Source organism: Protomyctophum bolini, assembly GCF_963924005.1.
Source record: "Protomyctophum bolini genome assembly, chromosome: 3".
Taxonomy (NCBI): domain Eukaryota; kingdom Metazoa; phylum Chordata; class Actinopteri; order Myctophiformes; family Myctophidae; genus Protomyctophum; species Protomyctophum bolini.
In genome coordinates, this window is record NC_137864.1 from 34,672,095 (window position 1) to 34,960,452 (window position 288,358).

Sequence of the window (288,358 nt, forward strand, 5' to 3'; positions counted from 1 at the left end):
GAAGATATCACTCCCAGTAATATAAGACAGAAATGTTCACCTTTCAATTACAGGGATCTCAGAATTTATTTTATAGGTCTTCCAAGAGCATATAGGAATTACATTAAATTGTTATAAATTAATTTTGCTCCTAAAATGATGAGAACGCCCTACCAGCAGCCATGAGGACATGATGTGAATCCCTTGACTCCTTCAAAACCGCTCTCAATATACGGACAGCCGCATTTCAAAATTAGTCCCCGTAAATAAAGTCTGAGTTCCCCCCACCTCTTTTCCCCCATACTGTAGGCCCTACATGTTTTTTCCCCTTTTTTACTGTCTTTATATGATGAGTTCCCGTTTTGTAATAGAAATGTAATTTGTATGACCTTATTATATTGGCTATTTTCAAATGGCCTTGGTTCAAAGTGGCTATAGGCCTACTGATTTGGATGCTATTAACTAATTTTGCTGGGGACCCCCTGGAAACCCTTCAAGGACCTATGGGGGGTCCCCTAACCCACTTTGAGAACCACTGCCCTATTATACAGCAGCGGTTCCCAAACTGTTTTGGCTGTTACCTTACCCCCCTGCTGACGCACCCCCCACATGGAAATGAAATGTATATGGTAAAAATGGTATATATGAAACATATATGTTTATATATCCATATATGAACCCGAATATGGTTCATGGCATATATGCAGCATAATATAGCCTATATTCTGCATACTTGCCATATATTGGCATATATGTTCAAAATCATATATTTAAAATAAAACCATTGCAAAACGACGTCGACTCTGTGGGGGCTATGGGGCTACAGCCCCCATGAAGAATTAAATAGCCCCTTTTAGCCCCCATGAAGATTTTCGTGGACATTTTATATTAACTTTACAGACCATTAGACCATTTGGGAAATAAATAAATCCGCGGCGGCGACAGTCCCCCCCCCCCCCAACGCAATTCTGTAGCCTACCCAAAGTACCAGTGAAAACATCAACTTCTTTTTTTCCACCGCTACGGGGGGGGGGGGCTGCGGGTAGCCCCCATGAGGATCATCAGAACTCAACGGCACTATGTTGCACCACCATAAATCCCTTTTCATGCATGCCATGCACCCCCTAGAAGGCGCTCGTGCACTAGAGGGTGCATGCACCACAGTTTGGGGATCCAGTTTTTAAAATGTTCTTATTCTGAAAATGGCCAAAACATGTCTCTAGACTTTGAAACAAAGTATAAATCTAATCCAATAAAAAAAGGCTAAAACAGGCGCTATCGGAAAAGTACCAAATGGAATGATTGATTGCTTGATTAACATGTTAAAGTGACAAATGTAGAATTTAAAAACTATAGGGATCTAAGTATGCACATTATGCATTTGTTGTTTTCAGTTTTTGTCTTTTGTTTGTTCTTTTTTTTTGTTTACATGTTGATTGTTTTGTATGTTCTTTACATTTTCTTTGTTGTTGATATGTAATAAAGATAGGCATTAATAAGCTATAAGCTTCTGCCTATACCTTTTCGATCAAGTTTAAAAAAAATGGGGGGCACGGTGGCACAGTCGGTAGTGCTGTCGCCTCACAGCAGGTCCTGGGTTCGATTCCCACTGGGGGCGTGTTCCCCTCTCCGCGGCATCAGTGCCCATACCCGAGGTGGGGTTGGTGAAAGGGCCTTTCTGTGTGGAGTTTGCATGTTCTCCCCGTGTCCCCTAGGGTAGGTACCCTCACAAAAACATGCAGTAATCCTCGTCTCTAAACTATACCTATACTCTACAGCCTGATGGAGGGGAAAGGAACCGGCCGGGGAAACTCCCCCCTGTCAGGTGAAAAGAAGCAGCTTGGACTCCTCATGCATAGAAGGAAGCATGAGGTCAGTAAGTAAAATATGTGAGTACTTCTGATTTCATCTTGTAAACTGTTAATCTATGTATAAAGTGTTGGTGTCGATGATTATATAAATAAAGATTTGAAACATAGTCACAGAATATTGCTGTTTATTACACAAAGAACATGTATAGATTAAATGCAAGAAACTAAATAGTGGTATTTAAATTATATAATGTTTAACATTTATTTACTAAAACATTACTATACAATTGTGGGAAAACTGTTTTCAATCTAGTCCAATTGACCAACAAAAGAGAAAACTGTCTTTATAATAAGTCAACCAAAATAGACATTATTATTGTAAATAGACAATAACTAATAGATAATAATTCTCTCATTAAATTCTATACAGAAATACAGAAATTATGAGCCTCAAAAAATTTGAATTCCCCAACATATCAGATAGAAATCTCAACCTAAAATCTGTGATGATTTACGTACATCCTAGTGTTGTATTGTTTACTATAGAACTAATTGTACATACCCATTTGCTTATTGGCGAATGTTTATCTATCCATAGCAAGCAAACCACATAAATGCAGTTGGTGTATTATGCATTAACTGGAATAAGGTTATGTTCACATTAATGAGCATGACTTTACGTCGTATAAAGTGGAACATGGGAGTATACTCTGTCGTACTAGTATGAATCAACTTCACAAAGCTTAGGGGTTTAAGACTCCCTGGATACATTATGCTAAAAAATTATATGCATTTTTGGTACTGCAAGGCACTTTGGAAAAATGCATCCACCAAATGGCATATTATATGAAGTCATGTTTTCTTTTATTTAGACTGCAAACATACATGTGCGTTTTTTTGCTTACATGTTGATTCACCACAAAAGGAGCTGTTGAGGTGAATATCATTTCACGTTGTGTAGCTGTAGAACACAGAAGAGCACAATAAACAAAACAGCTTTTCATAAAAGTTGCTGAGAGATGAGTCCCTTCAAGTCCTTTGATGAGGATTCTAACTTTCATTTGATCTGACAGGCAAACGCATATAAACATATCCAGTAGATGGAATTTAGGTAGAGATCCCTAAATTATCACGGCATGAACATCTAGTGTACTTGTAGAGCAATAACAATCTGGAAACCCATTTGGTAAAAAAAAATAGGTAGCACCACCTCCTTTTTGTCTTCGTCCACTTTCTCCTGGGTGCTTGTATGTTTATTAAGAATAATACTACATGTTTAGGGCAGTGGTGCTGATCTTGAGCGATTAGAGCCATGATATTGATAATGCAGTTAGAATTAATATTGCTTCAGTCATGTTTGCATAAATACAATTTCAGTTGAGTCTTAGTCCAACATATATTCATATATGTGTATTGACACTACAGCACACTGCAATAGCAAAAATGTACTACTGCCAATGTGTGTGCTATTTTGTGCCAGTGACACAAATTGACTGATTTCTTTTAATTAGAATCTTCAGTTTCCAATGTGTACAGTAGTAGGCTACTCAAAAGACAAGAGATGTTAGAACAGAGAACAAGTAGAGAAATTGCCCCTGTCTTATTTCTCCATTCATGCTGTTAAAAAAAAAGGATCACTGACAAAGGCAGTTTGAAGATTTGAATTATCTCCAAAATATCAAGTAACACATTTTGTTACTTGGCAACATTGTAAACATGACAAAAAGCCCCCTTAAGTTCAGTTTAAGTCTTTCCAAATGTCTTTGGATAGTCTTCACTAGCAGCAAGCGTTTAGCTCGAGCTTGGTTGCTCCACTTTCCAACCGGACATGAACACTGAAGATTGCCTTTGTCTTCAGATGTGTGTGTAATCCAGTACAATATATTTGATTATGATAGCATTCTGATTATGATAGCATTCTAAATGTAGTAGCATCTGTGCTACTACATTTAGAGAATTACAGAGTCCTTATTAGACCTGTATTCTGTCTAAGCTTATTGTTCCATGTGCTGTCACAGATGCACAAGAAAATAGAAAGAAGCCGTCTGTTCAGTCCAGAATTTATTAAAGAATATTAAATTTTGTTCTATGGCCTATCTTAGTTAATACTATGACACCCCTACAACTAATAGAGTAGGCTCATAGTCAACTGCTAGCTGAAAAGTCTCTGCTTAAAGTAATTATGCAATTATGTGGACTGCCCTGATACACTCGAGACTGAAGGGTCAGTCTCACATTTCAGCTTAAGCGGTGGCTCTGTGGAATCCGTTGGAGATACATGGGAGGCTGCATGAGGAGGCGTGGGTGTATCAAAGCCCTTATCCATCCTTCCTTCACCATTCACTCTGTCTTCCCCTCGTCCTGGTGGGGATTCATGTGTGCGCATGTGCTTGGCCAGGTGGTCATTGCGCATGAATACACGGGGACATAGAGCACAACTGAACTTTTTGGCACCAGTGTGTGTCTGTAGGTGGCGCTGCAGTTCATCAGAGCGAGTGAATCGCTTCCCACAGAAGAGCCAGTTGCAGACAAACGGCCGATCTCCACTGTGCCAGCGCAGATGAGCCTTCAAGTGGGAGGTCTTGGCATAGGCTTTGCCACATCCAGGAATATGGCAGTTATGCATGTGCTTCCTCCTACTGTCGTCAGTGCTCTGACCTAGCTGCTCAGCGTGAACACAGTTAGGGCAGCGGCACACAGCCTGGCCAGACCCCCTGGAGGAGGAGCGTCGTTGAGGTTTTGGTCGAGCGGAGGCAGGACTTTCCTGAGGTTCTTCCAGGGAATATGACTCTTGCTGTAGCATTTCAGGACCCATTGGCTCCATCTTGAAGCCATCTTGTGGGAAAAGGTGAGAAGAGTGTGAACCCGGGGCCAGTTGAGCTGGGGGGAGGTTACATAGCTGGCTCTCAGAGCCATAAGGTCCTAAGGAAGGCTGCAGTCCCATGGAGCTGCCGGAGGCTAACCCAACACCCTGCCCTGATTGGAGGTCCATCCAGCTCCCTGGCCCAGTGTGGAGGTCCCACCAGGAAGGGATGTTCATGTCTTCTGAACTGCCACCACCGGGTGCTGTTCGTAACCAGGGCTCATATGGGTGGGCCATGATGGTAGCTGTTGCAGGTGTGAGATTGATGTTGATGATGATGATGATGTTGAGGACAGCAGATTGAATACGTTGACTGTGGTTTACACGGTTAAGTTGATTTGAAAATATCTGAAAAAAAGTAGAAAACAAAGAATAGACATTGTTATTTCTTCTACAAGATCCACCATTCTACTGCCTTACTGACCTGCTTGCAGTTTAAGAAACACGTACAGCAAGATCCTTCCACCCCATGCATTCCATGACTTGTGAAACTTGAGGTGACGTCATACCCGTCCAACCCCCCGCCACCATAATCAATCTGGCTGAAGAACTGGTAAACCTACACAAGTCTAAAATGTTCAAACATCTCAGTGAGCCCAAATCCGCTACATTTAAATAACCACCCTGAACACACCTCCCTCATTTCCATGGATACCGCAGTTCTCACGGTGCGTGGTCGTTGAGACAGGGGAGTGTGTGTGTGTGTGTGTGTGTGTGTGTGTGTGTGTGTGTGTGTGTGTGTGTGTGTGTGTGTGTGTGTGTGTGTGTGTGTGTGTGTGTGTGTGTGTGTGTGTGTGTGTGTGTGTGTGTGTGTGTGTGTGTGTGTGTGTGTGTGTGTGTGTGTGTGTGTGTGTGTGTGTGTGTGTGTGTGTGTGTGTGTGTGTGTGTGTTCGGGGGGGTGGGGGGGTAGACGTGTCCGGGCAGAAACCTGCCACATGCATCCGCTGCCAGGTACTTCCCATGGAGGACAGTCAAAGAGAAGTGCAAAGAAAACAACATTGTCAGTCTTCTGCAGAGGTAGAGGCGGAGTGCGATAAATACTAGAGAGTTGGGGGAGGCAGGTGAGCGAAGGGGGAGTGTTGACAGATGAACAGTTTGGTAAAGGAAGGGTATCCAGGGAGGTATGGCTGCAGGCCAACGTCTATTTGTACGTCTCTGAGGTTTGTAGAGATGAAGCCTGGCAGACAGTGGAACCTGTTTTTTTTATGAATCACACATGATTTACAACAACACCCCTCTGGGCAAGCTGCAAAAAAGAGCCCCATAAAATGCCCCGCCTCTTACACACTGGCGGCAGAAAGCATCAACAGTTGCAGACTGACGGCATTCAGGAGCCTGAGAACAGAAGTCCAACAATAACAAGAGAACAATTACTTTATCTATGTAATTATGGGCACACGCTCCAAAACAGCATCCTTTCCATGATACGCTGTTAACTGCAACACAATGGACCTGAATGGTGTCTGTCAGGTACACATCCTGCACAAGGGCCTGGCTTGGAATTTCCAATGGCATTCAAGATGTGGAGAGAAATTTACGACACGAAGCCCAACCTACAGGAGACTTGTGCTTGGCTTGAAATATTTCCTGGCCGTAAACAATCTGCTGACTTTTAAAGTCCTCCCCCCATCCTATCCCATCCTCATGAAAATCAGCAATTATCTTTACTGCAGGAAACGGTAAACTAACCTGAATCTTTAGACGTTTGTATCTTCTTTTCTGATCATATCTGAGAGAACTGTGGTCACCCAGGCCCTAGAGATCAAGTTGTAATGGTAGACATACACCGTGCCTTATATCTAGAACCAGCAAAGCCAGGATGAGCTCAGCCCTAACTGCTTCAACGTGAATGTGCAGGCAAAGACGTGGTGTCACCAAGTTTGACTCTCAATAATCCCCTCTGCAGATCAAAATGTGTTGAGTCAGTACATAAGGTCAGCACAATTGTGAGCAATGCATCACACTCGCCTTTCAAGGGTTTACTCAAACCCATACTACACGAGTAGCCTTCTAGTCATAATGAAATCGTAAAGCAATTAGCCTGGAATTCCTTAATGAAAGGTCTGGTGTTAAAGGTCAAGCTGATTTATTTCATGTCGCCCTGGAGTCAAAGCTACAGCTCTGTAATTTTTTGGGAATGTAAGTTAGACGCACAGTGGATCTGTCCCTCTCTTTTGCTCCCCTGCATTCTCTGACATAACCATAAACACACAAAGAGAACGACATCCTCCTCCATTCACAAATAGTGCTGGTAGCTAGAGTTCCTTGGGGAAACAGCTGGCGTTTGGGCCCCAGGGGACGGCAGACAGAGTGGAGGAGGATGGTACAGGGCGACGACAGCGCTCTGGTCATAAAACTTGCTCAACCAAGACCCAGCACAGTCCCTGGTTTACAAGTCTGCAATCAGGAAGAGACATGTTGAGGAAGGGGGAGACAGTTCCCCTAGATGATTGTTTGACTATGTGAAATAGAAAACTGCCGAAGTGATGAACAGGAGACTGAGTATACAAGCATTGAGTGTACCTGTCCAAACTAAACTTATCCTGTTGTTGCTAAACAAGTATCAATAGCTTTATTCAGTGTACCTTATACTACAGGAACACCAGCAGAATAACATACATTTTGATTTACAGTTGTTTCTAATGTGTTGTGAAAATATGTTCAATATACTAAACAATATACAGTACGAAATACAATTACTATATTACAATGTCTATGTTTGGATGTTCCAAACTATATACTTATAAATGAAACATATTACTTGTTTTATGTTGCATCTACTGTAAGATCCTTGTTTGCGTCCTATTCTTTTGGCCTTAGTGTGCAGCTATAGCTACTACCATAAATGTTTGTGGATCATGCTGTCTCTGATACCTCTGCATTTGTTTTTTTATCTCCTTAGGGTATACAGGTTGAATTTAACATCATGGGACAATTCAGATAGCTTAATATAATTTGCTGGTTACAGTCAAAGCCCACCTGATACTCAAAACAGGCTATAACAAACACTAAACCATTTTTAATGTGGGATCCTCGTCAGTGTTAAATATGGGTTCCATTTGTGTCCATTTAACGCTCTCAGAGTTATGTATATTTCACCCAAACTAGGACCCATATTCCTTACACGGATGAATGACGCATTGATGCTCTATCTATACTGAGTCAACAAATAATCTGCAGCGTTTTATAATTTGGAAAATGTTGTGGCCAAATGTGACTGCAGTATGGCTAACGTATAGAACTTAAGATGCATTGCTTTCATGATTACCGGTAGATACCATTCATGCAGTCATAGTTTAAATATAGCTGATAGTAGATGAGAAATGTATGTTTATTATTGAATAACAAATATTCTCTGGTATAATCAACTGCAATAGTTCCTCGGTAGTGTTTAGGTCTATTTTCCCCATCTCACTTATGTCAGTGGAGAGAGACACATAAATCTCACCTTGGCTTGAAGTATGAGACAGACGATTTGGAAAACCACAGCCACTAACCACTTACACCTTGTGATTTTCTTTGCTTTTTGTTTGTTTTGACAAGGTCCATGCACAAATCCATGCTGACCATGTTTTTTCTCTCTCTAAACTCAAAATCCCCCCCCCCCCCCCAACAGCAGCTACACAGGATTAGCATTATTTTAAATAGTATTACTAATATTACTACATAAAATGTGCTAAAGTGTAATTTTGTTGTTTTTCTTTCTTTCTGCTCTTTTAGTGCATCAAGATTCGAGTTTATCACATTTGATGGACCGATGGAGAACCACTATTATTTGTGTACAGTAAGGCACTTAGGAAAATGATTGATGATCATCAATCATTTTCTTAAGTGCCTTACAGGCCTACACACATAATAGTGGTACTGTCAGACATAAACATAACCCCTCCATAAATCTTATTGGAACACATTTTAATTTGTTCTATAATTTCAGCCTCCCTGATCACTGTATGGAGATGCTAAATATATATCCTTCTTATTCTATTTTGGATCACAAAATGACAATGTGTGCAGGCTAAAAGAAACTACAAGGATCATAAAATAGCATTATGGCATTGCCCTTGAAAATAGTCCTAAAATAATATATGGGAGTAGACAACTTAACTTCAAAATAACTGACCCAGTAGCCTAGACTCTAGAGACCCTGTTGATCTATGACTTCAGTAGGCTAGGCTGTACGAGTCTACTCTCCCATACACATTATAGGAGGCTATGTAGCCAAACATGTTTTATTCACGTCATCATAGACCATTGTGATTAAATTATTAATATCAAGATGTAAATCAAATACACGAAAAGCAAAACATTTAAATTAACTGATTAGCCGACGGTATAAATAAAATCAATACACTTCTGTTAGCCAAAGTTGAAACGCTGCTTTACACTTGGTGGTGCTATAAATTAGGCTATTAACCTGTCAGTGACAACCCGGTCTTCGCTCATGTGGTTTTTAATTCAGCTGATAGTCCATGGCATTATTTTTCTGTTGATCTATTTGTTTCTGTGTACAACACGAAAACGTAATCAATCAATCCTCTATCATAGAACATTATTATACTGTTACCTGTTCTCCTTGCTGCTAGTCCAACTGCGTGCTATTATCTTTTACGTTAACTCGCTGAAGTGGCTCAGTTCAGTTCTAGTCTACTGCTGATTCCCATCATTAAATAAATCCTGACTGTCATAAAATAATATCCTTATTTCATATCGCTTGCTCCATCTCAAACGGTCCAGGTAAAGCGATAACGTTTTCGCGCACAGGTAAAGTCAACAGTGACAAAGTTTATGATAGGCTATGTATCCTGACTTCCTTAGAGCTCCACCCTCAAGTTGTGTCAGTCTGCCCTTTGAGGATGCGCCCTCGACAGGAGGTGAAGACTCAGGAGCTCACGCAGCAATCAATGGGGCTGGGGGAATTAATGCAATTTCTTAAAGTTTAAACCATTTCTGAAGATGGCTCACATCAACTGATTTATGGGATATAATAATAATAAGGGTAATAAATCTAATAATAATAAAAAATTATCTTCATCATCATCAATGGTCATCATCATTCATCACCATAGCCTGATTTCAATAATTAGGCCTACTGTAACTTAAAACAAATTCCTAAACTTTACTTTGTCCTATAAAGCAATTTTCATATACATATTATGTCTGCAAATTGCATGAGAGAGAAACCTTACAACACAGGTGAGCCAGTGCTGGTTTTGATGCATAGGCCTACTTGTGGTGCAGGAAAGTGCATGTGTACTGTATCACGCAGTATAGTGGCTCAGAGCCTCTGCCTGATGACCAAAAGCCTAACATCTCCTCCAGCCAAGGTGGAATCCTCCTTGGTGGTTAAAATGTTGTCTTTATACACACGAGAGACCTACATGGGTTAGATTCCCAGGCGTTAAACATGCACATTATACATGTTGATGCTTTAATCTCGGACAGGTAGTGGTCAAAGGTTGTGAAACACAGTTGAGAATACATCGACTTGAAATCCTTCAACTGCTTAGCCCCATCACAGCATGTTTGTCCTATACGCCAAATAACGAGTAGCCTAAATTAAACTATAGTATATCACACTGCAGAAAGTAGCCTAATTACCTATTTCCTGTCCTTCAAAGTTTTTTCTTCCACTGCCAGTGCCAGTGTGGTATGTCATCAGATTTGTTGTATTGGTGTTTACAGTGAGTAAAGCAGTGTGTAGGGACACAACACGTTTTTGAGCGGTCCTGAGAGTCCTTCCCTGGACCCCATGCACTTTGAGAGCCACTGCAAGGTTCAAGGTTATATACCTTATTGTGTACAGGTACATAAGAGTAAAACTTGTTTTGGCCAAATAGCCTATCTATTGCAACTAAAGTGTAAAAGTACACACACACACACACACACACACACACACACACACACACACACACACACACACACACACTGTACTGTGCAGTGAACACATACGCAAATGGACAACATTTAGATGTAGGAACCATGCACGCATGCAGCAGCACCTTCAAGCGTCTCAAATTGTGCTATGACCAATGTAAGACCAATGTACTGTACATACTTTGTTATTCTCTTCCTTACTATTGCTGATTCTATATTATTTCTTTGTTACGTTTACATCACACATTTAATAGTTTATCAGTCTGATCATTTGAGGCTTTTATTTTTTCCCTCCTTTGCTGAGTTAATTCCTTACCTGTCACAGCATGTTGGTGGAGAAACTTCAAATCAACTGACAAAAACAGACCACAGACAGACCGGCGGGAAGTGGGTTTCTCCCATCTCCTCCTTATTCCCTACAGAAGCACAGTAAAAATGTTGAGCTTGGACTGATGGAAATTGATTGAATGAATGAATGAATGAATGAGTTTATTTCGAACATTATTTGAAAACATTAAATATATAATATGTATTAAATAATACATTAAAACAACACTGAAACAAAATAGAACAATAATCAATAAAACTGGTACTTTAAAAACATCCAAAGGCCCACAACGGGCTGGATTACAGCAACGGTGCAAGGACTTGTGACAGCCAGTCAAGCCAGAGAGAGCTGTGTTGACTCAATGGGTCAACCACCCCTCCTCGTCCAAGTACCTCACTACCTCCCAAATATAATGCTTTTATATGACCTCCTGAAGTGATTATGTCTGGACTCTGGACTGAGTTGCACCTCCTTATTCAGTCACAGACTGAAATGTCTGTGATCAGATTGGCGCAATTGTGACTCAGCATGTGCATAGATGACACTATTATCTTTGAGATGTGAGTAAAATATCTGATTAGAAATACATGTAGGCTAGTCCTGTAAAGTCACACCACATGGTGGAGGTAACAGATTAACGAGCAATGTTGAAAAAAAAGTCAAGTAAATAAAGTGTTATCTTTTCTGAGTCCACACAACTTGTACATTTTCTTCTTTAAAAAGAAAATTGACATGAATAAAATACATCAGGTCCATTTGAGGTTTGATCTGCTGTTCTCTTCCCAGTATAATGTACATGTACACATGAGGAGATCAAGCCACTGAATTGAAGACCACACACAAAGTCTAAATGGTGTTTACCAATGCCTTTAAATAGTCATGCATATTTCTCATGGATAAAGTGCTACGCAATCTGAAAGAGACTATTTAATAACATTTAATTACAGTGCAATTAAATGTGGGGCTTACAAATTCTCCTAATGTTTTTAGCCTGTTTAGAAGGTTTGTTTGACAGTTTTTCCCCCTATCGGTGGTTGTGTTCTCCTTATATCCTATATGTGTTTAAGTTAAGTGTATGTCTAACTCTAAATTGTTTACTTGTGTTTGTGGTTCAAATAATCTTTCAAGATGAAACAAAATGATGACAAAATATGACTACAGTTTTAGTGATAACACTGAAATGTGTGAATATGAATACTTACAGTATGTGGGTTTCTTTGAGGTGAACCGTCTTCTCATCTCATCCAACCTGCAGAACAGCCTATAGGTCTGACACTCAAATCCTTTAAATCTTTGCCAAGGCCTGTCATACAGACCTGTTCAACCTAAATTACTTTCACCGTCAGCTAATATAAATATACATTTAAACACTGGTGCTAATGTGACCACCTTTGAAGTGAGAATAGAAGGAGGTTATGTTTGTATTTCCTTCCAGCTACTGTCACACCGCCACACGTTGTTGCTCTTTATTGGTATAGCCCATTCATTTGTAATTGTAAATGATACGAAAACAGGTATTAAGGGTCTGCAATCTGTATTCATGAGGAACAATTCCTCTTGCTTACCTTGAAGAGTATATAAATATGAGGCAGATATACCAATTATTGAGATTTTTGCAAGTGAGAAAAGTAGCAATGCACATCATTTAGAAGTTTATGTCTCACTGTTCATACATCATACATGTTGGCAGATTATAATTTAGAATATTCTTATTTTTTTAGATAAATTTGTTGTACTGTAAATACACATGCTAACTCAAGGTGGTTCTGGTTCTGATTAGCGGCTAGAGTCTAGCCTATTGTTGGTCTGATTTGCTCTTGTCCCACGGGAACCACAGTGGTGTCCCAGACAAATCCTACTGCCAACACGCCTGCCTCCAGAGAGGTAGGCCAGCTAAAGCCTCACTTCCCCTCAGGAGGCTAGGGGAAAGAAATCTAAACAAAGTAAATAGTAAGCACCCAGTAGTCGACTTCCTTATCCTTGTTGATTATTCAAAATCCCAGAGGAGGGACCGGCCCACAGTTGTCTTATGAGTCACTTTTTTTTCTCATACAGGCACTCACTCACCACAGTGCCCCCCCCCCCCCCCCCCCCCCCACGCCACCCTCCTCCTTTCCTTCTGCCTCCCCTTTCAACTTCAAACCCAGTCATTTCTGCAAGCTGCACTTTGATTGTACCAAACACCTGTATTTTCGGGGAGAGACTTCCTTGCGAGCCCCCGCCTCCCATCTTTGATTGTTAAACAGCAGTGGCGCCGTCATTACTGTCTGTGCGACTGATGCAGCCCGACTTCCCCTCCCACCTTCTTCCTTTAAACCAGAAATGTAATCACTCAGAGAAAATCCAGATCCAAATTTCATTTTCTCTCATTTTTGATTTTAGTGTTGCAGAATACATTAATTTAACAAAACATAGCCTACATCTTGTGAAAGCTCTAAAAGTCAGAGCTGTACAACCTTGAATTCCTTAAAGGAGAATTCCATGCTAGAATGCTTTCTTATCTTTCTTACCTTTCTTTGTAGTTGTTACGTCCCCACCAAAGAGGTCCAGGTGTTTTTTAGTGCAAAAACTCCTTATTGGCTATATTTTCCCTACCATAAGCCCTCAATGAATTGCATTGCATTGAATGGGAATTGAATGGGGCTATGGGGTGTTGCTTATTTCCATCGAAATAAGTAGTAAAGTGTGCCGCTTGGGATATTATTTACATTATGAAGAGAGGATATATACAAATAAATTATAATTTTGAGCGATGGAAATAAGCGAATTAGCACAATAGCCCCATTCAATTCCCATTCAATTCAATGCAATTCATGTAGGGCTTATGGTAGGGGAAATTGCCAATAAGGAGCTTTTGCACAAAATAACACCTGGACCTCTTTGGTGGGTACGTAACAACTACAACGAAAGGTAAGAAAGCCTTTTAGTATGGAATTCTCCTTTAATAGTTTTAGCCGTTGAGTCAGACGAGCACTAAATGCCGCGTCACTGGCTTTCTGCAAGTTTGAAACTCTGAGATCAGCCATCATCATGCAGAAATGTTCCCCGACTTGTTGTTGGCTGAGTGAATATTTAAGTGAGACGGGCCTAAACCTCATAGCAGACTGACAGACAGCCCCCTTGACACATGTACACAACACACAAACACAGGCATTTTGTCCCCAGATCACCATAATACCTCAGGAAGACAGACAGGCAGACACGCACGCGCACACACACACACACACACACACACACACACACACGCGCGCACGCGCGCGCGCACACACACACACACACACACACACACACACACACACACACACACACACACCTCTGCAGCAGTAATACCATGCTTTATTAGGCGGCCTCTCCTGCCATCCTGTCTTTCCCCCAGATTAATATCCTCTGGGCTCTCCACCAGCTGTTTCCGTGCCTTAACACCCCTCATCTTCCTCCAGCCAGCCTACAGCTTCACATGGCTGGCTCAAAGACTGGGCCTCAGTGCCACAACGTCTGCCTGTCTCTGGGAAGGCTAAAGCAGACCATCTACAGCTTAACTGTGTGTGTGTGTGTGTGTGTGTGTGTGTGTGTGTGTGTGTGTGTGTGTGTGTGTGTGTGTGTGCGCGCGCGCGCGTGCGTGCGTGCGTGCGTGCGTGCGTGCGCGCGTGCGTGTTAACCCCATTCACACTTGCTTGAAATGCTGGCATATTTATTTTATGTGTGAATATTGTATTGTATTGTATTGTATTGTATTGTATTGTATTGTATTGTATTGTATTGTATTGTATTGTATTGTATTGTATTGTATTGTATTGTATTGTATTGTATTGTATTGTATTGTATTGTATCGTATCATTGTATGCATTCAAAGACTATTTTGTACCAACAATATCAAATAAAGTGTCAACGCAGAACATTCTATATCGGTAGTGGCAGGACAGTGCTTCATGATGGTGCTTAATATTAGTTATATCAACAACATGCTTCATAACAACAATTAAGTCTTCAGATTTAAAAAATCTCAATGGACTGGGCAGATCTGTTAGATAGGGGTGGCCCAGGCTGGCTATTCCACAGCTTGGGGTCAGCGGCCGCAAGGGCATGTAGTGTACGGACCACAGTCACTCCTGCTTTTCTGACCGGTTCTGGGCACAGCCAGCAGCAATTTCTCAGCAGGCCTCAGAGCTCTGACTGGCTGTAGCGGTGCAGGAGTTCAGAAATATTCTGCCTGACGTTTTTTATAGAGAGGAGCCAACCCATTTCGAGATTTAAATACAAATGATAGAAGCTTACATTTTAATTCTAAAACTAACAGGAAGTCAATGAAGATGAAGTGAGGCCAATACCAGAGTGATATGGTCATATTTTTTACTGTGCCAGTATAAAAAGGCGAGCAGCTGCATTTGAACCATTAAAGATGCCTGAGTGAGGACTGATCAGTGCCAGTGTATTTGCAGTAGTCGAGTCTGCATGGACAAAATAATATGGATGGATAGTTTGAAAGATGAGATAATTTCTTCAGTTTTGCTTTCATTGAGGTTTGGAAATGGTTTGTCTAACCAGGTTTTTACATCTTCTAATCTAAGCAGTCAAGTAACAGCTGAAATGAGTCATTAAAAAATGACTTTGAGAGGTATACGTACATCTGCAGTGCTAATTATTTTTATTTTAGTTTTTGGCTAGATCAGTGCTACTCAACCCGTTTGTATCTGCGGCTCGTCATGGTGGTTACCAATACAAATATAATTAGTCATTTTAATTGTTTTGAACAAAATTGTAGGTATTGTATTGTTTGTTCCAAGAGAAAGTGATATGGCCTGATGTCAGCTGAGTATTAACCACTTAAATATTCACCTGTGATAATCTGTTCATTATATGTTCTCTTCACATTTTGTGAATGAAGCCTCATTTTGTAACTTCATCATGATTAATTACAATGTTTTTGTTCATTGAGGTTTGTCCTTTTTACTGTGTGTTTCCTTAATTTTTATACTAGTCGTGTGTAGTCTGTTACAAAATCACATTGTAAACGTTTCTAAATAATACTGACATTTTTAGCGTGCAGACTTTGGACTTTTGTAATTTCGCTGAGTGTCCCCTGAGCCATCTTAAATTCAGTAGCCCTGGGCTAGATTGTCAATGGTGGTACAATGTTTTGGTAATAATTAAACAATAATTATTATTATTTATTTTGACCTGATTTTATCATGTCACATGAACCACGTCACATTGTAAGTGTTTATTTTGAAGATGACTTGATATGAATTGTTTCATTTCTAAATGAATTCACACTGTGCTGTACATAGCATCTGTACGTCTGTACATACAGTATGTGCAAGGTGTTACTAGGGTGTGACTGTCTTTGGCTCAGGTGGGTGTTTACTCCTCCTGGTGTATTTAAGTGTTTGTGTCTTTGGGCAGACAGGATGTGCGGCTGTTTTCAGCACGCTCCAGGAGATGAAAGGCCGGAGGGGGTGTGGAAGTAGCCAAGTGCTGTTCAGGTAACAGACTGTCTACTCAGAAATGTTTTAAAGAATCCAAGCATGTTGTCCTCAGCATTCCAAGTGTGTACTGCAGGGTGCCACAAGGAAACACCACTCACCACCATGCCACTTTGATATTCTCTCCTCCAAACAACTCAACACACCCTGCAAAGCTGGGCATATTGCTACCACTTATAGGTCCAGGTGCTCAGCGGAATCTTGAAACATGTCCAAAAGTCAAAAGCAGGATCTGTGATTCTAAAATTGTCCATTGTCCATTAAGTCTGTGCTGTAAAACATTGTCACGTTACTGTCAGTTGTGTTGAATTAGACGGATATAACATCTGTCTTCAGGCTCAAATATATTGCAGAAGAATAAATAACTGCAGCTTAGTCTTTATGGTGACTGACATACCAAGACTGCAATGCTGTTGGGCAGGTTTACTGTTTTCTTTTGTTTAATTATTTATAACCACATTGATCCTTAACAAAACCCATGGTTCACATAGGTGAAACCATATATTTTAGAGTGTTTCTGTTTGGATTCATGTGTCCTTGAGACTGAGCTGTTGGTTTCATTATGAGGTAGAAGGAAAGATTTACACATTTTTGAGACCATAAAGATATTTTGTGTGGAGGTACAGTGTAAATATTAATGAACGATAATAAAAACCTGACTCATTTGTCTACATATAGACTGTGTCATTAAGACATGTGAATCCCTTGACTCCTTCAAAACCGCTCTCAAAGGGCACCTACGGACGGCTGCAATTCGAAACTGGCCCCAGTAATATCTGAATCCACCACCCACCCCCTTTTCCCCTCACTGTATATGTTTCCCCCCCCTTTTTTTATCTACTTTATGATGATTTCCTGTTTTTGGCTATATAGTGTATATAAGTGTATATTTGTCTTTAAATGTTATGATGAATTGATAACGGTGGACCCTCTTGTAAACAAGTGTAATGCTTTATGGTGTCATCAACTCACAGTTAACAGTTTTTGTATTGAGTTGTGCTTAAATGTAGGCTACTGTAATTTTGCAAATAAATACTTAATAAATACTTCAATCAATCAATCAATATCTTCCACAATAGTACGAAAATAACAGTTATGGCTGGCATCAAAATATACTTACAGTATCAAAGTAGAAGTACCTATTAGTATTAGTAGTAATGTAAAATAGGCCTATACATAATGTGAACATGTTTCATCCTTCAACTTCAAGCCCCCAAATGACTGGATAATATACAGGTTTTGTAGCCCTGACCTTAATCGAATGTTTAATCATGTTACATGTGGGCACATATGTCCTGTTACAGTTTTTACACAGGTCTGTTATCTGGTTTAAACAACAGCTTTCTATTTATTGTACATATTTTGGTTCTGCCCTGGGTTAAACCACCATGTGTATATTTATTTACTGTAGACCTACAGTTTCTGTATCAGGTTATACGGGACTGGGTTAAAACAACCTGTGTTCTGTGTATTTACTGTACAGTAGGCTACATCTTTACACATGGTCTATGCTCTCTAGACTCTGAGACTGCATGGGTTGTTAAACCATGTGTTCTATTTCCAGACAGTGATTTGCAATGGGCAGACGAGACGAGACCTTTAAGTACAGACCAGAGTGGATGGATCACAGTGGGTCACGTGATAGTTGATACAGTACTAGCGCTACAACCTGCCTTCTCCCAGCTAGCTGTCCGGTCCGTGTGTTGCGATTGAAAAGGTAACATTTTCTCCGCCAGCTTTGAGGATTATAATTTAGTTGTAGTTGTCACAGTAGCCCTATCGCTCACACTTTTATAGAGCCAAACGCCCCATGCATTGACAATAAATGGCACGCGTGCTTTCTTTCGTTCTCCAAAAAGGAAACGATCAGACATCGCTCCCGAGTCCCTTCCGACTGTAGGCCTGAATTCATAATAAACATTGATTGAAACACGTCGTAGTAGAATCAATGCTATAGCAATTATTTCACATTTGACTGCATTATTCCTTCCGCAATGAACAGAAAACAATATCGATGGCAAGAATGATATGACAAGGACCTGTGTCGAGTCGGATTTGTGAAGATTACAGTCAATAAAGTGCTCTGCACAAAACTCAGCCTCCTAATCCCTGTGTGAAAGGGTTGGGCAGTGACTGACTGACAGTGCACCGGCGGTTCAATCTGACTTTTCCCAAAACGGTGAAGATTTGAAGCATGAATGAATGGAGATGAGTCATTCTGATTTGTCTAACCAAACCTGGCTGTAGAGTAGACTATGTATGCTGGGTGTCATACGTGATTTTAGATGCAAGCCCACACTTAACAAATTACAGAAAAATAAATGTTGCCATTGTGTCAATTTATTTATTTGTGTCATTATAAAACGTGCGTGGTTTGGCCGATATATAATCAAAGAGCAAACAAAGTCACATCACATGTATCATTATAATGTATGCCTGTTAAGATTCTTTTTAATAAAAAATAATAATAGATACCTTTTCTACTCTGGAATTCTATTTTGTTCAGTTCTCTAGGATGGCAGAGCCCCCCCTGTCATGTGACTGTTTTGTGTCCTTGCCACCTGGCTCTCGTGATGATCATGTCATTTTTGGGAAAAACTCTGATCGTCCCAGGGATGAGGTTCAGGAGGTGGTGTACCTCCCCGCTGCCTCTCACCCGACAGGCTCCGTGGTGGAGGTAGGCAGGCTAAGCTGTCTATTAGCTCATAGCTGTCAACCCTTGCAACGCAGTTGCTAATCTATGCTAATCTGTTTTACTATTCATGGATGTTATAAATTGTAATTGTATCTGGACTGGTATCTATATGGTACATGTGAAAATTGTATAGCTATATCACAACTCATTCATGCTAATAATTTGTTCAGTGGTATACTGATGGCATGGATTGAGTATGTCTTAATAGAAAGCTTATTTGGCTACAATGACATTGTGGGACGTTGGACCTGATTGTTGTCAATTAACTTAAGCAATCAAATATGAGACATTGAAAAGACTATTTTGTACAAGCTGAAGCTGATCGTCAACCAATACACATTACAGTCTACTAGGTATTATATCCACATTTAGGTATAAAATACCGTATAGCACTTGAAAATATAAAATACATGTGCTCTTTGACATCATACATTTTTTTTAAAAACATATGTTTATTCATTTTCTTTACAGTACACATAAGTATTTTCAACAATTGACATATATGTTTTCCCCCCCACATCCCCCTGGCAGCACAAATACAAACAAAATCTTATCACGAAATGATAAATAAAACACATTACATACAGTTAAACAAACAGATTCACAATGTCCATCACAGTTCCCTACCCCCACCCCCCAGCTGACTACTCAGTTAACAATCATACATTTTTACTGCTACAAATCTTTCTCTTTTTCTCTCTCACTCTCTCTGTGTAGTGCACATACATTCAGATCCCTCAGGTAGAGCACACCCATGCTGTGGTCCTCAGTAGGCCTTCCTGGTTATGGGGTGCTGAGATGGGAGCCAGTGACCATGGAGTCTGCATTGGGAATGAGGCTGTGTGGACCCGTGAGCCTGTCACGCCTGGGGAGGCTCTGTTGGGCATGGACCTAGTCCGGTAAGTATTGAACAATGGAGGGAAAAGTTTTTACTTACGCTAAGTATCAATACTGCAATTTAGAAATATGCTCTGTTATTAAAAATCTGGTATTCAAAATTATTGTACTAAAGCAAATCAATTATCAAAATATAATACTTAAAAAGATCTTTATTGAGAGACTATCAATGGCTAGGACGCAATTCCGTTGTTCTTATTCTTTGCATGCTTTTTATAATGTTGTGTCAGAGCTTTTTTCTTGTTTGTTTTTATGTTTATATTATGTATGTGTGTTCCAAATATATATATATATATATATATATATATATATATATATATATATATATATATATATATATATATAATCCTGAATCCTACTGTGAAACCTAAACAATTAGTCTGTTTCCAAAAATATATAAAATCCATCCATTTGATTGGCTAACTGATGGCTTTTCTGCAGAGGGTTCTGTAATTCTGTTTAGTTAATCTTATCAATTATTCTCAGTCAATGAAATGAGTCAGACAAAATGTTATCCCTGGATGATGTCCAAGCTATAAATCACTGTCTTCATTCCAGTAATGTTTCCTATCAGGTGCATATGAAGCTCATGACATTTTATTAGGAACCCCTTGATGGGAAAATGTAGCTTCTTTAATATGTAGAAGACACAATCCTTCCTCCATAAAACATCCAGAGGAAAAGTGCAGTGCTAAACATGACAGCGTTTTGGCACCAGCTTGTCCTGTTCCTGTTCAATATAAACAAGCATGTCTCATAATTGGCAGCTTGGGACTGGAACGTGGAGACAGTGCATGGGAGGCGGTGACAGTGATCACTGACCTCATGGAGCAGTATGGCCAAGGAGGACCTTGTAGAGAGGATCCTGAACCATTCAGCTACCACAACACATATCTCCTGGTGGACCGCAATGAGGCCTGGGTTCTGGAAACTGCTGGCAGGCTCTGGGTGGCACAGAAAGTCACAGGTGAATTTTGTGTTAAAGCTGCAATCCACAACTTTCATGTTCTGACAACTGACGGGAAATGCACAATTTCATAGTAAATGCGACCTGTGGCCCCAAACAATCTATTGACAGTATGGAAAATATGAACAGTCTATACACAGTAGATAATGGGAAATGCAAATGGGACAGGCCTATTATGCTAGTTTGTCGGGCCGGGCCAGCCCAGTTAGGGCCCAGTTATGGCCGCAGGCCAGGTGAGAACTCTATTCCTCGCCTCCACCACCACCTCCACACCATCCATTTTAGCACCAACGATGGAGCTGGCCCTCTTCACCAGCTTGTTCAATCTGTTAATGTCCATTGTGTTGATGTTACCCACCTGCAAATTATGCAAAGAAGAGCACACTGGCCACTAAATGCTGGTAGAACCTATGCAGCATCATGTTGTTGTATGTAGAAGGACCTGAGTCTCCTTAGGAAGAACAGCTTGCTGTTTTCTTCCTGTAGAGAGGGCCACTGTGTTGTCTGTCCCTTTTAGGTTGTTGTTCATGTGTACACATAGCGATAGGTACTTGTAGGTGTCTATGATCTCCAGTAGTCCCTGTTATATATTGTATTAAAATACTCTACCATACAGATTGGTTAAAATAAGGTTTCATTCATTCAAATAAGTGCAGGAGTTTATTGATTTGCCCAAGGACACATGGCTTTGGATAGATTAGTTACTCCATACAGTAAGTATGTCTGTAGATGATATGTACAGAACTGAGGCTTAGGCCATTCTAGTACTTGAAGTCTTGAGTTTTGTATAGAAAAGTTGACTTCATGTTCATTGGGATTTCTACACAGAATGTAACTACTTGTTTCTCTCAGAGGGTGTGAAAAACATCTCCAATCAACTGACCATCGGCACTGAGATCACAGTAGAGCACCCAGAGCTGCGGTCTGTGGCCCAGGCCCATGGCTGGTGGGATGGAGTGGGACAATTCAACTTTTCTCAGGTATTCAGCCCAGAGAATCCCCCCGCAAGAATGGAACTGGCCAAGCAGCGATACAGTGGAGGCACAGAGCTTCTCCAAAAACATGATGGTGAGGGACACACAGGACAGCAACACCTCACAGGATCAGGATGCAACAGAGAATGTTTATGCCCAATTACGGAATATGTAATTTATTTTTATTTTTCTGTGAATGACACAGCCATACGACAAAGTATAAGTTAGGCCTTACCTTGTTTTATCTACAGGCTCAGTGACAGCAGAAGTAATGATGTCCATTTTAAGGGACAAGCCCAGTGGCATTTGCATGGATTCAGAAGGTTTCTGCACCACTGGCAGCATGGTGTCCATCCTGCCAAGGGACCCAAGCCTGCCCTGCATTCACTTCCTCACTGGGACCCCTAACCCTTCCAGGTTTGTCACTGGCCCAGTCCTAAATACACACTTCAACTTTCTTAGTCTGCTGTATCTAAGTCCTATTTGGACTACAAGGACTGGACAGACACCAAAAGCTGGATATAGGAGGGGCTAGCGTCCCTTAACAAACAAAATGGTGGCATATGGAGATATATGCCATGGTTTCTGCCCAACAACAACGTTTATTTTATTTTTAATGTCTGTGTTCGTGCCTGTATGTCCTGGTTACCTTGTTGTCCCCTTGTGTTTCTGTAGGTCTATATTCAAGCCTTTTGTCTTCACTGACTGTATCACCCCAGTTTCGAGGGTTGTCTCCCCACAGTATGGACCTGACGACCCAGTCAGGATGCAACCTCGCTTCCAGAAAAAGGTGGAGCGCCGACATGACCTTTACAAGGCCCACCAGGTCGCTCATAACACTATGAAGACCAACCCAGTGAGTACTGTTGAAAGACTTGCATAGTACAGTAAGTCTGATTAACTCTGAAGAGTGTACAATTGGAAGTTAAAGGACGACATCATCACCCATTTTCAACCTATCTTTGTATAATTGATCCTCAGGAATGCTCATGATAAATTGGTTCTTTTCTACTCGATCTATGAATCTTTTTTTTTTTTTAATAACTTTTTATTGAATTTTTATGTTTTCACATACAGTAATGAATCATGAAAGGTATAAAAAACAACTGACAGATACAACTTGTCCAAAATGCGACAGCCAGAGTTTTAACTAAAACTAAGATGAGAGAACATATTACTCCAGTTTTAGCTTCACTGCATTGGCTTCCAGTTGTTTTTAGGATTGATTTTAAAATTATTTTACTTGTTTATAAAGCTCTCAATGGTCTCGCACCTTCTTACCTACATGACTGCCTGCCTGTCCCAAACCGCCCCCCTCAGGTCTTCCACTGCTGGCCTGCTCGCTGTGCCTAAACAATGCCAACTATAAAACACGGTGAAGCTTTTTATTGACCTTTTAAATTCCTTGTTATTCATGTCCTCACTGTATTACATTACTGCTATTGTTTAATTCCTTGCTTTTCTTTTTTCCCCATTGCCCTGTAAAGCACTTTGAGCTGCATTTCATGTCATGAAAGGTGCTATACAAATATATATATTTTTAAGAAACCCGCCTACCAGATGTAGAAAAAACGAGAACAATGACTTCTATTTTAGCATGCTAACTGTCCAGGTATAGAAAACCTGCAGTTTCTACTAACTTGGATTCCCCATCGATCGTCACTGGTTGGCGGGTTTCTGAACTATTCACAGCCCTCCTATGAGACAGACTGAGTTGGCAAAAATGGTACCATATTATAAATGACTGAGGAGGACCAATTATATGAATAAACGTTGATAATGGGTGATGTCCTTTAAGGGTTAATTTGGTTGCACAATTCGAACGCTCTTCTGAGTTAAATTAACACTATTTTAATGTGTGGCATGATCTTTGTTTCTCTGCTTTCTATCTGACCCACGTCCTGTGTCCTTCAGGAAGAGGGTTTAGCTGTCTATGAAATCCTAAGAGAGCTGGAGGTCCAGTGTCTGAGTGAAATTTCAGCCATGCTGAACGGAGAGATATCAGGGGATGAACTGGGCGACTTGTTCTTCGACTGTGTGGACACAGAGATAAAGTTTTACCAGTGAGAAGGTAAGCAGACATTCTCTTTTGTGTACCTTTATGAGTATCACATGGATGTGTGCGTGCGTGCATGCATGTGTGCATGCGTGCGTGCTGTTGTAGCTGGTAGGTGCGAGTGAGTGCATGTGAGCGTGCACATTTCTGCCAATTTCTGCCAGTCTGTATGTTGATACCTTCTTGTTCGTTCATTTGTTTAAAATATTTGAAATATGTTGAAACGTTTGCTTATAGTTATACTGATATGCCCAAAATATTAACACCAGGTTCAAAGTAGTGGTAACATATTGCCTGAATGTTATGCCAGACTGTTGGTCATTTTTCAACATCTGCTGTATTAAATTGTCTTTTGTTACAGTGCCCCCAAGTGGAGATCCCTAGTGCTCTCAGACGGCCCTGGGACTGGCTCCTTGTTCCCTGTTTGATCAGTCTCCCTCTCACAAAACACACACACAACGACATCATCATTCCATCATTAACACAGACTAAATTTCTCAACCATTGAGTACTTTTGGAACCCCCTCAAGGAGCCCTGAGTGGAGAACCACTGGTCTAAACGCTCCACGTGATTGGAGCATATTATCATCAGTATCTCTCCGGGGAGCAATGACTGCACCTCATTAGTGAGTGAATGTAATGCTGTAGATTACACAGGCGTCTATGTAGAGCTGAATATGACATTGCACAAATATTGTAAGTACAGTATGGTATTTTGTTTAACATGCTATTTATGTTGCCAGTGAATGGGCTCATTCGATGGACACCCCTAGGGGAGAGATTTAATAAAGATTGTACTCAGTTGTTTGTTGTGCTTTTTTAACATTATGTATAGTTTTTAGTTAAATTGCATAACAATGAAAGCATTTGAGGTGATGAATACCGTGGTGCTGTTTATTCCCCCAAAAACTTAAAACTCAAAGAAAATACTGTCAAACTGTTTGTGTCAACCAAGTATATTACTATTATGTAATGTATGCGTAAAACTATCTTGCTGCTTAAACACTTAAATCTCAGCATAAATGTTGTGGGGCAAAACCGAAGATATTTAATGTAGAGCGAAAAGTCACTAATAGCATAGAGCCCAGGAGCCATAAAGCGTTACACTTGTTTACAATAGGGTCCACCATGTTCAATTCATCATAACAAAATTTAGAGACGTACAAATATACACTATATTCAAAAACAGGAAATCATCATAGAGGAAGTAAAAAGGGGTGGGTGGGAGAATCAGATTTAATGGGAACCAGTTTCGAATTGCAGCTGTCCCGTAGGTGCCCTTTGAGAGTTTGAAGGTGTCAAGGGATTCGCATGTCTTAATGACTGTTGGTAGGGCGTTATTTTTTTGGTAGGAGCGAAAATAATTTAGTCCCTTGTTTGTGCCGAATCTGGGTTAATGGTTTGTTGACCTCCTCTGGTGTTATGGGTGTGGACTTCGTTGACATTAAGGAAGTATTTAGACACATGGGTATCTTGGTGGTGTATCGAATCTTGTGGACGAGTCACCAGACCAATTGCAAGAAAGATGCTGTACTCTGTCGTCGACCCTAAACCATTCCAGCCTATATTAAAGTGGGCAGGGGTGAGGTGGGTCCGGGTAATGAGGCCAAGTTTGGAGCCTTGTTTTAAGGGCCTTTGAGGTGCTGTGGTACCAAGAGGTGCATGCATAGTCAAAGAACCTTGTAAGAGGGCTCCTGTAAGGTTCTTCAGGGTGTTCTTGTTGACCAGTGAGGAGATCCTACATAGAGATAGAGAGATATGTTGTTTATTAATTAGAAATATAAAGACATTTCGAATTTTCGATGAATAGTGAGTGACTACTACTTCACAACAAACCATGTACAACCCAGATTCGGCACAAACAAGGGACTAAATTATTTTCGCTCCTATGCCACCAAAATGTGGAACGCCCTACCAACAGTCATTAAGACATGTGAATCCCTTGACTCCTTCAAAACCGCTCTCAAAGGGCACCTACGGATGGCTGCAATTCGAAACTGGCCTCTGTAAAATCTGAATGCCCCCCCATGATATGTATCTTTTCCCTTTTTGCTTCCTATATGATGAATTCCTGTTCTGTTTTTGAACGACATAGAAGTGTCTATTTGTATGTCTCTAAATGTTTTGATGAATTGAACAATGTGGACCCTGTTGTAAACAAGTGTAATGCTTAATTGGGTCGTCCACTCACAGTTAACAGTCTTTGTATTGAGTTTGTGCTTGAAATGTACTGTAATTCTACAAACTGTTAATAAATATTTCAATCAATCAATCAAAAACATGCTTGGCGTTTAAGCCTCCGTCCAGTGGGTGGAGGTAGTGCAACTCATGTCAGACACTCAGAAGTCCGAACAGTCAGCAAAGAGATCTCTCTTTGCAGTCCGTAAAGCTCGTGGGGTAATCGCGTCGAGTCGATTAAACCTCACGTCACCACTCACCAGCATAGCTAGTCTAGAGTCTATGGTCACCAGACTTTCAGAAAGCCTGGTGACGCGAGGTTAGACTTTTACTAGACGACAGAAATTTTGGGATAGCAAACAAGCAAAGCAACTATAGCTCACTGTCACTGTCACATACCCGGTCCCGCGCGAGCGCCACATAACATTTTTAAAGGCGGTTTATTTGTATCCAAATAAGTCATTTCACAAAACAAGAATTCCATCATTGTTTTCTTGTAGTAAACGCATGCATTTGTAAATTGCTATGACGATCGGAAGCAGCAGAGAAGGTAACTTCATTCTACAATAGCTAAGTGCACGTTGATGCTATGCTAGCCCCGATACGTTCCCTCAGTCTCTACTCTCATTCTGTAGCTCCGAATGAGCGTAGGGACTGAGGGAACGCATCGGGGCTAAATGCTATGCTAGGTTAACGTTAATGTTGTGTATCCTGGATCTGCACAAACGACGTATCTTTTTGAAATCATAGTTTTAACATGTATTTCAAGAGAGCTAGTGGTAACACATACCACCATTCATTAACTAAGCAACAGTAGCGACCACCACTAAGATAAATGAGTTGACTTGCTAAGGTTAACTTAGGCTTTTCGCTCGGGCCGAGCCAGTGAGTGATCCTCTAGTTGAAAAACGAGTATTATTCCAATCTAATCAATGGAGACAAGTTATTGTCACCAAGACAACATCTTGCTTGTAGTGTTCAATATGGACACCCTTCATCTCTTAGACTCCTGATGAAAATGCATTTGCAGCAGATCGTGATATCAATTTGATCCTATCAGGAGAGAGAACTCCTACAGGATATTGAGGATAAACAAGTGGAATTGGATGACAAAGAAATTAGCAAACTGGAACTAGAACACTGATTTGAAGCTAGTGGGTTGGTTGTTCACTTGATTTAAAGAGTGGGCATTCTCCTGATCCCAAGCACTGGCAATTGCATTGCAATGAGAATATAGAGCTTCAACATTTGTTTTAACCAAATATATTTCTTACACTTCCTGCATAGTACTTGCTCTGTTATGGGCCTTATGTATATTGGTAATATTGGTGTAAAACTGATAGGAGCGTGCTGAGGGAACATGGCACTTACCCCAAACAGACCTGCCTTCCAAAACAATGAAATATGATTGTCTTCTTTGCATTATATACATTTTAAATGACCAAATGCTAAAATGGCAGAGTCATTAGTTTAAACTTGTGTTTTGTTGAACATTTTTGACATAGTAAATAGCTTTGCAAAGTTGGCATGGACCCAAAGACATTATTTTGCTTAGTAAATGTGGTATGGAGTGCAAAGCATCGATGAGTAATTTAATTTTGTTCGCTGTCTGTGATTCAACTGGATTGTTTTGACCTTTTTTGTGAGATTGGCCAAGTGTAGTACTGTAATTGTTTTTGTTTTGGTTGCAGTACACCTTTGAAAAACACCCAGCCAGGCCCACCAGAGTCATCTTGAGAGAATGAACTCAAGGGAATCAACGTATTACCGAAATCCCCAGTATGAAGATGGAGACACAAGACATGAGGATTATTATGATGACGGATGGGAAGAAAGACAAGAACATAACCATGATACACAAAGGGATACACACTGGTATGGTGGAGAGGTACCGAGTAGTATGGAGAGGTCCGGAGGAGATGGGGAGCACAGTGACACCCCTAGGAGACAGGTGTTCATTGAAAAATCGTCGAACAGTGACCAGACTAGAAGAAGCCCATTGAAGAGGCACAGTAACAGTCTTGGTAGCATTTCCCCTGTAAAATACATGGACAGGGAATATCCAAGATTCAAGGAGATGGACGAGGAATTTGTGCGAAAACAGAGACAGCTTCAAATGATCGAGGAAGAGATTGCCCGCAAGAAATCGGCCATCAAATTCTTGTCTTCTGAGACCGAGCGATGCCTTTCTGAAAAGAAACGACGGAGGTTTACAGAGGATGTTGACGATTTCAAATATGGGCAATCACCAGATGATTCTGAATACAGGCAATCATCTAATCATATGTACAGGGAAAATGATTTCCCATGTAGACAACCACCTAGGGATAATTTATCCTACAAGAAAACATCTAGGGATTCATCACACAGGAACCAACCTGAAGATTTCACATACAACCAACCATCTGATGATTCCACATACAGAAAATCACCTGCACACTACAAAGAGAGACATTTTCAAGACTGCAGCAATGATGAAGAGACACAATCTACCCAGTTCTTTTCAACGGTATTGTGACAAGTGGTTTATGTCTTCACCTTTGTTTATTTAATTTCCAGATCCATTTGTATTGTGGGATTAACTCAGAAGTTTGATTTTATAGTTAAAACATTTCCTAATTTGTATCACTATTTTGAATCAGGTCGATGCCATACCCCGGGAGAGAGACTACAGTCCTTCCTCAGACTATGGCGATCATCGGAAAAATAGTTTGAGACATGAAAGGAATACATCTTATGAACAGGTAAGCTCTTCTTTGACAATATGCTCATTGATGCTTAATGCATTATGTATCTATCCACATCTTTAATTTTACCAATTATTTTCAAGGTTATTGTGACGATTGATTCAAACTGGTTTGTTTAATTATTGCAAACTTTTCATTTATTTATTTCCAACTGCATTTGTATTATGCTTAGGTTGGATGAACTCAAGTGTGATTTAAAAGTTTAAACTTAATTTCCTTTTTTGTTTATTCAACATTGCAACATTCTTCAATTTATTTTTATCAGGTTGATGCCATACCCCGAGAGAGAGATTACAGTCCTTCCTCAGACTATGAAGATCATCGAAATAGATTGAGACATGAAAGGAATACATCTTATGAACAGGTAGGCTTATTCTACGAGATCCTTTTACGAATTATATTTATCTACTCACATCCACGTCTGTGCAGATAATGGTTGCTTAAGTCTGTTCTCTTGCCTTCAAAACAAGTTCCTTTTTTACATATGATGATACTGTTTATTTTTTTAAAGGTATGATGATCATGCCCCTCTCTCTTTCACACTTTCACAGTCCATATTTCGGCATAATCATTAGCAAAGCCTATTTGCACATATTTCGGCATATCTGCATGCCGTTGCCGGAGTAATTCATGTGCAAATAAAGTCCATAAGTGGGTATATCTGCGCACCCTCCACAGACAGACACTGGCCGCCTGCCCACCACATTTTGAACTTTATATAGTAGACATTGCAGTGCATACAATGATGTGCATACACATTTGTTAAGATGGGGCAATCTCTGCTCATGGCGATATGTCAAAATTAGACTAGTATTGTCCTTTAATGTGTGATTGATTGCTTATTTCTGTTTATTTTTCATTTCAGGCTTTTGAGGATGAGCTTGATGTCACCGGCGAAGGTCCTGGTCTTGGTGAAAGGCCAGAACAGGAGCACAATGCAGCTGAAAAGGGTTTTGAACGTTTCCTTGGTTTGCTTAACAAAGGAGTGAATGTTGACAAGCTCATCAAGATTGTTAGTCAGTCTACTGTTGCAGCTGATGGCCCGACATGTCCTCAGACTCCTCGCCTGAATGCTGAGAAGCCTTTGTGGTCTGACAGGACAACTAGTCGACAGGAGCGACAGCCAGATAAGCTTGCCTGGAGTGAGAGTCGGGGATCCCCAGTTCCCCAAAAGGGGAACGGGAGCAGTCAACTGCCCCGTCAAAACTCATCCTACAGAAGTTTTCAAAAAGGGGCTCAGTCTGATGAGATCTCTCTGAACAAGAGTAGTGTAGAAGGCAATCTTGTTCGCTCTAGAGCTATGTCTCCCCAATTGGTGGAAAATATTCTTGTTAGACCTGTAGATGAGCAGAAGAGCAGGCAAATGCAGGATCTATTGCAGGTCATTGGTATGGATCTAGGGTTTGAAGAGCTGGGCCAAATGTCAAGTCGAATTCAGGAGCGGTTGTATGGAAAGAAGGATGACTTTGAGAAAAGCGATAGTGACCTGAGGAGGGACAGAAGAGTGTCTTCTCGTCATCATAGCAGATCCTTGTCATCAAGCAGATCTAGTTATGGTCCTCAGAAAAAGGAGTCGATAGAGATTCCAAAAGAGGCAAAGCCTTCCTACTTTGTATCCAAACCGCCTGGGATGCCACCTTACGATATGTCTAAGCCACCTCCTACGCTTGTGATGCCAGTTTACAACGATATGTCTAAACCACCTCCTACGCCAGCTTACCCTCCACCTCCGTTCTTCCCATATACATATTCAACAGCCACCCCTGCCATGCCTCCTACCTGGGGAATTAGATTTGGAATGCCGCCTCCTGTCCCTTTCGTTCCTGGATACCCCCCTTGTCCAAGTGTATCGACTTTAAACACCTACCAAGCACCATCTGGCCAAGTGAACACATCATACCAACCTAGTCCTACTATAACTCGTCAGCTCATTCATTTGAGTTGTCCAACTCAAAATCAAAACACAATTCAGCCTCGACCGAAAAAAACACCGGCAATGTCAAGGCCTCGCTTTTTGCAAAATGTAGAAACAAAAACAGACTAGAGGCTACTGATACAGAAAAGCATCTCATTGAAATGTATTGCGAGTACCGTTAAACTTTTAAAACGTTCCCACCAGACAACAATTGTCAGAAGAGAATTGAGCCAAGGTTGCTACCTGAACAGGAACAAATGGACTGACTTCCAGGATGTTTGGAAGTGCCTTTTGAGGCAGGACCAAATCATGGATTCATATGACCTCATTTTTATCACAAGATGTAAAGGCTTTGAGGGGAAATCACCTGTGCTGAAGCAGTTTACGGTAAACGAAGGAAATAGAATCTGCCTAAACTATACACACTTGGCTAATAACCTAGTGCACTGGTTTGACCGAGTTCCACACAGGCAGTATTGAAATATCCCTTCAGCACTGAGATGACCAAGTATTGTGAGCAGCGAAGGTGGCGTTCTGATGTGGGTATGTCTGTTTCTTTACACCCCATGTGACCAAAGTGCTTTTGATCAATGTTTTTATTTTGTTTTTCATTTTCTCATTGCCAATTACGCCATTTCATTGCACCCACTACTAATTGAAGGTGTACTTAGGCAACCACGTTTCCTCCACTACTAGGGGTGCAAATGATCGATTAATGAATGAATTGATATCCTTATCAATCGATTAACTGGTTAGTTGATAAGCCGTGTTTTTTTTTAATTTTTATCCAAGAATCTTCATTTACCTCCCCTGTCTAACATCAAAATCAACATTTTGCTGATATACAGAAATAATACAAAAGGCATATTATCCTCTACCGCGTGCAGACAGCATTACATTCACAGAAAATTGCTGAATTTTCAGTTCATTAACTGTTTTGTCGATTTTTGATTAATTAACATCCCTATCCACACATAGTCACCAGCCACTTCTTTTCAGTTTTCACCTGACAGTGAAGTTTCACCAGGCTTAATACACGTGGAGGAACAGTAGCACTCCTAGTTCTGCTCCGTGCAGAATTCCCACCCACAAACATGGTCAAATGTGTGTGTTTGGAGCACCTGGCCAAGCTGGAGACACGGTGGAGGAAAACAACTCCAGTCTCTACAATGGTGTTCAGGTACTTTTCCCCCTGCACCACAGAGGGCTGATATATTGTTGCAGATTAATTGTCATGTAAATATTTGCGATTAGAAATTGTTTATTTGGCTTTGAACAGTGGAATATAAATAAAACATACATTTCCGTTTGCCTTTTCGTCATTGTAAACAAAAATGTGACATACCGGTAACTTAAATATACAAAGAAATTACTGACTTGTACCCATAATCAATTTGGTGGAAATCTATGCTGCCTATGCATCATGGTGCAGTTGAGCTTAAATTAATTTGTACATAGTAATGGTGACAATTGTTACTAGTATAGAAAATGAGATGTCCTAAACAAAGTGGTTTTAACTGACTGACTGGCCTAGACTAGTCTTGTGTTCTCGTAGCCCCATACCTCTCCCTACCTTGATATTGTATCTCTAGAGTCTAGAGCTACAGTATGAGGGGAGGGAGATGGGGGTGGCTAGTGTTCTAGCTGGTGCTAAAAAGAGAAAAAAAGTATACTCTGCAGCAGCATGTACTGTGCAGTGTGCACATCAAACTGTTGCCCACAGCGGTATTTGGCAACAGTATTGAATTTGACTGTATTAGAGATATTGTACGTAGGCCTATGTTTAGTCCTGATTCCATTGACAGACCTTGATCATGTGGTTGGTAAGTACAAGTGCTTGAACACCTAGACAAAGGTGTAGAAGCCACTGGGGCATCAATGCCGCAACCATATTAAGAGGGGCAGCTTGCCATAACGCCACTGCAAGATATGTGCCTGAATCGTATAAATGTACCTGAGATTCATTTTCTGTGTTATTACCGTAACCGTTACTATCTGATACTGTATTTTGGTATGAAAACCCACATGTTTAATGGAACAAAGTATCATCTGACATTTGTAACAAACTGGTTGCAAGTTAATTTATGATTTGAATTGGCATGGCTTGACCCTATTAATAGGATCACCCTGTTGTAAGTGGGGAGTGGACTTTTGTTTGGCAATATGGTTTAAATCCTCTTTGCACCATGGGACGTACTAGCCTTTTCTTTTTAAGATTTGTTTTTAGCATTTTATGCTTTATTTCAGAGTGGTCAGTCAGTGTAGGAAACCAACCATGGGCAAGAAGAGACATGCAAGATAAGACTGGTCAGATTCGAACACGGGTCCTCATGCTCACTATGTATATATTCATATAATATGGTCTGAGCCACCAGCCAACTATTACAGTCTAATCAGTGGAAAGGGAATTGGGCTCTCATCAGTGTCATCACTGGGCCCTTTAAAATGATACAATACCAGTGGTTGATTATTTCATAGAAAAATTGTAAAGGGCAGTTTTGTAATAAAAGCAAAAAATATTTTACATGGCTAAATTGAGTCCCTTTACTCTATCAGGGAAATTAAATGTTTAGTAGTACCGTATATGTTTTGCTGTCTGGCAGAAACCTTGCATCTCCATATTTCAATATTTTGGTTTTTCGTAAAGTGAAAATATTGCATAATAATGCATTTCAAATATTTTTTAAATAGTAAAAACTAAAAAGAAACTGTTTTGGACAAAAGGTTTAAACCTGACAGCAATGATATGCATTTGTGTGTGTGAGTGAGCAGGATATATCCTGCTCACTCAAACACACATGGGTTCGAATGGTAACTTAAAATTATAATATTAATATTGCAGCCTGCTTGCTTTTGGGGATTATTGAACCTTGACTACCAGGTCAAAAGTTGTGTCAGATCCTGTGTCTATATAGATATATGACCTGTGACACAGTTTACAATGTCTCAATTAAAGAGCAGGGAGACAAAATACAACAACCCCAATTGTATAATATATTGTATTAACATACTCTACCATAAAGATCTGGTAAAATTACGCTGTATTCATAAAAACGTATTAACATTGTATTAACGGATACATGCAGCGATGTATCCAGCAGCATATTAATCAGGCCCACCTTTAGTTATTGTAACATGAAAGTTATGAACATAATGCTGCATTGCTAATGCTACAATACAATAATATGCTTTTACGGTACATTTGGTAGGCCTGCTGTAATTATATTTTGAACACTTTTATATGAGCGCGTTTGTGTGCGCGCGTGCGTGCGAGAGAAATTTGTTTTTCAAAACAAATAAGACACAGGCTACTCCGCCCAGATGGTGGCAACCTAGGCCTGTTTGCGCCTTTGCGTCATCATTCTTTTTGAACGCCGCAGAATAAGAATAGATGGGACGATGTGTTGGCTAACTTTGCTAACATTTACATTAGCTAGCCTCTTACTCACGTCACGTCACGTTAAACTTCCATGTACATTGTCCTTCCTTTTTTTGTCAATGTGCAAGCATTGTATCAGTTAATGTTATTGTTTTACTAGTGTGAGTGTCACCACTGGCAGTGATGTGAAGTGGATAAATCATATGTTTCGTCGTTGACTGAAGAGGGGCTCGTCTGGACTCTGGACAGTTAAAAATAGGTAAATTTGTCTATTTGTACGTCTCTAAATGTTTTGATGAATTGAACAAGGTGGACCCTCTTGTAAACAAGTGTAATTCTTAATTGGGTCGTCCACTCACAGTTAACAATCTTTGTATTGAGTTTGTGCTTGAAATGTACTATAATTCTGCAAACTGTTAATACATTATTTAAATCAATCAAAAAAAGGTCGTTACAGTTTTGGGGCGCAGACGCGCAGTTAGTCTCTCTCTCTAGGACGGTCTATGTTCTATTGTTCCGATAGCTCTGGTCCATAGCTCTAATGCCTTCACTAGGGCTATCATGGACCAGACAGAGCTATACTGTTCTGATAATCATGGTAATCACCGAGTGTGAGACTGAGTGTCAGTAACAGCCGGCCGGTGTCTTTCTACTACAAAATGCATTTTCAGGGGGGTCGGTCGGTCGACATCCCATTAACGAGTTGGTAGGGGTAGTGAAGTTAGGGAACTATTTCATGATGAAAATATATGAATCCGCATATTGGAACTGTACGATTATGAAATTAAAGCTGATAAATGGGTTCTATCTCCTGATTGGATGAAATAGGCAACCCACCCGAAAATGTATTTTAGTTTATTAAGGGTTGGGGTCGGGGAGACATCCACTCTAATGATTACTATCACAATAGAGCTCCCAACTTTTTAACCAAAAAACGTTTTGTTTTAACGAAAAATATATATTCCTCTAATTTAATTTAAGTCATTGTAATAACTAGGTAACCATGCAGTCTCTGTCACTGTCTTCTAATCTAGCTAACCAGTAATCTAGATAACTAGTGTGTAACTGTGTATTCTCACTAGCCATTTTCCCTTTAACCCCTATAGCAAGATCTTTTGCTTGTCAGTGAGACATTGTGGAGACCAGATAGACATAACAAGAACTACAAATACATCAATGTCTTTAGTCTAAATGCCAGCTTGTTGTCAGTTTGGGATATCACATGTGTCACACGTGTGTATTACTACTGTATAAGGGAGGGAGGAGAAGGCCCTGATGTAAGTTTGTAGTAAGCATAAGCAAATCTAAGGCTAAGAGAAAACGAGTTTGAGACAGGGAGCAACGGTCTAACATGAATGTATATCTGTCTGTCTACTGTTTACTCAATCTTTGGCCGATGGGTTCCCAGATTGGTCTACTGATCACTGTATTAAAGCGTACATATAATTCATGCTTTACGAAATTATCAGTTTCTCCCTTGTTCCTGTGTCTTTGTTTTGGAATCTCTTAAACAAATAGGATATTTGTTATACTCTCGAATAGGCATCAAATAATTATTAGTGTAATCATTATTATTATTATTAACTTGATACTGTTGCATGCTTTAGTAATGTTACCTAAAAACAGTGGTTATGGACATAGACATACAAGCTCACACAAGCTCATGTTCTTCCCATCTTTTACTATGCAGTGATCCCACCAACATATGAAGTGGAACTGTGTAACAATGGATCCTACAGACTGGCAATACACTCACCAGAGACAATGGGAAAGCCTTGATCCAAGACAGAGGTCTGATTCCAGGGAAAATACAGAAAATGTCCTATATTGTGGTTATTCAGTGAACAACAAAAGGTCACATACCATGAAGGGTACTAATGCAGATTTGGAGTATCATAATCCTTCGTCCCATGATAGACATACCGGTAGGTCATACAGACCTATGTCAATCACGATCAATAACGTCACCACCCCAGAATGTGTCACGGACCCAGAAAGCGAACCAGAGGAACTGAGTAAGATAGATGAAGAGTTGGCAAGGAAGAGGAGAGAACTTCAACTGATTGAGAAGAAAATACTCCACAAGAAAACTACGGATGCTATAAAAACAACTGGACCATCCTTAAAAGCAAAGACAACATGTCAGATGTTTAAAGAAGATCGGGAAGAACTCTCGCATAGCATAGTGGACAGTTCTGTGAAAAATACTCCCTATATACCCTTTATCAGTACAGGAGAAAACTATATACCCTTTATAAGTACAGGAGACAAGGATGTAGGTTTATCCTGCAGGAAATGGTCTTCAGCCTACAACAATGGACCACTGAAAGAGAGGGTGAAAGTTATTTTGCAGCGAAGGTGGCCTGATGGGTTTCTTGCAAAGGTATGTGGTAACTTGATTTATTTGTTATATCTATGGAGACAGAACAGGCTTTGTGAATAACTGTAGTCTCGGGTTTCCAATCAAAATAAGCTATATGAGACACTGAACTGAAACAGGAAATTGGTATGCCACCTTCTGGAAAGCTGGGACTAGAGCCAATTCTTATCTATATATAGGGTTACAGTATTTTTATTTATTTTTGATGCGTGGCACTACTTTTAATACTCTGGTAGATATGGTGGCGCTAGATGTGAGCGTGAAGGCGCTTGAAGCTGTGAATGTCTAGAGCATGGGTTCCCAAACTGGTGCGTGCACCTCTTGTGGTGCGGGAACGCCCTCTAGGGGGTGCGTGACATGAAAAGGGTAATGGCGGTTTGTGGTGCACAAATGGCAAAATCCTGTAAACCACTGAGATGTTTCGGAGCTGTGGGAGTATACAGCAGCTGCATGTCTCTCAGTGCAGTGACATTCTGTGATTATTTGACATAATCATATAAAAAATATATATCATTTATGGCCAAATACAATGAGACTGAGCGTTGGGGGGTGCATGGCCAAAAGAGTTTGGGGACCGCTGCGTCCAGAGTCTAGTAACTAGACTCTAGACTCTAGTAGATAGATATTTACATATTTACATGCTTTCTTAAAGAACCCTGCTTGTGGCCCTTGCCCGGTTGTAATATACTAGAAGCTTGCACACATCTAGAGACTAGAGAGCATGGTCAGCAACATGCCACGTGTCTATGTGGCAGTGCGATCTGAGTGAGACAGACACACACAAACCGTACATTTTGAACGAAGGCAGACAGCGATCTATCTTTGGCCACTGGCACTGTTTTTTCCGTGCTGGGCAGGTTGTGTTGTTTCTGCGTGAATATCACGTGTCTGCTGTCTGTATATTTATGCATTATTATGGATAAATGGAGTAGTTGAAGACCCACAAAGCTGGGTTGAAAACGCAGAGGTAGAGTCTTTGACGTGTCGCGGCCGCAAAGTACAGGCGTAAACGGAACTTCTGCATAATCCGCATAGTACGTCACAGTCTATGACTTGGCCACCCGAACTGCTCACAAAGTCGGATGGCGCATTCGAATGGCAGAAAGGATACACCTAATGAGTTTCTGGCTATAGAAAATGCATAAAGTAATGAAAACATGCTGCACAGACCTCATACTTACTGACATTTAATGCTGTTAAGCCTTCATCGCCCTAAAGAAGGCTTCATAGCTGAAACTTTGATGGGTGATGATTATTAAATGTCAGCAACTATGAGGACTGAGGAATGTGTGGCTATTTCTTGGATTAATACATGTCCTACACTAGTACACACCATGTGTTCGAACGAACTTCCCCAGGTAGCTTATGTGTTTTCCGTTTTCTAATTTATATGTACTGAACAATTTTCTTTAAACTGTGCAGGCTTTCTCCACTCCATCTGACCACCTTTCATCACCTAATCATGTGGAGAAGACAAATACGTCGACCTTGAACAAAGATGACCATCCTCTAAAACTCAGAGTGAGAGCCTTGATGAACAGGCACTGTAATTCTGGTGTATTGGATTCACATGTGGAGGTTTGTAGTTCCTACAACTTTGTTAAATGTTCTTTAAAGGAGAATTCCATGCTAGAAGGCTTTCTTGCCTTTCTTACCTTTCTTTGTAGTCGTTACGTCCCCACCAAAGAGGTCCAGGTGTTTTTTCTGTGCAAAAACTCCTTATTGGCTATTTCCCCTACCATAAGCCCTCAATGAATTGCATTGAATTGAATGGGGCTATGGGGTGTTGTGCTAATTCGCTTATTTCCATCGAAATAAGTATTAAAGTGTGCCGCTTGGGATATTATTTACATTATGAAGAGAGGATATATACAAAATAATAATAATTTTGAGCGATGCAAATAAGCGAATTAGCACAACACCCCATAACCCCATTCAATTCAATGCAATTCATTTAGGGCTTATGGTAGGGGAAATAGCCAATAAGGAGCTTTTGCACAAAATAACACCTGGACTACAAAGAAAGGTAAGAAAGCCTTTTAGTATGGAATTGTGTACAGTATTTGTTAAAATGTCATTTTGATGTGGACATGCCCACCAGTTCATTAAGTATGCCTGGTTTGCCTGGTAGGTGGTGATGGGTCGGGTGGTGATCCACCTGAACTGAAACCAGGCCTACAGCCTACCTACAGTTATAGGATAAAGAGGGACTGTTTTTTTATTGGCATGTTTGACTGTCAAGGATTCAGCCTCCAGGAAGAATCCCTAAATACAAAAGGAAGACATAATTTCACTTGACCACAAAAAAATCACGGCACTATCTTTAAAATTCAAATCAACATTTTGGATATAATGATACTTTTATCCGCACAATGGTTTAAAGCTGGCCAAATGGACCCTTCTGGGGTCTTTGAGAACAACTAGTATTAGTGGACTGCTAATGTGCCATAGTGTCATTTATTATGACTCATAATAAATAAGTGTCATACATATTTTGAAAAAACCCTGGAGACTTGACATTCAGTAAGTGGGTGTCAAAATGAGAACATTATAATGGTGTGTAAAACAGAAAATCTAAAATTTGCCACAGACAACCTAAAACTTGCCACGGACAAGACCAAGTCACTGCCACAGACAGACATGTTGGTGACCCCTGGTCATTAGACATTCTTAATGTTTAACAACTCACACAAACAAAGCACACTTGAAAATGTATGGTTTATTGTTTTGTGTAGTTTTGAATTACATGACGCATGAAAGTGAACAGATAATGATATTGTCTTTTTTGTGCCCTTCGGTAGGTTCCTGACCCTGTTGTTAAACCACACTCTCTCGGCCAGAGCCCTAGTACCACAATTGTGGAAAATAACTTGGTTGTCAACAAATTCCAGCGCTTCCTCAGTGTACTTAACGAAGGGGTGGACATTGAGATGCTGACTAAATTAGTCAATGATGACAATGTACATCCTCCTACTGGTCAGGAGCTTCTGCATAGTCAAACCCCTGTTGTGAAGGAAAAGTCAGGTGAGTGCAAGAGTGACAGCCAAGGATTACAATGTGGAGCTGGGCAGATGGACCGTCGGTCTTGCAGTAAAGAGAGGAAGACTGAGCTACTCGATCAAGATATTTCCCATGGGGGATGTAAAAGAAAAATCCAGCCTGAGGAGAAATCTGCCCAGAATGATGATAGAGACAGTAGACAATTTGACCCTAGTCTAGGATCCAGGTCTCCCCCAGTGGTGGCAAAGAAACCCAAACTGGAGCAGCATCACGAACAGCTGCAAAACATTCTGAAGACAATTGGTTTGAGCCTGGATGCAGATGACTTGTGCAAACTAGCAGAACGTACACAGGAGAGGCTCTATGGCAGAAAGAATAAAACCAAATGGCGGTTGGACAGTACAGGGGAGAGCAAGAGAATTGAGCAGCACATACAAACTGTTCACAGTCATTCCCCTTCATCAACCTCAGTGTCTGACAGCCAAAGTTATAGTCCCTCTCTCACTATCATACCTACAGGGATAGCAGAGAACAAACACAAACTTCTGAATACCAACACACTCGATAAAAAAAGCAGAGAGCAAGAGAGAGAGAGAGTAAGAGGTGGTTATAGAGAACATTATATCATTTGTTCCAGGGGTGGCTCCTCTGATCCCCATCCCTCTCCAGAGGACTCAGAATATCATGTTTCCTTTCCTGATGTTGCTTCTGCAATTCCAACATACAATACTGCTGCTGCATCTACAATTCCAACATACATTTCTGGTGTTGCATCTGCAATTCCAACATACAATACTGATGCTGCATCTGCAATTCCAACATACATTTCTGATGTTGCATCTGCAATTCCAACGTACTATTCTGATGCTGGATCTGCAATTCCAACGTATCATTCTGATGCTGGATCTGCAATTCCAACGTACTATTCTGATGTTGCATCTGCAATTCCAACGTACTATTCTGATGTTGTATCTGCAATTCCAACGTATCATTCTGATGCTGCATCTGCAATTCCAACGTATAATTCTGATGCTGGATCTGCAATTCCAATGTATAATTCTAATGGTGCATCTGCAATTCCAACATACATTTCTCATGATGGTGCTTCTGCAATTCCAACATACAATACTGATGCTGCATCTGCAATTCCAACGTATAATTCTTCCTCCTATCCCCCTGTTTTTTGTAATTATTCAACTACTCCTTTATGTCCCTCTCCTGACACTGGAGCCTTGTTTGGCCAGGATTACCCTCATCCACATCCACCTGCTGGTTGCGACACTACACTTGGACTTTCTCACTTCAACACAGATCTGTCACTGATTGAGGGCCAAACTGGACAGAGATCAAGCCGTTTCCTCCACGTCATTAATACTGAGGAGTCTACGGGTACTATGGGAATCTTGGACAACTCCCGAACGGCCGATCGAGTCCAGGACAAAAATAACACCTTTCCCAGGTTGAAACAGAGGCCAAATCACTGTACGGGTTCATTCGTCGCACAGCCAAAGGGCATCGACAAATCAATTTCCCAGCGCGAATCCATAAAAATTGCTAAGAAAAAAGAAACGAGGAAAAGAGTACAAGAAGAGAAAAGGATAATACGGCAAGGACGAGCAGAGAGGCGGAAGTTAAAGAAAACTGACAAGTGGCTTAGAAAGTACATACGCCTTGCAGATTCAAACCGTGATAACTACTCTGATGTGAAGCAGCAAAAGACTTTGAAGCGCCTACAACAGAAGCAACAAAGAATTGCATCTCTGAGAGAAGAGAAGCATCAAGACATGATTGTATCACTCTCTAGTCAGGTTCCCAAAAAAAACCTTTAGAAAATGGACCTGTATTGAGGAAATAATGTGTTTTTTCTATATGATTTGTATGTGCTGAATCCATTTCTGCCGTATGCCGAGTGGCAGAAATTCCGTTTCGTCAGAAATTGAGGAATTAGGTTGGTGAAAGGGCCGTTCTCCCCGTATCCCCTAGGGTAGGTACCCTCACAAAAACATGCAGTAATCCTGGTCTCTAAACTGCCTCCCCCTGGCCAGCCGGGGCGTCTGATGGAGGGGAAAGTAACTGGTTAGAATAACGTGTTCCTTCCACGCGCTACGTCCAACCAGGGAAACTCCCCCTTGTCGGGTGTAAAGGAGCGACTTGGACACTCCCCAGGTTGGCGGAGGGTGTGTAGAGCCCAGGATCACATTAGATAAAGGGGTGAAAATCATGGGATAGAAATTATACTTAAAAAAATAATAATTGAGGAATTGGCATAATTAATCACCAAAACTGGAAATGGCTATTATTCTGATGAAATCAAGCAATTAATCTATCATAAACACATATTTTGCCATTGCCATAATTTTCACAACTTTGTAATAGCTAGGCAAAAACTAGGAAATATAACAATAATTGACAAATCTCCATCAAATGCCATAGGTAGGCCTACTTAATTTGATGTTTCTGTATTAGGTCATGAATCAATTTCTGTTTTATAATAAGGTGTAGAAGTTTAGTAAATATTAATACTACGTAATAACTGGTTCCAAAAAACTGAAACCCTCAATCGAATCCCTGGTAGCCTGGTTTCCAGCCTGATTTGCTGCGTTCCATGAAGAAGCCCTAAGCGTAAAATAAAAGGGTAAAATGAACATCTCAGAGTTGTCCTAAACTTTTATTATACCATTTGAAAAACTGACATACAAACTGGCTGTCTTCAATAGAATTCAGTCAAATGGCAAAAACCCTGAACAGTGAACACTCCACATTTCACCTGTTAAATGTTATTTATTATACATTTCACAACTAGTGTAACTAATTACTATTGAATAACAGCTTGGGTAATTCCAATTTTAGACATTATCTACTCCACTACATCTGAGGTAAATATTGTATTTTCCTGTTTATTATGCATTTGTCTGGTGTATGTCTTATTTGTCATGTCTATAAAAAACCCAATTAAAATTAATATTATAAAGAAAACAAGACAAAATATATTGTATTTCCATTTCAGGTTTACATTATAAATATAAAACATGCATGAACTGATATGATTATTTATGTAATATACTAGGTTAATAAGGCTACCCAGCAGCACCTGAATTAATTCAAATCAGTCCCATCTTTACCAGCTGCTAGGTAGCCAGGGTATGTGATTTGTGTTAAATAGCTATATTCTGGTTTCAGGTCGGGATACTGTATTGTATCCAATCAACAGTGTTGATGACTTGAGTACAGTATAATGACAAAGAAATGAATAGACAAAATTGATACTGGAACACAAAAAATTAAGCTGATAGTTGGGGTACCCGGAGGGCATAACCATACTGGTTAACAAGCTAAAAGCAATTGGTTTCGATAGCACATCAGTGAGCTGGATGCAATCCTACCTGGAGGGGAGAGAACAGATGATGGAGGTGAATGGGACACTGCACCCCCCCTCCCCCTCCCAGTGAGCTGTGTTTACTGTTCCTAATATATGTAAACGACATGACATCAGCTTGTGACTGCAACTTGTTCCTGTTCGCAGATGACTCGGCACTGCTAGTCTCGGACAGGAACAAACTGCAGGTTGAAAAGTCCCTCAGCTCTGAACTCGGTAGAATCTATACCTGGCTCGCTGATAACAAACTATCTTTACACCTGGGAAAAACTGAATCCATTCTCTTTGGATCTAATAGTATAATCTCAGCAAGGCAAATTTTCCCCCTCACTGTATATGTCCCTTTTTACCTAATTTATGATGAATTCCTGTTCTGTTCTTTGACTATATAGAAGTGTCTATTTGTACGTCTCTAAATGTTTTAATGAATTCAACAAGGTGGACCCTCTTGTAAACAAGTGTAATGCTTCATTGGGTTGTCCACTCACAGTTAACAGTCTTTGTATTGAGTTTGTGCTTGAAATGTACTGTAATTCTGCAAACTTTTAATACATATTTAAATCAATCAATCATTAGCAGTAGCAGATGTGCCCACCACACTTTTTTGACTTGAGATCTACTTTCAAAACTTGGCAATATTATAACAGAGAGAAAGTAGTAGGCCTACCCATTTATCATAATATTATTTATTTTTGCAGATTTACCACTTTTGCTAATTTTACGGTTTTAACTACAACCCAACTGAAAATGTAGTGTGTGTGTGTGTGTGTGTGTGTGTGTGTGTGTGTGTGTGTGCGCGTGTGTGCGTGTGCGTGTGTGTGTGTGTGTGTGTGTGTGTGTGTGTTTGTGTGCGTGTGCGCGCGCGTGTGTGTGTGTGCACTCCGTCCAGATGGGGGCGTCGTATTTATTTGCAATCTGTATTCTTTCAACACCAGTATGGCTAACTCAAAACCATAGGGCTTAGGCTACGGCTAACGCGGCTAACTTTCTTCCTCACAAATTTTTACTGTGCAACCAACTGCAACTATATGTGCAACTATATGTGAAATGGAAATATGATGTTTCGTTGGAAATGCGACTGAAGTCTGAAGAGGCTCGTCTGGACAGTTAAGGTGAATAATCAATAATGTTTCATTTAAAGAGACTACCATACAGGACCGGCCGGGGGTATGTAATAGAGATTAGGCTATTGAGTTAATTAGACAACCCTAGTTGGTGAGTTAATAAAATAATAATAAAACTTTATTTGTATAGCACCTTTCATGACATGAAATGCAGCTCAAAGTGCTTTACAGAAAAATGGAGGATAAAAGAAAAGCAAGTATGGGGTGGGGGGGGGGGGGCTTTATAGATTATATTATACGGGGCCAGTTTCGAATTGCAGCCGTCCGTATAGGTGCCCTTTGAGAGCGGGTTTGAAGGAGTCAAGGGATTCGCATGGCGCGTTCCATATTTTGGTGCCATAGGAGCGAAAATAATTTAGTCCCTTGTTGTTTGTGCCGAATCTGGGTTGTACATGGTTCGTTGCACTCCCTCTGGTGTGGGTGTGGACCCTATGGTGTGGACTTTGTTAACATTAAGGAAGTATCTAGACAGCTGGGTATCTTGGTGGTGTATCGAATCTTGTGGACCAGACCCATTGCAAGATGCTTCACGCAACACATCGCTCTGTTTTTACTAACCTACGCTATGGATCAGAAGTTCAGAACTACAACTAGAGGTGCACAGTCTTCTGGAAGACTGGCCACCTATGGGAGAAGAGTAGGTTGGCAATGTGGTGACTTGTGTTCTGCTGGAGATCAGAATACAATCATATCATGGGTAATAGGATAGGTAGGTACTATAGAGACATCTCAGCACCTCAATTCAATTGTCTATTTTGACCAAAATGATTACAACTCATGTTTTCCTCTTGTTTTACTACACAGTAATATCCAACCAACATATGAACTGGAATAGAGTAAACGACAATGAATCCTACAGACTGGCAATACACTCAGACAATGGGAAAGCCTTGATCCAAGACGGAGGACTGATTCCAGGCAAAAGACAGATGTCCAATAACATCACCCCAGGAAAGGCCAGAGACCCAGATGGTGAACCAGTGGAACTGAGTAATGTAGATGGAGAGTTGGCAAGGAAGTTGAGAGAACTTCAACAGATTGAGGAGCAGATAAGTCTGAAGAAAGCTACCATTTCTATGAAAACAACTGAGCCATTTTTTAAAGCAAAGACACCATATCAGATGTTTAAAATTGACCGGGAAGAGGATCTCTCACTTAGCAAAGTGGACAGTTCTGTGAAAAATACCCAGCCCTTTATGAGCACCAGCGGAAAGTATGTAGGTTCCTCCTGCAGTACATGGTCTTCAGCCTACAACAATGGACCACTGAAAGAGAGGGTGAATGTCATTTTGCAGCAAAGGTGCCCGGGTCGTTTTCTTGCAAAGGTATGTGGTAGGTTGATTTGTATCTATGGAGACAGAACAGGCTCTGAATAGTAGTCCCGTATTTTTATACCTGTTTCAATTTCCAGTTCATTGCCCTATCGCTTCATTTAAATGGCTAGGCAGCAGATTTTAATGGGAAACACATGAAGGTGTTATTTGTGTTTTTCGGTCAAATCTGCTGCCAAGCCAATCAATGCCACCTTCTGGAAACCTGGGACTACAGCTCATTAATATATACTGTATTTATGTACATATTTTGCTTTATCAAAGAACACTGCCTGTTTGATATATTCAATTTGTAAATAATAGCTAAAATATTGAGTGATTAGTCAGGAACTATGAGGACTGAAGAATGTGTCACTATTTCTTTGATTAATACATGCTTTACACACCATGTTTTTTTGTGTTGTATACAGATGTACACATACAGTATCTGTACTATTTCTTTAAAGATGGAGTGTGTGATGTCTCGGCCTAGGGGAACCGAGACAACATAAAGTGTGGAAAACCGACCTTCCCAGCTCCCAAGAAAACCGCTGTCCAAACAGTTTACTTTTCGATGTTTTCTTTTTATTTGTTCTCTTCACTTCAGGCAACGGGTACAAAATCTCCAAGAGCGGAGGACTGAACATCAAAACAAAACTAGGAAGAAAAAGTGAATGCTTGCCTCAATGGATTCAAAACCAAAATACAATCGCTAACCTCCCTGTCAGAAAACAATATATAAACGGAAAACAGCCCCCCTCCCTTATCTTTAGATGAGAGCCATAGCCTAGCGGAGCAGAACTTGGCAGGAGGCCCTGTTCAAGTCGGACTGTTATCTGTTAGCTACATACTGGATCAAGTGAGGCAGACAGCCTTTTAAACTTGGTGGCGTCGTCCTCTGTGCACCAATCTGGCGAGGCTGCGTCTGTTCCTGGTACTCCCCCTGTTACAATCACCCACTCACACGCGAGCCTGCACACACAGGCGTGCGGCCGTGCGCGCACACACGCAGACCAGTGCCATGATTTTTTTCCACCCTAAAACAAGATCATCGGGTATTATAAGGAGGAAGAACTTTTTCCAAAAAGTGTACAGTATTTGTTAAGGGTACACAGTGTATACAGGCCCAGGTATGTCCCAAACCGCCCCCTTACGTCCGCCACTGCTAGCCTGCTTGAAAAGCCTAAAAAATGGCATTTAAGAAATATGGCCAGACTGGCACCCTCTCTAGATGTTTTTAAAACACAGCTTAATTAAATGGGGCGGCTGTGGCTCAGAAGGTAGAGCAGGTCGTCCAATGATCCATGGGTCAGTGGTTCGAATCCCGGCTCCTCCTGTCTACATGTCGAAGTGTCCTTGCAGGGCAAGACACTGAACCCCATATTGCTCCTGATGTGCTGGTTGGTACCTTGCATGGCTTCCGCCGCAATCGGTGTATGAATGGGTGAATGTAATGCGTCACCCAATCTATGTAAAGCGCCTTGGATAAAGGCGCTATATGAATGCACCATCGCTAGGGACACATGCATCAGTAAGCACGAACTGGGGATGGCAATGAAGGACCGGAAAGTCTGGCGTGGCATTGTGAAATCCATGATGAAAAATGATGATGATGATAAATAAAGTTGATTATTATTAAAATAGTGTAATGAAGCATTTTCATTCTAACTGCAGGCCTTTTCCAGTCCATATGACCACCGTCCAGTACCCAATCCTGTGGAGAAGACAAATATGTCGACCTTGAACCAAGATGACCATCCTCTAAAACTCAGAATGAAAGCTTTGATGAACAGGCGCCGTAGTTCTGGTGTATTGGATTCACACGGGGAGGTTTGTAGTTTTGTTGAACACACCAAAAACTTTATCATGCCAACACTTATCTATTGTTCAATTCCCCTTTTCTTCCTGAGACCGATAAAAAATATATATAATATATATATATATATATATATATATATATATATATATATATATATATATATATTGCCATATACTGGGTTTTTTAGGACGGGGGTTCCCGTCCTAAATGGGTTAATTACTGTAACTGAGCATCTTTAACAAACGGTGATCTTTTCTTTCATGTGCCTTTCGGTAGGTCCCTGTTGTGAAAACACACCCTCCCAGCCAGAGCCCCAGTACCACAGTTGCGGGAAATGACTTGGTTGTCCAAGGATTCCAGCGTTTTCTCAATGTACTTAACAAAGTTGTGGACATTGAAGTGCTGACTAAAATAGTCAATGATGACAAGGAGCATCACCTTACTGGTCAGGAGATTTTGCATAGTCAACCACCTATTGTGAAGGAAAAGTCAGATGTTTGCAAGAGTGACAGTCAACAATTACAACGTGGAGTTGAGCAGAAGTACTGTCAGTCTTACAGTGAAGAGAGGAAGACTGAACTACGCAATCAAGATAATCGGGGAGTTAAAAGAAACATCCAGCGTGAGGAGGAATCTGTCCAGAGTGATGATGCAGGCAGCCGCAAACTTGTCTCTAGTCGTATATCCAGGTCTCCCCCAGGGGTGGAGAAGAAGAAACTCAAACTGGAGCAGCATCAGGAAGATCTCCAAAGCATTCTGAAGACAATTGCTTTTAGTTTGGATGCAGAAGACATGTGCAAACTGACCGAACGCACACAGGAGAGGCTCTATGGCAGAAAGAATGAAACCAAACAGAGGTTGGACAGTACAGGGGAGAGCAAGAGAATTCAGCAGCACGTACAAAGTGATCACAGTCGTTCCTCTTCGTCGACCTCAGTATCTGACAGCTCTAGTTCTAGTCCCTTTCACCATCAGCATTCCCCCAGCAAAACCTTCAAGGATAGCAGAGAACAAACACAAACTTCTAACTCTAGACAAAAAAGCAGAGATCAAGAGAGAGATGGTAATAGGGACAATAATATAATTAGTTCCAAAGATGTCTCTCCTGATCCCTCTCCAGAGGACCCAGAATATCATGTACCTTATCCTGATACTGAATATGCAATTCCAACATACATTTTTGATGCTGCATCTGCAATTCCAACTTACAATTCTGGAGCTGCATCTGCAATTCCAACATACAGTCCTGTCCAGCACTCAGAGTACACTGCCTACCACACTTACCATAGTAACGGTGCTCCCTCCATAGCTTGGAACTATGGGCCCTACTCCTATCCCCCTGGTTTTTGTAATTCAGTGAATAATTTATGTCCCTCTAACTTTGGAGCCTTGCCTGCCCAGGTTTACCCTCATCCACATCTGCCTGCTGCTCCCAACAATGCACTTGGACATTCCTGCCAAACCGGACCACAATCAGGCCCTCAGTACCGCCACGTCATCAATACTGGGAGGTCTAATGGCACTGTCCGCTATCTGACACAAGTCAACATAAAACCGCAAGGGCAAATGCATCAAGTGCAGACAAGGTATTTACATTCTGGGATCACTACAAATACCCTTCGTCCAGAGCAGCCTGTAGTGGCCGGCACAAATGTACAGCAGAAGAAGACAGCAACCCACGTCATCAATACTGAGACGTCTAGTGGAACAGTTTTCTGTCAACAACTAAATAAAAAACAAAAAAAGAGAACAAAAAAATCAATACGTAAAGCAAATAGAAAAAGAAACAGGATGAATAAAATGCAGGAACAGCCAAAAGCAATTAAAAAAATGCAGAGGAAAATTGAACAATCTAAAGTAAGGGAATTAATGACTCCAGCTGTAGCTCTAGGTAGTATCTCTGAGAACAGTCAAAAGGATCCAGCTCAAATGCAGTCAAGTAATTCCCTTTGTGGGATCACTACAAATACCCTTTGTCCAGAGCCACCAGAAGAGGGCACAGAAGTACAGCAGAAGACAGCAACTCACGTCCTCAATACTGAGACATCTAGTGGAACTGTTTTCTGTCAACAACTAAACCAAAAACCAAAAAAGAGAACAAAAAAATCAATACGTAAAGCAAATAGAAAAAGAAACAGGATGAATAAAATGCAGGAACAGCCTAGCACTGATGTGCAAGTACAAGAAAATGAAAGGGATATAATCCACGTCATCAATACTCGGAGTCAGTCTAGTGGAACTGCCCACTGTCTGACACAACTCACTGAGATGAAAATAGACAAGATGGAATTCGCCACATTTGAAGCATATAAATATGCAGTATGTAAACAATATAAAGAAATGCAGAAGCTAGAGAGCACAGCAAGTTGGATTAAAATGTATATTCGAGTTGCAAAATCGAACCGTAAGGAGTACTCTGAATCGGCGCAACAGGAGAATTTAAAAAAACTTTTAAGGAGGAAACGGAGAATTGATATTTTGAGAGAAGAAAATAAACAAGAATTAGATGCCCTTAATTCATATCCGCTTGATAAGTTTCGCACAGAAGCAAAGCAGTTGGAGGGAGAATTGCCAACTGTCTTGTTCAAGTCAGATCTGTCACTGAGCCAAACTGAACAGCATCAGGGCCATCGTTATTGCCACACCAGTAATACTCTCACCGATGTGAACATACAAAGAAAAGAAGCGAAAATAGCAGAACAAAACGAAATGACTCTAGCAGCCTGCAGCTCTGTAAACGATGAAAAGGATCCAGCTCAAATGGGAAAAAGTAAATTCCCTTCTGGGAACACTACAAATAACCTTTCTCCAGAGCTGCCTGGAGAGGATAAATCTGAGGCAGGGCAGATGGAACGAGCATTGCCAACAGAAGAGCAAATAAAGGCAAATCTGAAGAAAAAGGTGAGCAAACCTTTTTATATGGTCTCTTTCATACTAGCATTTACACATTTTCATCATTTCAACTGATTTAATGTTTCCACTATGTCAGTAGTTTTCAATCAGTGGTCTGAGGACCACCAGTGGACCAGGTGGTCCCCAGCTAAATTATGGAAAGTAGAGTTACATTTTTGTTAAACATCTGTATTACTAAGTTAATTTACAAGAAGTCTACACAATTGGAGAATGTAAAATAATTGTTATTTTGGTCAATGTTTGCCTGTTATCTCTCCTGGACAAAATCTTAATCAAGGACAACAAAATATACTTTAGTTTTTTTTTGGGTCTGCACATGCATAAAGTGAGTGGCAAAGTGAGTTTAACATTGTTTAATGTAATTTAATGCAATGAGATAGCACTATTCTGTTTGGATGTACGGGCTGTCAAGCCCAGAAAGTAGTTTTTTGCCACTCAGTTAGGCAGTTCTCACCTAACGTATGATGATGATGTCATGCACATCGTAGACGTCCTCTAGTCCTGAGTATTCTCCTTGGCTCCTTCAGCATTTAAAGTTGACATCAGGCATGACGGAGGGTGTGTGTCTACATCTCATCCAAGCCATCTGCTAGTTAGTATTGCACAAATGACTCGATAGGGATTTGTCCCTTTTTAAAAACGTTCATAATGTTGCACTAGTGACATTAATATGAGCCGAAGTTTATAATATGATTTTAAATACCGTATATAGAGTATGACGTTGTGCTACTTTTAACCATTGAACACGCCATCGTTAATGGTCACTTGACAGCTCATATAGAATAATTTAACAGTTGTAGCATGCATCATGGGAATAGGGTGCCGCACATTGATTTTCTTTGTTTTCTGGTAAACAAAACGACAACAATTCATGCATGGTGTCGTAAAGTGATGCCTGAGGCCCTTGACCAAGTGGGGAAATATGACACCTTGGGGTTCATTTGACATTGACAATCATTTGACATAGATTTATTTTGTTATTCCAATGTTTAGCTTGCAGCATTTAATCAGAAGATGAAGCAGCAGGTCCAAAAACCAACAGAAACTCAGCCTGATGCAAATGACTGGTGAATGTAAGTTAAACCGCTCTACTACACATTCAGTGAATTATTCCAAGTCGAATGTTTTTGTGTTTTTAAAACGTATAGCTCATACCAAGGTGCATGAGCTTGATGTAGCCTAACTACAGATATAGACCAACTCATTTTTATATACCGTATATCATACAGAGCCTGTCAAACATTTGGACTCAAGGTTTATGCTTACTTGCCATGGCTTGCAACCCCCTTGCTTACAGGTTGTTGCTGCTGGCTAGCCCTTGAAGGGAGCAAGGAAGCAAACCCTAAGTGTAACTGTTCTCCTGTCAGAACACAGCCTCCCCATCACCGTGACTCCTACTGGGCCTCTTTCTTCATGGGCAGCACCCTAATTGTTATGCACAGTATTTGGGTATTTGTTACGTACAGTATTTGGGTGCTTAGAATTGTCAACATTTCTCGAAAAAAGAAATGGTTTTTCGAATAGTCAAAAATAAATAAATTAAGTCTAAGCATTTAAACTGTTCCTCATTTTACTGGACACCAAATGGATTGATTGATTGATTGATTGATTGAAGGAATACTTCAAGGTAGTACAGTCAAAAGGTTATGCTAAAATTATAACACAAAAAGCCCAGGAGGCTTGTTTCCATTGTGGTTCATTGTACTCAATACATACATCATTAATCTTCTTCAAGGAAACCTGGGGGACCCCAGGACCCCATTTTTCAGGCAACATCACCCCACAAGAATCACATTTGAACTTGGGACCCTGGTCCCTGCACCCTGACAAGCACTTGGAATTATAGGCCCTACTGGATTGTCTATTTTCACAATATTTTCCTCTTAGGTAATATTTGACCATTTTTATAATGTTTTTAAGGTATTAAAAAGGTCTTAAAAGTTAATCAATTTTCACTTTAGGGAGATTCACACTGATTCAAACTGTTCCTGAATGCGATTTCCTGGTCCCTGCTGTCCATGATTCACATCGGCCTTGATTCTTCCACACCAGAGTACACTTCATTCAACTGTGTTCAATGCTTTCACATTGCATCGATCCGTATCCGAGTACACTTCAATCGGTCCTGAGACTACCTCCATACAGTCCCGGGAATGGTTGGGTGATCCTCTGGGGAACGGTACGCAGCATTCACACTACCACAGCATCTGCCAAGTGCGCACCCGGGACCATAGTTGCTGTGAATCTGCCCTTAGATTAGAAATGTGCAGATACCCTTTTATACACTTTGAGTGAGAAAACAGTGTTGCACTTTGACACTTTGACTCACCTCCTCACCTTGCAGTTTAATGACGAGATAACACATTTGTGTATTTTTGTACATAAATTAAAAGTAAAATAAACATCTCAGTTTATATCAGATTAATCAACAGTATCTTAAACCTAAACCATTCAATGTCAGCAAAATCGACAACATCACACAAACTGACTGTCTGACAGAATTCAGAAATGACAGAAACCCTGAACAGTGAACACCAGTTCACTAACATCATCTGTTAGTAGATTGTACTTGTAATTAATATTAAATACCAGTCATAGTATTTGAGATATGATCATTAGACTACACATATCTACTCCACTACATCTGAAGCAAATATTATATTTACTTTAAATTGTTAATAATAATAAAAAAAAGATACATAATTAAATTAACATTTTTAACAGCTCAGCTGCAACATTAAAATGAACACATGATGAATTACAAATGACAATCCATAGGATTTTTAAATGGGCTGTTTAGCACAACAAGTAGGCTAGTCTACTGTCTACTATAAAACTATTATTACTTAACTGTACTGGTTTGTTTTCAACATCCTGATTCCTGAATAGACTACTTGGGTGACCAGATCCAAACTTAATTTGAGGGAAAGAAGTATCACTTGTGTGGGACAGGGGGCTTTTGAATCTTGATTGATTGATTGATTGAAATATTAACATTTGCAGAATTACATTACAATTCAAGCACAACTCAATACAAAGACTTAACTGTGAGTGGACGACCCAGTAAAGCATTACACTTGTTTACAAGAGGGTCCACCTTGTTCAATTCATCAAAACATTTAGAGACGTACAAATACATACTTCTACAGTATAAAGCCAAAGAGCAGAACGGGAATTCTTCATAAAGGAGATAAAGAAGAAAATAAAATAAACATATACAGTGAGGGGAACGTTCAGATTTTATGGGGCCAGTTTTGAATTGCAGCCGTCTGTAGGTGCCCTTTGAGAGCGGATTTGAAGGAGTCAAGGGATTTGCATGTCTTAATGACTGTTGGTAGGGCGTTCCACATTTTGGTGGCAGAGGAGCGAAAATAATTTAGTCCCTTGTTTGTGCCGAATCTGGGTTGCACATGGTTTGTTGCACTCCCTCTGATGTTGTGCATGGGTGTGGACTTCCAGACCTGGTGGAGATTAACCTCGCCTCACCAGGCTTTCCAAGGTGGAAGATAGCGCAGACAGAAATGCAAAGCGCACTCCGTCCAGATGGTGGCATCATATTTGCAGTCTTTATCATTTGAACACCACAAAACAAGTTGGATGGATGTGTTGTTTGCTAACTTTAGCTTCCTCACGTAGATAGGACATGGTAAAAAGAATATTAGTTGTGTGCAACCCATATAACTCTACTTTAAACTCAACTCACTTTAACAGCTTACACCTGTGATGTGAAATGGACATATTGATGTTTCGTTGGAGATGCGACTGAAGATGGGCTCGTCTCGATAGTTATATTTCATTTTGAATAGGTAAAAGTCGTTTGTCCAATTTGTTGAATTAACACAGTAGGTCCTTGCAGACTGGTCGCGTTTTTCGGAAAATCAGCGGGAAAATGCTGCTATAAATCCGAAAAACGCAGCAGTGTGCAGGGACTGTAGCAGCATGTTTTTATGTCAGGTCTACCTAAAACGAGACGGTCATTATGGTCGTAGTCGTAGAGAGAAATGTGTCATGCTACTCAACTTAAGATGGCTATAGGGGCCACTCAGCAAAATTCAAAAAGTCCAAGTCCACAAATGTATTTTGTAACAGACGGGGTGCATACTTAGTTTAGACTAGTCATTGGTTAGACATGCGGTTTAAGGTTGGGTTTAGGTGTGCTGCCCCGTGGGAGGTTAGGTTTAGGGTGAGGGTTTGAGATATAGGTTGTAGTTGTAGGACTAATGACTGGTCTAACCAATGACAATGTCTAAACCAAATACTGTATCTAAAAATTAAGTAAACAGAGTAACAAGCCACATTTCCATCTATAAGGCCAAACCTCAATGAACAAAAACATTGTGTTTAATAATGTCATGTCTACCTAAAATGACAGTCATTATGGTCGTAGAGAGAAATGTGTCATGCTACTCAACTTAGATGGCTCAGGGGCCACAAAAGTCCAAATCCACAAATGTATTTTGTAACAGACTACACGACTAGTCTAAAAATTAAGTAAACAGAGTAACAAGCCACATTTCCAAGCCAAACCTCAATGAACAAAAACATTGTGATTAAAATTAGGCGTCATTCACAAAATGTGAAGAGAACATAATCACACACAGGTGAAGTAAGTGGTTAATATTCAGCTCTTGGAACAAACGATAATTTTGCCCCGCTTCCCTCAGGCAGGAGGTGAAATGTGTCATAGACATCGCTCTAGGGGCAATCTACTCAATTGCTCAGGGGCCACTGCAAAGTTCAAGTCCACACATTTATTTTGTAACAGCCTACACGACTAGTCTAAAAATTAAGGAAATAAGCCAAACCTCAATGAACAAAAACTCAATTAAGCAGGGGCCCGTGCGGCCCACGGTCCGTGGGTTGAGTAGCAGTGTTAGCCCCATATGGAACCTCTCCCTCCGCTCATACTTGAGGGAGAAGTTCCATATGAGGCATATGTGTTATTTCCGTTGGACATTGTTGATTTATTTTAATCTAATGTTTCCCCCTTGTTTTACTATGCAGTAATCTCACCAACATATAAACTGGAACGGAGTAAACAATGAATCCTACAGACTGGCAGTACACGAACCAGAGACAATGGGAAAGCCTTGATCCAAGACAGAGGACTGATTCCAGGGAAAATACAGAGAATGTCCCACATTGTGGTTATTATTCAGTGAATGACAACAAACAACCACATACCATGATGGCTATTGCTACTAATAAAGAATTAGAGCATCACAATCCTTCATCTCATAGGCATAGGTCATACAAGCTGAATTCCAATATTCTTAACCCAGAAATGGTCACATCAGAGTCGGACCCAGACAGCGAACCAGAGGAACTGAGTAAGATAGATGAAGAGTTGGCAAGGAAGAGGAGAGAACTTCAACAGATTGAGAAGCAGATACTCCACAAGAGAATTACGGATGCTAAAAAAACAACTGGACCATTAAAAGCAAAGACACCATGTCAGATGTTTAAAGAAGATCGTGAAGATCTCTCGCATAGCAAAGTGGACAGTTCGGTGAAAAATACTCAGTCCTTTATGAGTACAGGAGAAAGGGGTGTAGGTTTTTCCAGTAGTAACTGGTCTTCAACCTACAACAATAGACCACTGAACGAGAGGGTGAATGTTATTTTGCACCAACGTTGGTCTGATGGGTTTCTTGCAAAGGTATGTGGTAGGTTATTTATTTACTACACCATCAGTAGCCTATGTGAGGGGTCAAAAACTAAGCATTTGTTTTACACAAAAAACACTCCTTGGGCTAACTGTTTTTAGCCAAGTGTTTTTTGTGCAAAACAAATACATATCCAATGGATTCGGAATAACAAAAAAACCCCTAGTTAGTAGTTTGACCCCTCGCATGCTACTTGAAGCAGAATTAAATTTAGCAAACTTTGCCTGCATATAGGAATGGTACACCAACTGTCAGCAGCTGTCACAGTTGTGTTACTAGACATTTACAAACACATAGAAGAAAGTTATTGGTAAGGAATTTATTCTCAGGTCTCATAGTTACAGTGACTTTTCGGGTAGGAAGCCTTCATTCAACCTTTTATTTTCTCTGAAATACATAGAGGGCACGACTCGTTATCAATAGTGCAGAGATTACAGAAGGCACAACAGAATCATGTTATTGAAATAAGAACCTTATAAATACAATAGTTATGTTAACTAATCGTACACGTTTACCATTGGTAGCTAAATTAAGGCTTCACAGGGCGGCTGTGGCTCAGGAGGTAGAGCAGGTCCAATGATCCTTGGATCGGTGGTTCGAAACCCCGGCTCCTCCTGTCCACATGTCGAAGTGTCCTTGGGCAAGACACTGAACCCTGCATTGCCTCCAATGAGTCTGTGTGAATGTGGGAAGTGAGGACACTGGCGTCTGCTGTTCCCCGCTTCACCTCCCAATGTATAAATTAATGAGCCATTGTAAAGCGCTTTGAGCACTTGGAAAAGTGCTATAAAAGGGCAATTCATTATAGCCAAAATATTGGTATTTGATTAAATGTCTGCAACTGTAAGGACTGAGGAATGTGTGGCTATTTCTTAAATTAATCATGCCCTTCACACATGTATTCTTGTGGTGTATTGTGTGTGAACATTATAATAATTTATTAATACATTATATTAATATATCCTCCATATATATCTGTTTTGGTCTTGGCAAAATATGTTTTAATCTCAATGGGATGATTATTAAAATAAAGGTGATTTTAAAAAAAGTTAAAAGAAAAACTATATTTAATATGCCTGCTGTATATGTGCCTCAAATGGTGTAATGAACAATTTTCCTTCTAACCGCAGGCCTTTTCCACTCCATCTGACCACCTGCCATCACCTAATCCTATGAAGACGAATACCGTGAACAAAGATGACCATCCTCTAAAAGTCAGAGTGAAAGCTTTGATGAACAGGCACCATACTTCTGGTGTATTGGAATCACATGGGGAGGTTTGTATGGAAAATGTCAACGCACTATATTCTGATGAAGTAATCACTGCTATTGAGTGTTCAGCAAAGGGGTTTCCCTGTCTCTCCAGTCCTTTAATAATCAGAAAATACATTTTCAAGTGGGTTGCCATTCATTTCAGGCAATCAGAGCTAGTCTTTCGAGACACTGTTGAAGCATGTCAACTTCAAAGGAAAAGAGGGCGTTGTTTTGCCAATGGGTTCTCAGATTGCTACAGAGCTGGAAAGACGGGGATACCCATTTTACTGAAAAAGCACTCACTATACTCGCACACTATGTATAGCAATGATTAGTATCAGAAGACCGTATAGAATTATCACTTAACAAAAATATCACATACCCAACCTTAACTATTGTACAATTCCTCCATGCATAATATTTATTTGAATTGTCACTTTGGATTGCCACTTTGTATATGAAATCTATATATATATTTGTCTATATATATTTGTTTGCCAGTTAGATTTAGTTTTCATTCAACTTGATTGTCATTGGAACGTTTTCTTGATGTGGGCATCACCCACATCAAGAAAACCATATCTATGGTGACTGTTTTGGCTCAACGATAGAACATTGGAAGTTATATAAGCTGATGAGAGATGTCATTAGCGCCTGCATGGAACACTGCACTTGATACTTACAGTATAGACAGAGTAGTCTAGTACAGTGTTTCTCAAACCTTTTTTGCTTCAGTACCCCCCTTTTCATGGTTTCTGCATCAATGTACCAGGACTACATGTTAATTAGAAAAAGATAACATTTTAAATGCTAAATGAATGCCCTACTTTGACCTACTACAGTGTCATACAAAAGTAGAAACACATTTTGAACATATAGATCTGCAATTGTTTTGTTACTTTTGAATTTGAATCCTGAAACGTAGCCGTTTTGGACATAGGCCTATGACATATCCACCCGATGCTAAGAATGAACGATAACCCCCCTTTTGAAGAATGTATTGAAGAATATAACGTTACAAATAAGAAAAGCAGTGAAAGACTTAAAAGTAGTCCAGTTTTTACATGTTCCACATTCTCTCACACTCCCCCTTTAGTACCTCTACATACCCCTAGAGCTATACAGTACATACTGGTAAAATGGTAAATTGCTTTACATAGATTGTGCATTACATTCACCCATTCACGCACACATTCTTACACCGATGGTGGCGGAAACCATGCAAGGCACCAACCAGCACATCAGGAGCAATTAGGCGTTCAGTGTCTTGCTCAAGGACAATTCGACACTAATTCTGGGGGAGCCCGAGTTCGAACTGGCAACCTTGCGGTTACCATCCAGCCACTCTACCCCTGAGCCACTGCCGCCCCCATTTGAGAACCACTGGACTAGTACACCACCCTCAAACAGGTGGCCCATATGTTATTAGTTTTGCCATTATTATCGGGATGGACTTGTGTAAAATAAACGAGTGACGGCGGAGCTACACCAGGCTTTTCAGCGTGCATTTACGCGTATATGCACACACGCACTTATAGATCCAGTCCTATTTTAAGTGCGTGTATGGGGGGCTCGCATGCGTAAACGTGCACTGAAAAGCCTGGTCCAAGCTTGAAGCTCACTCGCATAATCTTTTTAAACTGAGGCTGACTATTTAGCGAACTGATCTTTTTTTTATCTGCTCTTCGATAGGTCCCCGTTAAACCACCCCCTTCCTGTGAAAGCCCTAGTACCACAGTGGCGGAAAATGACTTGGTTGTCAGCGGATTCCAGCGTTTCCTCAGTGTACTTAACAAAGGGGTGGACATTGACATGCTTACTAAAATAGTCAATGATGACAATAAGCTTCCCCCTACTGGTCAGGAGCTTCTGCATAGCCAGCCCCCTGTTGTGAAGGATAAGTCAGATGTGTTCAAGAGTGAGAGCAAACAATTGCGAAGTGGAGCTGCACAGAGGGACCGTTGGTCTTGCAGTGAAGAGAGGAAGACTGAGCTATCTAGTAAAGAAATGTCCAATGGGGAAGGTAAAAGAAACATCCAGCCTGAGGAGATATCCACCCGCAGTGATGATAGAGGCAGTAGCCATTTTGGCTCTAGTCGTAGATCCAGGTCTCCCCCAATGGTGGAGGAGAAGAAACCCAAACTGGAGCAACATCAGGAAGAGTTGCAAAACATTCTGAAGACCATTGGTTTTAGTTTGGATGCAGATGACATGTGCAAACTGGCCGAGCGCACACAGGAGAGGCTCTATGGGATAAAACATGAAACTAAACAGGAGTTGGCCAGCACAAGGGTGAGTGAGAAACGTCAGCAGAATTCACAAAGTCCTCGCAGTCCTTCCTCTTCATTCACCTCAGTGCCTGACAGCCCTAGATCTAGTCCCTCCCGCCATCAGCATTCCTCCAGTAAAACCTTCAGGGATAGCAGAGAACAAACGCAATGTTTTGAATACCAACACTCTAGGCGGAGAAGCAGAGAGAGTAGGAGAGCGCAAGAGAGAGAACGAGATGGTGATAAAGACAATAATACAATTGTTTCAAGAGATGGTGCTCCTGGTCACCATCTGTATCCAGAGACCCCAGAATATCTCGTTCCTTGTCCTGATGATGCATCTGCAATTCCAACGTACCATTTTGGATCTGCAATTCCAACGTACCATTCTGGATCTGCAATTCCAATGTACCATTCTGGATCTGCAATTCCAATGTACCATTCTGATTCTGGATCTGTAATTCCAACGTACCATTCTGATGCTGGATCTGTAATTCCAACGTACCAGTCTGATGCTGGATCTGCAATTCCAACATATAATTCTGATGGTGCCTCTGCAATTCCTGTAGAGCACTTGAAACAGGAGCTAGAACTGAATACAGTTAGAAAGGTTATAGCTCTAGTAAACAGTGACCCTGCAAATATTTCAGAGAAGGAGCTCAAGTTTTTACAAGAGCTAGCAGGAAAAGAACACAACATTTTAAAGAGACTAGAGCAGAACTCAGACCTGTCACTGAGTGAAGGTCAAACTGGACAGCAATCAGACCTTTGTTACCCTCATGCCATCAATACTGTCCAGCACTCAGAGTACACCACCTACCACAGTGACCCTAGTAACGGCGCTTTCTCAACAGCTTGGAACTATGGGTCTAATGTCATTCCACCTTCTTCCTCCTATCCCCCTGGTTTTTGTAATTATGCAATGACTCCTTGTCCCCCTCCTGACACTGGAGCCTTGTTTGGCCAAGATTACCCTCATCCATATATCCATCCATATCCACCTGCTGGCTGCAACACTGCACTTGGACATTCTCACTTCAACACAGATGTTTCAGTGATTAAGGGCCAAACTGGATGGTCATTACCTCATAATAACCCCATAAAACTCACTGGTGTGAAAAAAAATCCGCAAATTAGTCTGTCAAAAGAGCTGAAGTATGTTATAAATTCTATAGCTCGAGCAAAGTCTGGCCCCGTGACCAAGTCAGAGGTGCAACCAAAAGAAACTGAAGTGTCAGTGATTAAGGGCCAAACTGGATGGTCATTACCTCAAAGTAACCTCATAACACTCACTGGTGTGAAAGAAAATCCGCAAATTAGTCTGTCAGAAGAGCTGAAGTATGTTATAAATTCTATAGCTCGAGAACAAAAGGAAGGGGAAAAAGAAAGTCAGAGAAAAGGACAGCAGGAAGTAGAATTACCAACAGAAGAGGAAATAAATGCAACCCTGATGGAAAAGGTGAGCAGATTTGTATTCATTGTAATTTTAAACTAAGCATTTACCTTTTCTTTTTAAATTTCAATCTAATGTTTTCACTTCATGAATTCACTCTATCCTTGCGTTTCTTTTAAGCACATATATTTTCATTACAACATTTAGCTGGCAGCATTGAGGGCCCTATTTTGCGTATCTTAATTCTCCAAGTCTAAGCGTCACTCACGTAGATCCCGTAAATCAGCTTTAGTCTGGCCGCCTGCCAATCCCGTAAATAAATTATTTCACGTGAATTGGCGTAATCGATAGCCGACTCCCGTTTAGGGATGGAGCCTGAAAATCGGGTTCATTACACATCCGGTTCGGCATTTATCGAGACCCGAGTATCAATAAGCTATTTGCTTGACGAGCCTGTTACAGCCATAGCGGCTATGTTTATTGAAGGATCCCCATTAGAGGACATGACTGAGCACATGACTGAGCCTCTAGTCTTCCTGGGGTCCTGACGTCATGGGCCACTCCCTATATACGGGGCCGGGACATGACGGGGGGTTGCGTGGTGCGTCATCGTTTGCCTGTGTCGCGTTTCTCAGACTATCGTTGCCGAAAAGGGAGATCTACAAGCCCACAACGTTGTGCATCCAGACGCGGTGTGAGAGAGCATTTGAGAGCATTCGTGCACAGAAAGGAGCGAAGCAATATATTCTGTGATTTTTCAAAGGTAGGTGAAAAATCACTATAAACCCGGGCACAGAAAGAGTTGGTGTGTTAATAATGGCATATAGTTTTGGCCTTTTCCCCCTCTAGCATCCCCTTTATGATGATGCTGGGGTGTTTTCCTGTAGGCAGCCTCTGGGGTGTTTTGAGTTCTAGGTGTTTACAGCCGGGACGTCGGTGTGTGGGGGGGGAGAAGGGGGTTAGTGGGGGAGTGACAATAACAGGGCAAGGGTGTGACGGTGTCTTCAACCCCAGTCCCCAGCTGCACAGTTTTATATTATGAAAATGGGAATTACGCCACGCAATATATATTTCCCCTAAAATATCGTAGTTTTACCAACATTGTTCATATAAAATAGTATGTTTATGATTATTTATCGAAATTATGAGAATCGCTATGTAGCGCCTGGTCTGAAATCCAGCAGATGTTTTCACAACGGTGGCTAACCTCCCGTATGTTTCTCGGGTCTGCTCAGACCTCGCTCGCTTAGCAGCGGCCAGCCAGAGGAGGAGGGGAAGGATCCGACTCATCCAAGATGAGAGAACGTCGGATCCCCCACCAAATCTCCTGGTTACATCAATATCGTTCATGTGAAGTAGTTTGTTTGTGCTTATTTGTTGAAATGGTGGAAGTGGCGTCACACTGCCGCCGGATGACCACGGCTGTTGGAAACATCACACTCACTTCTGTGTACAAACACTGAAAGTGTCTATATTAGCTTTAAAGTCCCGGCCCTAATTACGATGTCATAAAAGCTGGCCGAAATATATTTTTGTTGTCAAAAAATTATCAGTATTCCAAAAGAACCAATGATGTTGCACATTTCATAAACGGAAAGGTTAAATCCTCAATCTCCATGGCTACAAAAACATAATTATTGCACACATTGTGCTAATAATTGATAATATTTTAATGATTGATGATTGATATTTTGATTATTTTATGTTGCTTTTATCCACGTGTCCCCAGGAGTCACCTGCCAACAACACGGACAGCCACACAGCGGCTGCCACGGCTCGCAAGGAGGACACAGCAACACCTGGAAAGAAGGACTCGACTGTCCCCGGTGGAGAGAGCCAAAAAGAAGACTTCATCATGGACAATGGAGACGGCGCTGCCACCACCACCGACAGATATTTCGAGGAGTTTCGCAACTACTACGGCAAAGTCCAAATTCACTGTGTACTTTGTTCCTACCATATCCTGTGCGCGGCAGACTGCAAGAACGTTGCCCGATGTAAATCGGAACACAAACGTGGGAGAAAACACAAAGCAGCGCTTAAAGCAAGGTACGTAGCAAATAGCTAAACCTAATAATTCAATATTGCAAACGTTCTTTCACAGAGTGGCTGAAATTTGAACATTTGTAGCGGTCTACAGTACTTGCACGCTCTGCTTGCGCACTAACAAGCAAGTAGGCACTCGACAGAGTGCAGTTCTAGTTCTAGATATATTGAGGACAAAATGTGTGTACGGAATGCGTCCTCAGATATTGTGCACTGTGATTGGCTGGAAGGTGTGTCATTCTGCGCTGCGATTGGCAGAGCATTGCATAGCGAGTGTGCCACAGGGGACACCCGGTGGGGGGGCAGGAGGAGTTTGGTAGGTAGGGATTGGGTATATATCCCTGAACGGGTATGGACTAATATTATTAATTTAATTTTACATGAATTAGCCCAGGGGTTCAATATCGATTTTTGAGGCACGCTAGCCCCTCACTTCACACAAGTGTGATTCTTTTTTTTCTTTTTCTTTTTTTGAAAGGGGGATGATCTTGTTTTATTACATGTTAATTGTGTTATTCAGTGCATTATGTTACAAAACCAGATAAACTAAAATGAACAGCGAAGATACTGTACCAGCTTACCTACGTACTTAGGACTTTGTGGTGTCTTCTGTGGTTCCAAAGCACACATGCTTTTGGAACTACAGAAGAAATCTGACACTTTACACTTACAGTAGGTAAGCTGGTCTATTTTCTGTTTGGTTTTGCATTTGTTATGACCATGACAATGGCATTGTTCTCTATAGGTGTATACTGTATATAATATACAGTATGTTATACTGAATGTACATATTGTGTTTCATTGTTTTTCTGCAATTGAGAAAGATTATGTGCAAGTTTTATACCTGTATACTAATTTGCCTCTAGTCCCATTTTAAGACTGATTGGCAGTGTAGCTCTCCTATTTCATATTTCAAAATCTTTGTCGACACTGGACAGAAACATTATGTAAACGTTGACAGGGCTAATAACAAGGAAACAAATTGTTTTTGTTTTGCTTTCCCCCCTTGTTCCCCTGTTAAGATAATATGTTTTATCTTTTGGTGATTTACTTTTCTGCAGCAATAAATGGCAGGGTGTTGTAATAGGTCCTGTCTGTCTGAGTGTGTTTGTTAATTTTTCTTATTTTGTACTCTGCAGTTTATGGCTTTCCGGTGCCTCTGTGTCCCCTAGTTGTTGACTGTATCAGTCACCATAAAAAGACGGGTGTTTTTTGATTAATCTATCATGGTTAAAATGGTTTAAAGTTACTATGGATTTGTATAGGGAGGGGGCGGGGCAGCTAAAATGAATATCAAATATGATCTAAATACTGAATCGAGCAACTTAAAAACTGTCTGGGTGTTCACATAACAAGACTTGCAGACGATGAAATGACCAAATCCCTTTAACATTGTCAGTAGGCTTATCAAAAGTGTGTGTGTGTGTGTGTGTGTGTGTGTGTGTGTGTGTGTGTGTGTGTGTGTGTGTGTGTGTGTGTGTGTGTGTGTGTGTGTGTGTGTGTGTGTGTGTGTGTGTGTGTGTGTGTGTGTGTGTGTGTGTGTGTGTGTGTGTGTGTGTGTGTGTGTGTGTGTGTGTGTGTGTGTGTGCGTGCGTGCGTGCACTGTTTTTTTCTTTTTTCAAAACAAATTTGACTCCGTCCACATGGTGGCGTTGTATTTGCAATGTAACCTGATCCTCGCCTCACCAGTCTCCCTTACTCTAAGGTCTTTCCACCTTCATTCTAGACCAAGTATTCAACATATTTTGCACATATTTTGTTGTAAGCTTGATAATTACGGCATATAGGCCCACAGCTCATGACAATAAACAATCCAGTATTTATTTATTACATAAGACCGAGCAATAAAATGTTCATTTATGCACTCAATACTTTTTTGAACAAATCACTGCATTAATGTGGTGTGGAATGGAGGCAATCAGCATGTTGATGTTATGGAAGCCGCTTTGATATTGGCTACATTGTTGGGTCTGGTCTGGTGTCTCATTTTCCTCTTGCCAATAACCCAATTCTCTATGACCCCTATTCGTTCCACCCGTTGGTTCCCAATGGGAACCGCGGTTCAGTTCTTTTTGGTTCTTGGTCCAGATGAGCCAGAGTTTCAAAATCGGAACGTCAATTATGAATTGAGTGGGCAAAACCATACCTATATTACATTGTTATCACCATGAAAATCCCCCAGTTGATTATTATGATGATTTATGATATTACAAATTAATTTACTTATATTGATCCTATAAACATGACGTTCCAATGTTGGAGCTCTGGCTCATGGACTAAGAACAAAAAAAAACTGAACCGGTTCCCATTGGGAACCAACCGGTGGAAAAGGGGTCTATGTGGCAGTGGTTCACTGGTTCCCAAACCTTTTAGCTCAAGACCCAAACCTTTTCCCGGGACTCAAACTAGTGAAAATAGCAGACTTATTGATCAGCTATTTTCACTACTTCTTGTTTTCTAATTCATGGGATTTCTTTGATTTCTTTAATTTCTTAATGAAATTACTGAAAGTAAAATCATTGAATTTAGTTTTTAATTAATGACATTTTCTAAGAAAAAGAAAAAAAATCAATACAAATGTGTCCACGACCCCAATGTTTGGGAGAATCACCAGACAAATTCAGGTCAGGAGAGTTGGCTGGCCAATCGTGCACAGTAAGTAAGTACTATAGGCTACCATGATCAGCAAATAAATCAGTTAATAGTTTTAGAAATATGGGCATAAGCCTATGCCAAGTCCTTGTGAAAGAAAAGTAGGCCTAAAATAATGTGATTGTGAAATAGGCCATTCTGTATAATGAGTATTTTTTACCGTTTACGGCTGGTAGGCTTACGCTTACCTGGCTGTAACATTGTCATATTGCTAACTTCAGTATTTTGTGTGTGTGTGTGTGTGTTTTTAGTTTTTTTTTTTTTTCAAAACAAAACCTACTCCGTCCAGACGGTGGCGTCGTATTTGCAGTGTCCTATTGAACACCACAGAATAAGTTTGATGTGGCTGGCTAACTAGCTTTATTCTTCACGTTAATCTTTCATGATGTCAGGTGTTCATGGTCAGTATGGTTATTATTTGGCAATAATTCCGTTTTTTTTACAAGCACCGTGACACCGTATTTGCCTGTAACAGCTAAATATTCCTGCTTTCCACATGTGATTTGAAATACACACATTGATATTTCGTTGGACTGAAGATCTGCTCCAGTCCTATAGGTAAACAACGTAGGTACTAGGTAGTGACTGAGTTATATTATTATTATTTAACTATGGAAGTACTGTACTGTACTGTACTGTACACTGTACTGTACTGTACTGTACTGTACGGTACGGTACAAACTACGGGTCCGTTTTTTATGCTACACTCGAGGTTACAAATGTAGGCTATACATTAACACAGATTTGACTTTTTTGATTGATTTTGATTGAAATATTTATTAACAGTTTGCAGAATTACAGTACATTTCAAGCACAAACTCAATACAAAGATTGTTAACTGTGAGTGGACGACCCAATTAAGCATTACACTTGTTTACAACAAGTGTATAGTTTTAACTTTTAACACCGTTGTATACTTAAATCAGTGGTTTAATATGGACTATATGTTTACATTTGTAGAATAGAAAAGCTTTTGGCATCTAATGTTTCGCCTTTCTTTTGCTATGCAGTGATCTCATCCCACCAACATTTTAACTGAAACTGAGTAAACAATGAATCCTACAAACTGGCAATACACTCACCAGAGACAATGGAAAAGCCTTGATCCAAGACAGAGGATTGATTCCATGAGGTCACATACCATGAAGGGTACTAATGCAGAAATGGAGCATCATAATCCCTCATCCCATAGGATCTGCAGGTTGAGTTCCAATAACTTCAGCCCAAAAAAGGCCTCTGCAGAACCAGATGGTGACCCAGTGGAGCTGAGTAAGGAAGATAAGGAGTTGGCAAGGAAGAGGAGAGAACTTCAACAGATTCAGGAGCAGATAAGTCTGAAGAAAGCTACCATTGCTATGAAAAGAACTGAGACATTTTTAAAAGCAAAGACACCATGTCAGATGTTTAAAGAAGATCGGGAAGGGGATCTCTCACATAGCAAAGTGGACAGTTGTGTGAAAAATACTCAGCCCTTTATGAGTACACTAGATAAGGGTGTAGGTTTCTCCTGCAGTAAATTGTCTTCAGCCTCCTACAATGGACCACTGAATGAGAGGGTGAATGTTATTTTGCAGCACAGGTGGCCTGATGGTTTTCTTGCAAAGGTATAAAGATGTAGATGTTTTTATATATTTACATATTGTCATTTGCTTTCTGAAAAAACAGAATTATATTCAATCCTTAAATAAAATGATGTACTTGCCCTATACGAATGGCCCTACAAAGGACGCATGCCTAATGAGTTGCTCGATAACATACATACTTAACTAATAAAGGAAATAGCCACACATTCCTCAGTCCTCATAGTTGCTGACATCACGCACCATCAGCATAATTAACGCTTCATTGCTGAAACATTGCTTTAATACACGCCCTATAGGCCTACACAGTGTGTATAAAAGTGTATAGAAACCAGTAAAATCTAGAAAAAGGGAACGGGGGGCACCCATTATTTCCAGCGTGGGAGACCCTTTGAGATTTAGCTGGTTTATCGATTTTACTGTAACATACGCGTATCATTCTGTGCCTAAAATGGTGTAATGAACAAATTTGTCCTCTATACTGCAGGCCTTTTCCTCTCCATCTGACCACCTTCCATCACCTAATCCTGTGGAGAAGACAAATACCTCGTCATTGAACAAAGATGACCATCCTCTAAAACTCAGAGTGAAAGCTTTGATGAACAGGCACCGTAATGTTGGCGAATTGGATTCACACGGGGAGGTTTGTCGTTTTGTTGAACACTCTTACAACCTCAAACTCAACAACCGCTCTTACGATCTCAAACTGTCACTTATCTATTGTACAAGTCAGGTTCACCAGGAACAGCATATATATGGTGACTGTTTTGGCTGCCAATAGAATACTTGGCCCGGGAATCTTGGCACTGATGGGAGATTTCGTTAGCACCAGTGCACAGAGACTCTGAGAAAACACTTGACAGTGCTCTAGTTCAGTCGTTTCCAAACCTTTCAAGTCGAGACCCAGCAGAAGGGTCAAATCAGCCGCCAACGGCTTCTGCCAGAAAGCCGGGGAGGGAAGCCTCCCCTACTGGACGGGGCTTTTCTTTCCTTTTACATGAGTTGGGTGTTGTCATATTCTACTCAATCTACTGAAAGTCTGAAAACCCACTCTGGCTCGTTAGTCAATAGACGTGTAGCCTTGGAAACCCAGACGTTTTTATTTCCAGGGAGAAAAAGAAAATCTGGGACCGAGTCCACTTCAATTCGGCATAGAGTAGCGCAAACGTCGATCACTCTCTGCTGATTTCTGATCGTCTGCACCTTTGTTAAATTGACGCACACACACACGTGCACACACACACTCCTCTGTCGCTCTAATTAATTAGTCTCATGTCGCGCAGCTACGTCTAGATTCTCCTGCCGGATACTGCCGGGAGCTGCCTATGCCATAGAAAGCATAGGTGGACCCCAGGCTAATAGACGTGTAATCCACACCTCGCGCGTTCGAATCCTGCTTACGCCACTATTTATGTGCCAACCGCAAACTACTTTTTTTTGCTGATAAAGTAAAGTTTTAGACCGCAACGAAGTCCGACATACTCAACCGTAGCTTCCCTGTGAGGTTAGGGGTAGGGTTAGTTTTAGTAATGTCCGACATACGTCGCTATTTATCACACTATTTCTATCAGAAATGCATTAATCAGATGGTATTTCTGTCAGTTAAGCAGTTACTAGACTGGTAATTCTGTCAGAAAGGCAGTTACCAGACTTCTATTTCTGTCAGAAAGAAATGTATCACACTGTATTAAATGCATGAATCAGATGATATTTCTGAAAGAATTACTGGTAATTCTGTAAGGCAGTAACCAGACTGATAATTCTGTCAGAAAGACACTCGTGGCTTCCGTGTTCGGGTGTTCCTTCTATGTGTGTGTGTGTGTGTGTGTGTGTGTGTGTGTGTGTGTGTGTGTGTGTGTGTTTGTGTGTGTGTGTGTGTGTATGTGCACGTGCGTGCGCGTGTGTATATATACAGGGCATGACAGTGGATGTGCTTTTCTGAATCAGCCATTCTTTTTTGGCTGAGATTTACAAACACATTTATATATATATATATATATATATATATATATATATATATATACACACACACAATAAATACCCTTTGTTTAGTGCTTTTATTTGTATTTCTTTAATGTCTAACAAATCTTGTGAGTACTGACAGTACGATAGTGACCTTTGACCTCTGCTCTTTGGTAGGTCCCTGTTGTCAAACCACACCCTCCCAGCCAGAGCCCTGGTGCTACAGTTGGTGAAAATGACTTGGTTGTCAAAGGATTACAGCGTTTTATCAGTTTACTTAACAAAGGGGTGGACATTGACATGCTGACTAAAATAGTCAATGATGACAATGAGCTTCCCCCTACTGGTCAGGAGCTTCTGCATAGTCAAACCCCTGTTTCGGAGCAAAAGGCAGAAGTGTGCAAGTGTGACAGACAACAATTACAAATTAGAGCTGGGCAGAGGGACCGTCAGTCTTGCAGTGAACAGCGGAAGACTGAGCTACAGAATCAAGAAATATCTCATGTGGGAAGTACAAGAAATGTCCAGCCTGAGGTGAAATTCACCCGCAATAATGATGGAGGCGGCCGCCATTTTGGCTCTTGTCAAAGATCCAGGTCTCCCTCTGTTGATGAGAAGAAACCCAAACTGGAGCAGCATCAGGGACAGCTGCAAAACATTCTGAATACAATTGGTTTGAGCCTGGAGGTGAATGACCTGTGCAAACTAGCAGAATGTGCACAGAAGAGACTCTATGGCCAAAAGGATGATTCCAGCACAGTGTTGAGCGAGAGACGTCGGCAACACTTAAAACGTCATCACAGTCATTCCTCTTCATCCACTTCAATGTCTCACAGCCCTTGTTCTAGTCCCTCCCGCCACCAGCATTCTTCCAGTAAAACCCCCAGGGATAGCAGAGAGCAAACACAGCAGAGACACTCTAGAAAGAGAAGCAGAGAACAAACACAAAGTTCTAGATACAGACACTCTAGAAAGACAAGCAAAGAAAGAGTGAGAGAGCTGGAGACCGACTGTGATAGAGACAACAATAGGATTGATTCTAGTAATCGCTCTCGTTATCATCGTCCGTCTCCAGGGAACCCGGAATATCACGGTCCCTATCCTGATACTGCGTCTGCAATTCCAACATACAATTCTGATGCTCTTACAACATACACTTCAGTCCAGCACTACACTGCCTACCACAGTTACTATAGTAACGGTGCTTCCACAGCTGGGAGCTATGGGACCAATGCCATTCCACATTCTTCCTATTCGTATCCCCCTGGTCATGTTTATTATTCCGTGAATCCTTTATGTCCCCCTGCTTACACTGGAGCCTTGCCTGGCCAGGTTTACCAATATCCACATCTGCCCACTGGTCCCATCAATGACCCTTACTTTTTTAACTCAGACCTGTCACAGAGCGAGGGCCAAACTGGACAGGAATCAGGCCCTCGTTACCTCCAAGTCATTAATACTGAGAAGGCTAAGGACAAGGGCCGCTGTTTATTGAAACTCAAACTCACCAATGGGACATGGGAATCCAGTAACTCGAAAGCAAACGCACGGGTAAATAGGCATGCAAAAAGGCAGGTCAAACAGAAGGTTGCACAGATGCAAGCTCGAGCAGACTGTAGCTCTGCAAACAATTTACTCAATCTATGTCAAAGTCAGACAAGTAATTTATCCTCTGGGATCACTACGACTAGTACTGATTTATCCTCGGTTGGAGGTGCGTCAGGCAGCAATGCCCAGCAAGAATACCATAAAGACACTGGTGTTAGTGGAGGTGCGTCAGGCAGCAATGCCCAACAGGAAGACCACTTGTATCATGATATGTTATCCTCTGTGATCACAAAGAATACTATTCATCCAGAGCCACCTGTAGAGGCCAGCACAGAAGTACAGCAGTTGGAAAAAGCATTGCCAACAGAAGATGAAATCAAGGCAAACCTGAAGAAAAAGGTGAGCACACTAGCATACAGTTTTCCCTCATTTCAAAAGGTTTGCACTTGAATGCTGTCTCTAGTGTATACAGTATATATTTGAAGGATTCTTTTTGGCAAGGAACATTTCAGGACATTCATTGAGTTTTTGTCATCAATGTTTAGCTTCAAGCATACAAAAAGTACCGGTAATACTCACATCACTTGTTTGAAGTGCTTGAAGTTTCATGAAGTATAAGAATAATCCTGCACACTCAACTGCTCCTCAACTGAGTTAAATTACATTGGAGCAGATGAGTGTGCACTGTGCAGGTTTTCTTCCAAGCATAGCCATATCCGTATGTATCCAAAGGGCAATTTCAGGACATTAATTTCTTATCTTTCTTTTTTTTGTCATGTTTAGCTTGCAGCGTTCAATGAGAAGATGAAGCACCAAGTCCCCAAACCAACAGAAACTCAGCCTAATGTAAATGACTGGTGAATGTAAGTTAAACTGTTGAATTTACGTAAGTTAAACCAGTGGTTCTCAACCTGTAGGTCAACCTGATTTTGGGGGGATCCCCAGGTGACTGTAAAGTGACGTAGTTGGAGTAACAGATCTCAGACTAATGGGCAGTCCCCATAAAAAATAATATAAGAGTCAAACTAAATGTCATGCCTCAACTTCTTGTCAGAGTGGGGGATCGCAAGTTAAAATATATTCAAATATGGTTATTTTGGGGGAGTATCACGGCCTGAAAAGGTTGAGATTGAGAAACACTGGGTGGGTTAAGTGTTGAACAAATACAAATATATATTCCACTTCAAACAGCAACCATTTGCCTTGGTGGTGCAAGGCTGTTATGAAGGCAGGTTATTTTTAAGAATTAGATTTGTTTGTACATTTTTGATTGCTACACATAATTGCATGTGTTAGTTCATAGTTTTTATGTATTCGCCAGTATTTTAAAAACTAGGAAAGTCAAATGCAACTTTCGTTATTTATCACACTGGCGTTTTTTCAATGAAATAAGTCACTCATTTGACTCTTCTATTTTGCTCTAGACCTACTGTACAGAGAGCTCCATGGCTAGCTGCAAACCCATGCAGCTCATGAGGACCTAATTGGCTTGCATAGAAGAGCCAACAGAAATGCCTGTCCGGTGTTACAACACTATCATGTCGTATTTCAGTTCATTTCTGCTTTAATTGGATAGATGAGATATAGCAAAGAGCCTCAGATCAGATTAGATCCCTGGTCTTTCTTTATTATAAAGAAAGTCTCTTTGTACCTGTGGTGTCCATCATCTGCTGAAGTTTCTTTAGCCCAGCACCCAGCCTGTCAATGTGCGTATTCTACGTCCACACTGGCATATTAGCATGAATCCTACTGCACCTATTCTGGACATGTCATAATGGGCGAAATTAGCTGATCTTCAAGCTCACAACATGTTGCGTTGTGCTGTAATCTTGTGGATCTGCTTGTTAAAAGTGTACTATCATCACAAATGTAATGTATTCCATTGAAGATGCTTGTAATTACCAACCATTTATGAATATTTCTCTACAATTTGTATGCAGTTCTTTTTCTATTGATCCTTTTTTACTTTGTACTATATACAATTGACTAAATAAATATTTTTTAAGTGTTGTTGAAATACCTTTTATTGTGTTCATAATATTTATTCCATAGATGTATGTGACCAATTCTATTGTCACTTTAGAATTACAAAAAAGTGAGCAGTGAACAACAATAAGAAACTACTATCATGGAAACTATCTCCCATAAATTGTTAACCAGTGCTTTAGAATAGGTGAGCAATGTTTCAGACATATATGTCAAAGATTCAGTTTCTGACTGTTGTGTGAAGTCAAATATAAAACAATTTTATGTAAACATGAAATTGTGTTGAGAGATGGTTGATTGATAATAGTATGAAAGATAAACTACTGTAATAAACCATTTAGCTAACATTTTCATACAACAGCTTAAAATAACTAAGAAAATGATAATTTGTACGGTAAGATCAACCTGACCCTGAACCATCTGAAGGCATTTTTTGTAAAGAAGAGTAATACAGTATTTCTGATGAACAAAAAAAATAACCAAGAAATAAATTACAGAGGTAAAAGCAGTCTCTTGTAACACCCAGCACCAAAACAACATATTTCACATGGTGCTCTCGTACCCTTTAATAGGTAGGTGTGGTATATTTGGAGGCTTTTCAAAGCTCATCCCTGTCCTCCCCTTCACAAAGGCAGGATGCCCTCTGGCTGTTCATGTAGGGCCGACAGCCTAAGGTCCATACTGTGTTGAACAAGGTGTCTGCTAATGTTTCACATGCTGAGGAAAAAGGGAGAGATGGAACAAGATCAGCCATGTACACTACATCAGTGATACTCAACCTCAGGCCCGCGGGACCATTATGACTGGCCCACCAATGAAAATCTAAAAAAAAAGAAGAAAAATAAATCTGGAAAATGAAATAAAAATAAATAAATCTGAATGAAGTTATCTTTAATTACATTATTATAAGTAATACTATTAGAGTTGTACTATTACTCGAACGAAAATAAAAGCTTTGGGGGGGGGGGGGGGGAGATGCAATGCAAATGAAAGACATATACTCTGTATCCCTATTCCCTGACATAATTTTATAGCTAAACGGACAGAATTCTATTTTATTTGAATGATGAAACCCAGCTGCCATTAATAGTTGGAAATGGAAATGGAAATTGCGGAAATTGCGGAAATTGTAATTGCGGAAATGGAAATTGCGGAAATTGCGGAAATGCGGAAATGGAAATTGCGAAAATGGAAATTTGCGGAAATGGAAATTGCGGAAATGGAAATTGCGGAAATTGTGGAAATGGTAATTGCGGAAATTGCTCTTCACTTATAGCTATCTATTTTCAGGTAGATTGTTTTATTTTACTCAGTCAGCCATATCACTACTCTTTTTTTTTCATGAAAAAGGTCATAGCTGGGTAATCTATTTTCAGGCAAATTGTGTTTATTGTATTTTATTTTACTCAGCCATAACAATTTATTTTCTGTTAACCAACTTGCTGGCTGGCAGGCAGGCAGACAGCTACTCATAGACAGGCAGACAGACAGACAGCTACTCATGGAGAATTGGACAGGCAGGCAGTCAGACAGCTACTCATAGACAGGCAGACAGACAGCTACTCATGGAGAATTGGACAGGCAGGCAGACAGCTACTCATGGACAATTGGACAGGCAGGAAGGCAGACAGCTACTCATAGACAGACAGACAGCTACTCATGGACAATTGGACAGGCAGGAAGGCAGACAGCTACTCATAGACAGACAGACAGCTACTCATAGACAATTGGGCAGGCAGGCAGACAGCTACTCATAGGTCGCATTCTCACCTAATACTTCGGTAGACTCGAATGCGTATGGGAGGAGAAATGGGATTCTTGCATATTTAATTGGCTACGGTTTGCCTTCACACTGTCATGATCCGCAGCAATTGGAAACGCAGCAGGGGGGACCTTTATCAATGTGTTACATTCATAAACTAGCCTACACAGTGAAATGATAAATCTATGGTGATAATTATACTCATAACGTGCATTATGTGTCGTGCCGACGGTCTGGGACTGCCCCCCCCCTCTCTCGCTCTCTCACTATAAGCACGCAGCCACGCACGCACTGTTCTTTTGGGCATGGAGGCACAGCGCTGAGCGCACTGATATAACAGACAGCAGCGCAAAATGTTTACAAGTTTATCGAGATGAAAGTTCCTACTCCCCACTAGTCCCCACGCAGTGACAGCACTCCATGTTTACGGCACGCACAGACAGACAGAATATTCTGTAGGCTATAATACTATTACACTGCACTGCAGTGTTTGTGTTTTCTTAAGCAATTGATTAATGTACTCGTCCTCATTTCGATCAGGGCTTCAGTCTCCACTCTCCTCATTCGACCACGTCTATCCACGGTAACGGGACATCTTTGCGCTGCGTAAAATATGCCTTCTCCGTCTCCAACTGTGTTCAGCTCCTCACCCGCCTGACGTATGTTTGCTTCATTTCCTGTATTTGCTGCGGATTGCATTCACACCTGCACCGAATCGTAGTCAAGCGCGATTGGAAGCGAAGCGAAACCCCCGTTTTTGCTCGGAGTAAAATGCGGTTCTTTGTTGCGCATTAGGATTCGAAAGAGCCTTCACACCTGCCAAACGAAGCGCACTTTCTGAAAATGCGCAGCAGGATTCGTTTTAATCGCAGCAAAGCTCTCTGGTGAGAATGCGACCATAGACAGACAGACAGCTACTCATGGACAATTGGACAGGCAGGAAGGCAGACAGCTACTCATATACAGGCAGACAGACAGCTACTCATGGACAATTAGGCAGGCAGGCAGACAGCTACTCATAGACAGGCAGACAGACAGCTACTCATGGACAATTAGGCAGGCAGACAGCTACTCAGACAGGCAGACAGACAGCTACTCATGGACAATTGGACAGGCAGGCAGGCAGACAGACAGCTACTCATAGACAGGCAGGCAGACAGCTTCTCATAGACAGGCAGACAGTAAGACAGCTACTCATTGACAGACAGACAAATAACTACTCATGGACAGACAGACAGACAGGCAGGCAGGCAAAGAGCTACTCATGTTATGTTATTATGTTATTATAACAGCTACTCATGTTATGTGCAATAATTTGTGCAGTTATGGAAACAGCTCTTTGTGTTTATGCAAGAAAATGTAACACATTTATTTATTTACATATTGTGTGCATGCACATTGTACTTTGATACATTTTGCGAAAATAAAGCAATTGAAAGAGAGAAGTTATCAAGTATCATTAATGTCGTAATTTTATCTACTGGCCCCTGGCCCCTTGCCATTTTTGTAATGTGGCCCACAGGTAAATCTATTTGAGTATCCCTGCACTACATTATGCTTAAGAGTGAATGTTGTAATTTTATATTCATATTTCAAATACACATATATAAACACGGATATTATATAAGAATGTGTTTTTATGTTTCTGAACTACAGAATAATGCAAATGTTTCTTTGAAACTGTGGTCTGAAATCTGGATCTCTTGAGACTATATACATTAAGAAAGGCACTGTAAATCTCATGACACTTGATACTGTGAGGCTTTGTTCAGACTGTCTGCAAATCTGATTAGGACTACAATCTTTAGGACTGACTGTCCACACTGTTATCTGTGGTAACGACGTAATGGCATAGGTGTGATTCATGCTTAACTTATACGCTGTTGTATGATGGTGACACTCGAAATTCGAATAACATCATTGTAGATCGCCTATTTCCGTCAAGCAACACCATCATAAGCAAAGTATAAATCTGGCTTCAGTGTCCGAGAGTCCAGACAGGCACAGCTTTATTTCAAACCACCTAGGAATGTGGTTCAAAATCTGATAAGCAAAAGTGTGTGTGTGTGTGTGTGTGTGTGTGTGTGTGTGTGTGTGTGTGTGTGTGTGTGTGTGTGTGTGTGTGTGTGTGTGTGTGTTGACTGTGTGTGATGATGTATCCATACTATCCATTGGCCAATCATATGGTTCACTGCAACTCAACAGTCGGTGTGAGGGGTGGTCAGGAGATAGATCTATGTCTATGAACTCTGCAGTCTGAACATAGCCTAATGGCTCACCCACCTTCAACTTTTGAGACGAAACCCAGGCTCTTCTTGAAATCAGAACAGATACTGTGGAGGCACCATCGGAACTTAGAATCACAGCGGTACTTGTTGGAGCCACAGGTGTCGTAACACACATCCAGCTGATTACAGCACTTTGTCATGGCGGGTATCTCCATCTGGTTTAGGACAAAGGTGATCAGTCGGCTGGGTGTGGAATACTAATGTACAATAGTTCATCTATAGGATTATAAAGTAATTTTCTTAATCAGATTAATGAAGTCTAGTGGCATGTAATGTAAAATGTATCTGGGTGGGTGTCAGCATAATTAAAGTGTGATTAAAAGGTACATACGCCCTCTGGTGTGGGAAGGCCAAGAAAATAGGAGTTGCATCCATCTGGCTCTGGCATCTGGAAGTCAGGACGTGGAACAGCAGCTTTACCTGAGAGAGATGTGAAAGATTTAGACACACACACACACACACACACACACACACACACACACACACACACACACACACACACACACACACACACACACACACACACACATCAATATGTCTGCTATCTCCATTAGGACTGGTTCATAGTCCATTACTCATGAATCATGATGTCATGATGTTGATAATGATAAATCACAGAGGAAAGTAATAATTGTTTACGTGATGGAGTGATACAATAGAATATATAATATTGTATATATGTAAAATGTTACACATTTAAATAGGCCTACATGCTAACAGTCTTTAGGTATTTTATTTGTCCACATTGTTGCAACCTAATTTTTCTATTATCGACTTTCAAGGAGGTTTATTTTTGAGTAATCTTAATGATATAACCAGCAAAAGGTGTGGTAAGGTCCGAAATACTATGCAACATAAACGCCACAATAATTAAGCTAAGATGAGAAAAAGCATCAAATAATTACTATAGCAGCAATAGCCACCTCAACAACGGGTGAGTTCGGTTGGTTAGTGTCTGGATTAAAGAATGACAAAACACATACAGATATCTTAGTACGTTGTTCAATATCGGTTTGAGCAATCTGTACTAGGATAACTAAAACCAGCCACATTGTTTTCTTTTCATTATCTCTATGTGCTGTCGTAATATCACTGCACAATTAAAAAGGTATACAAAAGTACACTTATTTTAGTAGGATACCAACAGTGTTGTTTAACACTTTGCGATTTGCACCAAATCAGAAAATCGTCAAAGCATAACTTATTCACCTTTGAATAATTATAACTTACCATATCGACAGCGGTACTGGCACACCCCATCACGTCCACCCATTAGTTCAAGCATTGAGTCAAAGTAACTGTTGACTGCCTCAAAACTTCCCCTGAGAGAGTCCACTCCCCAGATGGTGTCGTCGTCGTCCTCCTCTGCCTGTGCAGGTTCTGGAGTCTGGCTGGCTTCTGGTGCTGGGGCCTCAGCATCTTGACTCAGGGCCACTTGGATGGAAAGGCCCAGAAGGAACAGGAGAGAAAGGCCCAGTCGTTGTGTCATGCTGCCGGCAGAGCACTGTGGACAGCAAGTTACTCTGTGAGTTTAAGTCAGGGAACTGATGGAAACACAGACACATGCAGGGAATACTGAAACTGTATTGAAAACCACCATGACATGGACTTTGATCTAAACAGAGGGATGGCCTCCACTGTGGCGGAGCAAAGTCCCTCCTCTATCAAGATGTTACTTCTTAGGCCTATCTATTTCATACTGCCACATGATTAATGAGCTTTAGGTAGGCGTAGGCCTATAAAGGGATTGAATTTAATTTGAATCTAATGTCTCCTAAGAAGAGTACTAACTCTTCCCTGTTTCCTCCATTATTCCAGTGTTCTTGTAAACATATAGGTCTATAATGCAGACAGTTATTAGTACTGAGATACACACTGTATAATTTACCCCTCCTCTGATCCTTGATCGCTGGCTGTAAAGCATTATGGACATTAGATAATAGCTGTGTCCTTCCAATGTGAACTCAACAAAATAAAGCTTGATCGAAACCAGGGTGCGTGTGATCAAATCCTACAGACATTTGTATAATAGATTTTTGGACAAATGTAGCGTACTTGTTACAACATTGTTGCAACACTAACACTGTTATGCAGTAATTCCAAATTCATTATTATAGTAATTTCAGGACAATGGCTGCTCTGCTGAAAGGTTTGATTGATTGATTGAAATATTTATTAACAGTTTGCAGAATCACAGTACATTTCAAGCACAAACTCAATACAAAGACTGCAACTGTGAGTGGACGACCCAATTAAGCATTACACTTGTTTACAAGAGGGTCCACCATGCATGTTCAATTCATCAAAACATTTAGAGACATACAAATAGACACTTCTATATAGTCAAAGAATAGAACAGGAATTCATCATAAAGGAAGCAAAAAGGGAAAAGATACATAGAGGGGAAAACGGGTGCACTTTGAGAGCGGTTTTGAAGGAGTCAATTTCAATTCAATCAATTCAATTCAAAGGGCTTTATTGGCATGAGAAAACATACGTTTACATTGCCAAAGCAGAAAGAACAATACAACAATACAAAAATTATGTACTTTGAAGGTCAGAATCTTCAATAGATCAACTTCTGTGTACCAAGATCACTCGATGCAGGTATAGTGCAGGAATATACACAATGATTAGTCTTGACAAGTGTTGTGTAGTGTTCCATTTGATGTCAAGGGATTCACATGTCAAGGGATTCACATGTCTTAATGACTGTTGCTGAATGGCGATACAATGACCAGTAGTGGGCGCTAGTCGGCATTTCAATCCATTGTTGGACGTCTTTTAGGGGTGTTGACTGACCTGACGTACACGGAAGTAGGGGTAAACAACAAGCCAAGCACGCTGTTACGTTACTGTAACATATTGGAGAGATTCGATACCTCTTTCTCAAAATCACATTTAGTATTTTTCACTTTTTTGACCATTTATTGACCAAAACAAGGTGTTTTGGTTTTGGTTTCACGCGCGTGTACTTATAGACACCTGAATACTTGCTAAGTTGCTATTGTATGTAATTAGTTATGCAAGTGATGTTTTGCCGACTTTAAGTTATCTTATATTTAATGCTGCGACCACTGCTATGGCTGCAGTAATAACGCGTCAAGAAAAACAATAATGGCATTCGCAAACCTTTTCACGGGTCTGCCTACAACGGCTGCTACAGATGACACAGCGACAGCACCCCATGAATCACGCCACCGCGGCCACCCACAGAGGTAGGTAGATTTAGAAATTAGAATCAAGCCTATTTCAGTACTATGGTATTGTCATTATTTGCTTAATTTCATGTGTATGTCATTTCCATAGGAAACAGAGCAAGCATGTGCCTTATAATAGCCAAGAAAAGGATCATGACGGAAGCTTTGTCCATGTCCGACAACAACGGCATCGTGGTGGCAGGGAGCTGAACGCCTCCAATGAGAAGATAAGAGGACACCATAATGAGGTACACATACAACAGCAATTCAGTTCATTCAGACTACTGCACTACATATATATATATACACACACACACACACACACACACACACACACACACACACACACACACACACACACACACACACACACACACACACTTATTATTAAGGTCTAGCCACAGGAGAGTGGGTACTAGTGGGCACCTCATGTTTTCTTGTTGATTATTTTAACAAGATGTACAAATAATACTAACAATAATTGACATGACTATAAACTTAAAGGCTATACAGGCTTTGTAGTGATTGTATAAATATAGTCGCGATTTGCAACATTAGATGTTACAATATTCTTCAGGCATGCCTGAAGAAGGTCCGGAGGGACCGAAACGTTGCCTTAAAAGTAAAACTCAAAACCGAGTAGATACTCAGTGTGCGGGTGTATCTTTCTTCTTAGAAAATCACTTTTCCTTAACTGTTTTGGGTCTCAAAATGATTGCCATAATTTCCTATTTCCTTCAGACATTTGACTTTCACTCATGGTCGCTGTGTGCATTCTGCTAAATGTCTTCTATTTCTGTTCCACAGAGGCAGGGTCATAAAACCAGGAAATCATTTAGTCATAAAGACAACCGTATGGGCAACTATAATAAGCAACCAAGCCTTGGTTTCACCCAACATTTACAGAACTACATCCACAGCAGAGATACTGGTCTGAAGAAGACCAATAGTGGACCAGAGGTAGATTTCAGAACAAAACATAACAAGCATGAGAACCCACAACAGCAGCAGGAACAGAGGAGCAGGACATGGATACATAAAGAGGAGTACAATCGGCATCGTCCAAACAATAGAGGGCGTCATTTCACCAGACGTGGGCAGCATCAGACTTATTGTAACAGAAAGGACTTTTCTCGCATAGGCACCAATACAGGTGGCAAGAAGGTTGGTAACACCCACATAATATAATGTATGTTAAACTTTAACATATATCGGAAAAGCTGACAATACTGCCTAAAATGCTGGTATCTGTATCAGACTATGCCAGTCTATGCCGATCCGATACCACAGCATTTGTCACATGATGATGATATATAATTTACTGTAATAAATTATTTTGAATGCTTTACTTGTAGCACATGACTCAGGAGTTCAAGGACCAGAATGCTGTGGAGTGGGAGGGACAGTGGATCTGTTGCCATTTTCTTCGTGGACGATGCCTGAAGGCAGGTTATGTTCAGTTGTAAATGGCTTTAGATTTGTCAATTCAAAGGTGCTACTAGTACAAAGCCAGCAGTGCTTTTTGTTAAATTTTTGTTTATTTAGCATTTACCTATGCTCACATTCACCAGTATCTTAACCAGTGTGTTTCTTCTTCATTGTTTACAGAAAGATGAATGTCAATTGCCGCATGTTCAGAATATGACCAACAACATGCTTAAAGAAGCATGCAAATTTTATATCCAAGGATGGTGCCAAAATGGAGAGAACTGCCCGTTCATGCACAATATCCTTTAAAAATATCTATAAGTAATCCTGTGGTAAAGTTGGCCTACGTAAGTGAAGTGAAGAATGTTATATTATTAACTGATACATGAAATTTGAAATAATTTCCTTAACCAATGAGCTACATTCCTTTCCCTGTAAGCATTTCCATGCCCGTGGAAAGTGTTTTAATGGAGCAGAATGCAGATTTTCCCATGAGCCCCTTACTGACCTCACACAAAAATTGCTGGATGGGGTGTGTATAAAATTATATATAATATATATATTATATGACAACTGTGCTGAAAGCAATTAAGTTAAGTGTCTATTCTCTGCAGGCATTACAAAGGGAATTGGATTATGCTGAAATTCAGAAGAAAACCCAACTAGATGAACCTGGTCAGTCAAAGACAGAGGAGCCACTTGCTGCAGAGAACATTGCTGTTGATAACCCAAAGCTTGAGATACGGCTGGATCCAATCAGGTACTGGCATATTCTGATAGTCTGCCAGGTTGAAGGCTGTAGATTTTTATTTTATTTAAAAAAAAGATTGCTCCTGTCCATTCGTTTGTCTGTGTCCATATGTGTCTGTCTATGTGTCTGTCAGCAGCTAATCTCTGTCACCGCTGGACTGATCAACATGAAACTTTGCATTTGGGTACAAATGTTGCCTCAAATTGGCATCTTGGTGGTGCTATAACAGGCCGCTTCACATTGTGGCCTATAATTCTTGTACTTTTGTACAGGCAAAAATTATTTATCACATCCCCAGCCTGTATTTGTGCTTGGGAAGAGGAGTAATAAGCTTATACTGAATGGTCAGCTGACACATAAACCCTAGGGCTGGTACACCAACTGACCAATCAGTGCAAATATAGTATAGTGATTTATATGTATGTGATACAATGCTCTTTTGGGTTCCTCATGTTCTACCTACCACAATAAGTTTTCTTTCCACCCTTTGATTTTCCAGGCCTAATTTCTACAACAGCAAATGCTCATCAGAGGCACATGACGAGAAGGTTACCTTGGGTCATGCTGGTGTGTCAGCTGATACAGAAAAGGATGGTGTTCCGCAGTATGACACAGATCCTGCCCTATCCAACAGTCTTGCCTCAAACCACCCTAGTGATGATGAAATAGTACCTTATTCAGTTGAAGCAGTGCTTGGATCTCAAATCATCAAAAACGTCCCCAGTCTCCCTGGTGCCCCTGAATGCCAGCAATCCACTGTCCCTTCTTTTCCATCGACATCATCTATTCATTGTCCTTCAAACTCTGCAAACCAAAGTGCAGTTCCCTACTCTGTAAATGCTGTTCTTGAGTCCTATAAATCAGAAGAAACCTCTAAGTGTAGCCTTTCTTTTGGCTCAAGCAGTAGAGCTTTATATATTCCTCTGTCTTCAAAAACGGCACCATCAACCAGAGAAATCCCTGACCCTCCAGGATACTCTGCAACCTGCAAGGAAAACGTATTTTACTCTGACAATTCTGGGAGTGAATCAAACCTACCCATACCCCTAGAAAGACGGGCCATGGGCCAGACAGCCAGCCAAGGCCCCCTCAGACAGTTCTCAACTACGAAGCCCAACCTTCCCCATACCTCTGTCGGCTCTAAAGAGCTAGTTGGGAACATTTCAATGTTCCAAAAGCCTCCCATCACCAAAGAGGATAGCCATGTTCCTGTTGTTCAGAATTCTATGACCAAAAATTTCATAAAAAGAATTGCCCATCTAACAACGGATATTACGGACCCTATAGAATCCCTACAAGCCAATAATTCTGCAGTTTGCTCTGATGGCTTGACAATTAAAGGTGTTCTCCCTCTTGCACCTGTAGTTGCACAGAGTAAGAATAAAACAGCTTTTCACAGCTTTTTTTTAAACCCAACTAGTCAGAGCTCTGCGCCCAAATGTTCTGTGCAGCTAAAATCTCATCGTCCCTGTGCACCATCTGACCAAGGAGAACCAATGCAGTCACCGGATCCTTCTTTGATTGTTGCATACCGTAAAAGTGCACTTGTTGTTCCTGCTGCACATATCACATGTCAGAATATTTCTACAAACCCTGTCACACAGAAATGTGTTTTGAAACAAAACAAAAAGACAAAATGTAAATTGTCAGACACATTGTGCCTGACCGACAACACACAACCACCTGACCAAGCTCAGGTCAAGTTTAATGACGCAGACTGCAAGATAACGATGACCCAAGATGTAAAATCTGCGGTTGATAGTATTAAGCCTATAACTAAACCCTTTCACAGCCTTTTTGCAAGGCCACTTGGTGAGATCTTACCTTCCGTACAGACAACACCAGATTCCCTGACGACGCTCTCTTTTCCTCAAGATTCTAGTCAGTCTTCTTATGCTGCTCCAAATTCTACAGACTGCAAGGAGAAAGTTACTCCTATGAGACCCTTGGTTGAATCTGGTGAGGCCACTGAAAGACCCTTCCTCAGCCTTTTTTTCAGCCTTCCATGTGAGCCTTCTGTGCCACTACCACCTAAGCAGACTAAACCACTCGAGCCAATTCATTGTACATCAAGTTCAGGAGGCTGTAAGCAAAATGGATCTCATTTAGGTATAAAGAGACTGTTCGCAGATAGCACCAGCGATAGTGACACCGATACTCCAGCAGCACCACAGTCCTCTCAGTCCCCTCCTAGAAGTAAAAGTAAAAAAGTAAGTGCAACTGAGTATAATCCGAATATAAATCAAACTCTAAAGCAGTTAAAGAGCCGAGCCTGTAGAATTCCATCAGAGACCCCCAATGAAAAGTCCACCATTCCAGTTTACACCACTGAATCCAGTTGCCCCAGAACCCTGACTGACCAGCATCCACCTAAAGCTTTATCACACAAAGGTAAGAATCCGGATTTACACTGTTTTAAGAGACTAATACTATTATTTACACACTTCTGCTGCTATGTTATTTCTATATATATATTTTTTTAATTTCAGTATCACCAATGGCAGCTACTACGAATTCAGTTTTGAGTACCCTCTTCATCCACTTGAGTCCATACCATGAAGACATGGAACCACAGAGCTACATCCAGAACAAGCTCTCTTTAGGTATAATTTGTGGCTAATGAGCATTCAGCATTCACCCCTAATCATTATGTATTTATTAATTTCTTTACATTTCTATCCCACGATTTTGCAACCGATTTCTTTTTCACCCAGCGTCAATTATCTAATGTAATCCTGTGCGGTACACTTCCTCTGCCAACCTGGGGATGCCTCATGCTCGCTTCTATGCATGTCCAAGCTGCTTCTTTTCACCTGACAGGGGAGAGTTTCCCCGGCCGGACGTAGCGAGTGGAAGGAACACATTATTCCGACCAGTTCTTTTCCCCTCCATCAGGTGGAGGTAGTTTAGAGACCAGGATTACTGCATGTTTTTTGTGAGGGTACCTACCCTAGGGGACACGGAGAGAACATGCAAACTCCACACAGAAAGGCCCTTTCGCCAACCCCGCCTTGGGTATCGGCACTGATGACGTGGCCTAATCATTATTGATTGATTTGAACACTTGAAAATCCCTTAGAATCTAATTCTAAGGGATACAGACCGGAAAGAAAGACGGCAGGCTTGTTTCCGTTGTGGTCCTTTTCGGGAAAATGATGTTATTATACGTTTTTGGTTGCCTTTCAGAATGTGAAAATGAGGACGGGTCCACCTTAATAGGACAACAGCAGCAGGAAGGAGAAGTGGAGGAAAAGAAAGCAGATGAGCTGATGGAGAAGACGATGCAAGATGAGCCTGTGAGGATTCCAGTAGAATCTTCACCATGCCTGTCAATGAGTGAACCTCCTCAGCAATGCCAGGTTGATATTGTAAACCTCACTTTACTAACCTGAGCTGGCCCTGTACTTGGTCTGCTCTTGTTTCCATCTACACCAAATCTTTTCACCAGAAATCAGAAATAGCAGATCTACAAGCTCACTTTGCGAGACTTGCGATGCGTTGTGAGGTTGTAAATGTAGATCTGCTATTTTGTGAGATGTTCAAGTGGTAGATAAAGTAATCTTTTATCTTGTGTCTTATTTTTCTACAATGGGGATTTCTTTTAGATGGTGTTTAATTCTTAAATTGCATCTTTATAAATTGATGCAAAATAAATATATTAAAATGTCTAATTGTTATGTTGACTGTTGAGCACTAATGTACAGCATTAATTAATTTAAGCATTATACAATGTAATGGATCATGGATGGACCCAGAACTGTACAGTGACAGTTCTGTGGAGTTTTACACATAAGCTAAGTAACAGTCAGTTATTTAATGTGTGCAGCCTTGGATTGAAAATCTGATTGTAGTCTGATTTTTATTCAGTACTTTTCAACATGTGGTATTGAAAAAGTGTTATCTAGGTACATTTGACACCCCTATTGCCTCTTCTCCTCTCCCTCAACAACCAGTCTTTAGTTCCACGGGCCCCGTCTACTGAGAAAACGATTCCAACAAAACATGGTCCCTCTTTTCACTCCATTGGTCTACAGAGGACAACAACTGGGTCTGCTTCCAGGGCGGCAGATCCTACTGAGAACCAGGTGAGCACCACTAGTACCCACAGCCTACCAATCCAGCCAGTAACACAACCTCACACCCAACTAGCAATGAAGCAAAGCTGTCAACAACACAAGTCTGCAAATGGGAATGGAGACGATACACCATTCAGCACCATTAAAAACCTTTTTAAGACATTAGACCCTACTGCCTCTCCTTTTGGACAGTAACCCTGGAATAATCTCAACGTTTTAAACATTTGAACAATATACCACTGGTTAGATATTTGAAGTTAATTGGATTTTGCTTGCTTTATACCATTGCTTTACTGTCTTAGTATAGACATTTTGATCTTTTTTTCTTCCCTTTATATATCATTATCTATGAATCTATTATCAGAGTAGTTTGGTACTTGTTTTGCCATCCTCTCCACCTCCAATCTACCAAGATAGTCTGTTAATGAGGCATAATAGTTGTCCACCAAAATTACTATTAATTTACTGCTTCCGAGTAGAAATGTAAGCTAACTGGGAAAGTGCAACACTAATGGCATTGCTATAATATGGTGCTCATTTGGATGTCAAAGTATAGAATAGGGAGAAAGCACTGTTCATAAATACTGATTGCATTACTCTAGGCCAGGGGTGACCACACTTTCTTGACTTGAAAGCTACTTTAAAAATGACCAGCTCAACAAGATCTACCTACCAAAAAAGTTATTACCCATTGGCTGAAAATAGTTTAAAATGTATCTGTGTGCGTCCTGCGGGGGCTTTGGAATAGCGGCACTGGTGTTACATAGAATAGACGACAAAGGGGAGAGAATGCATACAGAATCTAGGAAAAACAAGTGAAATTCAAAACCAAACACTTAGATTTCAATCTTTGTGGGGTTCTCTATCATTGGATACATTTGTTATCCCAACCTGAACATTTATTTTGTGTTTACAAAAAACCTGTATACATGGCATTAGCTGATTACTATTGGCATAGAACTTTAACTTATTGTTTTATTTTTTTTAGTGTAGTGTTTTCTTTTAACTAAGTTAACAAAAACACCCCCTTTAATGTCTCTTCCTATGTTTAATGCTAACCATAATGAAAATGCAAACGGTGAATAAAGCTTGAATAAAGAGAAACAGATTTATTCATGTATGTATCTTAACACTTATTGACATGCGTCAAACTGTTACTTTTCAGGATTCAAATAAAAAATGGCAAAAGTAGCAGATTGATGAGCTTAAAATGCATCACGTTTTGAGCTTGCAAGATCTGCTACTTTCGATACTTGTGTGATGCTGTATTATAATTAAGTAGGGCATTAATTTACAAAAAAAAGAAGAATATGGAGAGAGAGAAGTTTCTGCCCTACAGCAACATCCAGACAAAGGTCAAATTTACATTTGAAAAGGACACAATGTCATGGTGCCAGACACATTGTTCAGTATTTGTACAGAGACACCAACGTACAAAAAAAGTACAAGTTTTATTTTGACTAGTTAGTCATAGTACACACTGGGGTGAAGACGTCTACTGATAATCATAATCATAAATTAACACATTTAGGACTGCAGATTCTAAAAAAAGTCTTCTAACTGACTTGAACTACGTCTTCTGAAAAACTTCAAATATTTATTCAAAATCTATAAAAAATATATTATAATAAAAATTGTTATACTGTACATGGCAACAAGAACCCAAAAACACCCCATTCACCCGCATAGAATATGCAAAATCAACCGTCATCAGGAACATGCAATGGGTGATATCCCTATTGAGTGAAAGATTAGATATTTCTAAAATAAATAAAACATTTAAATTGGATTTAGTTATACAGGGTGATTATAGAGGATTCAGATCCCAGCATGATGGTCTTTTGCTGTGCTGTAACAGTAGCAATGCCTTATGTTTTACCAGATCACTACACTGCATTGCTAGTTGGGGTGCTGTCATTTCCCTTCTCACCATCAGCTAGAAGTGGGTTTGCTTCTGCAGGTCCATCAGTGTTTGGTTGGTCCTTTGAAGCAGTGGTCACAGGAGGCTGATCATAGTTGTTGGCATTGTCTTCCGCTTCTTGGAAATCCTCACGTGTTTTCCTCTTAAAGCAACCCATCTTAGGAGACACACACAGTCATTACGTTAAGAGTTTTTTTTTTTTACAGAGTTTTTAATGTACTATCATGTTTTAATTGAGACCCTTGGATGATGTGTGCAGTCACCTTAAACATCACCAGTGTGATGATCAGTAGAAGCAAGATGCCACCTCCAGCTCCTGCTCCAATGATCAGCTCTTTATTTGGGGGGACAATGAGCTCAATACGAACATCAGTCTGTTGGAGGGGGGATATGTTGTCAATTTGTGAATATTAAACTCTGTAATATGTCTTATGTTACAGAATAAATTGCTCCAAAGGTCATGTGAGTGTAGATTGAATAGTAACCATTGCATTGCTCACTAGTTGAGCCCTATTGCAAAAAAAGAAACTAAATTAGATGATCTACAAGCTCACAGAACGTGACGTCTTGATGCGAAGCGTCGTGAAATTGATTCGGTATGGAAATGTTCTTGAGACATGCCCAAACTAGGGATGCAAAGTTGAAAGTGGTTAAGTACTTTCTTCCAAACAAATCAATTTAAATGAATTACCTGTATTTGGGGAAATCTTATAGAATCGTCGTTAATCTGTAAGAAATACAAACCGGAGGAATTAGACATGATGACAAATTCGTAGTGTGGAGTGTGGTATTGCTTGGAGATCAAAATAAAATAACCCACCCCGTGTTTACCGGAAGCCTGGACATAACGTTTGTTATCATAGGTCAATTCTATGAAGCTTTTAAACTGAACCGCTTCTCGGGTTCCAGTAAAGTGTTTGGGTAAAGGAATACTCTGTGAAGTGAGAGCATATGAATGAGGTTTTGGTGCCAGCCAGTAAACAATCAATCTGGACTTGTGCTTCAAATAGTTATTTAAGATACAGACCTTTGTATATTGCTTGAGGTTTTTAAATTCTACTTCCATTGATAGATTAAAGCGAACTGAATTTGATTTGTCCAGAACAAAGTTTTCACACATTATGGATCTGCAAGATTTGTTTGAAGAGCAGTACTGCAACAGAGCAAAAAATATTTCATGATTTATTGAAGTTATTTTGTATAGGTTGTTCATGTTAGAATGTCTCCATATTAAATAAAACAGGTTTTACTTACACCAGATGTTTTTGTTTTGCTGGCGATGGGCTGGTGGTCTGTGCATTGAGTTTTATTCTTAAAAAGAAACAAGACTTAATAATTATAAATTGTAATACCGGTAGATCATGGCAGTACAGATATGTATAATGGCAAACATGTTACCTCTTGCACAGAGACATGATAGTTCTTCACTTCAAAGTCATGCTCCAGTTTAGTTGGTATATGGATGGTCACACTAACAGGCAAAGCCTTGAATCCCAAGTTCCTCACCTATGGGCAGCGTGACACATTGAACCTCTCAGTATCCACCTTTACCATACACTGTGAAATGTCTACAGATTGGACTGTATGTGTACATTTAGGTCAAATGTTATACTTTGTTACATTTTCTTCAGGGGACTCACGGTTGTTAAAGGAGTAGTTCACACAGTTTGTCGCATTCCTAAGCCAATAATTTGATGACTGGGTCATTTCAAGATAAAACAATACAATAAACATGTAAACAGAGCTGTGTTATATTAACACTTTGAGTAATACGATCTTGGGTGATTGTAATCCGTGGGAAGTACATGTCTCTGATGTCTTGGTACAGTGCGCAGACGGTTAGGAAGTGTAGCTCAGTCTCTACCTCGTTTTGTGTGCAGTGGGTGCATAGTCTGTCGTCTTGTCTATGGGGGAATTTCTCAATCGTAAGACTGTGCTCGCTGAGTCTTTAAGGTTGGTTAATTTTTGGTTGAAGGGTGGTGTCCTCTGGATCCAGGCAGGGTCCTGGTTGTAGAGTGGTGTCCTCTGGGTGCTGCTTGGTGTCTTCTGGGTGTAGAGTAGTTTATAGGCGAGTTGTTCATCGCCCTGTTGCTTCTGTAGGATATGCGCAGGGTGCGGTCGAATGCGGTGTCTTTCAGGCTCTTTGCAAAGGTTGAGATTGCTGCTTTGCTGATGTGTACTTTGTCCCACAGGCTGCTGCCGTCCAGGTCTGGGTGTTTTGCAAAATAGACTTTGTGCTTCGTGTCACAGATTCTGGAGATCTGTGCATTGATGGTGTTGATGTCTTTGATATCCCCTCTGGGTAGCAGTGCAGATATGACTACTTTTGAGTTAGGAAAAGTCGAGCTGGCTTGTTCTATCACTTCTTTGATAGACTCAACCAGTTTGTGTTCTCTTCTGTGCGGTTTCAGACTGTGTGTGCCTGTGTGAATTGTTATGTGGCTGGGGAACCCCAGTTCATCTTCAGTCAGTAGCTCCATGGCACGTTTGTTGTCCTGGCACTTGATGTGATTTGGGAAGAGTTTTTTTCCAATCCACGTATTTCCCATTTGAGTCCATGAGGATAGCAATGTGTCTGTTTTGTGGCTGTCCCATGCTGGGGGCGGGGGCAATTTGTGTGTTTTGTGGCTGTCCTGTGCTGGGGGGATCTGGTGCCCGGGTTGTTTAAGGTGGAGGTTCTAAACTTGATGTAGCTTGATATTGTGGATCTTGGCTTTCAGGATTTGCTGTTTCTTGGTTAAAATCATGTTGTTCAGGCCCTTCTGATTTCTCTTCAGCATTCTCACCTCTTTTTGGAATTTTTGTATGTCATCAGTGAGCTGACTTTGCTTCAACTTTGATGAGTGTTCGTTTTCTTCCATTTTTTTCTTTAGGTTTTTTATCCGGTTATAGCAGATAAGTAGTTCTGTGTCCTTGCGTGCTTCCTCAAAGTCTGTGTCGTCCTTAAGGGCTTCTAATTCTATTTCTATCTCAACTGGGTGAATTTTTCGGATCCCAGTGTTCTTTGCTTCTATTATTCCATTCTGCCAGTCATCAAATTATTAAACTAAAACATTTGATAGAATATGATTTTGTTTTGGGTGAACTACTCATTTAATGAACGTTTAAACCTTAAAGAGCACTGTTTCCTTGAAATGAGCCTACTTTTCACCTTCTTTCTACTACTATACCTCATAGACATTCACTAGCCACTTTGGTGCGCTATGCTCTGGAGTAAAGTTGAGAAAGGTCATCGTTTCCTCATTCCTGTAAAAAACAGATAAATTACTCTATAATAACTACTGACAGATTTTCAAAGAAATGTATCAAATTGAAAGGTTAAGGATGTGTAAAACCACAATATTGATACATATTTATCATAAAAATATGAGACCAATTCACTCATGTTACTTACACTCTTACAGCCATTAAGTTAATTTCATATTGTACAGGAATGGTTTTGGTCTTGGAGCCTCTAGTCGAGTTGTCATTATCACTTCAACAAAGAGAATGAAAAGGGATTTACAAACAATTAATTTTGATTCATTAATTGATTTTATTAATGCAGGGGATATAATTGACAGTACTGTACAGCATATGTCTGAATTATGTACTGTAACGAGGCTCCTACCTTTTTCCAGTAATGGTCATTGACATTGTGTCATCCCATGCATAGTCACCGAGGATGCGGAAAAGAGCCTTAAATGTTGTCTTGAAAGAGAAATCGGCAATGACATTAACACTAGATTAGATTTCATGAAAGTCTGCAGAGAAATGTCAAAGTGGTGATGTCACAACCTAAAGTTACATTCAACATACGGTAGGCCTACTCCCTCATGAAGCCACAAGTTTCACTCTTAACATTTTAGTTATGAAGCAGCGACTTACTGCAGATCTACTGCGATAAACAGGAAGGCTGACACCACATGTGGTTCTGTTCGTCACACCTTCAAGATCCTTGCAGCTATGCAAAGTTGGCCTTGTTGACTGTTGAAACCAGTTGAAACACACCACAATAAGCCACATAGATTCAAACATAGGAGATACTGTGCAGTTGAAATGCTACTGTCATGCTCAGTTGAAATTGCTTGTGCTTTTAGGGAAGTATTTAGACAACCAGCGAACAAGTCATAATTAAAAGCTACAGTGTTATCTAAAATTATTTCCTTACAGGATGTTCATGCCTTCTGCCTTGGATTAAATCCTGCTAGTACATTCACCTCTTAGTACACCTAACCCTATACTCTCTCTCCAACTCGGTATTCTTGCTCTCTCAGAAAAGAAAGCGACATCTGAATTGTGCTGAAATATCATATGAAGATATATCGTATATCACCGTCACAAGATCCATCTTGGAGAATGAGAGTCCTGGTGGGTAATGTAGGCTGAGGTAGGTGTTGTAGGAGTCATCACCTTGATTGGACAGTTCCACGGTCACATTCAATCTGTCCATATGTACTACTACCAGTGTTGTTGGGGTGCTAAAAAAAATATATATATATATATATAGTCAGTCTCTCTCAACAAGCTTGTAATCACAAGTTCATAATCACAATTTGAACACAATTGGTTCTCAACCTGTAAAGTGTGAATTTAAGACCTTTTTAATACCTCAAATGAAAAAAGATTCCAAGTGCTTGTCACGGTGTGTGTGTGTGTGTGTGTGTGTGTGGGGGGGGGGGGGGGTCTCTATTTCAAATATGATTCTTTTAGGGGGTCACGGCCAGAAGATGTTGAGACAGTAGTTGTCATAAACATACCTGAAATTGAAGTCCACCTCAAGATCTGCTATACAAGTATCATTTTGCCTACAGTTCCTTTGAAAGGGTACCTATAAGACAAACATTTTATTTTATTATCTGATGATTTTAAATTATTAATAAACATATCGGCATATAAATACAGTATGTAGGAATCACTGTCTTTGCTGCTGTACATACCGAAACATCGACCTTTCTTAGGCTGGCCACATTCAGGGTGGCAGTCTCTTTATGGCTTTCAGGTTGAGAAAAGTTTAATCTGATCTTGATGGGAGATAGCGTGTCTTCCACACATTTCTGCAAGGAGAAAAAACATGCTTAACATTCCCAATTAAAAAAACAGGTTAATGTGGCAATAGCCTAATGTGTCAGTAATCTTGATTACTTTTGAAACTGAGAGCTTTTATTAATATGCCTTTTTGATTTCTGAAACAGTGGCACCCATGACCGCTTAATTACTTAATTGACCAGCAATCATCCCCCAGGGGTCTATTTGGTCATGTCCTTTTTCCCTCTACACCAAGGAACAGGTATAACATGTATAACAAGTGAGCAGTGTGCTGACAGATTTGAGCTCAATCATAAAGTCATTAACTATTTGAGACAGTATTTTCTGGTTAAACATGTATAGGAGGTACCTCATTGTTCAACAAATGAACCATCCACACTCATTAAGGAATGTTGACATTACATTTTCTACCTCAAACATACTCGGTTAGTGTTATTTGGTCATTGATATTGTGTCACGCCATTCATATACAGTCTACAGTATATATACACAGTATTCATGAGGTGGCATAAAGTTTTTAAGTGTTTCTTTTTATCATGAACACTTTAGGGTTGAGACTGTTTGCTTAAATCTGAGAGGTTCGGTGTACCGTCTGACATACGGTAGTTTAGAATGTAATAGGTTGATAACGTGAAATGTCACCCTGCATGTTCTAACATTCAGATTTGCCTGGGTGCTGATTTGACAGGCCTTATAAAACACCTCATCAGTGCATATACTGTAAAACTATTGTTGTATCACCATACTGGCATATAGACAAAGTGATTGAAGCAGGATTTTTCACTCTTCAACACCACATCAGAATGATTCCAGGATGCCTTGTCTGTTTTGTTGAAGAAACCTCTGGCTATGTGTCTCTCTGGATCCACACCCAGTGTGTAGGAGATGTTCAGTCCAGTTGGCACTGCCCCTAGAAAGGTACACAATTATACAATGTCTGAATTTGAGCCCTTACTGTCTGGTAGACAGTATTAGCAGCTAGACACATTATATTGAGGTATTTGTGGTGTTCTATGGACATTTACATTCTAATGTCCAGTTATTTTTGTCTCCACCAGGCCGAAGGCATGGGGAGAGAGTATGTTTTGCACTCCGTGTGTGTGTGTGTGTCTGTGTCCGGCTAACATTGGCTTTCAAAGTTTGTAGGATTGGCCCGTTTTGAACAAAAAGCCTCAAATCATGAATGCAGTGTGCAATTTACTTGAAATCTTTCACGCACTTTTCTACTAGGCTGAGGAATATATCCCACCCTTTTCACATTGGCCTGTTATAGTGCCACCAACAGGTGAATTTTTGATATACATTATGATTATACCAAAACCTAAAAATGTCATTCCAATCATTGGACATGGTTCTTACCCGTTTTGCTCTGGGTTGATTCTGTCATATGAAAGCATGCTCGTATGGTACCCATATGTAGAGGATCTGCTTGTAGATGAGCCACACAGGCTATATCCTCAATGCTTATCTCTTCTGGATCAAAGTGCAGATGCGCAGAGATGCTTAAGACTGGCTTGGATCTTGATGACATAATTGGCTGATTATTAAATGTTGTACATTTGCTATTGGGCTGTATTACACAAATCTCACAAAGATGACATTTTGTGGAAAGGGAGTGATTTTTTCTCTCCCTTTTCTTATTATTTATACTTATTTATTAATACCTGAAGATGTTGACACTTCCACGTGATCCGACAACAATGTCAGTCAGTCCATCCTCATTAAGGTCCATTTTCCCATCAAGTGCCAGTCCAAATAATTGCAGTTGAGGGTTCATTGTCTCTGCTGTGATTCTCTGGAAAAGAAGGCCATGGTGTTTTCACTGCTACTAATATTGTTGAATCAACCTTTCACCTGCCCTACTCCAAAGGAAGGTTATGATGCAACAGTGGTGAAGCAAAATTCTGTCTCATGATACATGATCTAGATTCTAGACTGACCCTGAGAACTTACATCAAGGGTGTCCTGCTGTTCTTTCTGGGAAAATAAACTACACATTTCCACTCAGATTTACATGAACTTTGTGGCTTTTACATGACCATCTCACCTGGCTGAAAGTGTTTTGTATTCCACTGTGTTTGTCACCTAGGTAAATATATACTGCCCCCTTGTTGTTATCTTCAAATGGAGCACCAACAGCCACATCTCTGAGACTGTCTCCATTCAGATCTTTGACAGAGGAAATAGTCGTTCCAAATCTCCCCCGAGACGGCACAGACAATTTCAACCCATTCTCCAGTTGCAGCTGTGAAAAAATAGGTGATTACGATTAAATAATTTTATTTATTTATTTTAAACACTTTCAATCATCTTTTCAAAAATGTCTGTGGGCTTACGTGGTTAATACATAAATTCCTGAAAGATCATGCTAATATTGCCATGCTCTTAATTCATATCAAAGCCCACCTCTTGAGTCAGGGCGTACACGTAGATCTGACCTTCTCTCTTCTCCTGAGCTTGGTAAAACAGTGGTGCACCCACCAGGACGAAATCAGTGTTGCCATCCGAGTCAATATCTGTTGTGCACAGCTCTGCCCCAAAGTATGAACCAATCTTTTGGATACAGATAAGAATTGAAATAATCATATTGATACGGTTACCTATACCTATATAGTGTATACCAATGTATGTCTCTGGAAAGAAAACACGAAGAAGAAACAAAAATGGTTCCAACATGTGTACCTAAAACAAAATCAATGAAACACCTTTATGAAAGCAAATAAAAAAGACGTAACTTTTACACGTGAATTCCATCACGTCTTTTATAAAGGGAAACATTCCTCCAATAACATATTTCCTCAAGACAGTTACCAACCTGTTCCCCATCTACTCTTCTTGCTACTGTCCAACTGTTGCCCGCTTTTTGGAAAAGCACAACTTGTCCTTTGTGTTCATATCGTGGTGCACCAGTGAAATAAAGAGGAACATTGTTCTTCTCACCAACAGCAACAGAGTATCCTGCATAATAATTATGGAATCATACAGTCATTGTAAATTGCAGAGGTGGTGACACAAAAATGAAACAAAATGCAGTATGGTGATGTCTTCGGAATGCAAACATTGTGTTTCCACATATTAACAAGCTGTGCATGAAGCACTATGGCATTCTGTATAATGGTATAGATCAATACAGTATATTATTATGCACAAAATGTGTTTATGCATAAAACAAAACCCTGTAAGTTTAAGTAAACAGAAAATGGCTCAAATAGCGAAAAAGGTATTTGACTGATTTTGTTTTTCATACCCATATAAGAGTCTTCTGTCATTTTGTCATCCTGGATTTTCTTTTCCTTCAAGCCGTCAATCTCATTGATAGAACCCTGCCAGGTATTTGTCCCCACTGAACCGAGAACTAAGATATCCTGTTAAAAACAAAAGGTCTGTCAGTGTATTTGTTGTACCAGTGTGGTGAAAATGCAGTTGATATATTGATATCATATTGATATAATACTGAAATTAAGCAGCATCCTCTTAACACCCAAGCCATGTTTCTACTCATCCTACATTAATAATTATTAGAACAAGAGATGGCTTTACTAGATCTACTTGTAACAAGCTAAATCATAGATGTTGCACGTAATATGTATTTAATCATAAGTGCAAGACAGTGATATCCTGGCCTGAGTGAGAGAACGTCATGCGGTAAGGAAACAGTACAGACCTTAGACAGATGCAGTCAGATACAGTAACGTGTATGCACTACATCTGTGTCTTGAGATGCCAAGTTAAGTTAACTTAAGAAAGAACAATACAATGAGCTAACAATTTCGTTAAGGTAGCCATATCAGATCCATTGGTAACTTGTAGCATAAAACATGTACAGGTAAACCTCTTTTTTGTAAATGAGTATTTCCTCATATAAGGGTGTCATACAAAAGTAGTGAAAATAGCAGATCTACAAGCTCACAACACATCGTGATCCGTTCACTATTTTAAAATGCTTTAAAAAGAATCATAAAAAAGGAACAGTTTTGGACATACAAGGTTTCCACCCAACAGAAATGAGTATGTTAACTGTCTTCAGTTGGTTACAGTGCATTCACTCACCTTATGGTAGATGGCACTGAATCCACTCTGTGACATTGCATCTTTCATGTCTTCAGCCCATGTTGTTTTAGAGCCTAAATGAAATAGTACACTTGTCAATACTTCAGAAGTGTCGTCGAATAAAAATATTGTGACAATTGTCGACCTCTATGGTGTTCAAAGAGATGCGGGAAAAAAATATTAAATTACCCTCAATATTATAGATCTTTTTTTCAAAGTCTTTCAGTATTCCTGTAAGTCCATTGTAGTCATCGATTTTAAATGTGTTATTTTCTTTTGGTTCTGAGGCAATAGCCTGAAGTTTTTCCAGAGTAACAGCTAGGCTGACCTTTCAACAGAATACAACTTGGATGAAGTGTAATGATTGTTATCAAGGTAGAAGTTACACATCATCCATAGAGAAACACTATTGAAATTGAAACTTCGATAATAATGATGGTCATTGATGATGGTGATCAAATAGATTGTAAGTAATTGTAATGACAGTGTTTAGCGTCTACTGCAGTCCAAAATAAAAAATGTAAAGTACTGTATGTTTAAACACCAACCAACTTACCGCGATGACAAATCGAGTTATGTTTTTGCGTTTATACTCGGCGATAATCTTGAGTCTCTCGCCCTTTCTCTCGTCCGTTGGATTGCCATCCGTGATTATTATCACAACTTTAGTTGCGTTAGGGGTGAAGCCTGAATTTTGCTTTTCGAATATGTTTTTTCTGAAACAAATGTACAAGTACAACACGACCTGTTCAGATTTTATAAATAAAATAAAATGCTCAAACTTGGACACATTGATCATCAGAGGGAAAGTGTAGGTGGAGCTTTTGAACAAACAAAAATGTGATAGTATTTCTTCACTCACAACACATAGTTTAGAGCGTTATATGTCTGGGTGGTGTCTTTCATTTGTTTTTCTTTTTTAAGATATTCAGAAGCGCTCCCATTTTGATATTCATTGAAGTTAAAAACTGTTGAAAATTTGGAGGAGAACTGAACTGCAGCGAACTAGAGAGAAATGAAACAGTAGCATACAATTAATATTACATAGATAAACAATATTGTATGTTCAACATCTGCAGCTTCGTGAATGTTATAGTACAATAATAACCTTGATAGATGATGCATTGTTTTCTTTAAGTTTTGTCATTATGCCCAGTATAAAATCCTTGTTTTTTTCAAAATCCTCTTCGTTCATGCTATTTGATCCATCGAATAAAAAAACAAGGTCCACTGGTTGCTTTGTACATGCTAGACAAAATATGGAAAGTAAGTTTAGTATGTTAATATGTTTAGCTTTAGCTATGACATAAATAAATGCACAACATCTGAACAAGTTCATTTCTAAATGGATTCATATGACAAAAGGATTGGGAAATGTACTGTACTTTGTAACTACGCTCATTGTTAAAAATCATTATTTTGTTTACCTTGGAAAGCGGGTGTGAGGTTCTTACTGTCCTGAAAGGGGCTGCTGAACTGGTAGCAGATACCATTGAGGTGGGAGTTCTTATGACATTCATGGGCTAGACTTGGGCTGCAGGCCTACATAAGAAGAAATATTTTAAAGCTAGGGTAAGTGTTATAGAGTCTCCCTGTCTCTCCAGCTCTTTAATAAACTGAAAATGCATTCAGGTCGGGATATAAATCTTATCCAATCAGGAGAGAGAACTCATACAGGATAAACACTATAATTGAAGCTGATAAATGGGTACTCTCTCATGATTGGTATAAAATGTGCAACCCGCACCTGAAAATGTATTTTCTGACAGACCCTGTTACTGAACAAACACTAGAGCAATGAATATGAAAATTAAATCAGAATATAGGACTTTACCTTTACCCTTTTAACAAATACTTTTTGTTTAGACCCAAAAAATACTTACCCTACCTTTAATGTTTTAAACTAAGGGAAGTAGGTTGTTGATCACAATTAATTTGTAAAACAGAGGCATAGTACACAGAAAATGCTGGAGTGTTCTCCAGCATTAACTACAGCATTAACTACAAGTGACAGCTGCTCTGTCAAACTTGAGCTTTAAAAAAAGATGTATAAGTACTGGTATTCAAAAGTTTGCCTACATGCTTGTTCAAAAGTGTAAAAAGTGCAAAAGTACAAACTAGAAAGTACATTTCCTTTTCTTTTTCAATGCATTGCTGAAACAAATCTGATTAAAAAAATCACACCCGTGTGAATTGAGGGTGGCACTCTTATCACCGTACATCATCATGACGTAAAATAGACACTATGGGCACTATTTTCGTCCAATCTACAAGCTCACAACGTGTCGATGTAGATCGGCTAGTTGAACTACCAGTATTCAAAAAAGATTTTAAAAATAGCAAAAAAAGGCAAAGTAGTTTAGGGATAAGGGGTTTAGCATGGACATGAATAGAGCCCTATGTCTATTTGCTCAGACACTATGACGTGTCAATGGGAATTTAATGTTTGTGTAGGTCGGACAAAGTTTGCAAACATACATTAAAGCTGGATATAGCCCTCAAAAAACTGTTGCGTAGATCTACAATTTTCACTATATTTGAAACAGGCCTTAAGTGGTTAATTAATAATGAACTTTTTCCCTTCCTAGAAATTGTGTGGGGTCAAAAGTACAATATTTGTCTATGAAAGTCAGAAATTCTTGTTGACTACTTAAGTACTTAAATGTTCTTTGTTACTGTCCACCACTATGTTTTGGAAAGCAGATCTATAGACAGGACGGAGACACATAGAGGAGTTGACGAAACGGAAACGGACTGTACATGTACAGTACATCTTCTATTCCATGAAAACAATGCATGTGATTTGTATGTAACAGGTTATGGATTTTCTTACAGTAAACTTGGAGTGAGAGGCTGCTTCAGCGATAGACAATCCAAAGTGCTTTACTGAACCAGTTGTTTCTGCTGGGAAGGAAATAGATAATGTCAGTAGCATGCTCAGAGTGACATTCATATGTTATGAGAATCCAATATGTAGACCTATATCTACCGTCTGGACTATAGCAGTGTGTTTCGCCATGAATCCAACTACAAACTGCTCCAGTTCCATTTTTCTTGAGGGGTGCGCCAATCATTACCCTGTAGATCAGGAAGACAAGTTTTAAATATTAAGCATGATTTATACTTAATCATTATGATAGATTGTGTCACTCATTGGAATTTAACTCCATTGTTTACTCCACAGTAAATTGCCCAGATTAAGATGACTTTCTCAGCATTGTCTGTATTTTTGTCAGCCATGACAAAAGCAACAAACCATTGTCTTTCTCTTGTTTGATTAGAACTTTATAATGCTTGCAATATGAATGTTGTGAGCTGGGAGTGAGTTACATAGAGAGGAGGCTGCAACTGAAAAGGCTGAAAAGTTCGTCACAGAATATCAAATATAACAATAGTTTTGACCAAATTCCTTGATATCATATTGTGATTATATTGAGGTAATTGATATTGAAGCAAAAAGTGAATACTCATGCAGAAAGTCAATACTCATGCCATATCAATTGAAAATTTCAACAATAATACCAGTTGACTTTACAGAAACCTTCTGTATCCTTCCTTTTCCCCTATTGTCATTAGCCTACTTATTTGTATTTTATGGAATGCTTTTGAAAAACATTTGACTTTGTTTTAAACTAATTTCTTTTCTTTCTTTCTTTTTTTCTTTTAAAAAAAATCTTTTTGAAATAATTTAAATTAAAAGGCAGGTAACAAAAAATAAAGGGGTGTTTACTCGCAACCCTTAATAATTGGTCTGCAACCCACATACCATATGGCTCCCGACACAGGGGCGTCATGGGGTTTGCCTAGGAAGGGCCTCCTGATCACTAAGCACGGCCATGTGTGGTATTAAAATAGGATTTGATATTCACCAATACTTACCCTGTGTTTTTGCCAGAGATATACTGAAGAACTTTGTATCCAAAGAAATCATTTCCCTCTTCAACATCGACGTTGGGGATTGGTTTTGGGTTAGCTGTATCAATATTGAAAGCCACGGAAACATAGATGACTGCTATTTTACAAAATAAGAGAGAAGGGGTGTGGGGGAGGGATAAATGAGCTGAGATATTTTATTAAATGTTAATTTCATCAATCATTATCATCCCATCCAATACTTTGCCATCACTTTAATCCATACAGTTACAAATCATGCACATAAAATAATCTAAACAAAAACGCAATAAGGAGCAGCGAGTATTGCAAAATATGTGGTTTTTACTTCCATTATTTAGGCTACTGTCTACTTCATGCTATGGTTTCCTCCACCAAACCACTCTTCAAACCAGACTGATTTATTTAACTAACCTCAGGTGTCTTTGTGGCTATGATGAATCTCTTTTTTATGTAATACTGTACAATGCTAAATCATATTTATTTATTCATTTTCATTTTAGATTATTGTGGATCCCAAAGTCAATCTTAAAATGGAATATATCTAGGAGCTTACCCAGAGCTACCACGAAGGTGAGCAAGGAAATGTGCCCCTGCCCAGCCATCACTGAGGAAAAGAAACGATGTGTCAGTTTACAATCCACATTCTGAAGATGCACTGCCAATGCCGTGCTTCCTGTGCGCTTCTTATACGAGGGCGCAGTGTTTCCTCTACTTTTTTGCTTGCGGTTAGAACACGTATCTGTAACAAACTATTCTCAATAATGACAAAACATATGGTTCCTCTTTTACTTGTATATGACTAAAGACCAAGCTTCAGACCTCGCAAAACAAACTGATTCGACTACTTCTCGACCTGGGGCCCATTACCCACCTTTTTCCAACACATGTTGCTAGCCTAGGATGGTTCAGGGTAGAATAGAGGGTTAAACAATTATTACCAATTGGATTGGCTTTTAAAATAGTCATTGTGGGGCTTTGCCCCCAATACCTTCATATCTGTATACCTCACAAAAGTGAGTGACACCCACAGCACAATATTAGAGGGAGCGACAACAACGATCTGGTAACACCCACCTAAAGAACAAACATACATTTTCTTTCTACAGTACTGCCACCAAAAATTTTGGTGGCAGTACTGTAGAAAGAAAATGTATGTTTTTTAGGGATATGGTGTCAGGGCATTCCACATTTAATGTGGAATGCCCTGACACCATATCCCTAAAAAAGGTGTGGATCGCTGTCTTCCTTCAAAACAATCAGGAGGCCAAAGGGGGAGGTCAATCTCACATCTCGAGGTGATGGCATAAACTTCCTTCACCCTCTCCCCCCCATAACCTCTTCTTCTACTCTGTACTGTTACTGTATAGTGTTTTATATTTGTTGATGATATTGTATTTCGTTGTTATTTTGATGTTGATGAATTGAATACATAGGACCTCAATGGAAACAAGTCCAATTCCTTTTTGCATTATCCGTTTAGCTTAGCCCAAGTGAAAGACTGTAGTCTACTTGTAATGTAACTTTCCTCTTCTACCCCAAACAGATTTGAACCCGGTGCTGGCCTTTTTACAATTGAGATACTAGAGCCTAATTAATTAAATCTTGACCTTGCGGTTTAGTTCTAGGTGAGATATGACCTTTGACATGACCTAAATGTCTCAATAGAAGAGCAGGGGGACAAAATACAGCCACCCCACTCACCCCACCCCACACACATGAGTGGGGTGCGCAGTTGCGCACACTTTTCCGACATACCATTGGACCGACATGCGCAAAACGACCAGATTAAGGTTGGCGACCGTGCGTACAGATTTCATTTTAAAAAAGTTACTCAGCGCTGCTTTAAGTACAGTACTTGAGTGAATGTAATCAATTACCTCTGCCCACTTTAAGTAAAACATAAATAAAATAAAAACAGTTCCAAACATTTTTATTGGAACCCTGGAAAACATTAGAATGTATCTACTTTTCCTGTTTGAGATAAAACATGTTCTCATAATACAGTAGCTAGCATCACAGGGTCTTGCACAGACGTGTGAAGGTAGGTACAATGTTTAGCCAACATTGATTGATTGATTGATTGGAAATTGTATTAACAATTTGCAGAATGGGTACAGTTCAAGGAAAGTTCAGGTCAATACAAAGTCTGCTCAGAGGATAAGACCAGAAAAAGCACTAGGACATACAGGTCCTCCATTTTCAATTCATCAAAACATTTAAAGACATACAAATATACACTTCTATGCAAAAAAGGTAATCATCATAGTATACACGGTTAGAAAAAAGGAAGAACGTAACTTACAGTATAGAAATGAAGAGGGAGAGTAGGACTTTTACCTTTTTGTCTAGGGATTCACATTTCTTAACTGCTGTTGCTAGGGCGTTTCACATTTTAGTGGCATCAGTGACTTAATTATTACATTTTGTAATGTTTTCATGAATGGAGAAAATATTAAGAAATGTGAAATCTAATAATAAACACATAATTATCTGTCATAAGCTGTGGCCAGCTCTTGGTTTCTGCTTAACCCAACTGAGGACGATTCTACAAAATGTCTTCTAAATCATGACAGTTTTCTGAAAAACCCATGTTTCTATGTCAGTGGTGCTCAAACTATTTCATGTCAAGGACCCCAAAAATTATATGTATTTGGCCTCCGACCCCAATCTGAAAATATGTTGCTCCAGGGACCCCCGAGAAGCAAAGATTTGAGTTAAAAATGTTCGCTCTGAAAGAATATATATTCCAAATTTGCGACACATTTTCACGATTTTTCAAAAATAGCAGAACTACAAGCTTGTAGATCTGCTATTTTTCAATAGCTAAAGTAGAACATAATGCTTAAAACATCAAAACGGTTTCCCGCCCAGAATGGGTTGGACAGACTGAGCCAGGGGTGGAACAGTCCAGGATTTACTATGACACTATGTACTACCGGTATATGGCATATTAGGAGTCCACTAGCACAGCAGGGAGCGTACCTATGTTCCCAGGTTCTATGTTCCCCAGGTTCTATGTTCCTCACTTACCCCCGCAAAAAAGGTTCTATGTTCCCCGCTTACCCAAAAATGGTTCTATGTTCCAAGGGTTCTATGTTCCCCAATCAACTAAAAAAGGTTCATGTTCCCCATTTAGCTATGAAGGTTCTATAATGTTCCCCATTTTCATCAAAAAAAAAGGTTCTATGTTCCCCGCTCACCCAAAAATGCAGGAAATATTAATTTTGAACTTCAAATTATTAATATCATCTCTACACACAACGGAACATAATGGGGAGAAATTACTATCAGAAACCTGCCCTTTTGGCGACCTAAGGGCACCCTGGTGGCCATCTTGGTGGTATAGACTAGACTAGAGCAGTGGTTTTCAACACTGAGTCCATTATTGTCTCCACCAGGCCGAAGGCATGTGGAGAGTGTATGTTTAGCGGATAGTGTTTGCCATTAACTGCATTTACATGGACGATATTTATATAAATAAATGTCACCCTCTTTTACATGCCCCAGTATTAAGTATTTAATCAGAATATAACTTTTGTTTTCTTTCTGTCAATGTTCAAAATAGACTCACATTGTGTTCTCTGCCCGAACTCGGCCTGGTCGGGTTCGGGCCTGCCCGAACCCGACCAGGCCCGACCCGACGTTTTAGATCCGGGCCGGGCCTAAAATGTTTGCTAATCAGTAGGGCCGGGCCTCGGCTTCCATGAAAATAATTGAATTAGTTTATTATAATAATAAAAATAATAGTTCTGTTCTGTCTGTTTGTGTATTTATCTATTATGAAGATGGTGCTGACTGGCGTTTCACTTTTACTCTCTGTAGAGTTCTCAAATTATGCACAAACCCGAGCAAAAATAGAATTTTGACCAAAATGTCTACCACAAACCACTGAAACCAGCATGGCAATGACCCGATTGTCGCAGTTATATTTGGACTGCACATTCTCTTTGAAGATAACACAAAACAGAAACCATCATGATAACGTATATGTATGTTTTTAAGTAAGTATTTTAAGTTATTGTTTATGCTACTCAGCTCTCGGGCTGCAATATGGAGACATCTGAAAAGCAGGTTCCCTGTTATCCACCCCTGATCTGTCTGAATGGGGTCCCTTAATCATATAACTTCATATACAATATATGAGTTAGTGTTAGGCTTTACCTGTGACCAAGATTGTGCTGATACATGTACATTTTTATCTCTATATTATTTTGCAATTGGTTTATGGTACCCTAATTATTGTTTTTTATCTGGCCTCTGCTCCAAAATCATATATGTTGATGCTGATTCATTTACAAAAAGTGTATACATGATTCTTTACACATTTACAGACACATTGAACAGAACAGTAACACAAACAGCAGAGCTGCACAGGAGTAACCTAGTCAACCAAACTCAATCACTTTGGTGTTTGATGCAGGACTGTTTGCTATTGCCGGCTTTTACTCAAAACATAGTTACGCAGAGGCTACTTTCCCTTCTCTTTTGACCTCAGACAGTCATTTAGACTTGACTGGCTTTCGGACCTTAAGAGAGAAGTCCACGATGGGGCAACCTTGTGTTATGCAGCCCATGGAAATTATGTCCACATGGGGGGAGAAATAGTCAGATAGGTTCTCCGGAGTCACTCCTCCACTTGCCTCTATTAACAAAGTTGGGAACTCCTCTTTCAACACACTGGCTGCAGTGTGGAGCTCCTGAAAATGTGAGAGGGGTTGAAATGAGGTGGGGAGGATGTAGGGAAGAAAAGAGATAAAAAATGAGCGATAATTACAATTAATCATTATCAAAAGAGAGTCTTGCTGCTGGCATCCATTTTTACCTGAGGTTTAAAGTTATCCAGCATAACAATGTCTGCTCCTGCCTTTGCTGCCTCACTGCCTTCCTCCCAGGAGCAGCACTCCACTTCAATTTTACTGCTGAAGCCACACACTGAACGGACAGCCTTCACAGCCTAATGGATGAACACACTCTTGTCAATGTAATCTTAATCTCAAAGGTCATGCAGCCGACACAACACAGAGCACACTTTCTCAGGTTTAAAATAACGCTGAGGATTTCTACTGTGCAAAAGGTCTGCAAAAACATCTCATTGCAACATTCAGAGAAAATGTAGGCCTACTTCCTTAGGAGCTAGCTGTTGCGAAATATGTCACACGTGAATTGTGATTGTGAACTTTGATATTACATGAAATCCACTTTTAGTGTCCCAGTACAGACTTGAATTGTTTGCAAAATAATTTGTAGCACGCTTTTGAAAAGTCAAATATATATATTAATATTCTAAATAAATAAAATGTTTTCAAGAATTTGCAAATTGGTGTTTTGCCTTTATTGATAGGGTACAGTGGGGTCATCCCTATGTTCCCCAGGTTCTATGTTCCCCACTCACCCGGCCCTCCAAAAAAGGTTCTATGTACCCAAGGGGCCAGCTATGCACTCCAATGTTGAAGCGCTGGGCCCTAGTGGTAAGAGGAAGGACTGCAGGCGGACCCGTGGATTCTTGACGAGGAAACCCCGTGCAACCGAGCGCCCAATGTTAAAACCCGCGGCACGCCGTCCGGCTGGCTTGGCAGCCTAGGTGCCCAGACGATTGAGCTAACCGCCCGGGTATTTGAGCTATTTTTACATGACACCATCATACAACACTTGAGACACCTTTGTAATACTTCCTGATGCCCAGACATGGTTATCCTTCAGCATCACCATTCCGCTCAGATCCTGCCTGTGCATGGACACACCACCAACCAGCATGGCATACTTCTCTACCAGACGGAAGCCTGGGGTGGTCTTGCGCGTACCAGCCACCTCTCCATGCCATCCTGCTGCCGTGGCCACCTTCTGGAGTCGAGAGCAGCGAGTAGCTATACCTGAAGCCCGGGCCAGGCAGTTGAGGGCTGGCCTCTCACCCAGGAGGACACAGTGTGCTGGGCCTCTGACTGTAGCAGTGGGCATGATAGCATCTGGACCTGGTGGTAGGAAAGGTAAAGCTTAATGTATTATGTATACACATAAAATATGTTCGGCAAGCAACAAAGTATGATGCTTTATACATGAGACTGTCATGGCCAAACTGCTGCATGAGATGGAATTAATCCTACATCTTGTGAGGTACACATAATATTACCCTCGATCAGTCCATCAGGGAATGAGCAAGGCCACACAATCTGTTGCTCCGGAACTACTCTGCCGGGACTGGGATAACCATATTCTGGCGTGTGGAAGGACCAGGCTCTGTGGGTTGACTCCTGTCCGGGCCCCTCCTTATACGTCTCACCAGGTCCACTCCTGCTCTCACCAGGCCCAGGACCTGTGCGCAACGCACAGGTCCAGTCTGGACCAGACTACCAGCACCAGGCACTTCATTCAGGAGTGGTGGATTATAATGGCCCTCCTAAAGGAATCACCGAGGTTTGTTGGGCTTCCGCCTCACGGAGGACAAAGGCTGGGGAAGCTAAACCATACTGTTTTACTTTAGATTATCCATCCATCCATCCATCTTCAACCGCTTATCCGTAGCCGGGTCGCGGGGGCAACAGCTCGTTCCACCAGAGCGCCCCAGACCTCCCTCTCCAGAGCAACACCAGTGACTTCCTCCTGGGGGACCCTGAGACGTTCCAAGGCCAGTGAGTCGATGTGTTTCCTCCAACTGCGCCTTGGTCTGCCCCGGGGTCTCCTCCCAGTGGGACGTGCGTCGAGGACCTCCCTAGGGAGGCGCCCGAGAGGCATCCTAACCAGATGCCCGAACCACCTCAGCTGGCTCCTTTCCAGGCGAAGGAGCAGCGGTTCTACTCCGAGTCTCTCTCAGGTGACTGAACTTCTCACCCTATCTCTAAGGGAGACTTTAGATTGCTTCATCTCTCTCTCAGCTAAGGGTTTTTTGGGCTGAAAAAGTGTACAGCCTACAGTATAACCTTTCAATGCCCACCTAACTCAGATCCGTCTTGGTACATCCATTCCACTACACAGCCGACCTCAGAGAAGACCGCCGTGAAGAAGGGACTTCCTGCGAGCACACTGTATGGTGATTTACAGAACAACGTAGCCTCAACTTCCTGGGATCCCACACAAACACCTGCCGGGTCAAAGTTTGGTGTATCTTCCATCAGCCACTTCTGTGCCAGTCGGCTCAGGGTCAGGGGTGGGATTGCGTGCATTGCTTCAGGTTTGGATTGAGTCATCTTGAGTTGGAAAAAAATATAATATATTTCGGATCAGGTGATGATAATTTACAATTGTTTAATGTAATTTAATGCAGTTAGAGCAGACTTTTCTGTTTGGATGTAAAGGCTGTCAAGGCCAGAAAGTAGTTTTTTGGTACTCGGCGTTCCTCCATCATCAAACTGGGTTTGATGATGTCACACACACTCTCTATAATGTTGTGTTCACACGGGCAAATGTAAAAGTCTACCATTCATTGTCAATGGAAGCCAATGACGATGCAAAGACACAATGATGCATAACTGCTCCAAAATTGACAATGAATGGTGGAACTAGATTGCATCGATTCATTTGCGTCTGCCCGTGTGAACGCAACATAGCAAATGATGAGCCTGCCTGCATGGTGTTCTGAGAGAGAAGAAAATGGCTAACAGGAAGAATTAAAAGAATGAATGAAGCACCTATTTTCTACCGTTCGAACGGCAGAAAATAAATAACTATATGCTGCAGTTCTCTGGGGTGCAGTAATAGAGCCAATATCACCAAAAGCAAACCCTCATTGTCCAATATTTCTTTTGACATAAGTGTCTAAAGGTTTTTACAATTGTGTAGATGAAGTTTGCCCATGGCTGGAAAATATATTGCAGTAGGCTATTCTAGCCAGTGAAGCCACATAATTTAAGCTATATCGCCATGTATGAACATATTAAAAAAGTACAAAACATATTGATTGACCCAATATGTTGAAGCCCAGAGTCTGTTGAAGTTGCAACACACATTGTTTTTGTGTTTTTAACACAGATTCAGAGATATCTCATTAGGCCTATGGCACATTATGATTAGGTCTAAATATGACCAAAAGCTACTCACTTTTTGTAGTGCACCAAAATAAAGTTAAGCAAATCAAGATAAACGTGTCCGTTGTTGTGAATGAGGTGTAATGAACCAAAGCACTGAGCAACTGAACTGTTATGTGGAATTTGACCTAAACATTGATTGACCACATGGCTTTTGTTTGTCACCCAGCCAGGCAGGCTCATGTGCGTGCGTGCGTGTGTGCGTGTGTTGTGGCCGCGGCGGCGGGGGACTTTTTTATTAACTGAAAAATATACGTAGATAACATTACCGCAAGAGAACTGGAAATAATATGGTTACATAATTGGACAGGTTATAACATGTCACGTCACGTAACAATTAAATGTAATTCGATAATGCGATGCTCATCACTGCAGAATCCAAAATCGAAATAGTCCTATAATAAGAAGGACAAAAATGGTCGCTAAAACAAACACAATTCCTGGATTGGTTATGCGTATGATTAGCTAAAATAAAGAGGGGGGGGGGGGGGGGGGGGTCTGACGTCAGACAAAACACTGCGCAGCCCTGCGCGTTCAGGACGACCTCGAACGCAACCCGAGACATTTGGCTTCCCAACCGAACTGAGTGAGTGCAAGAGAACAAGGAAGTGGAAGTGTACACATGGAGGGTGTGTCTTTTCCTTGCGATATATTATTATCTTCTATTTTGATATAAAAGCGGTCCTCCCTCGGGAACAACAAATGGGGGACTCTGCGAAGGCCAAGCGGCGGGAACAGCTGAAACGCTGGGTCGGCTCGTGCACCGACAAAGCGCCGGCGGTGCCCAAGCGGAGATGGCGGGGCGATGATGAGACGGAGGCCGTAAACAGCGACCAGCAGCCCGGGGACCAGTCCGCCGCTGGAGACGGAGACGCCACTGGGCCAAGTGGGCATCTCTCCAAGAGACGGTATTAATCACAATGAATAATAATTTTAAATCTCACTCAGCGAGCGTACACATGTGATGGACCCATACGGGTGCTTTTGGTTAGGTTTTGTCTTTTGTACACTCTCGGAGTTGGAAATGGATACACATCAACACTGAGGGTTTTACTGTGTAGCAGCAGCTTTTCGCTTACGGTATATTAGATTATGCTACTAAATGAGGTGTGCTGCATCTGATTTTGTTTAAGGAGAAAAGTGAGGTTCGACAGAGCTGCCGAGTTCCTGGCAGCCTGTGCCAGTGGTGACACGGAGGAGGCCCAGGAGATGCTGAAAGAAGCCAGAGAGACCAAGAAGAACAACACTGGCGAGGGTGCTATCGAGATCATCAACTGTGCCAATGCTGATGGAATCACTGCTCTCCATCAGGTAAGGCTGGTCTTGAATGTCCATAGTGTCCGTGTGTTATTGTATACAAGGTGAAATGCATTATATACTACTAGTAGGTTAGGTTTAAGTAGCTATGCCGATTAATTTGTTTCCCCTCATCCTCCACTATTCGTAGGCTTGTATAGATGGCAGTATGGAGATGGTGTCGTTTCTTTTGGGGCAAGGTGCCAACGTGAACCAGGTGGACAGTGAGGGATGGACGCCGCTGCACGTTGCAGCCTCCTGCGGAAACCTGGACATTACAGAGTATGTAGCTTAGCTGCAGTTCCTCCAACACACACAATAGCCATAGTACTCTTCATTAGCACAGTTGTCATGTGACAATCATCGCTGTGATGACATGATTATGCAGCGTGGGTGGCAATGTTTTCTACACTCCACAATAATAACATTGTTGTCCCATGCATGCGGTGTCCCAAGACCACATGAAACGTATTACCACACACAGTCACACACGGACGAAAAAACTGTTGCAATGTATGCACCTTTTATTATACTGTTTTTTTGTTCAACATCTCTGGATAATCAAAGAAGTTTGCCACATCTCAGCTTCAAATTTAACCCATGAAGACCTGAGGCTGGGTCTACCAATGTCTTCTAAATCTTAACAGTTTTCTGAAAAGCCTGTATATGTATTTGGCCGCCAATTCCACCCCCCCCCCCCACACACACACACACACACACACACACACACACATCTCAAAATATTTTGTTCCATTGTATATCTGCTATATTAAATAGACAAAGTATAAAATAAATTAAATAATGCTTATTTTTTTACTTTTAGCTCAAACTAAATTGACACAGATGCTTTCCCGGTTTTCAAAGATCACCATAACGACCATATGCTAGCTGTAGTAGAATGTAGATATGTATGTAGAATATGTAGAATATCAACTATTCTCTGCAAGCAATGTTGTGGACAGGGTCCTTAAAATCGACCCACCTTGGGTGTGTCAGTTTCCTTTTGCTGCAGGGTGCATCTCTCTCTGCTGTGAACTGTGATGGTGACGTCCCCCTTGATATAGCTGAGGACGAGGCCACCGAATCTCTCCTTCAGGACTATACACTTAGACAGGGTGAGTACTGTACTGTACTGTGACAACCAATCCCTCCTTCAGGACTATACACTTAGACAGGGTGGGTACTGTACTGTACCACGCTGGGCACAATATACGCTGTAGAGTGCATAGCTGAAATTTGGTTTAAGTAGTGGGATTTCAGCTGAAGTACCGCTCAAGGAAATTACATTGACGCTTTACAAATCTGTTTACATTCTCCGTGAATGAAACAAGTGTTGTGATTGGTCAAAAAAATATTGTATCCGGGGGAAATACATCTGACGGATGTTCCGTCCCAACATTTCCGCCTATGCAGATGGGTAAGCCTGGGACCGAGGCTAGGCTACTGTACTATGACAACCAAACCCTTTGAACGGATATGTCATTTTAGCTCTTCTATGTGTCTACTTTTGGGTAATCTCTCAAGACTGATTAAGAGCTCGGCAGCAAATTCAATGGAATTTAATTAGTGTTTCATGATTCTTGCTCAAATGTGAATCTTGATTTTTTTTTTTTCTCCATGAAAATATTTATGGTCTGTAGTTGCTGAACGTTACTACATTCAAAATGTAGCACCTGGAGCCAACTACTGTGGCTTTAAACAGACAACATCAAAGTGCTTGACTTAAACCTCTCTTAAAGTCTCTGTCTTGTAGCAAAAACATAAGATTAACTCAAATTAATTGGACAGCCTGCCAACCAATGCTGCATGATTCTTGTTCAAATTTAGAAATTACATTGCAGCCTGGGCCGGCCAAGCGGTTCTCGCACCAAGGCTGGTAATCCAGCCTGGCAGCATGTCATGGGTTCGAGTCCCGAGCCCGACGACCTTTGCTGCGTGTCTTCCCACCCATCTCTCTCCCCCTTTCCTGTCAAACTACTGTAAATCTATCAATAAAAGGCAAAAGCCCCAAAAATATCTTTAAAAAAAATGAGATTGCATAGTTGTCTGAATCTAGCTCGCAATCTTTTTTCGATTTAATTGCGCAGCACTAAATTAATTTATTTTATTTATGAATCTTTTGACGATGGGTTCCCAGATTAACTTTCGTCTGTGTATGTGTGCTTTTTTATTTTATAAATATGTTAATATATTGTGTTGACATAACATTTGGAAATGTGTAGTGTTTAAATACAATGTTTGGTGCCTCAACCTAGACACACAGATGCAGGAACGGACACATCCAAGTGCTAAACAAACAGGTTCAAATGATGAAATGTCACAGAGTAGAAATGAAGATAGAGCCACCTGGTCTGGATTCTTGTAACAGTGCTGCCGTTTTTGTTGCGTGTATAATAGGATTCTGACTCCTGAGTGACAGATCTAGGCACAGAGCCACACCGATATATCGGTTTTGGTATCTGGAATTATGCAAGCCAATGCGTCCCGACTTTAAACCCCTTTCAACCTGCCATCGTTATTTTGGGCATGTAATTATTTTGAAGTGGTTACATAAATGGTAAATATTGTTGGTATTGAGTGGTAGGGTGCATCTAGTCACAGATGCAGACGTGTACAGAATGGTACAGACATGTAGATGCAAATTAATGTACGTAATTAAGCACACCATTGTAAACCAGTGGAAATTGTAAAACAGTGTCTTCTGTCTTTCAAATTTGGTCAAATCTGTCACTGTAATGTTTATAGCATAATAAATATTACAGTGACGGGCATTAATAGACTCCAGAACAAACCAGGCTACAATTCAGACTAACTTGTATTGGCTTGCAAAAACAATTGTAATAATCATGTTGTGATTTCACATTCTTTAACTGTTAAAAGGCAATGGTCAAAGAACACGTTGTGTGTTCCATTACACACACACACACACACACACACACACACACACACACACACACACACACACACACACACACACACACACACACACACACACACACTATATATTTATTATAGCAGCTACTAGGGGTAGACTAGCCCTTTTCAACCCTAACCCATACAGCTCTGTTTGGTAGGGCCCTGCCTGTGTCCTGGATGGCACTTTACAAGTAGAGCTAGGCTGAAAGAGGAGAAATGAAGAGTGTGCTCATTTAGCGACGCTTCAACACTAGGCAAGCCAAGGGTGAAACCAGCTACCTTCCAATTTCCAGAAGGCCTCTCTACACACTAAGTTCCTCAAAAGACACTGAGGAACTGAGAAAGGGAAGGGCGATACTCGGTTACATCATTCATGCAAGATTTCACTAATTGGTTCTAAACTTTCCAATATTGTATTAATCATTAAAGAACATGAGAAATGTCCTGGTTAACCAACTACTTAAAGGAAAGGGCTGAACATCTTTCAACCTTTTTTTGTTTGTGTAAAGGTGTGGATTTGGAGGCAGCAAAGCGATTGGAAGAGGAACAAATCATGAGAGATGCACGGTCCTGGCTGACAGAGGGCCTACCTAAGGAGTTAAGGCACCCCAAAACAGGGGCCACCCCACTGCATGTGGCTGCAGCCAAGGGCTACCTGGAGGCCATCAAGTGAGTATCTCTGAGTCTCTTCATAGTGGAGGGAAGATATGTTTTTTGTGGGACAATTTTCTTTACACTATATATTATTTCATGTACTGCTGATGACGTCCTTGACGTCTTTTTCCCCAATGGCGCTTGCTGTCGTTGACATCTTTGGCGTCTTTTTAGGGTTTAGCCCCTCCTTTGCACAGCTTTGTGTGTCTTGTCTGTATAAGAGCACGGATGTTCTCAGCTGATTGGCTGAGCACGGAATGTGACGTATGATGATGTATGATAATAAGAGCGCCCCTCACTTCACATGAGAGTGATTATATTAATTCAGAATAGTCTCTCTGATATCCACCGAACGTCTAGCAGCTTCCCCGTCGCTAGGCAACACTCGGCTCGCCAGTGGTCCATCAATGAAATGATTCCCCACTGTCCGCTGCCATTACAAGCGTGATCTTAAAACCCCCTTTTTCTCTGAATTGAGGCTCAGATTGAGGCGTTTCAACAGAACATTGATGTTAAGGGCTCATTACAGAATAGTTACTACCTTGCGGTTACAATAATAACGCTTCTGTTGACTTTTAAAATTACATTGGCCCGGTCTCCCAAAGGACATCTCTTACACCATGGTATAAGAGGTATGGTGTTGCAAATGCTCAGTTGCCCTCTAGGCCGCACATGAAACCTGTGAACATATACATTCCGTGCATAGATGTGCCACGCAATGTTAGGCCTCAGGCCTGAGGCCTGGTATGGTAGGCCTCAGGCCTGAGGCCTGGTATGGCAGGCCTCAGGTCTACCATTCTGAAATTTAATTTAATAATATTTGGACAGTTGACAGTAGGCTCTCTTCACGTTTAATTTATTTGATGCTGAAGTAGGCCTTTAATTCTTTTTAAGTTTTTATATTTAAATGAGATGAAGAAAGTCACCACTCGCACCACACATTTCTCTGCGAATGGTTTTAATACTGCCACATGTCGACAGGTGTGTGTGTAGGCTAAAGAGGCTTTAGGGAAACGGGTTTGTGTATTCATGCAGGAGGCCTTACGTGTGCAATGAGGACAGGTATGGCTGTGCTCTAGTCTAGGTTGTGTATTTCTATGTTGTTGTGTTTGACAGTGTTTCCCAAAAAAGGACATAGTGTTTGATTGGCCGCACACAGGCTTCATGTGCGGCCTAGAGGGCAACTGAGCATGTGCAACACCATACCTCTTACACCATGGTGTAAGAGGTGTCCTTTGGGAAACTGGGCCATTAGCTTTAGGCAATTGCTTTCGGTTAATTTGGGGGTCTTCAAAATAAAAGACAAGAAAGTTGCAGCGCCGGAGTTGGTGTTACGGCATTTTTATGACGTCACGCACCCGCATGTCAAATGCGTGCCTACATGTGTAGTGTGCTTGCGCACAGAACAGATGATAGCCTAGTAGTGTTTGTGTATGAGAGTTTTAGACCCACAAACACAAAGGTAGACTTAAAATAATCTGACAACTTCTTTACTGCGTTGCAGTAGCGAAACTTAAATGTTTGCTTTGGACGGATCTCTTCTTCGATGGAGGAGGGGGAGGCGTTTTTGTTGCATGCAGAATACCACAGAAGCAGTAGCTACTGGAGCCATAGGCTACTGCTGTGTTGCATTTATACAGTGTGTATGAGAACGTTCAGGTGAACAGTTAAACCTGTTGTTATGCAAAGTAATAGCCATTTGATTTGGGTAACTGGCTGACATGTCGTGAATCTAGGGGAGCGTGCTCACCGCCAGTAAACCTGTTCTGCAAGTCTTTGGTCTTATCTTGAATTTAGGGGGGCACGTTCTAGCGTGCACATGTGTGCACCGCATGTACGCAATCTTGTTTTGGTACCACGCTGTAGTACCCCGTGCAATGAGCATAACGCCACTGGGTGGCGGTCAATGAGTTATTGGAAAGGAGTGACAATTTCTTTATCATTATTAGAGTGGTGGGTCAACGTCCCTAGTGTACATGCTATTACTGTACTTTATTTGATGCAGTTCCTGATCCTCTTGTTGTTGTCATTCTGGTGCGGCGCTTTGCAGATTGTTGTGCCAGTGTGGGCTGGATGCTTCCGCCATAGACTGCGATGGTTGGACGCCTCTCCATGCTGCTGCGCACTGGGGCCAAGGGGAGGCCTGTTGTATACTGGCTGAACAACTGTGCAACATGGAAGCCCGCAGTAATGCGGTGAGCAAGATGCAGAGATCCTATGTTGTGATACATACAATGTATATGCATGCCTCACTTTGTAAAATGTACTGATCAATCAAATGTTTTTTAAGTGTTTTTTTTATTTAAACCTTAATCTTGTTAACTTTTACATGCCTTTTGCAGGGTCAGACGCCATTCGACGTGGCTGATGAAAGTGTTGAGACACTGCTGGAGGAGCTGTCACAAAAACAAGCCAGCGTAAGATAATTTTTTCCATCCTCACATGGTGGCCATTTTGCTCTTGTCATAATACTGCTACTGCCATATGCCTTCTGTTAGTCAGAGCTTCTGCTCTGTCTTTTATAATGAAATGGTCATCTGTGTGTTTCTCTACAGTGGCGAAAAGAGCAGTCCATCATTGATAGACAAGCTCCCCCAGGCTCTAATGCTGCAAATGCACAAAATAAACGGCGGAGGTCAGTGTCTATACTACGTCCTCCGTCCTGAATGCAAAGCATCAATTACACAATTCTCTGTTGAGTTTGTCTGTTACAGTAGTCTCAATTTCAGAGAAGAATAGCCATGCTGTGATTGGTTTATTGGTTGTGAGGCAACTATTGATGCATAATGTGATTGAGTCATTTGATAATACACAAGAACTGTCCTTACTTTCTGTCTTTACGTTCCAGGAGCTCAGTGTGTAGGATGAGTAGCAAGGACAAGATGACCGTGCAAGACCAATCTAAAGAGAGGGGCGTTTCAGGAGGTCTGGAGCTAAACGAGGAGCGAGAGAGCAGCCCTGGTAAACCAGACATTGTCATTATGTCTGACCACTAGAACATCATGTTTTCATCTTCTTTGTGATATGAATTTCCAAAACAAAGTCCTGCGATATCCATCAGCACTGAAATTGTACACAAATCTTAGTGTTATGGCATTTCATAACGCCATCGCAACATCCAACAAGACATTGCATATTTTCTCCATATCATACAGCCCTGCTGACCATAATTGATCTTACATTATCCTTAACTGATTTAGACCTGGTGCAACCTCTACGTTGTTATACTTTTGAATCCGGGAGCTAGCTCTGTGTATCATTAGTTGGGGCTATATATGTAGCAACATCATTATTACAAAAATAAGAAGAATTTGAAGGTTTTCAGAAACCTTAGGTTAGATTTTAGAAGGCATTTTTTGAATTGGCCTCGGGTCTAAATGGGTTCATTTCAGTACATAGTTTTTAATATGAAAGGATGCTTTTTCATGTTCCCAGAAAATTCAGCTGTGTCCAGTCCAGATAGCGAAAGCATCTCCACAGGCGCAGACGTTGTCAGTCCTCCTAATAAGGTAAAACTTTACACATCACACCCGACTTAGGTTTGTGTAGGAAGTAGGAACCCATTCATTTCTTAGTACTACTACTTTGTGTAACAGTAATCTCGAGTTGGATCTTTTTCGATCAACCTATACCCCCAAAACAATCGTATCTTCATTGTTTCTTCGTCACAGTGAAAATGCAGATGGTAATGTGGGGCTTCTTACATATAACTTGACCGATGAACGAAGGAAGACCTATTCCCCTGGTAGTACATTTTTTTGGGGAGCTATAACTCGGTGTGTGGATATTTTACCGCTCTTTGATTTCTGCATTTTTATCCAGCATCTGTCCTAAATACAAGATTCAAGTTTAAAATGTGCACACTTCATTGAACAGTTACTACATAAATATACCTCATAATTCACAAAGGAACAGAGCAGAACAGAAAATAATTTGATTCAATTCAAATTTAACCACTTGCAACTGATTCTTAAAAATAACTGACAAACTCGAAACGATTCCCCCCCAGAATACTGGGGACTGTTTTCTCTCATGGGTTCTATGGTCGGGAGGTAGAGCCACTATCTGGGAATAACTGGCATCGTGTCAAAAGAGTTGGAACCCCGAACTTGTGCCTGACCACTGCTCATAATAGTTAGCAAGAGTTAACTGCAGAGGTCAAATGCCAGGTATACTTCGCCAATAACCCCCCCCACCCCACATGCCTTTCTCTTTTAGCCCCCTGCAGAGAAAGAAGAGGAGGAGGAGGAAGAGGAGGAGGAGGAGAAGGAGCAGGACAAAAACACTCCCACAGCCCGAGTCCAGCCCACTCCTCAGAGGAGGGATCCCACGGTCGAGAGCCCCAACAACCCCAACACGGACAGACGCAAGTAAGACACATCACTGTGATTAGTATTTATTACACGGCTTGGTTGGCATTCTGAAGTCAATCACTGCATTCAGCGGTGTGTTATTTCTGTATAAGGACCGATGCAATCTGCCATCTAATCAAAGGCTCAGTGCACCTGCTGCCTTGCTTGATTTTGTGCAGTATCCAACATGATAGACATGTAAACAAACACATAATCTCATTTACAGCTAAACATTGCTCTCAAGAATGTTTTGAAGCGAGAAAGCCAATTCAGTAAGCCAAACTCTTCTAGTTTATAAACACTTCCTGTTTTCCGAGGCGGGCGACCGTGTTGCACAGGACTGACGTAATGGAATACTTTCATTACCGTGAGCAAGGAAATACTTTATTTTGTTGCTACTTTTGGGTCAATTTATGAATGTATTTATTAAGTACCACTAGCCGTGTAATAAGGGGGATAATTGACAGCAAGGCTGTCATTGTTTAGAAATAATCCCCTTCAGGATGATGATTAGACATGATATAATTATCAATGACTGAACAGGGGAAGTCAATAGAAATAAATGGGAGCTACGTGTCCAACCAATCTCAAAGCCTGTCAAACCTAATGCAGTGGTTGGGGAAAGCTGAAGTGCAAAGACACTATTGAGCACTGTCAAGTGCCACTGCCAACACGGGAGTCTGTGTCATCAAACACTTGAAATTAGCAAGAAATATATAAACAAATATAAAGTTAGTTGTTACCAGCTGAAGTGTACCTGTTAAGGCATCCATTTAAGAATTGTGGTTGGGTGTTCGTGGTTTGTGTTTATTGAAGGGGCATTTACTCTTTCAGGTTCCAAGCTCCTGTCAGAGACGAGGAGTCAGAGTCTCAGAGGAAAGCTCGCTCTCGCCTAATGCGTCAGTCTCGTCGCTCTACGCAGGTAATGATGATACTTTAGTGTATCGTATACTTACAGCACATGTGTAAATTAATTTGTGGTAAAATACTGCAATTAAGATTCATAAAAGAACAGTACGATTTGTTAGATGGATAATAGACTATGAGAATGCATGAACTACACAGTTAATATTTTGTTTCATTTCATTCGTTTTCACTGTTTAACTAAGTACCGGTATATAAAAAACGAAGACATAACCAAATATATCCACAAACACATGGACACACCTGCCCCCACTAACGAAACACTGCCGATATGAATCCAAAGTACACCGTTAAAGGGGAAGCTACAAAGATATGTGAGAGTAGGTGTGTTTCAGAGAACTTAACAAATGGTAGTGTGTTGCCCACTATCTGCAAGCCAGTGTTGCTTTTGACAGAACATTTTGATTTCATTTAGTTATATGAATAAAAGTCCATGTAGTTTTAGTTACATTTTAGTCATCTTAAACATTTTAGTCTAGTTTTAGTTGACTACATATCATAAGATTTTAGCCGACTAAATGTACAGTTGATTTTGTCGACAAATGTATTTTGGCAGGCCTTGATGGTGTCGTAATGGCTGATTTTACACTTGGTTGCATGCTGGAAATAGACGATTTACAAGCTCACAGTGCGTCGCAGCGAACATTTTTCGCCATAGTGTTAGCGGGACCAAATCAACACTGCTGCAAGTGTATGCTGACCCAAGCTAGCACCTGCTAGAAATAAGGCTTGTGGGTTACAGCATGTTGTTGTCGCTTCCTTTCACAGGGTGTGACTCTGACAGACCTGAAAGAGGCAGAGAAGTGTGTGGTTAAAGCTGCCATCCAGCCTGTCAGCCCCATGGTCACGATCACCCCCGCTGAGAGAGGTGAGCGAGAAAATGTGTTGCTCTGCAGGAAAACGTTTTTCTCTTTCTTTTTTTTTTCTTTTGCATAGCTGCCACTGGGTGGATTCTACAGTTCAATGTTATTATGCACAGTGGTGGAAAAAATAACTATTTTACTTAAGTAAAAGTATAAATACTGCAATCTAGAAAAACACTGTTAAAGCAAGTCCATAATTCAAAAATGTCTTGAGCAAAAGTACACAAGTATTGGTATGAAAATGTACTTAAAGTAACAAAAGTAGAAAGTGCTAACTATGCAGAATGTCCCATTTCAACTTTTAAAAAGTATAAATCTTTTGAAAATAGCAGATCTACAAGCTCACATTGTAAGCTTGTATATTGGCTATTTTCAAATTGCTGAAATGTGGTTAGAATATGTTTTGTTATAATAATCAAAATCTACAAAGTAACTAAAGTTTTCAAATAAATGTAGTGGAGTAAAAGTACAATATTTGGATCCAAGATCTAGTGGAGTAGAGTATACCACTGATTATGCACTGTTTTACCAGCCAAACTGTCTAGCAGAGACCTGTTGAATCTTGAATTCCGTGCATCTGAGTTTCACATACAGTAGTGCTAATTTCTACAAGCGCATGAAGTAAGTGCAAAATGGTGGCCATGTGAATATAGGCAATGAAAGCATTTTGGGTGGAGTGTTTCCCAGAGTAGTCTTGAGGAAACACAGCTTTACCGCAGTAGAAACACTGCTGTCAGCGGATTTTGAGATAACATTTAGTTTGTTTGGTTCTCATTCCTTAACCACTTTAACCCCAGCCTCCTTATTTTGGGGTGAACATTCGCCAAAAATAACATACCTGTACAAGCTCACAACACGCATTGCAATCCGTTGTGAGCTTGTAGATCAACAATCTTTGGTAAATACATTTGATGTAAATATGAAAATTCCATAGAAATGTATATTGTATTGGTAAACCTTTGCAGGGATGACATTCTTCTGTCCCCCTGTGTTCCAGATACAGACCCAGTAAAACCGAACGAGCCGGAGGGAGAGACGAGGCTAGCAGTGAAGGACAGACGGAGGGGAAGGAAGGAAAGACGCTCCACTGGGATAGCACAACTGTCTGGAGAGGTAAGACAATGAGATCCAAAGTAATTGATGAATAACATTGTAAGCGCCCTCGGTTTGTGAAATAATGAGAAGTGGATGGTCTCAACGGGTGTGGTTTATTTGTCTTCAGCACAGAAGATGTTCCCTGGTACACCGTGAAAACTACAAACATAGAATATAAATACTATTACAATCATGACATTTTTCTCATAGTCTTCAACAACAATAAAATCTGTGCATTACATATCACTTTCAATAGTACAATAAATAAAAGGGTTAAGAGTCATCATTTCAAGAGTAGACCAATAAATTACCAAGAATGTACCATAAGTCCATAACAGAGATATATCAAACGAACCATCAACCCACAATACAATTAATTAGACCTAAAGTAAATGAATGAACCCAAAACGGAACAAACAAATCATATACCTCGCTCCGCTAATTGAGGGGCTAGGGGTTAAATCGAATGCCACCTTGAACTTCATACCAACAATCTTGGGACAACCGATACTTGGTACATCGGACACAGCAAAAGCAGGCACTGTAAACAATATAAACGGCTTCACATTATGTACTGAATCTACAAACTGTATACTGAATCTACAAAACTACATACTGAATCTACAAAACATTTCAACAATATCAAATCAACTGGGTTAAACATGAAGTTGCAAACGAACAAGTCTCATACCATGTGGCTCTGCTGCTTCAACATGCTGTGTCACTCTGACTGAGTGTCTCTGAGGTGAGTGAAGCCAACATGCTTCAGCTATATATGCACTCTAACAGGAAGTTTCACAATAAAGGTACCCTAAGTCTACAGGAAGTGTAAAAATAAGACAACACAAATAAACAAAGAAAAATAACAAACTTCAAAGTAAAGACATTGTAAAATATTAGTAGCTTAATGCAGGGCTCGAAATAGCGACCATTTTGGTCGCAAATGCGCCTGAATTTGAACCTTTGGGACCTAAAAATATATTTGGGAGCACGAGTGCCACTACAAATAATTACTGTGGTGCGCCTGGCTACAACGATCGATTGTACAAAAACGGGCGCTCTGAGCCGCTCTCTGACATCCACTGCACTGCTCCTGTCTGCTAGCTGCACTAGCACTTGATGCTAACAAACCAACGTGTGTAGTTAACTACTCTTTGACACAACGGTACGGGACAACGTTGAGCGCTGCATCGCTCACATTCCAGAGCGCCTCGGCTCGCAACTTCACTATGTGTCAGAAAGTACATTATTTCAAGGCAGCGATTCAGAAAAGACCGGAGCCTCTAGCCAGCTAGTGGCGGACCGGCATGTGTGTGTGTGTGTGTGTGTGTGTGTGTGTGTGTGTGTGTGTGTGCGCTAGCGCGCTTGCAAGAGAGAGAGAGAGAGAGGGAATGAGAGAGAGGGAGGGAATGAGAGAGAGGGAGGGAGAGAGAATAGCAGACCTGTAAGTGTTTCTACCTGGTTTCTACATAGCAGCAGTATTGCTACTTTTACTTAAGTATAACATTAGAGTAATTTTCCAGCACTGAAGTGGTAGGCATAGTGAGTAGGCATAGCTATAAATACCATGTTTTACATAGAAATTATTTTATATTAGAAATTCTAATTATATGATCTAAATAGGCTATAAAGGTGAAAAACACAAAACAAAGAAAAAGAAAACGGGTGATGTGACTGGCCGGAATCAGTGTAGACTAGAGGGTCCTCAACTGGATATGTTTGATGCCTCGGCCTCTTTGAAGAGATGGATGGATGAGGGACAGAAAGTCTGGACACTACATTTTAAATTCTGGCATGTATTTTTATACTTTAGTCATTTTATGTTATTTGTAAACCACACGTTATATTATTGTTTTTATGAATGTAAAAAATCGATTACATATTGGTGCTCCTTAGATTTTGGTGGGTGCTACTAATTTTTTTCTGGTGCTCCTTCATTTTGAAATTGGGAGCACCAGTGCTACCAAGTAAAAAAGTTAATTTCGAGCCCTGTTAATGGAGGCGTGTATAAACTTAGGGGGGTTGATGCTATGCCCACCACGGGGCTCCAGTCAGAGAGCATGAAGAAGGTTGACACAGTTTGTCATTTATGGTTTTATAGTTGAGTTTAGTTGATTGACAGACATGGATGGTGAAATGAATGAATGACTCAGTGAATGAATGAATGGTATCTGCAATATTCCTCAAGAACGCATTCTGTTGGTCAGGTTTATCTGTCCATCTGCATTTTAGAACTGCACAGTCCCAAAACTGGGGTCCTGTAGCATTAGGGAGTGCCCCAACAGATGCCTGAATTGGAGTTAGAAACTGGGTCCTAAAGAATGACTAGAGGTTGCCCAAAATAGGCCTGTACAAAATAAGGCAAATAAATTAAGCTATGGGGAATTTTCTACAGACATGACTGAAGTTAAAAGAACCAACTGACACTGGCAGTTACACTCCCACCAATCAGGTTATACCAAACAAACATAACATGATTTAAAACATAGTTCCCCAAAGTCAAAAGGTGAGGAAAGATCTTACATTAATAAACAATACTCTAATCTTGTCAGTCTTTCAGGTGGGTGGTTTTCTTCTTGCCAAGGAGCCAAAGTTAATGCTGTAGTCAGCCAAGATATGTCTGTAATGGCAGGGACTGGACTTAAGGGTTTGTTGCTCATAGACTGTTTGGTTTTCCTGGGATTGGGGAGGACCGGGGCATGTGGCTTCAAACGGGACTGGGGGGATAATGGTGAGGCTCTTCATCTCGGACGGTGGGAGAGCAGGACGGCTCCCCTCATCAATGGCTCCCGATCCACAAGGCTCTTTTGGCGATTCAGTTTCTTCTCTCACTGGTTTAACCATGAGGGCAGCTCTACCCACAAAACTGCTTCTCTTGGCCAACTCCTCAGGGGTGCCCAAGTCACTCTCCTGCTCTTTTGACTGCTGTGAGCTGTCCTTTACCTTCACATTCTTTACATTCAATGTCTGCCTGTCGCTGAGAAGCTGCACAGAGTTAACATATTGTGATACATAGCTGTTCTTATTTGCATCTCTCTTTTCATTAAAGTCTGGTTCTAAGACCGTCACCACCACATTGGTAGATGGAGTCTGCATTTGATTTACTGGGATTTGATTTACACATCTCTGGTTCTCCTGATCAGTAGGGTTGTCTGTGGAAGTGGACTCTGCTGCCATTTCTCCCACAGTCACATTTTCTCCCACAATCTCCTGACCTTTAGGGTTATGTGTGGAAGTGGACTCCTCTGCCACCTCTCCCACCATCACAACGTCTCTCACAATCTCCAAACCTCCAGGGTCATGCGTGGAGGTGGAGGTGGACTCCTCTGCCACCGTCTCAATTTCTCCCACCGGTCTCCTTCCAACCGTGGTTACCAGGCATTTGTCCACCAACTCACACCACTCTGTGGTCAGGATGATAGAGGCTTCCATTTTCTTACCAATTATTTCAGGAGTAGCAGTGCAGTTACGTTGAATGGATTCATAAATCTCACTTGTTGCATTATGTTTGTTCAGAATATCGTGTTTCATCTTATAACGTTCCTCTTCTGAGCAAAGTGTCCTTAAGGCTCTTTTAACTTCTATTGCTGTTTGCGTCCAGGTTCTATAGGCCTTAGTGAATGCCTTTTCAAGTGTTTTTACTTCCTTCTGTATTTTAGCTGCGGTCTCTTCAGAACTCATCAGCTGCTGCATATTGGCTGCCATCTTATCTGGGCTTGACATTTGTTTGGGTATATGCCGTTTGGTCACTTATACTTTGGGTTTTAGTCTGGGTTTTTCAATAACTTTACGAAGCCCCACAGACTACCACTTAAACCCCCAAAGTAATTTTATCAAACGAAAACGAACCGAACAAATAATTGTAAGTTATACAAATGTCTACTTTAGTTTTCACATATATAAATGCAGCATGAACTGAATAGTTCTACATTTGACATTAAATACATTAGCCTTCAAATCAATCACTTCATATCAGATAATAGCCTACACTTGTTCTCAAAATATTTTTTTTTCCTTTATCGATTTTATAATTTTTTGTTTCCTTTTTATCCATTTTATAATTTTTTGTTTCCTTTTCTAATTTTTTCTATTGTCTGTTTTGCAACCTAATGTCCTTGCTTCAGTCCAAGAGGAGAAGGAGGCTACCTGTTAGAAGTCCTCTCACTGCATAGGTTACTGTGGTGTGACGATGACAAACTTGTGGCTATGGGCTGGTGACTTGAAGAAGCACTGGGTGGCTTAGCCCCACAAGCAGAACCCAAATGTAGTAAAGTTTCTGACACTTTTATGACTTTACCCATTGGGTCCTGGTTCACGCTGGGCTGCCACCAGTTATGCACACACAAATACAATGTAAACACGTAAGGAGAAAAGATTCTGCGCGGTTTTACGATGTTTTTTCCTGTGTTGGCTTACGAATGTGCGAACTATAAGTACCTTACATACCTCTGAGAAAATCTCCTGTGTCGCGGAAGCCGTTAAGTATTTTTAATCTATGTTTGATTAAAAATGTCGCTTCTTCCTACCTTGTTTATTGACACCTCATTGTACCGCCTATCTGGCTAGCTAGTGGTGCTATAGCTATGACGTAGCCGGCACAAGCCAACCGCATATCGGGAGGTGGTACAATAAACGGTAAATAAACAAGAGGAAATCAGAGCGACATTTTTAATCAAACATGGATTAAAAATACTTAACGGCTTCCGCGACACAGGAGATATTCTCAGAGGTATGTCAGGTACTTATAGTTCGCACATTCGTTAGCCATAACAGGAAAAAATGTCGTACCGCGCAGATCGACTAAACGAGGAGTTTCAACAATCCGCGTTCCAACAATCGCATTAGAACATTTTGTAATGTCCAGGAGCAAAGCTAGGTCCAATCATAAAAGCTTTCGGAGGGTTCCGAGAGGGGCTATGGGTGGCTGTAGGTGAGATGGGTCGACGTTGAGTTGTCTTGTTCTTTCTGCTTTGGCAATGTAAACGTAGGTTTTCTCATGCCAATAAAGCCCTTTGAATTGAATTGAATTGAGTTGTCTCCAGCGTCGAGAGTTGGTTCTTTTAACTTCAGTCATGTCTTTACTTTGAACTTTGTTATTTTTCTTTGTTTATTTGTGTTGTCTTATTTTGACACTTCCTGTAGACTTAGGGTACCTTTATTGTGAAACTTCCTGTTAGAGTGCATATATAGCTGAAGCATGTTGGCTTCACTCACCTCAGAGACACTCAGTCAGAGTGACACAGTGAGACACAGCATGTTGAAGCAGCAGAGCCACATGGTATGAGACTTGTTCGTTTGCAACTTCATGTTTAACCCAGTTGATTTGATATTGTTGAAATGTTTTGTAGATTCAGTATGTAGTTTTGTAGATTCAGTATACAGTTTGTAGATTCAGTACATAATGTGAAGCCGTTTATATTGTTTACAGTGCCTGCTTTTGCTGTGTCCGATGTGCCAAGTATCGGTTGTCCCAAGATTGTTGGTATGAAGTTCAAGGTGGCATTCGATTTAACCCCTAGCCCCTCGATTAGCGGAGCGAGGTATATGATTTGTTTGTTCTGTTTTGGGTTCATTCATTTACTTTAGGTCTAATTAATTGTATTGTGGGTTGATGGTTCGTTTGGTATATCTCTGTTATGGACTTATGGTACATTCTTGGTAATGTATTGGTCTACTCTTGAAATGATTGAGTTATCGTATCACTGCATTAATTACGTAACTTAACCATTTTATTTATTGTACTATTGAAAGTGATATGTAATGCACAGATTTTATTGTTGTTGAAGACTATGAGAAAAATGTCATGATTGTAATAGTATTTATATTCTATGTTTGTAGTTTTCACGGTGTACCAGGGAACATCTTCTGTGCTGAAGACAAATAAACCACACCCGTTGAGACCATCCACTTCTCATTATTTCACAAACCGAGGGCGCTTACAGTGAAAACTCGCTCCGCTAATCGAGGGGCTAGGGGTTGAATCGAATGCCACCTTGAACTTCATACCAACAATCTTGGGATAACCGATACTTGGCACATCGGACACAGCAAAAGCAGGCACATGTGGCTCTGCTGCTTCAACATGCTGTGTCTCACTCTGACTGAGTGTCTCTGAGCTGAGTGAAGCCAACATGCTTCAGCTATATATGCACTCTAACAGGAAGTTTCACAATAAAGGTACCCTAAGTCTACAGGAAGTGTCAAAATAAGACAACACAAATAAACAAAGAAAAATAACAAACTTCAAAGTAAAGACATGACTGAAGTTAAAAGAACCAACTGACACCGGCAGTTACAAACATGGTCCTGTGTTAAGTACAGTAGGCCTGTCACAATTTGTTACAAAAAGTATATTGTAATGAATATGTCAGTAATTTCTTTGTATATTTCAGGTATTTATCAACACAAATGTATTTTTTATTCATAATGTTCCAATGCCAAAAACACATGAAATCGTTAATCGCAATTATTTGTGTGACAATTAATCGTGAACTAATAGTGGCAGCCCAAGATGTAGCTTGATATCAAATATGCTAAACTTACAGGTTTGTGTATAACACAGTGGTGGAAAAGTACTCAATTGTTTTACTTAAGTAAAAGTATCAATACTGCAATCTAAAAGTCCGGAATTCAAAATGTACATGAGTAAAAGTACAAAAGTATTGGCATCAAAATGTACTTAAGTAGCAAAAGTGGAAAGTACTCACTGTACAGAATGTCCGATTTAGAGATTTCAAAGGAAGTCACAAATGTTGCTCTGGAGATGGAAGTCTGGTGCACTCTGGTGGAGCTGTTGCCCCCGCGACCCGACTACGGATAAGCGGTTGAAGATGGATGGATAAAACTATTTAGAAAATATCAGATCTAGCTTGTAGATCGGCTATTTTCAAGTGGTCGAAATAGGGTTGAAGTGGTTAATGCATTTTTTGTAATAATACAAATCTATAAAGTAACTACCGGGTAGTAGTAACCAAGTAGAAATACACATTTTTAACCTGAAATGTAGTGTAAAAGTATTGGAAATTGGTAATACTCAAGTAAAGCCCAAATACCTCAACATTGTACTTAAGTATAGTACTTAAGTTAGTTACTTTCCACCACTGATAACAGATCCTTGCTAATCTGAAATGCATGCTATCCTCTGTAGCAGCAATATGTTGCAGCAACCAAACATACGGTATGTAGGAAGAGTGTCAAAATGCTGTTGCATAATCGTCATAACTGTTTCCATGTTGAAAGATGTTCATACATTTTACAAAAATAACAAAGCTATTTGTAATATCTGCCCTGTGAAACTGGCAAACAGAAATTAACCAGATTTTTCTTTTCTTGCTTCAGTTAAATCATTAATCACAATTATTTATATGACAATTAATCAAGTAACATGATTGTGATGGCCCTACTTTTAATTACCTATCTTTTAATTTAAATGTTGTTATAGAATGAAGATGAGGATCCCACGAATGAGACATCTGCAGATGACACACTCACTAACAGCACTTCCAAGTGAGTGTCAACCACATTCCAAAATAAAGCATGTTTATTTTGATTGTTAATCAGTGTCATATTTATACTTTTCCTTAATTTTTTTGTGTGACTTTGCAGTGAGACTCAAACCAGAGGTTTATCACAAGACTACAAAATGGTATGTGTCAGACCTGTTCAGACGCTCTCATAACAAAGTCCACACATTCTCGAAAACAGTCCTAAGGCATATACGTGGCAACTGGCAGCATGGTGGATAATGCCTTTATTGCTCTTTTAAAGAAGAATGTTGTCAAACAAGCTCTAAACACAAAATGGAATATATACCTGTTAGTTGCACTACAGCATAATCATTAGGTATAGTAGAGGCTCCAGGAGGGTTCCACGCGCACCCCCCTATTTTATTTTTCTAGTTTCTTTTTGGCATCCATAGGACCTCTAATGTTGATGATGCCAAGAAAAAAAATGGTCTAAAGTTTCTTTTTTTTCTCCAATGTTTTATTACCCCTATGATGAGACCTGTGGAATTGCTGGCTGGAACACCAGCGAGACTATCTTTCGGAAACTGTGGCATTCTCAAATTTAGAGATAGACCAAAGCTAGAGATACCTTTTGATTCTAGGCATCCTCAGGTTTATAATGGGACCAACCTTGTCATGCAACCTTGTCAGGAAGGGGAGTAAATACCTAATTGATTCAAAGTTTGAAAAAAAAACAGCCATAGCTATTTCCCAAAAGGTCCCTTTTGCTGTCACTTCAATATATGTGACTGGAAATGGGTTACATGGATGCCTACAAGCCTCCCCTGTACAGACATGCCAAATTTATGCCACTTTGCAGTTGCAAGAACCATGCAGTTTTATACATACAGTACAAATGTGTAATTTAATCATACCTCCTGTTGATCGGCTCTAGAGTGTTTTGGCTACATTTAGCTGCTACATCCACATCCGGGATGACATCCGGTCCATCTGTAAAAGTGCTCCACTGCTATAAATCGCTGGGGGCTATGATTTAACTCGTGGAACCCTCCTGGAGCCTCTACTAGTATTCATCTACAGTAGGTTGTTCTTCTTAATTGTAGTAATTGCTTGATTGTGTCCCTCTAGTTATACCTAGCAGTACTGCAGGAGAACAACGCACTCAAAGACAAACTGCAAGAGACCGAGTTGCTGCTCAGCCAGAACAAAGTTGAGCTGGAGAGACTGCGACAGGTTGGGGAGGTTTTCTGTTTGCAGTTTTGGCCCTGTGGCAGATTTATGATCTATCCATTTAATTAAATAACAGCATTACATGAGTTGTATAATTATGTTAAACCAGCGGTTCTAAAATAAATTATGTCAAGGACCTCCAAATAAATTGACCACATCTGAAAATATTTTTTTCCAGGGACCCTACAAGATCTTTTTATTTATTTAAAATGTATCAAACATTTAAAAAAAATCTAAATAAATTAAAGACAAAACAAATCTGAAAATTCACACATTGCGATGCGAGATTGGCCATATTTTTCTTTCTGGGGACCCCCTGGAACCCCCTCTGGCCCCTCTCAAGCCTAAATGGTGACGAGCCAACCAGTTTCGTCTGGAACCAGGCTATAACCAACCAGGGCCTAGTATGCAAATATGGGGTGGGACATTGCAGAAAAATCATCTAACACTGAGAGGGATGAGACTAATATCCACACAGTGATTGCGACCGTAGGTCACGGTCGCAGTTTTCTATGAAAACCTCATTTCCCGTCACTCGTGTTACACCTCATGTCACGCCTCCATATATGGTCACGCCACCATATATAGCAGTCAACATATATGAAGATCACGACACTGACCTCATCAAACCCTGGATAGCCATACATGGAGAAGACTGGATCATCACCTGGATCTGCGGCCGGCCAGCAACTCTACATCTGACCTCAAACCCTTAGATCTCCATATATGGAGCTGACCTGTTCTGACCTTCCATAATGTTGTTCCATCCCCACCCGTCCTTCGATGTCTCCCTTTTGACCATTCAAACTGTAGACGGGCCCACCCCAAAGTTTATAGTAGAGTTCTCAACAGGCCCGAAAACGAAGGCCCGACCCTACGTGGGCCCTCATCAAACCCTGTACACTCCAGACACCCCCGCTGCCACCCTTACATCTCCATATTTGGAGCTGACCTGTTCTTACATTCCATATGTTGATTTGACCTCATCAAACCCTGTGTACACTCAAGGGTCAAGACACGCTACATATATGGCCAGTACAGAATTCATTATATATGTTGATCTGACCCCCCCCCCCATCCCAAAGAGCCAGCACTCGACCAGCAGTCTGCCGTCACCCAGGCGGATGCGTACATGCAAACTTGGTCGGGGCAAGGTCGCTTCTTGCCTTCAGGGTTGAATTACAAGGTCGAAGTCCTTGTCTTTTAAGATGTGAATCCCAGGAGGTTTAGTGAGTCATTTTGTAATAAATATGTTGGACTGGATATCAATCTCTCTTCTCCCCTTCCTCTCCCTCTGACAGAGACAAGAGAGGAACACTGAGAGGCCAGCCCTTCTGGAACTGGAACGATTTGTAAGTGTGTGGTCTGTGTGTGTTTGGTCCTGTCGGCAACTTATCGTTGCTGTCAGGCAGAACCCTCCTATCCATTTTTGAATTATTCTTTTTTGTAAATTACTCGTAAATGTACTTAATTTACCGTAATATAGTACTTAATTAATATTCTTTACTACAGTATCACAAACATAGCATAGTGCAAGTGTCAAACAGTTGCTGCAAGCACTTTCTTTCCTTCTACTAAATTGGAATATGATACACTTCTTCCATAGGAGAAGTTGGCACTCCAGAGGAAAGCAGTGGAATTGGAGGATGAACTGAAGGTAGGCATAATAGAATAGCTGTACTGACTGCTGCAATTGGCTAAGCTTGAATTCTTATATTACTAACATTTGAAGCAGGCACTGTTGATTGAAACGAATGTATGTTATTTTGTGTTATGGTGTGTCATTTTGTTTATTCAGGTTGTGGTGGACCTCAAAGCAGACAACCAGAGGCTAAAAGATGAGAATGCTGCACTCATTCGTGTCATCAGTAAACTCTCTAAATGAACAGCGTAAAAGTGTTTTTAAAGTATTTCATTTCTTGACCAACTCGCAAGGCTTGTATCGGAAACAAAACCCAGCATAAAGCAGCCTATTTGTTTAGTATTTGAGACCAGATAGTTGTTTTTAAGTCGTAAGACCAGGGCTACAGGGTTACTCGCCTGTGGTTTGCCTATTGTTTTGGCGTATCTACTGTATAAGAAGATGAACTGCACCTCCTGTGGATTTACAGGGTACAATAAGGTGATTTGGTTCCACATGTCTCCTTTTCTAATGTGTTTATTCTTCTTTTTTTTAACTGGAATATTTTATTTGCTTTGTGTATTCATTCTTTTACAAAATAATGTGTCAAGAGACAAAGCCATGTACAGTAAGGTTGTAGAGATCACACTAGAGGTCTTCACCGATCCATAAAGTTGGACCTGTAGTTTGTTACCCGTAACAGATATCATTTTTATGCCGTGGTCCCGGAGGGGGCAGCCATCAAAAACATTGTTTCTGTTTTTCCATGGTCTCCAGTTTGATATGTTTCAGTGCACATTTTGTTCATAGAAATAATATATCTTTTATTTTTTCCTGCAAGGCTTTGTAAAACAATGCTCATCCCACTGTTCAATTACTGGACATTAACTCCCTCGTAAATGTGCCTTTTTTGTGGATTGCTTCTCCCCTTCAATTCCATTTATTTCAAAGTTAAGAAAAGAGAAATAATTATATTTTCATCACTCTGCACCATACTTGGATGCAATTCTTCTTCTTCTTTTTTTTTAAGAATATACCATATTTCCAACACAAATTACCAGTATAGTTCTAGATTCTAATTTTAAAACTGAAGTTTAATCATTTAATGTTAAGAAGCTGATGTGGTCCGTGATGGATTTCGGGTTCAGGTGGATGTGTAAAGACCTCTACAGTCTAGATCACTCCACTAAACTTCTTAAAGGAGAATTGTCAGTTGAGTGCCTGAGCTAAGGAGAATGGGAGATGTAAAGACGTATATGTGCCAAAACCCAAACTCTGTCTGTTTTTGCATGGTCTTTAGGGAAAACGTGAAGTAAGTCCCTTACACTTTACAGTGGTCGCACTCCAGTGTGTAAACCTGTGTTTTAACAGAATAAAATGTGTATTACACATGCATTCTATAACTACTTAAAGCCATACTGTGTAACATTATTTTCAGTAGTTTTATTTTGGTGACACCTTCTGGTAGCTCTGTGTCATTACAGTTTTGTCGATTGTGAAAAAGGAATGCTGCAACATGTAATCAAACTATTTATTCATGCTAAATACTGTATTTGCGGTAAAAATTGTATTTAATAGTTTTTAGAGTAGCTGTCAAAAAACACTTATGTAGAATGCTAATTGTGGGAAATGTACCAGAGAGACATCACATCATTTTAATTTAGTTTAATTGAAAAAGGTACACAGTATGGTTTTAAGACTGTACCAACAGTGCAAATGCAAGTAAGATTTTCATCATACTGTTGTTACTTTTAGATTCTATTTATTTTGTTAAAGTGGTTATTACATTGGAATCAGGGCATTGTCAAATGTTAATGTCTATCTGTCAGGAGGACGGGTCTGGGTCAATTTATTTTTTTAGCTGACTACTGTAAGTGGGGTTCCCTAACCCCACTCGAGAAGGTTTAACACCAGCCATCAGCCCAACTGATGGCAAAGTTTGACTATGGCTCTACACTGTCAGCCACTTTCTTAGGAAACTAGCCATAACTTTGGAAGTCCTGTTCTTGTTCTTAATGTATGATGGTGAAAGTGACCAGAATTTTGGGATTTACCAGCCACTGGGGGTGGAGGTGTGGGTAGAGTTAGTTTCCTGCCCAGACTGTAAAGTTTGATCAAACTGTACAGGCATGTTATTTCCTCCCCACTCCTGTGAATGTATATTTAATGTGTATATTTATGTACAGAGACCTATGGAAATTGTGTTGTGAAAATTGTGTTAGTTTTCCCCCCATTTTTGGTGCTTGCAGGGTAGCCTGGTTCCAGCCCCTGAATCGCTAAACACGCCAACAACAAAATGAAAATGCAGCCAGAGTTTCAGGCTACAATATTAGTGCAATTCACTTTGAATTATTGCCAATCAGGAGTGAATTAAGTGTATTGCAACACAATTCCCTTCAAGCACGCAAAACATGTTTGTTTGTTTTCTTCTTTTTTAGTAGTAGAGTAGTTTGTAGTGTACTTTAACCACATTAACCATAGCATCCCTATTCTGAGCGTGTCTTAATGGGCGAACATTCTGTGAAATTAGCAGGCTCACAAGCTTGTAGATTTTTTGGCATACAGATTTGGTGTAGAGGAGAAAACCCTGGATCAACAATATATATGGTTTAAGTGGTTAAGCTTATATTTGATAAAATAGAAAGTCCATTGACCACTCCCCACCCCAGCTCGTACTGTGATGGAGACCTGTTGAGTCAATGGCAGGCAAGATGGGTCAAATCTTTTGAATGTTTACTGCAATTTTTTAAGAACTTAAATGCATGCCAAATTGTATTTTGACAATGTGCCTTTCTATATAAGTACATTTGTAATTAATATTTCTATTTTGCTTTGGCAAAAGTACAGTGTCAAATATAAAATGGAGAATGGCCATTAAACAATGGAGGCTGTTTTTTTTTTTTTATTGCTCCAAGCACAGGAAGGTCCATTCTTTTTATAATTTGTATTGTATAATTTCAAAACCACATTCAGAAATTAGTGGTTAGTTTACAATAACTCTGCAAATAGTATAGTGTGCTTAAATTGATTGCTACATTTGGCATATTTGTGAACAAATTCAATTCAACTTTTATTTATCAGAGTGTGCAGACAGACCTGACATTGTCCCACCCGAGCAAGCATATTTGTGACCGTGGCAATGGAAAACTCCCCCTAACTGATAGGAAAACCGAAAAAAGCATACCCATGAAGGCAATAACCGTACAACTACGCTCTACGTCAGTAAAACATAAATACATAGTAGCATTATGATTAAGCAGTAGTAAAAGCTATGATGACCATAGCAGATTTCTTAGCTGTGAATAAATATGATTGTACTATTGCCATTGAGAATGCATTGGGCCTTTAAGATGTAAAACTATGAAATGACGAAACAAGTGAGACTTAAACATCGCAGCCCAGATTTGGCTCAAACAACAAGGGGTTGAGTTCGTTCTCCCATGCCATGGAAATTCACATTCCTTTATGACTGTTGGTAGGGCGCTACCAACAGTAAAGAAATGTGAATCCCGACGTACGGCATACTATGGCACGCCGTTTTTCATCATTTTTGAGGATTTGAAAAAAATGAAAAAAACGATGGGTTATAGCCCATGTTTTTAGAAATTTTGAAAAAAAAAGTTAGCCTCGTTTCTCATCATTTTGGACCGTGGGCTATAGCCCATATCGTACGGCATACTATGGCACGCCGTTTTTCATCATTTTTGAGGATTTAAAAAAAATGAAAAAATGAAAAAAACGATGGGTTATAGAACTTATAGCCCATGTTTTTTGAACCGCGTTTCTCATCATTTTGGACCGTGCCTGAAAAGGAATCTTTGAAATGTTTCATAGTTTTAGAAAAAGTGCTTTCAAATTTGAGAATTTTAACCTTTGCGTGTTTCCCGAGCTGTACAGTAATTTAATTCCGAGTGTAACCAAATGGACCTGCTCGTTCACCCAAGAACAAACTGTTTTACAAACTGTTAATAAATCCCAATCAGTCTATCTCGCTCTCACATACACACACCAATTTGAGCAAAATCTTTATTGAACAAGAAGAGCAATCACAAATGATCAAATATGCAACCCAACCAGCATGCCAGCATTTTCATACAAACTGTACAATGTAAAGGAATGTATGGAAAAGCATTAGATCATTCTCAGTATTTCGGGGGAAAAATGTGTTTCAAATCCATACAAGTCGATTTCAATTCTACTTAATCATTTTGATAGAAACCCCTCAAATCAGTACTGAGCACACATTTCTGGTGACTTTATGCAAATATTGTTCATTCCACTGACATAACACTAGGTCTCTCTTGGTGTGTCATTAAGTAAAGGAAAACACCTGGCCAGAGGTGACCAATACTAGTTTAATTTCTTCTATGCTACCAACTCCTGTTCCCCTCAATGATACCATACATACACCGTCAAGGTCTCCAGCAGCAGACGGTGCCCAAGTCAGCAAACTCCTTTGTCACGCTCTAGTCTTCTTATAAACACCTTAGATGTTTTAACAGTAAGGTAGTAGTTGCAACACAATCTGGGGGAATGTTAGTATGAAAGGGAAACTGAAATGGGGAATGATTACATTAAGGCAAAGAAAAATACAAAAGCAAAAGTCTCTATACTGAGCTTCCCCCCCCCCCCCCCCCCCCGCCACATGACCATGGTCAGTAATAAGGCATCATGGCTAGAAGGAACACAAGTGTCGACATTTGTCAATCAATACTGATTTAAGTGGCTTACTGTGCAAGGAAAACAACAGTTGACATATCTTCTTAGTGGTGTGTCCTAATTAATAACATTCTAGCTGTTTAATTTACAAGAGGGGTTTAGTCGAGGGGAATAAGTGTGTGCACAGAGCAATACGTGAGCAACCTGTAATCAGATTTTGTTGGTCGCAAGAGTAAGCCTAAATACTAACATTATGCAGTAGCAACCGCTGCTTTGTACACACATGTCATGCTAAATTCCCATGAAGTCCTCAATTTGCTTACAGCCAAGTTAGAAAAAGCTACATAGTTTTCATTCAATACATAAGGCATGGAGGATAGTACCCCTGCTTTTGTCTTATTTATTTTTACTTTACATTGATTTGTCAGTCCTTGTTCACTTTGACCCTAATCCCCCAATGGAAGAGTGGGTAATACATTTAAAGAGGAGACGTCATAGAGCAGCTATGATTAACTTGTCTCAGAAGGCAGGTCTTGGTAAAAAATATATATTATAAAATAAAACAAAACAGAGCAAGTAGGCAAGCAAGGGAAAGCTATTTAAGTGGGGGCAGGTGGGGCAAAATAGCCATGGTCGGGTCAGAAAAGCCCACAAAAATGTGAACACATTACACAACCATTAATACAATTATATATTTAAAAAAAGGCAAACAAAAGTCTATTGGACAGTTGCTTTTCCACATGTACTTCTTAGCGAGAGGAAGACACATTTTATGGAGGTGGAAGGCAAGCAAAATCTCTTCAAAGCAGCAAAAACAATGAAAAAAAAAGAAGGGTGGGGGGTACTGTATCGATGAAAAAGGGGTCCTACACAGCACATCTCATTGGGTGGTGGGTGGAAGTGGGTGGGCAGAGGTTGACAGGTTGGTGACCGTGAACCAAACTGGTTCTTGTGCAACCAATGAATGTGGAAGGAGGATGTATTGGACGGACAGGGGAACGATTGCTACTACTGCTGCTGCTACTGATGCTGACAGAGAGGTGGGGATGTCAAGACACTAAGACAGCGAGGTGGAAACTAAGGCATGAGGATGGAATGCACAAAACAATAAAAACAAAGAAGGCAGAAATGGTAGACAGGGATTTTCGAGGGGCGGGCAGATTGTGGGGTTGGGGCTGGGTATATTCCCAAAGGCCTCTTTTAATCTTTCCAGTCTTTCTTGATGTTGAGGTTCCACTCCCAGGAAAGGTGGTCATGCTTGTCATCATCCGTGAACTTGGACTTGATATTGTAGGTGCCACGTGCTAGCATTCCTTTGGGGGCTTCCTCTAGTGGGGTCAGGAAGTCATACTCAGCAGGCCGGGGGCCGTAGCTTCCAACCATGTAGTCAGATTTGTCAACTGTAAACCAATGGAGAAAAGATACACATTGCATGGATTCAAATAAAATCCCACGACTGAACAGATTTGAAATGTCAAGTTCCAATCTGTTAGTGTGGTACGAGGCGTAAAAAAAAAAAACAGTGAAGAGAAGAGAGTCCGCACACAGGTTTGCTCCAAGGTGTTTGCTTTTTATTCAAAACACCATAAATATGACACAACGTTTCGGCCGTGAACGGCCTTCATCAGGTGATAATCGGCAGTATATGTGACAACTCCCTTTTAAACCTAGTCGTCACATCACGTGACTGATGAAATTGTTTTTTTTTGCAGATCTTGGTTCTATAGAGTTTAAACTGTGAGAAAATGATGGGGTTCAAATTTTCCCGACCCCCACCCCATTTATGGGGGGGGGGGGTCATCTATTTGTGACCTCCTAGAACAGTATGCCAGCCAGTTAATGTCCGATTTTCATAATATTAGAATTGTTTTGTATGTTTTCAAACATTCTGAGTTGATTTCTTAAACTTTTAAAGTGGTCAGAATCTTTTTTTACTTTTGGTAGGGGTGTTTCCTCACCTGGGACCTCCCGGACTGACCCCTGGGCCTATCCCAGTTCTCATTACATTCCTTGCTCTGCTCCAGAATATTGTCAAATTAGATCATAAATGAAGCATAAAAGTATTTGTAGCTGGGCTCTGATATAAAAGAAATAGTAGCCAATACCAGGGGTCTTCCACAGGGGGCCCATGAGCCCTAGGGGGTCCTCAGTTACTATACAGGGGCCCACCAAATCATTGTGGGATAGGAACTTTTTTATTTTTTTTACATTAACCACTTGAACCATAGCATCCCTTTTCCAAGGAGAACTTTATCCAACAATAGCTGATCTACAAGGTTGTATTTGAAAAAAAAAAACGATGGGTTATAGCCCATCGGTTTTTGATTTTTTTTTTTTAAATTGCGGACAAATTGCGGAGGAATTGCGGAGTATTGCGGAAAAATTGCGGAAATTGAAAATTGTGGAAATTGCGGACCGGAAAAGTTAACCTTTTGGACCATGGGCTATAGCCCATGGTCCAAAATGATAAGAAACGAGGCTAACTTTTTTTTTCAAAATTTCAAAAAACATGGGCTATAACCCATCTTTTTTGTCATTTCGTCATTTTTTTCAAATCTTCAAAACGAGGCTATAGCCCATGGTCCAAAATGATAAGAAACGAGGCTAACTTTTTTTTTCAAAATTTCAAAAAACATGGGCTATAACCCATCTTTTTTGTCATTTCGTCATTTTTTTCAAATCTTCAAAAATGATGAAAGCCTCGTTTCTCATCATTTTGGACCATGGGCTATAGCCCATATCGTACGGCATACTATAGCGCGCCGTTTTTCGTCATTTTTGAAGATTTGAAAAAAATGACGAAATGACAAAAACGATGGGTTATAGCCCATGTTTTTTTAAATTAAAAAAAAAAAAGTTAGCCTCGTTTCTCATCATTTTGGACCATGGGCTATAGCCCATATTGTACGGCATACTATAGCGCGCCGTTTTTCATCATTTTTGAAGATTTGAAAAAAATGACGAAATGACAAAAAAGATGGGTTATAGCCCATGTTTTTTGAAATTTTGAAAAAAAAAAGTTAGCCTCGTTTCTCATCATTTTGGACCATGGGCTATAGCCCATATCGTACGGCATACTATAGCGCGCCGTTTTTCATCATTTTTGAAGATTTGAAAAAAATGATGAAATGACAAAAACGATGGGTTATAGCCCATGTTTTTTGAAATTTTGGAAAAAATAAGTTAGCCTCGTTTCTCATCATTTTGGACCGTGGGCTATAGCCCATATCGTACGGCATACTATAGCGCGCCGTTTTTCATCATTTTTGAAGATTTGAAAAAAATGATGAAATGACAAAAACGATGGGTTATAGCCCATGTTTTTTGAAATTTTGAAAAAAAAAGTTAGCCTCGTTTCTCATCATTTTGGACCATGGGCTATAGCCCATATCGTACGGCATACTATAGCGCGCCGTTTTTCATCATTTTTGAAGATTTGAAAAAAATGATGAAATGACAAAAACGATGGGTTATAGCCCATGTTTTTGAAATTTTGAAAAAAAAAGTTAGCCTCGTTTCTCATCATTTTGGACCGTGGGCTATAGCCCATATCGTACGGCATACTATAGCGCGCCGTTTTTCATCATTTTTGAAGATTTGAAAAAAATGATGAAATGGCAAAAACGATGGGTTATAGCCCATGTTTTTTGAAATTTTGAAAAAAAAAGTTAGCCTCGTTTCTCATCATTTTGGACCATGGGCTATAGCCCATATCGTACGGCATACTATAGCGCGCCGTTTTTCATCATTTTTGAAGATTTGAAAAAAATGACGAAATGACAAAAAACGATGGGTTATAGCCCATGTTTTTTGAAATAAAAAAAAAATAAGTTAGCCTCGTTTCTCATCATTTTGGACCATGGGCTATAGCCCATATCGTACAGCATACTATAGCGCGCCGTTTTTCATCATTTTTGAAGATTTGAAAAAAATGACGAAATGACAAAAACGATGGGTTATAGCCCATGTTTTTTTAAATTAAAAAAAAAAAAGTTAGCCTCGTTTCTCATCATTTTGGACCATGGGCTATAGCCCATATCGTACGGCATACTATAGCGCGCCGTTTTTCATCATTTTTGAGGATTTGAAAAAAATGACGAAATGACAAAAACGATGGGTTATAGCCCATGTTTTTTGAAATTTTGAAAAAAAAAGTTAGCCTTGTTTCTCATCATTTTGGACCATGGGCTATAGCCCATATCGTACGGCATACTATAGCGCGCCGTTTTTCATCATTTTTGAAGATTTGAAAAAAATGACGAAATGACAAAAACGATGGGTTATAGCCCATGTTTTTTTAAATTAAAAAAAAAAAAGTTAGCCTCGTTTCTCATCATTTTGGACCATGGGCTATAGCCCATATTGTACGGCATACTATAGCGCGCCATTTTTCATCATTTTTGAAGATTTGAAAAAAATGACGAAATGACAAAAAAGATGGGTTATAGCCCATGTTTTTTGAAATTTTGAAAAAGAAAGTTAGCCTCGTTTCTTATCATTTTGGACCATGGGCTATAGCCCATATCGTACGGCATACTATAGCGCGCCGTTTTTCATCATTTTTGAATATTTGAAAAAAATGATGAAATGACAAAAACGATGGGTTATAGCCCATGTGTTTTGAAATTTTTTAAAAAAAAGTTAGCCTCGTTTCTCATCATTTTGGACCATGGGCTATAGCCCATATCGTACGGCATACTATAGCGCGCCGTTTTTCATCATTTTTGAAGATTTGAAAAAAATGACGAAATGACAAAAACGATGGGTTATAGCCCATGTTTTTTGAAATTTTGAAAAAAAATGTTAGCCTCGTTTCTCATCATTTTGGACCATGGGCTATAGCCCATATCGTACGGCATACTATAGCGCGCCGTTTTTCATCATTTTTGAAGATTTAAAAAAAATGATGAAATGACAAAAACGATGGGTTATAGCCCATGTTTTTTTTAAATTTTGAAAAAAAAAGTTAGCCTCGTTTCTCATCATTTTGGACCATGGGCTATAGCCCATATCGTACGGCATACTATAGCGCGCCGTTTTTCATCATTTTTGAAGATTTGAAAAAAATGACGAAATGACAAAAACGATGGGTTATAGCCCATGTTTTTTGAAATTTTGAAAAAAAAAGTTAGCCTCGTTTCTCATCATTTTGGACCATGGGCTATAGCCCATATCGTACGGCATACTATAGCGCGCCGTTTTTCATCATTTTTGAAGATTTGAAAAAAATGATGAAATGACAAAAACGATGGGTTATAGCCCATGTTTTTTGAAATTTTGAAAAAAAAAAGTTAGCCTCGTTTCTCATCATTTTGGACCATGGGCTATAGCCCATATCGTACGGCATACTATAGCGCGCCGTTTTTCATCATTTTTGAAGATTTGAAAAAAATGATGAAATGACAAAAACGATGGGTTATAGCCCATGTTTTTTGAAATTTTGGAAAAAATAAGTTAGCCTCGTTTCTCATCATTTTGGACCGTGGGCTATAGCCCATATCGTACGGCATACTATAGCGCGCCGTTTTTCATCATTTTTGAAGATTTGAAAAAAATGATGAAATGACAAAAACGATGGGTTATAGCCCATGTTTTTTGAAATTTTGGAAAAAAAAGTTAGCCTCGTTTCTCATCATTTTGGACCATGGGCTATAGCCCATATCGTACGGCATACTATAGCGCGCCGTTTTTCATCATTTTTGAAGATTTGAAAAAAATGATGAAATGACAAAAACGATGGGTTATAGCCCATGTTTTTGAAATTTTGAAAAAAAAAGTTAGCCTCGTTTCTCATCATTTTGGACCGTGGGCTATAGCCCATATCGTACGGCATACTATAGCGCGCCGTTTTTCATCATTTTTGAAGATTTGAAAAAAATGATGAAATGGCAAAAACGATGGGTTATAGCCCATGTTTTTTGAAATTTTGAAAAAAAAAGTTAGCCTCGTTTCTCATCATTTTGGACCATGGGCTATAGCCCATATCGTACGGCATACTATAGCGCGCCGTTTTTCATCATTTTTGAAGATTTGAAAAAAATGACGAAATGACAAAAAATGATGGGTTATAGCCCATGTTTTTTGAAATAAAAAATAAATAAGTTAGCCTCGTTTCTCATCATTTTGGACCATGGGCTATAGCCCATATCGTACAGCATACTATAGCGCGCCGTTTTTCATCATTTTTGAAGATTTGAAAAAAATGACGACATGACAAAAACGATGGGTTATAGCCCATGTTTTTTTAAATTAAAAAAAAAAAAGTTAGCCTCGTTTCTCATCATTTTGGACCATGGGCTATAGCCCATATCGTACGGCATACTATAGCGCGCCGTTTTTCATCATTTTTGAGGATTTGAAAAAAATGACGAAATGACAAAAACGATGGGTTATAGCCCATGTTTTTTGAAATTTTGAAAAAAAAAGTTAGCCTTGTTTCTCATCATTTTGGACCATGGGCTATAGCCCATATCGTACGGCATACTATAGCGCGCCGTTTTTCATCATTTTTGAAGATTTGAAAAAAATGACGAAATGACAAAAACGATGGGTTATAGCCCATGTTTTTTGAAATTTTGGAAAAAATAAGTTAGCCTCGTTTCTCATCATTTTGGACCGTGGGCTATAGCCCATATCGTACGGCATACTATAGCGCGCCGTTTTTCATCATTTTTGAAGATTTGAAAAAAATGATGAAATGACAAAAACGATGGGTTATAGCCCATGTTTTTTGAAATTTTGAAAAAAAGAGTTAGCCTCGTTTCTCATCATTTTGGACCATGGGCTATAGCCCATATCGTACGGCATACTATAGCGCGCCGTTTTTCATCATTTTTGAAGATTTGAAAAAAATGATGAAATGACAAAAACGATGGGTTATAGCCCATGTTTTTTGAAATTTTGAAAAAAAAAGTTAGCCTCGTTTCTCATCATTTTGGACCATGGGCTATAGCCCATATCGTACGGCATACTATAGCGCGCCGTTTTTCATCATTTTTGAAGATTTGAAAAAAATGACGAAATGACAAAAACGATGGGTTATAGCCCATGTTTTTTGAAATTAAAAAAAAAGAAGTTAGCCTCGTTTCTCATCATTTTGGACCATGGGCTATAGCCCATATCGTACAGCATACTATAGCGCGCCGTTTTTCATCATTTTTGAAGATTTGAAAAAAATGACGAAATGACAAAAACGATGGGTTATAGCCCATGTTTTTTGAAATTTTGAAAAAAAAAGTTAGCCTTGTTTCTCATCATTTTGGACCATGGGCTATAGCCCATATCGTACGGCATACTATAGCGCGCCGTTTTTCATCATTTTTGAAGATTTGAAAAAAATGACGAAATGACAAAAACGATGGGTTATAGCCCATGTTTTTTGAAATTTTGAAAAAAAAAGTTAGCCTCGTTTCTCATTATTTTGGACCATGGGCTATAGCCCATATCGTACGGCATACTATAGCGCGCCGTTTTTCATCATTTTTGAAGATTTGAAAAAAATGATGAAATGACAAAAACGATGGGTTATAGCCCATGTTTTTTGAAATTTTGAAAAAAAAAGTTAGCCTCGTTTCTCATCATTTTGGACCATGGGCTATAGCCCATATCGTACGGCATACTATAGCGCGCCGTTTTTCATAATTTTTGAAGATTTGAAAAAAATGACGAAATGACAAAAACGATGGGTTATAGCCCATGTTTTTTGAAATTAAAAAAAAAGAAGTTAGCCTCGTTTCTCATCATTTTGGACCATGGGCTATAGCCCATATCGTACAGCATACTATAGCGCGCCGTTTTTCATCATTTTTGAAGATTTGAAAAAAATGACGAAATGACAAAAACGATGGGTTATAGCCCATGTTTTTTTAAATTAAAAAAAAAAAAGTTAGCCTCGTTTCTCATCATTTTGGACCATGGGCTATAGCCCATATCGTACGGCATACTATAGCGCGCCGTTTTTCATCATTTTTGAAGATTTGAAAAAAATGACGAAATGACAAAAACGATGGGTTATAGCCCATGTTTTTTAAAATTTTGAAAAAAAAAGTTAGCCTCGTTTCTCATCATTTTGGACCATGGGCTATAGCCCATATCGTACGGCATACTATAGCGCGCCGTTTTTCATCATTTTTGAAGATTTGAAAAAAATGATGAAATGACAAAAACGATGGGTTATAGCCCATGTTTTTTGAAATTTTGGAAAAAAAAGTTAGCCTCGTTTCTCATCATTTTGGACCATGGGCTATAGCCCATATCGTACGGCATACTATAGCGCGCCGTTTTTCATCATTTTTGAAGATTTGAAAAAAATGATGAAATGACAAAAACGATGGGTTATAGCCCATGTTTTTTGAAATTTTGGAAAAAAAAGTTAGCCTCGTTTCTCATCATTTTGGACCATGGGCTATAGCCCATATCGTACGGCATACTATAGCGCGCCGTTTTTCATCATTTTTGAAGATTTGAAAAAAATGATGAAATGACAAAAACGATGGGTTATAGCCCATGTTTTTTGAAATTTTGGAAAAAAAAGTTAGCCTCGTTTCTCATCATTTTGGACCATGGGCTATAGCCCATATCGTACGGCATACTATAGCGCGCCGTTTTTCATCATTTTTGAAGATTTGAAAAAAATGACGAAATGACAAAAACGATGGGTTATAGCCCATGTTTTTTGAAATTTTGGAAAAAAAAGTTAGCCTCGTTTCTCATCATTTTGGACCATGGGCTATAGCCCATATCGTACGGCATACTATAGCGCGCCGTTTTTCATCATTTTTGAGGATTTTAAAAAAATGACGAAATGACAAAAACTATGGGTTATAGCCCATGTTTTTTGAAATTTTGAAAAAAAAAGTTAGCCTCGTTTCTCATCATTTTGGACCATGGGCTATAGCCCATATCGTACGGCATACTATAGCGCGCCGTTTTTCATCATTTTTGAAGATTTAAAAAAAATGATGAAATGACAAAAACGATGGGTTATAGCCCATGTTTTTTTAAAATTTTGAAAAAAAAAGTTAGCCTCGTTTCTCATCATTTTGGACCATGGGCTATAGCCCATATCGTACGGCATACTATAGCGCGCCGTTTTTCATCATTTTTGAAGATTTGAAAAAAATGACGAAATGACAAAAACGATGGGTTATAGCCCATGTTTTTTGAAATTTTGAAAAACAAAGTTAGCCTCGTTTCTCATCATTTTGGACCATGGGCTATAGCCCATATCGTACGGCATACTATAGCGCGCCGTTTTTCATCATTTTTGAAGATTTGAAAAAAATGATGAAATGACAAAAACGATGGGTTATAGCCCATGTTTTTTGAAATTTTGGAAAAAAAAGTTAGCCTCGTTTTTCATCATTTTGGCCTGTGGGCTATAGCCCATATCGTACGGCATACTATAGCGTGCCGTTTTTCATCATTTTTGAAGATTTGAAAAAAATGATGAAATGACAAAAACGATGGGTTATAGCCCATGTTTTTTGAAATTTTGAAAAAAAAAGTTAGCCTCGTTTCTCATCATTTTGGACCATGGGCTATAGCCCATATCGTACGGCATACTATAGCGCGCCGTTTTTCATCATTTTTGAAGATTTGAAAAAAATGACGAAATGACAAAAACGATGGGTTATAGCCCATGTTTTTTGAAATTTTGAAAAAAAAAGTTAGCCTCGTTTCTCATCATTTTGGACCATGGGCTATAGCCCATATCGTACGGCATACTATAGCGCGCCGTTTTTCATCATTTTTGAGGATTTGAAAAAAATGACGAAATGACAAAAACTATGGGTTATAGCCCATGTTTTTTGAAATTTTGAAAAAAAAAGTTAGCCTCGTTTCTCATCATTTTGGACCATGGGCTATAGCCCATATCGTACGGCATACTATAGCGCGCCGTTTTTCATCATTTTTGAAGATTTAAAAAAAATGATGAAATGACAAAAACGATGGGTTATAGCCCATGTTTTTTTTAAATTTTGAAAAAAAAAGTTAGCCTCGTTTCTCATCATTTTGGACCATGGGCTATAGCCCATATCGTACGGCATACTATAGCGCACCGTTTTTCATCATTTTTGAAGATTTGAAAAAAATGACGAAATGACAAAAACGATGGGTTATAGCCCATGTTTTTGAAATTTTGAAAAAAAAAGTTAGCCTCGTTTCTCATCATTTTGGACCATGGGCTATAGCCCATATCGTACGGCATACTATAGCGCGCCGTTTTTCATCATTTTTGAAGATTTGAAAAAAATGACGAAATGACAAAAACGATGGGTTATAGCCCATGTTTTTTGAAATTTTGAAAAAAAAAGTTAGCCTCGTTTCTCATCATTTTGGACCATGGGCTATAGCCCATATCGTACGGCATACTATAGCGCGCCGTTTTTCATCATTTTTGAAGATTTGAAAAAAATGATGAAATGACAAAAACGATGGGTTATAGCCCATGTTTTTTGAAATTTTGGAAAAAAAAGTTAGCCTCGTTTCTCATCATTTTGGACCATGGGCTATAGCCCATATCTTACGGCATACTATGCCGTACGAAGATTTGAAAAAAATGATGAAATGACAAAAACGATGGGTTATAGCCCATGTTTTTTGAAATTTTGAAAAAAAAAGTTAGCCTCGTTTCTCATCATTATGGACCATGGGCTATAGCCCATATCGTACGGCATACTATAGCGCGCCGTTTTTCATCATTTTTGAGGATTTGAAAAAAATGACGAAATGACAAAAACGATGGGTTATAGCCCATGTTTTTTGAAAAAAAGAAAAAAAAAAGTTAGCCTCGTTTCTCATCATTTTGGACCATGGGCTATAGCCCATATCGTACGGCATACTATAGCGCGCCGTTTTTCATCATTTTTGAAGATTTGAAAAAAATGACGAAATGACAAAAACGATGGGTTATAGCCCATGTTTTTTGAAATTTTGAAAAAAAAAGTTAGCCTCGTTTCTCATCATTTTGGACCATGGGCTATAGCCCATATCGTACGGCATACTATAGCGCGCCGTTTTTCATCATTTTTGAAGATTTGAAAAAAATGATGAAATGACAAAAACGATGGGTTATAGCCCATGTTTTTTGAAATTTTGGAAAAAAAAGTTAGCCTCGTTTCTCATCATTTTGGACCATGGGCTATAGCCCATATCGTACGGCATACTATAGCGCGTCGTTTTTCATCATTTTTGAAGATTTGAAAAAAATGATGAAATGACAAAAACGATGGGTTATAGCCCATGTTTTTTGAAATTTTGAAAAAAAAAGTTAGCCTCGTTTCTCATCATTTTGGACCATGGGCTATAGCCCATATCGTACGGCATACTATAGCGCGCCGTTTTTCATCATTTTTGAAGATTTGAAAAAAATGACGAAATGACAAAAACGATGGGTTATAGCCCATGTTTTTTGAAATTTTGAAAAAAAAAGTTAGCCTCGTTTCTCATCATTTTGGACCATGGGCTATAGCCCATATCGTACGGCATACTATAGCGCGCCGTTTTTCATCATTTTTGAAGATTTGAAAAAAATGATGAAATGACAAAAACGATGGGTTATAGCCCATGTTTTTTGAAATTTTGAAAAAAAAAGTTAGCCTCGTTTCTCATCATTTTGGACCATGGGCTATAGCCCATATCGTACGGCATACTATAGCGCGCCGTTTTTCATCATTTTTGAAGATTTGAAAAAAATGACGAAATGACAAAAACGATGGGTTATAGCCCATGTTTTTTGAAATTTTGAAAAAAAAAGTTAGCCTCGTTTCTCATCATTTTGGACCATGGGCTATAGCCCATATCGTACGGCATACTATAGCGCGCCGTTTTTCATCATTTTTGAAGATTAAAAAAAAATGATGAAATGACAAAAACGATGGGTTATAGCCCATGTTTTTTGAAATTTTGAAAAAAAAAGTTAGCCTCGTTTCTCATCATTTTGGACCATGGGCTATAGCCCATATCGTACGGCATACTATAGCGCGCCGTTTTTCATCATTTTTGAAGATTTGAAAAAAATGATGAAATGACAAAAACGATGGGTTATAGCCCATGTTTTTTGAAATTTTGAAAAAAAAAGTTAGCCTCGTTTCTCATCATTTTCGACCATGGGCTATAGCCCATATCGTACGGCATACTATAGCGTGCCGTTTTTCATCATTTTTGAAGATTTGAAAAAAAATACGAAATGACAAAAACGATGGGTTATAGCCCATGTTTTTTTTAATTAAAAAAAAAAAAGTTAGCCTCGTTTCTCATCATTTTGGACCATGCCCATATCGTACGGCATACTATAGCGCGCCGTTTTTCATCATTTTTGAAGATTTGAAAAAAATGACGAAATGACAAAAACGATGGGTTATAGCCCATGTTTTTTGAAATTAAAAAAAAAAAAGTTAGCCTCGTTTCTCATCATTTTGGACCATGGGCTATAGCCCATATCGTACGGCATACTATAGGGCGCCGTTTTTCATCATTTTTGAGGATTTGAAAAAAATGACGAAATGACAAAAACGATGGGTTATAGCCCATGTTTTTGGAAATTTTGAAAAAAAAAGTTAGCCTCGTTTCTCATCATTTTGGACCATGGGCTATAGCCCATATCGTACGGCATACTATAGCGCGCCGTTTTTCATCATTTTTGAAGATTAAAAAAAAATGATGAAATGACAAAAACGATGGGTTATAGCCCATGTTTTTATTTTATTTTGAAAAAAAAAGTTAGCCTCGTTTCTCATCATTTTGGACCATGGGCTATAGCCCATATCGTACGGAATACTATAGCGCGCCGTTTTTCATCATTTTTGAAGATTTGAAAAAAATGATGAAATGACAAAAACGATGGGTTATAGCCCATGTTTTTTGAAATTTTGGAAAAAAAAGTTAGCCTCGTTTCTCATCATTTTGGACCGTGGGCTATAGCCCATATCGTACGGCATACTATAGCGCGCCGTTTTTCATCATTTTTGAAGATTTGAAAAAAATGATGAAATGACAAAAACGATGGGTTATAGCCCATGTTTTTTGAAATTTTGAAAAAAAAAGTTAGCCTCGTTTCTCATCATTTTGGACCATGGGCTATAGCCCATATCGTACGGCATACTATAGCGCGCCGTTTTTCATCATTTTTGAAGATTTGAAAAAAATGACGAAATGACAAAAACGATGGGTTATAGCCCATGTTTTTTGAAATTAAAAAAAAAAAGTTAGCCTCGTTTCTCATCATTTTGGACCATGGGCTATAGCCCATATCGTACGGCATACTATAGGGCGCCGTTTTTCATCATTTTTGAAGATTTGAAAAAAATGACGAAATGACAAGAACGATGGGTTATAGCCCATGTTTTTGGAAATTTTGAAAAAAAAAGTTAGCCTCGTTTCTCATCATTTTGGACCATGGGCTATAGCCCATATCGTACGGCATACTATAGCGCGCCGTTTTTCATCATTTTTGAAGATTAAAAAAAAATGATGAAATGACAAAAACGATGGGTTATAGCCCATGTTTTTATTTTATTTTGAAAAAAAAAGTTAGCCTCGTTTCTCATCATTTTGGACCATGGGCTATAGCCCATATCGTACGGAATACTATAGCGCGCCGTTTTTCATCATTTTTGAAGATTTGAAAAAAATGATGAAATGACAAAAACGATGGGTTATAGCCCATGTTTTTTGAAATTTTGGAAAAAAAAGTTAGCCTCGTTTCTCATCATTTTGGACCGTGGGCTATAGCCCATATCGTACGGCATACTATAGCGCGCCGTTTTTCATCATTTTTGAAGATTTGAAAAAAATGATGAAATGACAAAAACGATGGGTTATAGCCCATGTTTTTTGAAATTTTGAAAAAAAAAGTTAGCCTCGTTTCTCATCATTTTGGACCATGGGCTATAGCCCATATCGTACGGCATACTATAGCGCGCCGTTTTTCATCATTTTTGAAGATTTGAAAAAAATGATGAAATGACAAAAACGATGGGTTATAGCCCATGTTTTTTGAAATTTTGAAAAAAAAAGTTAGCCTCGTTTCTCATCATTTTGGACCATGGGCTATAGCCCATATCGTACGGCATACTATAGCGCGCCGTTTTTCATCATTTTTGAAGATTTGAAAAAGAATGACGAAATGACAAAAACGATGGGTTATAGCCCATGTTTTTTTAAATTAAAAAAAAAAAAGTTAGCCTCGTTTCTCATCATTTTGGACCATGGGCTATAGCCCATATCGTACGGAATACTATAGCGCGCCGTTTTTCATCATTTTTGAAGATTTGAAAAAAATGATGAAATGACAAAAACGATGGGTTATAGCCCATGTTTTTTGAAATTTTGAAAAAAAAAGTTAGCCTCGTTTCTCATCATTTTGGACCATGGGCTATAGCCCATATCGTACGGCATACTATAGCGCGCAGTTTTTCATCATTTTTGAATATTTGAAAAAAATGATGAAATGACAAAAACGATGGGTTATAGCCCATGTTTTTTGAAATTTTGGAAAAAAAAAGTTAGCCTCGTTTCTCATCATTTTGGACCGTGGGCTATAGCCCATATCGTACGGCATACTATAGCGCGCCGTTTTTCATCATTTTTGAAGATTTGAAAAAAATGATGAAATGACAAAAACGATGGGTTATAGCCCATGTTTTTTGAAATTTTGAAAAAAAAAGTTAGCCTCGTTTCTCATCATTTTGGACCATGGGCTATAGCCCATATCGTACGGCATACTATAGCGCGCCGTTTTTCATCATTTTTGAAGATTTGAAAAAAATGATGAAATGACAAAAACGATGGGTTATAGCCCATGTTTTTTGAAATTTTGAAAAAAAAAGTTAGCCTCGTTTCTCATCATTTTGGACCATGGGCTATAGCCCATATCGTACGGCATACTATAGCGCGCCGTTTTTCATCATTTTTGAAGATTTGAAAAAAATGACGAAATGACAAAAACGATGGGTTATAGCCCATGTTTTTTTAAATTAAAAAAAAAAAAGTTAGCCTCGTTTCTCATCATTTTGGACCATGGGCTATAGCCCATATCGTACGGCATACTATAGCGCGCCGTTTTTCATCATTTTTGAAGATTTGAAAAAAATGACGAAATGACAAAAACGATGGGTTATAGCCCATGTTTTTTGAAATTAAAAAAAAAAAAGTTAGCCTCGTTTCTCATCATTTTGGACCATGGGCTATAGCCCATATCGTACGGCATACTATAGCGCGCCGTTTTTCATCATTTTTGAAGATTTGAAAAAAATGATGAAATGACAAAAACGATGGGTTATAGCCCATGTTTTTTGAAATTTTGAAAAAAAAAGTTAGCCTCGTTTCTCATCATTTTGGACCATGGGCTATAGCCCATATCGTACGGCATACTATAGCGCGCCGTTTTTCATCATTTTTGAAGATTTGAAAAAAATGACGAAATGACAAAAACGATGGGTTATAGCCCATGTTTTTTGAAATTTTGAAAAAAAAAGTTAGCCTCGTTTCTCATCATTTTGGACCATGGGCTATAGCCCATATCGTACGGCATACTATAGCGCGCCGTTTTTCATCATTTTTGAAGATTTGAAAAAAATGATGAAATGACAAAAACGATGGGTTATAGCCCATGTTTTTTGAAATTTTGAAAATAAAAGTTAGCCTCGTTTCTCATCATTTTGGACCATGGGCTATAGCCCATATCGTACGGCATACTATAGCGCGCCGTTTTTCATCATTTTTGAAGATTTGAAAAAAATGATGAAATGACAAAAACGATGGGTTATAGCCCATTTTTTTTGAAATTTTGAAAAAAAAAGTTAGCCTCGTTTCTCATCATTTTGGACCATGGGCTATAGCCCATATCGTACGGCATACTATAGCGCGCCGTTTTTCATCATTTTTGAAGATTTGAAAAAAATGACGAAATGACAAAAACGATGGGTTATAGCCCATGTTTTTTTAAATTTTGAAAAAAAAAGTTAGCCTCGTTTCTCATCATTTTGGACCATGGGCTATAGCCCATATCGTACGGCATACTATAGCGCGCCGTTTTTCATCATTTTTGAAGATTTGAAAAAAATGACGAAATGACAAAAACGATGGGTTATAGTCCATGTTTTTTTAAATTAAAAAAAAAAAAGTTAGCCTCGTTTCTCATCATTTTGGACCATGGGCTATAGCCCATATCGTACGGCATACTATAGGGCGCCGTTTTTCATCATTTTTGAGGATTTAAAAAAAATGACGAAATGACAAAAACGATGGGTTATAGCCCATGTTTTTGGAAATTTTGAAAAAAAAAGTTAGCCTCGTTTCTCATCATTTTGGACCATGGGCTATAGCCCATATCGTACGGCATACTATAGCGCGCCGTTTTTCATCATTTTTGAAGATTAAAAAAAAATGATGAAATGACAAAAACGATGGGTTATAGCCCATGTTTTTTTTTTTTTTTGAAAAAAAAAGTTAGCCTCGTTTCTCATCATTTTGGACCATGGGCTATAGCCCATATCGTACGGCATACTATAGCGCGCCGTTTTTCATCATTTTTGAAGATTTGAAAAAAATGATGAAATGACAAAAACGATGGGTTATAGCCCATGTTTTTTGAAATTTTGAAAAAAAAAGTTAGCCTCGTTTCTCATCATTTTGGACCATGGGCTATAGCCCATATCGTACGGCATACTATAGCGCGCCGTTTTTCATCATTTTTGAAGATTTGAAAAAATGACAAAATGACAAAAACGATGGGTTATAGCCCATGTTTTTTTGAAATTTTGAAAAAAAAAGTTAGCCTCGTTTCTCATCATTTTGGACCATGGGCTATAGCCCATATCGTACGGCATACTATAGCGCGCCGTTTTTCATCATTTTTGAAGATTTGAAAAAAATGACGAAATGACAAAAACGATGGGTTATAGCCCATGTTTTTTGAAATTATGAAAAAAAAAGTTAGCCTCGTTTCTCATCATTTTGGACCATGGGCTATAGCCCATATCGTACGGCATACTATAGCGCGCCGTTTTTCATCATTTTTGAAGATTTGAAAAAAATGATGAAATGACAAAAACGATGGGTTATAGCCCATGTTTTTTGCAATTTTGAAAAAAAAAGTTAGCCTCGTTTCTCATCATTTTGGACCATGGGCTATAGCCCATATCGTACGGCATACTATAGCGCGCCGTTTTTCATCATTTTTGAAGATTTGAAAAAAATGACGAAATGACAAAAACGATGGGTTATAGCCCATGTTTTTTTAAATTTTGAAAAAAAAAGTTAGCCTCGTTTCTCATCATTTTGGACCATGGGCTATAGCCCATATCGTACGGCATACTATAGCGCGCCGTTTTTCATCATTTTTGAAGATTTGAAAAAAATGACGAAATGACAAAAACGATGGGTTATAGTCCATGTTTTAAAAAAAAAAAAAAAAAAAGTTAGCCTCGTTTCTTATCATTTTGGACCATGGGCTATAGCCCATATCGTACGGCATACTATAGGGCGCCGTTTTTCATCATTTTTGAGGATTTGAAAAAAATGACGAAATGACAAAAACGATGGGTTATAGCCCATGTTTTTTTAAATTTTGAAAAAAAAAGTTAGCCTCGTTTCTCATCATTTTGGACCATGGGCTATAGCCCATATCGTACGGCATACTATAGCGCGCCGTTTTTCATCATTTTTGAAGATTTGAAAAAAATGACGAAATGACAAAAACGATGGGTTATAGTCCATGTTTTTTTAAATTAAAAAAAAAAAAGTTAGCCTCGTTTCTCATCATTTTGGACCATGGGCTATAGCCCATATCGTACGGCATACTATAGGGCGCCGTTTTTCATCATTTTTGAGGATTTAAAAAAAATGACGAAATGACAAAAACGATGGGTTATAGCCCATGTTTTTGGAAATTTTGAAAAAAAAAGTTAGCCTCGTTTCTCATCATTTTGGACCATGGGCTATAGCCCATATCGTACGGCATACTATAGCGCGCCGTTTTTCATCATTTTTGAAGATTAAAAAAAAATTATGAAATGACAAAAACGATGGGTTATAGCCCATGTTTTTTTTTAATTTTGAAAAAAAAAGTTAGCCTCGTTTCTCATCATTTTGGACCATGGGCTATAGCCCATATCGTACGGCATACTATAGCGCGCCGTTTTTCATCATTTTTGAAGATTTGAAAAAAATGATGAAATGACAAAAACGATGGGTTATAGCCCATGTTTTTTGAAATTTTGAAAAAAAAAGTTAGCCTCGTTTCTCATCATTTTGGACCATGGGCTATAGCCCATATCGTACGGCATACTATAGCGCGCCGTTTTTCATCATTTTTGAAGATTTGAAAAAATGACAAAATGACAAAAACGATGGGTTATAGCCCATGTTTTTTTGAAATTTTGAAAAAAAAAGTTAGCCTCGTTTCTCATCATTTTGGACCATGGGCTATAGCCCATATCGTACGGCATACTATAGCGCGCCGTTTTTCATCATTTTTGAAGATTTGAAAAAAATGACGAAATGACAAAAACGATGGGTTATAGCCCATGTTTTTTGAAATTATGAAAAAAAAAGTTAGCCTCGTTTCTCATCATTTTGGACCATGGGCTATAGCCCATATCGTACGGCATACTATAGCGCGCCGTTTTTCATCATTTTTGAAGATTTGAAAAAAATGATGAAATGACAAAAACGATGGGTTATAGCCCATGTTTTTTGCAATTTTGAAAAAAAAAGTTAGCCTCGTTTCTCATCATTTTGGACCATGGGCTATAGCCCATATCGTACGGCATACTATAGCGCGCCGTTTTTCATCATTTTTGAAGATTTGAAAAAAATGATGAAATGACAAAAACGATGGGTTATAGCCCATGTTTTTTGAAATTTTGGAAAAAAAAGTTAGCCTCGTTTCTCATCATTTTGGACCATGGGCTATAGCCCATATCGTACGGCATACTATAGCGCGCCGTTTTTCATCATTTTTGAAGATTTGAAAAAAAATACGAAATGACAAAAACGATGGGTTATAGCCCATGTTTTTTTAAATTAAAAAAAAAAAGTTAGCCTCGTTTCTCATCATTTTGGACCATGGGCTATAGCCCATATCGTACGGCATACTATAGCGCGCCGTTTTTCATCATTTTTGAAGATTTGAAAAAAATGACGAAATGACAAAAACGATGGGTTATAGCCCATGTTTTTTTAAATTAAAAAAAAAAAAGTTAGCCTCGTTTCTCATCATTTTGGACCATGGGCTATAGCCCATATCGTACGGCATACTATAGCGCGCCGTTTTTCATCATTTTTGAAGATTTGAAAAAAATGATGAAATGACAAAAACGATGGGTTATAGCCCATGTTTTTTGAAATTTTGGAAAAAAAAGTTAGCCTCGTTTCTCATCATTTTGGACCATGGGCTATAGCCCATATCGTACGGCATACTATAGCGCGCCGTTTTTCATCATTTTTGAAGATTTGAAAAAAATGACGAAATGACAAAAACGATGGGTTATAGCCCATGTTTTTTGAAATTTTGAAAAAAAAAGTTAGCCTCGTTTCTCATCATTTTGGACCATGGGCTATAGCCCATATCGTACGGCATACTATAGCGCGCCGTTTTTCATCATTTTTGAAGATTTGAAAAAAATGATGAAATGACAAAAACGATGGGTTATAGCCCATGTTTTTTGAAATTTTGAAAATAAAAGTTAGCCTCGTTTCTCATCATTTTGGACCATGGGCTATAGCCCATATCGTACGGCATACTATAGCGCGCCGTTTTTCATCATTTTTGAAGATTTGAAAAAAATGATGAAATGACAAAAACGATGGGTTATAGCCCATTTTTTTGAAATTTTGAAAAAAAAAGTTAGCCTCGTTTCTCATCATTTTGGACCATGGGCTATAGCCCATATCGTACGGCATACTATAGCGCGCCGTTTTTCATCATTTTTGAAGATTTGAAAAAAATGACGAAATGACAAAAACGATGGGTTATAGCCCATGTTTTTTTAAATTTTGAAAAAAAAAGTTAGCCTCGTTTCTCATCATTTTGGACCATGGGCTATAGCCCATATCGTACGGCATACTATAGCGCGCCGTTTTTCATCATTTTTGAAGATTTGAAAAAAATGACGAAATGACAAAAACGATGGGTTATAGTCCATGTTTTTTTAAATTAAAAAAAAAAAAGTTAGCCTCGTTTCTCATCATTTTGGACCATGGGCTATAGCCCATATCGTACGGCATACTATAGGGCGCCGTTTTTCATCATTTTTGAGGATTTAAAAAAAATGACGAAATGACAAAAACGATGGGTTATAGCCCATGTTTTTGGAAATTTTGAAAAAAAAAGTTAGCCTCGTTTCTCATCATTTTGGACCATGGGCTATAGCCCATATCGTACGGCATACTATAGCGCGCCGTTTTTCATCATTTTTGAAGATTAAAAAAAAATGATGAAATGACAAAAACGATGGGTTATAGCCCATGTTTTTTTTTAATTTTGAAAAAAAAAGTTAGCCTCGTTTCTCATCATTTTGGACCATGGGCTATAGCCCATATCGTACGGCATACTATAGCGCGCCGTTTTTCATCATTTTTGAAGATTTGAAAAAAATGATGAAATGACAAAAACGATGGGTTATAGCCCATGTTTTTTGAAATTTTGAAAAAAAAAGTTAGCCTCGTTTCTCATCATTTTGGACCATGGGCTATAGCCCATATCGTACGGCATACTATAGCGCGCCGTTTTTCATCATTTTTGAAGATTTGAAAAAATGACAAAATGACAAAAACGATGGGTTATAGCCCATGTTTTTTTGAAATTTTGAAAAAAAAAGTTAGCCTCGTTTCTCATCATTTTGGACCATGGGCTATAGCCCATATCGTACGGCATACTATAGCGCGCCGTTTTTCATCATTTTTGAAGATTTGAAAAAAATGACGAAATGACAAAAACGATGGGTTATAGCCCATGTTTTTTGAAATGATGAAAAAAAAAGTTAGCCTCGTTTCTCATCATTTTGGACCATGGGCTATAGCCCATATCGTACGGCATACTATAGCGCGCCGTTTTTCATCATTTTTGAAGATTTGAAAAAAATGATGAAATGACAAAAACGATGGGTTATAGCCCATGTTTTTTGCAATTTTGAAAAAAAAAGTTAGCCTCGTTTCTCATCATTTTGGACCATGGGCTATAGCCCATATCGTACGGCATACTATAGCGCGCCGTTTTTCATCATTTTTGAAGATTTGAAAAAAATGATGAAATGACAAAAACGATGGGTTATAGCCCATGTTTTTTGAAATTTTGGAAAAAAAAGTTAGCCTCGTTTCTCATCATTTTGGACCATGGGCTATAGCCCATATCGTACGGCATACTATAGCGCGCCGTTTTTCATCATTTTTGAAGATTTGAAAAAAATGATGAAATGACAAAAACGATGGGTTATAGCCCATGTTTTTTGAAATTTTGGAAAAAAAAGTTAGCCTCGTTTCTCATCATTTTGGACCATGGGCTATAGCCCATATCGTACGGCATACTATAGCGCGCCGTTTTTCATCATTTTTGAAGATTTGAAAAAAATGACGAAATGACAAAAACGATGGGTTATAGCCCATGTTTTTTGAAATTTTGAAAAAAAAAGTTAGCCTCGTTTCTCATCATTTTGGACCATGGGCTATAGCCCATATCGTACGGCATACTATAGCGCGCCGTTTTTCATCATTTTTGAAGATTTGAAAAAAATGACGAAATTACAAAAACGATGGGTTATAGCCCATGTTTTTTGAAATTTTGAAAAAAAAAGTTAGCCTCGTTTCTCATCATTTTGGACCATGGGCTATAGCCCATATCGTACGGCATACTATAGCGCGCCGTTTTTCATCATTTTTGAAGATTTGAAAAAAATGATGAAATGACAAAAACGATGGGTTATAGCCCATGTTTTTTGAAATTTTGAAAAAAAAAGTTAGCCTCGTTTCTCATCATTTTGGACCATGGGCTATAGCCCATATCGTACGGCATACTATAGCGCGCCGTTTTTCATCATTTTTGAAGATTTGAAAAAAATGACGAAATGACAAAAACGATGGGTTATAGCCCATGTTTTTTAAAATTTTGAAAAAAAAAGTTAGCCTCGTTTCTCATCATTTTGGACCATGGGCTATAGCCCATATCGTACGGCATACTATAGCGCGCCGTTTCTCATCATTTTTGAAGATTTGAAAAAAATGATGAAATGACAAAAACGATGGGTTATAGCCCATGTTTTTTGAAATTTTGGAAAAAAAAGTTAGCCTCGTTTCTCATCATTTTGGACCATGGGCTATAGCCCATATCGTACGGCATACTATAGCGCGCCGTTTTTCATCATTTTTGAAGATTTGAAAAAAATGATGAAATGACAAAAACGATGGGTTATAGCCCATGTTTTTTGAAATTTTGGAAAAAAAAGTTAGCCTCGTTTCTCATCATTTTGGACCATGGGCTATAGCCCATATCGTACGGCATACTATAGCGCGCCGTTTTTCATCATTTTTGAAGATTTGAAAAAAATGACGAAATGACAAAAACGATGGGTTATAGCCCATGTTTTTTGAAATTTTGAAAAAAAAAGTTAGCCTCGTTTCTCATCATTTTGGACCATGGGCTATAGCCCATATCGTACGGCATACTATAGCGCGCCGTTTTTCATCATTTTTGAGGATTTGAAAAAAATGACGAAATGACAAAAACTATGGGTTATAGCCCATGTTTTTTGAAATTTTGAAAAAAAAAGTTAGCCTCGTTTCTCATCATTTTGGACCATGGGCTATAGCCCATATCGTACGGCATACTATAGCGCGCCGTTTTTCATCATTTTTGAAGATTTAAAAAAAATGATGAAATGACAAAAACGAGGGGTTATAGCCCATGTTTTTTTTTAATTTTGAAAAAAAAAGTTAGCCTCGTTTCTCATCATTTTGGACCATGGGCTATAGCCCATATCGTACGGCATACTATAGCGCACCGTTTTTCATCATTTTTGAAGATTTGAAAAAAATGACGAAATGACAAAAACGATGGGTTATAGCCCATGTTTTTTGAAATTTTGAAAAAAAAAGTTAGCCTCGTTTCTCATCATTTTGGACCATGGGCTATAGCCCATATCGTACGGCATACTATAGCGCGCCGTTTTTCATCATTTTTGAAGATTTGAAAAAAATGATGAAATGACAAAAACGATGGGTTATAGCCCATGTTTTTTGAAATTTTGAAAAAAAAAAGTTAGCCTCGTTTCTCATCATTTTGGACCATGGGCTATAGCCCATATCGTACGGCATACTATAGCGCGCCGTTTTTCATAATTTTTGAAGATTTGAAAAAAATGATGAAATGACAAAAACGATGGGTTATAGCCCATGTTTTTTGAAATTTTGAAAAAAAAAGTTAGCCTCGTTTCTCATCATTTTGGACCATGGGCTATAGCCCATATCGTACGGCATACTATAGCGCGCCGTTTTTCATCATTTTTGAAGATTTGAAAAAATGACGAAATGACAAAAACGATGGGTTATAGCCCATGTTTTTTTGAAATTTTGAAAAAAAAAGTTAGCCTCGTTTCTCATCATTTTGGACCATGGGCTATAGCCCATATCGTACGGCATACTATAGCGCGCCGTTTTTCATCATTTTTGAAGATTTGAAAAAAAGTGACGAAATGACAAAAACGATGGGTTATAGCCCATGTTTTTTGAAATTTTGAAAAAAAAAGTTAGCCTCGTTTCTCATCATTTTGGACCATGGGCTATAGCCCATATCGTACGGCATACTATAGCGCGCCGTTTTTCATCATTTTTGAAGATTTGAAAAAAATGATGAAATGACAAAAACGATGGGTTATAGCCCATGTTTTTTGCAATTTTGAAAAAAAAAGTTAGCCTCGTTTCTCATCATTTTGGACCATGGGCTATAGCCCATATCGTACGGCATACTATAGCGCGCCGTTTTTCATCATTTTTGAAGATTTGAAAAAAATGATGAAATGACAAAAACGATGGGTTATAGCCCATGTTTTTTGAAATTTTGGAAAAAAAAGTTAGCCTCGTTTCTCATCATTTTGGACCATGGGCTATAGCCCATATCGTACGGCATACTATAGCGCGCCGTTTTTCATCATTTTTGAATATTTGAAAAAAATGATGAAATGACAAAAACGATGGGTTATATCCCATGTTTTTTGAAATTTTGAAAAAAAAAGTTAGCCTCGTTTCTCATCATTTTGGACCATGGGCTATAGCCCATATCGTACGGCATACTATAGCGCGCCGTTTTTCATCATTTTTGAAGATTTGAAAAAAATGACGAAATGACAAAAACGATGGGTTATAGCCCATGTTTTTTGAAAATTTGAAAAAAAAAGTTAGCCTCGTTTCTCATCATTTTGGACCATGGGCTATAGCCCATATCGTACGGCATACTATAGCGCGCCGTTTTTCATCATTTGAAAAAAATGACGAAATGACAAATACGATGGGTTATAGCCCATGTTTTTTTAAATTTTGAAAAAAAAAGTTAGCCTCGTTTCTCATCATTTTGGACCATGGGCTATAGCCCATATCGTACGGCATACTATAGCGCGCCGTTTTTCATCATTTTTGAAGATTTGAAAAAAATGACGAAATGACAAAAACGATGGGTTATAGCCCATGTTTTTTGAAATTTTGAAAAAAAAAGTTAGCCTCGTTTCTCATCATTTTGGACCATGGGCTATAGCCCATATCGTACGGCATACTATAGCGCGCCGTTTTTCATCATTTTTGAAGATTCGAAAAAAATGATGAAATGACAAAAACGATGGGTTATAGCCCATGTTTTTTGAAATTTTGAAAAAAAAAGTTAGCCTCGTTTCTCATCATTTTGGACCATGGGCTATAGCCCATATCGTACGGCATACTATAGCGTGCCGTTTTTCATCATTTTTGAAGATTTGAAAAAAATGACGAAATGACAAAAACGATGGGTTATAGCCCATGTTAAAAAAAAAAAAAAAAAAAAAGTTAGCCTCGTTTCTCATCATTTTGGACCATGGGCTATAGCCCATATCGTACGGCATACTATAGCGCGCCGTTTTTCATCATTTTTGAAGATTTGAAAAAAATGACGAAATGACAAAAACGATGGGTTATAGCCCATGTTTTTTGAAATTAAAAAAAAAAAAGTTAGCCTCGTTTCTCATCATTTTGGACCATGGGCTATAGCCCATATCGTACGGCATACTATAGGGCGCCGTTTTTCATCATTTTTGAGGATTTGAAAAAAATGACGAAATGACAAAAACGATGGGTTATAGCCCATGTTTTTGGAAATTTTGAAAAAAAAAGTTAGCCTCGTTTCTCATCATTTTGGACCATGGGCTATAGCCCATATCGTACGGCATACTATAGCGCGCCGTTTTTCATCATTTTTGAAGATTAAAAAAAAATGATGAAATGACAAAAACGATGGGTTATAGCCCATGTTTTTTTTTTTTTTTTTTTTTTAAAGTTAGCCTCGTTTCTCATCATTTTGGACCATGGGCTATAGCCCATATCGTACGGAATACTATAGCGCGCCGTTTTTCATCATTTTTGAAGATTTGAAAAAAATGATGAAATGACAAAAACGATGGGTTATAGCCCATGTTTTTTGAAATTTTGAAAAAAAAAGTTAGCCTCGTTTCTCATCATTTTGGACCATGGGCTATAGCCCATATCGTACGGCATACTATAGCGCGCAGTTTTTCATCATTTTTTAATATTTGAAAAAAATGATGAAATGACAAAAACGATGGGTTATAGCCCACTTTTTTTGAAATTTTGGAAAAAAAAGTTAGCCTCGTTTCTCATCATTTTGGACCGTGGGCTATAGCCCATATCGTACGGCATACTATAGCGCGCCGTTTTTCATCATTTTTGAAGATTTGAAAAAAATGATGAAATGACAAAAACGATGGGTTATAGCCCATGTTTTTTGAAATTTTGAAAAAAAAAGTTAGCCTCGTTTCTCATCATTTTGGACCATGGGCTATAGCCCATATCGTACGGCATACTATAGCGCGCCGTTTTTCATCATTTTTGAAGATTTGAAAAAAATGATGAAATGACAAAAACGATGGGTTATAGCCCATGTTTTTTGAAATTTTGAAAAAAAAAGTTAGCCTCGTTTCTCATCATTTTGGACCATGGGCTATAGCCCATATCGTACGGCATACTATAGCGCGCCGTTTTTCATCATTTTTGAAGATTTGAAAAAAATGACGAAATGACAAAAACGATGGGTTATAGCCCATGTTTTTTTAAATTAAAAAAAAAAAAGTTAGCCTCGTTTCTCATCATTTTGGACCATGGGCTATAGCCCATATCGTACGGCATACTATAGCGCGCCGTTTTTCATCATTTTTGAGGATTTTAAAAAAATGACGAAATGACAAAAACGATGGGTTATAGCCCATGTTTTTTGAAATTTTGAAAAAAAAGTTAGCCTCGTTTCTCATCATTTTGGACCATGGGCTATAGCCCATATCGTACGGCATACTATAGCGCGCCGTTTTTCATCATTTTTGAAGATTTGAAAAAAATGACGAAATGACAAAAACGATGGGTTATAGCCCATGTTTTTGGAAATTTTGAAAAAAAAAGTTAGCCTCGTTTCTCATCATTTTGGACCATGGGCTATAGCCCATATCGTACGGCATACTATAGCGCGCCGTTTTTCATCATTTTTGAAGATTTAAAAAAAATGATGAAATGACAAAAACGATGGGTTATAGCCCATGTTTTTTTGAAATTTTGAAAAAAAAAGTTAGCCTCGTTTCTCATCATTTTGGACCATGGGCTATAGCCCATATCGTACGGCATACTATAGCGCGCAGTTTTTCATCATTTTTGAAGATTTGAAAAAAATGACGAAATGACAAAAACGATGGGTTATAGCCCATGTTTTTTGAAATTTTGAAAAAAAAAGTTAGCCTCGTTTCTCATCATTTTGGACCATGGGCTATAGCCCATATCGTACGGCATACTATAGCGCGCCGTTTTTCATCATTTTTGAAGATTTGAAAAAAATGATGAAATGACAAAAACGATGGGTTATATCCCATGTTTTTTGAAATTTTGAAAAAAAAAGTTAGCCTCGTTTCTCATCATTTTGGACCATGGGCTATAGCCCATATCGTACGGCATACTATAGCGCGCCGTTTTTCATCATTTTTGAAGATTTGAAAAAAATGATGAAATGACAAAAACGATGGGTTATAGCCCATGTTTTTTGAAATTTTGGAAAAAAAAGTTAGCCTCGTTTCTCATCATTTTGGACCGTGGGCTATAGCCCATATCGTACGGCATACTATAGCGCGCCGTTTTTCATCATTTTTGAAGATTTGAAAAAAATGATGAAATGACAAAAACGATGGGTTATATCCCATGTTTTTTGAAATTTTGAAAAAAAAAGTTAGCCTCGTTTCTCATCATTTTGGACCATGGGCTATAGCCCATATCGTACGGCATACTATAGCGCGCCGTTTTTCATCATTTTTGAAGATTTGAAAAAAATGATGAAATGACAAAAACGATGGGTTATAGCCCATGTTTTTTGAAATTTTGGAAACAAAAGTTAGCCTCGTTTCTCATCATTTTGGACCGTGGGCTATAGCCCATATCGTACGGCATACTATAGCGCGCCGTTTTTCATCATTTTTGAAGATTTGAAAAAATTGATGAAATGACAAAAACGATGGGTTATAGCCCATGTTTTTTGAAATTTTGAAAAAAAAAGTTAGCCTCGTTTCTCATAATTTTGGACCATGGGCTATAGCCCATATCGTACGGCATACTATAGCGCGCCGTTTTTCATCATTTTTGAAGATTTAAAAAAAATGATGAAATGACAAAAACGATGGGTTATAGCCCATGTTTTTTGAAATTTTGGAAAAAAAAGTTAGCCTCGTTTCTCATCATTTTGGACCGTGGGCTATAGCCCATATCGTACGGCATACTATACCGCGCCGTTTTTCATCATTTTTGAAGATTTGAAAAAAATGACGAAATGACAAAAACGATGGGTTATAGCCCATGTTTTTTTTTAATAAAAAAAAAAAAAGTTAGCCTCGTTTCTCATCATTTTGGACCATGGGCTATAGCCCATATCGTACGGCATACTATAGCGCGCCGTTTTTCATCATTTTTGAAGATTTGAAAAAAATGATGAAATGACAAAAACGATGGGTTATAGCCCATGTTTTTTGAAATTTTGAAAAAAAAAGTTAGCCTCGTTTCTCATCATTTTGGACCATGGGCTATAGTCCATATCGTACGGCATACTATAGCGCGCCGTTTTTCATCATTTTTGAAGATTTGAAAAAAATGATGAAATGACAAAAACGATGGGTTATAGCCCATGTTTTTTGAAATTTTGGAAAAAAAAGTTAGCCTCGTTTCTCATCATTTTGGACCGTGGGCTATAGCCCATATCGTACGGCATACTATAGCGCGCCGTTTTTCATCATTTTTGAAGATTTGAAAAAAATGATGAAATGACAAAAACGATGGGTTATAGCCCATGTTTTTTGAAATTTTGAAAAAAAAAGTTAGCCTCGTTTCTCATCATTTTGGATCATGGGCTATAGCCCATATCGTACGGCATACTATAGCGCGCCGTTTTTCATCATTTTTGAAGATTTGAAAAAAATGATGAAATGACAAAAACGATGGGTTATAGCCCATGTTTTTTGAAATTTTGAAAAAAAAAGTTAGCCTCGTTTCTCATCATTTTGGACCATGGGCTATAGCCCATATCGTACGGCATACTAAAGCGCGCCGTTTTTCATCATTTTTGAAGATTTGAAAAAAATGACGAAATGACAAAAACGATGGGTTATAGCCCATGTTTTTTTTAATTAAAAAAAAAAAAGTTAGCCTCGTTTCTCATCATTTTGGACCATGGGCTATAGCCCATATCGTACGGCATACTATAGCGCGCCGTTTTTCATCATTTTTGAAGATTTGAAAAAAATGACAAAATGACAAAAACGATGGGTTATAGCCCATGTTTTTTTAAATTAAAAAAAAAAAAGTTAGCCTCGTTTCTCATCATTTTGGACCATGGGCTATAGCCCATATCGTACGGCATACTATAGCGCGCCGTTTTTCATCATTTTTGAGGATTTGAAAAAAATGACGAAATGACAAAAACGATGGGTTATAGCCCATGTTTTTTGAAATTTTGAAAAAAAAAGTTAGCCTCGTTTCTCATCATTTTGGACCATGGGCTATAGCCCATATCGTACGGCATACTATAGCGCGCCGTTTTTCATCATTTTTGAAGATTTGAAAAAAATGACGAAATGACAAAAACGATGGGTTATAGCCCATGTTTTTGGAAATTTTGAAAAAAAAAGTTAGCCTCGTTTCTCATCATTTTGGACCATGGGCTATAGCCCATATCGTACGGCATACTATAGCGCGCCGTTTTTCATCATTTTTGAAGATTTGAAAAAAATGATGAAATGACAAAAACGATGGGTTATAGCCCATGTTTTTTGAAATTTTGAAAAAAAAAGTTAGCCTCGTTTCTCATCATTTTGGACCATGGGCTATAGCCCATATCGTACGGCATACTATAGCGCGCCGTTTTTCATCATTTTTGAAGATTTGAAAAAAATGATGAAATGACAAAAACGATGGGTTATAGCCCATGTTTTTTGAAATTTTGAAAAAAAAAGTTAGCCTCGTTTCTCATCATTTTGGACCATGGGCTATAGCCCATATCGTACGGCATACTATAGCGCGCCGTTTTTCATCATTTTTGAAGATTTGAAAAAAATGACGAAATGACAAAAACGATGGGTTATAGCCCATGTTTTTTTAAATTAAAAAAAAAAAAGTTAGCCTCGTTTCTCATCATTTTGGACCATGAGCTATAGCCCATATCGTACGGCATACTATAGCGCGCCGTTTTTCATCATTTTTGAAGATTTGAAAAAAATGACAAAATGACAAAAACGATGGGTTATAGCCCATGTTTTTTTAAATAAAAAAAAAAAAAGTTAGCCTCGTTTCTCATCATTTTGGACCATGGGCTATAGCCCATATCGTACGGCATACTATAGCACGCCGTTTTTCATCATTTTTGAGGATTTGAAAAAAATGACGAAAAGACAAAAACGATGGGTTATAGCCCATGTTTTTTTTAATTTTGAAAAAAAAAGTTAGCCTCGTTTCTCATCATTTTGGACCATGGGCTATAGCCCATATCGTACGGCATACTATAGCGCGCCGTTTTTCATCATTTTTGAAGATTTGAAAAAAATGACGAAATGACAAAAACGATGGGTTATAGCCCATGTTTTTGGAAATTTTGAAAAAAAAAGTTAGCCTCGTTTCTCATCATTTTGGACCATGGGCTATAGCCCATATCGTACGGCATACTATAGCGTGCCGTTTTTCATCATTTTTGAAGATTTAAAAAAAATGATGAAATGACAAAAACGATGGGTTATAGCCCATGTTTTTTGAAATTTTGAAAAAAAAAGTTAGCCTCGTTTCTCATCATTTTGGACCATGGGCTATAGCCCATATCGTACGGCATACTATAGCGCGCCGTTTTTCATCATTTTTGAAGATTTGAAAAAAATGATGAAATGACAAAAACGATGGGTTATAGCCCATGTTTTTTGAAATTTTGGAAAAAAAAGTTAGCCTCGTTTCTCATCATTTTGGACCGTGGGCTATAGCCCATATCGTACGGCATACTATAGCGCGCCGTTTTTCATCATTTTTGAAGATTTGAAAAAAATGATGAAATGACAAAAACGATGGGTTATAGCCCATGTTTTTTGAAATTTTGAAAAAAAAAGTTAGCCTCGTTTCTCATCATTTTGGACCATGGGCTATAGCCCATATCGTACGGCATACTATAGCGTGCCGTTTTTCATCATTTTTGAAGATTTTAAAAAAATGATGAAATGACAAAAACGATGGGTTATAGCCCATGTTTTTTTGAAATTTTGAAAAAAAAAGTTAGCCTCGTTTCTCATCATTTTGGACCATGGGCTATAGCCCATATCGTACGGCATACTAAAGCGCGCCGTTTTTCATCATTTTTGAAGATTTGAAAAAAATGACGAAATGACAAAAACGATGGGTTATAGCCCATGTTTTTTTAAATTAAAAAAAAAAAAGTTAGCCTCGTTTCTCATCATTTTGGACCATGGGCTATAGCCCATATCGTACGGCATACTATAGCGCGCCGTTTTTCATCATTTTTGAGGATTTGAAAAAAATTACGAAATGACAAAAACGATGGGTTATAGCCCATGTTTTTTTAAATTAAAAAAAAAAAAGTTAGCCTCGTTTCTCATCATTTTGGACCATGGGCTATAGCCCATATCGTACGGCATACTATAGCGCGCCGTTTTTCATCATTTTTGAAGATTTGAAAAAAATGACGAAATGACAAAAACGATGGGTTATAGCCCATGTTTTTGGAAATTTTGAAAAAAAAAGTTAGCCTCGTTTCTCATCATTTTGGACCATGGGCTATAGCCCATATCGTACGGCATACTATAGCGTGCCGTTTTTCATCATTTTTGAAGATTTAAAAAAAATGATGAAATGACAAAAACGATGGGTTATAGCCCATGTTTTTTTTAAATTTTGAAAAAAAAAGTTAGCCTCGTTTCTCATCATTTTGGACCATGGGCTATAGCCCATATCGTACGGCATACTATAGCGCGCAGTTTTTCATCATTTTTGAAGATTTGAAAAAAATGACGAAATGACAAAAACGATGGGTTATAGCCCATGTTTTTTGAAATTTTGAAAAAAAAAGTTAGCCTCGTTTCTCATCATTTTGGACCATGGGCTATAGCCCATATCGTACGGCATACTATAGCGCGCCGTTTTTCATCATTTTTGAAGATTTGAAAAAAATGATGAAATGACAAAAACGATGGGTTATAGCCCATGTTTTTTGAAATTTTGAAAAAAAAAGTTAGCCTCGTTTCTCATCATTTTGGACCATGGGCTATAGCCCATATCGTACGGCATACTATAGCGCGCCGTTTTTCATCATTTTTGAAGATTTGAAAAAAATGACGAAATGACAAAAACGATGGGTTATAGCCCATGTTTTTTTAAATTAAAAAAAAAAAAGTTAGCCTCGTTTCTCATCATTTTGGACCATGAGCTATAGCCCATATCGTACGGCATACTATAGCGCGCCGTTTTTCATCATTTTTGAAGATTTGAAAAAAATGACAAAATGACAAAAACGATGGGTTATAGCCCATGTTTTTTTAAATAAAAAAAAAAAAAGTTAGCCTCGTTTCTCATCATTTTGGACCATGGGCTATAGCCCATATCGTACGGCATACTATAGCACGCCGTTTTTCATCATTTTTGAGGATTTGAAAAAAATGACGAAATGACAAAAACGATGGGTTATAGCCCATGTTTTTTTAAATTTTGAAAAAAAAAGTTAGCCTCGTTTCTCATCATTTTGGACCATGGGCTATAGCCCATATCGTACGGCATACTATAGCGCGCCGTTTTTCATCATTTTTGAAGATTTGAAAAAAATGACGAAATGACAAAAACGATGGGTTATAGCCCATGTTTTTGGAAATTTTGAAAAAAAAAGTTAGCCTCGTTTCTCATCATTTTGGACCATGGGCTATAGCCCATATCGTACGGCATACTATAGCGTGCCGTTTTTCATCATTTTTGAAGATTTAAAAAAAATGATGAAATGACAAAAACGATGGGTTATAGCCCATGTTTTTTGAAATTTTGAAAAAAAAAGTTAGCCTCGTTTCTCATCATTTTGGACCATGGGCTATAGCCCATATCGTACGGCATACTATAGCGCGCCGTTTTTCATCATTTTTGAAGATTTGAAAAAAATGATGAAATGACAAAAACGATGGGTTATAGCCCATGTTTTTTTGAAATTTTGGAAAAAAAAGTTAGCCTCGTTTCTCATCATTTTGGACCGTGGGCTATAGCCCATATCGTACGGCATACTATAGCGCGCCGTTTTTCATCATTTTTGAAGATTTGAAAAAAATGATGAAATGACAAAAACGATGGGTTATAGCCCATGTTTTTTGAAATTTTGAAAAAAAAAGTTAGCCTCGTTTCTCATCATTTTGGACCATGGGCTATAGCCCATATCGTACGGCATACTATAGCGTGCCGTTTTTCATCATTTTTGAAGATTTTAAAAAAATGATGAAATGACAAAAACGATGGGTTATAGCCCATGTTTTTTTGAAATTTTGAAAAAAAAAGTTAGCCTCGTTTCTCATCATTTTGGACCATGGGCTATAGCCCATATCGTACGGCATACTATAGCGCGCCGTTTTTCATCATTTTTGAAGATTTGAAAAAAATGACGAAATGACAAAAACGATGGGTTATAGCCCATGTTTTTTAAAAAAAAAAAAAAAAAAGTTAGCCTCGTTTCTCATCATTTTGGACCATGGGCTATAGCCCATATCGTACGGCATACTATAGCGCGCCGTTTTTCATCATTTTTGAGGATTTGAAAAAAATGACGAAATTACAAAAACGATGGGTTATAGCCCATGTTTTTTGAAATTTTGAAAAAAAAAGTTAGCCTCGTTTCTCATCATTTTGGACCATGGGCTATAGCCCATATCGTACGGCATACTATAGCGCGCCGTTTTTCATCATTTTTGAAGATTTGAAAAAAATGATGAAATGACAAAAACGATGGGTTATAGCCCATGTTTTTTTGAAATTTTGAAAAAAAAAGTTAGCCTCGTTTCTCATCATTTTGGACCATGGGCTATAGCCCATATCGTACGGCATACTATAGCGCGCAGTTTTTCATCATTTTTGAAGATTTGAAAAAAATGACGAAATGACAAAAACGATGGGTTATAGCCCATGTTTTTTTTAATTTTGAAAAAAAAAGTTAGCCTCGTTTCTCATTATTTTGGACCATGGGCTATAGCCCATATCGTACGGCATAATATAGCGCGCCGTTTTTCATAATTTTTGAAGATTTGAAAAAAATGATGAAATGACAAAAACGATGGGTTATAGCCCATGTTTTTTGAAATTTTGGAAAAAAAAGTTAGCCTCGTTTCTCATCATTTTGGACCATGGGCTATAGCCCATATCGTACGGCATACTATAGCGCGCAGTTTTTCATCATTTTTGAAGATTTGAAAAAAATGACGAAATGACAAAAACGATGGGTTATAGCCCATGTTTTTTGAAATTTTGAAAAAAAAAGTTAGCCTCGTTTCTCATCATTTTGGACCATGGGCTATAGCCCATATCGTACGGCATACTATAGCGCGCCGTTTTTCATCATTTTTGAAGATTTGAAAAAAATGATGAAATGACAAAAACGATGGGTTATAGCCCATGTTTTTTGAAATTTTGGAAAAAAAAGTTAGCCTCGTTTCTCATCATTTTGGACCGTGGGCTATAGCCCATATCGTACGGCATACTATAGCGCGCCGTTTTTCATCATTTTTTAAGATTTGAAAAAAATGATGAAATGACAAAAACGATGGGTTATAGCCCATGTTTTTTGAAATTTTGAAAAAAAAAGTTAGCCTCGTTTCTCATCATTTTGGACTATGGGCTATAGCCCATATCGTACGGCATACTATAGCGCGCCGTTTTTCATCATTTTTGAAGATTTAAAAAAAATGATGAAATGACAAAAACGATGGGTTATAGCCCATGTTTTTTGAAATTTTGGAAAAAAAAGTTAGCCTCGTTTCTCATCATTTTGGACTATGGGCTATAGCCCATATCGTACGGCATACTATACCGCGCCGTTTTTCATCATTTTTGAAGATTTGAAAAAAATGACGAAATGACAAAAACGATGGGTTATAGCCCATGTTTTTTTTTAATAAAAAAAAAAAAAGTTAGCCTCGTTTCTCATCATTTTGGACCATGGGCTATAGCCCATATCGTACGGCATACTATAGCGCGCCGTTTTTCATCATTTTTGAAGATTTGAAAAAAATGATGAAATGACAAAAACGATGGGTTATAGCCCATGTTTTTTGAAATTTTGAAAAAAAAAGTTAGCCTCGTTTCTCATCATTTTGGACCATGGGCTATAGTCCATATCGTACGGCATACTATAGCGCGCCGTTTTTCATCATTTTTGAAGATTTGAAAAAAATGATGAAATGACAAAAACGATGGGTTATAGCCCATGTTTTTTGAAATTTTGGAAAAAAAAGTTAGCCTCGTTTCTCATCATTTTGGACCGTGGGCTATAGCCCATATCGTACGGCATACTATAGCGCGCCGTTTTTCATCATTTTTGAAGATTTGAAAAAAATGATGAAATGACAAAAACGATGGGTTATAGCCCATGTTTTTTGAAATTTTGAAAAAAAAAGTTAGCCTCGTTTCTCATCATTTTGGATCATGGGCTATAGCCCATATCGTACGGCATACTATAGCGCGCCGTTTTTCATCATTTTTGAAGATTTGAAAAAAATGATGAAATGACAAAAACGATGGGTTATAGCCCATGTTTTTTGAAATTTTGAAAAAAAAAGTTAGCCTCGTTTCTCATCATTTTGGACCATGGGCTATAGCCCATATCGTACGGCATACTAAAGCGCGCCGTTTTTCATCATTTTTGAAGATTTGAAAAAAATGACGAAATGACAAAAACGATGGGTTATAGCCCATGTTTTTTTTAATTAAAAAAAAAAAAGTTAGCCTCGTTTCTCATCATTTTGGACCATGGGCTATAGCCCATATCGTACGGCATACTATAGCGCGCCGTTTTTCATCATTTTTGAAGATTTGAAAAAAATGACAAAATGACAAAAACGATGGGTTATAGCCCATGTTTTTTTAAATTAAAAAAAAAAAAGTTAGCCTCGTTTCTCATCATTTTGGACCATGGGCTATAGCCCATATCGTACGGCATACTATAGCGCGCCGTTTTTCATCATTTTTGAGGATTTGAAAAAAATGACGAAATGACAAAAACGATGGGTTATAGCCCATGTTTTTTGAAATTTTGAAAAAAAAAGTTAGCCTCGTTTCTCATCATTTTGGACCATGGGCTATAGCCCATATCGTACGGCATACTATAGCGCGCCGTTTTTCATCATTTTGAAGATTTGAAAAAAATGACGAAATGACAAAAACGATGGGTTATAGCCCATGTTTTTGGAAATTTTGAAAAAAAAAGTTAGCCTCGTTTCTCATCATTTTGGACCATGGGCTATAGCCCATATCGTACGGCATACTATAGCGCGCCGTTTTTCATCATTTTTGAAGATTTGAAAAAAATGATGAAATGACAAAAACGATGGGTTATAGCCCATGTTTTTTGAAATTTTGAAAAAAAAAGTTAGCCTCGTTTCTCATCATTTTGGACCATGGGCTATAGCCCATATCGTACGGCATACTATAGCGCGCCGTTTTTCATCATTTTTGAAGATTTGAAAAAAATGATGAAATGACAAAAACGATGGGTTATAGCCCATGTTTTTTGAAATTTTGAAAAAAAAAGTTAGCCTCGTTTCTCATCATTTTGGACCATGGGCTATAGCCCATATCGTACGGCATACTATAGCGCGCCGTTTTTCATCATTTTTGAAGATTTGAAAAAAATGACGAAATGACAAAAACGATGGGTTATAGCCCATGTTTTTTTAAATTAAAAAAAAAAAAGTTAGCCTCGTTTCTCATCATTTTGGACCATGAGCTATAGCCCATATCGTACGGCATACTATAGCGCGCCGTTTTTCATCATTTTTGAAGATTTGAAAAAAATGACAAAATGACAAAAACGATGGGTTATAGCCCATGTTTTAAAAAAAAAAAAAAAAAAAAGTTAGCCTCGTTTCTCATCATTTTGGACCATGGGCTATAGCCCATATCGTACGGCATACTATAGCACGCCGTTTTTCATCATTTTTGAGGATTTGAAAAAAATGACGAAAAGACAAAAACGATGGGTTATAGCCCATGTTTTTTTTAATTTTGAAAAAAAAAGTTAGCCTCGTTTCTCATCATTTTGGACCATGGGCTATAGCCCATATCGTACGGCATACTATAGCGCGCCGTTTTTCATCATTTTTGAAGATTTGAAAAAAATGACGAAATGACAAAAACGATGGGTTATAGCCCATGTTTTTGGAAATTTTGAAAAAAAAAGTTAGCCTCGTTTCTCATCATTTTGGACCATGGGCTATAGCCCATATCGTACGGCATACTATAGCGTGCCGTTTTTCATCATTTTTGAAGATTTAAAAAAAATGATGAAATGACAAAAACGATGGGTTATAGCCCATGTTTTTTGAAATTTTGAAAAAAAAAGTTAGCCTCGTTTCTCATCATTTTGGACCATGGGCTATAGCCCATATCGTACGGCATACTATAGCGCGCCGTTTTTCATCATTTTTGAAGATTTGAAAAAAATGATGAAATGACAAAAACGATGGGTTATAGCCCATGTTTTTTGAAATTTTGGAAAAAAAAGTTAGCCTCGTTTCTCATCATTTTGGACCGTGGGCTATAGCCCATATCGTACGGCATACTATAGCGCGCCGTTTTTCATCATTTTTGAAGATTTGAAAAAAATGATGAAATGACAAAAACGATGGGTTATAGCCCATGTTTTTTGAAATTTTGAAAAAAAAAGTTAGCCTCGTTTCTCATCATTTTGGACCATGGGCTATAGCCCATATCGTACGGCATACTATAGCGTGCCGTTTTTCATCATTTTTGAAGATTTTTAAAAAATGATGAAATGACAAAAACGATGGGTTATAGCCCATGTTTTTTTGAAATTTTGAAAAAAAAAGTTAGCCTCGTTTCTCATCATTTTGGACCATGGGCTATAGCCCATATCGTACGGCATACTAAAGCGCGCCGTTTTTCATCATTTTTGAAGATTTGAAAAAAATGACGAAATGACAAAAACGATGGGTTATAGCCCATGTTTTTTTAAATTAAAAAAAAAAAAGTTAGCCTCGTTTCTCATCATTTTGGACCATGGGCTATAGCCCATATCGTACGGCATACTATAGCGCGCCGTTTTTCATCATTTTTGAGGATTTGAAAAAAATTACGAAATGACAAAAACGATGGGTTATAGCCCATGTTTTTTTAAATTAAAAAAAAAAAAGTTAGCCTCGTTTCTCATCATTTTGGACCATGGGCTATAGCCCATATCGTACGGCATACTATAGCGCGCCGTTTTTCATCATTTTTGAAGATTTGAAAAAAATGACGAAATGACAAAAACGATGGGTTATAGCCCATGTTTTTGGAAATTTTGAAAAAAAAAGTTAGCCTCGTTTCTCATCATTTTGGACCATGGGCTATAGCCCATATCGTACGGCATACTATAGCGTGCCGTTTTTCATCATTTTTGAAGATTTAAAAAAAATGATGAAATGACAAAAACGATGGGTTATAGCCCATGTTTTTTTTAAATTTTGAAAAAAAAAGTTAGCCTCGTTTCTCATCATTTTGGACCATGGGCTATAGCCCATATCGTACGGCATACTATAGCGCGCAGTTTTTCATCATTTTTGAAGATTTGAAAAAAATGACGAAATGACAAAAACGATGGGTTATAGCCCATGTTTTTTGAAATTTTGAAAAAAAAAGTTAGCCTCGTTTCTCATCATTTTGGACCATGGGCTATAGCCCATATCGTACGGCATACTATAGCGCGCCGTTTTTCATCATTTTTGAAGATTTGAAAAAAATGATGAAATGACAAAAACGATGGGTTATAGCCCATGTTTTTTGAAATTTTGAAAAAAAAAGTTAGCCTCGTTTCTCATCATTTTGGACCATGGGCTATAGCCCATATCGTACGGCATACTATAGCGCGCCGTTTTTCATCATTTTTGAAGATTTGAAAAAAATGACGAAATGACAAAAACGATGGGTTATAGCCCATGTTTTTTTAAATTAAAAAAAAAAAAGTTAGCCTCGTTTCTCATCATTTTGGACCATGAGCTATAGCCCATATCGTACGGCATACTATAGCGCGCCGTTTTTCATCATTTTTGAAGATTTGAAAAAAATGACAAAATGACAAAAACGATGGGTTATAGCCCATGTTTTTTTAAATAAAAAAAAAAAAAGTTAGCCTCGTTTCTCATCATTTTGGACCATGGGCTATAGCCCATATCGTACGGCATACTATAGCACGCCGTTTTTCATCATTTTTGAGGATTTGAAAAAAATGACGAAATGACAAAAACGATGGGTTATAGCCCATGTTTTTTTAAATTTTGAAAAAAAAAGTTAGCCTCGTTTCTCATCATTTTGGACCATGGGCTATAGCCCATATCGTACGGCATACTATAGCGCGCCGTTTTTCATCATTTTTGAAGATTTGAAAAAAATGACGAAATGACAAAAACGATGGGTTATAGCCCATGTTTTTTTAAATAAAAAAAAAAAAAGTTAGCCTCGTTTCTCATCATTTTGGACCATGGGCTATAGCCCATATCGTACGGCATACTATAGCGCGCCGTTTTTCATCATTTTTGAGGATTTGAAAAAAATGACGAAATTACAAAAACGATGGGTTATAGCCCATGTTTTTTGAAATTTTGAAAAAAAAAGTTAGCCTCGTTTCTCATCATTTTGGACCATGGGCTATAGCCCATATCGTACGGCATACTATAGCGCGCCGTTTTTCATCATTTTTGAAGATTTGAAAAAAATGATGAAATGACAAAAACGATGGGTTATAGCCCATGTTTTTTTGAAATTTTGAAAAAAAAAGTTAGCCTCGTTTCTCATCATTTTGGACCATGGGCTATAGCCCATATCGTACGGCATACTATAGCGCGCAGTTTTTCATCATTTTTGAAGATTTGAAAAAAATGACGAAATGACAAAAACGATGGGTTATAGCCCATGTTTTTTTTAATTTTGAAAAAAAAAGTTAGCCTCGTTTCTCATTATTTTGGACCATGGCTATAGCCCATATCGTACGGCATAATATAGCGCGCCGTTTTTCATAATTTTTGAAGATTTGAAAAAAATGATGAAATGACAAAAACGATGGGTTATAGCCCATGTTTTTTGAAATTTTGGAAAAAAAAGTTAGCCTCGTTTCTCATCATTTTGGACCATGGGCTATAGCCCATATCGTACGGCATACTATAGCACGCCGTTTTTCATCATTTTTGAGGATTTGAAAAAAATGACGAAAAGACAAAAACGATGGGTTATAGCCCATGTTTTTTTTAATTTTGAAAAAAAAAGTTAGCCTCGTTTCTCATCATTTTGGACCATGGGCTATAGCCCATATCGTACGGCATACTATAGCGCGCCGTTTTTCATCATTTTTGAAGATTTGAAAAAAATGACGAAATGACAAAAACGATGGGTTATAGCCCATGTTTTTGGAAATTTTGAAAAAAAAAGTTAGCCTCGTTTCTCATCATTTTGGACCATGGGCTATAGCCCATATCGTACGGCATACTATAGCGTGCCGTTTTTCATCATTTTTGAAGATTTAAAAAAAATGATGAAATGACAAAAACGATGGGTTATAGCCCATGTTTTTTGAAATTTTGAAAAAAAAAGTTAGCCTCGTTTCTCATCATTTTGGACCATGGGCTATAGCCCATATCGTACGGCATACTATAGCGCGCCGTTTTTCATCATTTTTGAAGATTTGAAAAAAATGATGAAATGACAAAAACGATGGGTTATAGCCCATGTTTTTTGAAATTTTGGAAAAAAAAGTTAGCCTCGTTTCTCATCATTTTGGACCGTGGGCTATAGCCCATATCGTACGGCATACTATAGCGCGCCGTTTTTCATCATTTTTGAAGATTTGAAAAAAATGATGAAATGACAAAAACGATGGGTTATAGCCCATGTTTTTTGAAATTTTGAAAAAAAAAGTTAGCCTCGTTTCTCATCATTTTGGACCATGGGCTATAGCCCATATCGTACGGCATACTATAGCGTGCCGTTTTTCATCATTTTTGAAGATTTTTAAAAAATGATGAAATGACAAAAACGATGGGTTATAGCCCATGTTTTTTTGAAATTTTGAAAAAAAAAGTTAGCCTCGTTTCTCATCATTTTGGACCATGGGCTATAGCCCATATCGTACGGCATACTAAAGCGCGCCGTTTTTCATCATTTTTGAAGATTTGAAAAAAATGACGAAATGACAAAAACGATGGGTTATAGCCCATGTTTTTTTAAATTAAAAAAAAAAAAGTTAGCCTCGTTTCTCATCATTTTGGACCATGGGCTATAGCCCATATCGTACGGCATACTATAGCGCGCCGTTTTTCATCATTTTTGAGGATTTGAAAAAAATTACGAAATGACAAAAACGATGGGTTATAGCCCATGTTTTTTTAAATTAAAAAAAAAAAAGTTAGCCTCGTTTCTCATCATTTTGGACCATGGGCTATAGCCCATATCGTACGGCATACTATAGCGCGCCGTTTTTCATCATTTTTGAAGATTTGAAAAAAATGACGAAATGACAAAAACGATGGGTTATAGCCCATGTTTTTGGAAATTTTGAAAAAAAAAGTTAGCCTCGTTTCTCATCATTTTGGACCATGGGCTATAGCCCATATCGTACGGCATACTATAGCGTGCCGTTTTTCATCATTTTTGAAGATTTAAAAAAAATGATGAAATGACAAAAACGATGGGTTATAGCCCATGTTTTTTTTAAATTTTGAAAAAAAAAGTTAGCCTCGTTTCTCATCATTTTGGACCATGGGCTATAGCCCATATCGTACGGCATACTATAGCGCGCAGTTTTTCATCATTTTTGAAGATTTGAAAAAAATGACGAAATGACAAAAACGATGGGTTATAGCCCATGTTTTTTGAAATTTTGAAAAAAAAAGTTAGCCTCGTTTCTCATCATTTTGGACCATGGGCTATAGCCCATATCGTACGGCATACTATAGCGCGCCGTTTTTCATCATTTTTGAAGATTTGAAAAAAATGATGAAATGACAAAAACGATGGGTTATAGCCCATGTTTTTTGAAATTTTGAAAAAAAAAGTTAGCCTCGTTTCTCATCATTTTGGACCATGGGCTATAGCCCATATCGTACGGCATACTATAGCGCGCCGTTTTTCATCATTTTTGAAGATTTGAAAAAAATGACGAAATGACAAAAACGATGGGTTATAGCCCATGTTTTTTTAAATTAAAAAAAAAAAAGTTAGCCTCGTTTCTCATCATTTTGGACCATGAGCTATAGCCCATATCGTACGGCATACTATAGCGCGCCGTTTTTCATCATTTTTGAAGATTTGAAAAAAATGACAAAATGACAAAAACGATGGGTTATAGCCCATGTTTTTTTAAATAAAAAAAAAAAAAGTTAGCCTCGTTTCTCATCATTTTGGACCATGGGCTATAGCCCATATCGTACGGCATACTATAGCACGCCGTTTTTCATCATTTTTGAGGATTTGAAAAAAATGACGAAATGACAAAAACGATGGGTTATAGCCCATGTTTTTTTAAATTTTGAAAAAAAAAGTTAGCCTCGTTTCTCATCATTTTGGACCATGGGCTATAGCCCATATCGTACGGCATACTATAGCGCGCCGTTTTTCATCATTTTTGAAGATTTGAAAAAAATGACGAAATGACAAAAACGATGGGTTATAGCCCATGTTTTTGGAAATTTTGAAAAAAAAAGTTAGCCTCGTTTCTCATCATTTTGGACCATGGGCTATAGCCCATATCGTACGGCATACTATAGCGTGCCGTTTTTCATCATTTTTGAAGATTTAAAAAAAATGATGAAATGACAAAAACGATGGGTTATAGCCCATGTTTTTTGAAATTTTGAAAAAAAAAGTTAGCCTCGTTTCTCATCATTTTGGACCATGGGCTATAGCCCATATCGTACGGCATACTATAGCGCGCCGTTTTTCATCATTTTTGAAGATTTGAAAAAAATGATGAAATGACAAAAACGATGGGTTATAGCCCATGTTTTTTTGAAATTTTGGAAAAAAAAGTTAGCCTCGTTTCTCATCATTTTGGACCGTGGGCTATAGCCCATATCGTACGGCATACTATAGCGCGCCGTTTTTCATCATTTTTGAAGATTTGAAAAAAATGATGAAATGACAAAAACGATGGGTTATAGCCCATGTTTTTTGAAATTTTGAAAAAAAAGTTAGCCTCGTTTCTCATCATTTTGGACCATGGGCTATAGCCCATATCGTACGGCATACTATAGCGTGCCGTTTTTCATCATTTTTGAAGATTTTAAAAAAATGATGAAATGACAAAAACGATGGGTTATAGCCCATGTTTTTTTGAAATTTTGAAAAAAAAAGTTAGCCTCGTTTCTCATCATTTTGGACCATGGGCTATAGCCCATATCGTACGGCATACTATAGCGCGCCGTTTTTCATCATTTTTGAAGATTTGAAAAAAATGACGAAATGACAAAAACGATGGGTTATAGCCCATGTTTTTTTAAATAAAAAAAAAAAAAGTTAGCCTCGTTTCTCATCATTTTGGACCATGGGCTATAGCCCATATCGTACGGCATACTATAGCGCGCCGTTTTTCATCATTTTTGAGGATTTGAAAAAAATGACGAAATTACAAAAACGATGGGTTATAGCCCATGTTTTTTGAAATTTTGAAAAAAAAAGTTAGCCTCGTTTCTCATCATTTTGGACCATGGGCTATAGCCCATATCGTACGGCATACTATAGCGCGCCGTTTTTCATCATTTTTGAAGATTTGAAAAAAATGATGAAATGACAAAAACGATGGGTTATAGCCCATGTTTTTTTGAAATTTTGAAAAAAAAAGTTAGCCTCGTTTCTCATCATTTTGGACCATGGGCTATAGCCCATATCGTACGGCATACTATAGCGCGCAGTTTTTCATCATTTTTGAAGATTTGAAAAAAATGACGAAATGACAAAAACGATGGGTTATAGCCCATGTTTTTTTTTAATTTTGAAAAAAAAAGTTAGCCTCGTTTCTCATTATTTTGGACCATGGGCTATAGCCCATATCGTACGGCATAATATAGCGCGCCGTTTTTCATAATTTTTGAAGATTTGAAAAAAATGATGAAATGACAAAAACGATGGGTTATAGCCCATGTTTTTTGAAATTTTGGAAAAAAAAGTTAGCCTCGTTTCTCATCATTTTGGACCATGGGCTATAGCCCATATCGTACGGCATACTATAGCGCGCAGTTTTTCATCATTTTTGAAGATTTGAAAAAAATGACGAAATGACAAAAACGATGGGTTATAGCCCATGTTTTTTGAAATTTTGAAAAAAAAAGTTAGCCTCGTTTCTCATCATTTTGGACCATGGGCTATAGCCCATATCGTACGGCATACTATAGCGCGCCGTTTTTCATCATTTTTGAAGATTTGAAAAAAATGATGAAATGACAAAAACGATGGGTTATAGCCCATGTTTTTTGAAATTTTGGAAAAAAAAGTTAGCCTCGTTTCTCATCATTTTGGACCGTGGGCTATAGCCCATATCGTACGGCATACTATAGCGCGCCGTTTTTCATCATTTTTTAAGATTTGAAAAAAATGATGAAATGACAAAAACGATGGGTTATAGCCCATGTTTTTTGAAATTTTGAAAAAAAAAGTTAGCCTCGTTTCTCATCATTTTGGACTATGGGCTATAGCCCATATCGTACGGCATACTATAGCGCGCCGTTTTTCATCATTTTTGAAGATTTAAAAAAAATGATGAAATGACAAAAACGATGGGTTATAGCCCATGTTTTTTGAAATTTTGGAAAAAAAAGTTAGCCTCGTTTCTCATCATTTTGGACCATGGGCTATAGCCCATATCGTACGGCATACTATAGCGCGCCGTTTTTCATCATTTTTGAAGATTTGAAAAAAATGACGAAATGACAAAAACGATGGGTTATAGCCCATGTTTTTTTAAATTAAAAAAAAAAAAGTTAGCCTCGTTTCTCATCATTTTGGACCATGGGCTATAGCCCATATCGTACGGCATACTATAGCGCGCCGTTTTTCATCATTTTTGAAGATTTGAAAAAAATGACGAAATGACAAAAACGATGGGTTATAGCCCATGTTTTTTGAAATTTTGAAAAAAAAGTTAGCCTCGTTTCTCATCATTTTGGACCATGGGCTATAGCCCATATCGTACGGCATACTATAGCGCGCCGTTTTTCATCATTTTTGAAGATTTGAAAAAAATGACGAAATTACAAAAACGATGGGTTATAGCCCATGTTTTTGGAAATTTTGAAAAAAAAAGTTAGCCTCGTTTCTCATCATTTTGGACCATGGGCTATAGCCCATATCGTACGGCATACTATAGCGCGCCGTTTTTCATCATTTTTGAAGATTTAAAAAAAATGATGAAATGACAAAAACGATGGGTTATAGCCCATTTTTTTTGAAATTTTGAAAAAAAAAGTTAGCCTCGTTTCTCATCATTTTGGACCATGGGCTATAGCCCATATCGTACGGCATACTATAGCGCGCAGTTTTTCATCATTTTTGAAGATTTGAAAAAAATGACGAAATGACAAAAACGATGGGTTATAGCCCATGTTTTTTGAAATTTTGAAAAAAAAAGTTACCCTCGTTTCTCATCATTTTGGACCATGGGCTATAGCCCATATCGTACGGCATACTATAGCGCGCCGTTTTTCATCATTTTTGAAGATTTGAAAAAAATGATGAAATGACAAAAACGATGGGTTATATCCCATGTTTTTTGAAATTTTGAAAAAAAAAGTTAGCCTCGTTTCTCATCATTTTGGACCATGGGCTATAGCCCATATCGTACGGCATACTATAGCGCGCCGTTTTTCATCATTTTTGAAGATTTGAAAAAAATGATGAAATGACAAAAACGATGGGTTATAGCCCATGTTTTTTGAAATTTTGGAAAAAAAAGTTAGCCTCGTTTCTCATCATTTTGGACCGTGGGCTATAGCCCATATCGTACGGCATACTATAGCGCGCCGTTTTTCATCATTTTTGAAGATTTGAAAAAAATGATGAAATGACAAAAACGATGGGTTATATCCCATGTTTTTTGAAATTTTGAAAAAAAAAGTTAGCCTCGTTTCTCATCATTTTGGACCATGGGCTATAGCCCATATCGTACGGCATACTATAGCGCGCCGTTTTTCATCATTTTTGAAGATTTGAAAAAAATGATGAAATGACAAAAACGATGGGTTATAGCCCATGTTTTTTGAAATTTTGGAAAAAAAAGTTAGCCTCGTTTCTCATCATTTTGGACCGTGGGCTATAGCCCATATCGTACGGCATACTATAGCGCGCCGTTTTTCATCATTTTTGAAGATTTGAAAAAATTGATGAAATGACAAAAACGATGGGTTATAGCCCATGTTTTTTGAAATTTTGAAAAAAAAAGTTAGCCTCGTTTCTCATCATTTTGGACCATGGGCTATAGCCCATATCGTACGGCATACTATAGCGCGCCGTTTTTCATCATTTTTGAAGATTTAAAAAAAATGATGAAATGACAAAAACGATGGGTTATAGCCCATGTTTTTTGAAATTTTGGAAAAAAAAGTTAGCCTCGTTTCTCATCATTTTGGACCGTGGGCTATAGCCCATATCGTACGGCATACTATAGCGCGCCGTTTTTCATCATTTTTGAAGATTTGAAAAAAATGACGAAATGACAAAAACGATGGGTTATAGCCCATGTTTTTTTTAAATTAAAAAAAAAAAAGTTAGCCTCGTTTCTCATCATTTTGGACCATGGGCTATAGCCCATATCGTACGGCATACTATAGCGCGCCGTTTTTCATCATTTTTGAAGATTTGAAAAAAATGATGAAATGACAAAAACGATGGGTTATAGCCCATGTTTTTTGAAATTTTGAAAAAAAAAGTTAGCCTCGTTTCTCATCATTTTGGACCATGGGCTATAGCCCATATCGTACGGCATACTATAGCGCGCCGTTTTTCATCATTTTTGAAGATTTGAAAAAAATGATGAAATGACAAAAACGATGGGTTATAGCCCATGTTTTTTGAAATTTTGGAAAAAAAAGTTAGCCTCGTTTCTCATCATTTTGGACCGTGGGCTATAGCCCATATCGTACGGCATACTATAGCGCGCCGTTTTTCATCATTTTTGAAGATTTGAAAAAAATGATGAAATGACAAAAACGATGGGTTATAGCCCATGTTTTTTGAAATTTTGAAAAAAAAAGTTAGCCTCGTTTCTCATCATTTTGGATCATGGGCTATAGCCCATATCGTACGGCATACTATAGCGCGCCGTTTTTCATCATTTTTGAAGATTTGAAAAAAATGATGAAATGACAAAAACGATGGGTTATAGCCCATGTTTTTTGAAATTTTGAAAAAAAAAGTTAGCCTCGTTTCTCATCATTTTGGACCATGGGCTATAGCCCATATCGTACGGCATACTAAAGCGCGCCGTTTTTCATCATTTTTGAAGATTTGAAAAAAATGACGAAATGACAAAAACGATGGGTTATAGCCCATGTTTTTTTAAATTAAAAAAAAAAAAGTTAGCCTCGTTTCTCATCATTTTGGACCATGGGCTATAGCCCATATCGTACGGCATACTATAGCGCGCCGTTTTTCATCATTTTTGAAGATTTGAAAAAAATGACAAAATGACAAAAACGATGGGTTATAGCCCATGTTTTTTTAAATTAAAAAAAAAAAAGTTAGCCTCGTTTCTCATCATTTTGGACCATGGGCTATAGCCCATATCGTACGGCATACTATAGCGCGCCGTTTTTCATCATTTTTGAGGATTTGAAAAAAATGACGAAATGACAAAAACGATGGGTTATAGCCCATGTTTTTTGAAATTTTGAAAAAAAAAGTTAGCCTCGTTTCTCATCATTTTGGACCATGGGCTATAGCCCATATCGTACGGCATACTATAGCGCGCCGTTTTTCATCATTTTTGAAGATTTGAAAAAAATGACGAAATGACAAAAACGATGGGTTATAGCCCATGTTTTTGGAAATTTTGAAAAAAAAAGTTAGCCTCGTTTCTCATCATTTTGGACCATGGGCTATAGCCCATATCGTACGGCATACTATAGCGTGCCGTTTTTCATCATTTTTGAAGATTTAAAAAAAATGATGAAATGACAAAAACGATGGGTTATAGCCCATGTTTTTTTTAAATTTTGAAAAAAAAAGTTAGCCTCGTTTCTCATCATTTTGGACCATGGGCTATAGCCCATATCGTACGGCATACTATAGCGCGCCGTTTTTCATCATTTTTGAAGATTTGAAAAAAATGATGAAATGACAAAAACGATGGGTTATAGCCCATGTTTTTTGAAATTTTGAAAAAAAAAGTTAGCCTCGTTTCTCATCATTTTGGACCATGGGCTATAGCCCATATCGTACGGCATACTATAGCGCGCCGTTTTTCATCATTTTTGAAGATTTGAAAAAATTGATGAAATGACAAAAACGATGGGTTATAGCCCATGTTTTTTGAAATTTTGGAAAAAAAAGTTAGCCTCGTTTCTCATCGTTTTGGACCGTGGGCTATAGCCCATATCGTACGGCATACTATAGCGCGCCGTTTTTCATCATTTTTGAAGATTTGAAAAAAATGATGAAATGACAAAAACGATGGGTTATAGCCCATGTTTTTTGAAATTTTGAAAAAAAAAGTTAGCCTCGTTTCTCATCATTTTGGATCATGGGCTATAGCCCATATCGTACGGCATACTATAGCGCGCCGTTTTTCATCATTTTTGAAGATTTGAAAAAAATGATGAAATGACAAAAACGATGGGTTATAGCCCATGTTTTTTGAAATTTTGAAAAAAAAAGTTAGCCTCGTTTCTCATCATTTTGGACCATGGGCTATAGCCCATATCGTACGGCATACTAAAGCGCGCCGTTTTTCATCATTTTTGAAGATTTGAAAAAAATGACGAAATGACAAAAACGATGGGTTATAGCCCATGTTTTTTTAAATTAAAAAAAAAAAAGTTAGCCTCGTTTCTCATCATTTTGGACCATGGGCTATAGCCCATATCGTACGGCATACTATAGCGCGCCGTTTTTCATCATTTTTGAAGATTTGAAAAAAATGACAAAATGACAAAAACGATGGGTTATAGCCCATGTTTTTTTAAATTAAAAAAAAAAAAGTTAGCCTCGTTTCTCATCATTTTGGACCATGGGCTATAGCCCATATCGTACGGCATACTATAGCGCGCCGTTTTTCATCATTTTTGAGGATTTGAAAAAAATGACGAAATGACAAAAACGATGGGTTATAGCCCATGTTTTTTGAAATTTTGAAAAAAAAAGTTAGCCTCGTTTCTCATCATTTTGGACCATGGGCTATAGCCCATATCGTACGGCATACTATAGCGCGCCGTTTTTCATCATTTTTGAAGATTTGAAAAAAATGACGAAATGACAAAAACGATGGGTTATAGCCCATGTTTTTGGAAATTTTGAAAAAAAAAGTTAGCCTCGTTTCTCATCATTTTGGACCGTGGGCTATAGCCCATATCATACGGCATACTATAGCGCGCCGTTTTTGTCATTTTTGAAGATTTGAAAAAAATGACGAAATGACAAAAACGATGGGTTATAGCCCATGTTTTTTGAAATTTTGAAAAAAAAAGTTAGCCTCGTTTCTCATCATTTTTGACCGTGGGCTATAGCCCATATCGTACGGCATACTATAGCGCGCCGTTTTTCATCATTTTTGAAGATTTGAAAAAAATGACGAAATGACAAAAACGATGGGTTATAGCCCATGTTTTTTGAAATTTTGAAAAAAAAAGTTAGCCTCGTTTCTCATCATTTTGGACCGTGGGCTATAGCCCATATCGTACGGCATACTATAGTGCGCCGTTTTTCATCATTTTTGAGGATTTGAAAAAAATGACGAAATGACAAAAACGATGGGTTATAGCCCATGTTTTTTGAAATTTTGAAAAAAAAAGTTAGCCTCGTTTCTCATCATTTTGGACCGTGGGCTATAGCCCATATCGTACGGCATACTATAGTGCGCCGTTTTTCATCATTTTTGAGGATTTGAAAAAAATGACGAAATGACAAAAACGATGGGTTATAGCCCATGTTTTTTGAAATTTTGAAAAATAAAGTTAGCCTCGTTTCTCATCATTTTGGACCGTGGGCTATAGCCCATATCATACGGCATACTATAGCGCGCCGTTTTTGTCATTTTTGAAGATTTGAAAAAAATGACGAAATGACAAAAACGATGGGTTATAGCCCATGTTTTTTGAAATTTTGAAAAAAAACGTTAGCCTCGTTTCTCATCATTTTGGACCGTGGGCTATAGCCCATATCGTACGGCATACTATAGTGCGCCGTTTTTCATCATTTTTGAGGATTTGAAAAAAATGACGAAATGACAAAAACGATGGGTTATAGCCCATGTTTTTTGAAATTTTGAAAAATAAAGTTAGCCTCGTTTCTCATCATTTTGGACCGTGGGCTATAGCCCATATCGTACGGCATACTATAGCGCGCCGTTTTTCATCATTTTTGAAGATTTGAAAAAAATGACGAAATGACAAAAACGATGGGTTATAGCCCATGTTTTTTGAAATTTTGAAAAAAAAAGTTAGCCTCGTTTCTCATCATTTTGGACCGTGGGCTATAGCCCATATCGTACGGCATACTATAGTGCGCCGTTTTTCATCATTTTTGAGGATTTGAAAAAAATGACGAAATGACAAAAACGATGGGTTATAGCCCATGTTTTTTGAAATTTTGGAAAAAAAAGTTAGCCTCGTTTCTCATCATTTTGGACCGTGGGCTATAGCCCATATCGTACGGCATACTATAGCGCGCCGTTTTTCATCATTTTTGAAGATTTGAAAAAAATTACGAAATGACAAAAACGATGGGTTATAGCCCATGTTTTTTGAAAATGTGAAAAAAAAAGTTAGCGTGGTTTCTCATCATTTTGGACCGTGGGCTATAGCCCATATCGTACGGCATACTATAGCGCGCCGTTTTTCATCATTTTTGAAAATTTGAAAAAAATGACGAAATGTCAAAAACGATGGGTTATAGCCCATGTTTTTTGAAATTTTGAAAAAAAAAGTTAGCCTCGTTTCTCATCATTTTGGACCGTGGGCTATAGCCCATATCGTACGGCATACTATAGCGCGCCGTTTTTCATCATTTTTGAAGATTTGAAAAAAATGACGAAATGACAAAAACGATGGGTTATAGCCCATGTTTTTTGAAATTTTGAAAAAAAAAGTTAGCCTCGTTTCTCATCATTTTGGACCGTGGGCTATAGCCCATATCGTACGGCATACTATAGCGCGCCGTTTTTCATCATTTTTGAGGATTTGAAGAAAATGACGAAATGACAAAAACGATGGGTTATAGCCCATGTTTTTTGAAATTTTGAAAAATAAAGTTAGCCTCGTTTCTCATCATTTTGGACCGTGGGCTATAGCCCATATCGTACGGCATACTATAGCGCGCCGTTTTTCATCATTTTTGAAGATTTGAAAAAAATTACGAAATGACAAAAACGATGGGTTATAGCCCATGTTTTTTGAAAATTTGAAAAAAAAAGTTAGCGTGGTTTCTCATCATTTTGGACCGTGGGCTATAGCCCATATCGTACGGCATACTATAGCGCGCCGTTTTTCATCATTTTTGAAGATTTGAAAAAAATGACGAAATGACAAAAACGATGGGTTATAGCCCATGTTTTTTGAAATTTTGAAAAAAAAAGTTAGCCTCGTTTCTCATCATTTTGGACCGTGGGCTATAGCCCATATCGTACGGCATACTATAGTGCGCCGTTTTTCATCATTTTTGAGGATTTGAAAAAAATGACGAAATGACAAAAACGATGGGTTATAGCCCATGTTTTTTGAAATTTTGAAAAATAAAGTTAGCCTCGTTTCTCATCATTTTGGACCGTGGGCTATAGCCCATATCATACGGCATACTATAGCGCGCCGTTTTTGTCATTTTTGAAGATTTGAAAAAAATGACGAAATGACAAAAACGATGGGTTATAGCCCATGTTTTTTGAAATTTTGAAAAAAAAAGTTAGCCTCGTTTCTCATCATTTTGGACCGTGGGCTATAGCCCATATCGTACGGCATACTATAGCGCGCCGTTTTTCATCATTTTTTAAGATTTGAAAAAAATGATGAAATGACAAAAACGATGGGTTATAGCCCATGTTTTTTGAAATTTTGAAAAAAAAAGTTAGCCTCGTTTCTCATCATTTTGGACTATGGGCTATAGCCCATATCGTACGGCATACTATAGCGCGCCGTTTTTCATCATTTTTGAAGATTTAAAAAAAATGATGAAATGACAAAAACGATGGGTTATAGCCCATGTTTTTTGAAATTTTGGAAAAAAAAGTTAGCCTCGTTTCTCATCATTTTGGACCATGGGCTATAGCCCATATCGTACGGCATACTATAGCGCGCCGTTTTTCATCATTTTTGAAGATTTGAAAAAAATGACGAAATGACAAAAACGATGGGTTATAGCCCATGTTTTTTTAAATTAAAAAAAAAAAAGTTAGCCTCGTTTCTCATCATTTTGGACCATGGGCTATAGCCCATATCGTACGGCATACTATAGCGCGCCGTTTTTCATCATTTTTGAGGATTTGAAAAAAATGACGAAATGACAAAAACGATGGGTTATAGCCCATGTTTTTTGAAATTTTGAAAAAAAAGTTAGCCTCGTTTCTCATCATTTTGGACCATGGGCTATAGCCCATATCGTACGGCATACTATAGCGCGCCGTTTTTCATCATTTTTGAAGATTTGAAAAAAATGACGAAATGACAAAAACGATGGGTTATAGCCCATGTTTTTGGAAATTTTGAAAAAAAAAGTTAGCCTCGTTTCTCATCATTTTGGACCATGGGCTATAGCCCATATCGTACGGCATACTATAGCGCGCCGTTTTTCATCATTTTTGAAGATTTAAAAAAAATGATGAAATGACAAAAACGATGGGTTATAGCCCATGTTTTTTTGAAATTTTGAAAAAAAAAGTTAGCCTCGTTTCTCATCATTTTGGACCATGGGCTATAGCCCATATCGTACGGCATACTATAGCGCGCAGTTTTTCATCATTTTTGAAGATTTGAAAAAAATGACGAAATGACAAAAACGATGGGTTATAGCCCATGTTTTTTGAAATTTTGAAAAAAAAAGTTACCCTCGTTTCTCATCATTTTGGACCGTGGGCTATAGCCCATATCGTACGGCATACTATAGTGCGCCGTTTTTCATCATTTTTGAGGATTTGAAAAAAATGATGAAATGACAAAAACGATGGGTTATAGCCCATGTTTTTTGAAATTTTGAAAAAAAAAGTTAGCCTCGTTTCTCATCATTTTGGACTATGGGCTATAGCCCATATCGTACGGCATACTATAGCGCGCCGTTTTTCATCATTTTTGAAGATTTAAAAAAAATGATGAAATGACAAAAACGATGGGTTATAGCCCATGTTTTTTGAAATTTTGGAAAAAAAAGTTAGCCTCGTTTCTCATCATTTTGGACCATGGGCTATAGCCCATATCGTACGGCATACTATAGCGCGCCGTTTTTCATCATTTTTGAAGATTTGAAAAAAATGACGAAATGACAAAAACGATGGGTTATAGCCCATGTTTTTTTAAATTAAAAAAAAAAAAGTTAGCCTCGTTTCTCATCATTTTGGACCATGGGCTATAGCCCATATCGTACGGCATACTATAGCGCGCCGTTTTTCATCATTTTTGAGGATTTGAAAAAAATGACGAAATGACAAAAACGATGGGTTATAGCCCATGTTTTTTGAAATTTTGAAAAAAAAGTTAGCCTCGTTTCTCATCATTTTGGACCATGGGCTATAGCCCATATCGTACGGCATACTATAGCGCGCCGTTTTTCATCATTTTTGAAGATTTGAAAAAAATGACGAAATGACAAAAACGATGGGTTATAGCCCATGTTTTTGGAAATTTTGAAAAAAAAAGTTAGCCTCGTTTCTCATCATTTTGGACCATGGGCTATAGCCCATATCGTACGGCATACTATAGCGCGCCGTTTTTCATCATTTTTGAAGATTTAAAAAAAATGATGAAATGACAAAAACGATGGGTTATAGCCCATGTTTTTTTGAAATTTTGAAAAAAAAAGTTAGCCTCGTTTCTCATCATTTTGGACCATGGGCTATAGCCCATATCGTACGGCATACTATAGCGCGCAGTTTTTCATCATTTTTGAAGATTTGAAAAAAATGACGAAATGACAAAAACGATGGGTTATAGCCCATGTTTTTTGAAATTTTGAAAAAAAAAGTTACCCTCGTTTCTCATCATTTTGGACCGTGGGCTATAGCCCATATCGTACGGCATACTATAGTGCGCCGTTTTTCATCATTTTTGAGGATTTGAAAAAAATGACGAAATGACAAAAACGATGGGTTATAGCCCATGTTTTTTTAAATTAAAAAAAAAAAAGTTAGCCTCGTTTCTCATCATTTTGGACCATGGGCTATAGCCCATATCGTACGGCATACTATAGCGCGCCGTTTTTCATCATTTTTGAAGATTTGAAAAAAATGACAAAATGACAAAAACGATGGGTTATAGCCCATGTTTTTTTAAATTAAAAAAAAAAAAGTTAGCCTCGTTTCTCATCATTTTGGACCATGGGCTATAGCCCATATCGTACGGCATACTATAGCGCGCCGTTTTTCATCATTTTTGAGGATTTGAAAAAAATGACGAAATGACAAAAACGATGGGTTATAGCCCATGTTTTTTGAAATTTTGAAAAAAAAAGTTAGCCTCGTTTCTCATCATTTTGGACCATGGGCTATAGCCCATATCGTACGGCATACTATAGCGCGCCGTTTTTCATCATTTTTGAAGATTTGAAAAAAATGATGAAATGACAAAAACGATGGGTTATAGCCCATGTTTTTTTTAAATTTTGAAAAAAAAAGTTAGCCTCGTTTCTCATCATTTTGGACCATGGGCTATAGCCCATATCGTACGGCATACTATAGCGCGCCGTTTTTCATCATTTTTGAAGATTTGAAAAAAATGACGAAATGACAAAAACGATGGGTTATAGCCCATGTTTTTTGAAATTTTGAAAAAAAAAGTTAGCCTCGTTTCTCATCATTTTGGACCGTGGGCTATAGCCCATATCGTACGGCATACTATAGTGCGCCGTTTTTCATCATTTTTGAGGATTTGAAAAAAATGACGAAATGACAAAAACGATGGGTTATAGCCCATGTTTTTTGAAATTTTGAAAAAAAAAGTTAGCCTCGTTTCTCATCATTTTGGACCGTGGGCTATAGCCCATATCGTACGGCATACTATAGTGCGCCGTTTTTCATCATTTTTGAGGATTTGAAAAAAATGACGAAATGACAAAAACGATGGGTTATAGCCCATGTTTTTTGAAATTTTGAAAAATAAAGTTAGCCTCGTTTCTCATCATTTTGGACCGTGGGCTATAGCCCATATCATACGGCATACTATAGCGCGCCGTTTTTGTCATTTTTGAAGATTTGAAAAAAATGACGAAATGACAAAAACGATGGGTTATAGCCCATGTTTTTTGAAATTTTGAAAAAAAACGTTAGCCTCGTTTCTCATCATTTTGGACCGTGGGCTATAGCCCATATCGTACGGCATACTATAGTGCGCCGTTTTTCATCATTTTTGAGGATTTGAAAAAAATGACGAAATGACAAAAACGATGGGTTATAGCCCATGTTTTTTGAAATTTTGAAAAATAAAGTTAGCCTCGTTTCTCATCATTTTGGACCGTGGGCTATAGCCCATATCGTACGGCATACTATAGCGCGCCGTTTTTCATCATTTTTGAAGATTTGAAAAAAATGACGAAATGACAAAAACGATGGGTTATAGCCCATGTTTTTTGAAATTTTGAAAAAAAAAGTTAGCCTCGTTTCTCATCATTTTGGACCGTGGGCTATAGCCCATATCGTACGGCATACTATAGTGCGCCGTTTTTCATCATTTTTGAGGATTTGAAAAAAATGACGAAATGACAAAAACGATGGGTTATAGCCCATGTTTTTTGAAATTTTGGAAAAAAAAGTTAGCCTCGTTTCTCATCATTTTGGACCGTGGGCTATAGCCCATATCGTACGGCATACTATAGCGCGCCGTTTTTCATCATTTTTGAAGATTTGAAAAAAATTACGAAATGACAAAAACGATGGGTTATAGCCCATGTTTTTTGAAAATTTGAAAAAAAAAGTTAGCGTGGTTTCTCATCATTTTGGACCGTGGGCTATAGCCCATATCGTACGGCATACTATAGCGCGCCGTTTTTCATCATTTTTGAAGATTTGAAAAAAATGACAAAATGTCAAAAACGATGGGTTATAGCCCATGTTTTTTGAAATTTTGAAAAAAAAAGTTAGCCTCGTTTCTCATCATTTTGGACCGTGGGCTATAGCCCATATCGTACGGCATACTATAGCGCGCCGTTTTTCATCATTTTTGAAGATTTGAAAAAAATGACGAAATGACAAAAACGATGGGTTATAGCCCATGTTTTTTGAAATTTTGAAAAAAAAAGTTAGCCTCGTTTCTCATCATTTTGGACCGTGGGCTATAGCCCATATCGTACGGCATACTATAGCGCGCCGTTTTTCATCATTTTTGAGGATTTGAAGAAAATGACGAAATGACAAAAACGATGGGTTATAGCCCATGTTTTTTGAAATTTTGAAAAAAAAAGTTAGCCTCGTTTCTCATCATTTTGGACCATGGGCTATAGCCCATATCGTACGGCATACTATAGCGCGCCGTTTTTCATCATTTTTGAAGATTTGAAAAAAATGATGAAATGACAAAAACGATGGGTTATAGCCCATGTTTTTTTTAAATTTTGAAAAAAAAAGTTAGCCTCGTTTCTCATCATTTTGGACCATGGGCTATAGCCCATATCGTACGGCATACTATAGCGCGCCGTTTTTCATCATTTTTGAAGATTTGAAAAAAATGACGAAATGACAAAAACGATGGGTTATAGCCCATGTTTTTTGAAATTTTGAAAAAAAAAGTTAGCCTCGTTTCTCATCATTTTGGACCGTGGGCTATAGCCCATATCGTACGGCATACTATAGTGCGCCGTTTTTCATCATTTTTGAGGATTTGAAAAAAATGACGAAATGACAAAAACGATGGGTTATAGCCCATGTTTTTTGAAATTTTGAAAAAAAAAGTTAGCCTCGTTTCTCATCATTTTGGACCGTGGGCTATAGCCCATATCGTACGGCATACTATAGTGCGCCGTTTTTCATCATTTTTGAGGATTTGAAAAAAATGACGAAATGACAAAAACGATGGGTTATAGCCCATGTTTTTTGAAATTTTGAAAAATAAAGTTAGCCTCGTTTCTCATCATTTTGGACCGTGGGCTATAGCCCATATCATACGGCATACTATAGCGCGCCGTTTTTGTCATTTTTGAAGATTTGAAAAAAATGACGAAATGACAAAAACGATGGGTTATAGCCCATGTTTTTTGAAATTTTGAAAAAAAACGTTAGCCTCGTTTCTCATCATTTTGGACCGTGGGCTATAGCCCATATCGTACGGCATACTATAGTGCGCCGTTTTTCATCATTTTTGAGGATTTGAAAAAAATGACGAAATGACAAAAACGATGGGTTATAGCCCATGTTTTTTGAAATTTTGAAAAATAAAGTTAGCCTCGTTTCTCATCATTTTGGACCGTGGGCTATAGCCCATATCGTACGGCATACTATAGCGCGCCGTTTTTCATCATTTTTGAAGATTTGAAAAAAATGACGAAATGACAAAAACGATGGGTTATAGCCCATGTTTTTTGAAATTTTGAAAAAAAAAGTTAGCCTCGTTTCTCATCATTTTGGACCGTGGGCTATAGCCCATATCGTACGGCATACTATAGTGCGCCGTTTTTCATCATTTTTGAGGATTTGAAAAAAATGACGAAATGACAAAAACGATGGGTTATAGCCCATGTTTTTTGAAATTTTGGAAAAAAAAGTTAGCCTCGTTTCTCATCATTTTGGACCGTGGGCTATAGCCCATATCGTACGGCATACTATAGCGCGCCGTTTTTCATCATTTTTGAAGATTTGAAAAAAATTACGAAATGACAAAAACGATGGGTTATAGCCCATGTTTTTTGAAAATTTGAAAAAAAAAGTTAGCGTGGTTTCTCATCATTTTGGACCGTGGGCTATAGCCCATATCGTACGGCATACTATAGCGCGCCGTTTTTCATCATTTTTGAAGATTTGAAAAAAATGACAAAATGTCAAAAACGATGGGTTATAGCCCATGTTTTTTGAAATTTTGAAAAAAAAAGTTAGCCTCGTTTCTCATCATTTTGGACCGTGGGCTATAGCCCATATCGTACGGCATACTATAGCGCGCCGTTTTTCATCATTTTTGAAGATTTGAAAAAAATGACGAAATGACAAAAACGATGGGTTATAGCCCATGTTTTTTGAAATTTTGAAAAAAAAAGTTAGCCTCGTTTCTCATCATTTTGGACCGTGGGCTATAGCCCATATCGTACGGCATACTATAGCGCGCCGTTTTTCATCATTTTTGAGGATTTGAAGAAAATGACGAAATGACAAAAACGATGGGTTATAGCCCATGTTTTTTGAAATTTTGAAAAATAAAGTTAGCCTCGTTTCTCATCATTTTGGACCGTGGGCTATAGCCCATATCGTACGGCATACTATAGCGCGCCGTTTTTCATCATTTTTGAAGATTTGAAAAAAATTACGAAATGACAAAAACGATGGGTTATAGCCCATGTTTTTGGAAATTTTGAAAAAAAAAGTTAGCCTCGTTTCTCATCATTTTGGACCATGGGCTATAGCCCATATCGTACGGCATACTATAGCGCGCCGTTTTTCATCATTTTTGAAGATTTAAAAAAAATGATGAAATGACAAAAACGATGGGTTATAGCCCATGTTTTTTTGAAATTTTGAAAAAAAAAGTTAGCCTCGTTTCTCATCATTTTGGACCATGGGCTATAGCCCATATCGTACGGCATACTATAGCGCGCAGTTTTTCATCATTTTTGAAGATTTGAAAAAAATGACGAAATGACAAAAACGATGGGTTATAGCCCATGTTTTTTGAAATTTTGAAAAAAAAAGTTACCCTCGTTTCTCATCATTTTGGACCATGGGCTATAGCCCATATCGTACGGCATACTATAGCGCGCCGTTTTTCATCATTTTTGAAGATTTGAAAAAAATGATGAAATGACAAAAACGATGGGTTATATCCCATGTTTTTTGAAATTTTGAAAAAAAAAGTTAGCCTCGTTTCTCATCATTTTGGACCATGGGCTATAGCCCATATCGTACGGCATACTATAGCGCGCCGTTTTTCATCATTTTTGAAGATTTGAAAAAAATGATGAAATGACAAAAACGATGGGTTATAGCCCATGTTTTTTGAAATTTTGGAAAAAAAAGTTAGCCTCGTTTCTCATCATTTTGGACCGTGGGCTATAGCCCATATCGTACGGCATACTATAGCGCGCCGTTTTTCATCATTTTTGAAGATTTGAAAAAAAAAGATGAAATGACAAAAACGATGGGTTATATCCCATGTTTTTTGAAATTTTGAAAAAAAAAGTTAGCCTCGTTTCTCATCATTTTGGACCATGGGCTATAGCCCATATCGTACGGCATACTATAGCGCGCCGTTTTTCATCATTTTTGAAGATTTGAAAAAAATGATGAAATGACAAAAACGATGGGTTATAGCCCATGTTTTTTGAAATTTTGGAAAAAAAAGTTAGCCTCGTTTCTCATCATTTTGGACCATGGGCTATAGCCCATATCGTACGGCATACTATAGCGCGCCGTTTTTCATCATTTTTGAAGATTTAAAAAAAATGATGAAATGACAAAAACGATGGGTTATAGCCCATGTTTTTTGAAATTTTGGAAAAAAAAGTTAGCCTCGTTTCTCATCATTTTGGACCGTGGGCTATAGCCCATATCGTACGGCATACTATAGCGCGCCGTTTTTCATCATTTTTGAAGATTTGAAAAAAATGACGAAATGACAAAAACGATGGGTTATAGCCCATGTTTTTTTTAAATTAAAAAAAAAAAAGTTAGCCTCGTTTCTCATCATTTTGGACCATGGGCTATAGCCCATATCGTACGGCATACTATAGCGCGCCGTTTTTCATCATTTTTGAAGATTTGAAAAAAATGATGAAATGACAAAAACGATGGGTTATAGCCCATGTTTTTTGAAATTTTGAAAAAAAAAGTTAGCCTCGTTTCTCATCATTTTGGACCATGGGCTATAGCCCATATCGTACGGCATACTATAGCGCGCCGTTTTTCATCATTTTTGAAGATTTGAAAAAAATGATGAAATGACAAAAACGATGGGTTATAGCCCATGTTTTTTGAAATTTTGGAAAAAAAAGTTAGCCTCGTTTCTCATCATTTTGGACCATGGGCTATAGCCCATATCGTACGGCATACTATAGCGCGCCGTTTTTCATCATTTTTGAAGATTTAAAAAAAATGATGAAATGACAAAAACGATGGGTTATAGCCCATGTTTTTTGAAATTTTGGAAAAAAAAGTTAGCCTCGTTTCTCATCATTTTGGACCGTGGGTTATAGCCCATGTTTTTTTTAAATTAAAAAAAAAAAAGTTAGCCTCGTTTCTCATCATTTTGGACCATGGGCTATAGCCCATATCGTACGGCATACTATAGCGCGCCGTTTTTCATCATTTTTGAAGATTTGAAAAAAATGATGAAATGACAAAAACGATGGGTTATAGCCCATGTTTTTTGAAATTTTGAAAAAAAAAGTTAGCCTCGTTTCTCATCATTTTGGACCATGGGCTATAGCCCATATCGTACGGCATACTATAGCGCGCCGTTTTTCATCATTTTTGAAGATTTGAAAAAAATGATGAAATGACAAAAACGATGGGTTATAGCCCATGTTTTTTGAAATTTTGGAAAAAAAAGTTAGCCTCGTTTCTCATCATTTTGGACCATGGGCTATAGCCCATATCGTACGGCATACTATAGCGCGCCGTTTTTCATCATTTTTGAAGATTTAAAAAAAATGATGAAATGACAAAAACGATGGGTTATAGCCCATGTTTTTTGAAATTTTGGAAAAAAAAGTTAGCCTCGTTTCTCATCATTTTGGACCGTGGGCTATAGCCCATATCGTACGGCATACTATAGCGCGCCGTTTTTCATCATTTTTGAAGATTTGAAAAAAATGACGAAATGACAAAAACGATGGGTTATAGCCCATGTTTTTTTTAAATTAAAAAAAAAAAAGTTAGCCTCGTTTCTCATCATTTTGGACCATGGGCTATAGCCCATATCGTACGGCATACTATAGCGCGCCGTTTTTCATCATTTTTGAAGATTTGAAAAAAATGATGAAATGACAAAAACGATGGGTTATAGCCCATGTTTTTTGAAATTTTGAAAAAAAAAGTTAGCCTCGTTTCTCATCATTTTGGACCATGGGCTATAGCCCATATCGTACGGCATACTATAGCGCGCCGTTTTTCATCATTTTTGAAGATTTGAAAAAAATGATGAAATGACAAAAACGATGGGTTATAGCCCATGTTTTTTGAAATTTTGGAAAAAAAAGTTAGCCTCGTTTCTCATCATTTTGGACCGTGGGCTATAGCCCATATCGTACGGCATACTATAGCGCGCCGTTTTTCATCATTTTTGAAGATTTGAAAAAAATGATGAAATGACAAAAACGATGGGTTATAGCCCATGTTTTTTGAAATTTTGAAAAAAAAAGTTAGCCTCGTTTCTCATCATTTTGGATCATGGGCTATAGCCCATATCGTACGGCATACTATAGCGCGCCGTTTTTCATCATTTTTGAAGATTTGAAAAAAATGATGAAATGACAAAAACGATGGGTTATAGCCCATGTTTTTTGAAATTTTGAAAAAAAAAGTTAGCCTCGTTTCTCATCATTTTGGACCATGGGCTATAGCCCATATCGTACGGCATACTAAAGCGCGCCGTTTTTCATCATTTTTGAAGATTTGAAAAAAATGACGAAATGACAAAAACGATGGGTTATAGCCCATGTTTTTTTAAATTAAAAAAAAAAAAGTTAGCCTCGTTTCTCATCATTTTGGACCATGGGCTATAGCCCATATCGTACGGCATACTATAGCGCGCCGTTTTTCATCATTTTTGAAGATTTGAAAAAAATGACAAAATGACAAAAACGATGGGTTATAGCCCATGTTTTTTTAAATTAAAAAAAAAAAAGTTAGCCTCGTTTCTCATCATTTTGGACCATGGGCTATAGCCCATATCGTACGGCATACTATAGCGCGCCGTTTTTCATCATTTTTGAGGATTTGAAAAAAATGACGAAATGACAAAAACGATGGGTTATAGCCCATGTTTTTTGAAATTTTGAAAAAAAAAGTTAGCCTCGTTTCTCATCATTTTGGACCATGGGCTATAGCCCATATCGTACGGCATACTATAGCGCGCCGTTTTTCATCATTTTTGAAGATTTGAAAAAAATGACGAAATGACAAAAACGATGGGTTATAGCCCATGTTTTTGGAAATTTTGAAAAAAAAAGTTAGCCTCGTTTCTCATCATTTTGGACCATGGGCTATAGCCCATATCGTACGGCATACTATAGCGTGCCGTTTTTCATCATTTTTGAAGATTTAAAAAAAATGATGAAATGACAAAAACGATGGGTTATAGCCCATGTTTTTTTTAAATTTTGAAAAAAAAAGTTAGCCTCGTTTCTCATCATTTTGGACCATGGGCTATAGCCCATATCGTACGGCATACTATAGCGCGCCGTTTTTCATCATTTTTGAAGATTTGAAAAAAATGATGAAATGACAAAAACGATGGGTTATAGCCCATGTTTTTTGAAATTTTGAAAAAAAAAGTTAGCCTCGTTTCTCATCATTTTGGACCATGGGCTATAGCCCATATCGTACGGCATACTATAGCGCGCCGTTTTTCATCATTTTTGAAGATTTGAAAAAAATGATGAAATGACAAAAACGATGGGTTATAGCCCATGTTTTTTGAAATTTTGGAAAAAAAAGTTAGCCTCGTTTCTCATCGTTTTGGACCGTGGGCTATAGCCCATATCGTACGGCATACTATAGCGCGCCGTTTTTCATCATTTTTGAAGATTTGAAAAAAATGATGAAATGACAAAAACGATGGGTTATAGCCCATGTTTTTTGAAATTTTGAAAAAAAAAGTTAGCCTCGTTTCTCATCATTTTGGATCATGGGCTATAGCCCATATCGTACGGCATACTATAGCGCGCCGTTTTTCATCATTTTTGAAGATTTGAAAAAAATGATGAAATGACAAAAACGATGGGTTATAGCCCATGTTTTTTGAAATTTTGAAAAAAAAAGTTAGCCTCGTTTCTCATCATTTTGGACCATGGGCTATAGCCCATATCGTACGGCATACTAAAGCGCGCCGTTTTTCATCATTTTTGAAGATTTGAAAAAAATGACGAAATGACAAAAACGATGGGTTATAGCCCATGTTTTTTTAAATTAAAAAAAAAAAAGTTAGCCTCGTTTCTCATCATTTTGGACCATGGGCTATAGCCCATATCGTACGGCATACTATAGCGCGCCGTTTTTCATCATTTTTGAAGATTTGAAAAAAATGACAAAATGACAAAAACGATGGGTTATAGCCCATGTTTTTTTAAATTAAAAAAAAAAAAGTTAGCCTCGTTTCTCATCATTTTGGACCATGGGCTATAGCCCATATCGTACGGCATACTATAGCGCGCCGTTTTTCATCATTTTTGAGGATTTGAAAAAAATGACGAAATGACAAAAACGATGGGTTATAGCCCATGTTTTTTGAAATTTTGAAAAAAAAAGTTAGCCTCGTTTCTCATCATTTTGGACCATGGGCTATAGCCCATATCGTACGGCATACTATAGCGCGCCGTTTTTCATCATTTTTGAAGATTTGAAAAAAATGACGAAATGACAAAAACGATGGGTTATAGCCCATGTTTTTGGAAATTTTGAAAAAAAAAGTTAGCCTCGTTTCTCATCATTTTGGACCATGGGCTATAGCCCATATCGTACGGCATACTATAGCGTGCCGTTTTTCATCATTTTTGAAGATTTAAAAAAAATGATGAAATGACAAAAACGATGGGTTATAGCCCATGTTTTTTTTAAATTTTGAAAAAAAAAGTTAGCCTCGTTTCTCATCATTTTGGACCATGGGCTATAGCCCATATCGTACGGCATACTATAGCGCGCAGTTTTTCATCATTTTTGAAGATTTGAAAAAAATGACGAAATGACAAAAACGATGGGTTATAGCCCATGTTTTTTGAAATTTTGAAAAAAAAAGTTAGCCTCGTTTCTCATCATTTTGGACCATGGGCTATAGCCCATATCGTACGGCATACTATAGCGCGCCGTTTTTCATCATTTTTGAAGATTTGAAAAAAATGATGAAATGACAAAAACGATGGGTTATAGCCCATGTTTTTTGAAATTTTGGAAAAAAAAGTTTGCCTCGTTTCTCATCATTTTGGACCGTGGGCTATAGCCCATATCGTACGGCATACTATAGCGCGCCGTTTTTCATCATTTTTGAAGATTTGAAAAAAATGATGAAATGACAAAAACGATGGGTTATAGCCCATGTTTTTTGAAATTTTGAAAAAAAAAGTTAGCCTCGTTTCTCATCATTTTGGACCATGGGCTATAGCCCATATCGTACGGCATACTATAGCGCGCCGTTTTTCATCATTTTTGAAGATTTGAAAAAAATGACGAAATGACAAAAACGATGGGTTATAGCCCATGTTTTTTTAAATTAAAAAAAAAAAAGTTAGCCTCGTTTCTCATCATTTTGGACCATGAGCTATAGCCCATATCGTACGGCATACTATAGCGCGCCGTTTTTCATCATTTTTGAAGATTTGAAAAAAATGACAAAATGACAAAAACGATGGGTTATAGCCCATGTTTTTTTAAATTAAAAAAAAAAAAGTTAGCCTCGTTTCTCATCATTTTGGACCATGGGCTATAGCCCATATCGTACGGCATACTATAGCACGCCGTTTTTCATCATTTTTGAGGATTTGAAAAAAATGACGAAATGACAAAAACGATGGGTTATAGCCCATGTTTTTTGAAATTTTGGAAAAAAAAGTTAGCCTCGTTTCTCATCATTTTGGACCGTGGGCTATAGCCCATATCGTACGGCATACTATAGCGCGCCGTTTTTCATCATTTTTGAAGATTTGAAAAAAATGATGAAATGACAAAAACGATGGGTTATAGCCCATGTTTTTTGAAATTTTGAAAAAAAAAGTTAGCCTCGTTTCTCATCATTTTGGACCATGGGCTATAGCCCATATCGTACGGCATACTATAGCGCGCCGTTTTTCATCATTTTTGAAGATTTAAAAAAAATGATGAAATGACAAAAACGATGGGTTATAGCCCATGTTTTTTTGAAATTTTGAAAAAAAAAGTTAGCCTCGTTTCTCATCATTTTGGACCATGGGCTATAGCCCATATCGTACGGCATACTATAGCGCGCCGTTTTTCATCATTTTTGAAGATTTGAAAAAAATGACGAAATGACAAAAACGATGGGTTATAGCCCATGTTTTTTTAAATTAAAAAAAAAAAAGTTAGCCTCGTTTCTCATCATTTTGGACCATGGGCTATAGCCCATATCGTACGGCATACTATAGCGCGCCGTTTTTCATCATTTTTGAGGATTTGAAAAAAATGACGAAATTACAAAAACGATGGGTTATAGCCCATGTTTTTTGAAATTTTGAAAAAAAAAGTTAGCCTCGTTTCTCATCATTTTGGACCATGGGCTATAGCCCATATCGTACGGCATACTATAGCGCGCCGTTTTTCATCATTTTTGAAGATTTGAAAAAAATGATGAAATGACAAAAACGATGGGTTATAGCCCATGTTTTTTTGAAATTTTGAAAAAAAAAGTTAGCCTCGTTTCTCATCATTTTGGACCATGGGCTATAGCCCATATCGTACGGCATACTATAGCGCGCAGTTTTTCATCATTTTTGAAGATTTGAAAAAAATGACGAAATGACAAAAACGATGGGTTATAGCCCATGTTTTTTTAAATTTTGAAAAAAAAAGTTAGCCTCGTTTCTCATCATTTTGGACCATGGGCTATAGCCCATATCGTACGGCATACTATAGCGCGCCGTTTTTCATAATTTTTGAAGATTTGAAAAAAATGATGAAATGACAAAAACGATGGGTTATAGCCCATGTTTTTTGAAATTTTGAAAAAAAAAAGTTAGCCTCGTTTCTCATCATTTTGGACCATGGGCTATAGCCCATATCGTACGGCATACTATAGCGCGCAGTTTTTCATCATTTTTGAAGATTTGAAAAAAATGACGAAATGACAAAAACGATGGGTTATAGCCCATGTTTTTTGAAATTTTGGAAAAAAAAGTTAGCCTCGTTTCTCATCATTTTGGACCGTGGGCTATAGCCCATATCGTACGGCATACTATAGCGCGCCGTTTTTCATCATTTTTGAAGATTTGAAAAAAATGATGAAATGACAAAAACGATGGGTTATAGCCCATGTTTTTTGAAATTAAAAAAAAAAAAGTTAGCCTCGTTTCTCATCATTTTGGATCATGGGCTATAGCCCATATCGTACGGCATACTATAGCGCGCCGTTTTTCATCATTTTTGAAGATTTGAAAAAAATGATGAAATGACAAAAACGATGGGTTATAGCCCATGTTTTTTGAAATTTTGAAAAAAAAAGTTAGCCTCGTTTCTCATCATTTTGGACCATGGGCTATAGCCCATATCGTACGGCATACTAAAGCGCGCCGTTTTTCATCATTTTTGAAGATTTGAAAAAAATGACGAAATGACAAAAACGATGGGTTATAGCCCATGTTTTTTTTAATTAAAAAAAAAAAGTTAGCCTCGTTTCTCATCATTTTGGACCATGGGCTATAGCCCATATCGTACGGCATACTATAGCGCGCCGTTTTTCATCATTTTTGAAGATTTGAAAAAAATGACAAAATGACAAAAACGATGGGTTATAGCCCATGTTTTTTTAAATTAAAAAAAAAAAAGTTAGCCTCGTTTCTCATCATTTTGGACCATGGGCTATAGCCCATATCGTACGGCATACTATAGCGCGCCGTTTTTCATCATTTTTGAGGATTTGAAAAAAATGACGAAATGACAAAAACGATGGGTTATAGCCCATGTTTTTTGAAATTTTGAAAAAAAAAGTTAGCCTCGTTTCTCATCATTTTGGACCATGGGCTATAGCCCATATCGTACGGCATACTATAGCGCGCCGTTTTTCATCATTTTTGAAGATTTGAAAAAAATGACGAAATGACAAAAACGATGGGTTATAGCCCATGTTTTTGGAAATTTTGAAAAAAAAAGTTAGCCTCGTTTCTCATCATTTTGGACCATGGGCTATAGCCCATATCGTACGGCATACTATAGCGCGCCGTTTTTCATCATTTTTGAAGATTTGAAAAAAATGATGAAATGACAAAAACGATGGGTTATAGCCCATGTTTTTTGAAATTTTGGAAAAAAAAGTTTGCCTCGTTTCTCATCATTTTGGACCGTGGGCTATAGCCCATATCGTACGGCATACTATAGCGCGCCGTTTTTCATCATTTTTGAAGATTTGAAAAAAATGATGAAATGACAAAAACGATGGGTTATAGCCCATGTTTTTTGAAATTTTGAAAAAAAAAGTTAGCCTCGTTTCTCATCATTTTGGACCATGGGCTATAGCCCATATCGTACGGCATACTATAGCGCGCCGTTTTTCATCATTTTTGAAGATTTGAAAAAAATGACGAAATGACAAAAACGATGGGTTATAGCCCATGTTTTTTTAAATTAAAAAAAAAAAAGTTAGCCTCGTTTCTCATCATTTTGGACCATGAGCTATAGCCCATATCGTACGGCATACTATAGCGCGCCGTTTTTCATCATTTTTGAAGATTTGAAAAAAATGACAAAATGACAAAAACGATGGGTTATAGCCCATGTTTTTTTAAATTAAAAAAAAAAAAGTTAGCCTCGTTTCTCATCATTTTGGACCATGGGCTATAGCCCATATCGTACGGCATACTATAGCACGCCGTTTTTCATCATTTTTGAGGATTTGAAAAAAATGACGAAATGACAAAAACGATGGGTTATAGCCCATGTTTTTTGAAATTTTGGAAAAAAAAGTTAGCCTCGTTTCTCATCATTTTGGACCGTGGGCTATAGCCCATATCGTACGGCATACTATAGCGCGCCGTTTTTCATCATTTTTGAAGATTTGAAAAAAATGATGAAATGACAAAAACGATGGGTTATAGCCCATGTTTTTTGAAATTTTGAAAAAAAAAGTTAGCCTCGTTTCTCATCATTTTGGACCATGGGCTATAGCCCATATCGTACGGCATACTATAGCGCGCCGTTTTTCATCATTTTTGAAGATTTAAAAAAAATGATGAAATGACAAAAACGATGGGTTATAGCCCATGTTTTTTTGAAATTTTGAAAAAAAAAGTTAGCCTCGTTTCTCATCATTTTGGACCATGGGCTATAGCCCATATCGTACGGCATACTATAGCGCGCCGTTTTTCATCATTTTTGAAGATTTGAAAAAAATGACGAAATGACAAAAACGATGGGTTATAGCCCATGTTTTTTTAAATTAAAAAAAAAAAAGTTAGCCTCGTTTCTCATCATTTTGGACCATGGGCTATAGCCCATATCGTACGGCATACTATAGCGCGCCGTTTTTCATCATTTTTGAGGATTTGAAAAAAATGACGAAATTACAAAAACGATGGGTTATAGCCCATGTTTTTTGAAATTTTGAAAAAAAAAGTTAGCCTCGTTTCTCATCATTTTGGACCATGGGCTATAGCCCATATCGTACGGCATACTATAGCGCGCCGTTTTTCATCATTTTTGAAGATTTGAAAAAAATGATGAAATGACAAAAACGATGGGTTATAGCCCATGTTTTTTTGAAATTTTGAAAAAAAAAGTTAGCCTCGTTTCTCATCATTTTGGACCATGGGCTATAGCCCATATCGTACGGCATACTATAGCGCGCAGTTTTTCATCATTTTTGAAGATTTGAAAAAAATGACGAAATGACAAAAACGATGGGTTATAGCCCATGTTTTTTTTAATTTTGAAAAAAAAAGTTAGCCTCGTTTCTCATCATTTTGGACCATGGGCTATAGCCCATATCGTACGGCATACTATAGCGCGCCGTTTTTCATAATTTTTGAAGATTTGAAAAAAATGATGAAATGACAAAAACGATGGGTTATAGCCCATGTTTTTTGAAATTTTGAAAAAAAAAGTTAGCCTCGTTTCTCATCATTTTGGACCATGGGCTATAGCCCATATCGTACGGCATACTATAGCGCGCAGTTTTTCATCATTTTTGAAGATTTGAAAAAAATGACGAAATGACAAAAACGATGGGTTATAGCCCATGTTTTTGAAATTTTGGAAAAAAAAGTTAGCCTCGTTTCTCATCATTTTGGACCGTGGGCTATAGCCCATATCGTACGGCATACTATAGCGCGCCGTTTTTCATCATTTTTGAAGATTTGAAAAAAATGATGAAATGACAAAAACGATGGGTTATAGCCCATGTTTTTTGAAATTTTGAAAAAAAAAGTTAGCCTCGTTTCTCATCATTTTGGACTATGGGCTATAGCCCATATCGTACGGCATACTATAGCGCGCCGTTTTTCATCATTTTTGAAGATTTAAAAAAAATGATGAAATGACAAAAACGATGGGTTATAGCCCATGTTTTTTGAAATTTTGGAAAAAAAAGTTAGCCTCGTTTCTCATCATTTTGGACCGTGGGCTATAGCCCATATCGTACGGCATACTATAGCGCGCCGTTTTTCATCATTTTTGAAGATTTGAAAAAAATGACGAAATGACAAAAACGATGGGTTATAGCCCATGTTTTTTTTAATTAAAAAAAAAAAAGTTAGCCTCGTTTCTCATCATTTTGGACCATGGGCTATAGCCCATATCGTACGGCATACTATAGCGCGCCGTTTTTCATCATTTTTGAAGATTTGAAAAAAATGACGAAATTACAAAAACGATGGGTTATAGCCCATGTTTTTTTAAATTAAAAAAAAAAAAGTTAGCCTCGTTTCTCATCATTTTGGACCGTGGGCTATAGCCCATATCGTACGGCATACTATAGCGCGCCGTTTTTCATCATTTTTGAAGATTTGAAAAAAATGACGAAATGACAAAAACGATGGGTTATAGCCCATGTTTTTTTAAATAAAAATAAAAAAAGTTAGCCTCGTTTCTCATCATTTTGGACCATGGGCTATAGCCCATATCGTACGGCATACTATAGCGCGCCGTTTTTCATCATTTTTGAAGATTTGAAAAAAATGATGAAATGACAAAAACGATGGGTTATAGCCCATGTTTTTTGAAATTTTGGAAGAAAAAGTTAGCCTCGTTTCTCATCATTTTGGACCGTGGGCTATAGCCCATATCGTACGGCATACTATAGCGCGCCGTTTTTCATCATTTTTGAAGATTTGAAAAAAATGATGAAATGACAAAAACGATGGGTTATAGCCCATGTTTTTTGAAATTTTGAAAAAAAAAGTTAGCCTCGTTTCTCATCATTTTGGACCATGGGCTATAGCCCATATCGTACGGCATACTATAGCGCGCCGTTTTTCATCATTTTTGAAGATTTGAAAAAAATGATGAAATGACAAAAACGATGGGTTATAGCCCATGTTTTTTTAAATTAAAAAAAAAAAAGTTAGCCTCGTTTCTCATCATTTTGGACCATGGGCTATAGCCCATATCGTACGGCATACTATAGCGCGCCGTTTTTCATCATTTTTGAAGATTTGAAAAAAATGACGAAATGACAAAAACGATGGGTTATAGCCCATGTTTTTTTAAATTAAAAAAAAAAAAGTTAGCCTCGTTTCTCATCATTTTGGACCATGGGCTATAGCCCATATCGTACGGCATACTATAGCGCGCCGTTTTTCATCATTTTTGAGGATTTGAAAAAAATGACGAAATGACAAAAACGATGGGTTATAGCCCATGTTTTTTGAAATTTTGAAAAAAAAAGTTAGCCTCGTTTCTCATCATTTTGGACCGTGGGCTATAGCCCATATCGTACGGCATACTATAGCGCGCCGTTTTTCATCATTTTTGAAGATTTGAAAAAAATGACGAAATGACAAAAACGATGGGTTATAGCCCATGTTTTTTTAAATAAAAATAAAAAAAGTTAGCCTCGTTTCTCATCATTTTGGACCATGGGCTATAGCCCATATCGTACGGCATACTATAGCGCGCCGTTTTTCATCATTTTTGAAGATTTGAAAAAAATGATGAAATGACAAAAACGATGGGTTATAGCCCATGTTTTTTGAAATTTTGGAAGAAAAAGTTAGCCTCGTTTCTCATCATTTTGGACCGTGGGCTATAGCCCATATCGTACGGCATACTATAGCGCGCCGTTTTTCATCATTTTTGAAGATTTGAAAAAAATGATGAAATGACAAAAACGATGGGTTATAGCCCATGTTTTTTGAAATTTTGAAAAAAAAAGTTAGCCTCGTTTCTCATCATTTTGGACCATGGGCTATAGCCCATATCGTACGGCATACTATAGCGCGCCGTTTTTCATCATTTTTGAAGATTTGAAAAAAATGATGAAATGACAAAAACGATGGGTTATAGCCCATGTTTTTTTAAATTAAAAAAAAAAAAGTTAGCCTCGTTTCTCATCATTTTGGACCATGGGCTATAGCCCATATCGTACGGCATACTATAGCGCGCCGTTTTTCATCATTTTTGAAGATTTGAAAAAAATGACGAAATGACAAAAACGATGGGTTATAGCCCATGTTTTTTTAAATTAAAAAAAAAAAAGTTAGCCTCGTTTCTCATCATTTTGGACCATGGGCTATAGCCCATATCGTACGGCATACTATAGCGCGCCGTTTTTCATCATTTTTGAGGATTTGAAAAAAATGACGAAATGACAAAAACGATGGGTTATAGCCCATGTTTTTTGAAATTTTGAAAAAAAAAGTTAGCCTCGTTTCTCATCATTTTGGACCATGGGCTATAGCCCATATCGTACGGCATACTATAGCGCGCCGTTTTTCATCATTTTTGAAGATTTGAAAAAAATGACGAAATGACAAAAACGATGGGTTATAGCCCATGTTTTTGGAAATTTTGAAAAAAAAAAGTTAGCCTCGTTTCTCATCATTTTGGACCATGGGCTATAGCCCATATCGTACGGCATACTATAGCGCGCCGTTTTTCATCATTTTTGAAGATTTAAAAAAAATGATGAAATGACAAAAACGATGGGTTATAGCCCATGTTTTTTTTAAATTTTGAAAAAAAAAGTTAGCCTCGTTTCTCATCATTTTGGACCATGGGCTATAGCCCATATCGTACGGCATACTATAGCGCGCAGTTTTTCATCATTTTTGAAGATTTGAAAAAAATGACGAAATGACAAAAACGATGGGTTATAGCCCATGTTTTTTGAAATTTTGAAAAAAAAAGTTAGCCTCGTTTCTCATCATTTTGGACCATGGGCTATAGCCCATATCGTACGGCATACTATAGCGCGCCGTTTTTCATCATTTTTGAAGATTTGAAAAAAATGATGAAATGACAAAAACGATGGGTTATAGCCCATGTTTTTTTAAATTTTGAAAAAAAAAGTTAGCCTCGTTTCTCATCATTTTTGACCATGGGCTATAGCCCATATCGTACGGCATACTATAGCGCGCCGTTTTTCATCATTTTTGAAGATTTGAAAAAAATGATGAAATGACAAAAACGATGGGTTATAGCCCATGTTTTTTGAAATTTTGGAAAAAAAAGTTAGCCTCGTTTCTCATCATTTTGGACCGTGGGCTATAGCCCATATCGTACGGCATACTATAGCGCGCCGTTTTTCATCATTTTTGAAGATTTGAAAAAATTGATGAAATGACAAAAACGATGGGTTATAGCCCATGTTTTTTGAAATTTTGAAAAAAAAAGTTAGCCTCGTTTCTCATCATTTTGGACCATGGGCTATAGCCCATATCGTACGGCATACTATAGCGCGCCGTTTTTCATCATTTTTGAAGATTTGAAAAAAATGATGAAATTACAAAAACGATGGGTTATAGCCCATGTTTTTTGAAATTTTGAAAAAAAAAGTTAGCCTCGTTTCTCATCATTTTGGACCATGGGCTATAGCCCATATCGTACGGCATACTATAGCGCGCCGTTTTTCATCATTTTTGAAGATTTAAAAAAAATGATGAAATGACAAAAACAATGGGTTATAGCCCATGTTTTTTGAAATTTTGGAAAAAAAAGTTAGCCTCGTTTCTCATCATTTTGGACCGTGGGCTATAGCCCATATCGTACGGCATACTATAGCGCGCCGTTTTTCATCATTTTTGAAGATTTAAAAAAAATGATGAAATGACAAAAACGATGGGTTATAGCCCATGTTTTTTGAAATTAAAAAAAAAAAAGTTAGCCTCGTTTCTCATCATTTTGGATCATGGGCTATAGCCCATATCGTACGGCATACTATAGCGCGCCGTTTTTCATCATTTTTGAAGATTTGAAAAAAATGATGAAATGACAAAAACGATGGGTTATAGCCCATGTTTTTTGAAATTTTGAAAAAAAAAGTTAGCCTCGTTTCTCATCATTTTGGACCATGGGCTATAGCCCATATCGTACGGCATACTAAAGCGCGCCGTTTTTCATCATTTTTGAAGATTTGAAAAAAATGACGAAATGACAAAAACGATGGGTTATAGCCCATGTTTTTTTTAATTAAAAAAAAAAAAGTTAGCCTCGTTTCTCATCATTTTGGACCATGGGCTATAGCCCATATCGTACGGCATACTATAGCGCGCCGTTTTTCATCATTTTTGAAGATTTGAAAAAAATGACAAAATGACAAAAACGATGGGTTATAGCCCATGTTTTTTTAAATTAAAAAAAAAAAAGTTAGCCTCGTTTCTCATCATTTTGGACCATGGGCTATAGCCCATATCGTACGGCATACTATAGCGCGCCGTTTTTCATCATTTTTGAGGATTTGAAAAAAATGACGAAATGACAAAAACGATGGGTTATAGCCCATGTTTTTTGAAATTTTGAAAAAAAAAGTTAGCCTCGTTTCTCATCATTTTGGACCATGGGCTATAGCCCATATCGTACGGCATACTATAGCGCGCCGTTTTTCATCATTTTTGAAGATTTGAAAAAAATGACGAAATGACAAAAACGATGGGTTATAGCCCATGTTTTTGGAAATTTTGAAAAAAAAAGTTAGCCTCGTTTCTCATCATTTTGGACCATGGGCTATAGCCCATATCGTACGGCATACTATAGCGCGCCGTTTTTCATCATTTTTGAAGATTTGAAAAAAATGATGAAATGACAAAAACGATGGGTTATAGCCCATGTTTTTTGAAATTTTGGAAAAAAAAGTTTGCCTCGTTTCTCATCATTTTGGACCGTGGGCTATAGCCCATATCGTACGGCATACTATAGCGCGCCGTTTTTCATCATTTTTGAAGATTTGAAAAAAATGATGAAATGACAAAAACGATGGGTTATAGCCCATGTTTTTTGAAATTTTGAAAAAAAAAGTTAGCCTCGTTTCTCATCATTTTGGACCATGGGCTATAGCCCATATCGTACGGCATACTATAGCGCGCCGTTTTTCATCATTTTTGAAGATTTGAAAAAAATGACGAAATGACAAAAACGATGGGTTATAGCCCATGTTTTTTTAAATTAAAAAAAAAAAAGTTAGCCTCGTTTCTCATCATTTTGGACCATGAGCTATAGCCCATATCGTACGGCATACTATAGCGCGCCGTTTTTCATCATTTTTGAAGATTTGAAAAAAATGACAAAATGACAAAAACGATGGGTTATAGCCCATGTTTTTTTAAATTAAAAAAAAAAAAGTTAGCCTCGTTTCTCATCATTTTGGACCATGGGCTATAGCCCATATCGTACGGCATACTATAGCACGCCGTTTTTCATCATTTTTGAGGATTTGAAAAAAATGACGAAATGACAAAAACGATGGGTTATAGCCCATGTTTTTTGAAATTTTGGAAAAAAAAGTTAGCCTCGTTTCTCATCATTTTGGACCGTGGGCTATAGCCCATATCGTACGGCATACTATAGCGCGCCGTTTTTCATCATTTTTGAAGATTTGAAAAAAATGATGAAATGACAAAAACGATGGGTTATAGCCCATGTTTTTTGAAATTTTGAAAAAAAAAGTTAGCCTCGTTTCTCATCATTTTGGACCATGGGCTATAGCCCATATCGTACGGCATACTATAGCGCGCCGTTTTTCATCATTTTTGAAGATTTAAAAAAAATGATGAAATGACAAAAACGATGGGTTATAGCCCATGTTTTTTTGAAATTTTGAAAAAAAAAGTTAGCCTCGTTTCTCATCATTTTGGACCATGGGCTATAGCCCATATCGTACGGCATACTATAGCGCGCCGTTTTTCATCATTTTTGAAGATTTGAAAAAAATGACGAAATGACAAAAACGATGGGTTATAGCCCATGTTTTTTTAAATTAAAAAAAAAAAAGTTAGCCTCGTTTCTCATCATTTTGGACCATGGGCTATAGCCCATATCGTACGGCATACTATAGCGCGCCGTTTTTCATCATTTTTGAGGATTTGAAAAAAATGACGAAATTACAAAAACGATGGGTTATAGCCCATGTTTTTTGAAATTTTGAAAAAAAAAGTTAGCCTCGTTTCTCATCATTTTGGACCATGGGCTATAGCCCATATCGTACGGCATACTATAGCGCGCCGTTTTTCATCATTTTTGAAGATTTGAAAAAAATGATGAAATGACAAAAACGATGGGTTATAGCCCATGTTTTTTTGAAATTTTGAAAAAAAAAGTTAGCCTCGTTTCTCATCATTTTGGACCATGGGCTATAGCCCATATCGTACGGCATACTATAGCGCGCAGTTTTTCATCATTTTTGAAGATTTGAAAAAAATGACGAAATGACAAAAACGATGGGTTATAGCCCATGTTTTTTTTAATTTTGAAAAAAAAAGTTAGCCTCGTTTCTCATCATTTTGGACCATGGGCTATAGCCCATATCGTACGGCATACTATAGCGCGCCGTTTTTCATAATTTTTGAAGATTTGAAAAAAATGATGAAATGACAAAAACGATGGGTTATAGCCCATGTTTTTTGAAATTTTGAAAAAAAAAGTTAGCCTCGTTTCTCATCATTTTGGACCATGGGCTATAGCCCATATCGTACGGCATACTATAGCGCGCAGTTTTTCATCATTTTTGAAGATTTGAAAAAAATGACGAAATGACAAAAACGATGGGTTATAGCCCATGTTTTTGAAATTTTGGAAAAAAAAGTTAGCCTCGTTTCTCATCATTTTGGACCGTGGGCTATAGCCCATATCGTACGGCATACTATAGCGCGCCGTTTTTCATCATTTTTGAAGATTTGAAAAAAATGATGAAATGACAAAAACGATGGGTTATAGCCCATGTTTTTTGAAATTTTGAAAAAAAAAGTTAGCCTCGTTTCTCATCATTTTGGACTATGGGCTATAGCCCATATCGTACGGCATACTATAGCGCGCCGTTTTTCATCATTTTTGAAGATTTAAAAAAAATGATGAAATGACAAAAACGATGGGTTATAGCCCATGTTTTTTGAAATTTTGGAAAAAAAAGTTAGCCTCGTTTCTCATCATTTTGGACCGTGGGCTATAGCCCATATCGTACGGCATACTATAGCGCGCCGTTTTTCATCATTTTTGAAGATTTGAAAAAAATGACGAAATGACAAAAACGATGGGTTATAGCCCATGTTTTTTTTAATTAAAAAAAAAAAAGTTAGCCTCGTTTCTCATCATTTTGGACCATGGGCTATAGCCCATATCGTACGGCATACTATAGCGCGCCGTTTTTCATCATTTTTGAAGATTTGAAAAAAATGACGAAATTACAAAAACGATGGGTTATAGCCCATGTTTTTTTAAATTAAAAAAAAAAAAGTTAGCCTCGTTTCTCATCATTTTGGACCGTGGGCTATAGCCCATATCGTACGGCATACTATAGCGCGCCGTTTTTCATCATTTTTGAAGATTTGAAAAAAATGACGAAATGACAAAAACGATGGGTTATAGCCCATGTTTTTTTAAATAAAAATAAAAAAAGTTAGCCTCGTTTCTCATCATTTTGGACCATGGGCTATAGCCCATATCGTACGGCATACTATAGCGCGCCGTTTTTCATCATTTTTGAAGATTTGAAAAAAATGATGAAATGACAAAAACGATGGGTTATAGCCCATGTTTTTTGAAATTTTGGAAGAAAAAGTTAGCCTCGTTTCTCATCATTTTGGACCGTGGGCTATAGCCCATATCGTACGGCATACTATAGCGCGCCGTTTTTCATCATTTTTGAAGATTTGAAAAAAATGATGAAATGACAAAAACGATGGGTTATAGCCCATGTTTTTTGAAATTTTGAAAAAAAAAGTTAGCCTCGTTTCTCATCATTTTGGACCATGGGCTATAGCCCATATCGTACGGCATACTATAGCGCGCCGTTTTTCATCATTTTTGAAGATTTGAAAAAAATGATGAAATGACAAAAACGATGGGTTATAGCCCATGTTTTTTTAAATTAAAAAAAAAAAAGTTAGCCTCGTTTCTCATCATTTTGGACCATGGGCTATAGCCCATATCGTACGGCATACTATAGCGCGCCGTTTTTCATCATTTTTGAAGATTTGAAAAAAATGACGAAATGACAAAAACGATGGGTTATAGCCCATGTTTTTTTAAATTAAAAAAAAAAAAGTTAGCCTCGTTTCTCATCATTTTGGACCATGGGCTATAGCCCATATCGTACGGCATACTATAGAGCGCCGTTTTTCATCATTTTTGAGGATTTGAAAAAAATGACGAAATGACAAAAACGATGGGTTATAGCCCATGTTTTTTGAAATTTTGAAAAAAAAAGTTAGCCTCGTTTCTCATCATTTTGGACCGTGGGCTATAGCCCATATCGTACGGCATACTATAGCGCGCCGTTTTTCATCATTTTTGAAGATTTGAAAAAAATGACGAAATGACAAAAACGATGGGTTATAGCCCATGTTTTTTTAAATAAAAATAAAAAAAGTTAGCCTCGTTTCTCATCATTTTGGACCATGGGCTATAGCCCATATCGTACGGCATACTATAGCGCGCCGTTTTTCATCATTTTTGAAGATTTGAAAAAAATGATGAAATGACAAAAACGATGGGTTATAGCCCATGTTTTTTGAAATTTTGGAAGAAAAAGTTAGCCTCGTTTCTCATCATTTTGGACCGTGGGCTATAGCCCATATCGTACGGCATACTATAGCGCGCCGTTTTTCATCATTTTTGAAGATTTGAAAAAAATGATGAAATGACAAAAACGATGGGTTATAGCCCATGTTTTTTGAAATTTTGAAAAAAAAAGTTAGCCTCGTTTCTCATCATTTTGGACCATGGGCTATAGCCCATATCGTACGGCATACTATAGCGCGCCGTTTTTCATCATTTTTGAAGATTTGAAAAAAATGATGAAATGACAAAAACGATGGGTTATAGCCCATGTTTTTTTAAATTAAAAAAAAAAAAGTTAGCCTCGTTTCTCATCATTTTGGACCATGGGCTATAGCCCATATCGTACGGCATACTATAGCGCGCCGTTTTTCATCATTTTTGAAGATTTGAAAAAAATGACGAAATGACAAAAACGATGGGTTATAGCCCATGTTTTTTTAAATTAAAAAAAAAAAAGTTAGCCTCGTTTCTCATCATTTTGGACCATGGGCTATAGCCCATATCGTACGGCATACTATAGCGCGCCGTTTTTCATCATTTTTGAGGATTTGAAAAAAATGACGAAATGACAAAAACGATGGGTTATAGCCCATGTTTTTTGAAATTTTGAAAAAAAAAGTTAGCCTCGTTTCTCATCATTTTGGACCATGGGCTATAGCCCATATCGTACGGCATACTATAGCGCGCCGTTTTTCATCATTTTTGAAGATTTGAAAAAAATGACGAAATGACAAAAACGATGGGTTATAGCCCATGTTTTTGGAAATTTTGAAAAAAAAAAGTTAGCCTCGTTTCTCATCATTTTGGACCATGGGCTATAGCCCATATCGTACGGCATACTATAGCGCGCCGTTTTTCATCATTTTTGAAGATTTAAAAAAAATGATGAAATGACAAAAACGATGGGTTATAGCCCATGTTTTTTTTAAATTTTGAAAAAAAAAGTTAGCCTCGTTTCTCATCATTTTGGACCATGGGCTATAGCCCATATCGTACGGCATACTATAGCGCGCAGTTTTTCATCATTTTTGAAGATTTGAAAAAAATGACGAAATGACAAAAACGATGGGTTATAGCCCATGTTTTTTGAAATTTTGAAAAAAAAAGTTAGCCTCGTTTCTCATCATTTTGGACCATGGGCTATAGCCCATATCGTACGGCATACTATAGCGCGCCGTTTTTCATCATTTTTGAAGATTTGAAAAAAATGATGAAATGACAAAAACGATGGGTTATAGCCCATGTTTTTTTAAATTTTGAAAAAAAAAGTTAGCCTCGTTTCTCATCATTTTTGACCATGGGCTATAGCCCATATCGTACGGCATACTATAGCGCGCCGTTTTTCATCATTTTTGAAGATTTGAAAAAAATGATGAAATGACAAAAACGATGGGTTATAGCCCATGTTTTTTGAAATTTTGGAAAAAAAAGTTAGCCTCGTTTCTCATCATTTTGGACCGTGGGCTATAGCCCATATCGTACGGCATACTATAGCGCGCCGTTTTTCATCATTTTTGAAGATTTGAAAAAATTGATGAAATGACAAAAACGATGGGTTATAGCCCATGTTTTTTGAAATTTTGAAAAAAAAAGTTAGCCTCGTTTCTCATCATTTTGGACCATGGGCTATAGCCCATATCGTACGGCATACTATAGCGCGCAGTTTTTCATCATTTTTGAAGATTTGAAAAAAATGATGAAATGACAAAAACGATGGGTTATAGCCCATGTTTTTTTAAATTTTGAAAAAAAAAGTTAGCCTCGTTTCTCATCATTTTTGACCATGGGCTATAGCCCATATCGTACGGCATACTATAGCGCGCCGTTTTTCATCATTTTTGAAGATTTGAAAAAAATGATGAAATGACAAAAACGATGGGTTATAGCCCATGTTTTTTGAAATTTTGGAAAAAAAAGTTAGCCTCGTTTCTCATCATTTTGGACCGTGGGCTATAGCCCATATCGTACGGCATACTATAGCGCGCCGTTTTTCATCATTTTTGAAGATTTGAAAAAATTGATGAAATGACAAAAACGATGGGTTATAGCCCATGTTTTTTGAAATTTTGAAAAAAAAAGTTAGCCTCGTTTCTCATCATTTTGGACCATGGGCTATAGCCCATATCGTACGGCATACTATAGCGCGCCGTTTTTCATCATTTTTGAAGATTTGAAAAAAATGATGAAATTACAAAAACGATGGGTTATAGCCCATGTTTTTTGAAATTTTGAAAAAAAAAGTTAGCCTCGTTTCTCATCATTTTGGACCATGGGCTATAGCCCATATCGTACGGCATACTATAGCGCGCCGTTTTTCATCATTTTTGAAGATTTAAAAAAAATGATGAAATGACAAAAACAATGGGTTATAGCCCATGTTTTTTGAAATTTTGGAAAAAAAAGTTAGCCTCGTTTCTCATCATTTTGGACCGTGGGCTATAGCCCATATCGTACGGCATACTATAGCGCGCCGTTTTTCATCATTTTTGAAGATTTGAAAAAAATGATGAAATGACAAAAACGATGGGTTATAGCCCATGTTTTTTGAAATTTTGGAAAAAAAAGTTAGCCTCGTTTCTCATCATTTTGGACCGTGGGCTATAGCCCATATCGTACGGCATACTATAGCGCGCCGTTTTTCATCATTTTTGAAGATTTGAAAAAATTGATGAAATGACAAAAACGATGGGTTATAGCCCATGTTTTTTGAAATTTTGAAAAAAAAAGTTAGCCTCGTTTCTCATCATTTTGGACCATGGGCTATAGCCCATATCGTACGGCATACTATAGCGCGCCGTTTTTCATCATTTTTGAAGATTTGAAAAAAATGATGAAATTACAAAAACGATGGGTTATAGCCCATGTTTTTTGAAATTTTGAAAAAAAAGTTAGCCTCGTTTTTCATCATTTTGGACCATGGGCTATAGCCCATATCGTACGGCATACTATAGCGCGCCGTTTTTCATCATTTTTGAAGATTTAAAAAAAATGATGAAATGACAAAAACAATGGGTTATAGCCCATGTTTTTTGAAATTTTGGAAAAAAAAGTTAGCCTCGTTTCTCATCATTTTGGACCGTGGGCTATAGCCCATATCGTACGGCATACTATAGCGCGCCGTTTTTCATCATTTTTGAAGATTTGAAAAAAATGACGAAATGACAAAAACGATGGGTTATAGCCCATGTTTTTTTTAATTAAAAAAAAAAAAGTTAGCCTCGTTTCTCATCATTTTGGACCATGGGCTATAGCCCATATCGTACGGCATACTATAGCGCGCCGTTTTTCATCATTTTTGAAGATTTGAAAAAAATGACGAAATGACAAAAACGATGGGTTATAGCCCATGTTTTTTTAAATTTTGAAAAAAAAAGTTAGCCTCGTTTCTCATCATTTTGGACCATGGGCTATAGCCCATATCGTACGGCATACTATAGCGCGCCGTTTTTCATCATTTTTGAAAAAAATGATGAAATGACAAAAACGATGGGTTATAGCCCATGTTTTTGAAATTTTGAAAAAAAAAGTTAGCCTCGTTTCTCATCATTTTGGGCTATAGCCTATATCGTGAATACTGGAGAACTCGGGTCGCCGACTGTTCTTCATCTTTGCCGAGATTTCTTCCCCTTTCGCCGACTCTTCGTCACTTTCCGGTCCGAGTTCTGTCTGAGAACTCGGACGGAAAGTGTCGAAGAGTCGCCGAAACGGGAAGAAATCTCGGCGCTGGAGCGCGCATCTAGCTACTGCATGATGATCATGCACGCTGATCAGACAGCAGATCAATAAAAGCATGCAAAAGCATGGACCGCTACTTTGCATTCATATTCATGTCATATTTACAGTACTACGGCCTTCACAGTGTGTGTGTGTGTGTGTGTGTGACAAGCTAATAGTTGCACAGAGCATTAGCATACGGCAAGCGAAAAGCGAAATGCCAAAAAAACAAATAGGAATCATTCTGAATATTCTTATCTCGCCCCGTGTCGTTTGGACGTCGCTAGGACGTCCACAGACGAACGCACCTCTCGGTTCCAATCTTATATATAATTTTGCATATTTGCATCTCGTTAGTTAGCCTATTCTGTACTGTTGTAGTAGGCTAGACATTTACATAGGCCTAATTTATCTGCCACTGCACTGTTTTATACAGTAGCCTATTTAAAAACATTGGCCTGTAGTGAGCTTCTCACATGCAAATATGTCATTAGCAGTATTATGTTTAATCACAACAACGTCACGTTTACTTTAGCTCCTCAGTGTTGGCGTCTTCTGCATTGTTAGCGTTGCTATTCAGATGTAATTCAGTCAGGAAGTAGACAGCTATTTTTCTGGTTTGGGTTTGTTTTGGTTATCGTCGTTAGCACAGTAGCTAACATTCAGAAACTTGCAGCTGCAGCTGCTGAAAGTGCCCCGAAACGTGGAGAATATTCGGCAGAATCTTAAGAAGATTCGCCGCGCGACGACTCTTCTTCAGATTCTGCCGAATATTCTCCACGGTTTGCCGACTTGTCTTGAGAAGTCGGCAAAAAGGGTAAATCCGCCGAGTGTTCTTGTTACCATATCGTACGCCATACTATAGCGCGCCATTTTTCATCATTTTTGATGATTTGACAAAAATGAAAAATGGGTTATAGCCCATGTTTTTTGAAAAAAAAAGTTATCCTCGTTTCTCATCATTTTGGACCATAGCCTATATCGTACGGCATACTATAGCGCGCCGTTTTTCATCATTTTTGAAAAAAAATGTAATAATGAAAACAAAATTTGTATGTCTACTTCGAAGTTATGCACATTTTATGATAGGCCACTCCCATTGCATCTCCCCCACCCCTTTTAGCCAATTGGTCTGAAAGCACATGACCTTCATGCAACATTTCAGTCTTCTACAGCAAATATTGTAGCTGCTAGAGGGACGTTTAGGAAGATTTGACAAAACCGCTGGCGGCCATTTTGAAAAATGGCTGCCACACCCACCAGAATAAGAATTTGGGATGGCCCAATATCCAGTTTCGTTACCAATATATCTGTCAACTTCTGCCAAATTTGGCACTTACGTCATAAAATGAACGATAGGTTAGCTATGCCGCCTCACTATGGAACGAAAATCATTCCGAGACCATGGGCTATAGTCCATGATCTTGGAATGATTAGTCTATTTTTTCAAATCCTCCAAAATGAAAAACGGCATACTGAAAAACGAGGATTTGAAAAAAAGTTCCATGGACTTCTAATATGGACCCCCAACCCCCAACTGACTGCCGAGTGTGACCGTGGACTGCCATTTTTGGTGGAAGGAGAAGAGAAAACCAAGAGTACCTTCGGGCTTGTCCCTAAATAGACTTGTAACCCAAATGTAGAGTACAAACGCAGTAAAGAACCTGGGGGTTATCATCTCTGAAAAGGCAACAATGAGCAGAAAATGAACCATGTAAATACAACAAATTGAGGGCACCGCAGGGAGTTGAACCCCATTCTGGTCAACCAGTAGTACCACACCAGTGCCTTAGTTTGTTTTGTTGTAATTTACAGGTCCAAAAGCAACCACATTCATAATAATTTGAATCATAATGGACTATAAATGATAGCCATGATTATGTCTTACAATTGAAATCGAGAAGAAGACTAAGGAAAACTCCTCAGACATAAACTAAGAAAATATTTTATTTTTCCGTGCTCATAAAGAGCTGCAAAGTGCTAAAAGTGAAAAGTGCAGCAGAAAACCTTTGGGTCATAGGCCCATCGTCAATGCCTCGCCTACTGACCGGCATGAATTAAGTTTTAGCTGCAAATGGCAGCATAAATAAATCACATCAATACACACCACATAATGTGATGTGAACTGACACGATGAAGCTTCACTCGCACATTATAAAAGACATACATCACATCAATCCACATCACATACCTAACCCTAAATTCATCATGTGATGTGGGGATGACGTGATGAAGCCTTACTCACCAATGTGAAATGATACGAGACATAAACACACATCACATACCGGGCCTGTGTTCATATGTGATGTGGGCTTAGATGAAGCTTTATAATCACAAATTGGATCTGATAATATAGCACAAACAATGCTCTTATGACCTAGAGGTTTGCTGCTGGACTTCTCACTTAAAGCACTTGGAGCGCTTTATGAACATGAACAAAACAAAAAGATTCTTGGTCTCCGCCCAAGCAGTTGGCCTTAGGTTTGTGGCCAGTCTTTCTAGCCAGTTGTCCCACATTTCTATTTTAAAATCTACATGTTTTCAAAAGAATTGCCCACATTTAAATATACATTACAATTTATGCCATTTGTGGACGATTGACAAATTATACAAGGTGCAAATTATGCAATGGCAGAAGCATTCTTTGGACCCCAGTATTTGTCAGCAATACAGCAACACTATGAACATGAGAACACAACATACATACAACACTGAGGATGACATTAGAACACAAGAGCAATGAACAGAGTGCATGGCGTGCAACGAGCTATCCGCAATTTGTGAAATAATCACATAAAAATATCGCATAAATGCACATCACATACCGGCCTGTGTTCATATCTGATGTGAACTGACGTGATGGCGCTTTACCAGCAAATGACACAACGCAAATGACGTGAAACGATACAGCTCCAATCAAATGATTAGAAACTGTATGAGAGACACGACCCGACACACGCACCACATACACTAGTGAAGAACTAGTGATAGATAGGAAAGAAATAAATGACTTATGAAAAATAAAGCAAAATGCGATTAAAAATTCTGACCAGAAAAAACAATAACTTTATTAAAGCAAAGAATAGAAGAGAAGATGAAAGGTCGGGGTAGAAACCGTGCATGTTCGATACTAATAGGTTATATTCAATAATGGATGATCTTTGCATCGTGAGCTTGTAGATCAGCTATTTGCTACTTTAGTGTGTGACACTGTAGCATGACCAAGTAAGGAAATTAATTTACAAAAGGTTGAACTATGGAGATACAAGGTTTCTGCCCGACATCAAAAGATAATAAACTACGCCCACTTACCTTCAATATCAGCACTAAACCAAACAAACTAACCAACGAAGAAAATCTGCCATAATTTTCTTCCTGTTAGTTTGGACAGATCTACAGCATAGAAGGCTGTAAACAGTGTTAAGCAGGCTACATGCTACCATAATGATACCGGAAATAAGTCGCATGACGTCAAATCACATTTTGTACACACAGTCCACTAGTGAAGAACTAGGGCAATGGGCAAGGAGAAATAAAAAAAATACTTTTTTTTATTAAAAGAGAAAGGAAATAGAAATTCTAATAACTCGACACAGAAAACAGCACAGAAAGACTACAACAGAACATACATAATGTGATGTGACGTGACGCGACAGCTTTACCCGTAAATTATGTTAAACAATACATAAATCACATTGCGGCATGTGATGTAGAGTGGCATTATACACAGATTACGTGAAACGATACACGGTGCGAATGACAACCTATGGTATGGTAGCATGTAGCCCACTTACACAAGCATCAGGAATCAAAAGGTTCATTACTAACCTTCACTGCCAACAGCACCCAGGAGTGGCAACAGCACTGTACCTTCAATACCGACGTCGCCTTGTCAGCTTCACGTTCTGAAATGACAAGAAAAAAATATATCCATTTAGTTGTCGGCCTACAGGATGACATTTTGTAAGTCATAACAGTCACTGAAAGCTGTGTCACCAATATCTTACTTTATTATTGTCACAAATTGTGATTAAAGCTCCTATAAGCAATAATGTCAATTTTAATGATTTTTATTTCATTCAGCAATGAGTAAAACACACATGATTTAGTCTCTGCGATACATCTAGGGGCCACAATCTGCAGTCAAAGATATTCCTAGAAGCTTTGTCATTGGTCAGAGAAAAAAAAAGAACCCGGTCAAAATGACTGACCAATCAGGAAGTAGACAGGCAAATCGACCAATGACAAAGCTAGGAACATCTTTGAATGCAGATTGTGGCCCCAAGATGTGTCAGAGACAATATTGTTTTACCCATTGCTGGCAGTCTGAATACCAATTTTTTTTTAAAGTAATTACATTTGACATATTGCTTATATAGTGTATGTAGTTATGTAGCAGAATCCAGTTAAGTGAACGTTTCGTGAAGATTCTTGTAAACCATGTTTTTTCTGTGGTCTATGGACCCTAGAGGACACAAAAAAAACGGTTTACATTTTTTTTTCGCGCCCTAACAATATTTTATCACCATGGCAATACATGGCAATGTGTAGCAATATTCCGTGTCTGTCTGTATTTCTGTCGACATCATTTCTCCAAATCTGCCAGGCCGATTTACACCAAATGTGGTCCAGGAGTGTATGATGTGCTCTGGAAGACCCCATATAAATTTCACCACGATCGGCCCATAGGTGGCTCTACAGCACCAAATTCAAAACGAAATTTCATGATTATTCACAAACTACTTGTCCAATTTCAATGACATTGGCTAGGTTGTTGTACCATGGGCTGAAGCACAAGCCCAGAAAGTTTGACCACAATCCACCAATAGGTGGCGCTACAACAACAGATTCAATATGCAATTTCACAAGGTGCATAAGCTACCTGACCAATTTTCCACAAAAACCTTGAATAATCAGTAACGGACAGTTTTATTTAAAATCAAAGGGTTTATTTACGAATGTGACATGCTCAACTGTACAAAGAATCACTGTAGGTATCATCGTCATCACTCTCAGCATCATCTTTTGTATGATTATCACATGAACCCTCAGCAGCCTCACATTTGCAGAGCACTGTGCATGGAAGGTTATTACTGTTGCAAGAACAGCGGCCGCTACACTTGCTGGCAACACATGCACACTTGACGAGTTCAACAACGGCATCTGGTGCAGGTGGAACCTTTGAGACTACAGGGACACACCTTCCATCATCTTGTTGCTTCCATCCTAAAGAAAGTGCATCTAAAACCTGTGGCTCAGCAACGATGTCTTGTGCCCATACATTGGCTTGCCAATGTGCTTGCAGAATGTGTTCGACGATGGACCCTTGCGTTGGACATATCTTTTCAACACCCTGATTGCCCTTGAGCTGTTTAAATATGTGCCACCAAAGTACTTCAGCTGATTCATACCCAGGTTTGAAAAGCTGACACACAAACTTTTCACACCCGGCTAACACCTCCAAGGATGGATGAGGGCCAACACCAAGTTCAGCAAGTGCATGGAGAACATCATCACCAGTCTTCATGAACGATTTGAAGCAGGAAGATTTACCTTTTCCTCGGATGTGACCAGTGGTATCGCAACCAGTGAGTGTGTGGAATCCTGGCAATGCGGCTGCTCGTTTTACTATTTCACCTTTCCGAACAACCATCTCCTGCACGACAGCCATGCCGTCAATCAAGATACTGGTCAACACTTCTGCAGATGGGCTACTCTGCATGTCTATGGATTCTTCATTAGATTCCATCTCTGAAACCACTCCTTCCAATTCATGGATGAGGGCAGACTTGGCTGTAGTCTGCAACAGAGAACCATCAGACTTCATTAAGCTGGCATTGTGATCAGCAAATTCGTGTGTTCCCACAATGTTCTGCAGGTCCAGTTCTCTTGAGGACTTGGCAACGAGAAGCAAGCGAACAAACAAGGAGTTTGTTGCTTTCAAGCTGACTATTTCAGATGATGCCTTAAGCTTGATAGTTTTGCATCCATCTTTCCAGGTCAGATACTTCAGCTTCGTCATTTTGTCCCACATGTTCTTTTCCCCTCTGACCCTCTCATTCACAAAAGTTCAGTGCTCTGCTCCCTCGTAACTCTTGCAGAATGTTTCACTCGGAGTGTTGACATAAAGGCGCAAGGCTACACAGATCTATACTTGCTATTTGACAACTATACAGTGACAAACTCCATGAAGGACAGAACAAGACATCTCTGTAAAATAGAGGATAACACACCAGTCAAAGACTTCAAGGCTTTCCTCGGAAGCAAGGAAACCAAGGCCAACCTCGTCCTCTACCTTGCACAAAAAGCTGTTGATCTTTGCAAGCTACCAATCACAACACACACACACACAAGGGTGTCATGTCCACAAACACAAAAATGGTGAACATCACAAGTACACAAGAAGAGGCGGATACGTTACTGGTTATGTATGCCGCAGCAGTGAGTCGTTTATGTAAAACGCCACATATATACTCATGTGACACTGATGTTTTGGTACTTGCCCTTCGAAGGTTACCAGACCTTCAACCAGAGAGTGCAAGCATCATGGGCACAGGAGATCAAAGACGGACGATAAAACTCAGACCAATCTACACGGCCATTGGCCCCAAACGAGCAGCCGCATTGCCAGGATTCCTCACGCTCACTGGTTGCGATACCACTGGTCACATCCGAGGAAAAGGTCAATCTTCCTGCTTCAAATCGTTGAAGACTGGTGATGATGTTCTCCATGCACTTGCTGAACTTGGTGTTGGCCCTCATCCATCCTTGGAGGTGTTAGCCGGGTGTGAAAAGTTTGTGTGTCAGCTTTTCAAACCTGGGTATGAATCAGCTGAAGTACTTTGGTGGCACATATTTAAACAGCTCAAGGGCAATCAGGGTGTTGAAAAGATATGTCCAACGCAAGGGTCCATCGTCGAACACATTCTGCGAGCACATTGGCAAGCCAATGTATGGGCACAAGACATCGTTGCTGAGCCACAGGTTTTAGATCCACTTTCTTTAGGATGGAAGCAACAAGATGATGGAAGGTGTGTCCCTGTAGTCTCAAAGGTTCCACCTGCACCAGAGGCCGTTGTTGAACTCGTCAAGTGTGCATGTGTTGCCAGCAAGTGTAGCGGCCGCTGTTCTTGCAACAGTAATAACCTTCCATGCACAGAGCTCTGCAAATGTGAGGCTGCTGAGGGTTCATGTGATAATCATACAAAAGATGATGCTGAGAGTGATGACGATGATACCTACAGTGATTCTTTGTACAGTTGAGCATGTCACGTTCGTAAATAAACCCTTTGATTTTAAATAAAACTGTCCGTTACTGATTATTCAAGGTTTTTGTGGAAAATTGGTCAGGTAGCTTATGCACCTTGTGAAATTGCATATTGAATCTGTTGTTGTAGCGCCACCTATTGGTGGATTGTGGTCAAACTTTCTGGTCTTGTGCTTCAGCCCATGGTACAACAACCTAGCCAATGTCATTGATATTGGACAAGTAGTTTGTGAATAATCATGAATTTTTGTTTTGAATTTGGTGCTGTAGCGCCACCTATGGGCCGATCGTGGTGACATTTTTATGGGGTCTTCCAGAGCACATCATACACTCCTGGACCACATTTGGTGTAAATCGGCCTGGCAGATTTGGAGAAATGATGTCGACAGAAATACAGACAGACACGGAATATTGCTACACATTGCCATGTATTGCCATGGTGATAAAATATTGTTAGGGCGCGAAAAAAAAATGTAAACCGTTTTTTTTGTGTCCTCTAGGGTCCATAGAACAGAAAAAACATGGTTTACAAGAATCTTCACGAAACGTTCACTTAATTACACAATGACATACACTAATAGCAGCTTTAATGATTCAACCCATTAAACGGCGACTTCACCCCTTTTGCAACCAGAGCTTATTTTAATGATGTTTGGGAGACAAGAAACACTTTCCTGGGTTTTTTATGTGGGTAATCGTCGTTTTTAGATATGTACTATTTCAAAAGTGTCCATGGGCTCCATGATGTCATGGACAATGGGCTCACTTCCTCCCTAGACTACATGTTGTCTCAGTAAGACAGCCCTCCCCTATGCACAAGGAGCAGTGCACCAAAGCATTATGGGAATTGTAGTCTGGGTAGGAAGTGTCCATGAAATCATGGACACATTGAAATACTAAAAACACATAAAAACCTCAGTAAGGTTTTTCACCCAAACATATGTAAAATCATATGTATGACAATGAATGGTCAACTTGACATGTAATGGTGACACTGCCCTTGTTTCTACTATAGCCACATGTAATCCAGGTACATACCATGGGGGGGCTTCCGTCGCTCAGTTGAAGATAGCCGGTATTAATAGAGCCGCGTAGGTTGTATGGCACAATACGTCCCGAGCACCGTACGCCTCGTAATCTCAGGGAGCGTTCGTTGACACCGTTATACGTTTCAGCTCAGCCGAGTAGACACTCTATTATCAATACCAGCCATCTCCTGATGACCCCAAGGTCACACATGACACCAAGGTCACATGATTAACCTGCAAGACATAAATAAAAACATTACTCTTTATCCAGATTTCATACATTGTAAAATTCATATAATATTAAAAGGATATTTCACTTTATCGTCTACTCAGGCTTATATGAACACTGCAGACAGCTTTTAAGTTGCTTGATTCAGTATTTAAATATTCATTTTAGCTTTTTAGCATTTTAACTTAAAAACTGTCTGTAGTGTTCACATAAACCCGAGTAGATAATACAATGACAAAAAGTTAGTTTTTTTTAAGTGAATTGTCCCTTTAAGATATTGGTAAAAAAAAATCTAAACTTAAAAATCTACATTATATAACTTGAGTCAAAGTTAAAAGGTTTTGGCATCAAAATGTACTTAAACATTTCAAATGGGACAATCTGCATACTTGGTCATTTTGAACAGAAAAAAACCTTTTGAAAATAGCAGATCTAAAAGCTCACAATGTGTCACATCACATTCACAATGCATTGTGAGCTTGTAGATCAGCCATTTTCACAGACAAGACAATGCTTTTGTTGCGATCAAGGGCCAAGGCCTCAGTCACACATAAGCATATGCTCTGGGCTCTGCCTGTGTTTGATTGCCCCCCAAAATCAAACACAAATGTTTGGTCAAAGCATGTGCCTCCCATTGGAAATGCATTGGGGCGGCCATTAAACAGACAAGACAGATGTTTTTTTTTGTGTGATCGAGGCCCAAGGCCAAAGAACGAGTCCTATAAAAGGACAAACATTGCTGACATTGTTGTCCATTTAGTGTCACAATAAACAACAGTCTTATAAATACTCTGTTTAAACAATAAACAGTCCTATAAATCATCTTAATGTCTAAACAACAAAGTGCTCAAGGATAAAACCGTGTTTCTCAAACAAACGCTTCTTACCTTGGAACAAACAGCTCTGCTCACAGACAGCATGAAGTGGATCCCAAACCAAACAGCATGCTGGGAAAAAACATGGCCGCTCCTATTTAAATCCAAAGCCCCGCCCACTGGATCCGGTCACCTGTTCAACTAGTCCGTCCGTCATTGGTCCGTTAGTCAGAGTGATTTGTGTTTGGATGTAACTGCTGTGTGCACCACACACACACACACACACACGCACTCATGCACTCACGCACGCACGCACGTGCATTATTTCACCCTTTGGTTGGTTATAAAGGCTTATATTAATAAACACAAGGACGTGTGTGTCTGTGGCTGTCTGTATCAGCCTTTATAGGTTTGTTTATTCCGCCATCTTGTTTGATATTTGTTTGAGTGTCACCACCATCAGCCTTTAACAGGTGTTCAATCAGGCAAATGAGCACCAGCAGCCATCTAGCAGCTGTCTGCCTTCCTGCCTGTCCAATTGTCCATGAGTAGCTGTCTGTCTGTCTATGAGTAGCTGTCTGCCTGCCTGCCCAATTGTCTATGAGTAGCTGTCTGTCTGTCTATGAGTAGCTGTCTGCCTTCCTGCCTGTCCAATTGTCCATGAGTAGCTGTCTGTCTGTCTATGAGTAGCTGTCTGCCTTCCTGCCTGTCCAATTGTCCATGAGTAGCTGTCTGCCTGCCTGTCCAATTCTCCATGAGTAGCTGTCTGTCTGCCTGTCTATGAGTAGCTGTCTGTCTGATTGCCTGCCTGTCCAATTCTCCATGAGTAGCTGTCTGTCTGTCTGCCTGTCTATGAGTAGCTGTCTGCCTGCCTGCCAGCCAGCAAGTTGGTTAACAGAAAATAAATTGTTATGGCTGAGTAAAATAAAATACAATAAACACAATTTGCCTGAAAATAGATTACCCAGCTATGACCTTTTTCATGAAAAAAAATGAGTAGTGATATGGCTGACTGAGTAAAATAAAACAATCTACCTGAAAATAGATAGCTATAAGTGAAGAGCAATTTCTGCAATTACCATTTCCGCAATTTCCGCAATTCCATTTCCGCAATTTCCGCAATTTCCTCAATTTCCATTTCCTGTAAAACCTGTAATCAGATTTTATTGGTCGCAAGAGTAAGCCTAAATACTGACATTATGCAGTAGCAACCGCTGCTTTGTACACACTTGTCATGCTAAATTCCCATGAAAAAAAAAGTTAGCCTCGTTTCTCATCATTTTGGACCCGTGGGCTATAGCCCATATCGTACGGCATACTATGGCACGCCGTTTTTCATCATTTTTGAAAAAAATGAAAAAATGAAAAAAACGATGGGTTATAGCCCATGTTTTTTGAAATTTTGGAAAAAAAATCCAGGCCCATGAATTAGAGGATAAAGCTCACATGTTACCCAAATAGTTGAATACACAAAAGCTAAGGCACTGGTGTCGTACTTCTGGTTTACCGGAACGGGGTTCAACTCCCTGCAGTGCCCTGCTCAATGTGTTGTATTTACCGGAAAAATTGAGTGTTGCGGAGGATGAGAAACATTAGCAAATTACGGAGTGTTGCGGAGGATGAGAAATATTAGCAAATTGCGGAGTGTTGCGGAGTGTTAAAAAAAAAAAAAAAAAAACGATGGGTTATAGCCCATCGGTTTTTGATTTTTTTTTTTTAATTGCGGAGGAATTGCGGAGTATTGAAATTGAAAATTGTTGAAATTGCAAATTGAGGAAATTGCGGAAATTGCAAATTAAGGAAATTGCGGAAATTGCGGAAATGAAAAAAACGATGGGTTATAGCCCATGTTTTTTTAAATTAAAAAAAAAAAAGTTATCCTCGTTTCTCATCATTTTGGACCATGGGCTATAGCCTATATCGTACGGCATACTATAGCGCGCCGTTTTTCTTCATTTTTGATGATTTGAAAAAAATGAAAAAAACGATGGGTTATAGCCCATGTTTTTTGAAATTTTGAAAAAAAAAGTTAGCCTCGTTTCTCATCATTTTGGACCGTGGGCTATAGCCCATATCGTACGGCATACTATGGCACGCCGTTTTTCATCATTTGAGGATTTAAAAAAAATGTAAAAAACGATGGGTTATAGCCCATGTTTTTTGAAATTTTGGGAAAAAAAGTTAGCCGCGTTTCTCATCATTTTGGACCGTGCCTGAAAAGGAATCTTTGAAATGTTTCATAGTTTTAGAAAAAGTGCTTTCAAATTTGAGAATTTTAACCTTTGCGTGTCCCGAGCTGTACAGTAATTTAATTCCGAGTGTAACCAAATGGACCTGCTCGTTCACCCAAGAACAAACTGTTTTACAAACTGTTAATAAATCCCAATCAGTCTATCTCGCTCTCACATACACACACCAATTTGAGCAAAATCTTTATTGAACAAGAAGAGCAATCACAAATGATCAAATATGCAACCCAACCAGCATGCCAGCATTTTCATACAAACTGTACAATGTAAAGGAATGTATGGAAAAGCATTAGATCATTCTCAGTATTTCGGGGGAAAAATGTGTTTCAAATCCATACAAGTCGATTTCAATTCTACTACTGATAGAAACCCCTCAAATCAGTACTGAGCACACATTTCTGGTGACTTTATGCAAATATTGTTCATTCCACTGACATAACACTAGGTCTCTCTTGGTGTGTCATTAAGTAAAGGAAAACACCTGGCCAGAGGTGACCAATACTAGTTTAATTTCTTCTATGCTACCAACTCCTGTTCCCCTCAATGATACCATACATACACCGTCAAGGTCTCCAGCAGCAGACGGTGCCCAAGTCAGCAAACTCCTTTGTCACGCTCTAGTCTTCTTATAAACACCTTAGATGTTTTAACAGTAAGGTAGTAGTTGCAACACAATCTGGGGGAATGTTAGTATGAAAGGGAAACTGAAATGGGGAATGATTACATTAAGGCAAAGAAAAATACAAAAGCAAGAGTCTCTATACTGAGCTTCCCCCCCCCCCCCCACATGACCATGGTCAGTAATAAGGCGTCATGGCTAGAAGGAACACAAGTGTCGACATTTGTCAATCGATACTGATTTAAGTGGCTTACTGTGCAAGGAAAACAACAGTTGACATATCTTCTTAGTGGTGTGTCCTAATTAATAACATTCTAGCTGTTTAATTTACAAGAGGGGTTTAGTCGAGGGGAATAAGTGTGTGCACAGAGCAATACGTGAGCAACCTGTAATCAGATTTTGTTGGTCGCAAGAGTAAGCCTAAATACTAACATTATGCAGTAGCAACCGCTGCTTTGTACACACATGTCATGCTAAATTCCCATGAAGTCCTCAATTTGCTTACAGCCAAGTTAGAAAAAGCTACATAGTTTTCATTCAATACATAAGGCATGGAGGATAGTACCCCTGCTTTTGTCTTATTTCTTTTTACTTTACATTGATTTGTCAGTCCTTGTTCACTTTGACCCTAATCCCCCAATGGAAGAGTGGGTAATACATTTAAAGAGGAGACGTCATAGAGCAGCTATGATTAACTTGTCTCAGAAGGCAGGTCTTGGTAAAAAATATATATTATAAAATAAAACAAAACAGAGCAAGTAGGCAAGCAAGGGAAAGCTATTTAAGTGGGGGCAGGTGGGGCAAAATAGCCATGGTCGGGTCAGAAAAGCCCACAAAAGCTCAGTAATATTAACATGTGAATACAGTCACATTACACAACCATTAATACAATTATATATTAAAAAAAAAGGCAAACAAAAGTCTATTGGACAGTTGCTTTTCCACATGTACTTCTTAGCGAGAGGAAGACACATTTTATGGAGGTGGAAGGCAAGCTTAATCTCTTCAAAGCAGCAAAAACAATGAAAAAAAAGAAGGGTGGGGGGTACTGTATCGATGAAAAAGGGGTCCTACACAGCACATCTCATTGGGTGGTGGGTGGAAGTGGGTGGGCAGAGGTTGACAGGTTGGTGACCGTGAACCAAACTGGTTCTTGTGCAACCAATGAATGTGGAAGGAGGATGTATTGGACGGACAGGGGAACGATTGCTACTACTGCTGCTGCTACTGATGCTGACAGAGAGGTGGGGATGTCAAGACACTAAGACAGCGAGGTGGAAACTAAGGCATGAGGATGGAATGCACAAAACAATAAAAACAAAGAAGGCAGAAATGGTAGACAGGGATTTTCGAGGGGCGGGCAGATTGTGGGGTTGGGGCTGGGTATATTCCCAAAGGCCTCTTTTAATCTTTCCAGTCTTTCTTGATGTTGAGGTTCCACTCCCAGGAAAGGTGGTCATGCTTGTCATCATCCGTGAACTTGGACTTGATATTGTAGGTGCCACGTGCTAGCATTCCTTTGGGGGCTTCCTCTAGTGGGGTCAGGAAGTCATACTCAGCAGGCCGGGGGCCGTAGCTTCCAACCATGTAGTCAGATTTGTCAACTGTAAACCAATGGAGAAAAGATACACATTGCATGGATTCAAATAAAATCCCACGACTGAACAGATTTGAAATGTCAAGTTCCAATCTGTTAGTGTGGTACGAGGCGTAAAAAAAAAAAAACAGTGAAGAGAAGAGAGTCCGCACACAGGTTTGCTCCAAGGTGTTTGCTTTATATTCAAAACACCATAAATATGACACAACGTTTCGGCCGTGAACGGCCTTCATCAGGTGATAATCGGCAGTATGTGTGACAACTCCCTTTTAAACCTAGTCGTCACATCACGTGACTGATGAAATTGTTTTTTTTTGCAGATCTTGGTTCTATAGAGTTTAAACTGTGAGAAAATGATGGGGTTCAAATTTTCCCGGCCTATTTGTGACCTCCTAGAACAGTATGCCAGCCAGTTAATGTCCGATTTTCATAATATTAGAATTGTTTTGTATGTTTTCAAACATTCTGAGTTGATTTCTTAAACTTTTAAAGTGGTCAGAAGAATCTTTTTTGACTTTTGGTAGGGGTGTTTACTGTTTCCTCACCTGGGACCTCCCGGACTGACCCCTGGGCCTATCCCAGTTCTCATTACATTCCTTGCTCTGCTCCAGAATATTGTCAAATTAGATCATAAATGAAGCATAAAAGTATTTGTAGCTGGGCTCTGATATAAAATAAATAGTAGCCAATACCAGGGGTCTTCCACAGGGGGCCCATGAGCCCTAGGGGGTCCTCAGTTACTATACAGGGGCCCACCAAATCATTGTGGGATAGGAACTTTTTTATTTTTTTACATTAAACCACTTGAACCATAGCATCCCTTTTCCAAGGAGAACTTTATCCAACAATAGCTGATCTACAAGGTTGTATTTGAGCTTGTAGATCAGCCATTTTCAAAGTAAGGTGCCTCAGACCCAAGTGTAGCAAATGTTGCTGCTAAATAAAGGTCAGGTGACTGGGAGGGCTACTTGTCATCCTTAGAGGAACTCATCAAGTATTTCTTTGCTCGTGATCTCCTTAAATATGCTCGACTGATGCCAGTCTATCTTACCCAACGCTCTTGAACAGGATGACCCAGAAACTTGGAACGCACTGAAGTCAGGTGAATTTGTGGTGGCAAAGTCAGAGATACCGTTCACTCATCTCTTCACAGATCAAGCCCTTGAGCAGGAAATCAAGAAGCTAAGGGACATGGTGGGATGGTTGGACTCAGTAGAGATGAAGCAGCTCTGGACCAACTAGTCACTACCACACCTCATTTTTCTGGTCTAGTGAATCAGTACCTCAACAGCTTCCCAAAAGCTTGCAGGTCTTCAAGGAAAGAACATTATCAGCTCTCAGGAGAGATTGCATTGAGGTCAAGAGAAAATGCTCTCAAGCAATGTAAATGGATTGAGTTGCACTGTGGAGGCAATCTGTTCAAAGAGAACACACCATTGAAGAGTCATTCATCAGCGCTTGTGTCAGATGGGGCAAAAAATGACATTCTTCCTGGGCCTACACAATTTTCCTGGGCCTACACAATTTATCTGGTGCTGACTGGGGAGGAAATATTGTTGGAATCTCCAAGAAGACATGGGTCAATGCCTACTTGAGGCTTGATGATGATGATCCTGCCATTAATTGCTTCAAGGACCTTGGAATGGGTTCCATTCCTCCTGAGCTTGTTAACGGCAAGCTTCCCTCACCATTGGAGTCATTGGAGCATTTTGCATGCCGTGTTTACAGTCCAAAAGGTCCAACAACCTTGCTCAGATGGGAACTATTTCGGTCAAAGAACTTGGAGGGTGAGATGCTACCTCCAACTCGTGCTGCACTGCTACCACATATCCTCTGTGCCAACTACGTCACAATGCGGGATAAGTCATTCATACCTGACAAATTGCCCTGAGCTTCCACCAATCGAACAAAATGGATGGAATTCAGATAGTGGAGGGTATGTTCCAGTCAGGTGTTTTGCCCTCCCTGCTCCAAAGGCAGTACTTGAGCTCATCAAATGTGGTTGCAAAGCAGGTTGCAAGGGACTGTGCAGCTGCTCAAACAATAACCTGCCTTGCACTGATCCTGCAAATAATGTATTGTAGGCATAATTGACCATGGGCTCTTTAAGAGGATAGGTGTGTGTGTGTGGTGTGTTAGTGTGAGTGCAGTGTGTGAAATAAATGGACACGTTCTGCGTGCTCAAAGTGAGAAGTTGCAATACCTTTATTCCCTGCAGTAACATCTGTCAACAATAATGGTAGAATACTAATAAACTATCAAAGTACTTTACATAAACGCAAGATATTCTAATACTATTCGAAATACTTGCAAATCACATTATGGGTGCAAGAATAGGGGCAAAACTAGTCCCGGCCCCCTGTGGAAGACCCCTGGTATTAACTACTAGGCCTACTCATTTTTGTAATCAGTGCCCAGCTACAAAAACTTTTAATGCTTAAATTATTATCTAATTTTACATTGTTCTGGAACAGGAGCAGAGCGAGGAATGTAATGAGTACATGTCAAATTACGTGTGTCAAATTACGATGTTTATGTATTATGGCCCTCATTTATCAACACGGCGTACACCAAAATAGCGAACTTTTTTTTCCCCCGACGTTAATGAAGGATCAGCCATTTGCGATCACTTTATAAATGCTGTGGGGACGTGAGTGTACTACAAAACAGACGCTCGAATTTGGGGCCGATTTTACACTCCATTGATAAATGAGGGCCTGTAGGAGTAAATATATGTTCCCGCTGTTCTACATAGCCAACCAGTTGAATAAGTTAACCCATTTAGATAATAAATAAAAAATATATAAATAACTTATTTACGGTTTTTCAAAAATAGCTAAAGTATAACATAATTCTTAGTTAAAACACCAAAAGGGGTTCCCAGAATGCTTTTAGCTTTGCTTTTATGACATATGAGACCATTAGAGTTTTATGGATGATGCTTCAGAATATTCTATTGCTAGATGTTTGACCAATCTTTCAATATATTTTGTATCCATTATTACTGTAGGGCTTGACTTTATCAGCCATATGCTTTAGGGATTTATACTTTGTCGTGCGTCATATATTTCACTAATAAGAATAGCCGATCAACAAGCTCACAACCAGCTTGCAAATTGGCTATTTTAAGTGTGCGACAAGGACATGCAAATATAATAATCCTTTAGAGAAAGTCAAGAGAAAGACATGTTTCTGAATCCAAACTAAACGAATGGCTGACCTTAAAAAAAACATAGTAAATAATCTGTAATTTATTAATTGTATTCACAATCAATCACTTAAATGACTCAGGGATGCCGAGAATGTATTATGTTTTAACGTCCGAAATTTCTTCTGAAAGAAACAACTGACATTGCACAAAAACATTTGATGTTTGTGCAATGTCATCACAGCTGCACAAAAGTCCAGAACAGTAGAAATTGTCAACTCACTTTTTACTCCTTTCCTGAAGGTGTGTTGGACATACTTCAGACCGGAAACAATCTCTTTGTTAACCTGAAAGAACACAATTGTTTTATTATATTATATTAAATTGACATTCAATTTGTTTCAGAATGTAACAAATAATGCAGACACTGTCTCATTAAATTTGGATTTTGAGTTCATGCCAGTTAGAATTCATGATATTAATGCACTCCTAAAAACGAATTTACATGATTCTATGCAAAACAGCAGAGCATTTTCTTATGGCTTATGTAGCTGCTAATTTTCATTTAATTGCAATGTATAGCTGCAATTCAAGTTTGCAAGTTAAAATAATTCATAGTTAAAAGCATTGGTAAAAAAAGTATGTACACCATTTACAGTGGAAAGCTTTATTCATGGTAACAAATGCATTGTGTTTGTATTTCATGTCTTTTCAGTTCTACAAAATTAAAATAAGGATTAAATGAAGGAAAGGAAAAGAGAAACAAAGTCAAAACAAAGTCTTTGCCTTCAAATGGAAACAAGTCTCCTCCTGTTCCTTTTTTAATGTTAGCTGTCTGCCTAGCTCTGCAACCTTGGTGGCTACACGCAGAGCGAGGGCAGAACATAACACCCTGCCTATGGAAAATTTGTACAACTCTCACCTTAAAGCTGATCTTTATTCTGTACTCCACTCCCTCCTTCAGGATAAAGGCCTGCTTCTTAAAAGCCTCCAAGTCTCCTGTTAAACCACAACATCATACACAAGTCATAATCTCTCTTATACAGATACAAAGGCATACAAAGTTGTACTGTATGTGTCGGATAAGTACTGTTGTTGGGTTAAAAGTACATATATAACAAGGAAATTAATCACCTTAATTGTTTTTTTAAACAAGGTGCGCAAAAAATCATCAACCTGTATAAATGAGGGATCACCAAAATAAAATGTCACTACTGGTGTGTGTCACATTTAATCGGTGTGGTGGCAAGGACAACCAATAAAACCCCCGCACCTCGCATGAGTCTTAGAGACGACTGCATTTCTGAAACTAGGGGTGCTCCGATTATTATTCAACTTGCATAACATAAGGTGCAGCCTGCTGCTGCTGCTGAAGTTGAAAATCATGAATGGATGTTTTTTAGCAAGGTGAAACACAAACAAAAGGCAAAGAAAAGATGCAAGTTCGAACGTCATCTGTGTGGAGCGTTTATGGACATTATCTGCGGGGGCAGACGATATAAAGTCAGCGAAGATCTTCTGTCTGTCTGCAACATAGAGCACGCTACGTAGCTCATCTGTTAGGGTGGACGAGCAGCCAAGCGATCGGAGAACCACTATCTGAAAATCTGCTGCTGAGACAATGAAAATGAGAAACGGACCTGGAACAGGAAATGTTCATGCCACCTTCCATTAAAGGGAACCACAGTAATGCGGAGAACCCAATGGCAATGTTTGTGGCTGAAAAGCCAGTAGGCCAGAGATTATATCTTTATCGATGCACTACCTACGGTACTTGATGCTAGGGCTGTCACGATTATGACATTTTATTTGACAATGATCACTCAAATAATGGATTAACAACATAATTGTGTCTCTGGCATTGAACATTATGAATCCAATTTTAATTTCCGTTTGGCTGTTAGGCTTCGTAAACAAAAGGCCCAGTTATGACAAATAACTTTCAACCATAGTCAGTGTATATTCCAGTCAGCACTTTAACCGCCTCTCCGCAGTAAACCAGACCAAACTGAGACTCACCTTGCAGGTCCAGGATGAGGGGATTAGGAGCAGTCTCACACATCAGAGTCAGCCGGGTCACCTGGACATTGGGGGCATTAGGATCTGGAGCAGCATCAGAAGAAAAAGTATAGGTTTATTGGGTAACTTTTTAAAATAAATAAAAGTGTACAACTTCAGGCTCATAACGTTACTTGTAAAGTACTTAGTGGCAGACCTACACAAGATTGCAGATTTTGGATACAGTTGCAGCAGATGAGTCATACCACTCATGACCAGAGTAGAGTTTACAAAATATCACAGAGAATAAAAAACTTATTTTAAATTATTAAAATGTTACAATTTTTGGATTGTTGGGTGGGGGCAGGGCATTTTAGATATTAGTGAAACAGAGGAGAGTCAATGGCGACCTCATACATATGTTTTGGAAGTGCACACACTTAAATAGATTTTGGAATAATATCTATAAATATACATCCGAGATATTACAAAAAGAGGTGCCACCAGACGACAGAATTTCAATACTGGGAGATATTGAGATGCTCAAGGAATTTAAGGACGAGAAGAAATAGATACTCTTAACAGCAGGGGGAAAAAAAAGTATATTAACCATTTGGAAAGCAATTCAACCGCCCACACTCAAACAATGGTGGAGAGAATTATTATCATACAGCACATCAGAAAACAACAACGTTAAAGGGAAACCAATGGAATTTGACAGAGTATGGGGGAACATTATTAACAATATAAGAAATATTGAGGGGAGGCTACCATAACAAACTGACTATGATGAACTGATAAACTCACGCATTAAGAAATTAATAAAATATGATTCTCTTAGAGGGTATCGATTTCTTCTTGTGACCCAGGCCTAAAGTTGGCGTACAGGTGTGAAGGAAAAGGATGTATGAGTATATTCGAAGTTTATTCTGAAGCTGTCTTTTTCTTTATCCTTTTTTGCTATTGTGTATATGTACTCGTTATCTTTTGTTGGTGCAGTTATTATTATTCTCTCCTTTCATGTGAGGAAACAGAGTACACAGTGCACAAAGACGTGACAGAGAAAGAGGACAATGATGTATTTGTATTTATGCTGGGGGGGAAGGTGTGGGGAAACATGTTAAAAAAATATAACTTAAATTATAGAGGTCATTCAGTGACTTAAATGGAATGAGATACTGATCTCCAGGTCAGTGCGTGCGTCACTACTTCAACCACCATATACACCGTATACTCTACTCATACGGTATATACCATTTCATTTGTGGAAAAACATTGAATGTCAAATAGTCTAGTCCCGATTATAATACGACCCCGTATTTTAGGATATTTCCATTTGAAAAATCTTATATTTAGGCCAATAGGGGGTGTGTATGTATGTGTTCCTTCTCTGACAAAAAGTAATGCCACTCATATCTTGGTAGCCCAAAATAGTGATGGTTTTATTCCTTACAATTTAGGCATTTAGCAGACGCTCTTAATCCAGAGCGACTTACATTAAGCAAGAAAAAAGTGCTATGGGCCATGATGGAGTCTGAAAAGGTGGGTTTTCAGACTACGGCGGAAGATTGGGAGTGATGCTGCAGTTCTGACTGCAATGGGAAGTGCATTCCACAGTTTTGGAGCCAGAAGGGAGAAGAGTTTGGGACGTATGGAGCGTTGTCCCGGCGTTTTTAGTGAGGGTACTTCCAACTTCCCTGCGTTGGCTGATCTGAGTGCGCGGGAGGGTTTGTAGGGTTCGATCATACTTGCAAGATATGGGGGAGCCATACCGTTGTTTGCTTTGAATGCCAGCATCAGAGTTTTGTATTCTGTGCGGGCAGCGACCGGGAGCCAGTGGAGGGAGCGGAGCAGGGGGGAGACATGTGAGAATTTTGGCTGGTTGAAGACCAAGCGAGCTGCGGCATTTTGGATCAGCTGGAGAGGCACATGCTGGTAGGCCAGTAAGGAGGGAGTTACAATAGTCGTTACAATAGTCGAGTTTTGACAAGACTGTTGTCTGGATTAGGAGCTGGGCTGATTCCTGGGTGACCCATTCAATAGTGTAATCCTAAACCACAAATCATTCCCAGTGAACTAAATAAAGCGAAAGCTGTTGGTGACACTTTGAAACCCATCAGACACAATAAATGTAAATGTCAAGCTCGGGATATTTACCGACTTCAGCGGGAGCTCCGCCGAGCAGGACCTCCTTGTACTTGCGCAGGCTCTCATCTTCCTTGTCCAGCTCCTGGATCTCCTGTAGTGTCTTCTGGGCTGGAGGTTTGTAATTCACTGTCTCGCCCTCTTCGTTCTCTGCTGCGATGGCCGCTAGCTGCTCTGGAGTTACATCGTCCTCAGCCATGTCTAGAGGAGAACGAGATGGGGTGTGGAAGGGAGAGAGAGAGAGAGAGAGAATGAGGTGGCTCTAAATCGCTCATGATATTTTCATATTATAGTCTGAGTTAATGGAGAAGTATTGACGCTTTCATTTTTTGATGCCAAGAAATTCAACACCCAGCCTTATTTCTAAGCCTGATAATTGTCTCCACTCTCCACCAGGCCGAAGGCATGGGGAAAGTATGTTTTGCACTCCGTCCGTGTGTCCGTCCGTCCGCTCGTTACCAGCTAATCTCCGGCACCGTTGGCCCGATCGATGCCCATCCATGCACACACACTCCCACTCCCAACAACAAACCTCTGCCCCAAATATTCCACAATTCGGTAAACACTATCTCCATAGTCATGTGATCAACACAGATCTACACCATTTCCCATCCTGATTGGCTAAGATTGGCTTCCGAAGCTCACATGATTGGTCCACTTCAAACAAAATGCTGCAAATACAGTGTGGAATTTCCATGAAATTACACATTTCCACTAGGCCGAGGTGACATGCCACTTATTTCTTTTTCAAAAACAGCCTCACGGTGGCGCTATAACAGGGAAAATCCTGTTTTAACCTATAACTGCATCGATTTGTATGTGCACTCCCTAGAGGCCATGGAAAAACATTTTCCCTGCATCCCCTCCACATCTACTGGTTATAGCACCACACACATTTGAATTATTTTATTTGGATCTGCACATCTGTTATACATTATATGGTCCAACCAGATATAGCTGCTGCACATGCTTAACACACAGAGGGAAAAGAAAAAATATATATAGCACATTGACATACTATTACTTTTTTTTTTTAAGCCACCTAGGGATAAATGAAACAACGCCTTCTCCAGATAGACTGCCTGCCCATAGTAGCTGAGACAGAACAGTATTTAGCCAGCTTTTTTGCATTTGTTTTTTGCAATCCACCCAATTGCAGACCCCTGAGCACAAGTTTATGGACACACACACACACACACACACAAAGTGTCAGCTTCCTAGTTGCCATAACACTGTACGACCTACAGGTATTATACACACATAATTGTGTACATTACTCTTAAGTCACCGACACCAACACATCTCCTCTGGTATGTATCCGGGACCGACTAGATTTGCCTAGTCTTGTTTTTTTAAAGGGTCAGTACACATGCAACATTTTCTGCATTCTTTGCATGGACTTGGGTGGTAAAACAACAACATGACAACCTCACTGAAGACAGCAGGCACCATAGGCCACAGCTATATTAATCCAGAGTGCTAGAGCCACAGTCAGGTAAGGTTGTTGCCTTCATTTGAGGTGATCTATTCTGTGCAGCTGTGAGGTGGTGTTGATTAACGATGCAGCTGCGGGTCTTCCTGTAAGGCTGATGACCTAACAGGGATGGCTCAGGCTGCATGATATCATCTCAGAAGACTTCTCTGAAATAGCATCACTACTGCTCAGCATCATGAGACCATTGGATGAGGTCATCGCAGCACTTGACATTATGGTTGGCTGAGGATGTGCATGCTCAAAATAAGTCTTGAGTAAAGCCTGAGATTGAAAAGCGAGATACGCAATCTCCGGTTTACTTCCCGTATCTGCGTGAAGTGGGCGGACACATGATTAGGAGACTGGAAGAATGTTGGAGTCTATTCATTTGCAATGGGAGAATGAACACAATCTTTAGACACATGATCACTGAACTAAATACTGGACCCAACACCCAATCATCACAAGGCACACAATATTTCCAAGATGTTCATACTAAAATGAGCAGGCTGTAATAATACAAAATCGGTCGGAGGAGAAGCAAAAGCAAACCACACCCACTTTGTGTGCCATTTCACCTCTAGTGGCTCCAACCGGGATCAACTATCTTTATATAAAACATCTTTGATAAAGCCCAGAAGTTACTGCAGAGGGAAGAGGAGAATAATCTAGATTTATTTAGCACTAGTCGTTAGCCTTACCAGTTCTTAATATTATATGCTGCATAGTATTACGCTATACCATGTCTCCCCCTATTGACCGTTTATGGTACATACTACATACCCCCTCACTGTCGGGACTGTCGAAGGGTCTTTGCTCTTTTCTTGATTTTGTGAAAAGTCAAATCAATGATAAGCTAATTCATTTCAAAGTATCGTCTCTCCCCAGCAATAGCAATTAATTTAATTAAGATATGTCACTCATACCATTTTTAAATTAGGCTACATTCAATTGCGCATTCTCTCCATTCCCAGTGATGTTTTCAATGTAATGGATCCCAGGGACATTTTAACATCAACGATGTTACAGTGAGTACAGTACAGTACCGAGTACAATATTGCATCCCAGGAACCCCCAGAGGGTGACATGATTGCATCCTCTCACTTTAGTGAGTCTAAGGATGCAGGCTATTTGCCTCACTGTATCCTAGTAACATTCACCTCCAAGGTTATTAGTGGACAAAATGCATCCTAACAAAAGCAGGAAATGTGATGTTTATGCCAAAAAGGCTCGACATTCCCAATAAGGGTATCCCACCCACATCACTACAGATTCCCATCAAATGAGCCTGAATCCCATAGTCAAGACATCTGACTGCATGCTTGAAGCAAGATTCAATGTATGCAAACTGCAATTAATAAAAATGTGCCATCTGGCACTCACCCTAACGACCCAAGCAGCATAAAGGGCACGTTTTGTGAGACAATTTGTCACCAGCCATGGCGAAAAACAGTAAATATGTTAGCCAGCCTAGCAAATTACTGTTTTATACTCCGTGTTGTGTAATTGTTACAAAGATAATCCTCCAGCAAATGCACAAAATTGTGCTTCTTTTTAGGCGATCCGAACTAACTTTTAGAAATTAAACGAAAACCCATATTAATAACAGGGGGAACAAAATACAAATTTCCTTTTACTCCACACAGGGGCTGGCTATCACAGCTATCATGAATGATGATCTGTCTGGCCTACTTCCTAACTGCGTATTTTGCAAGTCAGAATAGATAACTACCAATCATGTACCGAAGCACCTTCCTTTGGGCAAAGGAAAATAGAGGGAACCACTTATGACTTGAGGTAAAGTTTTCTTCCTCCAGTCTCTCCCCCTGACTTGCCCAAACTAGCAGCTGCCAGTGGAATGCAGGCAAGCCGAGTAACAGTGCACTCTGCAGAACCACTGACTGGGGAAGGTGGGTCTGACTCACACACACACACAGGTCTAAGCAGGGCCACAGACCTGCTCAGGCTCATTTTATGACTCCACTGCTAAACACACACTGTCAGATGAAAACACTTTTGGCGCCAGGGTGAATTAATGACAACTGACTTCAGAGAGCTCTACAAGCAAAGAATAGAAATAGAATTTATATGGTAGTACAATGCATTACATTATTTTGGCATTATTGTATGGCTCTGCAAGAAAGTAAAACAGTTGGTACTTCTAAGATAGGCCCATTTTGCCATTAGAGAACGAGAATGCATGTAGTCCTTATTCAACCTCGCAGGAATATACCAATTATACCAGATGGGTCAGGTGACACTTAAAACACTACAGGAATGGAATCTATCACACCTGGATTCTTTTCATATTCCATTGTCCTAAAACATGCAGCACTGTTTGGCATGATTAGATTTGATGTTCCACAAGAGATTTTATATCAAGGATGTTCAAATCACCACTGCAGAGGAAGTGGGGATTCAGTATTATGTAACTACTGGCATTAAACCCACTGTGTTGCTGTGGCTACACCGAATGGTTCTCCTTCCCTACTACTGAAAAAAGCTCTCTTGCACACACAACTTACAAGTGCAGTGAAGATCCCAGACAACTACATACGTTATGTTTGATTTGTTTCCCGTTTGCCATGTTTTCCCATTCAAACCAGAAGAACCACCCATGTCAGGTGCCAGTGCTGGTCCCGATTCAGCTACAAATTTGGAAAACCATGACACAGGCCGACTACATTTAGCGATTTAAGCAGTTGTTTCACGGTCACTTGCCGGAAAAAGATCTGTAGTTGTCTGGGACTAGAACTACCTTCACTTTTTTGATATGGACGGGTTCTACCTCTACTGGGGTGAGACTCGCTCTTTTCCAGACATTTCTACGCAAAGGACGTGGTTTTGAGATTATTATTCTGTGAGGTTATAGGGTTAGGCATAGTGTTTGTGAGGTTTAGGGTTAGGCATAGTGTTTGTGAGGTTTAGGGTTAGGCATAGTGTTTGTGAGGTTAGAGTTAGGCATAGTGTTTGTGAGGTTAGAGTTAGGCATAGTGTTTGTGAGGTTTAGGGTTAGGCATAGTGTTTGTGAGGTTATAGGGTTAGGCATAGTGTTTGTGAGGTTACTAGGTTAGGCATAGTGTTTGTGAGGTTTAGGGTTAGGCATAGTGTTTGTGAGGTTATAGGGTTAGGCATAGTGTTTGTGAGGTTATAGGGTTAGGCATAGTGTTTGTGAAGTTATAGGGTTAGGCATAGTGTTTGTGAAGTTATAGGGTTAGGTATAGATTTGTGAGGTTATAGGGTTAGGCATAGTGTTTGTGAAGTTATAGGGTTAGGCATATTGTTTGTGAAGTTAGGCATATAACCACGCCCAATCGCCCATCAGGTAGAAATGTCCAGGAAAGAGCTTGTCCCCTGCCGGGATAGCTCCAGACAGAACCTCTTCTCGTCTGAGCTAATAGCAGAGGGTGAGATTCCAAACGACGCACACTGATTAAGGATGTTTCAAGAAAACACTGGTCAAAAAATAAATAAAAAATAAAACTTGCATGATCTTGCAGACCAGACCATCATGCTACAGATGCAGTAGTGTTCTGGAAACATGTACAACAATATGACAAGCAACGGATACAAACTGGTTCGAGTAACTGTAGTAACACTGTAGTTAAGGAAGGTGAGTGGGTCCAATCGACGTCACCTTAAACAAAATACGACAATAACTTAGGTGGATCGTGGAAGTAGTAAGGTATGCATCGCATGACAAATTCCATGAAAGACAAAAACGTTAAATTATTTGCACACCAGTATCCCAGCAGCAGCAGTGTTGACTAAAAGACAGCTTTTGATATTTAGTCGAGACTAGACTATTTAGACAATAGACACCAATTTCAGATGACTAAAATAGGACCAAAAACTAAATGGTGTGCAAAATTTGCTGTCAAAATTAACACTGCCCAGCAGACACAGCTTCACACACCTATAATAGTCAAGCGTTTTAGACAACAAGCTGTGTGATTAATCACACACACAGTCACATGACATTCAAGACATAAAGATAAATTACACGTTGGACTAAACAAAGCGGCCGCTCGGTTCCCATTCTGCATCCTACAACAGGGTGGGACGGACAGGACAGTCACACAGGCTAGTCGGCATCAAGCTAGCTAACCTCAGCTTGACAAGTTAACATTAACATTATCGGGTCACATAAATGCGAAACTTATATAAAGGGTTTCAATGCACGGCGAGACGAGTACTGGTTCTGTTAGATTAACTGACTCGTCAAAAGGCACCAGGACTTACCTTTACAGTATGGACTAGTATGTGCTTCCTCTGTTGCTGCTCTGCTCAGCACTGTCTGTCTGTGCAACTTGCAAGTATGGCGAACAAGGAGCGGCGCCGCGCCCCGCCCGGCGCCCGCGCAGCACGCTTCCGGGAACTGCTCTGCGCATGCCGCCGCATATACAAGTGGCGTGCGCGGCGCGCGCCCTCAACCCAGAGCCTTAGAAATAGACACTGTCTATTATAAACTCTTCTATTATACGGCTCTGCCTCAACCCAAGTGCTGTGCAGTGTCGACCCCAAAATAAATGTTATGTTATGTACAATGCATTATTTATGCCTCGGATGGATGACGGACCATGGTGTTGTTAAAAGCCTGGGGACGAGGTTACCAACCATAGATGTATTGGGTTAAAGTGGTTTGATTGATTGAATACTTTAACAGTTTACAAACAGTACAGTGCTGATTATAGAATGGTGCTAAAAGGATAACACAAAGAGGGCTTATTTCCATTGTGATCCTGTGTGTTAAATTCAGAGAAATTATGATGCTCATGGTATTTAACTAGTTTAGCTGGGGAGTGGATGAAGAGCTCTCTGATGATGGCCAATAAAGAGTTTCAAAAACATGACCAGTTGAATACCAGTCTACAGTTCAAAATATTCAAGCCACGCCATCCAACCAAGGTCAAGATGATGTCAGGTAGAGCTGCCACTCGGCAATCGAAGGTTCTCGGTTCAAGCACTGCTCCCTGGCTCTGGGTTAGTATGGATACACACGTTTGGGCCTTGCGACACACAAATGGTGTTTTCGGACACTAAGAGATTTGAGACATTGAACTGCTGCCGAAGAGCAGGTTGTATAGTTTCTCCTCTCTGGTGTGTCTGTCTGGTAAAGTGATTTGGATACAGGTACCAACTTAAAGCAGAACTGGTCTCAGTCAATGTGAAAGTGCAGGAGTAATCAGAAAGATTTGATCTACATGGGAGGTCAGGAAGGTAAGGGAGAACACTTCTCAAAAACAGATACAATAAATGCACACCCACTTGAGAGTAGCGTTTGCAACACACTAGGGCAGGGGGTTTTCAACAGGTGGTCCGTGGACCACTGGTGGTCCCTGGAAGTATTGCATGTGGTCCCTGACCATTCATTTAGTAATGTAGGATTTGTTGATTTTTAATATCATTCCTCTAGTTGAGAAACAGTGAACTGAATGACCCAGTGACCTATGATGACCGTCCATGTAATTTTACTGACAAGTTGGAGGTCAAGAAATTCAACAGAAAAGTATGCAGTGGATTGTCTTTGAGTCATTAGGAAAATTGTCAGTGGACAATTGGTTGAGAAACAGTGGGATGTATATACATGGGATGCATAGCTAGTGTTACAAAAGCATTCATCTTAGCCCATATCCCCGCTAAACACCAGTGGTCCCCGGTTCACAATCAGTTGAAAACCCCTGCACTAGGGCAATGTGCTCTTATCAGAAGGATCTAAGGTTGTTTTATCTGGTCACAATGCTTCATGTTTGTTTAAAACATTGAACTACCATTGACCAAAACAATTGTTTAGGTGGCCGTGTTGCTTTTAACTCAAATTTGTTGCAAGTCGCACATTTCCTTGTACCCGAATACCTCACAATAAATGGCAGAATACTTGGAAATAGGGGGCCCTCTGTCAAAGAGATGCAGTTTAATCACAACAAAATATGGAATGTCCAAGTCCAGACCTTAATCCAATAGAAATGTTGGGAGATTTAGGTAGGCAGTTGTACATAAGCAACATTACACCCGTCCGACTGGGGAAACTCCCATGTCAGGTGAAAAGCAGCTTGGACTCCTCATGCATAGCAGGAAGCATGAGGCCAGTCTGCTGCCCCCCAGGCTGAGGTTGGCAGAGGAAGTGTAGCGCCCAGGATTACATTAGATAATTGACACTGGGTGAAAAAAAGGGTTGCAAAATAGAGTAAAAATTAATAAAGTGTCTTCTGACCTAGTGCATCCATCTAAACTTCTTAAGACTGATGGGGATCTTCAAAAGTATTGAACACACATGCTCAGCGTAAAATGGCAAATAATGTTAAAACTAGACAAGTTATACACATTTGTAACAAGTTTAATACAGATATGTACATGTGGTGCATCTCTTCCATTAATACACCACAATTTCCATGGTTCAACTGTACATAATTATTGAAAGGACAGAATCACAATTATACATGTGATTCATGTCCAACTGTCTTTAGATATTTTAGTTACAAAATGGACAAATTCAATTGTAAAGCAACGACTTGCACTTAAAAAGAGCATAACGTTTATCCCCCCTCCCAAAAAAAACCCTAAAACCTTTCCCAAAACATCAGGTAAAAAAGCATTTGTGATATTAAGACCAATTAAAAAAATACCCCATAAAAACAAAACTCAATGTGCAATTAAGAGTCCATTGAGTCCAGAAATCTACAAAAACGTAATATCCAACCACAGAAGGACAACGTGGACTGAAGAAAGATCCTCAATGAGTGCCCTTAGCTGGTGTCCATCTGAAAAGACAAAAATGATTAACGATCACAACACAGGGGTTAAAGCATAAAAAACATGTAGTTTGACAAATTGGGGGGAAAATCCAGACTATGTATGCTATATTAAATTGGCTTAACGCATTCAGGCGAGGAACCCCTGTATGCAACTACACCTTTCAATCGTTTTCTAACCTCAATGTGGTCAGAGGATCAGTCAGCTTTATTTATGGAGACAAGGACTACAGATACTACATTAATATAATAAATTACCTTGGCATTATAAGCATCCAACTGGGCATCCAGCTCCTCTGCAGATAGCTGGGGTCTGCTGCTCCCACCTCTTCCTCCACCACCTCGACGCCGGCCTCTGAAGCCACCACCACCTCCACCACCTCCTCCACCACCTCCACCACCTCCACCACCTCCACCACCTCCACCTTGCCTTGTGCCTTCTCTCTTTGGAAAATTGGGACGCCCAATCCTATCCCGGTCGAATCCTGTGCTTGCTCTAAAGTGAAGGAAATTCACTTGATTAACCACTTGAACACTACATATTCTGGGCATGTCATAACAGGCAAATATCCTGCAAAACAATTGGCAAACAGCAAGCTCACAATAATGTAACATGTTGTGTGCCGGCCAGACAAACCCAATAATTAGAATTAACACCAATTACAGTACTTTCATGAGTTTCAACACACCCGGGACCCATGCTAAATGGGACCCGATCCAGAACGAGACAATATTTAGTACTAGGGGCGCTGTGCCATCATGGTCCCCTACTAGTCCCTGACTGACGTGAAGATACAATAATGTAGCAAGCAGCTCTAAACAGCCGTGCAGTAGCGCTGCCTTAGCCTACCTACTGACGTCAGTCAAAGCTTAGCATATGTCAAGTCAGACAAACTTAACCCTTGACTTCCGGTTGGTGAATTAAAAATAATCAGCCTATACACAACACAAGTTGTGGGATTGAAAGGGGGGAATGGGGGTGGCATCAGGACAGCTCTACTGCAGAGTGAACATTCACTCACCTTTGTGGTCTGTCTGACTGTGGTCTCTGTGTCTCAACATCTGAAGTTACTTGTTGGATTTTCATGGGACAACCTAAAAAAGTGGGGGAAAAAAGGTAAGGCTCATACAAAGGGAAGACAGACAGTCTTACAAAGTTAGAGACGGAAACCTTAAGACTAAATAGAGCCCTCACCATCAAGTGGAACGCCATTGTACTGTTTCATTGCCTTTAATGCATCCGCCTTCTTTTCAAAGTGGACATCTGCAGTTCCCTGACTGCGGCCAGAACGATCATAATGCACAGAGGTCTTCTTTAAAGTTCCAAACTCTGCAAACAGCTCCTGGGGGGAGGGGGCATCATGTGGAAACATCAGAAAAGTCACCACCATTGATATTGGCAAACTTGATTTAACAGTACAATAAGCACAATACACAGGAAAAACATTTGTCCACTTTTATTTCCATTCTTTAATGTAAATGCAGTCCAGCTTGCACACTATGCATGTTTCCCTACATTGATAACTCCAATGTGGATCCTCAGAGGGATCATTCGAGGTATGGATTAACACATGTTGTACATTTTAAGGTAGTCTGCAGTTTCTAAAATTACCTTAAGGTCTGCATCAGAGACACCAAAGTCAAGATTGGAAACTAGGAGCTTGCCACCAACTTCAATGCCTCTTCCCACTGTTGGTCCTCCACCGCCACCGCCTCTAGTGGTCCCACCAACGCCTCCGTCATACATGTCATGTTGCCATTTATCTGGCAACTCTCTGGGCTGAAAATATTAAACAGAAAAAATATGATTACTTACCAATTCCAAAGATAATTTTTAAATACTAAAAGTATTCAGTAGTAAAAGGCCTCCATGTTTGTAAATGGGACCCGAAACGAGACAATATTTAGTGCTAGGGGCACTGTGCCATGGTCCCCTACTAGTCCCTGACTAACGTGAACTTCGTGAAGATACAAGAATGCAACAAGCAGCTCAAAACAAACAGGTACATGTAATAGATACTAAAACCGTAAGTAGGGCATGTGGTTTTCATTGGTTAAAAGCTCTATATTGTGGTGTAGTACACATTGCTATAGTGTCTGTTCAGTAACAGGAGACGCAATGTCTCTCTCCCCATCTTTTTATGTAACAGAAAATGCATTCTCAGCTCAGGATACCATTTATTTGATCCAATCAGGATAGAGAACTCCGTCAGCATACAGATTAAACAGGTCTTACAAATTGTAACATGTAATTTCTGTTTAGAGCTGGAGAGACAGGTAGTACTGTTAAAAGTTGTGTTTTAACAAAAATATATATAATTTACCCCACATACTCAATACACTGTTGTATCAAGGAGCTAGAATATATTTTAATGAATGACTTGCCGCCAGGAAGAGGGGACACCTTTTCTTGGAATCACTGCAGAAAGGGTATTTGAAGTTGTCCAGCACCGTTGGTCAAGCATTAAACTTACCGAGACAGTCTTGAAATCATACTTTATCGACAAAGAATCGCCATTTTGTTTCAGACGAGTTGTGCAATTATCCAAATCGTGATCCGAATATTGGGGAAATTACATTGAAAATAAAAAAATCTCTCGATGATGCCGAGTAAACCTCGAAAAGTGCCGCGAATCCAGTAGTTTGGAATGGGGGTTGTTGTTACCATTACACACAGAGACACGGCTATTGTTCAACAACAGCTGATCCTCTTCTAGTGTAAATCCAAACACGAGGACATCTTTATCGCGGCATGTTTAATATTTATAAACATGCCATATTGGAACGAACAAATGTACACAATGTACCAACGAGCCATCCTTTTAACGAATGCGTGTTAAACATCGAAGCCTTTTAACCGATCTCAGTTGAACCATGTGTGTCAGCATTGAAACATTGGCGTTCGACGCTATACTCCATTGTCCTCTTTAAGCACAACAAAAGTAGTTACCACCGGGTTATATGAACCATGCGAGTGATGCGACGTTAACTCGACAATTTCCAACACATTCCTTTCATATCATACCCTGCTGTACGGCGTGGGTCTGCTGTTTCTTTCCCGGCTGAAGTTCTGTCGGCCCCGTGCGGGCCCGGATCCACCGCCGGGCGACCGCCCTGAACTCCCACTGCGCCTCGATGCTCCTCCGCCGCGGCCTCCTCCTCCGCCTCGGCTTCCGCGACCGCTGCTACCTTTCTTCCCGAGCTTGATGATATCGTCCAAGGACATGCTCATTTTATCGGCCATGTTGGCGGCGGTTGGTTCGATGCTTTCTGTGAAATCACAGCAAGATAGTAACAGCTATGGCCGGTTTGGCTCGGCCTTGTAGTTTACAAGTTGGGGATGGCGTTGATGAGAGATAAACTTAATAAACCGGCAAGATGCGTGCCTTTAAATACTGTGACGGAAAGACGGAAAGAAGTGACGACTTCAACTTTCAGCTACAACTTCCGGTTGAAAGACGCTGGTACTCAACGTCGGGTTCGGGGACCACTCTATGGGACCACCCTTATAACGCTATGGGACCAATTAAACTAACAGTCATGTTATTATTATTATTCATATTAATACTATTTTTGTGTACACTTGTATTTGTTTTTACATGATTTGGTGCCACCTAGCTCTGCATTAGAGCTATGGCACCCACTGTATTTTACCACCCTTATCATTCACAAGCAAGAATGAGGGATGAATTGTAGCCCTCGGATCATAGCCTCAGATATATAGTCACGTCAACAAAACAATAATTAATAACAAACAGCCATAAATAATATTGGGAAATGAAATAACCAAACATAAACACAGTAACGCTAGATGGCGGACAGACCAGCCGCAGTTGACAGTTGTCCCCCCCCTCCCCCGTGTTGTCTTTCTGTCCTCCGACCTGTAGGCGGAGACGTTTTTTGTTCTCATTTGTCTTTTACAGAAGAAGCTTTTTGTGTTGCGGAAGGCAGAGACTTTCTGCTCTAAAGTAGAAAGAAATGAAGGTAAAAATCAAACAATGGAATGGTGTTGCATCCTGGCTGTGGGTTGCCAACGATGAGAATTGTGGAATCTGTAGAATGCCCTTCAATGGCTGCTGCCCTGATTGTAAGTAAATCAGTAATTCAACAATAACTCATATTTGTCGTTTCAAATGAGAATGTACAGTAGTCGCAAAATCCATGGCCCGGTGGTAAGTAAGCATGAACCTCTGGCATGAACGTTCCTAGTCATGTCATCAATTTAGTCTAGTTGTATGAAAATATTATTATCATTAATAATTAGCCTTGGGCTAATGCAACATCAGCCATGCTATGGCTACCCTAAAGTGAATCTATTTACATTGCAAAGCAATGTGTAAAAAAAAAGAAGGTCTGGATAGCTTTTTTTTATGTTGCGTTCACTTGGTATTTGGTATGCCAATAACCATCAAATGTGTTCTAAGGTAGTTGCACCGTTGACTGTTAATACAGGTAGCCAGTAGTACAGGAATGCACTATGCACATAATGATTAGTAGTCCTTAAAGGTGGTTGTTCCATTGGACATCCTTCTCCTGTCACAACAGATCTTGCTGCTTTCTGTTTGCTCAATATCAATGCCCTTATTGCGAAGTGAATACTTGATTACCTGGTATTTCTTACTGTATCTCAATGGTTCTAAAACATTTCCATGTCAAGGATCCCCAAATTGGTATTAGGCTGTCCATTTGATAACTAAAAATACATCACATGGATGCACCTGGGACGTATCCTCAGTGATGTATCCTGAGGTCAACTGGGTTTTTGGTCTACCAACATCACACCCCAAACTCAGGTGACCCAGCCGGGGTTGATCAAATCCAGATTTACGTCCCAGTAGCTACCCTCGATCAGTCCATCAGGGAATGAGCAAGGCCACACAATCCGTTGCTCCAGAACTACTCTGCCGGGACTGGGAGAACCAGATTCTGGCGCATGGAATGACTAGGCTCTGTGGGTTGACTCCTGTTCGGGCCCCTCCTACGTCTCACCAGAGAATATGTTGTATAATTTAAGATAATATTTATGTTGTTGGATTAGATTAGTACATAATGCAACTGTTTACCGTCCGTGCATACTTCTGGATCTAATAACATGCTTCTTGTTACAGGTAAGGTTCCAGGGGATGACTGTCCACTGGTCTGGGGCCAGTGCTCCCACTGTTTCCACATGCACTGTATCCTCAAATGGCTAAACTCCCAACAAGTCCAGCAGCAGTGCCCTATGTGTCGACAAGAGTGGAAGTTCAAAGAATAACACTACCTCTGAGGCAGCAACACATTGATCTGCCTGACAAAGACTCAGTATGAAAGTGCCCTGCTGTTTTGTGTTCACATCTGGATGGATCCAGCCGAGACGGGTTTCTGTTTCACACCTGACATTAGCATCCCAAATGCACCTTGATGAACCATTTGGTCACAGTCAGCAATCAGAGGCATGTTCTTGTTTGAAAATTTCTACCAATTATGTAGCTCTTCTTATGTACCGCTTCAGCCAGTGAACAATTTGTTGTGCATTATGCGTTCAGTTGACAGCAGTCATGTAAATAAAACAAATAAAAAAGGTAGTTTATTTCTAGAGTTTTATGTCTAAACAATATACAGGTGATTGAATGCATCATTTCATTGTTAATTGCTGAATGAGCTTCAGAGGGTCTACTCATTATGGAAACCAATCACTTTCTACTGGTATTCAAATTCATACAACCCTGGATCCAGTTGAGACGGGTTTCTTTTCACACTTCCCAATACACCTCGATGACCACTTTCTACCAGTTCTCAAATTTATTTGTATTTACTATTTACCCCTTCATGTAGTAATGTACAGAGCCTTGAAATGTGGTAGTAATGTTTACCTATATAGGGGGAGGGCGCAGTGATGCGTTCGTTAGGATTTTGGCTTATTTGGGCGCCATCTTCCTGCCTACATGTAGGCTAGTAGGATGCTAGGCTACTTGGCTGCCAGTCTGTAGTTCGTAAGTTTGCTTGTCAGTGACACTCGTGTGTACACTGTCACTGACAGCAGTACACCATCTTCCATCTCTTTGACTTATCACAACTCTTCTACTCTATGGCTCTGGATTGACGGCGGTGTTATTATTCGCCGTTAGAAAATGTTTTCTGATCTCCCCTCACGTAAAAACAGTTCTCAATGTTTACATCTTACTTGACGAGAAGACATGTGGACAGGGGGAGGGTGAAAAACACCACGAGAGTGACGATTGATCAGCCAGTAAATAAATAATCTGTCTGTATGCGATCTGACCATTATTATTTTGATTACACTGTCATGCTCGTTTGAGGACGGGCAGAGAGCAGAGCATACATGTGTTTGGGAATGTTACTGAAGGTTATGTTATTTTTTCAGCTGACACCCAAATGAAATAAACCATACAGCATGTATTTCATTATTTGATAATTAAGCAGCAGTCTACTACTATAGCTTACTAGCCTACTGGTAGGCATGAAAATGGCAACCAGAATAACCCGTTCTGAGCGAAACTCCTCCCTATGCACTGGTGATTTAGTGCATAATGCATTTGATTCCAAATGACTTCTAATGGGGGTATACGAATTGTATTTCTACTGCTATTCAAATTTACATACGGTAACACTTTCATTGATGGGATTACCATTGGTAATTTACCAACACATTGTATTCCCTACAACAGTGATACTCAACCTCAGGCCCGCGGGCCACATCAGGCCCGCGGGACCATTATGACTGGCCCACCAAAGAAAATCTAAAAAAAAATCTGGAAAATGAAATAAAAATAAATAAATCTGAATGAAGTTATCTTTAATTACATTATTATAAGTAATACTATTAGAGTTGTACTATTACTCGAACGAAAATAAAAGCTTGGGGGGGGGGGGGGGGAGATGCAATGCAAATGAAAGACATATACTGTGTATCCCTATTCCCTGACATAATTTTATAGCTAAACGGACAGAATTCTATTTTATTTGAATGATGAAACCCAGCTGCCATTAATAGTTGGAAATGGAAATGGAAATTGCGGAAATGGTGGAAATGGAAATTGCGGAAATGGAAATTGTGTTTATTGTATTTTATTTTACTCAGCCATAACAATTTATTTTCTGTTAACCAACTTGCTGGCTGGCAGGCAGGCAGACAGCTACTCATAGACAGGCAGACAGACAGACAGCTACTCATGGAGAATTGGACAGGCAGGCAGTCAGACAGCTACTCATAGACAGGCAGACAGACAGCTACTCATGGAGAATTGGACAGGCAGGCAGACAGCTACTCATGGACAATTGGACAGGCAGGAAGGCAGACAGCTACTCATAGACAGACAGACAGCTACTCATGGACAATTGGACAGGCAGACAGCTACTCATAGACAGACAGACAGCTACTCATAGACAATTGGGCAGGCAGGCAGACAGCTACTCATAGACAGACAGACAGCTACTCATGGACAATTGGACAGGCAGGAAGGCAGACAGCTACTCATAGACAGGCAGACAGACAGCTACTCATGGACAATTAGGCAGGCAGGCAGACAGCTACTCATAGACAGGAAGCCAGACAGCTACTCATGGACAATTAGGCAGGCAGGCAGACAGCTACTCATGGACAATTGGACAGGCAGGCAGGCAGACAGACAGCTACTCATAGACAGGCAGGCAGACAGCTACTCATAGACAGGCAGACAGTAAGACAGCTACTCATTGACAGACAGACAAATAACTATATGGACAGACAGGCAGGCAGGCAAAGAGCTACTCATGTTATGTTATTATGTTATTATAACAGCTACTCATGTTATGTGCAATAATTTGTGCAGTTATGGAAACAGCTCTTTGTGTTTATGCAAGAAAATGTAACACATTTATTTATTTACATATTGTGTGCATGCACATTGTACTTTGATACATTTTTGCGAAAATAAAGCAATTGAAAGAGAGAAGTTATCAAGTATCATTAATGTCGTAATTTTATCTACTGGCCCCTGGCCCCTTGCCATTTTTGTAATGTGGCCCACAGGTAAATCTATTTGAGTATCCCTGCCCTACAATGATTCAAGAGAATGTCAAGCTTTTGTGGTATCATTTTCAACCCACTTTGACTATTATGGTTTGGCAGAATGGCTGTGATTTCATTTTCTGCTTTTTCAGTCGTTTTGTGTTCTACAAAATGTGAGACAAAACCAAGCAATTTGTTTCTTAAACAACTTTATAGATACGTATAAAAGTACTTCAATGTACAAATAAATATATAAATACAATTTACTTGAAACCGGAAAGAATACCGTTTTAACAACAAAACAAATGTAAAACATATAAGGTTGTCGAAACATCCTCCCCTAGTATTCATACACCACAGTATAAAAAGTAGAAAAACTGCTAATTGGGCTAGAAAATGACAGGAAATGTGTGGAGCTTGCCAGGGAGAAACCTATACCACTTGTAAAAGTTCATTATACACTCAGCAGCCAGCTGTCAGTCTTCCTGCTGGCAAGTTCTTGACCTCAAACTGAAACTCACAATATGAGTATGGTCAGCTTTGGCCCGTTGCTGCACAGCATCAGGTTGTGTCAGCCTGGGCAAACAGCTCCAACAAATTCTTATTCTCCGGGTCAATTAGATCAACTGGTTTTTCCCCCCGTTCATTCTCAAGTTCATGGTCAGCACCCAGAGAGAGAAGGTACCTGGCAAACAAAAAGTAGCCAAGGTTAGACAAACAGGCATCATGTCCTGCTGCTTGCTTGTGTCAGAATGTGTCGGACAAGTGGACTTCGAGTTTCAGGGAGGTCAAAGAGGTACAAGAATGCTGCAAATATGCCACCTTCTTAAATCTTTCTCTTACCCACGTGACGCAGAATGGTTTAGTTAGCCAATGTGTGTGCATCTTTTGATGCAATGCTTCCCAAACTGGTGTCCGGCCCCTGTGAGGGGCCGGACACCAGTGCAGGAGGGGCTTTTGAGGTAGTCAAAACATCTTAAATATGCACAAAATCCAAAATTATTTCCCTGACCATTTATAAATAAGTCCTTGATTCATGATAGTCTCTACCTGCTCCCAGTGTTATATCAGTCCAACTCAAATGAGTAATGAATTGTCTAGCTTTTTTTATATACATAATGAGAGATGCTTACTGGGCAATGTCTGGGAAACCATCACTGCAGGCCATGTGGAGAGGGGTCCATCCTTCCTCATCTCTCTGGTGGATGTCAGCTCCATACTTGAACAATGTCTTCACACATTCCAGGTTTCCAGACAGTACAGCCTCATGGATGGCACCCATGCCTGATGGTAATAACAATTAATGCCAATACCATTAGCTCTGTGCAAAAATGCTGTTGAGGAATGTCACTCGTATTTTCTGCTATTCAGTCAGCTGAACTCCCTACCAATACCGATTACATTTAGAAAATAATCAAATATGCTAACAACAAAACTAAATTATCCTGATATTAATTTATGGTGCCTTACCAGAGTGATAGATAGTGTCCAGGCTGACTCTCCTAGATCGCATAAAGCGTCCAATCCTCTCCAGCTCACCCTCTCGTACATAGTCCTGGAAGACAACGTCATTCGTGAAACGCACATTGTTGAATTTCTTTAGCGAGTCAGAGTCCTTGCAGATGGCTGAATCCTTCTCAGGAGTCAAGCTTGATCTTCTTTTGCAGATGGCTGAATCCTTCTCAGGAGTCAAGCTTGATCTTCTTTTGTAAATGTGATTTTCCTCAAACATTCCAAGTCCAATTCACAAGTCCAAGGTTAATTTTAAACCTCTTTCCACTGTATTAGGTTCAAAGCGGCTTGTTTCTATTCTAATTAACACAGATGAGAGATCAGTTTTTTTAATCAGTGCACTCTCCTTCAGTGTACTGTATATTCAGTTATGTGTATGAAGTTGAAGACAGCAGTCTTCTGAAGCCAAGGAACTTTATCTAGACCTCTATATACTCTCAGCTGGGCTATTTTAGGACACGTCACCTCACAGATCCAGTAACTCAAATTGGAAGATGAGTGTCCCTCTAGCTATAGGGCCCTCCTACTAGCTAGCCATAAATTCCAGACATAACTCAGATCATCTAAATCATGGAAACAGTAACCTCCCTTTCTCACATAGCTAGATGTTGACCATTCTAGATACATTACAACAGCAAGAAGTCAAGGGGGCGGGTTGAAGGGGAACGTTGGGAGTTGGGACTAGTTAACTTAACACCAAGTTTTTGCCAAGTTTGTGTGGATGGGCACAGCAGTCCATCCACTCTAGGCAATCTTAATATAGGATGAACAAGTTTGATGTGAACAACCTATAGAAGTTGTGTTCACAATTATACTGTACAGGCCTACTTTTGACAGTCCTGTCCTACAATTTGATATCATAACATTGATTGGTACAGTAGGTATATATACCATATAGTAATCATACTATGATTTATTTAAATAAATAAAGTCCATGAAACTCAAGGTTTTTCCAACAGTTGTTTATTTGGCCACCATTGTTCACTTTTCCACAGCAAATTGAATATGATGGAATGCTTTGTCGAGATTCCCCTCACACATGTACAGCTGTCATAGCCCATTACCCAGCTCTGCTCAACCCTCTTCTCCCCAATCACAACACAACAGTCAGTCATACAGTACATTCATAACCTTGTCCCACAAAAACAAAGGTACAATGACATGTAATCAACTGCCATTCTAATGATCGCACGCACACACACGCTCACACATTTTACAATCACAGCTATGTTAACACAAACAATAAACAGTCATTCTGAGGACAGGAGCATTGGGTAGAGCCAGGAGGATGAGGTCGGTACAGTAAAGGTGAGGGTGTGAGGCTGTTCCACTGTTCCCTCCCCCTCCTCAGACATAATGGACACTCTCTCATACAAATCAGCCCCTAAAACACAGTTCCTCCAAGGAACTGCCTGCCTACTTCAGTAACCATGAACAATCTCTTACTGGCGTGAATGCAGTGCAACCAAACAGAACTGTTCTAGTCTCCACAAGATCCCAAGTCCGAGAGTGTGTCCACGGGCCAACTCAGCCCCAGCAACACCAAATGGATTTAGCTGGGCATACTGGTACAAATATAACAATGACAGATCTAAAACAAAAACAACCTTTATAGTGAAAATAAGATAATTAAATAAAGTTAACCAAACGTTTACTTTTTTTCCTTTAAAAAAATAAATCAGTAGCCGTACTGAAATGAGAAACCTCAAATGAAAATGTTTAGTATGGGAATGAAGGCATAATGAAAAAAACAAGTTGAAACACAGTTAGCCCCAAGAAAATTGGTCTCGGCTACCAATGCACAATATTGCATTCAAGGGGCCATTTGTGCTACACAGGACATGCTCAGTTTGATGTTTTTTCGTGAACTCTACCACAAACAAAAAAAAGCAATGGATGGCCCCAAGTCCCCTGAGAGATCAGTCTTTACAAAACCACCACACAAAACCCTTGTCCTCAGTATGTCTACCAAAGGGATAAGAACACTGGCAGCCCCTCCAACCCATACTGAACAATGGCAGGGATTTTTTAAGGGGCAGGGGATTTTTTTTACAGCACAATACATGAAAACAAAAAAATAAAACGGGGTATTTCAATGCCATTTTTACATTTGGTTCCAAATATACAAGGCAAACTGCTGATGTGGATCTTGGTAGAGAAGGCATTGAGGTCTTCCATATAGCGATTGAGCACCCTTCCACTGAGTTTCCCCTGGAAGGAAAAGACAAGTCCATCTTAGCTAGAAGGTAGAATGTTGAGGTGGTCGGCCAAAAGGTTTGCCACCCATGCCGTCTGACTTGACTGACTTAAATGTGTAGTATGTTCACAGAAAATGGAAGGTCCACAGGGAAGTGAAGGTGGTATTGGTGTTTGATTCGGGTAAGAGGGGCTGGGGGTGGGGCACACCTCTCCTTTGCCTTCTCTTATAACTCGTCATGTCCTTCCTCGCCATCAGAATCCTCCTCCTGGTCTTCAGCATCGTCCACATCCTGTTGGGCACAAAGGGACGAATAGCATAGATTCATAGAAAATAGGTGGGTTTGTCGACCCGTAAACAAGGAAGTGAATGGGTGTGCGCGAAATGCGAAACGGGTCGAGAGGGGCTGAGCAAGGAGCTGCCTAGCAACAGTCGCTTCCAAAAAATGGATTTTACCAATCCCGTTTTATAAAAAGACCCACGCGTCCCGGTGTGTATATCTATTTTGCTTCCGAGCATAGACACCCCGCCTGCCTCCGATTGGTCTACCTACACTGCCCGTCTTGACCGTCCTCCGAGACGTGAGGTTATGAGAATGACAGCTTGGCACGTGCGACAGAATGCAGCCTTGTAACTAACTTGTACGTTATATTTTTGTAGAAGAGGCAAACTAATATAGTTTATGTTTTGATTGAATAATTGTTTGAACACACGTGTATGTTTTACTATGATTTGATTTGAGTGTGTTCTAAATAAAGTGTTAGTGTTGATTATCGTGTATTAATCAAATTATAGTAAACTAATACTATTATACTAAAAAATGATAAAGATCAAGGGAAAATAGACCTTAATTACAGTACAATAATGTTTCAAGTTTACACATACAAATAAATTACAGAATCATCAACACGTTAAATGATTCCATCAAAGCCTCTTCTACAAAAATAAAACGTACAGTTCTCTTGTATCATACTGTACTTATTACGTATTATTTTCCACCACGCCACAGAGTAACCTCGCATCAAACTATCCACCTCAGTGGACAGTCAAGACAGGCAGTGTCGGTAGGCCAATCGGAAGCAGGCCAGGCGTTACCATGTCTATGCTCGGACGCAAAATAGATACACGTCGCAGGCGCCCTGCAGTTTTATTTGATAAGACGTGTGGACGTCCTAGGCATCAAATGTATTAAGAGTCTTGGAAACCAGGGGCACGGTGGCACAGTTGGTAGTGCTGTCGCCTCACAGCTAGAAGGTCCTGGGTTCGATTCCCGCTGGGGACGCTGTGGGCACCGGCGGCGTGTTCCCTCCTCCGCGTCATCAGTGCCCATAACCGAGGTGGGGGTTGGCGATAGGGCCTTTCTGTGTGGAGTTTGCATGTTCTCCCCGTGTCCCCTAGGGTAGATACCCTCACAAAAACATGCTGTAATCCTGGTCTCTAAAACTACCTCCCCCTGGCCAGCCGGGGCGCCTGATGGAGGGGAAAGGAACTGGTCGGAATAACGTGTCCCTTCCACGCGCTACGTCCGGCTGGGGAAATTCCCCTCTGTCAGGTGAAAAGAAGCAGCTTGGACTCCTCATGCATAGAAGGAGGCATGAGGTCAGTCCGCTGCCCCCCCAGGTTGGCAGAGGAGGTGTAGCGCCCAGGATTACATTAGATAATTGGCACTGGGTGAAAAGAAAACTGGGTTACAAAATCGTGGGATAAAATTTAAATTAAAAAAAAGAGTCTTGGAAACCAGCTCTACTGAGAGGTTGGGAAGCCTTGGGGTCTGGGACGGTTCCATGTTGGTTCTACTTATATGGAGTAGCTTTGGAATCGAAAGGCTCCCGGTTCGATGCCCCTGGCTTCACTTCAAGTGTCCTTGAGCAAGACACTTAAGCCCCAAGCCCCCAACTCCAGTCAGTTTGTGAATGTATACCAGTAAGACGCGCAAACGGGGGAAGCGAACGCAGCTCGTACATATTTGGGTTTTGGACGTATAGCTGCTTTGGGGACTCCTTATATGGTTATGGCTGAGTCATGGTGACACAAATCACTCAGCTCCATATATGGGCACAAAAGCGGGACAGACAGACAGACACACACACACACAGACAGACATGATCTGCTAGGTCTCATAGTAAGTGCTCACTGCGTTCGCAATAAAAGAATATAATGCACGTTGTAAAGCGATGATTCATAATATAACAAACAAAGCCTAATTTATGCTCCATCGTGCAATGGTGTCACGCCAAGAACAGCCAAAATGGCAGATGTGCAAGCTCACACGGCAAGTTGTGAGCTTGTAGGTCAGCTATTCTCAGCACGTGCACAACTAAGTATGAATCAGGCTCAACGCGCCATATATAAACACTTAAATATCAACATGGTCTAACTGTTGTTAGGCCATGTGACATGGTATGGTAGACTGCTTAGTCGGCCATCTGTGCAAATCAATTCAGCAACTTGTCACAGAATGTGTAACCCATACGGCATCCTAAAGTATACGTTTCGTATAGGTATGACCTCATTTGCAAGTCTAGTATTCCCCCATGTCTATCCCAAGAGGTATAGATAGAGAAGCAAACTAAAGTGAGGACATAGAAGGGGGGGGGGGGGGGGGGAGGGGGCTAGGGAGAGCCATGTAAACAGCACCAGCAGGCATTAGCAGATGACAGTCAGCTGTTCTGCCATTAAACTCGTGGTTGTGGTGATAGACATTTTGTTTTGAAGGAAGGGGCACTAGAATATTTGGGGGCTAGAAGTGAAGGCTTCAATTGCATTTTTCAATGGGACCACTTCAAATTAAAAGGTGTGCAAGTGAAGAGGTTAACTTACATCCAGATCTTCTTCCTCCTCTCCAGCTGGTGCACCACCCTCTGTGCCACCACTCTCCAGGAATTTGGTGAAGCCCTCCAGTGTTCTCTCTCCATTGTAGTCGATGACCTGTTGATCAAAATGGCATTACTATTAAATGTGCAAAGATGTAATTTCTGCAGAAACCAATGCAAAGTTATAGTCAATCGAGTCAATATACCAATTTGGCAGATTGAATAGACAAAAACTGCTAATGTTAAAAAGCAGATGACCTTGAAATGGTGCCGATGACAGAGCTCTGCCTGCAAACTCTGTTCTTTAAATCTCAAAGTGATCATAACATGCCTGGTGGACAGCTGCTTGGCCATTTACAGTTCTGTTCCATTCCATGCTTCTGTCAAGTAGGACCTAGGAGCTAAACCTTAAGCTTTCAGTCTGTTGCAGGTGCCCAATTAAACCTGCTGAACTGTGCAACTGGGCCGGGTGTGTATATTGTATACAGATTATAAAAGTGACATCAGAATGTCAGGATAAAAGGTCCTTTCAAATGGGCAGTGATGAACGCCGACGTTGTCGCCTGGATCAACGACAGGTCTGCTCCAGTTCTGCTCAAGAAGGGCGCGACAACGCTTTCAAACAATTCCAAAATACATTTTCCCCATAGACATTTCAAAAAGTATTTATTTAAAGACCTTTTAAGCGTCGTATGAAGCCAACTCGAGTCGTGACAAATCATAACAAACAATATTTTGGTCCAAACAAATAATTACAAAGAAGAAAAACGACAAAAAAAAAGTGTTGCCGTTTTTCTCTTCTAATTATTTGTTCGGCCCAAAACATTATGTTTATTGTCATGATTTGTCACAACAAGAGTTGTCCGCGGTGTAAACGTCTTTAAATAAATACTTTTTGAAAAGTCTATGAGGAAAATGAACAGGGAATTATTTTCCGGGTCTCTCAAGGGGGAGGGACTGCGACGCTCTATAATACGCTTGCATTGTTGCTTCTCGACTTCTCCGCGCGTACAGAAAAAACAAATGCAGATCTCATTGAAAATGAACTATAGGCGTGTTAAATCACTGCCCGTTTGAAAGGACCTTAATGAAGGTGGTGCCATTGGGCCTGTTGGGGAGGACTCTTGAGCAGAGGGTCTTAAGTGAGTAAAGTAAGTAATCAAACAGACCCAAACCAAACAATGGTGAACCAACCAACAAGGCCAGCAGGCTCACGTTTCAGCATGTGACTAGCAGAGTTAAAACCTTAATGACACCAGGGGACATTTCTATAGATCAAAATATATTAGATAATGCAACAATCTTGCAATGACATGAATACATAGTTTATTTGTACAAGTCATGGCAGATGTGAGTCATAATTTAATCATAACTTTAATTTCATACTTTTATTATATTTTGTACTACGGTATATACGTTGGACATTACTTCTTGCACAGTCAGTCAGCTTGATGAACATTTTCACTGCTCATGAGAGTATGTAGCATACGCTTGAATCTAGGGAAATATAATTGCGACCAAAGGTCTCAGATTACTTAGTAGAGGACCAGGCTAAAATATGTATGCACTTCATTTAGGAGAGAATATCTCAACTGTTCTTGGCTAATATGACCGCCATGAACAACTTAGGAATAGGAACTATGGCTAATTCTCTATCCGGGGCGAAATACCTGAAAATGACCACAACCCATTTAAAATGACCGCTAGTAAAATTAAATTATGTCAAACTCACCAACATTGCATCTGTACGAAATTTTTTAATTATCCTCTATCTGCAAAGTGTTTGTTAACACATAAAAATCCACGGTAGAGATGTTGTGAGCTACTTTATGTCAAGAAATTCCTGGCAGGTGAAGTATTGGAGTTTGGAAGCGCTAATTGAATAATCACTCAACGGCCCTGCGTACCACCTGTTTTGAATTTGCACATAATGCAGGAGGCAGCAGGATGTTGTGTTACTGAAAGGGAGCGCTTCCAAACTCTGACACTTAAAGAAAAAAATCCCCTGCATGGAATTTCTTGACATAAAGTGGCTCACAACATGTCCATGTTGGATTTTTATGAAACAAACACTTTGCAGATAGAAAGAGCATCATTCAAGCTTTTTGTACAGCTGCAATGTTGGTGAGTTTGACATAATTTAATACAATTAGATAGGACTTTCTGTTTAGATGTATGGGCGGTCAATAGCAAATTGTGGCTAGTTTCCACCCTGCCATTAACTTGTGGAAAGATGACCGCCGTGTGCATATGGTCTATTGAGTATTCAAACATGAGTATTCTGAACATTTTGAGCATCTCAGAAAATCTGTAGCTCCAACGGTTTAGAAGTTAGAGCCATGTTTCAACTAGTGGTCATTTTTAAAAGGGTGTGGTCATTTTCAGGTATTTTGTCCCAGATAGAGAATTAGCCATAGTTCCCAAGTTGTTCGCGGCGGTCATATTAGCCAAGAACAGTTGAGATATTCTCTCCTAAATGAAGTGCATACATATCTTAGCCAGATCCTAGACTAACAGTGAAAACTTGCAAAACCTGTCAGTCGTTCGGTCACGCCTCCATACACAGTATGGTTGGCAGTCCATTACGCCTTGTGACGTCACACCTACAATCCCCGATATGCCCATATATGAAGATCCCTGATGTCATAATAATGTAAAGCCCATATATGGGAACGTCGTGAGATCACACATCGTGACACTCTCCATATATGGGCATTAAATACCATCATGCAGTTCTAGTATGTCAAACCATGTATGGCTATCCAGGGTTTGATGAGGTCAGTGTTGTGATCTTCATGTATGGAGCTGGCCAGCAACTCTACATCTGACCTCATCGACACCAGATTAATAGTTTAACTCCCGTTTCTCAACTGTGCCGTATCAAGAAGCTGTTGTTTCAGCCTTTCGCCCTCAGGGCGTCTTACTGGTATTAGAACAGTTAATATTAAGGGTGGTAGAGAAAGAGAGATGACTGGATGCAGGAGCAAACCATGAAGGCAGCGGTGTCGATACTGACAGAATAGACCAAAGTCAAGTATTAAATCTCACCATCAGGGTTAGAGGTTCAGCACTCAAAAGGAACGAATAGTGAAATGGGCACCCCCCCACCACCACACACACACACAATGTAAGTAACACAGATACTATGATGGAAGTGTAACCATGAGTAGTGAAGCAGCCACTAACCTTGCGGTCATCTCCTGCAGGGAAGAATTTAAGTGTGGGGAAGCTGTGGACTTTGACCGACTCAATTTCATTGGCTGTAGAGTCCATCTTGGCCACTACGATATTGTCACTGTCTTTATACTTTTCTCCCAGCTTGTCCCAGATGGGGGCCAGCTGCTTGCAGTGTCCACACCAGGGTGCATCTGTAATGCAGAAAAACAATGAAAGAATAATTAAGTACATTCTTCAGATACAGCTGCGGGATAAAAGATACAAATAGTCACCAGAGGCGTTGACACTATGCTGCATGTGTAATCTCTTCAGATAACAGCCCAGTTTAAACCAATGCACTCCTATCTTCAGATTTATTCAGCCATTAGTGTAGATTTCCGTCTTACCAGTCCATTTATATAGCGCCTTGCCACCTTTATCCAAGGCACTTTACATAGCGTGCATTACATTCACCCATTCATACCCGATAGCGGCGGAAACCATGCAAGGCACCAACCAGCACATCAGGAGCAATTAGGGGTTCACTTAGGACACTTCGACACCAACTCTGGGGGAGCCGGGGTTCGAACTGGCAACCTTGTGGTTACCATCAGGCCACCGCCGCCCCTACTGTACGCGTTACTTCATGATGATGTACGATGATAAGAGCGCCCCTCACTTCACACAGGTGTGATTTTTAAATCATATCACAATTCTGTCAGTCCTTGTGCATCTCAAGCAGAGCCCCGGTGGATCACCTCACTCGTAAAGTAATTAGGCTTAGTCCTTGCCGCAGCCCTATTGCCCTTTCCTACCTCTCTCTCCTGCCATTTCCCATCTCTCTCCATTGTCACTATCAAATAAAGGCCCAATAACATTTGCCTTCCAAGTTATATTTAATTTTACACTCTGATGCATACATAAAATGTATGCATCAGAGTGTAAAAGCTATAATATGCCTGTAGCTAGAAGACTAGATATAATTATCAAACAATATTCCATGCTTTTAAATTGAGCTAGAAAACTATAGCTAAGATGTTGACATTTAAAACAGGTGCCCAATCCCATGGCACGTGTACCCACAGCATAACGACCCGCACTCCCAATATACCCTTTTACTAGCCTGGGCACCATTTCATTTCGGTATATGATCCGGGCTGGAGCCGGATGATATGCTTACGTCATGTTGTAGGCAATGGTTTGCCTACAACAAACAGGAAGAACAGGCGGCGACAACTTCCTTTTCCCTCAATAAAAGCTCTCGTAGCCTGTAGCTTACGAGAGCTTTTATTGAGAGGGAAAAGGAAGTTGCCGCAGCCTGTTCATCCTGTCTGGCGACTACAAAACAATACTACAACATGACGTAACCACATCATCCGGCCCCAGCCCGGATCATAAGGACTTTTGAAACAGAGACCAGGCTTTCCTCCGAGGCGGTGGAAAGCCTGGTGAGGCGAGGTTACCCTTTTACCAGTCAGACTGTGTGGGCACCTACCCCCCAGTGAGCGCCTAATCATAGGCAATATCAATGTCTAGCAATGGAAATTTCCTTCAGGTCGTAAGAAATCCTCGAGCTACCATTTGGAACGATATTTAACTTGACATCGTCTACCTCCAAGTATTAGATAACTCGTTAATTTGTGGAGGGAAGTTGACAGGGCATGAACTTGAACAGTGCATTACCTCTTAGGTATTTGAGGCTTAGTAGGGTCAAACCAATCGGATGGTTGGAGATTCAAGTTTCAGACACGAGAGTCTCAACATAGCGGCCACAATGCAGAGTCTACAACTTATGAGGTATAGTGAGGTATATAGAGTATAACAGTGTTAGAAAATAAAAGGTGAACCTTTTAATACACCCAGCTGAAATAGCTAATAAATGTTAAGGTTTTCAATGTGCCATTCAATCTACTACTAGTACTGGTCAAGAGTAAACTAGTGGTATACAAGAGACAGGAAAAGGCTCTTACAGAATTCTACAAAGACGTTCAACTTGGAATCGAAGACAACTTCTTCAAAGTTCTTGCCCACCAGGGTATGGACAGGGGTTTTGTTCCAGTCTTCAGGAATATCCTGACTCATGAGGTGAGGCTGTAAAAGAAGAAAATTGTCAACAAAAAAAAAACTGGTTCCACCAATCAAACTATTTTTTTTCTTTTTAAAAATCAATTAAACTCATTCTATGTTGTGACACAACAGCAGCCTTTTCCAATTTGGAGAATGTCAATAGATCAGTCATGTAAAGCCACTGAGAGACACTCTCAAAAGACTTACTATTCAGTAATCTTACAGATGCGTTAGCCTGCTCTTGTTTTTACCTTTAGTTTGCCCTCTGTGAATAGTGTGCAGAATGCAATAATGCTCTCAGCAGTAATGTCCTCATTCTCTGGCCTGTACTTTGTCATCTCATCTTCCAGGGTGATAAGACGGATGGCGGGGCATTCCTCTTTCTTCAGGCCGAAGAACTCCAGGATGCGCTGGTTGTCATCCACGTCACTGTCAATGAAGATGAACAGGATCTGGAACAGACACATTTTACAAGGTTAAGAGTCAGAGTAGTACCATTATAAATTTGGATAACTGCCATTTTAAAATGCAACACAGGAAACTTCTTTCCTACCAATGGTAGGCTGATGGTGTGCCCTTGATTCACACAATTCATTGAGTGACATGCTCCAAATAAAGATTTTTTCCCCCTCCCAGTCAAATGAATTAAGCCTTCATCTAAACTGGTGAACCATAACTCTTCTTACTCTCTATAATGAATGCACCGAAGACAACGTTGCCTTTAAAACCTCTATTTGTAATTAACTGAAGGGAGCTACAGTGTGCAAACATTTGAAGTTCAGCCCCTGCCTTTATATAGTTTACAGATGTCTCATTTGATACTCCCTATAATGAATGCATGCAACACCTTTATTTGTCACATGACAACCATGTCTAACCAGTCAACATTACAGTACACCCACCTTGCCCTTGAAGCCTTCTGCTGCCTTCTTGAATTGGTCCATTTTGTCCTGGAAGTCAGAAGAACCCTTTGGCACAAACATAAGGATGTGGGATTTGATTTCTCCACCGAAGATTTTAGGGGCAGTCTAGAGGGAGGGGGAAAAACAAAAACAAAATTAGTTTCACACGATTTGGAGAGCAATTCAATTGGGAAATGGGAACACATTCTTCTTATTATTTTGTAGTAATGAACACCCGGTGACTGACAGTTTTATATGTTCTGTTAATGTTGCGTACGTGGTTATTAATAACTTACCTGTTCTGTGAACTCAATAACCAGAGGAAGCTGGTTAGATTTAATGAAGGCCAGGAGGTCGGTTTTGGTAAGCTCTCCATCAAAGGTGTTACGGCCCTCATCAAACTGTGGAGGTAAACAACATATTTGGAGATGGAATCAGATATCTGTCAACAAATAGCAACTGAGCAGGTGCAGTTTGCTCTACCTCAGTTGAACTCCCTCCCAACACAGATTACTCAACAAGCAACTTCAAATCATGGTAATACAGAGTTGAAGAAAGTGATATTGGGCAATGGGCATTAAGACTAGCGGCGATGGAGGTGTGCCTGGCAGCCCAAGCTGGCACAAAACCGGAAGAAGGGGTGGGTGGGGACCAAGCGGTCAAGTGTCACCCTTTCAGAGATTGAACACAGCTATGGAACTTAAGCCCAAACAGCAACTAAAGTCATAAACAAGTGACTGGACGGTTTACTTTAAATATTGGCATGTAACACATCATTGCGGTTTGTGTCAGGGTAGGGTTATAAACAAGGCTCTGTTGCCAGGCAATGGCTGTGGTAAGAGTATCAGTATCAGTCCAGGTGCTAAAGAGATCATGTATAGAACTACAGGTATTATAGAGATCATTCTCATTAGAATTTGGGTCAATCAAATATAATATTAATATCGGATAAACCACAGGAAAAATAATGCGGGAAAACATTAATGTCATCTATAGACCTAAATAGCTTTTAAAAAGCACAAAATCTTGGTGTGCAACGTGCGCATATCAGTAGTATTTTAATTTTGTCATTTTCCATCAGGCCCAATTAGCCGCCTACTACGGTACACGTTGCCGGCAAAGGGTCCTTCAACGTCAAAAGTAACAAAACAACACAGTGGACTAAAGGCATCTATAGTGAAAGAGAAACTTAACAAAATAAAAAAGGGGGGGAATAAATGTTTGGTTGGAGTGATTTAGTTAAATAGGTGGTTGCACACTGGACGCGTTTTTTGGAAAACCAATGGAGAAACACAGAAAAGAAATCCGAAAAACGTGCTCAGTGTGCAGGGACCTAAACTGTTATTTTTTAATTTCAATACCATCTGCTGGTCACTAGTAGTCACTACCGTTATTTTCCAGAATGTCATGTATTTCACAGGAAGCCCACAATCAAAACAAATCAGTGTACTTTTTGTTGCCTTATACTGGCTTTTTTAAAGCTTTGTTTTAGGCTTTTCTGCCTTTATTGATAGTATCAAAGGAAGAGAGACAGGAAAGCGGGAGAGAGAGAAGGGGAAAGACATGCAGCAAAGGTCGTCATTAACGGGACTCCGTTAATAACGGGACACCTGCACCTGGACCAGTGGGCGCCCCTGGTCTATGTGGCGCATGGACCATGCACCACGATAGTTCTGGGATGTAAAGGAAACTTGTGAATTTCCGTTTCTGCCCTGTCCACTTTCAATAGAAAATATTTTGAGCTTTTGGGCGTGAAATTCATGTAATGGGGTGTTGTGAAAATTTTGCCAGTCAAAATATATCAAATTGAACCCGTTTTATCAAAAACGTATTACTAAAGTGTTAGTTGAAATGTTTGGACTTAAAGCTGTAGGAAATACTTTCCATTAATATAATTAGTGGTTGAAAAGATATTCGATTGCCTGAGTCCCATGGTGGGAGGTCTGGTTTTGGTGAATATTTAGTAGTTCCGGTCATTTGGTGGGGGTCTGCGGGCCACTCATTAAAAATACATTAATCCGGGGAGCCCGCTGGCCTGCCACATATAGGCTCTGGCCTGACAGAGCGTCACATGTTCGAGTCCCGTTCATGACAACCTTTGCTGCATGTCTCTCCCCTCTTTCCTGTCCATCTTCACTGTAACTATCAATAAAGGCACAAAAGCCAAAAACAAATCTTAAAATGATTCCCCCCCAATTTGGATCGTTGACCCATTTCTACTGCATACATCTAAATGACGGAGCGGTTGCGCAAAAACCCACCCGGCAGCACTGTTTAATGCAATTTATTTTGTGTTGAATTACTCATGAAAAAGTTGTAAAAGTCAACAGTATGCATGTCCATAAAATAAGCAAGCAGCACGCGCAGACAATACACTAGTTATTTCTTTCAATCTTTTTATTATTGTTATTTATTATTCTATTTTCACAATCTGATACAATGTGTATCAAAAAGTAGGCTAGCCTACTTTCTAATGTTTTGATAATTTGCACGACAGTTGTATGCATATGACTATAGTTTCAATTTCAAACTAGTGTATTTAAGAAGATCAGGTAATAGAATTGTGAAAAATAACAATGATTGAAACAAAGAACTAGTGAATTGTTTGCTAGCGTGCTGCTTGTTTATGTTATGGATATACAATTCAACTTTGTCATGAATAATTCAACAAAAAATACTTTTTAACACACAAATAAATTGCATTAAACAGTGCTGCCTGGGTCTTTGCGCAACCGCTCCGCCATTTAGATATATGCATTTCTACCATATAGTCATTCAACTTTGACACCTCTGTCACATGGAACTCTTCGTGTCCAGTATCACTACACCAGCAGCGTCGCAAATATTTCTAGTGTTGAATATCCTTAAATGAGGACTAACAGGGAAGACGATTTGAATCATTAAACAAGAAATTCTAGCTCGAGTACATTCTCTATCTAACATTTAAGTTAGCTATACAGTATGGGTAATTACTTCATGAGCTAAACTTTAACCCATTTAGGCCTGACGTGTAGCAGGCCTAAATAGCAGACCTACAAGTTCATAGCGCGCCATGAGCTTGTAGATCTAATAGCTAAAGTATAACAGAATGCTTGAACCAAAAGGGGTTCCCGCCCAAAATTGCGTTAATGTGAGCCTATGTCTACAGCCGTGAAAGACCACATAGCCTAGAGAAGTCCAAATGGCAGGAGAGTACTGCTGCAGGGTTAAGGATCACCTTACCTGGCTGATATGTGGCATCTCAAGTCATCAAGCTGTCATCAAAACTCTCCGTTACATGCTCATAGTCATGTGGGGTCTTGCATGCTTGACTCACCAAAAACGTGCAGGATAGTCACGTTTTTGGCAAGTAATTTGGTTTACAAATACTTCCGTCTGTGCATTTATGCTTAATTTCTTGTGTCACTGTAGGTCGGATACAAGGCAAAAATAATCCCCCCCCCCCCCCCACCACCCCCTTGAGGCAATAAAGAGATTAAACTAACTGAGCATTCAGTTCATTCATGGTTACCTTCTTGAAGAGGACAACACTGTCCTTGGACACCTCGAACTTTGTGTACAGTGCATCGTCAGAGGTCATCCCAAATGGAATCTCATCAACAGATTCTGCTGCTTTAATGAAGGCCTTCGCATCCTCAGATTCAGGATCCTACAGCAGAGACAAATATATACAACACACTCAGTGGAGGAAAAAGTACTAACTCCCCATCATGGGGATCAGCGGCCAAATAAATGTTGGGGTCTTTCACATATAAACGTTTGAGCACCACTGATATAGATTTATTTTCTCCAGAAAGAAAAGAAATGACAGGCCAAACTCTATAACTCACCTTGAAGAAACCAATGACTGCCACCTCGTTGTCAGCGATCAGAGACTCCGCCTGCGTGACCTCTGACAGGGTGGCAACAGCTGGGCCTGTGCGCTTCTTAAGCCAGTTGACGATGTCATCAGCCTGCCTGCCAGCTGCAAACAAAATAAAAAGACATATTTACAGAAGATGCAGTTAAGTGCAGATCAAGGCTTAACTGGCTTTATTTGAAATCAAATTGACGTGAAAGTGTTCTGAACATAGGCAGTCATAACTGCCGCCACAACACACATCATTAGGCCTTAGGTCACAATTATTACATAATCGTCAATTATGAGATAATCACAATTATTTTTGTTTAATAGTCAATCATTTCCATGTTGAAAAATGTCCATACATTTTTCAAAAATAGCAGATCTACAAGCTTACAAGTTGCATTTCCGATATATTGAAGCAAATTAAAAGATATTAAATGCGTCAGTGATTTCTTTGAATATTTAAGTTATTTGTCATATCTGCCCTGTGCAAAGACACAATTAAATTAATTGGAAATATCTGTCGGCAATGAATCGTGATCTTAAATTTGTAATCCTCACGGCCCTAATCTTGTGTAATTTTGCAGAGACCATAATTTTAATAATGTTTGGTCTTCATTCATAATTGTTTTGGTGCCATTTACTTTACCATGTTCTGTATGTTATTTAGTATGAGCCTGGATGGCTCACACTTCACCAGTAGAGGTTAAACTAACCACAGTGAAAACAGTGTCTCAGTGAAAACAATGTTTAAGTAAATGTGTACACTGCTTTTAATGTGGTCAGCTTGAATATAGAAATTAAGAGGCACATCCGCGATACACCGTTTAAACCAAAGCTAAAACAGAATGTTAAGCTTTTAGGTAAAAACATTAACAATCATGGTCGTATGCTTTGAAATTATTATGTTTTGTTTGATCAAAAAAAAAAAAATTGGAGAAAAAACAACAATCATGGTCAAATTACAAATCACATCTTATTCTAAATCAATGTTTAAAAAAAAATATGTTTTGTCCAGATGACCTTTTACATAACCTTTAATGCTGAACTACAGATTTTTTTTAGTTTCTATAATAAGATAGACCTACATAACATTTAAATAGATAATTAGACATGCAATAATGGACATGAATTTCCATTGCTGCAACAGCAGGGTAGCCCTGCTACTGCGGTAGTGCGGCCCCTAAAGATAACACCAGCGACAGCTGCCTAAGGGCTTCTGCCTGTGGTTTGTTGAGTGCACTTCTTTTAGCCCCGAGTAGCAGAGCACTAGTGTACTGGCAGGGAGTCAGACTCAGGGCAGTCTCCACTATGTGACTTCCCAAAATTCTGCCTCCGCCTCCTTTTCTAGTCATAAAACAGCAGCCAGACGAAGAGGGAACGTGAGAAACGGCACATCACACAGCTGGGCTGAGGGAGCCCGCATGGGAGGAACGTGTGAACCCCCTCCATTTCATCACAGTCATGTGAGGCCATAGTCATGAGCTCATTGGTCCAATTACTAATTATGCTGTTATGAGAGTCACATTACCAGGATAAAGGGAAGCCATTAAGACTGGCTACACCAATCTGCAGAAAGGTATAATAGATCATATCCACACATCTGACAAAAGAAAGCAATTATCCAAGTTGACATTAACTGCTCAAAACACTCCCATTCTTGGAGGTGTTGCCAGAGGACAAATATTGTTTGATATGGAGATTAAGAGAGGGCTCAAGTTACTGCGAGTTATTATAATAGGGGAAACCAAGATAGAATGAACTGTACAGAGACTTACACAGACATTTCAAAGTCAACTATCAACTGTATCATACTATACAGGGAAAGATTATATTCTGGCAAGACAATTCTTGGCAAGTGTCCAACTGACCAAAATGGAGTACATAAGACAAATAATTATACTCCAATGAACATTGAACGTCATTCTTATCTAGGTTGTCCAAAGGAGGCAGATATATGCCAAGACAACGCCAAAGCTCACCAGAGTACTCTTTGGGCGACTCCTTTTCTCCTCCCTTGAAGAACTTGATGGTTGGGTATCCCCGGACTCCGTACTCCTGGGCCAGCTCTGTCTCTTCTGTGGCGTCCACCTTACCCAGGCGGATCCCTGAACCCTCTGCCTTCAGCATGCCAGCTGCCTTGGCATACTCCGGGACCAGAGCTTTGCAGTGACCACACCATGGGGCATCTGAGTAGAGAACAGAAGACTGGAATTAACATACTGTAGTACAGCGAGCTTTGAATGACTGCCAGGAGCCCAAATTCATGAATTTGTCGATTTGAACTTGATAAAACTAACCAAGGAACAAGTATAATACATTAATTATGAAGAGCAGCAATAGGACAATGCCCTCTTCTAACAAAGATTAAAATAAATGCAAACATAAGGTGGGATTAATAGGAAACATTTAATAATAATTTGACTGCCAAATTCTAAACAATATTATTTATTTTGTTTATTCTAAATAAACAAAAAACAATAAGCTGCCATTCTTGTGTGGGTCAGTTAATGATTGCAACATTGCATGCAGTAGCTGGGAAAAAAATTATTAAGATCGAAGCCATGGTGCACTGTTGGATGGTCAAAGTCTAATAGTAATTTCCCTATCCACACAATCAGAGTCTTCTGGCAATATGTAAATCATTTCCACAGTACAAAACTTCCCATTCGAATCAACAAAGACAGACAGGTGAACTTGCAATCTTGCATAGTACACGTCAACTTAGAACCTCATCCAACCCCAAAAGGTCCCGCCCAGGTAATAAAAGACGTGGTCATTGGTCAAACAAAGGTTTTCACCCTCCCACATTCCACCACATTGGAGGATTCTAATCGTGGGGCAGTCTGACTGGCCCACGTCTTGTCATTCAACTAATGAATAGGTCAATAGTTTGACACCAGTGCCGCGGGATGGGCCCGCAGGGTACTGAAACCATACTGAAACGGTCCCATCAAATAAAGTGCCCTCTAGAGGGAAAAACACCAGCCATAACTTAAAGAGAAGAACTGCACACAAAAAAACACACGTAGCATACACTACACCCCAGTACAAACAAACGCATATTTAGAAGGCGCACCGAGCAGTGACAAAAAATGAAAACCAGGAAACCACAATTGCCACATCCAATAATCGAAACCCACACGTCATGTTAAAAGTTAAAACCCACTGGCAGATCATGACACGCCTATCAAATACATGACCACTACTAGCATTAACCATGAATTACCCGACTTACACGAACATTAACCCAACACGACAGTGTTTCATACGACAGTAACGACACACAAGCATTCCAGCACAAAGTGAACAGAAATCTTGTGCTTTGCTAGTAGTATGGATGTTCGAAAAATACGTATTTTTACCTCCAAAAGTACAGTTGAAATGGTTGAGATAACTGTAATTACGTTGACGATTAGCTATAATTCAGAATTTCAGCATGATGCTCAATACACTACTAGGTTAACAGCTTAACAGTGAGTGAGACATTCAAGGTAGCCAACATTAGCCTAGCTGATCTAACTTGAGAGCCATCATCCTGTTCCATATGTTTGAACCATGCATGATGCTGATGCAGCAGCTGCAGTATGTGACTACAATGTTGCTGCTGCAAACACACAATGTGGAAACAATGTAACATTACAACCATTAGCAGCACAGCGGTTGTAACAGTGTAACTTGTCATGAATCGGCATGTCAAAGTTTGCAGCTAGGTGAACTCGGCTAACGCTCACTACTAGCCATCCCAGAAGAATCTCCCAAAGCAGACACCCAAATGCAACACGAAACTATCCCGTTTTAACGCGTTACGAGTGTTTCTGTGACTTACAGAATTCCACCAGAATGTCGGGGTGAGCCTTCAGCGCCTCGTCGAAGTTACTTTTCTTCAGCACCAGGACATCATCTTCCTCGCCGACATCAGCCCTGCTGGCCACAGCCAGCGTGCAGAGTAGCACAAACTTCAACATAGTTTACCGACCAGAAGCTTCTCTGACTAGACAGACAGTGGATGTGTAGACACAGGCGTCCTCCGTTCGAGCTGAAACACCGTAAAGAATCGGCGTTGTGTCGGTTTTAAAGTGGCAATGGACGCGTCGTTGTGTTGTTGTGTCTACTGCTACTAACGTGGCATTGCGCGCAAGAAGGGGCCGGCGGTAGAGCGCATGCGCCTTTATCAGGTCGAAAGCTGTTCGTGTTGAAATGTGACTGGACGACGAGCGAGCAGACCTGGAAGTGAATGATGCACACAGACACCAACCTCCTTTCACTCTGTGCAACACCAACAACTTCACCGCTGTCTTGTTGGAGAGGTTTTATAGTGTTTTTATAGGCCTAGTATAATGTATAATTGAAATGACAGTACGAATCGTACGATTGTTCTTTTCCCCTTCTTTTGGGCCATCAGTTTTCTGAGACAGTGGTTCCCAAAGTGGGGACCCTGTGTAGGCTATTTGGTTAAACTGAATTTGAAGCTATATTAACTGATTTAGCTGTTTGTTGATTCCTGGCTGGAACTCTGTCAAAGACCCCTGGGCCTTGGGGCCACAGCCCCAGCTGGACCATTTCGACCACACTTTAAGAAGAACCACCACCAACAGGCAAAGTGTGTCCCTGAGTAAGAGAAAGACACTTACTTAACAACCCCTAACAGCACCAAATCCAAATCCCCCCCCCCCTCCCCCCAGCCCTGATCAACCATCAGATGGGTGAATCCCACTGCAGGATAAAAATTCTCCCCTACCCTCCCAGTTCTCTGAAACCATGCACCTGACCTGCTTGTACATCCACTGTGCTACAACACACTACTATGGCTACAGCACAAAAAGGCCTTGCCCTACAACAACTTCAGTTTAGAAATGCAATCAAATCGACAAAAAGGCCAACCACTGTCATTTTCATATTGAAGTCCCTGCGTGTGCGTGCGTGCATGCGCACACACACACACACACAGTCACACACAGTGTATAATTTGATCCCAGCCTAAATGTTGAAAGTCAGTTGGCAAACGTATCTCAATATTATTGTTTTGTTTGAAAGAGACTCAAATTCTCACACATGCTTGTATTTCTTCGCATACATATTTCCATTTGAAAATATAAAATGAGATATAGCAGGTCCATTTCTAAATTGTGCTAGAATCCCTAGTAGGCTATAGTTTACCAGATAGTTTTATCCCATTAAAGTGCTTGTAGTCAATTCCATAGACACTCGATGTCGCAAAAAAAAAGTTTTTCTTTAACTAAGGGTGTTGAGTGATCATTCAGTCGAGTAGCGAGCTCAGAGTACACAATGATACCATGCAGAGAATATATAGGTAGCCTATTAGTACTCTTTACATGGCCAGAACTGAAGATATGATATGTAACATATGTAATGGAACAGAGTATGATATGAATTAGTACATTCCTAAAACATAATGTCATGACGTTCTACAATGTAGACAAGTTGTAGGCCTACTTCGAGTTGTTGCAACTCATACTGGGCATAGTGTCCTGATAAGGCAGTGACCCTGACTCATGACGTTATAAGCATATCTGTATGCTTAAACAGAAGAGAGTGAAGAATCAGTACATGTACTAGTCAAACAGATAAAGGTCAAGCTAGTCTACACAAGTCTTACTCATGTGACATCGTACAGTAAACATTCTTAATCAATGGCTAATGTAATGTGGCGTAAAAGCACACACGACTCATACAACACACTCATTCAGATTTACAGTGATTGACCAGGTAGGGATTTGGTTATTACAGATACACCCCCGCTGCCTCGGTTTATATTTCACAATGTCGGTCAAGCCAACATTTCCCCACTGAACTTCAACATTGAAGAGCTGGAAGTTTGAACAGTATCAGAGATAAACTGTGCTTAGAATAGAATCATAGACTGCTAAAGACCCACCAGTGTCTTTGCAAACAAGAGTCGTCACTCGTCAAACTGGTATTTATCTCGTCTCAACAGGAATGTGTCAGAATATTAATGTTCAGTCACTTCCTGATGCAAGATTATTGTATGCAACCTTATTTATTATAGCTTCACAACTTTATAATTAGGATATATGCATTATTTTGTCCATAATGATTGCGCATTCATGGAGCTTGACAATTAAGAGGAACAGCATTCTCTTTTCATAAATTGCATACAACACATTCACTGTCAAACAAGACAGGAAGAAGCATCAGCATGAAATTTGCTGATGCTGCTGGCACACATCTATTGGCTAAGGCTATTTGACAGTTTCTCATTATCACACGTTGGTTTGCCACATCATCACTGACATACGACAAAGAGTTTCAACTTCATGTGTTTCACACTGTGGAAAACATCACATATGTATTTTCATACCATGAATATGTAAAGGCAATCTGTGGGACACATACTCAAAAGACAATTCATAAACAATGAATAATGAGGCAGCACAAAATGTCAGAGTTATAGAGTATAAGGTTTTTACTCGAGTAAGAAGACAAGACTTACATGACCTGTTCATGTATGGAAAACCCAGTCTGGCTCCCAGAATGACAAGAAACAACAGCTTATATAGCTTGCTCTCACACAGACAACCCCCCAACATATAGCCTCAAGGCGTTCACCAAATGGGACAGTGACATCGTAAACGAACAGCTGAACAGCACCAAACTGTAACTTGTAACTTGGAGTATTATATATGTTTATCCCTAAATTTCCACGACAGTTTATAGCCGTGATTCTCAAACATTTCCATGACAAAGACCTCCAAATTGGGAAAATGTTATGTGCCAGTGACCTCCAGTTCGCTTAAAAAAAGAATAACATGTCAAGAGTCACATTGTATAAAACTCTTGTGACGTTCTGGACAGAATTCCCAGAGCTTACAGTAAAAGTAAAAAAAGTATTAGTGTTATTTCCACTCTGGCATACCTGAAGAATATATGTCTCTGACACATGGACCTCCTGTAATCCATGGACAATTAGTGGTCTGTTGAGAAACAGTGCAGTTAATGACCTGGTGTGATATAAGATTAACCTAAGATTAGGCATCAATGTTGTAATTTACTGGGAAGTATAAATTCCACAGAAAATGGTGTTAGAATCTCAAGAAGGGGAAGTATCGTGCAACGAATAATTCACCCCACACCACACCTAAAATCAATTCTTACCCATATTTGATGGACTCATGAAGTTTGCAGACCTAATTATGCCATGGACCACTAGTCTGTGAACCATTGGTTGAGAAACAGTCAAGTGTTATAAAGCTTTATGAATGATTTATGAGTTTGTCTAGCTATAATTATAGGCTAAGTGTTACTTATAAGCAGATCAGTACGTTTATAATGCATTATGCATTATAGACATGCATAGTCTAGACATGGGATTCATATCAAGTGCTACCAAAAACCTAATCTAAGCCCACAACAGTGGTCCACAGTAATTTCATTTGTAATAAAGAGTTCTAGGTCAGTGGTTCCCAAACTTTTTCATGTCAAGGACCCCCAAATCAACATTTATTAGGCCACGGACCCCCATTTGAAAACATATGCCAGTGACCCCGATAATGGAGGATTGTTACGGCTCTAGCAGTGATTCCAAAACATAATGTCATGGATCCCCCAGTTTCACACGCATTATGCTACGGAGCCTCGATTTAATGGCATTTCTATCTCTGGGACCCCAATTTATATTGTAAAACCACTGTTAATTTAACTCAGAGAGTGTACAAATGGACCCATGGCCATTTGGTTCCATTTGTCCACTCTCTGAGTTACATAATGGTCCATTTGGTTCCTAACTATCTAATTGAGCTGGAACTCCCTCAAGTACCCCCAGGGGTCCCCGGACCCCACTTTGGGAACCCATGTTGTTCTAGGTAACTTAAGTCCTTGCTTGACCGAATTACTTAATTTACTTTTGATTTATTGAATAATAATGTTCCCCACCAGAGATACTATACTATATTGAATGCAAGCTGAAACTATTCACAGTATTCTTCAATCATGTTTGCTCTGCACATCACCACACCCCTTGAGCAAAATATGTCTGTTAATACCGCGAGGCAATAACACATTAAGGTTACACACTGTACATAAGGTGAGGCTATTTATTGGATCAATTGAGTGTTTTTGTTTGTTTGTACACAAATACAATATACAATATATCTTGTATTATTGTCTATTATCTATACCAGTGCTTCTCAACCTTTTTTCACCAAGTACCACCTCAGAAAATATTTGGCTCTCCGGGTACCACCATTATGACTTAAGTTAAAATACAGTATCATACACCTAACCTATCCCATCCTATTCACACAGGAAGGACATTTATTCTAATTAATATATGAAAATATAAGAATATATATATGATATTTTTCCACAGTTGTAAGCCCCAAAAAATTATAACAATAAAACTGGCCCTACAGTTCTGACCGACTGACAGACAGACAGAGCAGCATCCACTGAACCTGAAACACTGAGGTGGTGCGCCCCAATTGATCCTGTTAAAGATGGAGTGCCACAATCTTTGTATTTTTCCAGTTTTTCATGTGTCTATGAGGTGACAGTACTTCATTAGACACCCTGGAGTCGTTTTTATGTGCAATGGTGTATTAACTTTGTATTTAGGGTTTCTTCCTGGAGGCTGAACCCTTGACAGTCAAACGAGCCAATGAAATAAATAGTAATATTGCGACATCACACTATCAGCCCCTACCCTAACCCTTCCCCCTTTATCATACAACTACAGCTGTGGGTGCGGCTTCAGTTCAAGTGGATCACCACCATATACTCTAAGATCACCACCCATCAGGCAAACCAGGCATACTTAATGAACTGGTGGGCGTGTCCACATAAAAGCATGATTTTAACAAATACTATACACATCGTGGCGCGCGCGCACGCACGCACGCACGCAGGGAGCCACAAGAGAAAGTGTTTTTGTTATTACCACATATTTTGCATAACTATACAGAGATGGTGAAAGGTGAAATAAAATAATGTATTGTAAGACATGTTCAAAACTCACACAGATTAGTCATATGTATTCATTCACATGGACAGAATAGTTCAAATAACCAGATACAGCTACACTTCCATTGACGTCACTTCAATTAGTTCAGAATGTGAACTGAATAAAGATGCTGTTTTTGTGAGAGATGACGTACATCCTCCCATCCTCACTTTAAAATGGATGATTCACTGTGCAGTTGCCATGCAACGCCTCTAAAATATCCCTGTTGTCCTTCCATAGTTATTGAAGAGAGGAAATTCAATTAGAAGAAATGTATTGCCATCAGTAAGAATATATTGTGTAACATGGCACCTAAATTACTTTGTCCGTTCTGCTCAAAAACAGTGTATAGGAGCATAAATATCTGTACTCTCGCTATAGCTATAGCTGCACGCTCATTCGTCCTCTTATCGCACAATTAAGATTGACCTTTCTAAACTATTTTTGTTGTATATTTATGGAACATAGCCTACTGTGAAGTTGTCAACAGAAAGTTCACCTAACTTTTCTACTACTGGGAAAAGATGCACATGTACAGTATAATGATACTCTTTTTTTACTCTTCGTTTGCTCTTTTTTGCACTCTATATTCTATCCTTTTGTTTGCTGCGTTTTGCGGTGTTTGCCTGTTTGATGTTATATTATATATTTGCTGCTGCATTGTCTAAAGGAAGCCAAACAAAAATAAGTTTCTCTTAGTCTTATGTACCTGTACACACAAGATGTAACAATAAAGCACAACCTTGAACCTTGAACCAATGGATCAGTGTGATTCTCAAACATTTTCATATTAGGCTATATCATATCATATCATATCATATCATATCATATCATAGGCTGCAGACACCCATCTGAAAGGATTTTGTCTCAGGGAACAAATCTAAATGATTCCAACTTGTTCAGATTTTGAGACTTTTCAAATTGTTTAAAAATAGCAATGTGATGTGTTGAGCTTGTAGATCAGCTATTTTGAGTAGCCAAAGTATAAAATAGGGTTCAAGTGGTTAAACTGATTGTAATGCTAACTTAAGTTTGTCGGGGACCTCCTCAAGGACCTCTGGGGACAGGACAGGACATATAGTAGGCTACACATCTATACACATGCACGTAATGCTGCAGAAAACCTGTATCTCCATAAATCTGTGTGTGTGTGTGTGTGTGTGTGTGTGTGTGTGTGTGTGTGTGTGTGTGTGTGTGTGTGTGTGTGAGACTGTGAAATGAATGCCCCATTGTATGAAAGTGTCTCTCTCTCTCACACACACACACACACACACACACACACACACACACACACACACACACACACACACACACACACACACACACACACACACACACACACACACACACACAGTCTACAACAGTGTCTGTCTGTCTTACACTGCAATACTTCTTCTTCTTGTACCACTGCAACAGTTGCAATGAGAGCTTTGAGCATTGCTATCTGCAGTACCTGAAATTAAAACACAAGGTTTAGTGACACTGGCAGAATCAATGTAGATCCTAGTCTACATTGATGGAGGGAGCGAGCGACTAGAGAAGACAAACAGAATAGTTCTCTTCACCAGGTGGGGCGAGATGAAACTCCGAAACTAATCCCACAATCTATCAGCATCATATTTATTGTGCACACTCACTGTTAGCAGGCCATGTACAATTACATTACGAAATATTTTGCAAATACCGGTAAGTCCAAAGGGAAGCCACAACTTATCTTATGTGTCTGAACAAAAATACAGAAGAGAAGAAAGGGAAATATTAGTCAATTGCATTCACAATCTCAGATGAACAGTACCCCCAAGGCTATACAGGATTTATTTCATATTATCATATAACTGCACAGATCTGTGTAAAATGTTGTATGCACACTAGTCTAGAGGTCAAGGAAAAACCTTTGCCCTGTATTTTTCATTTCATATTATAAGAAAGGCACTAACGTTTCAAAACTGTTTTGTCACTGCAGTCCCACAAGATGGCACCATGAACAAGCAGAAATATGCAAGGCTGCAGAAAACAGAACTACACTAAAATAACAATACAATTCTCACATTCCTGGGGCCATGCTGCCATCTTGTGGTAGCTGCTAGAAATAATTCACAGGGCAAATAAAACCAAAGACTGGTCCAATATAATTTCAGTCCAATAGTTCTCCATGTGTAATTCATGAAACATGCCAACTAAAGATTATTTTACGTTGTTTTAACTCAGCCAACACGACAGCCACATAAGAGACGTAATTTCCAACCTGGAAATTGTTTCCCCTCCTATGGCCTATACTTCAAGTCAGCAGGACAGGATGTAATGTAACATTATGGATCAGACATTTCACCAGGTTGCTGAGCAACTGGAATGTTTGCCATACAGGATTCCATGATTCTATTGTGTACATTAGGAGGGGTTGGGGAGAATGTGTGCTCATGTACAAGTGGGCTTGCTAGAGGCCTTGAGATACTGACAGCTCAGACTATCTGTGAAAACAGAAGTGTTTGGCGTGTGATTCCGTCTCCTCATCTCAATCCAGTATTACAGTCAGTCAGTTATGCAGATCAAAAGCAAGACAACATAGACATCAGCATTCAGTAGCAGAGGGATCTAGGCTAGTAAAGTAAGCAAACTAGTCTAGACCAGCCTCAATAATTACACAGCCCCAGGAAACATAAAACCTAGATAGTGGCTCATGGGAAATCATAAATTGTAGACAGTACAAGATTGTGAGTTACCTTTAATAGGTTAACAAATATTTACAGCTGACATTACAGTCTACTCTACACCCATTGCTGACTGGTACATAACACCGGGGGAAAAAAGTAATTCGCAAATGCCCTACTTCATCATACAAGATGTATTAAAAGTATTAACAAAGAGCTTTTGACTAAACAATAACTACACTGGATTCATTGGATCACATATGGGTTCTTTTTTCAATTTCCTGAAACGTCATTGTTTTGGACATAAGATTTCCACTTGACAGTGACAATATGGATAAGGTGGTGGGAACAGGAAAGAAAAAGTGTGATTTAAAAGAAATTTTAAAGTGGAGAGAACTGAAACAAAATAATAGGGTGTAGGACAAGGTGTGAAAAGTCATTGTTGAAGGTTCTCACTCATATTGCAGAAAACTAGTGTTTCATTGGCCTCTACAACTTGAATCTTGAAACTAGATTGAACTGCCTGCTACACCCCAGTCGTATTGTAGTAGTACCAGTTTAACCACTGACACCTGAGGGGAAAACAGGTAGGCAATAAATCAGGATAACAATTTAGTTGAAAGTATAAACCTGGGTGAAACAAGTGTTGATGCATTAGTGTTTTTTGTCATTCCACATGACTGTATGACAAGTGTAAAGTAACTAAGTACATTTACTCAAGTATTGTACAATTGTGAGGTATTACTGAAGTATTTCAGATTTTCAGTACTTTTTACTTCTACTTCACTACATAATGTACATTTGACATAATGTCAAATAATGTACTTTTATGCCACAGCCACTACAATTCTTTGAAAACTTTAGTTACTAGATTTGGAATATTATTACAAAACATACAGTAACTTCAGCCCTGAAATGTAGATCTGCTATTTTCAAAAGATTTCATGCATTTGAAAAGTTGTGAAATGGGACATTCTGCATAATGAGTACTTTCTACTTTTGGTACTTTAAGTACCAATACTTTTGTACTCAAGTATTGTTTTAAGTCCAGACTTACTTGTAACAGAGTATTTCTACATTGTAGTATTGACACTTTTACTTAAGTAAAAACATGTGAATACTTTTTTTTCTTCCACCACTGGCTTTTAGTCAACAGGCACAGGGAGGTGTTGGTGGCTGTGGACATCTGGATGAGCATTGAAGTTCACTGGTTGGTCACCGTTGAACTCAGCGTACTCTACTGCACCCTGATGAGACACAGAAAGAAGACCCCAGTCAGCCCACTAGTCAGTCACTTCACGTGTCAACAAAATATAACATACGTAATTAGTGAGATAATCAACACACTTGCAAAGCATATGAACTCTCAGTCATAAATCAGAATTAAAAACATTAATTTAGTAGTAAATTAGAAGTAATTTATGTCATCATTCATCCTGGCCACAAAGCATACGCTTAATGCTTTCATCAAGCAGTCCATGCAAAATTCCATTAATAAAAGTGAACCTATAAAAAATAGGAAAGAAAAAAAAGACACTTCCGGAACATCCTGGTGGAATGTCCTGTGTCTACCTGGAGGCACACATTCTTGTGCCTCCTTGTTCTTACAAGCACAAAGGCCAATGTAATATTTCAGAAGGAGAGAGGGCCCACCCTTCAATTATAACAACAAACAGAAGGGTAGACGGAGAGAAAGATGCACCCTACCCCTCGTTGCTCAAAAGGAATGGGACACCCACCCTATACGTGTGAAGACACCAAACAGAGAGGGAAGGGCCAAGAGGTAGGCCATGTGTGTGTGTGTGTGTGTGTGTGTGTGTGTGTGTGTGTGTGTGTGTGTGTGTGTGTGTGTGCGCGTGCGTGCGTGCGTGCGTGCGTGCGTGCAGGGAAATTGTGCCCACTATGCCCAGTAATTACTTTGGCTTATTATAGATTTAATCAGATCAAACTCCCAACAATTCTTCCTTCGAGGAGACACAGGGATGACAACATAAACCATGATGTCACATCCTTACAGTAGCTAATTTTCAGTGAAACTGTATTTTTTTCTTCTCCCAGTTAGAAGTGCCTGCTGCTCATAACACCATGTAGGGTCATGTAGGGTCAGGGTCACACAGTAAGCAGTGTGAGCTCACAACACCATGCCCTGGTGGGCCATCAGGGTATTTCAAGTGGGCCAACAAATAAGATTGTATTGATAATATAACTTACCAGTAAGACGCCCTAAAAGGAGAGGTCGCGCTGAAACAACAGAGCTTCTTAATATGGCACAGTTGAGAAGCAGGAGTTAAACTATTAGGGCTCCATTTTCGTCACCGCTAAACCCCTTATCCCTAAACTTCTTTGCCTTTTTTACTATTCCGAAAAACATTTTTGAATAGTTCAACTAGCCAATCTACTTTAACACATTGTGAGCTTGTAGATGGCCATTTTAACTATTTAAAAATGTTTTGCAAAATAGTAAAAAAAGGCAAAGAAGTTTAGGGATAAGGGGTAGAGTTGCTGGCTTACTCCATATATGCAGATCTAGTACGTCAAACCATGTCTGGCTATCCAGGATTCGATGAGGTCAGTGTCGTGATCTTCATATATAGGTATGGAGATCCAAGTGATGATAGTCAGCTCCACATATGGAGATCCATGTGTTGTACCAACTTGGTTCATTTGCAAGTGTGACTCGCGTCGCAGAATCCACACTGGTTATCAAGAGACTGTCACAATATGGCCATTGACATTCCCATATATTGGTTTTCATAGTAATCTGCAACCTTTGGTCGCAATAAAAAAAGAATGAAAAAACAATATATGGTATTTCTTCTTTTAAACCTTGAAAAGGTGAGTTATAACGAAGAGTAGATACTACGCATTTCAATGGATCCAAGCAGGAAAATACACACGACCCACACGACAGCCTTTCTTTCGCGGCTGCCGTGTTAAAGTGGTCAGATGGGTGGTCCTGAGAAACGCTTCAAGGACAGCGTGTCAGTTTTAAGATGGACCTGGAGGTATAGTTTACTGGTCCACAGCGTTGGTTTGATGGAGCGATATGGAAGGAAGCCCCAGCCCAATTCCCTTTGTTCTTGTCTGGAAACTCTGAGGCACATTTTCCTCTCACGCTGCTGGACTATCAGCCCTCCGAGAGGGAGTGTGAGTGAGTGGCCACCAGGCTGGCAGGGAGAGCAATGGAGGGAAATACCACAGCTTCATATCACCATTGTACGTCCAAAACTGTTACTTTTCAGGAATTCGAAAAAAGAACCTGTGTGCCAATGGATCTAATGTAGTTATTATTTAGTCACAAGCACTTGTTAATTCCTTTCATTTGTTTAACTATTATACTAAAACATCCACAAACAGGTTTAACCCATTTTAACATGGCTTAATACTGTATGTATTTTGGGCATGTCATTTTAGGCGAGAATTACAAATAAATATATAGCCTTTCTACAAGCTCACAACACAAATGTGACAGGTTTTGAGTTTCTAGATTATTTACAATATAGACAGCACATGCAGTAATTGATTAGATTTTTTGAGACACTGTCATACAACAAAGTATTCAAAGTATTCTAAAAAAATATTGAATATCTATTAAAGTGTTGATGCAGAATTACTCACATAGTCATGGTGGTCAACAGCATCTAAGGAAACAAGAAAACAAGTTCACTCTAGTGTGCGTGTGCGTGTGCGTGTGTGTGTGTGTGCGCGCGCGCGCGTGCGTGCGTGTACATGCCCACATGTCCAGTGTCCTGTTCACTCATTTCTGTACATACTAATGGCATGCCTTATTCTTTGGTCATTTTAGAACGAGGCTGCCCTTGCTGAGTGATGTTGTTTCTTTGCTGCAGAGGCCATTGTTTTAGCCAGAAGGCAGGGAGTGCCAATGAGTGCAGTCACTGCCCTCTGAATCAGCCCTCTGAATCAGCCCTCTGAATCAATCACAGTATTTGAGGTTGAGTGATACAGTACGTGACTCAATAACCAAGGATTATTTTGTTCACTTTGAATACCTCCCACGGGCTGCTCGAAAGACACATGCAGCTTCTGGCTTGCGTTCCAATAACAGGAAGTTCCTGTGAGCTGTAACAGGATATTATCACCTACTGGGGTGGTTTAGGTAATCTGGCAAGAGCATACTGTACTCTTGTACGGACTTCTCCCCTTTTCAAAAGGGTATAATTTCATGAATTTTATTCATTTAAACCGTACATTTAGATTAGGCCGTTGTCATGCTCATGTCACTGTGACTCCAAAACCAAGGAGTTCCCAATGCAGCTACGCCCAAATATGGAGTGTGTTGTCTAACTTCAACGTGGCATCAGGGCAGGCGCAAACAAATCAGTCAGCTCCATATAAGGGCATAATAGGACTGATAGAAACAGAGATCTCTATATTAGAATATCGGTTGGATTGGCGGTGCCGCAAAGATGCTGCATAGCCGCTCGGATTTTACAGTAGATGTAAGGGCTTCAGTCGATCAACAAATATTTTCCTAATGTTAACCTTTTATGACGTGCCCAGAATACGGATGCCAACCATCTTTCATGTAGTGAAAGATGTCTAGGAGTCACAACATTTAGTACGAAATCATAAGAAGTAATATTTGTTGCTCACCATGTGCAGAGGTTTGGAGCTCACTGTACACTGTGTCTGTGCCTTTTTTCAGTGGAACTGTTAGATAAAA

General features: G+C 39.2%; 18 protein-coding genes across 33 annotated transcripts in view; 9 read left to right on the top strand and 9 right to left on the bottom strand.

Moving 5' to 3' along the window:
- Positions 1–2,100: 2,100 nt before the first annotated feature.
- Positions 2,101–9,414, bottom strand: sp6 (Sp6 transcription factor). Its single transcript, XM_080756038.1, has 2 exons — positions 9,218–9,414; positions 2,101–5,001 (listed from the first exon to the last, which is right to left on the bottom strand). The coding sequence occupies exon 2, from the start codon at positions 4,888–4,890 to the stop codon at positions 3,979–3,981; it is 912 nt and encodes a 303-aa protein (XP_080612164.1). The 5' UTR covers positions 4,891–5,001; positions 9,218–9,414; the 3' UTR covers positions 2,101–3,978.
- A 5,865-nt stretch (positions 9,415–15,279) lies between these two features.
- On the top strand, positions 15,280–24,731 carry scrn2 (secernin 2). Of its 2 annotated transcripts, none has more exons than XM_080756793.1 (11): positions 15,280–15,375; positions 16,259–16,338; positions 17,903–18,055; positions 18,845–19,015; positions 19,751–19,932; positions 20,698–20,897; positions 21,750–21,965; positions 22,123–22,288; positions 22,547–22,727; positions 23,192–23,246; positions 23,786–23,855. In XM_080756793.1, the coding sequence occupies exons 4-10, from the start codon at positions 18,854–18,856 to the stop codon at positions 23,222–23,224; spliced, it is 1,140 nt and encodes a 379-aa protein (XP_080612919.1). In that variant the 5' UTR covers positions 15,280–15,375; positions 16,259–16,338; positions 17,903–18,055; positions 18,845–18,853; the 3' UTR covers positions 23,225–23,246; positions 23,786–23,855. The 2 variants fall into 2 exon arrangements, with proteins under 2 accessions (XP_080612919.1, XP_080612918.1); XM_080756792.1 differs by lacking the exon at positions 23,192–23,246 and adding an exon at positions 24,289–24,731 and having other exon boundaries at positions 15,285–15,375; positions 23,786–23,942.
- Positions 24,732–26,395: 1,664 nt separating this feature from the next.
- On the top strand, positions 26,396–32,076 carry LOC308312737 (uncharacterized protein). Of its 2 annotated transcripts, none has more exons than XM_080759443.1 (5): positions 26,396–26,655; positions 27,797–28,614; positions 28,748–28,849; positions 29,118–29,216; positions 29,718–32,076. In XM_080759443.1, exons 2-5 carry the CDS (start codon positions 27,847–27,849, stop codon positions 30,894–30,896), a joined length of 2,148 nt encoding a protein of 715 aa, XP_080615569.1. In that variant the 5' UTR covers positions 26,396–26,655; positions 27,797–27,846; the 3' UTR covers positions 30,897–32,076. The 2 variants fall into 2 exon arrangements, with proteins under 2 accessions (XP_080615569.1, XP_080615570.1); XM_080759444.1 differs by lacking the exon at positions 26,396–26,655 and adding an exon at positions 27,001–27,259.
- A 4,012-nt stretch (positions 32,077–36,088) lies between these two features.
- LOC308312387 (uncharacterized protein) lies at positions 36,089–41,355 on the top strand (the record flags this gene model as incomplete). The annotated part of the gene is made up of 4 exons (XM_080758991.1): positions 36,089–36,529; positions 37,949–38,104; positions 39,328–40,122; positions 40,771–41,355. 4 exons carry the CDS (start codon positions 36,089–36,091, stop codon positions 41,353–41,355), a joined length of 1,977 nt encoding a protein of 658 aa, XP_080615117.1.
- A 2,515-nt stretch (positions 41,356–43,870) lies between these two features.
- On the top strand, positions 43,871–51,580 carry LOC308310103 (uncharacterized protein). Its single transcript, XM_080756208.1, has 6 exons — positions 43,871–44,014; positions 44,831–45,351; positions 47,011–47,166; positions 47,432–50,056; positions 51,062–51,141; positions 51,366–51,580. The coding sequence occupies exons 2-5, from the start codon at positions 44,848–44,850 to the stop codon at positions 51,137–51,139; spliced, it is 3,363 nt and encodes a 1,120-aa protein (XP_080612334.1). The 5' UTR covers positions 43,871–44,014; positions 44,831–44,847; the 3' UTR covers positions 51,140–51,141; positions 51,366–51,580.
- Positions 51,581–53,730: 2,150 nt separating this feature from the next.
- Positions 53,731–63,717, top strand: LOC308312962 (uncharacterized protein). 2 transcript variants are annotated; one of them, XM_080759786.1, is made up of 5 exons: positions 53,731–53,874; positions 55,073–55,727; positions 56,865–57,011; positions 58,681–60,717; positions 62,381–63,717. In XM_080759786.1, the coding sequence occupies exons 2-5, from the start codon at positions 55,110–55,112 to the stop codon at positions 62,717–62,719; spliced, it is 3,141 nt and encodes a 1,046-aa protein (XP_080615912.1). In that variant the 5' UTR covers positions 53,731–53,874; positions 55,073–55,109; the 3' UTR covers positions 62,720–63,717. The 2 variants fall into 2 exon arrangements, with proteins under 2 accessions (XP_080615912.1, XP_080615913.1); XM_080759787.1 differs by lacking the exon at positions 53,731–53,874 and having other exon boundaries at positions 55,613–55,734.
- Positions 63,718–65,684: 1,967 nt separating this feature from the next.
- LOC308313176 (uncharacterized protein) lies at positions 65,685–72,438 on the top strand. Of its 4 annotated transcripts, none has more exons than XM_080760136.1 (6): positions 65,685–65,750; positions 66,360–66,953; positions 67,417–67,572; positions 69,069–70,838; positions 71,223–71,302; positions 71,864–72,438. In XM_080760136.1, the coding sequence occupies exons 2-5, from the start codon at positions 66,402–66,404 to the stop codon at positions 71,298–71,300; spliced, it is 2,556 nt and encodes an 851-aa protein (XP_080616262.1). In that variant the 5' UTR covers positions 65,685–65,750; positions 66,360–66,401; the 3' UTR covers positions 71,301–71,302; positions 71,864–72,438. The 4 variants fall into 4 exon arrangements, with proteins under 4 accessions (XP_080616262.1, XP_080616261.1, XP_080616260.1 ...); XM_080760135.1 differs by having other exon boundaries at positions 65,702–65,916; XM_080760134.1 differs by having other exon boundaries at positions 65,702–65,907.
- Positions 72,439–73,023: 585 nt separating this feature from the next.
- On the bottom strand, positions 73,024–77,964 carry LOC308312389 (group XIIB secretory phospholipase A2-like protein; the record flags this gene model as incomplete). Its single annotated transcript, XM_080758994.1, has 4 exons — positions 73,024–73,142; positions 76,471–76,630; positions 76,807–76,895; positions 77,706–77,964. The coding sequence occupies 4 exons, from the start codon at positions 77,962–77,964 to the stop codon at positions 73,024–73,026; spliced, it is 627 nt and encodes a 208-aa protein (XP_080615120.1).
- Positions 77,965–79,309: 1,345 nt separating this feature from the next.
- On the top strand, positions 79,310–87,928 carry LOC308313308 (uncharacterized protein). Of its 2 annotated transcripts, XM_080760379.1 has the most exons (12): positions 79,310–79,693; positions 79,785–79,923; positions 80,483–80,839; positions 81,031–81,124; positions 81,288–81,401; positions 81,526–81,635; positions 81,718–81,863; positions 82,354–84,245; positions 84,344–84,457; positions 85,041–85,213; positions 85,808–85,939; positions 87,813–87,928. In XM_080760379.1, the coding sequence occupies exons 1-12, from the start codon at positions 79,593–79,595 to the stop codon at positions 87,831–87,833; spliced, it is 3,393 nt and encodes a 1,130-aa protein (XP_080616505.1). In that variant the 5' UTR covers positions 79,310–79,592; the 3' UTR covers positions 87,834–87,928. The 2 variants fall into 2 exon arrangements, with proteins under 2 accessions (XP_080616505.1, XP_080616504.1); XM_080760378.1 differs by lacking the exon at positions 87,813–87,928 and having other exon boundaries at positions 85,808–87,000.
- On the bottom strand, positions 87,118–101,459 carry LOC308313307 (integrin alpha-M). Of its 3 annotated transcripts, none has more exons than XM_080760376.1 (31): positions 101,377–101,459; positions 100,809–100,941; positions 99,919–100,007; positions 99,763–99,830; positions 98,357–98,471; positions 98,038–98,177; positions 97,792–97,934; positions 97,486–97,645; positions 97,119–97,257; positions 96,930–97,003; positions 96,127–96,244; positions 95,695–95,837; positions 95,286–95,432; positions 94,927–95,124; positions 94,544–94,674; positions 94,239–94,399; positions 93,626–93,789; positions 92,771–92,887; positions 92,591–92,661; positions 92,167–92,311; positions 91,719–91,817; positions 91,462–91,541; positions 91,246–91,326; positions 91,022–91,097; positions 89,250–89,357; positions 89,106–89,162; positions 88,879–89,004; positions 88,672–88,785; positions 88,543–88,578; positions 88,115–88,225; positions 87,118–88,008 (listed from the first exon to the last, which is right to left on the bottom strand). In XM_080760376.1, exons 1-31 carry the CDS (start codon positions 101,423–101,425, stop codon positions 87,817–87,819), a joined length of 3,585 nt encoding a protein of 1,194 aa, XP_080616502.1. In that variant the 5' UTR covers positions 101,426–101,459; the 3' UTR covers positions 87,118–87,816. The 3 variants fall into 3 exon arrangements, with proteins under 3 accessions (XP_080616502.1, XP_080616501.1, XP_080616503.1); XM_080760375.1 differs by having other exon boundaries at positions 99,763–99,833; XM_080760377.1 differs by having other exon boundaries at positions 99,763–99,833; positions 100,809–100,938; positions 101,377–101,452.
- Positions 101,460–105,322: 3,863 nt separating this feature from the next.
- LOC308312390 (nicotinate-nucleotide pyrophosphorylase [carboxylating]-like) lies at positions 105,323–108,004 on the bottom strand (the record flags this gene model as incomplete). The annotated part of the gene is made up of 4 exons (XM_080758995.1): positions 105,323–105,520; positions 105,646–105,777; positions 106,482–106,792; positions 107,752–108,004. 4 exons carry the CDS (start codon positions 108,002–108,004, stop codon positions 105,323–105,325), a joined length of 894 nt encoding a protein of 297 aa, XP_080615121.1.
- Positions 108,005–109,423: 1,419 nt separating this feature from the next.
- ppp1r12c (protein phosphatase 1, regulatory subunit 12C) lies at positions 109,424–134,151 on the top strand. Of its 2 annotated transcripts, none has more exons than XM_080759933.1 (20): positions 109,424–109,749; positions 109,975–110,152; positions 110,289–110,419; positions 111,134–111,252; positions 113,563–113,722; positions 115,758–115,902; positions 116,050–116,124; positions 116,263–116,348; positions 116,559–116,668; positions 117,143–117,216; positions 117,926–118,077; positions 118,894–118,981; positions 119,752–119,851; positions 120,844–120,959; positions 128,383–128,447; positions 128,547–128,586; positions 129,536–129,640; positions 130,939–130,989; positions 131,244–131,294; positions 131,436–134,151. In XM_080759933.1, the coding sequence occupies exons 1-20, from the start codon at positions 109,544–109,546 to the stop codon at positions 131,520–131,522; spliced, it is 2,139 nt and encodes a 712-aa protein (XP_080616059.1). In that variant the 5' UTR covers positions 109,424–109,543; the 3' UTR covers positions 131,523–134,151. The 2 variants fall into 2 exon arrangements, with proteins under 2 accessions (XP_080616059.1, XP_080616060.1); XM_080759934.1 differs by having other exon boundaries at positions 116,263–116,342; positions 116,556–116,668.
- A 95,851-nt stretch (positions 134,152–230,002) lies between these two features.
- Positions 230,003–245,139, bottom strand: LOC308313218 (rho GDP-dissociation inhibitor 1-like). Its single transcript, XM_080760211.1, has 6 exons — positions 245,056–245,139; positions 239,352–239,540; positions 237,216–237,299; positions 236,119–236,195; positions 235,480–235,543; positions 230,003–232,055 (listed from the first exon to the last, which is right to left on the bottom strand). The coding sequence occupies exons 2-6, from the start codon at positions 239,536–239,538 to the stop codon at positions 231,856–231,858; spliced, it is 612 nt and encodes a 203-aa protein (XP_080616337.1). The 5' UTR covers positions 239,539–239,540; positions 245,056–245,139; the 3' UTR covers positions 230,003–231,855.
- A 2,420-nt stretch (positions 245,140–247,559) lies between these two features.
- On the bottom strand, positions 247,560–250,962 carry LOC308312391 (THO complex subunit 4-like; the record flags this gene model as incomplete). The annotated part of the gene is made up of 7 exons (XM_080758996.1): positions 250,591–250,962; positions 249,178–249,345; positions 248,761–248,908; positions 248,588–248,660; positions 247,982–248,061; positions 247,824–247,948; positions 247,560–247,574 (listed from the first exon to the last, which is right to left on the bottom strand). The coding sequence occupies exons 1-7, from the start codon at positions 250,807–250,809 to the stop codon at positions 247,560–247,562; spliced, it is 828 nt and encodes a 275-aa protein (XP_080615122.1). The 5' UTR covers positions 250,810–250,962.
- Positions 250,963–251,500: 538 nt separating this feature from the next.
- On the top strand, positions 251,501–254,012 carry anapc11 (APC11 anaphase promoting complex subunit 11 homolog (yeast)). The gene is made up of 2 exons (XM_080760317.1): positions 251,501–251,652; positions 252,674–254,012. Exons 1-2 carry the CDS (start codon positions 251,544–251,546, stop codon positions 252,817–252,819), a joined length of 255 nt encoding a protein of 84 aa, XP_080616443.1. The 5' UTR covers positions 251,501–251,543; the 3' UTR covers positions 252,820–254,012.
- Positions 254,013–255,747: 1,735 nt separating this feature from the next.
- ppp1r27b (protein phosphatase 1, regulatory subunit 27b) lies at positions 255,748–257,471 on the bottom strand. Its single transcript, XM_080759622.1, has 3 exons — positions 257,026–257,471; positions 256,689–256,839; positions 255,748–256,240 (listed from the first exon to the last, which is right to left on the bottom strand). Exons 1-3 carry the CDS (start codon positions 257,285–257,287, stop codon positions 256,117–256,119), a joined length of 537 nt encoding a protein of 178 aa, XP_080615748.1. The 5' UTR covers positions 257,288–257,471; the 3' UTR covers positions 255,748–256,116.
- A 542-nt stretch (positions 257,472–258,013) lies between these two features.
- Positions 258,014–276,209, bottom strand: p4hb (prolyl 4-hydroxylase, beta polypeptide). 2 transcript variants are annotated; one of them, XM_080760129.1, is made up of 12 exons: positions 275,876–276,209; positions 274,029–274,235; positions 272,033–272,166; positions 271,714–271,851; positions 268,499–268,603; positions 268,203–268,328; positions 267,552–267,752; positions 267,204–267,324; positions 265,264–265,445; positions 262,085–262,192; positions 259,474–259,556; positions 258,014–259,278 (listed from the first exon to the last, which is right to left on the bottom strand). In XM_080760129.1, the coding sequence occupies exons 1-11, from the start codon at positions 276,012–276,014 to the stop codon at positions 259,491–259,493; spliced, it is 1,527 nt and encodes a 508-aa protein (XP_080616255.1). In that variant the 5' UTR covers positions 276,015–276,209; the 3' UTR covers positions 258,014–259,278; positions 259,474–259,490. The 2 variants fall into 2 exon arrangements, with proteins under 2 accessions (XP_080616255.1, XP_080616254.1); XM_080760128.1 differs by having other exon boundaries at positions 258,014–259,556.
- A 6,191-nt stretch (positions 276,210–282,400) lies between these two features.
- The window catches only part of pecam1b (platelet and endothelial cell adhesion molecule 1b), a 22,004-nt gene continuing 16,046 nt past the window's right edge, over positions 282,401–288,358 (bottom strand). For 2 of the 5 annotated variants that reach the window (XM_080760123.1, XM_080760122.1), the window contains 3 exons: positions 288,289–288,345; positions 287,293–287,315; positions 283,733–284,921 (listed from right to left, as the gene is read on the bottom strand). In XM_080760123.1, coding sequence (XP_080616249.1) covers positions 284,820–284,921; positions 287,293–287,315; positions 288,289–288,345 — 182 coding nt within the window. In that variant the 3' untranslated portion in view covers positions 283,733–284,819. Of the gene's footprint in view, positions 282,480–283,731; positions 284,922–287,292; positions 287,316–288,288; positions 288,346–288,358 lie in introns of those variants that run through there. The other 3 variants (XM_080760121.1, XM_080760120.1, XR_013963852.1) reach the window with 3 other exon arrangements.

Excerpts from the sequence above, each read along its gene's own strand:
- sp6 (XM_080756038.1), bottom strand. The coding sequence starts at position 4,890 with ATGGCCCACCCATATGAGCCCTGGTTACGAACAGCACCCGGTGGTGGC.
- scrn2 (XM_080756792.1), top strand. The coding sequence starts at position 18,854 with ATGGCAGAGCCCCCCCTGTCATGTGACTGTTTTGTGTCCTTGCCACCT. Across the intron at positions 19,016-19,750 it reads CGACAGGCTCCGTGGTGGAG|TGCACATACATTCAGATCCC; the intron begins GTAGGCAGGCTA and ends CTCTCTGTGTAG. Across the intron at positions 22,289-22,546 it reads GGGACCCCTAACCCTTCCAG|GTCTATATTCAAGCCTTTTG; the intron begins GTTTGTCACTGG and ends GTGTTTCTGTAG.
- LOC308312737 (XM_080759443.1), top strand. The coding sequence starts at position 27,847 with ATGAACTCAAGGGAATCAACGTATTACCGAAATCCCCAGTATGAAGAT. Across the intron at positions 28,850-29,117 it reads GGAATACATCTTATGAACAG|GTTGATGCCATACCCCGAGA; the intron begins GTAAGCTCTTCT and ends TATTTTTATCAG. Across the intron at positions 29,217-29,717 it reads GGAATACATCTTATGAACAG|GCTTTTGAGGATGAGCTTGA; the intron begins GTAGGCTTATTC and ends TTTTCATTTCAG.
- LOC308310103 (XM_080756208.1), top strand. The coding sequence starts at position 44,848 with ATGAACTGGAATAGAGTAAACGACAATGAATCCTACAGACTGGCAATA. Across the intron at positions 45,352-47,010 it reads CGGGTCGTTTTCTTGCAAAG|GCCTTTTCCAGTCCATATGA; the intron begins GTATGTGGTAGG and ends TTCTAACTGCAG. Across the intron at positions 50,057-51,061 it reads AGGCAAATCTGAAGAAAAAG|CTTGCAGCATTTAATCAGAA; the intron begins GTGAGCAAACCT and ends TCCAATGTTTAG.
- LOC308312962 (XM_080759786.1), top strand. The coding sequence starts at position 55,110 with ATGAATCCTACAGACTGGCAGTACACGAACCAGAGACAATGGGAAAGC. Across the intron at positions 55,728-56,864 it reads CTGATGGGTTTCTTGCAAAG|GCCTTTTCCACTCCATCTGA; the intron begins GTATGTGGTAGG and ends TTCTAACCGCAG. Across the intron at positions 60,718-62,380 it reads ATGCAACCCTGATGGAAAAG|GAGTCACCTGCCAACAACAC; the intron begins GTGAGCAGATTT and ends ACGTGTCCCCAG.
- LOC308313176 (XM_080760136.1), top strand. The coding sequence starts at position 66,402 with ATGAATCCTACAAACTGGCAATACACTCACCAGAGACAATGGAAAAGC. Across the intron at positions 66,954-67,416 it reads CTGATGGTTTTCTTGCAAAG|GCCTTTTCCTCTCCATCTGA; the intron begins GTATAAAGATGT and ends TCTATACTGCAG. Across the intron at positions 67,573-69,068 it reads AATTGGATTCACACGGGGAG|GTCCCTGTTGTCAAACCACA; the intron begins GTTTGTCGTTTT and ends GCTCTTTGGTAG.
- LOC308313308 (XM_080760378.1), top strand. The coding sequence starts at position 79,593 with ATGGCATTCGCAAACCTTTTCACGGGTCTGCCTACAACGGCTGCTACA. Across the intron at positions 80,840-81,030 it reads CCAATACAGGTGGCAAGAAG|CACATGACTCAGGAGTTCAA; the intron begins GTTGGTAACACC and ends CTTTACTTGTAG. Across the intron at positions 84,246-84,343 it reads TAAAGCTTTATCACACAAAG|TATCACCAATGGCAGCTACT; the intron begins GTAAGAATCCGG and ends TTTTAATTTCAG.
- LOC308313307 (XM_080760375.1), bottom strand. The coding sequence starts at position 101,425 with ATGGCTGGGCAGGGGCACATTTCCTTGCTCACCTTCGTGGTAGCTCTG. Across the intron at positions 91,098-91,245 it reads AACTTAATGGCTGTAAGAGT|GAATGAGGAAACGATGACCT; the intron begins GTAAGTAACATG and ends TGTTTTTTACAG. Across the intron at positions 88,579-88,671 it reads AGGCTTCCGGTAAACACGGG|ATTAACGACGATTCTATAAG; the intron begins GTGGGTTATTTT and ends TATTTCTTACAG.
- ppp1r12c (XM_080759933.1), top strand. The coding sequence starts at position 109,544 with ATGGGGGACTCTGCGAAGGCCAAGCGGCGGGAACAGCTGAAACGCTGG. Across the intron at positions 109,750-109,974 it reads GGGCATCTCTCCAAGAGACG|GAGAAAAGTGAGGTTCGACA; the intron begins GTATTAATCACA and ends ATTTTGTTTAAG. Across the intron at positions 115,903-116,049 it reads TGGAAGCCCGCAGTAATGCG|GGTCAGACGCCATTCGACGT; the intron begins GTGAGCAAGATG and ends TGCCTTTTGCAG.
- LOC308313218 (XM_080760211.1), bottom strand. The coding sequence starts at position 239,538 with ATGGCTGAGGACGATGTAACTCCAGAGCAGCTAGCGGCCATCGCAGCA. Across the intron at positions 237,300-239,351 it reads CGGAGCTCCCGCTGAAGTCG|ATCCTAATGCCCCCAATGTC; the intron begins GTAAATATCCCG and ends ATGCTGCTCCAG. Across the intron at positions 235,544-236,118 it reads GAATAAAGATCAGCTTTAAG|GTTAACAAAGAGATTGTTTC; the intron begins GTGAGAGTTGTA and ends GTGTTCTTTCAG.
- anapc11 (XM_080760317.1), top strand. The coding sequence starts at position 251,544 with ATGAAGGTAAAAATCAAACAATGGAATGGTGTTGCATCCTGGCTGTGG. Across the intron at positions 251,653-252,673 it reads CAATGGCTGCTGCCCTGATT|GTAAGGTTCCAGGGGATGAC; the intron begins GTAAGTAAATCA and ends TTCTTGTTACAG.
- ppp1r27b (XM_080759622.1), bottom strand. The coding sequence starts at position 257,287 with ATGTTTGAGGAAAATCACATTTACAAAAGAAGATCAAGCTTGACTCCT. Across the intron at positions 256,840-257,025 it reads GGACACTATCTATCACTCTG|GCATGGGTGCCATCCATGAG; the intron begins GTAAGGCACCAT and ends TATTACCATCAG. Across the intron at positions 256,241-256,688 it reads GGTTTCCCAGACATTGCCCA|GTACCTTCTCTCTCTGGGTG; the intron begins GTAAGCATCTCT and ends TTTGTTTGCCAG.
- p4hb (XM_080760129.1), bottom strand. The coding sequence starts at position 276,014 with ATGTTGAAGTTTGTGCTACTCTGCACGCTGGCTGTGGCCAGCAGGGCT. Across the intron at positions 274,236-275,875 it reads CGACATTCTGGTGGAATTCT|ATGCCCCATGGTGTGGTCAC; the intron begins GTAAGTCACAGA and ends TTCTCTACTCAG. Across the intron at positions 271,852-272,032 it reads CAGTCATTGGTTTCTTCAAG|GATCCTGAATCTGAGGATGC; the intron begins GTGAGTTATAGA and ends TCTCTGCTGTAG.